The 233,281-nt window shown below is 53.3% G+C and overlaps 73 protein-coding genes and 1 non-coding gene across 74 annotated transcripts; 37 read left to right on the top strand and 37 right to left on the bottom strand.

The window, feature by feature from the left end:
• Positions 1-2,192: 2,192 nt before the first annotated feature.
• Positions 2,193-4,176, bottom strand: LRP88_05981 (Zn(II)2Cys6 transcription factor domain-containing protein; the record flags this gene model as incomplete). The annotated part of the gene is made up of 2 exons (XM_083242523.1): positions 2,193-3,350; positions 3,412-4,176. The coding sequence occupies 2 exons, from the start codon at positions 4,174-4,176 to the stop codon at positions 2,193-2,195; spliced, it is 1,923 nt and encodes a 640-aa protein (XP_083101459.1).
• A 6,983-nt stretch (positions 4,177-11,159) lies between these two features.
• On the top strand, positions 11,160-12,840 carry LRP88_05980 (uncharacterized protein; the record flags this gene model as incomplete). Its single annotated transcript, XM_083242522.1, has 3 exons — positions 11,160-11,171; positions 11,310-12,392; positions 12,445-12,840. 3 exons carry the CDS (start codon positions 11,160-11,162, stop codon positions 12,838-12,840), a joined length of 1,491 nt encoding a protein of 496 aa, XP_083101458.1.
• A 55-nt stretch (positions 12,841-12,895) lies between these two features.
• LRP88_05979 (uncharacterized protein) lies at positions 12,896-13,333 on the top strand (the record flags this gene model as incomplete). The annotated part of the gene is made up of 2 exons (XM_083242521.1): positions 12,896-12,985; positions 13,037-13,333. 2 exons carry the CDS (start codon positions 12,896-12,898, stop codon positions 13,331-13,333), a joined length of 387 nt encoding a protein of 128 aa, XP_083101457.1.
• A 4,384-nt stretch (positions 13,334-17,717) lies between these two features.
• On the top strand, positions 17,718-19,937 carry LRP88_05978 (citrin domain-containing protein; the record flags this gene model as incomplete). Its single annotated transcript, XM_083242520.1, has 3 exons — positions 17,718-17,906; positions 17,989-19,164; positions 19,221-19,937. 3 exons carry the CDS (start codon positions 17,718-17,720, stop codon positions 19,935-19,937), a joined length of 2,082 nt encoding a protein of 693 aa, XP_083101456.1.
• A 3,448-nt stretch (positions 19,938-23,385) lies between these two features.
• On the bottom strand, positions 23,386-23,858 carry LRP88_05977 (uncharacterized protein; the record flags this gene model as incomplete). The annotated part of the gene is made up of 2 exons (XM_083242519.1): positions 23,386-23,453; positions 23,651-23,858. 2 exons carry the CDS (start codon positions 23,856-23,858, stop codon positions 23,386-23,388), a joined length of 276 nt encoding a protein of 91 aa, XP_083101455.1.
• Positions 23,859-26,126: 2,268 nt separating this feature from the next.
• LRP88_05976 (uncharacterized protein) lies at positions 26,127-26,765 on the bottom strand (the record flags this gene model as incomplete). Its single annotated transcript, XM_083242518.1, has 1 exon — positions 26,127-26,765. One exon carries the CDS (start codon positions 26,763-26,765, stop codon positions 26,127-26,129), a length of 639 nt encoding a protein of 212 aa, XP_083101454.1.
• Positions 26,766-29,846: 3,081 nt separating this feature from the next.
• LRP88_05975 (cystinosin-like protein ERS1) lies at positions 29,847-30,926 on the top strand (the record flags this gene model as incomplete). Its single annotated transcript, XM_083242517.1, has 2 exons — positions 29,847-30,000; positions 30,253-30,926. The coding sequence occupies 2 exons, from the start codon at positions 29,847-29,849 to the stop codon at positions 30,924-30,926; spliced, it is 828 nt and encodes a 275-aa protein (XP_083101453.1).
• Positions 30,927-35,556: 4,630 nt separating this feature from the next.
• LRP88_05974 (leucine--tRNA ligase NAM2) lies at positions 35,557-38,461 on the bottom strand (the record flags this gene model as incomplete). The annotated part of the gene is made up of 2 exons (XM_083242516.1): positions 35,557-37,929; positions 37,982-38,461. The coding sequence occupies 2 exons, from the start codon at positions 38,459-38,461 to the stop codon at positions 35,557-35,559; spliced, it is 2,853 nt and encodes a 950-aa protein (XP_083101452.1).
• Positions 38,462-39,165: 704 nt separating this feature from the next.
• LRP88_05973 (methylenetetrahydrofolate reductase (NAD(P)H) MET12) lies at positions 39,166-41,190 on the top strand (the record flags this gene model as incomplete). Its single annotated transcript, XM_083242515.1, has 1 exon — positions 39,166-41,190. The coding sequence occupies one exon, from the start codon at positions 39,166-39,168 to the stop codon at positions 41,188-41,190; it is 2,025 nt and encodes a 674-aa protein (XP_083101451.1).
• Positions 41,191-41,847: 657 nt separating this feature from the next.
• LRP88_05972 (uncharacterized protein) lies at positions 41,848-43,075 on the bottom strand (the record flags this gene model as incomplete). Its single annotated transcript, XM_083242514.1, has 3 exons — positions 41,848-42,593; positions 42,686-42,862; positions 42,970-43,075. The coding sequence occupies 3 exons, from the start codon at positions 43,073-43,075 to the stop codon at positions 41,848-41,850; spliced, it is 1,029 nt and encodes a 342-aa protein (XP_083101450.1).
• A 1,728-nt stretch (positions 43,076-44,803) lies between these two features.
• Positions 44,804-45,788, bottom strand: LRP88_05971 (PQ-loop repeat-containing protein; the record flags this gene model as incomplete). The annotated part of the gene is made up of 3 exons (XM_083242513.1): positions 44,804-45,269; positions 45,326-45,544; positions 45,610-45,788. 3 exons carry the CDS (start codon positions 45,786-45,788, stop codon positions 44,804-44,806), a joined length of 864 nt encoding a protein of 287 aa, XP_083101449.1.
• Positions 45,789-46,914: 1,126 nt separating this feature from the next.
• Positions 46,915-49,533, bottom strand: LRP88_05970 (uncharacterized protein; the record flags this gene model as incomplete). The annotated part of the gene is made up of 15 exons (XM_083242512.1): positions 46,915-47,510; positions 47,608-47,769; positions 47,837-48,152; positions 48,201-48,279; positions 48,329-48,441; positions 48,496-48,503; positions 48,555-48,703; positions 48,762-48,851; positions 48,924-48,930; positions 48,992-49,042; positions 49,096-49,117; positions 49,166-49,174; positions 49,232-49,278; positions 49,330-49,338; positions 49,485-49,533. 15 exons carry the CDS (start codon positions 49,531-49,533, stop codon positions 46,915-46,917), a joined length of 1,707 nt encoding a protein of 568 aa, XP_083101448.1.
• Positions 49,534-50,095: 562 nt separating this feature from the next.
• On the bottom strand, positions 50,096-50,924 carry LRP88_05969 (uncharacterized protein; the record flags this gene model as incomplete). The annotated part of the gene is made up of 2 exons (XM_083242511.1): positions 50,096-50,467; positions 50,520-50,924. The coding sequence occupies 2 exons, from the start codon at positions 50,922-50,924 to the stop codon at positions 50,096-50,098; spliced, it is 777 nt and encodes a 258-aa protein (XP_083101447.1).
• Positions 50,925-65,130: 14,206 nt separating this feature from the next.
• LRP88_05968 (uncharacterized protein) lies at positions 65,131-68,048 on the top strand (the record flags this gene model as incomplete). Its single annotated transcript, XM_083242510.1, has 2 exons — positions 65,131-66,230; positions 66,290-68,048. 2 exons carry the CDS (start codon positions 65,131-65,133, stop codon positions 68,046-68,048), a joined length of 2,859 nt encoding a protein of 952 aa, XP_083101446.1.
• Positions 68,049-69,440: 1,392 nt separating this feature from the next.
• LRP88_05967 (WD40-repeat-containing domain protein) lies at positions 69,441-70,682 on the top strand (the record flags this gene model as incomplete). The annotated part of the gene is made up of 2 exons (XM_083242509.1): positions 69,441-69,486; positions 69,661-70,682. 2 exons carry the CDS (start codon positions 69,441-69,443, stop codon positions 70,680-70,682), a joined length of 1,068 nt encoding a protein of 355 aa, XP_083101445.1.
• A 307-nt stretch (positions 70,683-70,989) lies between these two features.
• On the bottom strand, positions 70,990-72,338 carry LRP88_05966 (glycolipid 2-alpha-mannosyltransferase-domain-containing protein; the record flags this gene model as incomplete). The annotated part of the gene is made up of 4 exons (XM_083242508.1): positions 70,990-71,146; positions 71,201-71,819; positions 71,875-72,135; positions 72,191-72,338. 4 exons carry the CDS (start codon positions 72,336-72,338, stop codon positions 70,990-70,992), a joined length of 1,185 nt encoding a protein of 394 aa, XP_083101444.1.
• Positions 72,339-72,774: 436 nt separating this feature from the next.
• LRP88_05965 (Spc98 family-domain-containing protein) lies at positions 72,775-75,484 on the top strand (the record flags this gene model as incomplete). The annotated part of the gene is made up of 2 exons (XM_083242507.1): positions 72,775-72,846; positions 72,899-75,484. 2 exons carry the CDS (start codon positions 72,775-72,777, stop codon positions 75,482-75,484), a joined length of 2,658 nt encoding a protein of 885 aa, XP_083101443.1.
• A 434-nt stretch (positions 75,485-75,918) lies between these two features.
• Positions 75,919-76,677, top strand: LRP88_05964 (alpha/beta hydrolase; the record flags this gene model as incomplete). The annotated part of the gene is made up of 1 exon (XM_083242506.1): positions 75,919-76,677. One exon carries the CDS (start codon positions 75,919-75,921, stop codon positions 76,675-76,677), a length of 759 nt encoding a protein of 252 aa, XP_083101442.1.
• A 505-nt stretch (positions 76,678-77,182) lies between these two features.
• On the bottom strand, positions 77,183-79,213 carry LRP88_05963 (uncharacterized protein; the record flags this gene model as incomplete). Its single annotated transcript, XM_083242505.1, has 1 exon — positions 77,183-79,213. One exon carries the CDS (start codon positions 79,211-79,213, stop codon positions 77,183-77,185), a length of 2,031 nt encoding a protein of 676 aa, XP_083101441.1.
• An 869-nt stretch (positions 79,214-80,082) lies between these two features.
• Positions 80,083-81,505, top strand: LRP88_05962 (tRNA-guanine(15) transglycosylase-like protein; the record flags this gene model as incomplete). Its single annotated transcript, XM_083242504.1, has 2 exons — positions 80,083-80,278; positions 80,328-81,505. The coding sequence occupies 2 exons, from the start codon at positions 80,083-80,085 to the stop codon at positions 81,503-81,505; spliced, it is 1,374 nt and encodes a 457-aa protein (XP_083101440.1).
• A 1,828-nt stretch (positions 81,506-83,333) lies between these two features.
• Positions 83,334-85,510, top strand: LRP88_05961 (alkaline-phosphatase-like protein; the record flags this gene model as incomplete). The annotated part of the gene is made up of 5 exons (XM_083242503.1): positions 83,334-83,873; positions 83,924-84,108; positions 84,158-84,236; positions 84,285-84,958; positions 85,006-85,510. 5 exons carry the CDS (start codon positions 83,334-83,336, stop codon positions 85,508-85,510), a joined length of 1,983 nt encoding a protein of 660 aa, XP_083101439.1.
• Positions 85,511-85,956: 446 nt separating this feature from the next.
• Positions 85,957-86,787, bottom strand: LRP88_05960 (copper homeostasis CutC domain-containing protein; the record flags this gene model as incomplete). Its single annotated transcript, XM_083242502.1, has 1 exon — positions 85,957-86,787. One exon carries the CDS (start codon positions 86,785-86,787, stop codon positions 85,957-85,959), a length of 831 nt encoding a protein of 276 aa, XP_083101438.1.
• An 872-nt stretch (positions 86,788-87,659) lies between these two features.
• LRP88_05959 (nucleosome assembly protein) lies at positions 87,660-88,692 on the top strand (the record flags this gene model as incomplete). The annotated part of the gene is made up of 3 exons (XM_083242501.1): positions 87,660-87,765; positions 87,814-88,533; positions 88,583-88,692. The coding sequence occupies 3 exons, from the start codon at positions 87,660-87,662 to the stop codon at positions 88,690-88,692; spliced, it is 936 nt and encodes a 311-aa protein (XP_083101437.1).
• Positions 88,693-89,468: 776 nt separating this feature from the next.
• LRP88_05958 (questin oxidase family protein) lies at positions 89,469-90,949 on the top strand (the record flags this gene model as incomplete). Its single annotated transcript, XM_083242500.1, has 4 exons — positions 89,469-89,582; positions 89,642-89,683; positions 89,734-90,437; positions 90,502-90,949. 4 exons carry the CDS (start codon positions 89,469-89,471, stop codon positions 90,947-90,949), a joined length of 1,308 nt encoding a protein of 435 aa, XP_083101436.1.
• Positions 90,950-91,023: 74 nt separating this feature from the next.
• Positions 91,024-93,819, bottom strand: LRP88_05957 (snoRNA-binding rRNA-processing protein PWP2; the record flags this gene model as incomplete). Its single annotated transcript, XM_083242499.1, has 3 exons — positions 91,024-93,565; positions 93,634-93,746; positions 93,802-93,819. 3 exons carry the CDS (start codon positions 93,817-93,819, stop codon positions 91,024-91,026), a joined length of 2,673 nt encoding a protein of 890 aa, XP_083101435.1.
• Positions 93,820-94,503: 684 nt separating this feature from the next.
• Positions 94,504-95,871, top strand: LRP88_05956 (septin CDC12; the record flags this gene model as incomplete). The annotated part of the gene is made up of 4 exons (XM_083242498.1): positions 94,504-94,605; positions 94,711-94,873; positions 94,933-95,243; positions 95,293-95,871. The coding sequence occupies 4 exons, from the start codon at positions 94,504-94,506 to the stop codon at positions 95,869-95,871; spliced, it is 1,155 nt and encodes a 384-aa protein (XP_083101434.1).
• Positions 95,872-96,595: 724 nt separating this feature from the next.
• Positions 96,596-98,115, bottom strand: LRP88_05955 (protein kinase PKP2; the record flags this gene model as incomplete). The annotated part of the gene is made up of 4 exons (XM_083242497.1): positions 96,596-97,399; positions 97,450-97,732; positions 97,789-97,908; positions 97,970-98,115. 4 exons carry the CDS (start codon positions 98,113-98,115, stop codon positions 96,596-96,598), a joined length of 1,353 nt encoding a protein of 450 aa, XP_083101433.1.
• Positions 98,116-100,351: 2,236 nt separating this feature from the next.
• On the top strand, positions 100,352-104,462 carry LRP88_05954 (ubiquitin-specific protease UBP15; the record flags this gene model as incomplete). The annotated part of the gene is made up of 10 exons (XM_083242496.1): positions 100,352-100,574; positions 100,715-100,862; positions 100,928-101,387; positions 101,438-102,380; positions 102,430-103,079; positions 103,128-103,279; positions 103,329-103,758; positions 103,809-104,123; positions 104,176-104,305; positions 104,353-104,462. 10 exons carry the CDS (start codon positions 100,352-100,354, stop codon positions 104,460-104,462), a joined length of 3,561 nt encoding a protein of 1,186 aa, XP_083101432.1.
• A 639-nt stretch (positions 104,463-105,101) lies between these two features.
• Positions 105,102-105,911, bottom strand: LRP88_05953 (uncharacterized protein; the record flags this gene model as incomplete). The annotated part of the gene is made up of 1 exon (XM_083242495.1): positions 105,102-105,911. The coding sequence occupies one exon, from the start codon at positions 105,909-105,911 to the stop codon at positions 105,102-105,104; it is 810 nt and encodes a 269-aa protein (XP_083101431.1).
• A 1,364-nt stretch (positions 105,912-107,275) lies between these two features.
• On the top strand, positions 107,276-110,100 carry LRP88_05952 (adenylosuccinate synthetase; the record flags this gene model as incomplete). Its single annotated transcript, XM_083242494.1, has 22 exons — positions 107,276-107,309; positions 107,452-107,462; positions 107,529-107,557; positions 107,613-107,640; positions 107,695-107,723; positions 107,776-107,796; positions 107,856-107,894; positions 107,950-107,985; positions 108,208-108,350; positions 108,406-108,701; positions 108,845-108,877; positions 108,933-109,028; positions 109,076-109,089; positions 109,145-109,186; positions 109,240-109,311; positions 109,364-109,368; positions 109,452-109,477; positions 109,530-109,565; positions 109,619-109,684; positions 109,739-109,879; positions 109,930-109,956; positions 110,047-110,100. The coding sequence occupies 22 exons, from the start codon at positions 107,276-107,278 to the stop codon at positions 110,098-110,100; spliced, it is 1,278 nt and encodes a 425-aa protein (XP_083101430.1).
• Positions 110,101-112,833: 2,733 nt separating this feature from the next.
• On the bottom strand, positions 112,834-116,019 carry LRP88_05951 (2OG-Fe(II) oxygenase; the record flags this gene model as incomplete). Its single annotated transcript, XM_083242493.1, has 6 exons — positions 112,834-113,857; positions 113,908-114,150; positions 114,269-114,591; positions 114,654-114,673; positions 114,732-115,468; positions 115,517-116,019. The coding sequence occupies 6 exons, from the start codon at positions 116,017-116,019 to the stop codon at positions 112,834-112,836; spliced, it is 2,850 nt and encodes a 949-aa protein (XP_083101429.1).
• Positions 116,020-116,518: 499 nt separating this feature from the next.
• Positions 116,519-117,544, bottom strand: LRP88_05950 (LysM peptidoglycan-binding domain-containing protein; the record flags this gene model as incomplete). Its single annotated transcript, XM_083242492.1, has 5 exons — positions 116,519-116,843; positions 116,893-116,958; positions 117,009-117,083; positions 117,137-117,433; positions 117,489-117,544. The coding sequence occupies 5 exons, from the start codon at positions 117,542-117,544 to the stop codon at positions 116,519-116,521; spliced, it is 819 nt and encodes a 272-aa protein (XP_083101428.1).
• A 1,147-nt stretch (positions 117,545-118,691) lies between these two features.
• Positions 118,692-119,243, bottom strand: LRP88_05949 (uncharacterized protein; the record flags this gene model as incomplete). Its single annotated transcript, XM_083242491.1, has 1 exon — positions 118,692-119,243. One exon carries the CDS (start codon positions 119,241-119,243, stop codon positions 118,692-118,694), a length of 552 nt encoding a protein of 183 aa, XP_083101427.1.
• Positions 119,244-121,752: 2,509 nt separating this feature from the next.
• Positions 121,753-121,896, bottom strand: LRP88_05948. Its single transcript has one exon. It is a non-coding gene; the product is annotated as a tRNA-Arg (tRNA).
• Positions 121,897-122,134: 238 nt separating this feature from the next.
• On the bottom strand, positions 122,135-125,289 carry LRP88_05947 (uncharacterized protein; the record flags this gene model as incomplete). Its single annotated transcript, XM_083242490.1, has 3 exons — positions 122,135-124,813; positions 124,865-124,989; positions 125,094-125,289. The coding sequence occupies 3 exons, from the start codon at positions 125,287-125,289 to the stop codon at positions 122,135-122,137; spliced, it is 3,000 nt and encodes a 999-aa protein (XP_083101426.1).
• Positions 125,290-125,815: 526 nt separating this feature from the next.
• On the bottom strand, positions 125,816-127,127 carry LRP88_05946 (NAGSA dehydrogenase family protein; the record flags this gene model as incomplete). Its single annotated transcript, XM_083242489.1, has 4 exons — positions 125,816-125,871; positions 125,925-125,974; positions 126,024-126,224; positions 126,277-127,127. 4 exons carry the CDS (start codon positions 127,125-127,127, stop codon positions 125,816-125,818), a joined length of 1,158 nt encoding a protein of 385 aa, XP_083101425.1.
• Positions 127,128-127,827: 700 nt separating this feature from the next.
• LRP88_05945 (uncharacterized protein) lies at positions 127,828-128,700 on the bottom strand (the record flags this gene model as incomplete). Its single annotated transcript, XM_083242488.1, has 1 exon — positions 127,828-128,700. One exon carries the CDS (start codon positions 128,698-128,700, stop codon positions 127,828-127,830), a length of 873 nt encoding a protein of 290 aa, XP_083101424.1.
• Positions 128,701-129,510: 810 nt separating this feature from the next.
• LRP88_05944 (mediator complex, subunit Med5) lies at positions 129,511-132,844 on the bottom strand (the record flags this gene model as incomplete). The annotated part of the gene is made up of 5 exons (XM_083242487.1): positions 129,511-130,541; positions 130,643-131,180; positions 131,233-131,808; positions 131,858-132,114; positions 132,163-132,844. 5 exons carry the CDS (start codon positions 132,842-132,844, stop codon positions 129,511-129,513), a joined length of 3,084 nt encoding a protein of 1,027 aa, XP_083101423.1.
• Positions 132,845-133,577: 733 nt separating this feature from the next.
• On the bottom strand, positions 133,578-134,659 carry LRP88_05943 (uncharacterized protein; the record flags this gene model as incomplete). The annotated part of the gene is made up of 3 exons (XM_083242486.1): positions 133,578-134,039; positions 134,089-134,495; positions 134,554-134,659. 3 exons carry the CDS (start codon positions 134,657-134,659, stop codon positions 133,578-133,580), a joined length of 975 nt encoding a protein of 324 aa, XP_083101422.1.
• Positions 134,660-135,029: 370 nt separating this feature from the next.
• LRP88_05942 (NAD(P)/FAD-dependent oxidoreductase) lies at positions 135,030-136,211 on the bottom strand (the record flags this gene model as incomplete). The annotated part of the gene is made up of 1 exon (XM_083242485.1): positions 135,030-136,211. One exon carries the CDS (start codon positions 136,209-136,211, stop codon positions 135,030-135,032), a length of 1,182 nt encoding a protein of 393 aa, XP_083101421.1.
• Positions 136,212-141,642: 5,431 nt separating this feature from the next.
• Positions 141,643-141,852, top strand: LRP88_05941 (uncharacterized protein; the record flags this gene model as incomplete). Its single annotated transcript, XM_083242484.1, has 1 exon — positions 141,643-141,852. The coding sequence occupies one exon, from the start codon at positions 141,643-141,645 to the stop codon at positions 141,850-141,852; it is 210 nt and encodes a 69-aa protein (XP_083101420.1).
• A 775-nt stretch (positions 141,853-142,627) lies between these two features.
• Positions 142,628-143,706, bottom strand: LRP88_05940 (mRNA splicing protein YJU2; the record flags this gene model as incomplete). The annotated part of the gene is made up of 5 exons (XM_083242483.1): positions 142,628-143,316; positions 143,369-143,388; positions 143,456-143,490; positions 143,545-143,640; positions 143,692-143,706. 5 exons carry the CDS (start codon positions 143,704-143,706, stop codon positions 142,628-142,630), a joined length of 855 nt encoding a protein of 284 aa, XP_083101419.1.
• An 815-nt stretch (positions 143,707-144,521) lies between these two features.
• On the top strand, positions 144,522-145,538 carry LRP88_05939 (domain of Kin17 curved DNA-binding protein-domain-containing protein; the record flags this gene model as incomplete). The annotated part of the gene is made up of 1 exon (XM_083242482.1): positions 144,522-145,538. The coding sequence occupies one exon, from the start codon at positions 144,522-144,524 to the stop codon at positions 145,536-145,538; it is 1,017 nt and encodes a 338-aa protein (XP_083101418.1).
• Positions 145,539-145,813: 275 nt separating this feature from the next.
• LRP88_05938 (transcription elongation factor SPT4) lies at positions 145,814-146,308 on the bottom strand (the record flags this gene model as incomplete). Its single annotated transcript, XM_083242481.1, has 3 exons — positions 145,814-145,847; positions 145,909-146,162; positions 146,225-146,308. 3 exons carry the CDS (start codon positions 146,306-146,308, stop codon positions 145,814-145,816), a joined length of 372 nt encoding a protein of 123 aa, XP_083101417.1.
• Positions 146,309-147,184: 876 nt separating this feature from the next.
• Positions 147,185-148,938, bottom strand: LRP88_05937 (protein serine/threonine phosphatase; the record flags this gene model as incomplete). Its single annotated transcript, XM_083242480.1, has 7 exons — positions 147,185-147,223; positions 147,278-147,402; positions 147,461-147,810; positions 147,861-148,104; positions 148,157-148,592; positions 148,658-148,738; positions 148,798-148,938. 7 exons carry the CDS (start codon positions 148,936-148,938, stop codon positions 147,185-147,187), a joined length of 1,416 nt encoding a protein of 471 aa, XP_083101416.1.
• Positions 148,939-149,717: 779 nt separating this feature from the next.
• On the top strand, positions 149,718-151,073 carry LRP88_05936 (splicing factor ESS-2 family protein; the record flags this gene model as incomplete). The annotated part of the gene is made up of 1 exon (XM_083242479.1): positions 149,718-151,073. The coding sequence occupies one exon, from the start codon at positions 149,718-149,720 to the stop codon at positions 151,071-151,073; it is 1,356 nt and encodes a 451-aa protein (XP_083101415.1).
• Positions 151,074-151,451: 378 nt separating this feature from the next.
• LRP88_05935 (2OG-Fe(II) oxygenase) lies at positions 151,452-152,855 on the top strand (the record flags this gene model as incomplete). The annotated part of the gene is made up of 3 exons (XM_083242478.1): positions 151,452-151,945; positions 152,004-152,274; positions 152,595-152,855. 3 exons carry the CDS (start codon positions 151,452-151,454, stop codon positions 152,853-152,855), a joined length of 1,026 nt encoding a protein of 341 aa, XP_083101414.1.
• Positions 152,856-153,843: 988 nt separating this feature from the next.
• Positions 153,844-156,057, top strand: LRP88_05934 (ABC1 kinase family protein; the record flags this gene model as incomplete). The annotated part of the gene is made up of 1 exon (XM_083242477.1): positions 153,844-156,057. One exon carries the CDS (start codon positions 153,844-153,846, stop codon positions 156,055-156,057), a length of 2,214 nt encoding a protein of 737 aa, XP_083101413.1.
• A 158-nt stretch (positions 156,058-156,215) lies between these two features.
• On the bottom strand, positions 156,216-157,205 carry LRP88_05933 (uncharacterized protein; the record flags this gene model as incomplete). Its single annotated transcript, XM_083242476.1, has 2 exons — positions 156,216-156,935; positions 156,990-157,205. 2 exons carry the CDS (start codon positions 157,203-157,205, stop codon positions 156,216-156,218), a joined length of 936 nt encoding a protein of 311 aa, XP_083101412.1.
• Positions 157,206-157,471: 266 nt separating this feature from the next.
• Positions 157,472-158,600, top strand: LRP88_05932 (HAD-like domain-containing protein; the record flags this gene model as incomplete). Its single annotated transcript, XM_083242475.1, has 2 exons — positions 157,472-157,755; positions 157,811-158,600. 2 exons carry the CDS (start codon positions 157,472-157,474, stop codon positions 158,598-158,600), a joined length of 1,074 nt encoding a protein of 357 aa, XP_083101411.1.
• A 366-nt stretch (positions 158,601-158,966) lies between these two features.
• On the bottom strand, positions 158,967-160,572 carry LRP88_05931 (uncharacterized protein; the record flags this gene model as incomplete). The annotated part of the gene is made up of 4 exons (XM_083242474.1): positions 158,967-159,948; positions 160,005-160,074; positions 160,286-160,472; positions 160,543-160,572. 4 exons carry the CDS (start codon positions 160,570-160,572, stop codon positions 158,967-158,969), a joined length of 1,269 nt encoding a protein of 422 aa, XP_083101410.1.
• Positions 160,573-160,923: 351 nt separating this feature from the next.
• On the top strand, positions 160,924-161,924 carry LRP88_05930 (mitochondrial 37S ribosomal protein uS9m; the record flags this gene model as incomplete). The annotated part of the gene is made up of 2 exons (XM_083242473.1): positions 160,924-161,761; positions 161,833-161,924. 2 exons carry the CDS (start codon positions 160,924-160,926, stop codon positions 161,922-161,924), a joined length of 930 nt encoding a protein of 309 aa, XP_083101409.1.
• Positions 161,925-169,096: 7,172 nt separating this feature from the next.
• LRP88_05929 (uncharacterized protein) lies at positions 169,097-170,022 on the top strand (the record flags this gene model as incomplete). The annotated part of the gene is made up of 3 exons (XM_083242472.1): positions 169,097-169,488; positions 169,578-169,627; positions 169,679-170,022. The coding sequence occupies 3 exons, from the start codon at positions 169,097-169,099 to the stop codon at positions 170,020-170,022; spliced, it is 786 nt and encodes a 261-aa protein (XP_083101408.1).
• Positions 170,023-178,583: 8,561 nt separating this feature from the next.
• LRP88_05928 (calcineurin regulatory subunit B) lies at positions 178,584-179,394 on the bottom strand (the record flags this gene model as incomplete). The annotated part of the gene is made up of 5 exons (XM_083242471.1): positions 178,584-178,594; positions 178,645-178,979; positions 179,034-179,107; positions 179,207-179,259; positions 179,343-179,394. The coding sequence occupies 5 exons, from the start codon at positions 179,392-179,394 to the stop codon at positions 178,584-178,586; spliced, it is 525 nt and encodes a 174-aa protein (XP_083101407.1).
• A 1,169-nt stretch (positions 179,395-180,563) lies between these two features.
• On the top strand, positions 180,564-182,601 carry LRP88_05927 (enhancer of polycomb-like-domain-containing protein; the record flags this gene model as incomplete). Its single annotated transcript, XM_083242470.1, has 3 exons — positions 180,564-180,710; positions 180,871-181,641; positions 181,723-182,601. The coding sequence occupies 3 exons, from the start codon at positions 180,564-180,566 to the stop codon at positions 182,599-182,601; spliced, it is 1,797 nt and encodes a 598-aa protein (XP_083101406.1).
• Positions 182,602-183,997: 1,396 nt separating this feature from the next.
• LRP88_05926 (tRNA N6-adenosine threonylcarbamoyltransferase) lies at positions 183,998-185,038 on the top strand (the record flags this gene model as incomplete). Its single annotated transcript, XM_083242469.1, has 1 exon — positions 183,998-185,038. The coding sequence occupies one exon, from the start codon at positions 183,998-184,000 to the stop codon at positions 185,036-185,038; it is 1,041 nt and encodes a 346-aa protein (XP_083101405.1).
• A 386-nt stretch (positions 185,039-185,424) lies between these two features.
• Positions 185,425-187,038, bottom strand: LRP88_05925 (5'-AMP-activated protein kinase beta subunit, interation domain-containing protein; the record flags this gene model as incomplete). Its single annotated transcript, XM_083242468.1, has 3 exons — positions 185,425-185,472; positions 185,522-186,065; positions 186,251-187,038. 3 exons carry the CDS (start codon positions 187,036-187,038, stop codon positions 185,425-185,427), a joined length of 1,380 nt encoding a protein of 459 aa, XP_083101404.1.
• A 989-nt stretch (positions 187,039-188,027) lies between these two features.
• Positions 188,028-188,724, top strand: LRP88_05924 (uncharacterized protein; the record flags this gene model as incomplete). Its single annotated transcript, XM_083242467.1, has 3 exons — positions 188,028-188,324; positions 188,384-188,398; positions 188,449-188,724. The coding sequence occupies 3 exons, from the start codon at positions 188,028-188,030 to the stop codon at positions 188,722-188,724; spliced, it is 588 nt and encodes a 195-aa protein (XP_083101403.1).
• Positions 188,725-189,069: 345 nt separating this feature from the next.
• LRP88_05923 (kinase-like domain-containing protein) lies at positions 189,070-191,000 on the bottom strand (the record flags this gene model as incomplete). Its single annotated transcript, XM_083242466.1, has 6 exons — positions 189,070-189,796; positions 189,849-190,040; positions 190,090-190,486; positions 190,538-190,640; positions 190,699-190,780; positions 190,855-191,000. The coding sequence occupies 6 exons, from the start codon at positions 190,998-191,000 to the stop codon at positions 189,070-189,072; spliced, it is 1,647 nt and encodes a 548-aa protein (XP_083101402.1).
• A 1,774-nt stretch (positions 191,001-192,774) lies between these two features.
• On the top strand, positions 192,775-194,558 carry LRP88_05922 (asparaginase-domain-containing protein; the record flags this gene model as incomplete). Its single annotated transcript, XM_083242465.1, has 2 exons — positions 192,775-192,982; positions 193,147-194,558. 2 exons carry the CDS (start codon positions 192,775-192,777, stop codon positions 194,556-194,558), a joined length of 1,620 nt encoding a protein of 539 aa, XP_083101401.1.
• A 970-nt stretch (positions 194,559-195,528) lies between these two features.
• LRP88_05921 (voltage-dependent anion channel-domain-containing protein) lies at positions 195,529-196,878 on the top strand (the record flags this gene model as incomplete). The annotated part of the gene is made up of 3 exons (XM_083242464.1): positions 195,529-195,892; positions 195,940-196,113; positions 196,199-196,878. 3 exons carry the CDS (start codon positions 195,529-195,531, stop codon positions 196,876-196,878), a joined length of 1,218 nt encoding a protein of 405 aa, XP_083101400.1.
• Positions 196,879-197,538: 660 nt separating this feature from the next.
• LRP88_05920 (uncharacterized protein) lies at positions 197,539-198,508 on the top strand (the record flags this gene model as incomplete). The annotated part of the gene is made up of 3 exons (XM_083242463.1): positions 197,539-197,601; positions 197,721-198,172; positions 198,223-198,508. 3 exons carry the CDS (start codon positions 197,539-197,541, stop codon positions 198,506-198,508), a joined length of 801 nt encoding a protein of 266 aa, XP_083101399.1.
• A 431-nt stretch (positions 198,509-198,939) lies between these two features.
• LRP88_05919 (E3 ubiquitin-protein ligase IRC20) lies at positions 198,940-203,348 on the bottom strand (the record flags this gene model as incomplete). Its single annotated transcript, XM_083242462.1, has 3 exons — positions 198,940-200,012; positions 200,079-203,264; positions 203,312-203,348. 3 exons carry the CDS (start codon positions 203,346-203,348, stop codon positions 198,940-198,942), a joined length of 4,296 nt encoding a protein of 1,431 aa, XP_083101398.1.
• A 454-nt stretch (positions 203,349-203,802) lies between these two features.
• LRP88_05918 (mitochondrial 37S ribosomal protein mS41) lies at positions 203,803-204,840 on the top strand (the record flags this gene model as incomplete). The annotated part of the gene is made up of 2 exons (XM_083242461.1): positions 203,803-204,472; positions 204,761-204,840. The coding sequence occupies 2 exons, from the start codon at positions 203,803-203,805 to the stop codon at positions 204,838-204,840; spliced, it is 750 nt and encodes a 249-aa protein (XP_083101397.1).
• Positions 204,841-209,423: 4,583 nt separating this feature from the next.
• LRP88_05917 (bZIP transcription factor) lies at positions 209,424-210,398 on the top strand (the record flags this gene model as incomplete). Its single annotated transcript, XM_083242460.1, has 3 exons — positions 209,424-209,862; positions 209,914-210,253; positions 210,350-210,398. 3 exons carry the CDS (start codon positions 209,424-209,426, stop codon positions 210,396-210,398), a joined length of 828 nt encoding a protein of 275 aa, XP_083101396.1.
• Positions 210,399-212,324: 1,926 nt separating this feature from the next.
• Positions 212,325-213,583, top strand: LRP88_05916 (small acidic protein family-domain-containing protein; the record flags this gene model as incomplete). Its single annotated transcript, XM_083242459.1, has 3 exons — positions 212,325-212,385; positions 212,533-212,801; positions 212,858-213,583. 3 exons carry the CDS (start codon positions 212,325-212,327, stop codon positions 213,581-213,583), a joined length of 1,056 nt encoding a protein of 351 aa, XP_083101395.1.
• A 430-nt stretch (positions 213,584-214,013) lies between these two features.
• LRP88_05915 (RAMP4 family protein) lies at positions 214,014-214,348 on the bottom strand (the record flags this gene model as incomplete). Its single annotated transcript, XM_083242458.1, has 3 exons — positions 214,014-214,078; positions 214,137-214,272; positions 214,346-214,348. The coding sequence occupies 3 exons, from the start codon at positions 214,346-214,348 to the stop codon at positions 214,014-214,016; spliced, it is 204 nt and encodes a 67-aa protein (XP_083101394.1).
• A 453-nt stretch (positions 214,349-214,801) lies between these two features.
• On the top strand, positions 214,802-215,202 carry LRP88_05914 (uncharacterized protein; the record flags this gene model as incomplete). The annotated part of the gene is made up of 3 exons (XM_083242457.1): positions 214,802-214,897; positions 214,949-215,075; positions 215,129-215,202. The coding sequence occupies 3 exons, from the start codon at positions 214,802-214,804 to the stop codon at positions 215,200-215,202; spliced, it is 297 nt and encodes a 98-aa protein (XP_083101393.1).
• Positions 215,203-215,479: 277 nt separating this feature from the next.
• On the bottom strand, positions 215,480-217,406 carry LRP88_05913 (stretch-activated Ca2+-permeable channel component-domain-containing protein; the record flags this gene model as incomplete). The annotated part of the gene is made up of 2 exons (XM_083242456.1): positions 215,480-216,156; positions 216,206-217,406. The coding sequence occupies 2 exons, from the start codon at positions 217,404-217,406 to the stop codon at positions 215,480-215,482; spliced, it is 1,878 nt and encodes a 625-aa protein (XP_083101392.1).
• Positions 217,407-218,599: 1,193 nt separating this feature from the next.
• Positions 218,600-219,352, bottom strand: LRP88_05912 (TB2/DP1, HVA22 family-domain-containing protein; the record flags this gene model as incomplete). Its single annotated transcript, XM_083242455.1, has 4 exons — positions 218,600-218,717; positions 218,788-218,909; positions 219,002-219,217; positions 219,302-219,352. 4 exons carry the CDS (start codon positions 219,350-219,352, stop codon positions 218,600-218,602), a joined length of 507 nt encoding a protein of 168 aa, XP_083101391.1.
• Positions 219,353-220,874: 1,522 nt separating this feature from the next.
• LRP88_05911 (RFX DNA-binding domain-containing protein) lies at positions 220,875-223,538 on the top strand (the record flags this gene model as incomplete). Its single annotated transcript, XM_083242454.1, has 4 exons — positions 220,875-220,884; positions 221,010-221,631; positions 221,682-221,975; positions 222,026-223,538. 4 exons carry the CDS (start codon positions 220,875-220,877, stop codon positions 223,536-223,538), a joined length of 2,439 nt encoding a protein of 812 aa, XP_083101390.1.
• Positions 223,539-225,289: 1,751 nt separating this feature from the next.
• LRP88_05910 (aspartate kinase) lies at positions 225,290-227,322 on the top strand (the record flags this gene model as incomplete). Its single annotated transcript, XM_083242453.1, has 5 exons — positions 225,290-225,379; positions 225,450-225,469; positions 225,706-226,033; positions 226,251-227,169; positions 227,225-227,322. The coding sequence occupies 5 exons, from the start codon at positions 225,290-225,292 to the stop codon at positions 227,320-227,322; spliced, it is 1,455 nt and encodes a 484-aa protein (XP_083101389.1).
• An 800-nt stretch (positions 227,323-228,122) lies between these two features.
• Positions 228,123-230,945, top strand: LRP88_05909 (exocyst complex component Sec10-like protein; the record flags this gene model as incomplete). The annotated part of the gene is made up of 2 exons (XM_083242452.1): positions 228,123-228,219; positions 228,271-230,945. 2 exons carry the CDS (start codon positions 228,123-228,125, stop codon positions 230,943-230,945), a joined length of 2,772 nt encoding a protein of 923 aa, XP_083101388.1.
• A 323-nt stretch (positions 230,946-231,268) lies between these two features.
• On the bottom strand, positions 231,269-232,559 carry LRP88_05908 (kinase-like domain-containing protein; the record flags this gene model as incomplete). The annotated part of the gene is made up of 2 exons (XM_083242451.1): positions 231,269-232,284; positions 232,337-232,559. The coding sequence occupies 2 exons, from the start codon at positions 232,557-232,559 to the stop codon at positions 231,269-231,271; spliced, it is 1,239 nt and encodes a 412-aa protein (XP_083101387.1).
• Positions 232,560-233,281: the final 722 nt, after the last annotated feature.

Below are 233,281 nucleotides of genomic sequence, written 5' to 3'. Positions count from 1 at the left end.
GAGGTGAGGTGAGAAGTTGCTATCAATTGACTGTTTCAATTGCGGGTCAATTAGACCTTTTCTCCTCCGATATTCAACGGCCGAAAAAGGGTGGAGATTTGTGACTCAGAAAAGCCGAACGAACCTCCAGGGTAAGTACCGGCCGGCCCCGATGGCCCCGCTCCGACGGCCGGGGCGCCTAAAGACCTCCGGCGACGGATGTCCGCGGCTTTGGGTCAGGAGACGTGGGGCCAATGAAAGGTCTCCGTCACGGGTGGTCGCGGCCATCGGCGCCGGAGTGGAAGCGCACACAAAAAAAAATCAATAAACAAATAAAGGCGCCTACGAAATGCAAGACGCGCGCCCACTATGTCCCCTGCAAGCCCTCTATCATTCACCGCATTTGTCGCAACGCGCAGGTGGTGCGCGCGCTGCGCAGAGAGCCCACTGTTGCGACCGATAAAACGGTTGACGTTTCGGGATGAGAGTTCCGACGCCGAACGGCGCTCATATCGCCACCCGTAGATGATCAACAAGAAAAAGAGTAGCATCATCGCGATCGCCATTCTCCACGCTACATAAAAGCCACCAAAAAACAGCCATTAATTTTTTGCACTTTTGGACTTGTCTTGTTTATTATGTCCACCTCTTGTGTCGCGCAACCACCCATGAAGAAGAATTACCCCTCCATCGCGAGCGCGGGGTAAACAAAGACACGCACAAAAAAAAAACATGACGTAAAAAGCAATGACCTGGCATCTCACGTGATGCGACCTTACCGGGATCCTGGACCAATCGGCTCCTGGATCGTCCCCGCATCGTGCGGGCGGGTGGGGCGGGAGCGGGACGCTAGCGCCCGATTCGGGGGGAGAGGGGAGGGATTTGATGGTGGGGTGTAGGTTAAGACGATTTGACCGGTTCTTTGAAACGCAAAAAGAGAAGACCGTTGAGATAACGCATGTGAAGGGCAGGTGTGAAATGCGATGCGATGCGATGCAATATGTAACAGAGGGTGTAATTGGACCGCGATACCGTTGAAGGGGCTGCTGCGCGGCCGATGCGACCGGCTCAGGCTTGAGATGGCGTCGGCAGGGGGGTCCGAGAAACAAGTTTGCAGCGCTTCTGTCGCAAAATGCCCTCGCCTGCGACATCACATCGTGAAAATCCAGCAACCACGTTTATCTGTATCGTTCCGGAAGACGGGGAAAGCGGTCGCATACTGTTGCGACGGCCATATCCGAGTTTTCGGATGCCCAGGTCGTGGGCGCCATGTCAATCTGTACAACCACATTCCCACCCGTCCCTCACCATCACATATAAACGCCCAGCAAATGAATAATTGAACATGTTGCGTAGGAATGCATACTACAGCAAGCTATAGAAAATCACAATAGAACAAGGAAATCAGAAACAGCCACTCCCTGTCGCCTTCGCCGACCCCGAGTCCGTCCGTCCTTTTGCGCGGCTAGTAGACAATTTCCATAGTTAGCATCCAGACGGGCTTCCTTTTTTTTTCGTCTGTCTCCCTCTTCGGGCTCTCCCCCGAATTCATTTGTCTTGCGCTTTCACATACACACTCGATGATAACCCTTCCATATTTCCGTTCCTACCCTTCCTTCTATCCCTTGGGAGATTTTCCAATCCACGCGCCGAGCTCGCCTCCAAACCTCCCTTCCTCACGCCCTTCCATTTTTGATCGCCCGCCTTGTGGAAGACCATGGCAACTCGGACAGCGAGCCATCCGTCCTTGCCAGGCCTTCCAGAGCCAGAGCACAAAGCAGATGAAACGAAAAGAGAAGTAACAAAAGACACTCGACAACTCCCGCATCTCCCCCTCCCCCCCAAACGCCATATAAGGAGTGTAATGGCCGGCAGGCCGTCGTTATTACATCCTCCTGAAAATCATCATGAGTGCCACCCTCTCGCCTGCGAACCATAGTAACAACAAGATAAAAAAGAAAAACAAAAAAGGAGGAAGATGAGATAATGCGCATGATATACTGCGATGGTGTTTTTGTCCTTGATGCGATACGATGTTTACAATCCATTGTTGTGAAGTGAGACAAGTTTGGTTGCGAGTCTGACATGACCGCCTAGATGGTTGATCAAGGTCGAGTGTACATGCTCAAGATTTCGACAATGCGTGTTTCTTGTGCAAAATGACACATACCAAGTCAACATCTAAAAATTCGCCAAGGAGGCGACCGTCACCCCTACCGCTTGCGCTTCTTCGACTTGTCCGCTGTCATTGTTGCGGCGGCGATAGGAGCAGCGGGTAATAGAGCGGGCTGGACAACGGCGGGAATCTCTTCCTTCTTGATGGGTACTCCCATGTGGCGACCGTATCGACCCTTCCGGCCGTTGCCTTCGTCCTCGCTGATACACTGATCCGCAGAAAGACCCGCGTCGCGGCAACGTCCGCAGGGTCTCTGTCGGTCACAGCCCTTCTTGCTCTTCCTGCAGCGCTGGCAGCGCGGCTTGGTGGAGAGGTCGGGCTGCTCCTCCTCGCCAGGAACGGGCGGAGCCTGTCCAGTTGAGACGACCGACTGCTTTCGTGACGGAGGCATAGACGCCGGGGACATTGGACCGGCAGGGACAGCCGGCAGCTTCTTGATCTTGGAGCCGTTGGAAGCGCGACCACCCTTGGAGCCCTTGGTCGACGATGTCTTGGAGATGGAGGCAGAGCTCTTGTGCTTGGTAGGAGCCTTAGTGGCCTTTACAGGCTTGGTCTTGCTGCTATTGGAGAGCAGAGAATCATCTGCGCCATCCTCATAGTCGGCATCGTCACCGCTGACTTCAGCGCTCTCAGGAGGAGGCATGAAGTGCGCTTCGGTAGTCTGATAGACCTTGCCGATAGCGCCAGCAGGATCGAGCTTTTGGCGGCGAGCAGGGGGCAGCTCAGCCTCGCTATCGCTCTCTCCATCGCTGGTAGCACCAGTCGAGGAAGCAACCTCAGCTCTTCCGCTGAATGTATCATCGAGGGTCGAGGCAGAAGTGCGGCCCTGGGAGATATTGGAGATCTCGCCGAGGCGCATCAGCTGGATGGCGACGTCTTTGTCTTCTTCAGACATGCAGCTGCCGACGGTCGGGTCAGGGGTAGGGAGGACACCCATTCCGCTGCCATTGCTGGCATAGCCGATGCTATTACGGTTGCGACGGCTGTCAGGGCCTGGTGTCGAGTACATGTTGGAGTGTGAGTGGCCATTGCTATAACCCTGGGGTGACTGCATGGGTCGGGCGTTCGTGAAGGGGTTCTGGTGAGGCTGCACAAAGGGCATCGCCTGACGGTGAGGCTCGACACGACGAGCAGGAGAGACGGACGGGTTCGATGTCGCCGCCGGCATCTGAGGTGGTGCAAACAGGGGCAGTTCCTGTGAACCGACGCTGTCAGTCTCTTGAGGCCGCCTTGACAAAATGGCGGTCTCCACTTACCGAGCTTTCGAACTTGGCCCTCTTTCGACGTCCACCCTCGACAATGTTCTCGACGCTGATGTCGGTCGTGGGCAGCTGGTCTTTGTTCTTGCCAGACGTCGAAGTAGGCTCATCACTGCTGCTATAACCGTTTATGCTGTCGCTGTGGAGTTCAACATGACTCCTGGCGGCGGACCCCCGGTTCTTGGAGGAGCGAGAGCGACCCTTCTTTCCATTTGTGCTGGCAGAAGCACTTCTTCGGCCGCGAGCAACATTGGGAGAAGGACTCCGTCTCCGCGATGACCGCGAGCTGGGTCTGGAGATATCTTGCGCAAAGCGCTGGGCTTGGGGAGCGGGATAAGCGCTTTCACCATAGTAGGGGTGGGCGCCGACCGAGGCGTTGTGGTAATGATGAGCATAGGCGGCCGGGTTAACCGGAGGCTCTTCAATGACCCTAACGTAAACGACCATATTATTGCGGAAGTTTTCATATCGAGCAATGAGGGTGTTGCGGTGTTCATCCTCAAAACTGACTCCCTTTGACCCGGTCGGACCCGAGTACAAACCGTAGAAATTCTTGACGGTCGTCACAATCGAGTCTGTAGTATCGTGAGGGTATATTTGTACTCGCATGGGCAGGCGCGCACGATATTGGGGAGATTCCGGGAACAACAGCTCGAATGCGACGTTCTTGGGGGTCGCCGTCTGCTGAGGTGAAACACTGCCACCATTCGAGGACGCCCCCGAGCCACCGGCAGCGGTGTTCAGCGGCGACATGGAAGCCATTGTGCCAGTGTGAGGGATGTAGGAGTGTGTCGATGGAGATGGACGAGGTTGATAGAGAGGAAGAGATGAGGGTTGTGGTTGGGGACGGCGGTTGCGGGCTTTGCCTGGGATAGACTAGGCCAGGCCCTGTTCACGGCAGGATCGCTCAACAGGACGCTCGACAATCTGGTCTGTGGCCGAGGGCCAGAGAACAGAAGCGATGCGAGTATGTGAAGACGATGCCGGGCTATGGATGGGAGATCAAAAGGGGATCACCATCCAGGGCGTGGGCGGTAAGCGCCGAGTCTTGTGTGCAGTGGTATTCCAGGGCTCGACTTGCGGTGCGGATGACGACGATGGGACGGAGGGTGTTCGTTGAAACGACAGCGACGGCGAGTTGGGCGACCTAGGGAGAGGACTGAGGCGGATTAGCAGCTGGTCGAGGCCTGGACAACAGGTGAAGCAGCTGAGATGGTGTCGGGAAGTGATCCTCACGGAGAGAACGACTGCCGGGCGGACTGGCGCTGGTTGGGACGGGGAGGACGGATGGAGGAGAGCGGTCATGGGCCTGGGGGCTCAGGACGGAAGAGGGGAGATTCGGGGCCTCGAGATTGGGTCTCGATGGGGATCGCGCATGATGATACAGGCGATGGGACTCACCAGAGACGACCAGAGTCGGGTTGGGATGGTTGTGGCGGCGTTGAACACTTGGGAAGAGGGTGTGCATGAGGAAAAGAGGAGCCAGGCGAGAGAGTTGAACGATTTTGTCGCTGCCGAACTGGGCTCACTAACACGGGCTGGCTGGCCCCAGGTCCCCTTCCAAGGCAGTTGAAGATAACGTCCCCTGGAGGAGGCCTGGAGAGGAGGCCGCTAGACCGCTGGAAGGGGCCATCTACAGCGTGTCAGGGCCTGTAATGGCAGCACACTGGACACCCACCTTCAGGGAGGTCGGCTCCAGCGCTGAGATTGGACCAGGGTCGACTTGCCCTGAATCCATTGACGTGAGGGACCCGTCTATTGAGGTGCCTGACCGCAACGGGAACTATGAGCGCGGGCTTGAATATATGGCTGTTGCCATTCTTTGAATTCTCCGAAGATGGCATTTAGGCTTCAGAAACGTCCTCCACGCTGTTATACCGCGTGTTGCATATTGCTTCAGGGGGCGCATTCTTCTTGACTATGACAGCCGACGCGGGAACTGGAACCTTGAAAAGCGGGTGATGCAGCGCGCAACCACAGGGGAAAGATATGTCTTTGCGCGCGCGCACACATATTGTCTGCGCTTTTGGAATAGATGGAAATGGCATCTATCAGATGTTTCTACTCTTTCTAAACTTCCATGCGCTTCCTCCTCGAGCTCTTGCGGGCGGGCGGCATACGTATCTGAGAGGTTGCAAGGGCCCGGTAGTCATATGTCGATCCCCGGCAAGCAAGGCGCATACTTTATACGGTGATGATGAGCCTACGTATCTCGGTCATGGTTTGTCGCAAGACGGAACCTTGAGACACAAGGTTCAGGCACGGCTCTCGGGAGCGGAGTAGAGGCAATGCGCCCGCTCTTGCGCTGTTGCTTCAACTCGAGTGTGTGCGCTGTGCTGCGCTGCGCCTTTGGGTATGAGTCTTTTGCTCTCCATCCAATATGGATCGCGACGTCGAAACTGACTGACTTGTCCAGTCAAGCTAAGGTAGCCAACCCTCCAGTTGACTTGTCCGTTTCAGCGGAGCCCTTTTGGGGACTTGGCTTCCTTTCCCTCCCGAACCTCCGGCCTCCGCTGGAGCGTCATGCTGCGACCGACCCATCTATCTGCTCCTCTCCCACCGTCCACTCGCGATCCATCCGCTACTAGCGACATCTCCATTGCTCCAAAGGCGGCCCTAGTTGGGCTAGGCGCTGGCGCCCAGCGGCCAACAACAATGGCCTCGCCCCCAAGAGAATCCAGCCCAGCCCCTCACGCTCGTGCTGTCCTCTGACAGCTCTCTTTGTCTGGCCGCCTCGAGTGACCCTCACCTCCCACCCGAATGTAGGTGTGGGTATGGATGGATCCGTAGGGTCAAGTAGGAAAATAACGAACCTGTGGTCCCGGCTAGCTTGAGAACAAAGGAAAATCTGTGAATGGCACACGCTCGGCGACATGGCAGCCAGCAGTTGTTGAGCGCCGCTCCAGACCTGCAGGCGCACACACACACACGCACACAACACGCGCACACACACACATCCATATTCTCTCTCCCGCTCCCTCCTCCCAATGGGGAGTATCAACTGCGCCCGGAGCTTGGCGGGGGTCCAGTGCGACTCTAATTCAGGGCTTTTTGAGCATCTTCCGGCGCAAACCCGAAGTCGCAGATTTGACCATCAATCAATCTGTAACTCGGCGGCTCGTAGACCCAATGGTGACTCTACGCGCGAGAACGAACGGATTGGGCGGCAGCCGGCTCTCAGCAGGCGCACAATGAGAAGCTGAGAGCTGTTGATCGAGGGCTCAGACAGCTCTGAGCTGGTGGTTGCAATAAGCCATTGGCAGCCAATCGCGCTGCTGTCATGGCCGGCCAAGCTCGGGGCCTGTCCTGATCATGCGTCGAGTTGAACCAGACGCGCAGCAATTACCCTTCCCTTTACCGCCGCGGGCAAACAGAGGCTTGCTGAATCTTGAAATAGAATTCAGGGGGTAAAACTAGGGCTGAACTGTACGTGCTTGCTTTATGCCATCTCGTGTCTTGGTTATTCCGGGTAAGTTGGCAAAGACGTTGAGGCCGTGTTCCTGTTGTGGGATTTTAGTGTGCCGGTTTTTTTTTGGACCCCCAAACTGGACCAGCGCAAGGGGGTTCATCCGGTTCGACCAGCAATTTGTTGAAGAACAAACCGTTAAGCATAATAGATATGCGCTGTAATACTCTGTTAATGAGAGACTTGAATCAGAGCGACCTTGATTCAACCAAACGGGGTTTTGCGCCGACGCGTCCTGGATCTGGAATTACCTTCATCTTCTCAAAGGACAATGAACCTAGATTGTCGACCCTTGAGACAATGAAATCCAACTGTCAAGGGGCCCAGCAAGCCTCGCCTTGCGCATGGTTCTCCAGGGGCGCTAGGAATAGCAGAGAGAGACCCTGTTCGTCTTCTAGATCCATTCCCTCATCTCAAGTCGAGCATTGCATTCATTGCGCGCTCGCTGTCACATAACCCCTACCCTGGGGTTCAGCAACCAACTTGTCATGATAACCCTCGCTCGACGCCTGGACCCGGGCGATCAATTTCCTTGTCCATCGAGGAAGCCGCTGGGGGTTTCATCTTGATCGGGCCAGGCAGCGTTGAGACGGCTGGCTCGTGGCGCACAAGGTAGAGAGGCAAAAATGGGATCGAGGATTGGAGCTTGGCCACACGTTCTGGCTTGTTTTGTTTCAGCGTGAGGCCAGAATCCATCCATCCGCGCACGCCGTGGATGGAACCATGCGATCGATAGTTAGCACCCGGCCACTCTCTCGGCCTGGAGAACTGCATTCTCTGGTTATCGAGTTTCCTCTTCTCTTGTCTCTCCCGTTCGCGCGCTCTGGAAGGCAGGTAGTTCTCCAGCTCATGGACAGACCCCTGTCAACCGTGGGCCTGCAAGACCCGGACGGCATCGGCGGGCGATGCATAACCTCAACTGGCATCATGGGACCCGTGACCAGCCTAGCCCAAGCTACTGTACGACCGTACTGTGCATGCCACGGACGGGGCCATACGGACCCTTGCCACGCGATGCGATTCACAGATGCGCAATGCGATGGACAGACAACTGCAGTGGTGTCCCCTTTGCGCCCTTCTCGCAGGTTGAGCTGCGATTCTCTGCAAGAAGCCAACCCTCACCCGAGGATCGCGCTACTCGGCAGACAATGCGCCCATCATGTTTGCGCGTTCCCATGGATGATGGGGTTCAGGTTGCATCCAAGGGAAGGATGCGATGCGCCCATCGACCATCAAGCATGACGCTTGCGCGCACGCTGTCACCGCCCCGCCCTATCCACGTTTGGATGCGCTGGCGCAAAAAACGCTGGTCAACAACAAAAACAAGATGCGACAGAAAAAAGATGGAGAGCTCCGTTGGCCGAATCAGCGTCCGTCGCAGCCCAGCCGTGACTGAAGGAGCGCGTTGTGGTCTGGTCTCCTCTCCTCATCTCCCTTTGTCTCGCCTCGCACTCTGTTCTGCGTCAAGCTCTGCCAGCTTGCGCGCCTAGACTGGAACTATCCGTGGCAAGCGAGATAGATAATAACTTCATGATCTCCAGTCTCCAGTCCGCTCCGACGGGTCCCGGCTGATTTGCGATATGGATATGGATGGCCCATCAGTGGTGGATGGCATGGGATGTCGAGGACGCACAGAAGTTACGGTGTGTGCATCTGTGGCATATGCATGGCCCTTGTGCGCCTGTCGAAGAATGTGATGGAGCTCGGCATTTGGTTATTATTATAGGGACTCTCGCCAGACTTCATCATGGTCTCGGGTGTTTAAAGTCGAATTGCGCCCAGCCTCTTTCGCGAGATTGCGTCTCTCGCCTCATCTCTCGTCACAGCGCAGACTCGTCTGGCATGTGGCGGTCGCTAGATTTCCATGCCATGCAGTTCGGTGCGGTGCGGTGCCTGCGCAGGTACTTATCAATGGATGGATGCGCCCAGTGAACTTGCCGCCATTGGCACCCGTTGGTCCCCGTCGCAGAATGCTGGGCGGGCACAGATTTAATCCAAAAGGCGCATATTGAACTGGTGATTACGATCGCCTTATTTGACGAGAAGCCGAGTTAGGCATCGAGTACGGGACAAGGCGTATTCGCGACAATCGACATGAGCTATCCGAGGCTGTGGCATTCTGCCCAGTCCTTGTCCATCAAGGGACAGGACATTTGACTATTCGCCACTCTCGTGCTCCAGGGTTAGAGATCCATTGCGACAGACCACATGGAGCTGGCGCACCCTTTTAAACCCGCCTGTTCCTGATTCCGTGTCTCCCGCTAGTTGAGCATGAACTTCTGGAGCTAATAAAGCTTTCATTGACCTTGATAGCGCTCGGCTACTGTCAGAAGGCAATGCGCAATGCCGTGTTGGCTCGTTGAATTCTCATGTCTCAGCTTCCCAAGCTATCAAGGGCGCACACAGCCCCTCCCGTGGCCTGGATAGGTCGGGATTTGCGACAGCGAGCAGATCGGGGAAACTGGGGAACGAGAGCGCGCCATCACTGTTGAATAGGATGTCGGCCGAATGATTCTGACGATGTTGCACCATCGCGCGGTTGGAAAGGTGAGATATGGTGGCGTAGAGCTGGGTTTAGTGCTGCTTGCGTGGCGGATTGTCTGAGGAGGGGCGATGCCATCCACCATTTCATGACGGGTGGACAGATCAGGGCGCTTATCGCAGTTTGTGCGAATTCCTCGCTTGTCGCCCTCAGCTGACTGTGCCATGAATTGGGTCGAATAAAGAGAGGTTCAGCGCTTCTTGATTCACTGCCGAGGTTGGATTGCGCAAATATAAAGTCCCCACAGAGGCCGGATGAAACATTCGAGCTCGAATTCCTGAGCTCTCTTTTCTTGCAAAGCTGAGTGTATTTCGCCATTTGGCGGCCACCTAGTTCCCGCGTATGCAAATCAGATGTCTCGGTGGCCTTCAGAGACACTGCGGAGTCTGAGTTCCTTCCAAAACCGGCTTGCGACGAGGTTTCAGTAGCATCGTGACGTGCTGGATATCTCGAGGATTTGGAAGATGCCGTCAAGTTTGAGGTGTGCGCAGGTCACGTGAGAGCGTGGTTAGATCGTGAAAATGCCCTGGTCATACGACGCGGTTGGTGCTGACCGACATTCAATGTCAACAGTGAAGCATTGCTCCACGCTTAAAATTCTCAAGAGCTCTAAAGTTGTTATGTGAATAAAAGACACTGATGTCGATATTTTTATCTGTCTTGCCTCCTGAAATATGTCTCACAGAGCTTGTCACCGTCGTCAACGTCTTGAAGGCCTTTTGAAGTGAGACGCGACAAGAAACGGGATTACCCCGATAAGGCTTAACCTCGCCCAGATAGGCTTGGCGCGAACAGCTCGTCCCGAAATATCCATCGCCGTGACGACAGGAAGAACATGATGCACGGGCCAGCCTACGGCCCGAACACAAGCACCGCGCTTCTGGGCCAAGCTGACAGAGCTTCCCTCCCTGCGCTAAGGCGCCTAAAATAATGTCGTGCCTGGGCGTCGCCGCCGCATAAATAAACAAACAAAATCTCATCTTAGGCAAAGAGTGGGGAGTCCCAGGTGGCACACCAATCAGAGTCTCTGTTGTCAGCGACCTCTCAGCGGCCCAAGGCTCCTACACCGTTGCCCGTTGCCCGTTGCACGGCTACGGGTCTTGGATGCTTTTACCCAGATCCAACTTCTCGGGGCGCCTTTATTATCATGCCCTCGCCTCAACTTGTCTTTGTCTGTAATCTCTTCCTCACCACATGGTCGAGCACCTCTTTTGGATCCTCTCCCTGGTCAACTAACCGGTCGCCGATCTCGAAGGTAGACTTCATCGTCCCATCCGAGTCAAACCTACCCTGTCTAATCTCCCGGTCCAAGCCCCTTGGGTGCCCGAGCCCCTAATCTCGCGAACAGCCGCCGGTCCCAAGCTACTACCTTTCTTCTTTCCTCTCAAGGAAAAAACAACAAACCACGACTTGTTCCGCTCAGCTTGACTTCAGTTCATCACCATCAGTTCGTGGTTGAGGCGGCCTGACAACAACGCGATTGTCTACTTGCGAAGTAGCTGATATCAAAGTTCAGTTCAAGCAAGGGAGAACAAAACCGCCCGCATTATCTGAGCTTTATCACCATTCGAGGAACGGTACTGCATTTTACATGAACTCTCGACGCGCCATCAGCAACTCCAACGACCGTCGGCTTCTTTGGCTCTAGAAGCTTGACCCAATCAACAACACCAAGCGCGTGTAAATCACGCCGAACCAGTTCGCCCATATATCCAACATCCTCTTTTAATCATCAACATGGACGCCAGGGTATGTTTTGATGCTCACGATTTTGTCCTTGGCTTTGCAGCGAGTTGGGTGTTGTGGCCCAACAGCCACTCTCCCTTGCATACCAATGCGGGCCTGGGCAGCTTATGTGAGTTCCATGCTAACGTTGCACCTCGACAGCCGTTCCGCCCTCGAGGCAACGAAAACGCACCCGATCTTCACCAACGGCACAAGTCAACCGGAAACTTGGCCACGATGGCCTCCGCGGTAGCAGGTGGCCTTCGCGGTCCCGCTAAGCGAGCTGCGTTTGGCGACGTCACGAACCTCAGCAAACAGACCGGCCACACACGCGACGAGAACAAAATCAAGATTCACACTTCCAACGGCACTACCCAAGGCCATGTAGCTGTTGCCATCAACAAGGAAAACGTCAACTACAGCAAGGGCGGATTTTCGCATCCCGCGCAAAGGCCCAGCTCCCACGCACCCACTTCCAGACCTGCTCTCGAGAATAAGGCTTCCGACACGAACAAGAAGCTCGGGCGCGGTGCCCAGGAGCCTGCAGGTCAAGGCTACACCAAGAAGCCCGTTCATGCAGTGTCCAAGGCTTCAACACTGTCATCGGCCCAAAACGCACCCGCCCTTCAGCCGCGTCACCACAAGAGTCAGCCCCAGCTCAAACAAAAACAACAACCCAACCTCCGACGCACTCAAAGCAAGCAGCTCGAAAAGGTCGCGCCCAAGCCTGATGCTGTCGAGACGGGTTACAAGAACACAAACGCTGTGTCAATGCCCCTACAAGAAGAATATCCCTACGATCACGGCGCCTATCTTGATTCTCTCTACCTCCCTATCGAAACTGGTGTTGACCTAGACGCGCTGCAGAAGGAAGAGTTCCACGAGGCTGCCACCAAGCTTCCTGAGATCACCGAGGAAGAGCCTGTGGTCCCTGTCTTGTCTGAGGGTCCCGCCCCTGCCATGTCAGAGGCTGAGGAGTGCTGGGACGAAGAAGAAGAGGATTTTGATGACCAAGACCAAGCATACACAACGGCGCATTCTTTCCGTTCTCGCGATCTGACCGCTGGAGGAGCTACAACAATAGTGCCGCCGCGAGTGACTGCCCGCGTACAGCGTGAACTAGAGGAAGCTCGTGAAGAGGTCGAACGCAACCGCACTGACGACGAGATCGAGGAGGAGCTTTGGGACGTCAGCATGGTTGCAGAGTACGGCGAGGAGATCTTCGAGTACATGCGGGAGCTGGAGGTACGTGACAAGGATTCGCGTCGCGAAGCGAGCGAGCTAACCGTTTGTGTAGATGAAGATGCTCCCCGACCCTCACTACATGGACATTCAGACAGAGATCCAGTGGTCAATGCGATCAGTCCTTATGGACTGGCTCGTGCAGGTGCATACGCGATTTTGCCTGCTTCCCGAGACCCTGTTCCTCACCGTCAACTACATCGATCGTTTCCTTTCATCCAAGATCGTGTCGATCGGCAAGCTTCAGCTGGTCGGTGCCACCGCTATCTTCGTGGCCGCCAAGTATGAAGAGATTAACAGTCCATCGCTTGACGAGATTGTGTACATGGTCGACAACGGATATTCTGCTGAGGAGGTCCTCAAGGCGGAGCGATTCATGCTCAGCATGCTGAGCTTCGAGCTGGGCTGGCCGGGTCCGATGAGCTTCCTTGCGACGTGTGAGCAAGGCTGACGACTACGACCTTGACACGCGAACTCTCGCCAAGTACTTCCTGGAGCTGACCATCATGGACGAGCGTTTCGTTGCCACACCGCCAAGCTTCCTCGCCGCCGGAGCACACTGCCTTTCTCGACTCATTCTTAAGAAGGGTGACTGGGTAAGCTGAGGTCGTCTCTCGTACCCGAATTTGAAGCTAATATGCAATCAGACTAAGCAGCATGTCCACTACTCGGGGTACACCTGGAGTCAGCTGAAGCCGTTGGTTACCATGATCATTGAGTGCTGCGATCAGCCTCACCTGCACCACGCGACAGTCTTTACGAAATACACAGACCGGCGGTACAAGGAGGCATCTTTGATGGTGCAAGCAGCCCTGGAGGCGGGATTCACGCTCCCTCACCAGCTGCATCCCGTCCGAAGGGAACAGCCGCATGAAGCTTATCACGATAGCAGCGATGATTTGCAGTGCAATCCTCACGGCCATCTCGTCCCTATCGAAGGATGAATGTCGGCTACGGGGGAGAGGTCGGCACGTTGCGGTTGAGTACGGTAATGTGCACTGCAATGTGTGAGCAGCGTTCTGCGTGGCGTCTGCACGACCTTATCGCGGCTCTTGTTCTCGATCCCATGGCAGCGATTGTGCCTCGGCGCAAACGTCGGCGTTGATGTTGAGAAAGTGTCGCAATTGCCGTTGCCGTTGCTTCGGCCGCTGTTTCTTGTTGTTGTTGCCATTCGGCGCTCACCGTCGGAGCGATGCCGGCCCGGGTTCGTCTTGACCGTCCACGCCTCGAGACCCGGGCCGGGAAGCGGAGCCTTCACGACGCTCTCCCCCAGCTTTGACAAGCCCCATTCCCCAGCCTTGGTCGCACTCGGGCGTTTTTTTTTTTGTGTTAATCTCCTTCTCGAAGAAGGTGGTTCTTCTTGACAGCGACTTTTTAATAATACCAGGCTGGGGCTGGGCTTGATTCGCGACACCAACGACACGGAAGAGGAAGACGATCCACAAGCTCCCCGACCTGACCCACCTTGGCTTCTCTCATGCCTACCGTTAGCCCTGTCTCAACCCCGGACTCTCGGGAATGTAAGGGAGAAAGGTTGGGTGAGACGGCGAGGGGAGAGGGATCGAGGGAATCTTTATGAAAGGACAACACTGTATAACGACTCTGGATGACTGTTACGAGTACCACGACTTGCGATCTTTGCGTTTAGTCACTTTTTTCTTCTTTTTTCTACTTACCGACCGGTTGGCTGGTTTAATATGCTTCGGAATTCGGCGTTGCGGGAGAGGGACCTGTCCTCCCACACCCACACTGCAAGGTGTCGCAGAGTTGCAGCAGCATGTGGGAGATGACACTGGTGACCCGGGAGATGGACAACGGATCATGGATCGGGGAGGGAGGCGGCGGCGCATGGAAGGATTGTGTTAAGGGACCGTGGGGGTGAAATCGGTTTTTTTTTGGGTGGTGGCCTTGGCTCTGCGTCCCCGGAAAAGGCGGGTGACAAGAAGCAGCAGCACACACGCACACAAGGACCGCGATAGATGGGATCAATTGGGCTTGGGATCATGGTTGGTGAAGGGGCAAGATGGCCGTCGTGATCTCGGCCGATTTGGTCACCACCACCAGAAAGACCGGAAAACACCAAACCACTGGTCTGGTCTGGCGCCCAGGTTGCATTTACAACATACGTAATTTAGACTCACTAGAGGCCCTGGACGCGTGTATGATATCTAATCCTCAATTCTACTGCTGAATGAGCTGAATCCTACCTTGAACTTTTTGAGTTGATGGTGTTGTGGCGTTTCAATGGCTGACTACTATCTACAGATTGATATCATCAAAGACCTTGTCTCACATGGTAATGTCGAGATGGCACATCATCCCACACACCACATCGCTCAGCTTTCTGAAGGCGGGTGTCAAGGATGGCCCGCATTGTAGGAGCCGGCCGGTTCCCTCCACTCTTACTCGGCTGTGAAACCCGACCCGACGGTGAGAGATGGGGAGTCTGTAAGAGGTCGAGGCCATGTTACCGGTCCGATCCAGAAGGGAAAAACGTTGCTTTTTCCCAATCTATCGTGCCTGTCCCATCTCGCAGATTATGCTACCATCCCACGAGATTATGTGTGTATCACGTCTTAAAAACGATCTGATTAATAAAAACAAGGTCAGTTTCAAAGATTCTAGACCAAAAGAGCCTCCCCCCTTCGACCCCGGGAAAGCTCCTCCAAACCCCGAGATTTCCCCACAAAGGAGATTCTCGTAATCTATTGTCATGGCTGCGCACGTACTCTCTGATTGCTTGCGCACGAGCTTTCTTCGCGTGGGTTGGTGGTGGTGGTGGCCACAGGGGTTCGATGGGTGAAGATCTGATTCCAGGGGGGGCAGTAAAGATTCGCTAGCCGGGAATTTCCGGCACTCCGGACGACCAAGGGGCCCCGGAGGTACTCGGCGCAAGTAGACTGGTGTACCTCTTCCTCTGACCCTGCGTACATACGTGACGCTAAACTCCCCGCAAAAAAAGGCAGAGAGGAACGACCAAAAGGTGAGAAGTGTGAGAGAAAGCTGGTGTGGATACGGCAGGGCAGAAAAAGAGCGCGGCCGGCAGCATCTGTGATAGGTGCGCGAGCGGTACTCCCGGTACTTGCGACCTTGTACCGGGTCTACAAGCACGGGGTGGTTACAGTCAAACACGGGAGCCCACGGTGAGAGTCGGCCTTCTCTCGCTTTTCACCTTGGATGGAAATGGTGAAAGCGAGGCACCTCGTGACCTGGGGGAGATCCATATTTGTGAAATGACCAGGTCGCCAGATGCCGCTAGAAAATCCCAACTAGGACATGTGACGTGTGGGAGATGGGCGGACAAGAACTCGACTATGTTTCTGGAAACATGGGCATCGACAACCCACGCCAAGCACAGACGACAAGCAAACCCTCCGCGCCCCCGGATCTGGAGAACGGGAGCGAGGGAAAGGTGAGGGAGCAGGTGAATGAGAAAAGTTGAGGAATGGGGGTCAGGGGATCACCGTTGGCCGCCTGCTCCACGTTCTCTCTCGCTCGCAATCTACATGGCAATGCGCTACGGTCCAGCGGAACCGCGACAGTACAGCAAGCACCGGCACCATTTTTGACGCCCATGGAGATTGCTCCATATCCGCACGTCAGAAGGTCAAGGCTGGGCTGGGGGACCCGGAGGGGTCGAGGACCCTGTCTCAGCCGCGCGGGCGCAGGCGCGCAAGTCCCGTAGTAGGTAGTTCCGGGCCTTCGAGTTGAGTCGAGTAGGATATTTTCTTCTTTTTTCACTCAAGCTGTGCGACGTCGACAGCTACAGTACGCGACAAGGAGACTGGCAGCATGCGAGAGAGGTGGTTAGGTGCCGCTGCGGAAACGCGCCAGCAAATAAACGGCCTGGACCTTACTGAATGAAGCAGTAGGCGGTCCTCCGAACTCCGGCTGGGCGGGTCCGTCCCCTGGGGTCCGTCCCCACCTGCGTATGCCACCCCGGGTCGGAGGGGGGTCGAGGGGTGGGAGGTATTCCCGGTGCTGAGGAAGACGAGGCTTGGAGTCAAGCAGACAGGCCTGTCCCGTCCAGTGGAGGGGCTTCATCTTGGTCTGGATCTGCTGGATCTGTGTGTATTTCGGACCGCGCGCTGCAGAGCCCGTATGCGGGTGATTTGAGTGGTTGATATTGGACTGTGGGTTAGCCTTTTTTTGAGGCTCAAGGTACGGGAGCAGCCTCCTTCTCCTGCTGGGCTACGTACCCAGGTGCCGCCGGGATGTGCAAGCCAAGAGAGGTCCACTGCAAGATGAGATGTGTGAGTGTACACCCTTTTGCGTTTGGACATGTACCACAAGGTACCACCGCATCTTGCGTGCGTTGTCAGTCACAGTTCAGTGGGTGCCCTCAGACGACGGCGGACGGGCTTGTCTCCCTTTGCACGTGGAGATGGCTTGGGGTTTAGTGAGGGCGGTCCCTGAGTGATGGTGACCTCTGTCGACGCCGCGTGTCATGTACGGCGTGGCCATTGTCTCGAAAGGGGCAACTCCTACACAAAGGAAGCAATATTAAAAAAGGACAATTCTCTTGCCGGTCGGCCAGACCCTCAATATCTCTCGAGAAAAGAAAGGAAACCAGAAAAACTGCGCGCCTCCAGCGGCTCAACTTATGTCCGTCCGCTGGTCCGGTGTTCGCTGACCGCCCACGCCCCACGTCTTCTTCTGTTCTCACAAACCCGGGCGGGCAGGTAGTCCGCGCTTCCAGCTTCCAGCTTCAGCGGCGTTCAAGTTACTGGAGGTTAGGTCCCCAGTGGCAGCTGCAGCGCAGCGTGGGCGGTCCAGTCCACGGACGGGGACGGGGACAGGCAGGCGACACCGAAGGTACTTGGTCCCATGTACCCTTGTACCCCCGTACCCCCGTGCCTTTCCATCGTTCCTTCCACCTCCCACACCCCCGGACCAACCACCGGCCTGATAGCAAATTTATGCCAAAATCTTGCTGGTCTCCTCCATCGTCGAAATTCCCAATTGACGCATCTCGTTCCTCTTCTTCCTCTTCCCCTTCGCTACATCGAATTGTCTCCGACATCCTCCCCCTGCCGCTGACTTTCGACTGTCGAGGGAATCATAATCCCCCTTCTCTTTCCTCTTTTTTTCCTGCTTTGTGTGCGCTCTGCGTCGTGCTATAGAGAATTCCCTCTTTGAAGCCGGTTCTCGGACCACCCGCCTCACAGCGAAAACGAAACCGTCCTCCTTAGACCCCAAAGGAAGAACCCCCCGGTCCTGATCTTTTGATTATCGGTCCGCTTTGTCCGACTCTTCAATTGCTAGATAATCGATTCGAATCCCCTCGATACCCCATCCTTTACCCCTCCGATCGAATCATATACAACCATGTCCAAGCTCGCCGTGGCCACTGAGGCCGTCAAAGAGACCCTCGTTGGGACGCACGAGCCTGAGCAGCTCTCGGCCCACTCCAAGGCGCGCTTCATCAAGCATGCTGTCAAGGATGCCGAGAGTGGTAACCTCTTCCTGGGCCCCGATGAGTTCATCAACGCCGTTGCGCCCAAGGGCGAGGATTTCGTGAGTCACCACCACAGTCGTCAGCCCGGGCTTCTTTGGGGTCTGGGTGTTTCCTTCCTGGGTTTGGCTAACCTCCATATAGCACAAGATCTCCCGCGATCAGTACTCCATCCTCTTCAGCGTTGCTGACGCCAAGGGCGCCGGCAAGGTGAGCCTGGCCGACTGGGGTGTCTTTGAGAACCTCCTCAACAAGCCCGATGCCGAGTATCAGATCGCCTTCCGCCTCTTCGATGTTGAGCGCACCGGCTCTGTTAAATATGACGACTTCCGCACCCTGTACGAGCTCAACAAGGGCCCCGAGAACATCGCCTTCGACTGGGACTCAGACTGGGCCAAGATCTACATTGGCAGCAAGAAGCACCGCCACCCTCTCGACTACCAGCAATTCTCCCAGATGCTCCGTGGCCTCCAGGGCGAGCGCGTCCGACAAGCCTTCCACCAGCTCGACAAGGACGGTGATGGCTTCATCAACGGCGAGGAGTTTGAGCGCATCATCCGAGAGACGGCCCGCCACAAGCTGTCCGACCATATCCTCGACAACCTCCACACCCTGTGCAACCTCTCGATCGGCGCCAAGATCTCTTATGCCAATGTGCGCGCCTTCCAGAATGTCATTGGTGGTATGGATCTCGTAGAGCTCATCCTGCGCCGAGCCATCAACAAGAGCGGCGACGGCAAGATCACCCGCCCCGAGTTTCTCAACGAGGCTGCCAAGCTCACCCGCTTCTCTCTCTTCACTCCCATGGAGGCCGACATCCTCTTCCACTTTGCTGGTCTCGATGAGCCTTCTGGCCGCCTCGGCCTTTCCGACTTCGCCAAGGTCCTGGACCCTTCATGGCGCAACCCCATTTATGACGCTGTTGAGGCTACCAAGTCCAAGCTTGCTAGTGGCAGTATCCTGTTCGGAGTTCTGAGCTCAGCCTATAGCTTTGCCCTTGGTAGTGTTGCTGGTGCCTTTGGTGCCTTCATGGTGTACCCCATTGATTTGGTCAAGACCCGACTCCAGAACCAGCGAAGTGCTCAACCCGGCCAGCGGCTGTACAAGAACTCGATCGACTGCTTCCAGAAGGTTATCCGTAACGAGGGTGTTCGTGGTCTCTACTCGGGTGTTCTGCCCCAGCTGGTCGGTGTCGCTCCTGAGAAGGCCATCAAGCTGACGGTCAACGACCTGGCCCGAAAGATGCTCACTGACAAGAACGGGCACATTCCCCTGTGGGCCGAGATGGTTGCTGGTGGTTCCGCTGGTGGTTGCCAAGTTGTGAGTTTCGTCCTGTGACATGAGCGTGATGAATGTTGGCTAACCTGTTTCGCAAGGTCTTCACCAACCCTCTCGAGATCGTCAAGATTCGTCTCCAGGTCCAGGGTGAGGTTGCCAAGACTGTCGAGGGCACCCCCAAGCGATCGGCCATGTGGATTGTGCGCAACCTGGGTCTCGTCGGTCTGTACAAGGGTGCTTCGGCTTGTCTGCTCCGTGATGTTCCCTTCTCGGCCATCTACTTCCCCACATACAGCCACCTGAAGAAGGACTTCTTCGGCGAGTCTCCCACCAACAAGCTCGGCGTCATGCAGCTCCTGACTGCTGGTGCCATCGCCGGTATGCCCGCTGCGTACCTGACGACTCCCTGCGACGTCATCAAGACCCGACTTCAGGTTGAGGCCCGCAAGGGCGAGGCGACATACAACGGCCTGCGACACGCTGCCAAGACCATCTGGAAGGAGGAGGGCTTCACTGCCTTCTTCAAGGGTGGTCCCGCTCGTATCTTCCGATCTTCGCCCCAGTTCGGTTTCACTCTTGCTGCGTATGAGTTCCTCCACACGATGCTGCCCATGCCTGGCACCAAGCCCGAGAAGATTCCCACTGGTCTGGAGGCCGTTTCCAAGGCCAGCCTGGACACTAGTCCTTATGGCCGCAGCCGCAACGCCCTCAAGGTCATCCTCGACCTGGATGAGGACTTTGGCAAGGTGAAGCTGCCCAATGAGAAGGGCTGGCGATCGCTGCCCAAGATCATGGGCGGTGGTGGTGCTCAGTAAAGAGACGAAATGATGAAGAAAAATGACCAAAAAATAACAAAAGGGAAAAAAAAAGTCGAGACCAAGGTGAAGTCAAGGTCAAGAAGGAGATGCAGAAACCAGGTCGAGGAGATCCAAGGTATCTTGTCGGTGGCTGCTCGGCTATTGCGCCTCCAACGGCCAAGGCTCGGGCTTCAATGTCCGACCCCAGGCCGCCCCGTTCGGTTCATGGACCCGCGGCTATCGTTGGTTGGTGTTCGGCAACGTGGAGACCCCAGACCGGGGTATCCGAGGGAAGAGAATCCATCCATTCTTTTGATATATTTTCTTGGATTATTCTAAAAAAAGACAAGACGAAGAAAGAAAGAAGGGAGGATGTTCAATCGGGGATCGACCGAATAAACTGGCGAGAGCGGAACACAAAAATACAACTGATATCCGAGTCCCCTGGCAGAGCGGGCGAGGGGGAGCGTCTGCTACTTTTGCATCAGACTCGGCGTTCTGGGGCATTTAAAGGGCATGATGGGTGTCTTTTTTTTTCTTTTCTTTTTCTTTTTTTTCTGTTTCTCTTGTTGTTTATTACACCTGTTATGTGCTATTGTGACTATATCTCTGCGCGATTCTGTAGAAAATGACGAAGAAGTTTACATGTTAGAGTGGTGGTTCTTGTGCGATGTGATGTCTTTGACAATGAAATGCTAAGCTTTTTGTTGAGTCTTGTATTTGATTCTTCATTGAGACACTTGCTTGATCAACACCAATTGAAGCCGTCCAGGTTGACGTGTCTTAGACACTCAAGCTGAAGTTGGTATCGCTTCGGCTATTGAACACCGACGACCGAACTGGATCTACTCAGAAACAGCATCCGTTATCTATGGCCACGCTGGCAAGACAGTATCCATTCTCGTTATCTCTCATACAGCGCGCTCTTTTACAATGCTAGAGACCAACAATGAGAAGGTAGGTCTGGGCGAGGATTACAGGACGACCGACACATGAGGTGAGATGGGGTCGAGAGCGATGGGTTTGGCTTCAAATTTTGAATTGATCTAGACTGCCTTTCTCCGTCCTCTACCTTTCCCTGTAACCTATTTCTGCAGGAGCGAGCCCAAACAGACTCCCCGAGGCTTTCTAACACCATCCCCCTCAAGACCATCATCATTGTCCAGGGCACTCCTCGGTGCTGATAACTCCACTTCCATTATCACAGCGTCAAAGGGAGCGTTGGGTACAGTAGCAAACAACGTAGTTCCACTCGATTCCATCTCTGAAATGTCATTCGATGTGGTGACTGATCTTCGGTCATACCCATAGTCGCAGCAAGGCTCTCCAGGCGAATAGCCTCCGACTATTGGTGCAATGAAGACGGAGTAAGTCGGGAACGTATTTGTAACCCCCCATCTACCCCTCTGCTTATTGGGCGAGGGACTGTCGGGCAGAGAGGTGATGGGGTTCGGTTGAGATCCGGGCGTTCAAAGTAGAGGCGAAGGCAGGGTGGGGATGTTAGTGACGAAGACCGGAGCGCAACGTCGCTGGCAAATCGAAGTAGAGACGAAGCCGTGATTGAAACGCCAGTGGTGATAATCGCCCCCTAGGGGAGGGGGGGAAGTTGGCAACAATTGTCAACCCTGGGGCGTGGAGGCCGGGCTGAATGGCTTGAGTGTAGATGTTGGTAGTTGTAGTGAAGACTTGGGTAGTAAAGCCTTCCGAAACCTTGAAGGACTGAGGTGTGGGATGGCTGTCTTTGAGGGCTCTAGGCAGTCAAACATAGCTCACAGCCAGGTTTCGTTTTCGAGCTGCAACTCTAAGAGTTGCACGGTTGATCCAGTGACTTTGTGAACTCGAGCACTTCTCTTCCTACGAAGAAGAGAGAGTGTCAAGCTCGGTGACAAAGAACACCGTCTTCAACACAAGATGTGCTGCGTCAGACCCAGCTCCGCCAAGACACCGCGACGACTCTGAATCGTCTGGTGAAAGTTCTGAATGTGGGTTTCTGCGCGGCGATGCAACCAAAGCCGGAGACCAAGTGTCTATAGACACAAGCTCTACGGGCTGTTGTGAGGTTGCTAGAAAATTTGAAATTGTGTGCTTCCTGTAAAACCAGGATGCCAGGCATGGTTGGCATCGAGCACCAGTCCCCGACATAATGTCGGCATGTATGAGATGGAAGCACCCTTGGGTGCCCTGCGTCATGCTAAAACTGACAGAGCCAGCAAGCAATTTGCGTCATCAAAGGGCAGGTGATGGTGTTACACTTGGTGGTGCCGTAGAGAGCGACTGCTCTTCACCAAATGACCCTGCCCCTTGTCCCTGCTACTACCAATTGAATGGCGGCGGGGAGTGTAATAGTTCAGGGGCTTTCAAGTCGGTAACAATCCCTCGGGGAGAGGTGTCGTGTTCTTCCGGTTCAGGTTGATTGAAGTTGGTATGGAACAGAAGGCATCTCTGAGGAACCCGATTCCGAGATGGAGCAGTCTGAAATATCAAGGAAAGGTCGAATCTCCACTGCATAGGAGACTCTTGTTGATTAGCCCGTGTTCTCGGTTGGCCTGCGTATGGGGGTGTTTGGTCGTCAACCACTAGGGCGGAATGAGAGGGACGCAGGTGAGAGCTTTGGCGCATCGTCGACCGATTCGAATGTTTTGAACGGATTTGAGGAAGGATATACTAAGACGGTCCCAAATGGTGACTAGGAACCGCCCCAGTGTGGGTTGGAGTTGATGGAGAAGATGTTGTTTGGAGCCCCGGAGGGCTCGCAGGAGGATGAAGAGAAGAGAAGGAAGGGATCGATCTAGGGGGGTAGACGGTCATTAAATAGACAAAACAGATATAAGGTTCGGAGAGTGACTCACTTTGAAAATGACCAGGTGGCCCAGAAATACTGAGAGGATTCGTTGGTGAGGCTGCAAAGTTGAAGGTTGTTGGGGAGGACTTTAACCTTCGATGGCTGCCGCCGTAGAAGGCCCGTACAATTCTAACCATGTTGTGGTCAAGGTTTTTTAAGGCATTAGGTTTCAATGCTGTCATGTGTTGATAATTGTGTTCTTTGTTATTGTGGCCGATGCCCTCTTTTAGAGAGAGGTGTCATTATAATAGAAGAGTATGCGACAATAGTTGCTAACTCGGAGGTCAGTTCTTGTTGCACAACAAAAGGAGCTTATATAGGTAAGGCTCTTACACTTTCAGCGAGCTATCAACTCTTGTAGGTTACGGTGCTTTTCGGCATTGGGTTTTGGTGCTGTCGTTGATGTGATAGTGGTGTTGTTTGCTCTTGTGCCTGACACTCTCTTCGACTGAGAAATGAAGTATAACCATCATCAAAAAAGGGGTAGAATCGGTAAATATAATTAGACCGCTTGTTTTGTGGGAAAGGTGGCGTCTTGAAAGGTTATTGAAGATGTAGGTGTGCATCGCTTTGCGGTTGTGTGCGTCGAAGGGCATTCTTCTCTTGTCATCAAAGACATAGTCATCAATACATGACGGCATCAAAACCCAATACCGTAAGGTGAGCGTCGAAGGGCATCGAAGTCGGAACGCCTGGGTGGTTATCGTCATGGAACGGGTAGGGTTCACCGGTGGGTGGGTATGGGATAGTGATGGGGATGAAACTGAAATCCCCAAGGCCAACAACCTCCCAAGAGCGTATCAACATTGTGAACTTGGTGACGCTTCTAAAAGAAGCCACCAGCCACAATAACAAAGAACACAGTTCTTGACACCTGCCGGCATTAAACTCCAATGCCGAAAAACACCATAGTCCCCGAGGACAATAGTCTCCCAAGAGTAGATCGACATGCGCTGAAAGTAGGCATGATCGTAGACGGGACCGAGAATCTCCTCCGTCGCCTGGTATGGATCCTTGACGATTGCATCGATGAACTCCTTCTTCTTGTCAACCTTGTCGGCGCCCAGGGTCATGATACCGTTGTTGTTCTGACTCATGAGCTGAACGAGGCCAGGTCCATGCTCAGGGAGACATCCAGACTGGACGAGGGAGGCGAGGAGCAGTCGGGTGCGGTGTTTTTGATGCCTTCATGTTTTGGTAACTGTGTTGTTCGCTGCTGGGACTGACTTGGGTGCTTTTGCAAAGCTCATGAGATGTTTGACTGTTGCGGTCTTCTGGCTCAGTTATCCCATCTAGGGCCGGGCTTCAACTATAACAAATAACACATTATCAACACATCATAGCATAATATCCCAATGCCAACACAGTGGCCTTGTCTGACTGTTGCGTTCAGGGACAGGTGTGATGGCTTTTTGTGTCGCCGACTGTGCTTCTCTCAGCGAGTTGCCTTGATATGTCCCTTGGGGTGGTGGACGATACCAAGCAACTTCCAGCTGTTGTTGGGTTATCCTTGCAGGAAGGAGTCATGATGTGTGCCCCATGGAGCTGTTCATCCCAATGTAGAGGAAAGGTAGCAAAGCTCAATGGAGGAGAAACCTTTCGCAGGGCTATCTGCCCAAAGAAGGGTCAAAGGCGAAGGAATCGCGGTGGATGCGGCAAGATGAGAGTAGCAAGGACCATGTGCTTCCTGCTCGGCCTTAGCAGCACCGAAACTGACCTCGTTGTTAGCTACCTCAGCATCTCGCTTCGGTGACGGCGCTAGAATCGTGTACTTGGTTTGCGATGGACGCCCGCGCACACGCGTGCAATCAGCCGCCATGGTTGTCTGGGGAAACGACACCCGAACCTCCATCAGACGCGAGCTAGACGGCCCTGTCGCCGTATATACTCTTAGGTCATGGCATCTCGTCGCTGCACCTTCTCCGGCCTCCAGTTCTCCGACAACGAGTCTTCGGTCAACGAGATGGCACCGGGTGGAGGTTGTTCGGCTCGAGACCAGACTTGGGCTTGGTTGATCATCCAGGGCCCTCCCTGGTGCGCTCTTCTGGCAGATGCCAGCATCAGTCCGCCTGGAGATACAAAGGCTTGAGGGATGTGGCTCCTTTCGGAAAGCGATATAGCCTGGCGGACTGAGGCTCGCGCATTCGCAAGGATGCTGGCGTGGTGGTCGTCAATGTCATGACGAAACACGGACCAAGGAGTCGTCTTCGTATGCGAGTCTTTGACGGGCGTGGCTCACAAGACCTGGGCAAGGCCACGAAGAATGGGGTTTGGTTTTAAGGCGAAGATATGCATTGTGCGGGTGGAAGGTGAGTGTTGGGAGAAGTAGCTCATTGCCTGCGAGGTTGGTCGAACTGTGGTGCATCAGCAACACAGGCACGTGTCAGTGTATCACGCACTCAACTCTTGCTATGATGCGCAAGTTGAAGATTTTATGATGATCTGCGTAGCCTAAGTCATGCGCAGAAGATACCTTGCTTAAATTTACTCTCTCGAGGTTCAGATGGGATGTGGTATGTGGTCGGATATTGATATCTTTAAGCACCATGGTAGCTCTCACGTTATTCATGCCATGTCTCCTACAGCTATCCATATGAGCCTCGATGTGATTGTTTCAGAAAACCACCCTCTTAGTAGCATTATTGCTCATCTCTCGTGGATTTCTAATTGTTTGCTATACCCTGTCCGAGCTATAAGGCACAGCTCTGGATTCACAAGGCCCTTTCGCTAAGGACAACCATATCAGGAACTTTGCCTTGTATCTGGCCAAAAGACTTTGATCAAGAGGAGAACGATAAGTTAGCTGTTCTAGCAAGCTGATAGGGGACTTTATGGGCGTTGATGTAGCTAGCGAGTTATCAAGAGAGTCGTGATGTGGGAAGTTTGGCGCCATGGTTGATCAACCATGTGAAACTCGTGCATTAATCTATTGGATGACTTGCTGTCCTTTGAATCTTATCTGTACCAAAATGGATATCTCTGTCTGACTGGGCAAATAGAGACGTGTTCCGCGAGCCCATCGACTTATCTCTGCACCTAAGAATAGCCTCATACTAGCTTCTTGTAAGACTTCACATGGAAAAAGAAGAAAACTGTTTGTTGAATCTTTGATCTAATTATATTGTATCGCTATACTAGTATTGTAGATAGTCTTTCCATCCTGTATTTGCGCCCGTTCAACGAACGCTGTGGGAATCTCTTGTAAAAGTGTCAAATTCCCATTTTCCCAAAAACGCCGGCCAATAACAAAATCTAAACAGTCTTCATCATTCGTTATTGCTTTTTTGTTCGCCCCGTGTCAAAACCCAGAAAATATGCAACGTGAAGCAAAAAAGGTTGAACGAATGAATCAAAGTAGAGTACACTTAGTAGTGCACGTTGGCTAACCGCTGGACCCAGCCGGCTTGTTGCTGAGGCACAAAGTCGGGGATCTTGGCGTCGGGTTCGCTCATCATGGCCATCTTGAGCCACTGGACGTAGTCTTCGAAGCCAGTGGTGCTGCCTGTGATGCGGACCTTCTTGACACCGCGGACGCCCTCAAACTTGCGGAGGTTGCGGTAGCCGACGCCGAGGAACATGGCCTGGACGACGTCGATGGAGAGCTCGTCGAGCCCGCTGAATGCTTCTGTCACGGCGTCGGCCTCGTAAGGGAGGTCGACGTCCAGGCGGACCTGGGTGTGGAAGCGGCGGATGCGGGGGATGATGGAAGACTCCTTGACAGGGCCGTACCAAGCGCGCAGGCGGGGGAATGAGGTGAGGAGTGTCGGATGGGCGAGGAAGGTATTTGAGCCGTAGAGGAGGTCTGTGGCCTCGTCGTGGATCTGGCGGTTGGTGCGGAGGAGAGAGGCGTGCACCTTGGAATCGGGACCGGGGCGACAGCACTTTGTGTAGGGTGTTGTGAGGAGGAGCTGGTCGTAGATTTCTAGGCGGATCTCGACGGGGAGATCAAGGAAGCCAGTCCGGTGGGGTTGTTCTGAGGGCTGTTGCTGAATTGTGGCAGCCATAATGGTGGTTGTAGTGTTGGTGTAAGTGGTGATGGTTGATGTGGATATTGATCCGACTAGTGGGCTTTCCCCAGACTTATGAACAAGTTGGAAAAGTTGGATTGATGATGATGATGATGGAAGATAGCACGTGCAGCTTTTGGCGTGATGCTGATCTTGGGAGCTGAATGTCGATCCTTGGAGGATTGTAGATGTTGAGTGCTTGCCAATTGGTTGGAATGTCCAAGCAAGAGATGGATTGTAGATTTGCAACAGATGTTGATGAGATACAAGATGGGGAAGAAGTGAGATTCAGGGCGGGACGAGGCTCGCTTCATATACAAAATCAAGATTGACTCTTTTGTACGAGTCTACTGTACCAGACCTGTCGACCGGACACGCCCTCTCCGAGAAATGGACGAGGTTCGATAGCGACCAACAGGGACTAGGGTGAGTCAAACGAGTCGAGTCGAGTGGTCAGGGATCGGGACGGGACGGTACATGATCATGATACCTACACGTTCATCAAAAGACAAGGGTGTGCCGAGCTAGAGGATTGGCTCTTCAAGGTTGATCCATTGCCAGCATGCAGTGGCTGACAGGACGGTGTCTCACCGAGCGCCAGTCGCACACCCTCAAGACGCTATCAGGAATAGCACTGCGACCTGGTTGAAAGCTGAAGTCTTCCAAAGGCTGGCTGGAATGACAGATTTGGTACTGTATACAACCTACGCCCGTTTCGCCCGTTAACCTTTGAGCGGCGCGTAAAGACGCTCATCCCGGCGTCAGATAAGCTGACTCGCGGTGGGTTGTCGTGCGACCGTGGATGATTGGGTCGATCAGTAAAAAGAGATAAAGGGCCGTAGAAGAAAAAACATGATGGAAGTAACAGCAAATAGCAAATGCTGCCCTGAATTGCGCAACATGGGTGGATATCCGCCCATGGGGGGCGTGTACGATCATGACCTGTTTCTTAAGACCCTGGGGCCTGGAACTGACGATGCCGAATGCCGGGCCCTGGGTCAAAGGGAATAGAACGGGCTGTTTTTGCTATCTCTGTGATCCATTAATTGCCTAGAACAGCAGTGTGGATATCGACAACTCTGTTTGTTAGACACGCCAGTGATACGGGTCAGGCTGTGTGAGTGTCGGTAGCCGCCTGGCTGCGCTGCGCTTCCTGCATGGATGGTTGCATCTCGCAGTCATGCTGCAGCCATATCTGTCTGCTGCACACACACACGCAACGCGGCGCAACCCAAGGCAAGGTGAGGTGAGGTAGCCTGCGTAAGGTGACAAGTACCGTCCCGGTGCCGAGCAAAGGCCGTCCCGGAACGGCCGCCAGGGGCAGGCCAGGCCCAGCCAGCCCAGCCCAGCCCTGTCGATGAAGGCATACCCACTCTCCTCTGACAGGGTGTGCTATCGGGCTGGCTCCCTTGATCAAAGCTCTAATCTAGCCTCCGTCTCCCGTTGGGCGCCGACAGGTGAAGCAGACACAAGTGAGGTGAGGTGAGAGGTTAGGTGTGTCGGTGAAGAATTAAATCATGCTGTTTCTGTTAATTGACAATTAATCCATGGGTGATGAAACCTGGTTCTGTCTGTCCATCGTCATGACGTTGAGGAAGAAAGGGGGTCCCGCCTTTAACGGAGGCCCAAGGCCGTGTCGCATCAAAACAAACGTATCGCGCGAGCTCGTATCCTGATTCTATTCCCATCAGCCTCTCTCTCGGTCTGTTCCCGTGATTCTATTCCAAGTTGACGTGTATCATTCAATTGAGAAGCGGGGCGGAGATAGTTCGGGCACAGCACGGCATGGCGATACCGGCAGAAAGCCTTTTTAAAGAGTCACATCCGTTCTAGAAACGAAAGGAAAAAAAAGTCCACTTCGGATCCGAGTATCTACAGTCTTTTTTTTCAGTGTGAAAGTGAAACGGAGACGAACCAGAAAAGAAAATATCCCGTGACGGTCGCCAGTTCGTCCGGCCTGTTCCGATGCTGTGAGCCCCCCACTCTTTTTTTCCCTGGTCCCCTTTTGCTTCTGGCGTGCTTTTGTCGTGGCTGGCCTGATCGAACTTGCGGCTCTGAGCACACCGCTGGCGACCGGCGACAAGCTCAAGGTGAAGGAATTTCGAAGATTGGAAAGGGGCGTGTAAGTCAGAACAGGGATCCGCAGCGGTGAGGGTATACCGAACAACGACAGGGCGCCTCGGACAATTCCCGTGGTGTGCATGTTCGTCCATGTCTATGCTTTTGCTTGTTGGGTTTATTAGCTTGGGTCCTAGCAAATATTTGTTCCAGAAGCCATGGATTCGAATTTTGATACCCGTGTCTTGCTCTAGTCGAAATAACATCGGGCTCGAGCTGACCGGATCTTTCCCGTATGGCTGCCTAGCCGTATTATCCCATCACGATGGCTGAGATTGAAGGTAGAGTGTCCATTTGTTGCGTCTGCATCATTTCTCGCTTCGCACAGGCGTCGTAGATCTTGTATCACTGCTTTCCTGCTCTACCCGATCTTTTATGCATCATGACAACACATTCAATTTATTGATGCTTTCACGACGTCAAAAGCATGTGCAACAAACACACAACATCCAAGATTTGGCAAAACATCCCCTTCGATTCGACAGGACCCCCACCTGATCGATCGGCAAGGTCTGATTGGTCCATGCAGCCACAGCTCGGCACCTGCGCCAGCCACAGCTGCAGGCACTTTCCGGGCTTCTGGCAGGTCAGCCTCAGGGCCCTAACTCCCACTTCCCGCGGCGGCGCCACGTCGAGTTTGCCCCCTTTACCGTAAGGGGAAAGGCGGCTAGCGATGGCGCAAGGGAAGGGGAAAATAAGGTACGTACCGCGATTGCATCAGCTGCGGCGTCCAGCACATGAGCTCTCCTTTAACCAGTCACACGATCTTCCACGAGCAACATCATCATCACCACCAACGACTCTACGTCGCCGTTTTTCTTTCTCTCCGCTCTTTCAATTCCTCTCTTTGTATCTTTATCTGGCCTTATCCGGTCTCCGCCTTTCTTTCGTTTCTTACCCCGGTCTCTCATCGCGTCTCTACCCCCCCGTAGAAAGCAAACAATAAAACAAGACCAGACCATGGCCGACGGGTTGCTCACCTTTCTCTCGGGCGTCTTCGGCTGGGTCTACTTCCTCGCCTGGAGCGCCTCCTTCTATCCCCAGGCCTTGCTCAACTGGCGTCGACGCTCCACCAGCGGCACCACTGTCGACTTTCCCTTCATCAACGTGCTCGGTGAGTGCCCAACCGCGCGCCCGTCTACCATCCCATCCCACGCGCCCTCTGCCTCTTATCCCCCCCCATGGCATGATTGTCATCTCACGCCCCCCGGCCCGCGGCTCTGTTGCCCTGCCGCCCCGGCACCCTGGGCCTGATCACCGCCACGTTCATGAACCCCGTTGGTCTCTTAGCCAGGGGATCCTCACTCAGCTCTGCAACCCCTCCGACGTCGCTTCAAGTTTGCTGACCACGACGATTCTGTCACAGGCTTCCTCGCGTACTTTGTCTCCAACCTGGCCTTCTACTACTCCCCTGAGATCCGTGCCCAGTATGCTGCCCGTCACCGCGGCCTCGAGCCCACCGTCCAGTTCAACGACATCACGTTTGCTCTCCACGCTCTGATCCTGTCCATCATCACCGTCTCCCAGTACCTGTTCTCCTCCCTGTGGAACTTTACCCCAAGCCCCGGGAATCGCCCCAGCCGCTTCATCCTTGGGGTAGCCGCCGGCTGTATCACAGGGGTCGTCCTGACGTGTGTCATTGTTACCGCCTCGGCTGGAAACGATCCTCTCTACGATTGGGTCGCCTTGGACATTGTGTATGCCATCGGCTATGTCAAGCTTATCGTGACTTTGATCAAGTACACGCCCCAGATTGTCGCCAACTACAACAACCAGAGCACCGAGGGCTGGAGCATCTCGCAGATCCTGCTCGATCTGACGGGTGGCGTCCTGAGCGTCAGCCAGCAGGCCATTGACAGCTACCAGCAGCGTGACTGGAGCGGCATCACGGGCAACCCGGTCAAGTTTGCGCTCGGCAACATCAGCATGATCTACGACAGCATCTTCATCACCCAGCACTACGTGTTGTATCGCAACAAGCCCCATCATGCGCATGCGGAAGGCGAGAGGTTACTGGATGACGAGGAGCGGAGGGTGTAGTAAGCTTCTCTGTTGATTCGATCATTTACCTATGATAGAAGATACCATTTACACGGGCGTATTGTCAGACATGCCCAACCATTATTTAACCTGTCATTTGAGCGTTTGGGTACCCTCCCAATAAGATTTACATACATGGATGTATCAGTTACAACGGCAACCTGGAAAGCGGTGGCGCACAGGCGGTATCTAGATTTGGGCGGTATAACAGTCAAGTTTTAGCAAATGAATTGATCATATTTAATGCCAAGACGCGTAATCCCGCAGCTGAAGCAATTCAGCTGGCCTCTTGTGCCTGGCCGAACCAGTTTTGTTTGATGGTGTTGTACTTGGTCAGCCAATAGCAAGGCAAGGGCTTACACCCTCCTAACGCATGTAACTTGCCAATTCCCATGGCAGGCCTCATGTCAATTGGAAATGGGTATTCTCATGCTGATCCCCATGTTTTCGGTCACAATATTGATGTTGGGGTAAGCTGCCATCCAAGCCAGGTCAGGAAGTTGTTCTCATTGGGAAGGTAATTAGATCTAGAAGAAGCTGAATGTCATGTCTGTCAATATCCAGTCTCTTCCTTCGCTAGCTAATGTTTTGTTTTGTTTGAGAGGAGCCTCCATATGACGTATCACTCGGACATGACCGTCATGATGGTATGTCGCTTATCTCGTAATAGAAGGCCTCGTATACAACTCACCAACCACTTTCTTACCGTATCAGATGTCTTCCCCCAAGTTCCCTCACAATATCCCCAGACGAAAGAATGTGCCCGCTTATCCGATACAACAATACAGTCAAGGAGGTGTCGCTGACAAGCTGCAAGGGTTGTACAGATCAGGTGCCTCGCCGGTGCGATCTCTCAAAGGGCATGTCGTGACTTTTCTCGCCGGGCTCATGGAGCCTTTTTGACCAAGCCACCAGGACTCACAGCATGCAATTCTTGGAATGTGATTTCTTAAACTTACAGTTTAACTTGTGCACGGGATGAAGCTTCTTTCATCGAGTGGCCGCGGATGTTCTCTCACAAACCCTACACAAGAAGGAAGCAAGTCCAAACCCTGGGGTCGAACCAGGACCAGCCACCCCCGAACGGCCTACTCCACATAGTCACGCAGGTGAGACTAAGCTATGCTATCGATTATACCAGTTTGGATTTTTGTTATATGGTGAGTAGATGTTGTATTATATATACCTAGGCTCTTCACTGAATTTTACACGCAAATCGACTCTGCAAATTGTCAAAACCTGGCGGGTCTCTTGACCCTTGTCGCAACTTCCTGATTGGCCGTCTATTTATAGCCACAAACCTCTGCGGGATAACGAATCAAGAGCATAGTCTGTATTCACGTTAAATATGGTCACGGAGGCGGTCTCTTCTACGAGTGAGAGAACAAGGTTAACTAAACACAAAATAGATTCGAACTAAATGCTAATATATGGCTATTTCAGCAACCAGATTGTCGTCTGTGCTGTAGATCTTTCCTCTCCAAAACCATTACCCTGCAAACGCATTCACGGGCTGGTGTAGAGCTGTTGCAAAACTCGAGCTAGCCCCAGGAAAGAATCTTGTCCTCGCCTCTGCCTGTCCCCAAGTCAAGAACAACTCCAGACCCCGTTACCCCAGGAGTGAAATGACTCGTCAGTCTGGTAGAGCAAGGCACCGAGGAATAAAGAAGACATATGTGGTAACGCCTGATCAATATCAAGCGTTCACATCGCCACTGCCCAGATTGCTGTATGCAAACAGCTATCCGGTCAAGTTTGTTCCTCGTTGTTGTGCCTCGTTCTTGTCCAGCCGACCTCTCAAATCCTGTCTGTAGAGGAGCGTGGAATCGCCTCACCTCATGCGTGTGCCTGTCGTCAACCCTCCGTTGCATTCGCAAGCTTTCAAACAGGTTTCGGTCCCATATCCCCCCTCTTCAAAACACATTCTCCTCTTCAAGGCACATTCCCTTCCCCAAGACACATCCTTCTTTTCAAGAAACATCCCTCTCTCCAAGGAGCATCCCCTTTCTTCCATCTCCACCCGTCGTTTCTTCAACCATGTTGTAACTCCTTGCAGAAAAAGTACGAGAAGAGCAAAGTCGCCGTCCGTCGCAATCCGATCTGATCGAAGAAGAGTACCCGATACTCTTCTGCCGTATTCAGATTTCGTTGCTGTCGCAGCTCCCTGCTTGTAGCTGAATTGCAAAGTGCTCGAGGCGCCATGGCCACCAAGTTGCTCCCATCGTTGTCCAAAACGCACAAAGATGACATTGGGACTACACCCAACCGCGAAAAACACCTCCATCAAGACGATGACTAGGGAGAAGGAGACAAAGTCTTGCCCAGGTCCAGGATGAAAAGCCATGGCTGAATAGGCCAGAACACCAGGACCAGCATCTCAGTCCTGCAACAACGCTGTTGTGAAGCGTATTGCTTGGACACTCGCAGTTCCTAGATGACAAGCTCAGATCCAAATAGGTAGGAAACAACAACGAGTTCGATCCCAAATGTGTAGGGACGACAAGAAGCTTGAATCCAAATGTGCAGGATCTGGGAGAGTCATACGTAAGTTGCGAGAATGACGATTGGTCGGTCTTCATCGGGCTGCCATAGTGCCCCAATCCACCTGGTCATCCGCAGCCGTGTTGTTGGTAACACCATAGCATTCTGACCAGATGGGAGGAAAAGAGGTGGTCCTTTCCTCCATGCCTCTTCGTCTTCGGTACTGCCTCGCCAAGGGATGAAGGTCGAAGCTGGTCGACGTTCCCCTTATCTCATGGCAGTCCATGACCTCGTCCAGGCCAGTTGTTGGCGTCCAACTTGGGTCGGTTTCCTCTGGTATTTCCCGCTCTCAGTCGCCATCCTCCTCTTCCTTGGGTTGTCCGGTGGTCGATTGTCGTCCGTCGATGGTTGTCCAAACAAAACAACCGCCGACGAAAAGCCCAACACATGGAGCAGTCACCTTTCCATACGCAAGACCTTCCCACAACACTGACTCCTCCAACGCATCAAACGCCAAAAATGGCCAGTCCAGACCGTCAAGCCAAGAACGTAGTCGAAAAGTCAAACAAGAGCTCCTCATCCCTTCTGACAAATCCTAGATTGCCCCTGAAGCCAAGGGCTAAAGATGCCTAGTTCGATTGCCATTGTAAGGATTGCCGTTATGTACAGCAATCCTTTATACAAAAATCGTGTAGATTGCGTCGTTGTTGTCCCCGGGTTTGTGTGTCCTGATCGCAGTTCCAATGTGACGTGTCCAAGAGCTGCATGTGTCGATCGAAGATCCCGGGGAAATGCCATTGCAAAAAAATGATTTTGTTTGTGAGAGCGAGATGAGATGCTGTTGATGTGCTAGACTGTAATTGACCCGTAAAGGAGCTCACAGCATGCGATATGTGATGCCAAGGGAGTGTGGGTTGTGAATGCCAGGTTGTAAAGATGCCGACCCCACTCTCTGTTGCGCTGGGAGGTGCATTTTACTGACTGAGATCTGTCGGTTTGGTCTGAAGTGTTGACGAAAGCCTGTAGATTCAGTCTGAAAGGATGGATGCCAAACGAATGTGACATGATGAGCAGTATAGTGCTGACCGGTCGTATGCTGTAATTAAAGAGTGGATAATAATGATGAACGAAGCCCTGTCTAAGGGTAAATCAAGTAAAAAAAAGTGTTCAAAAGCAAAGAATGCAATACCAAGCGAGTGTAAGTAGCTTGAATAGATGCCAAGTAATGAATGTATGTTCGTAATGTGTATAATGAGAAGAGACCCGTCAGAGAGGGATTCCGCTTAGCCTATATACCGCGTTCATCAAGGACACATTGCCATTAATATCTTCCTTTACGTCCGGAGTCGGTGTAACAAAGGTGTAGCCCCGGGGTGAGATCTTCGAGAGTTCCGGCGTATCGTGAAAACACCACTGTGGTTTGTTGAAGAGCGGGGTTATCTCGGGATTCACTCACCGTGGAGGTAGCAAGAGGCAAAGAATGATCGCCAATGAGCTGAAAAAGAGCTTAACTTGCCAACACACGCGGTTGGGACCAACTGTTAGTGTATAAGACTCAACCGTATAACCTCTTCATACACAATCAAAAGGGGAAGAAAACTTGGAGAGCAGCCGAAAGTCTAGCACGCTGAAGTCCGTGTGGCGGAGATCAATTATCCAACAAGAGGGTCGCCGTTTCATCCCACAAGGTCTTGCGGGGTGCAGTGCATCGCCGAGAGAGAGGCCGTATAGTTTCTTGACCACCACGAGACGGGGGTTTTTAGAAGCTCCGAGGGTGGCAGTGCAAATATAAAGCAACGAGATTGCCGAAACTGTGTTTGGGTACCAAAAAGGTCCTCGTCGATGGCGAATCTGGCCTCATTTTCAGATTCAAGCACATCCATGACAGGCATATCATGCCCACTCAGGGGCACAACACCGTGATACCCCTCACCCGGTCTTCGGTGAGGGGCATCTTCGTCAAACCCGGCCTCCGAACATCGCTATGCCAAAATATGGCCGCCGAGAACTATAAATGCTTGGTAATATCAAACTTCAAGATGCCATCACTGGCCGCAGGCACCTCATGCTTAGAGTCGGGTATCTCCTCATGTCTATTGTCATCTAGGTAGTCTAGTCATCACAATATACGAATACGTGGCTGATGGGATTACTTCCCCAGCACAAAATTGATGGTTTTGCCGCCCCTCACGGGAATGGCCCTCTTCGCGGAACGCAGGTCATATGGCCCCTTGGAGAAGCGCGCGGCTCCCTCGCCAGTTTTTTCGAGAATCTCCTTCACCATCCAGTCGCGAAGCGCGTCGCCAGAGAGATCGGCTGGCGGTGGAGGGATCTTTACCACTCCACGCACCTTGCCATTGACCTGAACAGCACATTCCTGCACCCGTGGCCGTACGAGCTCAGTCAGAGAAGAGTCTGGCACGGGGAAAGTAGTTGAGTGGAACATAGAGGTAGTCGCGGAGGGATGAAGAGTAGCCCAACATTCTTCGGCGAAGGCCGGCGTTATAGGCGCCATCATGGAAATGATGGCCTGCGCGGCCTCGCGTCTAATAATTGGGCTGGCCGTTGAATTCTCGACAAGGTTGTTGGTAAGGATCATAAGATCCGAGACGATTGTGTTGAGAGAGTAAACCTCCTCATATGACGTTGTGACCGAAGCAATGGTGCGCTGCACCTCACGCCAGATGGCTGCCTCAGCATCCCACTGCGCAAGCTCCTTTGCAGACAACGACCCAAGACGTCCGTGCTTGTCAGTCAAGTATTCTTGAGGAGACATTGTGTCGGAGACGGGCTCAGCAGCGATGGACACGATCTGATCGTGTAATCGCTGGAGCCAACGAGTGACACCTGAGATCTTGGCCTCATCCCAGTTGAGGACGTCCCCAACTGGTGCCTGGAAGAGCATGTGTGCTCGGGTAGCATCAGCGCCATACTGAGAGATAAAGCCAACAGGGTCCACGCCGTTGTGCTTGGACTTGGACATCTTCTCATACGATATGGTGGCCAGCTGCCCAGAAGAGACCACCTTGGGCTGGGTTGGGTCTGACAGGTCGACCTCATCGGGTTTGAGGAAGCGACCATTTGCAGGGTCGATATAAGTCTTGCCGTGGACCATACCTTGCGTGATCAGACGCTTGAATGGCTCAGCAGTATGGGACGTCTCCTCAGAGTACTGGGGGAGAAGTGGTGTAGAGGCGAGGAACTTGTAGATGAAGCGGGCGTATAGTAGATGAAGAATGGCATGCTCAATACCGCCGATGTATGTATCAACGGGAAGAGTCTTGCCAGCTTCGGGAGACAATGGTTGCTCTTCGTTATGAGGGTCTGTGAAACGGGCGTAGTACCAGCTCGAGTCGACAAACGTGTCCATGGTGTCGGTGTCTCTCCGAGCAGGGCCGTCACACTTGGGACAGGTCGTGTTGACAAACTCAGGAGTCGCCTCTAAAGGATTTCCACTGCGGAACGAAGCCCAGTCAACCTCAGGTAGTTCCACAGGAAGCTGCTCGTCAGGAACAGCCACGGGGCCACACGAATCACAGTGAACAATAGGGATTGGCGTGCCCCAGTAGCGCTGGCGACTGATGAGCCAATCTCGCAGACGCCATTTCTCAACAGTTTTTGCAAGCTCTGCTCCTTCGAGTAACTTGATGATTTCCTCTCCAGCAGCAACGGAATGCTTCCCCTTGAACGAGCCGCTATGCTCTGTCATGATTCCATGGTCAACAAAGGGCTCGTTCTTCATGGCCGTCGTCGTCTCATCCTCCGAGGCACAGAGGACTTGACGGACAGGCTGGTCATAATGATGCTCCTTCCAGAAGGCATGATCTCGCAGGTCATGGCCAGGAACGCCCATAACAGCACCCTCGCCGTAGTCGCCCAAGACATAGGGCGCCACGTAGACTGGAAGTGAGACTTTGGTGGCATCTGGGGTATCCTCATGGTAGGCAAGCGGGTTAATAGCCCGCACGTGAGGCAACAGATAGCCAACCTTGGAGTCTGGGGGCAGTCCAGGTATTGTGTCGAGGAAGGCCTGTAGCTCAGGGTCTGCCTTTGAGAGCTGAGCTACGATCGGGTGACTGGCTGCAAGAGCTATGTACTGCACACCGAACAGAGTATCGGGGCGGGTCGTAAAGACTTCGATAGCAGCATGGATATCATGGCCCATGGCCAAGACAGGGAACTTGACAGAAGCACCCATCGATTTACCCAACCAGTTCTTTTGCTGAGCCAGAACTCGTTCCGGCCAAGCGTCTTCTTTGGCTAGGGCATCCAACTCCTCGAGGAGAGCTTCACGGAACTCGGATATGCGGAAGAACCACTGCTTGAGTTGTCTCTTCTCGACCTTGGCACCAGATCTCCATGAGCAGCCATTGGCATCCACCTGCTCATTCGCCAGCACAGTCTTATCGACAGGGTCCCAATTGACCTCAGCTTCGGCCTGGTAGGCAAGTCCTCGTTCGTATAGCATTAGGAAGAGCTTCTGGGTGTGTTTATAGAACTTGGGGTCGCAGGTTGCCAGTTCCTAATAATTGTCAGTCTTACATTGGTTATGCGGCATGACGGACCAAACGCACGCGATTCCAATCCCAGCTTCCATTCATGACCTCCAATTGCTCCTTCATCTTGGCCATATTGCTTGTTGTCCAAGTTCCCGGAGCAATGCCTCGTTCGAGGGCGGCATTCTCAGCAGGAAGGCCGAAAGCATCCCAGCCCATTGGTAGCATCACCTTATCACCCTTCAACGTTCGAAATCGAGCGACGACATCGGCAATGGTGTATACGCGCAGGTGACCCAGGTGGAGTGTTCCGGAGGGGTACGGGAACATGGGCAGGACATAGTGCTTGTCCTTGGCTTGAGCAGCATCCTCAGCCTTTTCGGATTCCTCCCATCTCTTTCGCCACTTCTCATCCAAGGTAGTAAGATCGACAGCGTACCATCGTCGCGAGACTGTCCCAAGAGTTGTCGTCTGAAGTGTCGTTAAACGCGGCCGGGTGGCGCTCCGGATAGAGTTCGATATAGCCGGCAAAGCGCGCCGAGCCGCGGCGTAGCTCATGAGCCTTCCGTGCAGCAACGGCATTGGAGCGTCGGCATGATGCGAGGGAGCATCAATGGAAGGGAGAAGCCGAGCAGTGTAGGAGTTTACACTGGTAGAGTTGAACTGAGCAAGGGAAGAGAGGGTATCAACCACGCGATTGTCCAGTGCAAAAAATCAGAGCTCGGGCCATGCCGGTACTTGGGTCACAGTATCCAATGGGCGCAAATGGGCCCTGCATGATACCCGGCCCCAGGTACCGCGCTGGCAACCTGGACGGGAATCGGTGCGTCATGGCTCTTTCCCGGGCAGGCGCCAAACTCAGAACGGACGCTGAAAGCCGACAGCGACAACCCAGGCCGTGCTTTCCAGTTCTGAACCCCGCTATCAGAGATGCCCCGCCAAACAAAACTCGTCCATCCATCCCATCCCCTCCAAATGAAAACCGAGCCAGAGGAAGTCAGCCTTCTTGTTTCCCGAGATATCCCCTTTGGACTGAGGATCTTGTCGGAGGAGAAGCCATACGATTTCATATAAGAGAGGTTCGGATCCTCCTTCCTCGATCCCCGCACTATCTTAGCCTTTGAACTCCGTCGAGGCTTTGACTCGAACAAAACAACCCCCACCGACGATATCCGCCCAACTGCAGCACCGACGTCCGACATCATACCCAACTCGAAGCCTCAGAGACGCCTTCTACGATAGTAGTAGCTTTCACCGCCGCAATGGACAGGATCACGGACCGCATCGCGGCTCTGCCGGCTGATGGCAGCTACTTCTCTCTCGAGTTCTTCCCTCCCAAGACTGCTATGGGTTTCTCCAACCTTCGAGACCGTCTTCATCGTATGGAGCGGGCCCTGCGACCGCTTTTTGTCAACGTAACTTGGGGCGCCGGCGGCAGCACCTCTCAGAAGTCGCTGGAGTTGGCTGAGTTATGTCAGAGGGAGCTGGGGCTTACAACATGTCTCCACTTGACATGCACCAATATGAGCAGGAAGCTTATCGACAAGGCGCTGGAGGATGCAAAGGCATTGGGAATCAGGAACATTCTGGCTCTACGGGGAGACCCTCCTCGAAGGGAAGAATATCGCGACCCAGACGACTCAGAGGATGACGGCGGCCAGGACTTCAATTGGGCGGCTGACTTGGTCAAGTACATCCGCAAGACTCATGGCGACTACTTCTGTATCGGTGTTGCGGCATACCCCGAGGGACACGCAGAGGAGAGTCACCCCCTGGGTCAGAGCTTGGAGCATGATCTTCCTTACCTTGTCCAGAAGGTTGAAGCCGGCGCCGATTTCATCATGACCCAGCTTTTCTTCGATATCAAGGCCTATGAGCACTTCGAGAATACCCTCCGCGATCACCCCAGCGGTGCCTTCAAGACCTTGCCTATTATTCCTGGTCTCATGCCGATTCAGAGCTACCAGATGATCAAGCGCACAACGAAACTAAGCCACGCCCAAATTCCCGGTGATATCCTCGACCGTCTTAATGCCGTCAAGGGAGATGATGAACGGGTCAAGATGGTTGGTGTGGATATTGTTAGTGAGCTCGTGGAGAAGGTCAAGGATATCAAGAGCAAGACGCCAGGTCCCAAGGGCTTCCACTTTTATACGCTCAATCTTGAAAAGGCCGTGTCCTTTATCCTCGAGCGAACAAACCTCATCCCTGAGCCTCCAGAGGATGAGGAAGCGCTTGTGGTGGATGAGGCTATCCCCATCCCCGCCCTCCAGGTCAACGGTAGTTCCAACCTACGCTCTGGAAGCCACTCTCGTTCTCGGGCCTCGAGGCGACACTCATCAGTCGGCTCAGATCCTCACAACCGAGTCATTGTGGGTGACCGGCCAGCCACACATCCCGAATGGGAGGCCACTGGACAAGAGGCCGGCGTGCGCGCCGAAGCCATCAACACCCGCGCCAACACTCTGGCCATCTCGGAGGGTGAAGGCGTTCTAGGCCGTGAGGCTACGTGGGATGACTTCCCCAACGGTCGTTTCGGTGACGCCCGTTCTCCGGCTTACGGTGAGATTGACGGCTACGGTGTAAGCCTCCACATGTCCATCACGCAGGCAGTCAAGCTCTGGGGTCACCCCAAGACACGGCAGGATATCAACGACCTCTTCGTCAAGCACATTCAGGGCCAGCTTTCAGCCATTCCCTGGAGCGAGGAGGAGCTGCTCGCAGAGAGTTCAACGATCCAGCCCCATCTCCTGCGGCTTAACCAAAAGGGCTGGTGGACTGTCGCCTCGCAGCCCGCCGTCAACGGCCTCCGGTCTAGCGATGGCACATTTGGCTGGGGCCCACCCAACGGCTTCGTGTTCCAGAAGTCCTTTGTTGAGTTCTTCATCCCTGCTTCTGAATGGAGCGTGCTCAAGGAGAAGCTCAACTCATCAGAGCTATGCGACTCGGTGTGCTTCTACGCCGGCAACGCAAAGGGAGACTTTGTGTCGTCGGACAAGGGCGGTCACGTGGACGGGTCCTCGGGGGCGGGACCGAGCACCAACGCGGTGACCTGGGGCGTGTTCCCGGGCAAGGAGATCATCACGCCGACGATTATCGAGGAGGTGAGTTTCCGAGCTTGGTGCGAGGAGGCGTTTGGCATCTGGGGGGAGTGGGCCAAGGTGTACGGACGGGGGTCGGACAGCGAGAAGCTCCTGAGCGGCATCAAGGACGAGTACTGGCTGGTTAACCTGATTCATCACGACTTTGTGGAGAAGGATGCTCTATGGCAGGTCCTTTCTAGTTGATTGGTGAGGGGGGTTGTAGCACAAGGTTACACGTCTAGTAATGCAAAACAGTAAAAAGTACAGTCTGTCGCACATTAGTGGCGTTGTGAGAATTATGTCACGTCACGTCGAGACTCGATTCGTTTGTTGATTGGTGTTGATTAGCTAGCTAATTCCCATACACGCCCCGTGAGTTTTTCATTCCCATGGCCTTCCACAGTCAATCATAGATAGATCGTGAGGGGAAGACGTTGATAAAACCGCCCAAGAAATAAAAGAACCGCGCTCGCACTTTGTAGACCTTGTGAGAGATCCTGGTATATAAACCGCTGTCGTGAGGGAAAATGAGACGTAGAAGACGAATGAATGAAAAAGGACCCCTTTGTGTGTCCTTTGTTGGGTATCTGCGAAAAGGGGGCGAGTTGGCCATGTCGCAGAAGTGAAAGGGCATCATCGTTTGTTGAGATGCCAGGGCGAAATGTCGAGATAGCCATGATGTTTTGTTTTGCCAAGAATTAATACGGTACGCGGGGCTGTTGTTCTTTCTCCGGGGGGTTACTGTATAATACAGTTGTCGTGGCTCGATCTGAATGGTGCGTGTTGTCGATACTCAAGAGTACTCGAAACAGATTTCACCACTCAGATCATTTAGTGTGGTTCAGATGAACGGAACGAGATCTAGATCTCTCCTTCGCCGTCATCAAAGTTCATGTAGCGCAGATCATCGTGGTTGATGAAGCTGCTGTTGTTGTTGGAGAAGCTGCTGAGCTCAGGCCAAGGCGTGGTAGCACCCATGAAGCTCATGCCAGAACCATGGTTAGTCATGAAGCCGCGGGGCTGCTGAGGCTGGGGCTTGCGCTCAACGTCGCCAAAGAGGGACTGGGGACGGATGGTGTTGGGAGGAGGGGCAGGATGAGTGAGAACCGGGGCCGCGATGGGCGCGACAACGGGAGCGGGTATCTCTTCGGGGGACGACCCGCTGCTCAGGGGCTGCTGCTGTGCGGCTTCGGCGATGGTAGCGGCGGCCTTGACGGCAGCAGAGCGGGAGGGCGTCGTTCCACGGGCAGGACCGCGTCCGGTAGTCTTGGCGCGCTTCGAAGGGGTGACGTCCATCTCGTCAAAGTTGAGCTCATCATCCTCGCCCTCGTCGTCGGAGAGAGATCGCTTGATGGGGCTCGAGACGGGGGCGACGGCGACCTTGCGCTTGGCTCCCTTGCCGGAGCGGCTGCCGGGCTGGCTTCGAGACGGGGTAGGCTTGGAGGGCGTACCAGGGGCGAGGTTTGAGCCGACACCGAGGGAGAGGCAGTTGGCCACGTCACCGCCGTCGTTAGCGGTCTGACGGAGGGCCTCAGCGTCCTTCTTGATGGTGCGGAACTGGAACTGGATGCCATCCGCAGTAGACTGACCAAAGTACTTGGCAATGTCTAAGAAACAAGTTGAGTTAGTAAGGAGCCACATGAGTAGTGAGATAGGTGAGTGTAAGACATGAGAGCAGGGGCTAGAGGAAAAGCCGTACTGTTCTTGTCGATGGCTCCCTGTGTGGCAGGGAGGATGTTCTCGTCGGTGGAAAGTTCCTTGATGTCAAGACTGCGGGCGCGGGCTTCGGAGATGATGCTTGCCTGGGCACGCACGCGACGGAAGCGGTGGTTCAGGGCATGCTCAGTCATGTCGGAGCCGTAGCAGGCGACAATTTCTGCGGCACAAGAGAAAACAAAAGGGTCAATCCTCTGAAATGGGTTTTTCACGCAGGAAGGGGATATGGAGATGTGAAGAAGAATATGAGAGAAGTATGCTTCTTACCCTTGTAGTTCCACTTGACTTCGGGGTGCGCTGCGACGATGGCGCGGACCATACGGGCCTGGGCCTCGTAGGTCTTGTAGTTTGCCTTGGAGTTTGCGGGGGCCATAGTGATCTGCCTGGTGATGCTGTTAGCGATGGCTGAGAGATGGTAGCTGCAGGCTCAGCTTTGGCCGGGATGAAGGATGTGAGTGAAAGAGAAGTGTTGAAAGATGAGATAGGAAACACGCGATAGAGGCAAGCAAAGGGTATCGCGAAGTCTCAAACGCGAAAACAATACTGACCTCAAAGGGAAATAAGATCGTCGAGAACGCGCGATGTGTTTGACGAGTTGACGATCTCGCGGGGTGTGAAGGAGAAGAAAAGGTAAAGAGGCGACGCAAGGAAACGAAACTTGACTTGAGTAGTGAGAATGAATAAGAGTGAACGTCTATGACGTAGATAGAACAAACGAAATAGAGCTGCCCGAGCTGAACGCCTGTTTAAAAGGTGAATGAGCGTGTGCGGTTTTGTGAAGGAGTTATTGTTTCCTGTGTTGTGGATGAGAGCGAGGTTGAAGAATGTGGATGAAGGCCTGCCCTACTTAGGGCAAACCGAAGATGATTCACGGACGGTGTAAAAGAGATGGACGAAATTCTGGGAATAGTATACTCACCTAAGGAGTTTAAGACTATACTCGATGGCCTCCGTGAGGCTGGATAGCCGTTAAAGGTCTCGAGTTGCGGCTGGCGGTTCTAGTTGCTGGGCGACGCGGGGTGTGCCTCGAAAAAGCAAACAGCCACAGCGAGAGCAGCCTTGCTGCCGTTTACCAGCAGCGAAATACCCAGAAGTCTAAGTAATAATAAAACTCTATAGGATATGGTTGTTTGTGTCGTGTTGACGTAAGAAATACTTGATATTGAGAATTGAGGTTGTTTTTGGCTGTTTCAGTCCGTTGGAGTCTCGAGACGGGGCGGGAACACGGGCCACTTTGGCCACTTTGGGATGACGACAACAGACAGCGGAAGGAGCGGAAAGAGCCAGACAGCGAAAGACAGCTTGAGATGATAGTGCGCTGTTTGGAATGGTTCTCTATATTAGGAGTGCTTCACAAAGACAAGTCAAGCCAGGAGACAAAGTCTGGTGGCTGGGAATCTCTTAGCATGAGATGGTGAGATTCAGATAGTGCGTGACTTGGTGAAGGATCACGAACAGGTCAGGACAAAGACGGAAAGCAAGGCCAAGGAACAAAATGCACATATTTAAATATTAATTATGCTTGTGATTAATTATATACTTTATGTCTCGCTTCGTGTGTGATGGCGAATGTCTAAACATCTATATCTAGTTCCTTGTGGTAGGTACCCCGCTAACAACAAGTAACGGCGGTCGCGTGGTGGTGCTGATGGTGGTGGTGACACTTTGCTAGTGCTTGTTTCAGAAACAAGCCAAGACTCGAGAGCCAAGATCAGGATGGAGCCAAGACCCGGCAATCGTTCAAGGATTGCCCCGAATTGTGGAGCTTCAACTTGACCGGAGCAGCCGAGTCAAGACAATGAATTCCTGGCCGGTCCGAGATAGATGTCACCTCGGCTCCGGCTCCGATCAGCTCGACTCGACTGTTCTTGAGTCGACGTCCTCAGCGCCGTCTTTGTAACCCTCCAATGCTTGACTCGGCATCAGCACCTCACTCTTGTTCCATCTCTTCCTCATCCTTTCGTCTCCCTTATCGTGGTCGTAAAGGATGGCTGTTCTGACGGCTCGTCACTGTCGCAGCTCTCTCTTGGTATCGCACACCAAAACTACCATCACCATGTCATTACATCGTCTATAATTGATTAGGACCCTGGAGAGGCGCCTACTCGGTCTGCTCCGATTCCATAAACGGCCCCGCGTGTCGCGTCGGGGTGAGGCTCCTGCTGTGGCTCCGCGTCGTCCACTCCTTCATCGGGTGCTCCTTGACTGTCGTCTGCACCTCGCGGCTGTTGTACAAGAGGTACTGGAACCCAAGGAAGAAGTCGCACGACGCCTGGAACATGCCAGAGATCTTGAATGACCACGGGATCGCCGTCTTTGCCGTGAAGAACCAGAACAGCTTCATCGTGTCGCCGCCGATCCACGCCGCCAGAACCGACAGTCGCAGGCCAGCTGACGACTTGGATCGGTAGTTGACCAGAATCTGAGGGATGGGAAGCGTCGCCTCCACACCGAGTCCAATACATCCAATGGCGTTTGCGTAAGCACCGTAGAGTCCGGGAATCTGAGAGAGGAGCAACTCGAGAACGAAGAGGGCACCGGCGAAGTACATGATGGCATGCCAGTACCTATTTATCAATTAGTTCCCCAGTACTCATCCGAGGATCCCGGAGAAGACACCAACCTTCTGGGTGACCGCCACTGCCAAAAGTTATAAGGGCGCTGGAAGCCAAATAGAGTGTCGTCCCCGCCGGCAAAGGGGAGGCCGGCCTCTCCGCCCTTGGTGGGCGGGGGCGGGCGGTAGTCGAGCGCAACCTTGAGCAGGACGACTTGGACAATAATCATGAGCAGCGACTGCAGGAGGAGGCTCGTATCGTATTGGGCATGGGGCCAGTAAAAGATCCTGCAGATTCCGAGAAGCGCGGGTCAGCCACGTGTCGCGCCGAAGGAGAAAGGGAAAGATCCAACCTCAGCAGGGACGCGACGAGCATGATGAGGGGGATATCCAGGGAGAAGCCGGCGCTCGTCTTGTTCCGGTACATGGAGATGATCTGGTCGCTGTAGGACAGGACGGGCGACATGACGATGAAGAAAGGCGCCACCCAGGCCGTCAGCTCCATGAACCAAGCCATGATGTCTTGCTGCATTTCGACGGCGTTTCCTGCAAGGCTAGCAGGCGCAATGGATGTTTATCGATGGGGGGACAGTCAAGGGTCGAAGATGAAAGCGGAGGACGCGGACGGAGATAAAACGACTCAAAACGATAACGACAACCGTCCTCCGGGCCGGAAAGGGCAAGTTTCGTCTGGTTCAATGAAAGAAGTGATGGCCCGAGATGTGCAAGACGAGACACGAAGAGAGAGACACGGTGAAGAAGAAGAAGAGGGAGAGACAAGAATGGAGATGCAAAAAGGTCTAAAGTTGGTGAGGCGTCGAGGCGGGCGCAGGGGGTAAAGGAGAAGAGCCAGAGATTCTGGAAGAAATTAATACGGGCTGTGGGGCCCGAGCGCTGAATGGATGGAAGGCTAAGCATCTCACGCCCTGTAAGCCAAGCTTTCTCTCCGCTGAAACCTTGGGGGTCGAGCCCGCTGAAACTCTCGAGTGTGAGCGCCCCCTTTCAGTGGACGGGCCGGGAGATGATGGGATCGACCCTACGGCACTTGAGCCGCAGCCACTTGCACTCTTCAATCCAATGGGAATCTCGACAAATTCCCACATTCTCATGCCGTCGATCCGTTCGCTTGGGAATCCTGTTCCCATTCCGGGCTTGATGCTCAGACCGGATTGGTTCATTCCAGCTGAAGACACGTAGAATGCCCTTTCTCCTTTTTTCTCAGTTCCATTTTTATCATCAGTTCGTAACACGCAAGTCGTGGCTTTTAGATGCCCTTTGCCACGATAAGCCCTATACTCGAAAAGTACACCTCCAGACCCCTGTTGTTTTGTCATCATCACGTCGGTAAACGGCGGAAATTGCTGCGGAGCTGATACCGTATCTTTTACAGTGGTTCACTCAGAGAAACAGGGATCAACTGGCACATGGAACTGGAACTGGAACTGAGTGAACCCTTTGTCCGAGACAGTTGACGACAACCACACGTGACTCTTTTCCTATCTAGGACCATCAATAGACCATGGTTGTTTGTCAACCACCATGTTAACCAAACACACAAACAATATCTAATTTGTAGTTAAACACTCTCTACACTTTGCAACTTCCAACAGTCTATCTAATCCGTAAACTCCAGTTCACCACTGAACCACACCTTCACTCTACTGCCGGCTCTGCTGCTCCTTGGTGATCTCTTCAAGACACCCCGCGCTAGCAGCAACAAAACCAAGATACGTCAACGAAGGGCTCACAACTCGAGACGTAAATTCCGGGTGAGCCTGAACGCCAACAAAGAAGGGATGGTCCTTGATCTCAACAACCTCCATCCGCTTTCCAGTCTCGTCCTTACCGATGAAGCAAAGTCCCGCCTTCTCAAGCTCATCGATGTAGTCCGGGTTCACCTCATAACGATGCCTATGCCGCTCACTCATCGTCTCAGCATCACCGTACAAGGCACGAAGCTTGCTCCATTTACTGTCGGGAGTAAAGAGCGTCTTCTTCTCGCCGAGCCGCATCGTACCGCCCATGACCTCCTTGGACGATTCGGGCATGAAGATGACGACGCGGTGCTGGGCAACTGCGTCAAACTCCTCCGAAGTGGCATCCTTGTAACCGCACAGATTTCTCGCCGCTTCCACAACCGCTAGCTGCATTCCCAGGCAGATGCCCAAGAATGGGACCTTGTGCTCACGGGCCCATTGTGCCGTCTTGATGAGGCCTTCGCTGGATCGGACTCCGAATCCTCCTGGGACCAAGACTAGGAAGAGTTAGCAATCAGAACAATGCAAGTTTGGTCTTGGGTGAAGAATCTCGCAACAGAATCAGCAAGGGATAGAAAGACGCTTGCTACTCACCACCAGCAGCAGCTGTAAGCTGTGACCAGGCCTTGTGATATTTGGGTGAGTCGCCCTCCAACATAGCATCTTCGAGATGGTCCGCGTCAATCCATACGAGGTTGAGTTTCCGGTTGCATCGCATAGCCGAATGCTCCAAGGCTTTGAGCACAGAAAGGTAGCCTAACACATTCATGGTTAGAAATTATCACCAAGTTCTGCAGTCAATAACGAAAACAGAGGGACCTACTATCAGGAAGCGCAGTGTACTTGCCAACCAAGGCAATATCCACCGGCTCCAGACCTGGCTTGATAGCAACCGTCTTCTTCCACAAAGCCCACAAGTCCGATCCTTGCTTGGCCACGGCCTCGGGGAGAGTCAGCTCATCCAGCATCAACCCCTCAGCAAGACGATCCCGCAGGCCCTGTTCCTCCAGAAGCTGGGGGACTTGATAGATGGACTCGATATCCCGGACCGTGATGACCTGCTCGTTCTCGACCTGGCAGCTTCGGGCAATCTTGTCGACTGTGGCATTATGGAGGGCACGCTCGCAGCGGCATGCAATCTGTACAAGAGATTAACCATGGACTCGGCAAGTTGTGTTGATGCCTACCAAGTCTGGGATCAAGCCAGCGCTTCGCATCGTCTTGATGGCGTGTTGCGTGGGCTTGGTCTTTTCCTCTCCGTGGATACTGGACGCCATCAGTTCTCGCTCTAGACAACACCCAGCGGAGCTCTCACATGGGCACATATGACACATGGATGTTAATAAAGTTGCCCCTTCCCACTTTATGTCGAAATTGGGTCAAGGCCTCGACAAAGGGCATGCTCTCGATGTCACCGACGGTGCCGCCCTGTATCCAAGTTAGGGAGACTGGTTAACCAGTAGCAGAAGCACGAGGAGATACCAATTCAACTAATAGACGAGTCAGTATTGGTACTTGTTTCAAAAGCCATTAGAACATACCAATACAGACGTCGGGCTCTTCACCACTCTCGTCAACCGGGATCTTTGCTACGCGCTCAACCCAGTCCATAATTTCGTTCACGACGTGAGGGACGACCTGAACGGTTCGGCCTAGGTAGTCACCTCTCCGCTCGCGCTCAAGAACAGCCCTTGACAAAGGCTCCATGTCAGTGCGAAGCTTGAACGGTAGGGGGTAGGTTGACCAACTTGTAGATCTTGCCGGTGGTGATGTTGCTCTCTTTTGTCAAATTGAGGCCGAGGTAGCGCTCGTAGTTGCCCAGATCGAGGTCAGACTCTCTTAATTTAGTCAGTATATGAGATCAATGGCTGGTGACGGCGAGTCGCATGGTGTCGGATGCGCCAACATACCCTCCATCTACATTGTGGTTCAGTCAGCTTATAAGTCGGCGGTTTAGATGGCCAGGGACAAGAGTTACCTTTGAGAACAAAACACTCGCCATGTTCGAGTGGTCCTAAGGTTCCAGCGTCTACATCCAAGTGAGTTGACAGTTCCTGTTACATTCTGAGTCATGGGCCATACCTTGGTTCAGGTACGGGTCAATCTAGAGGGTCAGTAACTCCAACTAACTCGGATCAAGATCTCCGTATACCTTGATTGCCTATAAATCATTTCGTCAGCACTTGAGCGTGCACTGTCAGGGATATCGCTCCCATACCGTGACTTTGAGTCCTGCCGTCTTGAGTAGAAGTCCAGCGGAGGAAGCTCAATGGGGTCAGTCAGGAGATAGAACCAAGAGAGCTAGCGTTTTCGTACCGATTATTCCTATAGATACACCATGTCAGTGATATCACGAGACGAGAGGTGAAAAATTCGAGAGAATTCAAAGAACCTGATCTTCCGGCGCAAAGTTCATGATGAGTCGCAATGCGACGGGCTCAGAAGGGGAATAACAAAGATAAAGGACACACCTTTTCCAATGCCACTGATGACACCGCCGCTCACCAGCACGTACTTCATCTTGACGACTCGTTCCAGAGGCTGAATTAACGTGGTAGATGGTGAAATGCTTGCGCCTGCTCTCGGCGTGAACCAGTTGGTGCCCCGCCGATCCGGCGAATGACCAACCCCTGCACAGTATGCGCCCGTCATGCACACGGTACCTTATCGATTCACAACCCAGCTAATTCCCACGTGGTCTGCCTTTAAGCCGAGTCTTTTTTCTTTAGCATTGGACGCATTGATTGACTTCAATTGAGTTGGAGCCAATTACGTTGCTTGCGGTGTGTCTTTCCACAACTCAAACTACAAGTTTGCCTTGGCACAAGCACCTGATCTCATAATGTGCCTGATCTCTAACGTCTGAGAGAAGATATGAGCAATTATTCTTCGACTTGGGATAATGTTAACAGAGTAGACATTGCTAGTTATAGAAGTACAAATATAAGATAACGCTCATGAAGCCAATGATCACTCTGATAACCCTGATAGAACCCTAGCACCGATAGTACACAGTATACAGTAGACCAAACATACCGAATCCATGGTCATTCATCATTCAGAACGTCCCGATACTTACCCATCAAGCCTCCTCTCCAAGCATAAACCGTATACTAGCCTTGGTGATCCTCTTCACAACCTCCAGCTCCTCCTCCCCCCTCGGCGCATAAATCATGAGGAGCCCGGTGTATAGCATCCTCCCGCTCAGCGGATGCCGCTGTCCCCAGCCTCTCTCCAGCACCAGCTTGGCGTCCTTGGGTGCCAAGTTGAGGTGCATAGACCCGTCGCTGGCGTGCATGTGCGTGATCTCTTTCCTCGCCCACCAGGCCACTGGATGCAGGGGACCGTCTGAGGCGATGAAGAGCGCTGGGCCGCGGCCTTCTGCGAAGGATTGGGCGATCTTAAGCTGAGAGGGGGATGATGATACCAGAGATTCCAGGAATTCATGATAGCGCTGTGTAGTTGTTATCTCTTATGTGTTGTCAAAAGTTCTGGGGAATACTCGCCTTCTTCACCTCTTCATCCCCTAGGTCCGTCAACTGACGACTAGGAACCGTCCATCTGCCTACCTCTGGCCTCGGCGAACGGCGCACAGGAACATCATCTCCACTCAAAAACGCCGAGCTAGCATTTGGCCCGGCCTCCTTGATCGCCCTTGCGCCATCATAGCAGCTCGTGTGAAACGGTTCCTTGGTGATGGGTCGCAGGCACAGCTGGATGAGCCACCCAAAGACGTTGTAGGGGACGCCGCCAGGTCCAATCTTGATGTACTCGCGGTAGTCGAGGACCGCAGCTCGTAGCATGGGAACTCCGATAAAAGTTGCTGCCAGGGCCGTAGCAACAACACGTTGATTGCGAGCAACGCGCTGGAATAGAGATTGGAAGTGAGACGTCATGGTGATACTATCCATATTGAGGAATCTGCAGTACTATAATATCGATAACAGTTTGCTTGGCGCTGAGTATTAAATATCTAGCTGTGATCCGGAATCTGCACCGTCGTCGTTGCCAAAGTCCGGGCGGTTGGTGACGTTGGTTCAGGAGCGCTCGGATTCGGATATGACGCTTGAGCGGATTTGCCTGGTCCGAAAACCGAAATCCGCTCCGATAATCATGCTCCGTGGGCCCCACCGAGATCCGGACCTCCCGGCGACACGCGGATGCGACGATCCCGATATATCACGGCTGCATGTCGCAGTGGTATCCATATATGGGCATTTCTGCTTACATGGCACGGATTGTGGTTCAGTAATCGAACAGTGGCAAGTATACGAGTACTTCTATTATTAAATGGAATACTTGAAGCGCTGCTAGTTGACTGTTACGGAAGGACCAACACTTTTACTCAACGTCAACAGCCTATAGTTCAGTCTTCATACAGTCACTTTAACTTGGCTTTTATAGTCTCATCTCTTCGGTATACAGCATAGTTGTATCTGCCCAAAATATGCTATAACGGAGCTTGGACGAGATGGGCACTTGTGCAAGTACACATAGAAACACACCAAGTTGGAGCACTGCCTCCCCTCCATCGCCGTATTGCGCATACAACGCTTTATGTGTCGTCTAGTGCTGTAATTAAGATGTTGATCATGTCTCCTCTACTCCTACGCGCTACTTCCACCTAAGATGTAACCTCTAAGGAATTGCGCAACTTCACGTCGTAATTAGGTCACACTGGCATATGTTCAAGCAATACAGCAATGGCAGTTCCAGTCATCTTTCTATTTATATAGTTCAATTCTACCTGAGGGTATATAACTAGGTAGCTAGGAGAACCATCACAAGCCCCTATGCTTAGTCTATATGAGCGGTAATAAACACGGCCAGATAGGCGGCAACTCTTGGCGGCGCCAGCTTTTTGAGATCATAAGAAGCAGTAATATAGGTTATCTTAGCATAGTCTCGCGCTCCGTAGCCATTCACTTTCTTTGTTGTCTACGATAATATCCCAAGTCTCAACTTCAGGATTACACCGTGGGTTTCAAGAAACCCCAATCAGGTTGCCCAGTACAAGCATTACTACCGCTATTATAACCACATATGAAGACGGCTAGTTCCTTTTAATCACTCTTGACTCCATTCATAGCTACACTCGGGTGTGCTTCCTTCGTCATAGCGGATAGGCTCCGACCTATCTTGAACCACCACGTGCAAGTTGTCCTCGCCGAAGTTATGTTTTGTATATCTTAGGGCATCACTCTCGTTTTAGTTGTATTACATTATTATGTGATTAAGGCGTGGTAATTTACCATACCAATCTACTTGCAGCTGAGTCGCAGAGTGTACCAGGACGAAGAGCCCTTGAGCAGTGGATGAGGATCAGGATGCGAACAGGTGTCAATGCCAAGCGTTGATGTGCCCGAAATGTTTAAATGGAGGCGGCAATATTGTGTAGCAAGCGATATGCGTTTGTCGTTTTAAGTCTCCCCCTTGCTCTACGTCTAGGGAGAATTGAGAGGTTGACAGACGGGTTAGTGAAAGTTGCCCAGCGCAGACTGTCACCTATCTCTTCTGCTACACATATATCCTCATCAACAATTCCAGGTGAGTCTGTTCAAATACGCATCGCAACGGTGGCATGGACTGTTTTCTTGGGGGTGCAAGTTTCGAACTCGTGATGCAAGTCGACATCCTCCTCCAGGTTTCGGTCAGGGCAACATTATGCGTCCAACTGCCAGGTATGCTATGATCACGCGGAGTTTTATTCATTCTCTGGTTTCTAGTCTTAAACTGCGCGTTCTGCTTTAGGGTTTGGCGATCAACCATGTGAACGAGGTGGTTTCCCCTGAGTTGCTGACACTACCAGGCATATGTCACATCAGGCCAGGACGACATATAAGCAGTATTAAGCTGCGAGTGACTTATGGGCACTACTAGTTCTTCTATGGTGATAATACTGAATTCTCTAATCTCGAGTTGCATTGTAAACTCCAGTATCCGTGCTTCGTAAAAGTCGAGTATCCCTTCCTGCCGTTGCATCATTTTTTTCGTCAAGGCCCAGCCAATGTCCAGCTCTATTTAAACACTGCAATATAAAAGAGTTCTGGGTAGTGTAAGTCTCCATAATTCACGGTTTGTGCTTTACTCTATAATAGATATCTGTTGTGTGCATGATCTGACGACTCTCAGATATGCTATCCTTGACGATTAGCAACACCTCCTGGCCATATCGAACAATGCTCGCCCGATCTGTATATCCGGAGCATGGTTGTTTTAAATCCAGACATGCCAAGTAAAATGAACATAGTCCAAGCATGAAAGATTGAAACCAGACGGGGAAACAAATCCTTGCATTAAAGTCAAGCAACTCCCGGGCTGCAGGCTTAACCTATACTCACCTGTAGTATAGCTATGCTGCTGTCAATTCGCTTCCTCCAATATCAGGGTCCAATATTGGCACCCAAAGGTAAACAGCCACCGGGGCAGGGCTGCTCGCTCGGCACATGGGGAAAATCTCGAGACGGGTTTGTCTAGGGTATCTCGACCGGCTTTCAGAGTTGAACTCCGGCACCTCAACCTCGGACTTCGCTGCCGTCACATCGCAATGTATCATTCGGGTCATCAGTTTCGCGCGGCGCCGCATCCCATTCATTCCTCATTCCTTTGCCCCCGGCAGCCGCGACTATGAGCCGAGCCTAGGATGGATCGCACCCCCATAGCAATAAGGTGAGACTTTCGGCATGAGTTCGCCAAAGGGCTTGGTGTCGGGAATCCCAGTGGAGCTGCCCTCGTACGCCGTCGAACCAACGCAAACGATGACGACTTGTCTGTGTGCGGGAGGTCACAGTCGAGGTATCCGTAAGGTACGGGACGGGCTGTCAGCGGGTCGAGATTGCTCGACTGCCGAATAAATTTACCCAAGAGGCAAGGATCCGTCAAATCTCGACCACCTCAGCCACCGTGGGCTAATGAGCACCCCCTGTTCAGATCTTTAACTGCGGGATGGCCAATTAAGTGCCTCGGAGGAGCCACAAAGTCCACCGAGCAGGGCAAATTACCTGACTCGACTCTTGTGTCTCCCAAGGCTGGCGTTAGGCTGGCTGTCAATCGGCGGAAAAGATTTACCGGGTGGGAGATAAGGAGTGGGCATGACCCCAACCAAGCGTGGGCGTACCGCAACCAGTTAACGTCAGCATCGGATGCCAAGAATCGTAGGGGATTCTGTCTCAGCGTGAGGCAAAGTGAAGAGACCAGACCCGACCCATCGTCACAGTCAGAGCGGCCAAAGACCCGACGGGTACTCGTCCCGTCAGGGGACAACCTCTCCCACTCGCACTCCATACCATCCATGTCATGATGGATTGATTGATTAGTGATCGAGTTACCCTGAAGCATGGGTATCAACAACACGCGGCTTCTGACTCCTCCCTGCTTGCTGACCAGTTGTATTGTCATTGTGGTATCCGTACTGTGACCGGCTTGGTAGCATCAACCCACGTTACTTTTCCTGACCCATAAACATCAAGTTGACAGTACAAGTCATGGCTTGTCCAAGACTACCTAACCAGGGGAGAAGGTGAGAAGAAAAAGAAAAAAAAGTTTGCGGCGACGCCACCGATCTCCCCCTGCAGCAGGCATTAGAGAATTGCCACCGTCGAGAATCTCGGCCGTTTCCCAAAAGATGTGTCATGCAACCGTTTTACTTCTGCAACGAATGCCCGTAGACTCGGCCGTTTAGTTGGGTCCGACACATTCTTTTGCACTGTACTGTGCAGAGATTGCCCACAGGACAGGACAGGACAGGGCAGCCGCGCGCATTGCAGGGTTCAGGCGGAACACGACCCGTACGGCCCGAACGGGAGCCTCGGCGACGTCAAGACTCTTGGTAGAACCGTTGCGTGTGCTGATCTCAATGCACTCCCCACCGATATTGGAAAGAAATCAACCACAACACCCAACTTCCAACCCAGGAAGAGGTCCATTGTGGTCGTTGACCAAGTTTCTCCCTGCTCAACCCCCTGAGCTGAAATCCTGTTGTGCCGAGCAGCAGAGACGGACTCGATGGTGGGTCGGATAAGCAGCACTCGACGGCGTGATTCTCGGCCGCGTCAGTGTGATATTGCATCTCACCTGCGCCAGCTGGCCAGGTCCAGAGGCTGAAGAGGCAGAAAGTTGGGTTGTGCATACGATAGTGACCTGCCAAACCGACTTAGCAGGCACTCTAGTCGACATTTCGCCGAGCAGCACCTCCAACATCGCTACAATGCATGTTCCAGGCCCTCCCCGTGCTACGTTGTAGTAGGATGTAGTAGTGGTAGGCTTCCTCGACCAAAAAGCAAGCAATTCGATCGAGGCGAGATGCTCACCTCCTGGAAGGATCCCTGGGGGGTCGTCTCTCGACGCCGTGGCGGCATCTCTGCATGTGGATGCCGGTACTTGTCGCTTGTTGCTTTTGTATCGGGATCCAGATCGGGTGGTTGAGCCGGCGCCAGGTCTGAGGCTGTCACAAATGATCTAGAAAGGAGTACAAAACTGACTGGCCCTTTCACATGTTCGCATGCGCGCGGGGCATGGCATGGGGCGTTGTCGGTTCTTCAGGTCAGTCCTGTCAATCCTCCAGGCTCACTCAGGCCTTGCCTTGCCCACATAGGGCACCGTTGCGACTGGGATCTTGTAACTCCAAGCACATGATCCAGGGCTGCGGCTGGGGATATGACAGGATCAGAAGTGGCACAGCCGTCGATCAACGGATGTATCTCCATCGACAACGGATCCAAGTACGGATACAAGCTGTCCGTTGCAGTAATGTATCCGAGCCCGACACAGTTAGTTGTTGGTCGAGATGGCAGCGGAACTTTCGCATCCGGCAGGTCGTTGGTTGGTAACATGATTACCCATGCCGTCCGTCTGTCATCCCCTCACTAGAGGAACAGCTGTGCGGGTATGCACGGCCAAACCTGTCAGACAGTCAAGACCAGATGCTCGGGCATCATCGTGGGCAAACCTCGAGGCTTGAATCAAGAAGGTCCCCATCTCTCTGTTTCGGGGATGCTATTTCGAGGAATGTTGCATTAGACAAGTACCGTGTCGTAGTCGACCCCAAGCTGGCCCAGTACGAGGGGCTGCCCCAAAGCGGCATGGTGTGGCCTGTCGCGAACTTCGCGTCGACGAGCGAATGCCGCATTCGCTGGCTGAGACGCCACGCCTTGTAAGCTCCGATACCCCTGTCGCCCACCCGGCAATAGGTACACACAATCATCGGTCTCACGGACCCCCAAGCTCGCTCTGGGCCCGCTTGGAAGGGAAGACAACTGGAGACACCTGGTACCAACAAGCGTCGGTATGTTCGGTGGTGCAACCTGACCATTCCCTGTCTTTTCCCCTCACGATTAGACCATTAGGCTCATGGCGTCGAAAGATGAGGCGGAGAGCCGGCTCGACAGTTTACCCTTCAATCAGCGACCGAGCTGCTGATGTCAATTCATGACCCCAACTCCGTCCCTGTACCCACCATACCCCTGGAGGCGGGCGGGTGTTGATGGGTCGAGAGCTGTCATGATGAGCCCTGTTCTAGGGCAATCACCTGTATTGGGATAACAGTTCGGTAGACAAGATGATTTGTTTCCGGCCGAGACTCGATACGCCTCGATACGCTCTCAGGATCCCCCCTTTTGTCTCTCGTTTCGACTCGCCAAGCCCGTGCCGCACTCTAAACGTGGATTGCACCCACGTCCTACGCAGGGCAGGGCAAGGCAGGGCAGGGTGATTTTCCATCATCACCGAACTGGGCCGACGCTTTGACAAGGCTCATTGAGCCTCCTGGGCAATCCTTCGAGAAGGGTTCTCGGCACGTGGGCGCACTGTCCAATATCGGGTTTTCGGAGTTGAACTCAGCATGCCCACGCCCGCTTGAGGAAACCAAAGTGGAGAGCCTTGTTGGTCAAAGAGTCGAACCGAGTTGCCCATGTATCCTGTTATCGCCCTGATCCCGACATCTCGAGACCCTGAGATCCTCCCACCGTGGGAGGGTGGCATGACGGGACTTGTTGGAATGCTGTGTCAAGACGGTTGTTGGTCTGCCCTGGCTGCGGGCACTGCGGCATTGTGTCTTCCGCTGGCATGCCGCACACGGCAGACGGGATTCTTCTGCAGGGACCAGGCTGACCAGCCGGGCATGAAGAAGAAAGCGGTTGGGAGGGTTGTATCGCCAAGGAACCCTGGTAAGCCCCGGACTCTTCAGGGAAGCCCTGAAGATACAACGCAACACCGAGAGGTACCGCCAGTGGGGGTGGGCTGCAAAACCATGATGGAATCCCTCTTTCCCCCAAGCAGCGCTGCCTTGCTTTACCCCTTGCTTGCTTACATGAACTCGCCCACGGGACTTGCCAACCAAGATTGCCGGAAGATACTCCTTTGCGACGTATGTCCTTCCGACCCTCCAGCCTTGGTGGAGTGATATAAAAGGCTCCGAAACTTTGGACTGGCTTCCCTGTGTCTTGCCCGAATAGGAAATCCGTCTAGAAGGCTTGCGGCTATTGGCGAGTCATCAGAAGGTTAAGCCCTAGCGCGCTCCCGCTAATTGCAATGAAACCCGCCCGGCGACCAATCGACCAATCTAGAAAGACACTGGCCTGCGCGCTTGAGGGGGACGGCGGCTGGCACATGGGGATCCGCACTCGGTACTACGATAGACCGTTGTGCCGGCTGTTGTGCGACGTCGCGGAGACGGTTGCCCACATGCTCGGTAATTTCATGATGCCACGATAGTGATCATCTTGTCACCGACCCAGGAGCTATCTCGAATCACTTTCTGAAACGGGCCCGAGACTGCGTCATCGCTCCTTATCGCTTTGTAGAGCGGCATGGCCTCGTCATGATGCCCTTGCTGAGTGATCTCTGACGGAGGGTTGAGTCCGGGTTAAAATGCTCTAGCGCCTGGTCCAAAGATCGACGTTTGCCGCCCGCGGCAGGTCCGTCTATTTCCAGGTCCGCACTACCCAGCAATTGCCGGCTTAGTTTAGGGATCTAGTCCAGACATAGTATTTTCTAGCGAGTGCCCGCAACAAGTCTCGAGCTTGGATCGCAGTGCGAGGGCTGCGCGAGCGCATTGTCGATTCGACATGAACAATATTCTCACTCAATCTGTGTGTTGATGCGTGCCTTGGCCATAGTACTGCCACCGTGTTGTAATTACGGACAGCGAATTCGGCATTCTTCTGCTTCGGAATGGGACCTTAATTGTCGACCTAAACGTGGATACGACCGATTCCAACGCTCTGATTCGAACAAAGAAGCGAGGCCGAAATCCTTCGTGTCTGATTGATCATGATGTCAGCGCTCAGCCACAGCACAAGCCCACCTTCTCAAGTCGGCTTTTCCTTGCGACTGCCTGGTGCCACATTTCCACACGATCCCGACAAACTAGTGGCCTTCGAGACAAGTGAGAGTGCTAAACTGCGCTTGGATGTCCTGATGCCATGGGGTGAGGTGTACAGGAGTGTCAACACCCAGCCAGCTGGCTAGACGGAACGCAATACCGAACCTGTATCCATAATGTTGTCGAGAGTGTCGATCCGCTCACTAAAACCGCTTTCATACGAGAGTTTGATTGCCATGGAGGACCGTCATTCACATTTGCAGCGAGCAGACCAACGGTTGTCAAGGAGATGCTGCTAAGCGGTATGACGAAAGGGATGTTGTGAAGAGGTGACGGCGCAATTGATGAGTCTGTCGTCAGGAAATAAGATCTCCGATTGATGATAAGTGACCAGTAGAGGATGTCGATATAACAATATGCATCTCCGTCAAGTCTCATATCAAACCATCGAGCCGCGTTCTTCAATGTGAATTGCATTAATTCTTCCTTTCCAGGCTCGTCTGAGCTGACTCTCTGGCGACGTTAGCGGATGGTTGTCGAGGTGTGATTGGCATGGCTTCGCAGACACCGAGTCAAGGCAGGTTCTCGCTCCCGTCGGGACCGAGGGAGCTCAACGGTGTGGGGAGAGTGTGGTCACTGCGTGGCAGGCTTCTGCAACCACGCCAGGGTGCATGTCTGAAGAAGCGTCCGCGCTCTTTGGACCCTGGTATCCACGTTACAACTTGGTCCGAACATCCCGGCATTAGCTTGGCATCCCTCTTAGCGGCAGTTACCCGAGCTGGTACCATGGGCGATGCTCGGTGTAAGTCAAATGGTGGTGTCGTGTTCTCAACCATGAGTGGAATTCCCATAAGAGCGCGATGACCAAAGGGTGATGTTGCAGCTGAACGACTTGAGCGTCTGTGCAGCCTGACCCAAGGTGAGCATGGCGCACGAGACAGACGAATACATGCGGCACTTGGATTAAAAGGGGGCGGTAGCAATTAAACCCCTCATAGGCCCATAAACTGCAGGGCCAGCACCATCATCGGCATCTCAGGAGAGCCAAGACTCCATGTCCCATGGTTGTGGCGGTGGTGGTGAGGAGTCTGTTTCCAACCAACCTTTCCCGATTGACGGCCGGGTGGTTTTTGAACCGAGGAAACATTCCTTGTGGGCTGATCTGGTCCGACTGTTGATCTTTACCACAGAATGCCATGCTGCCGGGAGCTGAAACCACTTGTTCAGCCTGGGCGTCAACGTTACAGCATCTTGGACGGGCGCGCGATGCGAGAAGACAGGAGGAGAGCGAATTAACATCTGGGGAACTCGGCCGAGCGACAAGTGCCCAGGCTGTTAGTGCCCCAAAACCAGGATCGGAGATGAAGCTGGATTTGGAAGTCGACAAAGAAGCACCATGCCAGATCCGCACCGCGGCGACGTGACTGTGGATCCGGGGTAGAAGCCTTAAAGAAAGCAGAAGAGATGTGACCATTTGAAGGGAAGGGTGATCTGACAATGCGTATCAGCCACTGGTATTCGCTAGTGACTGAGATGGTTCGACATGTCTTTGGCACGGGCAGATTACCGAGGTCATCAAGAGAAAGGTTGCCGTTCACCGTGCCCTGTGCTTTAATCAGCCACCTGTCAGCGGTCTCGACGCCAACGGGCGCCAGGAAGTCGTCCTGTCGTGCATGGCAGAGTTGCTTGTGGTGTGGAGGCTGACGGTGACCCGGGACATCAGCTCATCATGTCCGTGTTCCAAATCTAAAATTCGATCTTAGCATATCCCTGTCCATGCAGTGACTGGTCACCTCGCGAAACCAGCATCCGAGCTGGGAATGTGTCCACAGAGGTTGAGATGGACCAACCATGAGCGTGGCAATTACACAGCCATTGCTTGTCGAATGTGGAGGCGAGGCGCCACGAGGCGCGATTTTGCTTGTCGCACAAGCTTGTTGCTGCCCGCATGTCGATGTCCGAGAACAAAGTCATGTCGTCAAAGGGACGAAGTGATGATTCAGATGACATGCATCGTCTGAGGTATTGTTTGAATATTGGCGACTTTCTTCAGCAGGCCTGGGGCAGGCTCGCTTGGCCCCTCACATGGCAAAATGGTTCTCGGTGAAGTGTCCACGATCTCAAGGGTAGACGCCTGCAAAAGTCTTGGCCTCTTTCAGCACGAGGTCGCCAATGCCTCGCGTAATGTAATGCCGACGGATTGCTGCTGTCGTCCTTTGTGATGGAGATCTGATGCGAGGCACTTCTGTCAACCTTGAATATCCGGCAGTTTGTGGCACGTGCTGTCGATTAAACAGTTTGGCAGGTGCCACGGCTGACGGTTGATCCGACTACCTGCCAGGTTGGTACCTATTTTTGCGACCTGCAATAACCCAGGTGAGCCAGTGAGTTGCCATTTCCAGGCAAGGTAGGCGTGATTGGTCCAATCCAGAGCGCGCCTGTACCTGGTGAGGCAGGTACGCAAGCACGGAGTGCGGAAGCAAAATCCGCTGTCAGGGTACGACAGGAAGGTGCAGGAAGGACGACGCCGGACCTTCCTCAGCTAATTACTTGTCCTGGCCTCATCCTCCATCGTCTAGCATCCATCATAGCAACGGCTCCGCAGTGACTGTATGTTGGTGGCGCGCACTTACCCAAGACAACAACTTCTCCATCGAAAGCTGTCAACCGCGCACTTCTTTCGAACGATGCTGACGTAGCAGTGCGTGCGGACGAAGAAAAGCAGGGGGCCGAAATGATTTCCATGCGTCTATTATCGCAAGGGGGGCTCCGACGGGGAGGATTCCGTCCGGTTGGTAGCTGACCTTTCATTCCTCGAGGGCGTCGTCCAGCAGCTTACACAGGCAGTGACGACCAAAATATCATGATGAGCGGCCAACGAGGGAGGCCACGGCACTTGACGCCTCCTACAAAGTTTCTCAAGGTTAAAGAATAAAGAAACGCTCTCACCTGGTTGCTGGTCTCTGACACTTGACACCATGATGGGCGCCTCCCGAGCCTCGTCTCCGCTTCTGGAATGACGACCAGACGACGAGGCACCGGTCGACATTAGCGGCTAAAGATCGTACGACTGCCGTGACGGAGAGTGACGATGAGGGCGCGCCATTCCTCTTTGAGAGACATGTGCCGCACCCAGCCAAGACGTCATAAGCGTGGGTCCGGGGACTAACGATCAAGGGTCACGGCCGGCACTGCGTGAAAAGCAATTCTCCCCACGGCGCTCGATGGAACCACAGCACCTCTCTGCAAGATGGTCGAAAGTCTATCGTCCCGCCTCGAGGATCGACATGCGCTTTGGCAGCCGCCAGCGACAACCGCCGTCGAGGGTGTGCACGCATAACATAACATGGATGCCTGCAACAGTTGAGCCTGTTCATCTTCAGCCGCTCCTCAGTGCATAATTTACGAGGGCAGGAGACGGCAATGACATGTTGGTCAAGGCGGCCTCTCGAGCCAAAGCACTTGAGAGATCCTTGCATCATCAAATCACCGCCCTGGTTACCCCAAATCCAGTTCACCGTTTTCCAACATGGTAGTCTTATGCAGCCCGCCAAATTTGGGATGCTCAAAAGCCGTGAGGGGTTCCTGTTGTCGCAGGGCCTTGCCTCTCGACCGGTGCATACCATCGGATATTGGTTGAAGGGGCCAGATGGCATCGCCTTAATGATCACAATACTGCGCAGCGGATTGTTATTATCATGGCAGAATAGCCTTTGAGCGGACAATACCCGCCGTCTACACTGACGCCTTGACTAGTTTCATGACCGGGCATTTCAAGCGCGCATCGCCCCACGAGTGCCGTTGACGAAGTAGATCACCCCTCCAGCTCAGGCTATATCGAACACGAGCCAGATATAACCTCAGGGATGTAAACATGCGGAGCCTCGTCTTCAGGTCGGAAACGGTGTCGAAAACAAAGTCCGTTGCACTTAATATGTACCTGCCCACGACCCCCGCTCTTGAGACGATACGATACGGAGCGCATCAATGATACGGGTAAAAAGAGCGTCCCACCTGAACTGAGGGCAAATCTCCATCAACTGCCAACAGCAGCTGGAGCACTGGGCCTTGAGGCGCTGCATCATCCCGCAGCCCACATGAATATGGCACCACTGCTCGGTAATCCCGCACTTGGGCGCTCTTATCTGTCTATCCCTTGAGCGTCATCACCAGTTCAGAGTTCACGACAACGAGAGCATCTGTGCTTGAGCCAGGGGACATTGGGGTCCGATGCTTCGTGCCAGGCTTCTAGCGTCTTACCCCAATCTGCAGGTGAAAGGGCAAGCCAGCCAGTCAGGCCAGACGGAGCTGCCTCAACCAGCCGCGATTGGTTCGAGAACGAGATCGCCCGTCTTGAGTTGACGAGCAAAGCCTCAGAGGGCCAGTGCGTCTTCGTCTGTTCGCTGATCAGGCCCGCTCTGAGCTGATGATGGTCCCGCAGTGACTTTGAGCGAATCCAGGGGACTGGGAGACCTACCGACCCCGTCTCCTCTAGCGCAGCCCTGGCCCCTGACGGCAGGGATCTCTTGGGATAAGGCCTGTTGGCCCTGCGACACCTCTGCCGTCCGCCATGGGCCCGCCCGTCATGGTCCGTCCCAGTGCCTCTCCGGGCATGTTAGGCTGCCTCCTACCGACACCATTCATATCGTGGTGTTGGTGCTGAGTGCTGGATGCTTGGTTTAGCTCGGTCTTCGAGTCTTTCCGCCGGCGCTCGCCCGTGGCTACCTACTCTCCTGCCAGATGTGATCAGTCCATGCGCCAAGACCAACCTATATAGGCTACTGTTCTGTATAGCACAGGTTTCATCAAGATGCTCTCGCGCGTTGGACTCATTCATGACTCTCTTGTCGCGGAGACATTCAGACCCCGCGCTGACTTCCGCACTCGCTTGATGGCACTCTGCCCAGGCATCCTGATCCACCATTGCCTGCCGGCACATGCATGGCGCGCGTGGTTTCATCAAGCATAGCATTGGCAAGGCAGTTGGCTTACTATACAGAAGGCATGTGGTGTCGTTCTGGTGCCCATCCCTCAGTTCTTCTACCGGCAGCGCCACAGGCTCCCAGCCATTGGGACTCGTCCCTTTGTGGAGTGTGACCCAGGACTGAGACGCCTGTGTCGTCGCCATCACGTTGCCAAGAGCAATTGTCTTTGACCATGGTTCGCGCCGCGCCAGCCCCAAGAGGCCAATACCATCTTGACCTGCTTCGCACTCACGTCATCGGCTCTCGGTCTGTGATGGTGCTGGGTTGTCTGTCGATGAATGTTTCGAGCGTTTACCTGCGGTTAATGGCGGAGCGCACGTTCTCACAAAAGGCCTTTGTTTTGGAGTCGAGTCTCGGTTCTTTTCCAGATGGGCTCGGAATATTCGAGCCCTGCTAGTCGGATTTTACTCGTTAGTTCCAGTACCGGCGGCCCAGGGAGGAAGGTGTTGAGGCCCTGGACGGCAGCCCGTTGTCCCTCGCACGGATACCGTCCAGTCGTTCCGTGGCATTGCTCGCCTGGACTGGATATGCTGGCTTCGGCTTCCCGTCCCCTAATCTGGATCAGGGATCTGGCTGACGCAAGGCGCCACCCCTGGGTAGGCTACCTGACTCTTGTCACTTCAGGAGGAGCCTCTGCGCTGGGTCCTCTTGGCCCTCCACACGCCCGTCCTTGGGCATGCTCGCGCGGCTTCTGGTGCTCATCCGCCCACCACCCGCCGGCCGCTTGCCGTAACGCCGGCGCCTGGGTCGCCGTGGGGAGGAGCCATGAGCCGTCAAGACATCTCAGCCACACACGCCCCTATGCAGAACACACGCCCACCCGGCCCCGTCCCCCGGCCCCCGGCAATCCATCCCTCATCCCTGCGTGCTTCCAGAGCCTGCAGACAGGATCACCATCAACCAGCAGTGTTGGACCGTCTTGGAAAGAGAGAGCCGTTGGGTTGGCACCCACGCCATCTTGTACCCGCAATGCCGTTGGTGCCGATGTCCAGCGACTTGGGATCGCTCGACGCCTGCACTAGTATCCGCAAGTCATCCAGCCCGGGCCCATCCTGTTCCATGCAAATAAGGCCACAGATGTTCACCGCACCACACGTGTGGGTGACGGCACCACTCCAGAGAGGCGCCCGGGACTCGCATTTCGCGTGGCGGGCCACTGGCACTGGCACAGCACGGCTCCGTTGGCCGCTCGTTTGGTCCGTCGTCTCGCAAATCTAATGAGCCAAGGCCACGCTGGGCGAGTGAGTCCACGCCTCTCCCACGCTGAGGCGCTCGGTGTTAACGAGCGGCTGTTGACCATCGCCGTGCTGTCCTGGGCTACCGAGTATATCACTTGTTGGCCGTCCTGCTCTCTTCATACTCCCCCTTCTCTCACTTCCCCCCTTCTGCGCGCTTGTGTCTTGGATCCCGATTCGGTTTGTAAGTCACTCGACTACCGTGGTCCTTCCTCATTCATCACCCTAGTCTTGAACTGTCACGCCCAACCTTCCCGACAGTTTGGGTCGTGTTAAGATTGGCACCTCATCCGTCCATCCCCTCCCCTTCTTCTTGGACCAGCTTGTTCCTGGTTTTCGACTATCCGTATTAGGGCACCGCCGCGCCTCTGTTGTGGCCTGTCTTGGCATCCTTGCCCCCAAGAGAGCCGCGCCGCTGGTGCGATAGTTGTATCCGAGGGCATAGATATCTGCTCCCCTCCCCCACCAGGCGTTGTTGGCTTGTGTTGACCTCAGCTCTTCTCGTCCACGACCATTATTTTCCAACTTCAGTTATGCCCCCTTGCTGCAACTCGAGCCACATCGAGTAGCTCTCTCAATGGGTGTCCTACCTGCTCTAGATTCTCGTCCTCACTTGGTTCTCCCCAACACCCCGCCAGACTTGGTGAGTCCAGACGCCTCGTCTTACTCGTCCAACTCGTCATCATCTGCGGACCGACCCTGGATCTCGCCTGCGCCTACATCCCCTTCTATGAATAGCTATGAGAAGCCTTTGACAAACAATATGCCTGCGGATCAGAAGATGGATGGAGAGCAGAACCGGCCAGAGTCCGCCTCTCAAACAGCTCCCCGACAACAACAACTTCCTTCATTAAGTAGCCTCTTCGGTCCGCCGACAGCTCCTAACCGGCCGATGCACTCGCCTCTCTCGGACCGCACCAGCTCTTTCCCTGCCACTTCTCCCCTGGATCGTCCTCGAGTTCCCTCAGGCGACAGGCAACATCCGACATCCTACTTCCCGCCGACTCTCTCTCCTCCCATATCACAACCTCGCAGCACTTACGACAGCAAATTCGATGCCGACCGCCAGCCACTTCATGCGCTTTCGCGATCATACTCCGGCTCAGGATCGCCTAGGTTTCGCGATGGCGAGCACCCTCGCCCAGATTCGCGCGCTGAGGGGCTTGGAAAGTGGTCGATGCAGCACGAGACCAGCCGGCATGAGTATTCATTAGGATCTCGGGATGGTTCCTTTCGATCACCCCAGGACCAGTTCCGTCTCCACTTTCCAGGACCCAAGGACCGTGTTGTGCCGAGCTATAACGACCAAAGATCTCCCCAAGGGGCACCGAACCCCCCGCCAACACCGAGCACCACGGCGACCGAGGGTGTTCCCTCTAAGGATGGGCTGGGTCCCAAGATCTGGACTGGCACTCACTTCTTGCCTCGATTTGTGCGGGCCGCGGAGGTGCCTGGCGAGGGAATGTGTTACTTCTATGACGATGGCAGTCACTGCAAGACGGTGATCGATGGCGAAGCAGTCAACGCCCACTGGGGTGTGACCAAGGCTGGTAAGCCTCGGAAGCGACTGGCGATTGCTTGTGTGACATGCCGCGAGAAGAAGATCAAGTGTGACCCGGATTACCCCCGCTGTGTTCAGTGCGAGAAGTTTGGTCGGGTGTGCAAGTTTAAGAATGCGTAAGTAACATTGGGTGGGAACCGCCTCTGCAGGTCCCGACTTGCTAACGATTTCTCAGACCTCGGGGAGGCCACAATACATCTCCTTCAACCCCCCCTGCCGAGCTAGACGACCTTCGCAAGCTGGGCGGACCGTCCAGACAGAACGAGAGCGAGGAAAGCTCCCCTGTGTCACCACGAACCACCATGCGACCCCCGTCACCAGATGTTGGCTCCCACAAGCGTCTTCGGGTGGGATACGACAGCTATGTTACAACCGGCGAACCAGCTCCCTCGATGGCGCCTGTCGAGCCTCCGAGGCCTCAGTTTCCCATTCATCGACTTCCCGTCGAGCTGCCTAGGATCTCCGAAGAGGTTCTCAACCGAGCTTGGTGCACCGACCCTTCTCTCTCGGACCCCCAGTCTATCCGTACTGTGATATCCCACTTTTTCGTTCACCTCGACAGCACCATGATCGTTCGATTCATCCCTGAGAACGTTTTCAAGACATGGGTTGTGAACCCGGGGCACCGCAAGTCTCCCGAGGACTTGATGCTCCTCTACAGCATTCTTGCAGTCGGAGTGGCTCTGTCTAATGGCCCGAAGCCTATCGCCTATGAGTACGCCTCGGTGGCTCACTATGCTCAAAAGTTGACCACGGTCAGCTGCCTCCAGCTTGTGCAGACTAGGATTCTACTCGCACTTTACTACCTCTCCATCTCGCGCGTTTCCGAGGCGAGCGAGATGATCTCGGCGGCTGTTGCGACAGCAGCCTGCCTCCAGCTCAACGTCGAGCTCGAAGAGTCAAGGGAGGCTGGACTCTTGACTTTCCCCTTTGGGATGAGCAAGGCGGGCTACTGCGAAGCCAGGAGAAGGACTTTTTGGTCTCTGTTCATGCTTGAACGACTTGATGGACACTTCCCTGACCGTCTGGCAATGATCAATGCCGAAGACATTTACACCCGCCTGCCTGCTGACTCGCACAGCTTTGAGCGAGAAGTGGAAGGCTTCTCGCCAATGTTTAACCCCTACGTCTCGAACCTCGCCAGTACCCATGAGCGGGAATTTGGAATCTCGGCGCATCTTGTTGAGATGGTGCACACGTGGTCGAATGATGTGTGCCGAATCTATAGGATGGCACGACGAACTACGTTGATGGAATCGGATTTGGAGTCTTCGCAGAGGATTCTGAAGAGGATTCATGACTGGCGTGCTGCGCTTCCTTCTCGTCTGCTGTTTACGGCTTCAAACCTTGAGTCAGCAGCACTGGCGGGAGAGCTTGGCCAGTTCTTGACCATGCACCTCCTATACAACCACGCCATGATCAAGCTCAGCCGCCATACGGTAGCTGCAGCACGTTCGTCGCCACAGACGGCCTCCCTTCACGTGCAGACTTGCTACGAGCACGCGACACAGGTATTGGACATGGTCAAGGCTGTTGTGCGACTCCACCGTGGGGGACAGCAAGTCCTCAGCGCACCGGCTCCGGTCATGGCCATGGTGGTGACAGAGGCAGTTGACGTGCTGACCTCTAGTGGTCGCCTATCTCACCTGGGCGACATTATTGAGAACGTCCACATGGTTCAGGAGGTTGTTCAAGCCATGTGCTCGACTTGGGACGACGTCAGGGGTGCACAGGAGGCGATCGAAGGACGACTTGGAATGCTGCACCGTATTCGAGACCGAGGCAGCCAACCTGCGAGCCCCATCGAAGGCTATCGCATCGTATACAGCGCTGAGGGACGCGAAGACGACAAGAGCCTGCGCTGGCAAATCAACAACCCGATGGAAAAGCTATATCCCAAGGATATGGATACCATCTATTCGTCACTTATATAAGAGGACGGAACGCATTGTACATGCCGATCCACTGATGTCGTTTGTTTCAACACTTGACGGGTATATCCATTTATGTTTTATCATCTCTGCATTATGCGGCATTGTACGCACGGAGTTTTGGCATGGGAAAGGGAGCATATTGGTGTTTATGGCGTGGTTGATACTGGGCGGGCGATTTTCGCAAGCAGCCCCTGATGTTTTTTGGTACTCTTTTCCCAAGCAGAATACGTCGTGTCTGTTGTTTTTTCTCTTCTCATTGTATCATATTCTCTCACCTCGCACATATGCAGAGGGATTTGGCGTCTTCCCCATGGGCCGAGTTGCTCGGCACGGCTGGGTTGAGAGCAAGGATAGGATTGTGGGACATGAACACGATTCATGTGGCATGATGTCCCGCACATCAAGGTATCTGGGGATTGACCCAGGCTCGTTGGAAATACAACTGGTATCCGACAATTTGTTGGATTTGAACACACAAACATGGAGTGTCCCTTGATGTGACTGTTGACTACTGTGCTGAATGAATGACACTGCCGGGCAGCATGTTCGCCTCTCTCAGGCCACCGAAGGGCGGGGTGAGTGTGCTGGGGCATGGGCATGGCAGGCTCGAAGGGAGCTGAGGGTCGGTTAGAAGCTTTGAGGCAGGGCACGGACTGAAGATTGGGGTCGTAGGCGATGCCGACTGGGTATGTAGGTATGGGACGAGATGGATATGGATTGCCGGAGGGGGGAGCTGACAGCGACAGCAGCTGAGCTGTGATAACCGAGGTGGAGGAGGGAGGGGGGAGCGGGGAGACGGAGGCAAGATGGATCTCGCATGACTTGGGTACGAGATGAAGCTATTTTACGTAGCGGTTGGTGTTTTCGAGATGACGAGGAGCCTTTTCCCAAGTTGTCCTTGTTGGTTGGTTCCCCTGTGTGTGTACGTGAGACTGCGTGTTTATTCGGGAATCCCCCACCGGATATCCGTCAGGTGGTGTTTAGTGCCAGTGGCATTGATCTAGCCCCCCAGAAATCCAACATGGAAGAAACGCCTTAATCTCACTACCGTTGATGCCTCTCTATTTTTCAAACTTTGCTGTAAACCCTTTAAGTTTTGAAGTGCCATTTGCCGCCCGTGGTTACACTGCAGTTTGTGTTGTCAGACGGCTGGGCCGCATGTTTTTGTTAGAGTGACGGTGGGGTGTGTTTGTGGGAGATGAGATGCGGCTAGCCTGATTTGGAAATACGATGGAACAAGCTCTGCCTCGGAAGCTTCAGGTTGACAAGCGCGTGAGACAAAGACAAGACAACATCGTCTGGACCGCCGTCAGCTAGAAAAAAAGGGCGCTTTCCCCGACATCACATCGAAGTTTCATGAGTTTGGGATAATGGACTGCGCCATCTACCGACATGGGTTTTCCCGCTGAGCCTGCTGCTCACCTGCTGGGCGCCAATGGTGAGTTGTTCGACACCCCCTCCCCTCCCATCCCTCTCGGCCCCTTTCATACGAGGGAGCCATCACCAAGGCCCTCACCTCAGCTTCCGGTGTGGCGCTCGTCTCCATCGTGAAAAAAAAAAGGTTGCCTACTTACTACTCTATCATGCGCTGACACGAACTCTCTCGAAAAAGGGCCGGTCCATGCTCTTGCATACTCGGCCTCTCCGGGCACATACATCCTCACCGGCTCCGCGGACCGATCCATCCGCCTCTACAACCCATTCCCCAGCACTGCCGTCCCCGGTGAGGATCGCCGCAGCAAAGCCGCCGTGCCTCAGGGCCGTCTCATCCAGACCTATGCCGCTCACGGTTACGAGGTGTTGAGTCTTGCCGTCGCTGCTGACAATGAGCGCTTCGTGTCGGCTGGTGGTGACCGCACCGTCTTTCTGTGGGACGTGTCTACTGCCGTTACTACGAGGAGGTTTGGCGGTAATGTTAATGGGCACTCTGCGCGTGTCAACTGTGTGAGCTTTGCTGGCGATGGGGATTCTATCGTCGTGAGTGGTGGGTTTGATACCACTGTGCGACTGTGGGATACAAAGAGCAACAGCTTCAAGCCTATTCAGGTGCTCGAAGAGGCGCGCGATGCCGTGACCTCTCTTGTCGTGCGCGGACCCGAAGTCGTCGTGGGGAGTGTTGATGGAAGGGTTCGTAGTTACGATATCCGCATGGGTCGCGTGACCGCCGATGTCATAGGTGCACCCGTCACGAGCCTCAGTCTGACACGCGACGGACGGGCGATGCTAGTTGGGAGTCTTGATAACAAGTTGCGACTCATGGACCGCGATAACGGCGCCTGCTTGCGGGCATATGCAGATCCTGGATGGAAGAACGAGGATGTGCGGTTACAGGCGCTTCTGGGCGACAAGGAAAAGTATGTTGTCGTCGGTGATGCCATGGCTGGCGAGCCTGCACCCGAAGGGCAAGGGAGGATATGGGCCTGGGACTTGTTGACAGGCAAGTTGGCAGCCAAGGTGACGATACCATGGGGACCTGAGGGCATGGAGCCTAGGAAGAAGGTTGTAGGGAGAGACGGGAAAGAAAAGGCGAGAAGCAATATCATCAGTTGCATGGCGTGGAGAGAGGACGGTTGGGGAGACCAGTTTTGTGTTGGTGGAACATCAGGTGTGGTGACGGTATTTGGAGCGTTATAGATATATATCACGGCACTGAGGATAATCACCAACGAATCTCACTTTCAGCTTCAACATGGTTGATCACACGTGGCTTCATCTATTCTTAAAGTTTCCATCATCGTCAAGGGGGCATATACTCCAATTCATACAAAGAAAGAACAAGACTCTCCATCGTCAAAAAAGTACACCACACAATATTGCTCGACATTTAGTCGTCTCCGCCAGCGCCAACAATGATTAAAACACCGTAAAAATCCCAAAACCCTTTTTCCAAATCATATCCACGTGGATTCGTACAAGTTTACAATTTCGAGAGGTTGGCTCATCAGCCCATGCCAACGTACTTGAACCAGTTGGGACGGCAGTCTTCGCGATGGAGCCAGGCTTCACCGTCGGTGAGACGGCCGGTTACGCAGCCCTTGCACTTTGGTGAGTTGGGACAGTTGAAGAAGGGGATATGCTGATATCCAATGTCTCGGAACCTGGGTGTAGTAGTTAGCATATGAAGTTATAGTGCTGATTGTTCTTGTACGAACCAGTGAATCTTGCTAGAGTCCTCAAACAGACCCAGGGCAATGCTATGAACAGGAGCATCACCCCATCGCTCATAAAAGAAACCACCAGCACGGTCGAGGTGGTTAAAGTAATCTTCATAGGGCTTGCTGCGCCAGAACTCCATGTCTGCAATCTCAAAGTTGCTCCAGAAATGACAAGTCGAGTAACCCTGAGCCTTCTTGTTCGTCGACGGCCTACGAGTGTCGTCTGTAACCCACTTGACGGCGCTGTTCTCGTGGATATAATCCGGGTGCTCGGCGAGGAACTTAACAGTCTCGGGCCACAAAGAGGGCAGGGTCTTGGGGTCGTCGTAGAGGTTGATGGTGAAGCCGTACGTCTTATTGTGGTCGTGCATATAGCGGAACACGTCGTAGTCGACGTCGCAGAAGAAGTGAACGTTGGGCTCGACGCGCCAGTAGTAGCGTATGTCTTTGAGGGCCGGGTGCTTGTAGAAGAGGCCGCTGTTCCATCGGCACATCTGGTGGTACGACAGCTTGCGGGCGTACTGCACGCCGTTCTTCTCGAGGATTTTGGCCGACTCGTCAAAGATCTGGTTGTCTATCCAAGATGGGGCGTCCCAGTGCTCGGCGGGGATAAGCTCTATAGTCAAACAATCAGTCATGAATTCCTCCCTTGATATCGTCCATCTGCCTACCGTAGTTACACTTGGCCTTTGTCGCGGCGCTCGTCTTGCGCTTAAACTCTTCGGTAAAGGGCTTGTCGTTGAAAAAGGTCCACGGGTAGTTGAACTTGGAGTTCCATGTGCGCTCGAGGTCGCGCATCGAGCCCACCATGGCGTCCACCTCCTCGTTCCTGACGAGCGCCAGCAGCGTGGCGTCGATGCGCTCCGTCTTCTTTGCGTCGTGCGCATATCTCGGACTCGTTCGATGTAGTACGCCTTCCGGTTCATCGGTGGCTGCGATAGAGGATAGGTTAGTATTTGGTGACGTATGCTCAAGACGGCGACCTACGATCAAGGTTGGGATCCCGTTCAAAGTTTGAATAGCGCTCCCCAGGACCTGTCAAACCCCAGGAGGGAGCAAATATTTGGAACAAAAAGAAGCACCAGAGAATAATTCCCACGGCGATCAACGCCCGCACCGGCCGCGCAACTGTCATTTTCGTCTCGAAGGAGTGGAATCGCTGTCGGGGGAGAGGATACCGGGGTTCGCTACAAGCAAGCTGACGACCAAAAAGAACAAGAGAAGCTGTTTATCTAGCCATGAGGAACAAGACAAGCAAACAGCACGATCCCTAGAGAGATAGCATACGGCTAGGGAATTGCCCTTGATAATTAACTTTTGTTTGGACAGCAAAATGTAAACAAGAAACAAAGTTGAAGGGATGATGAAAGGGGTTTCGAATAATTGAAGCTGATGTCACGCCAGATCGCCCAATCAGAAACGGCGGAAGCTAGTGGAGCCGCTTTGACGCGACAGACGCGCTTCAATGTCATGCCAACACTGGCTTCCCCATCCCCCACCCCGAGATAGCTTCATTGTCATGATACCCTCGCCATTTCGATTTGACCATGCGTGAGACATGATAGGCGAGAATGGCTTTTGCTGCGAGGCTGGGTGCTCTCACCGGAGAGTTAGTGGAGGCCATTACTCTGCGATCTGCCGAGGTACGTTTCAACAGACCTTTGATGGATCCCTCGTGCTCATGACTATGCATAGGCAAACCTTGAACGGTTCAAAGCTCAACGTGAAGCAACGCTACGAACCTTGCGACCGAACCAATATCTTCGGACGAACCAATTCGAAGTCGAACACCAACTCGATGGCCTAGAAGAGCGATTCCGCGTCAATGGCCGTGAGGCTCTTGCCGACGCTCTCCATGAGAGACGAGAAACCCTCCTGGAAACACCCTCAAACTTTCATCCCGAAATTCTATTCCTGCTACTCGAACTCTCGGATCAGCCGACATATTACTCTAAGCTGAGCGACTTGGACTTGCTCAAGACAGGAGAGGACGATGCGGGGCTTCAACTGCGCTGGGAAGACATCGCCAAGGAAGATGGTTGGGAAAAGGATGCTGCCATATGGAAGTCCATAAAATACAGCGACAGTTCGGATGATGAGATATACGAGGACGACTCCAAGAGTGAGTCCGAGGTCAGCACCGATCCCTCGGAGGTGCAAATTCTCGGTCGGACAGCAGAAGACCTCATCATCCACTCCGAGGACATTGTCCAACTCAACCAGATACGAGATGCTCAGGAATGGCGACATGAGAAGCCGACAGACGCATACGGCCACGCGAGAAAAGTCCCCGTGACAGAGTTTCACATTGCTCGAGAGGTCTTGTTCATGCTCCAAGGTCTAGACACGACGCTATTTGGAGAAAACGGCACCGCGAACCCTGCGTTCCAGATGGCGCATCTAGTCTGGGACACTCACCGGGCTCTGGTCAGTTACTTTTCCGAGGCGGGAAGACAGCTTGCCGTTTTGCGCAGCTTCATTGAGCGGCCGCAGCGTGCGTCGCATCTGCAGGTTTTCCAGGATACAGTGGCCATGAGACTCCGTGACCTCGACAGAAGGTTGACGAGTATAGAAGCAAAACTTGTTGCTCCTAAGGAAGATGTCATTGTCAGTCTTTTGGCGATTAAGAGGGATCTGGTGTCTGATCTTGAGCCGTTGTATTCGCTATCAAGTATCATCGCTCAGATTCAGGATGTGCCGAATTTGGGTACGTTTCGCTACCTAGAGTTGCTCTTCGACGAAGCCAGCATGGCACAGCTTTCTGGAAAGATCGATATTTACGAATTTCTGGCACGTATCTTTGTCGAGTGCTTCAATGTCTACCTCCGCCCGATTCGCCTCTGGATGGAAGAAGGCAAGCTCATTCCCGGAGACAAGATCTTTTTTGTGTCAGAAGCACCGAGTCAAGTTTCTCCGAGCAAGATCTGGCGAGAACAGTTCAGACTCCGTCGATCAGCGGACAGGAAGCTACATGCGCCCAAGTTCCTTCAACCAGCGGCTGCCAAGATCTTTAATGCTGGCAAGAACATCGTCATCCTGAAGCGGCTGGGCCGCTGGGTATCGACGAGTTCAGAGTGGACTGTACAGGAACCTCCGTTGGACTATGAGACTCTGTGTCCCAAAGGTCTTGACCTGGCACCATTTTCGGAACTATTTGATGCGGCATTTGATGGATGGATACAGACCAAGTACAACACGACTTCCACAACACTTCGAAATGCTCTGTTTGAAGAGTGTGGGCTCTGGTCTGCCCTCGATGCGATGGAGCACCTCTACTTCATGTCAGACGGTTCTGCGACTGAGCATTGGACAAGCCACCTCTTTGACAAGCTGGACACTTTGAATACTGGCTGGCACAATCGCTACAGTCTCACAAGTGTGGCACAGGAAGCGTTTACATCTCTCGTTGATATGACAAGAGTATCTGTGAATGTGACCCCTGGAGGATTACGCATCCCGGTTCTGTCAGCCCGAAACTCGGTCAAAGCTGCGTTGCCAACCATCAGGGTCAATTATCGACTGGCCTGGCCGATCCGGATGATCTTGACAGAAGATAGCAATTCGCACTATGACGCCATCTTTGCGCTGCTTCTGCAGCTGAAGAGGGCTCTGTATGTGTTGCATAAGCGAAAGCTGCTCGAGTGTTACTGGACTGATGGTGAGAACTGGGATGAAGAGGCGTTCTATTATTCGTTGCGCAACAATCTCCTCTGGTTCTGCACGACTCTCCAGACGTATCTGGCGACACTGGTGCTGGCGCCTAACTGCGCAAAGATGAGACAAGAGATGCGAGGCGCTCATGATGTGGACGCCATGATTGCCGTACATGCTGCTTTCATGAAGCAGGTTGTTGATGAGGCATGTCTTGGGAGCAGGCTGACCCCTATTCGAGAATGCTTCCTCGACATGCTCGACCTCGCCATCAAGCTAGAACAAGCACAGACGGCCAACGCAGCCAAAGAAGCACAGAGAATGCAGCACGTCTCACGGCTCTCAGCCAGAGACCTCTCCCCCACACCAGGAACTCCAGGTCTAAAGTCCAGATACGTCGACAGCAGCGACTCTGACCTAGACGAGCCAAGGGGACGGCCTCGGCGGGGGAAGCCCTTCATGGCGGCGCTCAAGGAGATCAAGGCCGACTTTGATAGGCACTTGCGGTTCGTGTGCGGTGGGTTGCGGAGCGTGGCGAGGGCGACGAGCGATGTGCAGTCTGCAAAGTGGGATATTCTGGCTGAGATGCTGCAGACGGGATGTCGAGAGGAGAAGATGGGATTTTCGTGATGAATATGATACCCTTGAGCTGATTTATGTCTCCACCAATAAATGAGTTTACAGCCTTTTTGTTCCAAGAAAGGTTCCAAAGCCATTAGAATTATGCTTGCTTGAAAAGCCCTTCTGAGCCTGCCCATTGTTCCATGTGCTGCTCAAGCTGAAGCGTCATTGGCCTTGGCCTGGGTTTTACTTTATCGAGTGACCTCTCAAAGATGATTGTCAAATATATCTATTATGATTCCTACTCCTGAAAGAATGAACGATTGCATGTTGAGCTGCCTACTTTGTCTATTGCTTGTGGCCGCTTGTGAGGAATCTCTAGGTACAAGCAAACCCAAACAAGCCCCACTCTAACATCATCATCTTCAACACCACAAAAACAACATCACCATCACATCTCAATCACAACTTCAAACTCAACCCACAAAATCACAATCGACAAAATGCCTCCCCGTATCCCCACAGAAGCTGACTTCTCCCCCCTCTTCCCCTCCCTCCCACACACCCTCCACTTCCCCTCCCCGCCAGAGTCCACCACAACCTTCCTCATCCTCCTCCACGGCCTCGGCGACCACGACGTCCCCTTTGCCTCGTTCGCCCGCAACCTCAACCTCCCCGGTGTCCTCGCCATATCAGTCCGCGGCACAGAGGTCCTCCCGGCTGCGCTTTTAGGGTCTGAGAGGCCCGGCTTCCACTGGGGCGACGACTTGGCTGTGGATCCAGGCACGGGGGAGCTTGCTGATGATCCTGGGTTTGAGAGGGCGAGGAGGGCGATTATGGATAAGTTGATCGGGGAGGTGCTTATTGAAAAGTGTGGGTGGGAGATGAGCGATATCATCTTCTTTGGATTTGGTCAGGGTGGTTCTCTTGCCTTGGGTCTGGCATCTTCTCTCAGACAACCACCTCGGGTGACCGATATCACCGAAGGCGAGAAGAAGGGATCTTACTTTAAGGGTGTAGTCTCTATCGGTGGACCTTTGCCACAGTCCATGGTGCCTACAATCAGCAGCCGTGAGAAGAGTCGGACAAGCGTGTTGGTGTGTCAACTGGAGGAGGACGCTGTTGACGCGGTCAAGAGAGAGTTTGAGGATGTGAGGGTTGTACAGTGGAAGAGACGCCAGGTGGCTATGCCAAGCAACAGAGAGGAGGTGCTGCCTTTGATGCAATTCTTTGCGGATAGGTTAAGGAGCGGCGGGTGGTAGTGGTCAGGCATTCGCCTTATAGCTGGATAATGAACTGGGGATACGGGATGTTAAACACTACATGTGACTAGATAAAAACGTTCTTCTGGTCAAGATGCTCTTAGTTGAGTCAGTTCTGAAGCCGAAAATGAGCTTAGTATTCGATGTTAAACACAATGTCAATCTTAGTACAAGAAAAAGAGAAGGCTTAGAAGGCAAAGCGAGTATTATACGATCCCTTGTAAGTATTCGTTTGATTTTCATGTCAAGATATACCTAGCTGGTATAAATGTCTGTCGAATAACCTATCTACTCCATTCAAGGTAGAAGTACATGTAACCAAATACAAACATTTTTGTCGTCAAGAGAGTGTCGTGAAAACCAGTCTCAAAAGACTGGCGAGAAGCATGGTATTCGTCCCTGAAACGTGACTACCCAACGCCAATACCTAGTGTAAAGGACAGTGATCCGTGGTATAAAGCAGTAAATGCACAAGCATAAATGTCCAAACAGGCGTGTATCATGATCAACGCCGGACCAGCAGGTCTCTTTCCAGACTTCGGGCCTTGACCCGTGATGGTCCCGGCCTCATCTTCTGCCACTCGCCATCTGCCGTCCAGGTGCCGGCCTTGGTATAGTCGCCGCTGTCGCTGCCATCCATGTATGCAAACCTAAAGTACTCTGGCAGATCCAGGGTGTTGTTTCTCTTCCAGACGAAGCTACGCTCCTGGTCTTCGTCGCCAAAGTAGGACCTGAATCGTTCCACGTCGTTGACCAAGATGCTGATGCCATCAAACATCTGGTCTGGCGGCTCCTCCCACTTGAAGGTGATGGTCGACAGGGTATCAGTGCTGTTGGCGAGGTCGATGACCGGCGTGGGGATCACAGGGAGACGGGTGCCCTTTTGCGCGTCGCCCTGCAGCTCCTCCGACGTCTGCAGCACCGGATCAAAGCCCCATCGCGCGATGCCGGCGATGAAGAGGCCAACAAGAAGCCCCTGGAATAGTAATGATGGTCGCGTTTGCATGCTTGTCCCCGGTAATAGCAGGAGAGCAAGGATGTAATGGTGAAGTCGTAAGCTGAGCTTTGGGATGACAAGCGAAATGAGAATAGAACCCACAAACAGTATGTAGAGCTTCAGATACTTGATGAGGCGTCCTTCTTGCCTAAAGAACCACACCTGCATCGAGATGATGACGATCAATAGGAGGATGATCATGGCCAGGGCGGCTCTAGCGCCCGGCTGTTGGTCGAGATCATGCTTGTTGAGCCTCTGGATAGGGATGAAGCTGAGCGTGTAGTTCTCCATGGCACCCACCCAGCAGGCGCCCAACCAAAGAATCGTCTTTTCGACCTGGGCTGTAAGACCACGCAGAGTCCGCCGGACGCCCATCTTGTCGTACATGACCCAGGCGCAAAACATGGCGGGCAGGAACTTGCCGATCAGGTTGGAGAAGAGGGCCGGCACTCTTGAGTACGGGGGCGGGTTCGATGCCATGCCGACTGTCCAGAAAATACCGATAAAGGTCGGGAAGTAGAACAAAGCCGGCGAGTTGGTGAAGAGCGACAGGAGGCCGGTAAAGACGGCCGAGATAGCCAGCAGAGCCCATCGCATGTCGGCCGCGGAACATTCAATGCCTTGAGCGAAGCGGAAGGAAAGCGGAAAGTAAGAGTCAAAACCTACGCTTTTAATCCCGTTGCGATTCGAGGAGACATAGTTCTTATCGCGACCGACCAGCTCGACCACGCCACAGCCTCCTCTTGCATTGGAGATTACACCGGCGTGGATGGCAGCTCCACAGACAAACGAGTCTCCGCGGTAGACGGCATCGTCATCTCCATTTGTCGAAGGACCTCCCACGACCATGGATCGATAGATGACCTCTTGATCTCCCACAGCTCTGGGGTTCAGAACGTGATAGGCCTCGCAATTGGCGGTGCACTTGAACGGAAACCCAGTGCCGTTGAAGGGACGACAGTCGCTTCCGTCAATGCCGCACAGGTTTCCTGCTCCCCAGTATGTAACGCCGCAGCCGATAGTCTGAGGTCTGCCCCAACCCTCAATCTCGCTGGCGATGGTGTCCTTGCGCTTGACAAGCGCAAACGTGACGACCCATATGGAGAGATAGAAAAAGACAAGCCAAGCGCGGTGCTTGAACTTTGGGATGAATCGTTCGACGAGCCAAAGGGGGTACTCTTGGACAATCGGGAAGAAGGGCTTAATGCGATGAGGCTGGGGACTCGTAGGGCCGCGAGACCACTTGGTGACCTTTTTCCAAACTCGACGGACGGGGTACGGTACCCATCTCCAGCGCTTCCATGATCCCTCGTCTTGTATGAAGCGCGGCGTAGGGGGGTCGTTGTCGTCGATCTCTAGGTTCGACTGTGTCTCGAGCGGTGCGTCCGGATGGCCTGCATCGGTTGGTCGCGTGCCTCGTTCTCGTTGCTGGTCTCTCTCGCTGTCGCTGTCGGTGCCACTAACGGGCCTGACTTCGATGTCGACTTCGTCGTGGCCGGCCATTAGAGGTTGTGATTCTTCCTCGTCATAACCCACCATGGTTTGTGGTCTTGTTAAGAAGTAGAGGAAGAGGCGGAGAAGCAGCGGAAGCAAGAGAGAGTCGCCTCAGCCCGCCTTCTTGGCGATGGCGTGGACTTGGACTGAGGGTTTGCCTTTCCGGAGCACCCGATGCCCGCCCAGCGGAGCCAGTGGGTGGAGAATCTCACTGATGGATCTTATCGCCGAGCGACCCCCCCTTGTCAGCCTCGTGTTCGTTCCAGATGCACCTTTAATGGGAACGCGGGGCAGGTGAGGATGGAAGGAAGGTAAGGTGAAGCAGTGGCTGTATCGCATGAATTGCATACTATCCACCCAAACGACGATGCCCTCAGAATATTGATACTTGCCGTGCCTTTGTCACTCGCAAAGTGTCGCAAATGTTTGTCTGCCGTAAGCTTCCATTGGCTGGCCTTACCTTCTCCCACGCGGGCCGGGGTGTAGCTCCCGCCCGAAGTCGGGGTCCCAAGAAAGCAGGTACGAGGCGCCGTGTTCGGGTGCCTGCCTGCCCTGTCCTGCGCCACAAGCCACCAGATGTCGGATCATCTTCGGCGATTGGGGGCACTGTGAGCACAGTGCGCACCGACACTGACATGAATGGCGATCGATTAATCCTTGTCCAAACTCCAAGAAGCATCTCGTGAGGATCGAGACCTGGTGCTTTGACTCGGCGATCGACAGGGCGACTGCGACTGGTTGTTTCTATTCTTCTCATTTGAGTTTATTTTATTCTTTCTGGCTATTATCCCGGGACGATATTACACAATCTCGCCAATCTCAGTTGACAAACTTTCTTCACGTCAATCTGACTCAACCATGACAAGATGACCCAACCTGCTACTGGAGACTCTCAGCAGGAATCGACCCTCACAATGTTCGAGCTACTCAAGCCAGCTGTTGCTGATGTCGGAGTCGCCCGACTAGGCCGTCTGGCTTTTGCCAGTCGCAGGGTTATGGAGACGCCAAACTTTGTCGCTGTGGCATCACGAGGAGTTATTCCTCACCTGACGCCGGATAATGTTGCTAAACACACATCATTCGATGCGGCCTACTTGGCCATTGAGGATTGTATGAACATTCAAGTTTTTTAGTGCAACAATACTAACTTGAAAAATAGTTCTTGAGAAAAAGGAACCCCCTATTCTCAAACTAAACCCTGCAACACCTCGAAATCTTCAGAGCTTCACTTCTTTCCCGTCAGATCGAGCCCTAGTCCTGGGCCCAAGACGTTTCCCGGCGGTCACGACACCGGTCGGCAATGGGGCCCACCATCTCAGCATCTTCACCTCCACGGGGTTCCGCAATCTCACCATTCCCGAGTTCGCCAAGACCATTGAGCTTACACAACCTGACATTGCCATCCCGCCTGCAGACCTCTTCCACACCAGCACCACTCCTCAGTCTAAGCGCCAGGTTCGCATGGTTGAACGGACCGAAGAATGGGTTGAGGAATTCTTTCACTTGCTGGACCCTCAGGGCCGCCTCAAGGATATGGGCGTTTCCGTATTCGCTCCCGTACTTCCTGTCGAATACCCTATACAATGGGACTACCTGAGATTCCTCGCCGAAGATGTGAGAGAATCTCTCTCAGGTTTGGCTGTATACGATGTCAATCTTGTGCCTGAACTTGTCAACTATCCGCCTCTTGTGGCATTGCCACGACTGTCTTTTGGCCCGTCCAAGACACCCCAGGATCTGCTCCGGCAAATATCCCTGGGCATCGATGTATGCACGGTACCTTTCCTCAATACCGCCTCTGACGCAGGAATCGCCCTATCATTCACCTTCCCGCCCCCAGAGACCTCCAGTGTACAGCCATTGGGCGTTGACATGTGGTCGGAGGACCACACAATATCCCTGCAGCCTCTGGTTGACGGCTGCAAATGCTACACTTGCACCAACCATCACCGGGCATTTATCAAGCATCTCTTGAATGCAAAGGAAATGCTTGGATGGAATCTTCTTCAGATCCATAACCACTCCGTTCTCAGTATCTTCTTCAAGGGCATCCGAGAAACTCTGAGCCAAGGTACAGAGAAGTTTGAGGAGCTCAGCAAGAAGTTCACCGCTGCTTACGAGCCTGAAGTCCCAAGAGGAACAGGCGAGAGGCCTCGTGCCAGGGGCTACCATTTCAAGAGCATTGCTGGCCAGACCAAGATCAACGAGCCCAGCTGGCAGGCGTTCGAGAGCGATGACAGCCCCCACCCCGAGGCGATTGCAGAGCCTGCCGCGTCTGTCAACGTGCCTCCCGAGGCCCTGCTTGGTAATGGGGTTGCACCGGGCTTGGAGAAGTGAAGGGACTAATGTACCCATCCGTTCATGTCAGGCACTGCGTTGCAATAGGGTCTTCCGGTAGGCTGGTTCGGCCCACCCTGGACCGCATCTCTCGAGCATTGTAACATGGCGATGTGATCGACAAGCTGTCAAGTTATGCTTGATGGTTGATTTGGGGAACAAAGCTCGAGTCGTGAGGGACATCCCCTGGCGAGTTGCGGAATAGGCTTTGCACTACCGACAAGCTAATCGATGGATACGGACTGACCTCCTCGCCTATACCTGGTCAAAGTATACAAACTGGAGTTCAGGAGACACCCGCCATTGCTCGCCTTGTTACATCTGAGAATACTTCTCATATGTGACTATCGAAGCCGATACCTAGTTATTATCAATGCACGCTGCTCTTCATGTCGTTCAACAGTATCGGCCGCCGTTGTGAATTATTGCTGGAGGATGCATGATGGGGCTCCAACTCGGGAGGTCGCTTACACGTGCAGAAACAAACAGTTTGGGTGTCTTGCAGAAGTGGAGGATGCTAATTACGTCTTGGTGTCGATGAATTTTCGTCCAGACACGTCCAGTTAATTCCGAATCCGCAGCACGTGGAACAAGAGTAAAGCTGAACCAGGCAACACCGGCCGGTACAAGTCGACACTGGTGTGAAGTCAATATGGAGAGATATCATGACAACCCGTCCCACTAACGTCATGGTGGGGATGAAGGAACGGTTGGCGTTACTCGTTCCGAGCCAACGCCACTGACGGCAAGAGACGACCGGGGCGTCAAAAGGACTCGACACGCGCCGCTTCAGCACGAACAAACAAACTCGGTCTTCAAGTCCGATAGAGTTGAGTTAAGGATCAAGCTTGTTAAGCTTGGATGTCCGGGGATGTGTGGAACCGCGGGAGCAGGGGTTGAACCACCAATCAGGGGCTTGAGTTTACCCACGAGCGGCATTTGAGCAACTTGGAGGAGGCATATCTGGACCCTTGTCATGCATGTCGCGGCTTTTTGACTACGATCTTATCTACGAGTGGAGGAGGAAACTGCATCGACGGGCTTGGGGCACCAAACCAGGGTTGGAAGTCTGTTGCTTCTCCCCTGGTCGAGCTTGAGCTCGGTGAACGACTTGGGGCATGAACCCCCCGTTCACAGGATTGCCAAGGACCGACGATGGCGCGGAGGTGCCGTTCACCACGTCCGGCTGTGGTCCGTCATGGCACCTGGGGCCGACGGCGAGGGCTGATTGACCTGCTCTACTTGCAGCAACGGCATGGATCCCCGCTGTTGGCCATCAACAACGGTCACCGAATCGACTCGACAAGCACTGACGGGTCTTTTGCCAACGGCGGGGCCGGTAGAGCCTGCACACGTGCCAGCTTCGCCCATCATGAGGCGCCAATTGCTCCTCTGGTGCAACGGTACTGTAGCACTTTTGCTTCCCAACCCGATGGAACTGGTCGCACGCATCATGTCGATCCCAACCAAGTCGGTGCTGGATCATGCTCATCTCCCGGGCGCAATTGGCCAAGGGTGAGCTGATATTGGCCAGGACCGTCCAAGTCTCGTCCACCTTGCCCACAGAGGAAGGCGGCCGTTGCATGACATGGGGAACCAGCTGCTTGCTGTAAACATGATGCTCCGGGGACGGAGATGACTTCCGGACAGAAGAGAGCTGCAGCTATCCACGTGGGATCGTCGGGTTGATGTTCCCGCCAAAGTTAATATAAATGATGCAGCTCCCGCAAACTCTGAGCTTGCTTGGAGCTCCCCTCTCAAGCTGCCTCAGCTCGTTACTCTTGAGTCAACCCAAGGAAAAGCTCAAGCTTGCCGCAGCCTCACCACAATGGTCAAGCTCAACGCCATTGCCGCCCTCGCGGCCTCGCTCTCTGCCGTCTCGGCGCAGACCTACCAGCGACTGGGCACATGCCCCAAGCTCGGCTGCGTGCTGCCCCCCGACCAGAGCGACTTCCTCCCCGGCCAGCTCTTCGACCTCCGCGTCGAGGTTCACGCTCCCGTCAACGGCTCCGAAGCCGCCTACAACGGCAAGCCCGACCAGAAGTTCAAGGTGACCATCGCCAAGGACGGAGGCAAGCCTAAGGACTTTGCAAAGGCCTTCAACATCGAGGAGCCCAAGGTCGAGACCTGGGACTTTTCGTGGTACGAGGACCTGTTTGCTGAGGACGAGGACAAGCCCACCATTGTCAACGTCGCCTCCAAGGCCTACCGCAAGCTCGCCATCTACGAGCCCGGCAAGTACACCGTCACACTCAACTACTACAACGGCGAGAAGACCACTGCCGAGTGGACTGTTCGCGAGCTTCACCCCAAGCGCAAGGCCAAGAACGTCATCTTCTTCATTGGTGATGGCATGACCACCAACATGGTAAGTGTTGCGACAACTGTCAAGACGAATTGGAAGCTTACAGTTGCTAGATCACTGCTGCCCGTCTCCTCGGACACAAGAGCATCAACGGAAAATACCAGACCCTCATGAAGATGGACGAGTTCCCCGTCCTGGGCCACCAGATGACCCACTCCATCGACAGCTACATTACCGACTCTGCCAACTCGGCCTCTGCCCTGTACACTGGCCACAAGAGCACTGTTAACGCCATGGGGTTTGTGATTCGCTCAGAGCTTTTGGAGTACAAGCTAACCAGGCCTCAGTGTGTACGCTGACTCTTCCCCCGATCCTTTCGATGACCCCAAGGTCGAGACCATTGTCGAGATCTTCAAGCGCATCTGGGTAAGTCTGAGAAGTCAATTGACTTGACATCTTGCTAACGAAGCCAAGGGCGGTGCTTGGGGCGCTGTCTCTACCGCCTACCTCGCTGATGCCACCCCCATTGCCCTCACTGGCCACACCCGTGCCCGTAGCCAGTATGGTCCTCTGATTGACCAGGCTCTCCACGGCAACACCAACTACTCCTGGACCAGCCACGGTGGCCCCGATGTCTTCTTCGGTGGCGGTGCCGAGCAGTTCTTTGCCGGCGAGGAGTCGTTCCAGGGCAAGGACTACTACAAGGAGTTCCAGAAGCAGGGATACACCGTCAGCCTGAACAAGACCTCTCTCCTTGCTGCTGACAAGAGCAAGAAGGCTCTCGGTGTCTTCTGCCAGAGCAACCTCCCCGTCTGGCTCGACCGCAACATCTACAAGGACAACCTCAAGGGTCTTGACAACAACCCCACTGGCGGCGAGGGTGACGCTACTGACCTGCCCGGTCTCAAGGAGATGACCCTCAAGGCCGTCGATATCCTCAGCACCCGTGGCAAGGACAAGGGCTTCTTCCTCATGTCTGAGGCTGCCTCTGTCGACAAGCAGATGCACGCTCTCGACTACGACCGTGCTCTTGGTGACCTTCTCGAGCTCGACGACACTATCCGTGCCACCATTGAGAAGCTCAAGAAGCTCGACATCCTCGATGAGACCCTCATCATTGTCTCTGCTGACCACGGCCACGGCTTCGAGTAAGTTTCATGTCTAAATCTGGATATCAACATGCTAACAATTCTAGTGTCTGGGGTTCTGCCGACACCAAGTACCTCGCTGAGCAGGAGGACGACCGTGACAAGCGCCGCGCCATCGGTGTCTACCACAACTCTGGCGAGTCTCAGTACACCAAGAAGGCCAAGGGTCTCGAGTACGGCACTGGCCACACTTTCCCCGTCAACTGGGAGCCCCGCTACGCCATCGCCGGTGGTGTTGGTGCTGCCCCTGACCACCGCGAGGACTACAAGGTCCGCAAGAACGGTCCCCGCAAGGCTGCCGTCGAGCTCAAGGACGGTGACTACTACGTCAACCCTAAGGACTCCCCTAAGGGCTTCGTCGTCAACGGCACCCTCCCCACCGGCGAGTCCCAGGGCGTCCACTCGCTGACCGACGTCCCCGTCTACGCCTGGGGTCCCTGCCAGGACACCTTCAGCGGCACCTTTAACAACGTCGACATTTTCTACAAGATTGCCAACTGCCTTGGTCTTGCTCAGGGCAAGGGCCGCGGCGCTCACTCTTGCAACCTTTAAAGAGTTTAGTGGTGGTGGTGGATTTATGACGAGATGAACGATGTGTATTGTAGATGATAAGCGATGATAGAGATGCAAGAGCTGCGTGACATAATGGGGACGATACTTAATGAAAAGATTAAACCTTTTGGTTTCTGTAAATCTTTTGCAATGGTTCGAGTTGAGATTTGATTGAGGATCAACTAGCCAGCTAGTACAGATTCCTTATAATTCCACCCTGACAGTTCCATGCCATCCATCCATGTCATGCAGTATTCCATATGCCCGTCAAATCGTGAGAAAGCCTAAACCGATTCCGATCGTCCCCTCATAAGTCGTCAGTCGTAACTCGTGGTGTCTCCAAGCCACGGTCCCAGCCCGTCTGCCAGCACACCGGGTGCTGCTCAGTAGTGGTAACGAGGTGTTGCTTAGTAGTAGTACTGTTTGCCAATGCTGCTGGGGGAGCGCTAGTCCTCAGCGTCGAGGCCAAGCTGGTCGACTAGGCCCATGACACCGTTGACATCGGCGGTCTCGGGGTCGTCGTGGTCCTCGGGGCGGAGACATTCAGCATTCATCCAGATGGTGTGGACATTGACGCTGTGGGTGTCTCTGCGCAACTTCCCAACCTCACGGCAAGCAACACCTCCGGCAATGACGAGTTGCATCTCGTCAAGACGCTCGCACATAGATACCAGGCGTTCGACGTGGGTGTTGAAGTAACCATGGCCACCACCCGTCATGACGCCCTTGAAACCGAGCATGTTGATCTGATGGAGGGCGTCTTTCCACTCACCCGTTTCGAAGAAGTGGTCAAAGGCGCGGTTGAAGGTGCACGGAAAGGGTTTGGCTATCTCGATGAGGTGACGGCAGTACGATCGGTCAACGACAATCTTGTTCCTATCCTGGACGCTCCTGTTGTCGTTGCGTCGGAGGCAACCAAAGACAAAAGAGTCACCGCGGATGGGATTCATGACGCCGGCTTGCTTAAGCTCGTGAATAGCGTCGCACATCAGAGCAAATTCCTGGTTGGTGTAGATGTAGTCTTGTTGTTCGTCGAGGCCCGGCTTCGGAGCGGCACGAGGCCGGATGGTGCAGTTGATGGGGATGAAGACATTGTTTTTGAGCCCACGAAGCTCTTGGACAGTTGGAGTGAGGCCGCCATCAGGTTGAGAACCCTTGCGGCTGAGAAGGAGGCGTTTGGCTCCATACTTTGATGCCTGGATGCCGTTATCGGTGCCGTAGACAGACACCTCGAGAGGGATGGGCTTGGGGAACTTGTCGTTGGATGGGGGAGCCATGGTTGGTGGATTGATGGGTTGATGATGGATTTGGGAGAGAGGGATGATGTTATGAAGAGGAAAAGAGAGAAGGAGAGGAGTTTGTCATCTCCTATCTCGCTGATATCTGTTTCATGAATGGTGCCATTTTCGGAAAACGGAGTCGTGATTTATACAGGAGCTGACCTGCCATTGTTGTTCGTTTGACGAGCCAACGGAAGAAAAGACGTTACGGATCTGTTTGAAGCATACTGAAATACCATTAAAACGAGTAAATAGCCTGTACAAACACCTATTTAATATCCTATATTCGTTGTCAATCCCCGCCTCGTGGTGTTGAAGACTCGAACCTTCCTCGGTCTGGTCGAAGCTGGATCATGATCCCGCACTGTCAATTAACACGGAGTACCCCGAGCCCTGTACCCCGCTAGAAACGCAGTGGAACGAACCCCCTGTAAAGAAACAAAGATCAGAGCTTTTCAGCGGGTCCCCCTCGGCACCTGAGCCACTTAGCGTTCGGGCCTTTCTCCTTCCGTGCAGAGCGCCCAACGCGTGAAAAAAGCAGGGGTCTGCGGGGTCTGGAGGGCGGGCCAATGACATCAGCTCGACCCCACCAAAAAGATTTCACCGCTGCGCTGCGAGGGAAGGTGCAAGTCATTTCCACTGCTCTGGGACTTGGGAAGTTTTTTTTTTTTGCTGGAGCTGCCTTACTAAAACAAGCTGCCACTCACACTCCCCAGAAAAAAAAATCTTTTTTTCTTTCATATTTATTCCCCTGTGTGACCCTACTTGATAGATCTCTTCATCTCTCGAATTGGTTTATTCGAGTGTTTGTTTTGTTGCAATTGAGTTAAATTTGCTTCTTTCAAGTACACACCTACCACACAGCAACCATGTCTGCCGGCGATATGCAGGACGAGCAGCTCAAGGAGGCTCTCGTCACCTACGAGAAGCTCCAGGCCATCGAGGATGACTTTGAGGATGTTGAGCTTGAGATTCGTGAGTTTTTGCACCAAATTGACTTTACGCATCGCTGACAGCAACAAGTCCGCCAGCAGGATAAGCTCACCCGGGACCTCTACGTCCGTCGCCAGGAGGTCATCGCCAAGATCCCCCAGTTCTGGCCCCTCGTCTTCGAGCAGGCTCCTCCCGATGTTGACGAGTACATCCAGCCCAGCGACTCTGAGCTCCTCCTCCAGGCCCTCACCAACCTGACTGTCGAGCGCTTCGAGCTCCCCAAGGGCGACCCCCGCAGCATCTCCCTCAAGTGGGAGTTCAAGGAGAACGACTGGTTCGAGGACAAGGTCATTGAGAAGAAGTTCTGGTGGCGCTACCACAAGGACGGCTGGGCCGGCCTCGTCTCCGAGCCCGTCGATATCAAGTGGAAGGAGGGCAAGGACCTGACCAACGGCATGCTGAGCCTGGCCAAGAAGGTCTACGACGAGGAGAAGGCCGGCAAGACTGGCGAGACCGAGTCCTCCAAGAAGCTCCTCAAGCTCATGGAGGAGACCGGCATGGGCGGTGTCAGCTTCTTCTGCTGGTTCGGCTTCCGCGGCCGCAAGGTCACCCCCGAGGAGTCGGAGGAGGGTCGCAAGCTCGAGGAGGAGAAGCGCCAGGCCCGTAAGGAGGGCAAGCAGACTGAGGATGAGGATATGGATGAGGACGATGATGATGAGGATGAGTACGAGCACGAGATCTTCCCCACTGCCGACGATCTCGCCGTCTTCATCGCCGAGGACCTTTGGCCCGGTGCCATCAAATACTTCAGTATGTTGTATTCTATCTGTATGGACGAACCAATGCTAACAGATGACAGCCAACGCCCAGGAGGATGACGATATCCCCAGCGATATCGAGTTTGAGGAGATGGACGAGGATGACCTCGAGGATGATGACAACCACCAGAACAAGAAGCGCAAGGCTTAGATACCTGATATGATGCGATGCAATTTTCCTTTGTTTGACGAAAAAAATAGACGGCGAGAGGGTAGAGGAGTGATTTAGAGAAGAGATGCACACGAAGAGAGACGATTCATCTTTGCAATACCTTGATCATGAATCATTCCCTTTATTCGTGTGAAGAGCTATTGCACACACACCCCTCTACCTGTAGTTATATCGACATCCACCCTAACAGATACATAGAGCGAAAACTCAACACTGACCTGTACCAAGAAGAGAATCACAATCAAGAAGAAGAAGAAAAAAGGAAGTAGAGCTTCATTGTCTGCCTTCACGCCCCAAGTCAATGTCAGCATTGCCAAACCTCGGGATCCGACTAGCCCGAAAAGTGGACCCCCTCAGCACCTCAATGATGTCAGCTCCGGTTCAAAATCCGGGGTAACCAAGAGCTTCCAGCCCCGGCAGCCACCGAAATCTGATAGGCACCGAGACAACATGTTTCGATTTTACACTCGGAATTACGGTTAAATACGTCAATGTTGCATTCATGATTCAACGGCAGTAACCAATCTGCGTTCAACTTTGTGTTTGATACATCCACCGCGGGAAACGACCGGATGATACATTTGTCAGCCCACCATCCTCTTTTGTAACTTGTCGTCACAAGACGATCTTGTTTCGTCGTCTTACATGAGGTTGTTTGTGTATGTTGGTCACGTATATAAACACCCATGTTGACCCCGCGTGTGATGAGAGTCTGGGCTAGACCTGTAGTAGCTGCATGTTCTAGATACAGCACCATGGCCACGCCGTTCAAGATTGAGATTCTTCCCAAGGATGCAGGGTTGTTGGGGATGAAGCTTGGGATTGAGGAGGCTTCAAAGGTTACTGAGTTGTTGCAGAGGGATCTTGAGGTATGACTATACACACCTGTTCAGTTTGTGGCCACTACTTACAATGTACAATGAACTAGCACCATCATGTCTTTTTCAATGCATCTGGATTCCATGATCATGTAAGTCGATCGCCATGCTTCAATATTTGCAACTTGCCAACATATCTCAGATAGTTCATCATGTCCTCACCCTATACGGCACCGGCGCTTCTACCAAGGACATGGACATCGCCTACGACGCAAACAAGGGCTACCAACTCAAAGCCATGAAGCCCAAGCAAGAAATGGTCGACAACCTCGAGCACGGCTCCGATTGGGCAAATTACCTCGGAAAGGGCCGTAACTACGCTGCCTTTTTGCGTTTCTTCCAGGATGAGATCCAAAGGATTGGCTGGCAAGAGGTCCTGAATGAGTACCTCTTCAAGAACGATGACCGTGGGCGTGACATGAAGAGTCGTCTGTTTGGAGGCTTGCTCCATCCTCTTATTCAAACGCTTTACGCTATTGAATGGGAACAGCCCATGCTTGTCGCCTCAGCTCTTGCGCAGACGGCAGTCCACGAGAATAAACTACACGACTTTCTCACCACCACAGCAGCAAACGCAAAAGCTGACGATGCACCCCCCAAGATGAGCACCATCCTTGGTCTCCTTGACGACATCAACAGCAACGAGAAGACCAGGAGCAGCGCCCGCTGGAACGACTCGCAGCCCATGTTTCAAGGCGTGCTGGGGCGTGCCAGGGATGAGATGGCTGTACTCGCTAGTAGGGTGAGGGTGAACGAGGATGAAGTGGAAGAGAAGACGGCTGAGATGGCGCATACTGTTGCGTATATGGCCGCGGGAGCAGCTTTTCATCCTCCTCACACGCCCAAGTTTGACTTTTTCCTCATGCAAGTCATCTCCCCAGCTCTACTACATTCATACTAACATACACAGGCACCACGTCACGTCAACCCCCTTCTTCCTCTCCCTCAACGCCAAACCCTGGATCCCGGCCTCAACCAAAGCGCAGCTCCTCGAGTACAAGATCCGCATGGATCTCCTAACCTACGCAGCTCGGGGCTGTCCAACCCTTCGCGGTGACTTGCTCCGCGAGTACACCCCCAGAGACGGCAAGCTGGCGGACAAGATGGAGGATCTTCTCCCGCGGATTCACAAGATTGTGGATGATGGGCACACGGTCAAGTTGGCGAGGGCGCTGATATTGGCAAAGAGGACGACAGAGCCGTTTGAGGACAAGGAGTGGGTGAAGATCAAGGGGGATGATTGGTTAAGGGCGATGCATTTGTTGCTGGATGCGAATGAGAATGCTGGTGGAACTATGTGGGTTAGGGGGGCTGGTTTTGAACAAGCTTGGGATGGGATTCCAAAGGCCAAGATGTAGGATAGTGACGAAAAGGAGACTAGGAAACACAGTCTTGTACGATATTTGTGGGTATTAGCAACCATATTTACTGTCTATTCTAAACCAACCCATTCGTCAGATCCCTCGTCAGACTCCTCACCCCCATCAACAGCCATGAGCTTCACCTCTACATCGGGAGCACCCAGCGTCTTGACCGTCTTCTTCTCCTGGGCCTGACCCAACAGGTAGTCAACCATGTAGACGTTCTCATCCGCAAGCCTCCTAATCTCATCCCTCATCTTGGACACAGCCCTCGCGACGACACGGAGCTCGACATCAGCCTTTGCGCGGTTCGCAGAGAGCCAGGCGCCGTGCTTGTCGACAATGGCTTTGATCCAGACGAGGCAGAACTCGATGTGTGGCGACTCCTCCGTCTGGGCGGCCACGAAGCGCAGCAGGCGTGACACGTAGATGGTGGGGAGGTCGGCCACGACGAGGGAGACTTCTGTGGCCGGAGTGGCTTGGAAGACACGCTTGATGAGGCCAGCTTCGTTGAGGCGGAAGGCCATGACTAGTGCCTTGAGGTAGTCCTTCTCCGTCTCGAGCACGGCAAGGGTCGAGGCGGGTGTGATCTCCATGTTCAGGTCAAAGGGGTCGAACTGGAGATCCTGGTCCAGGCTGTAGATGAGCAGACCCTCAGTCGAAGCCGCGCAGAAAGCCGTGCCCGTTGGAGAGAAGCCGATGCCTGTGACACGGACCTCGGGCATCTTCTTCCTTGCTGAGGGGTCGCCACCGCGTTTTGAACCAGGCAGAGAGCTATCAACACGATCTTCACGATCAGAAGCTTCTTCATCGTCCAAATCGCCAGCAGGACCGGCTTCTGTCATCAACTTGCTGTTGAGGAACTCTTGCGTGCCAGAGAGAGACAGGTTGACGCTGACGGTAAACTTCTTGAGCAGCACCATGGTGGTCACCGAGTACAGGCAGATGTACTTGCTGTTACCACCGGCCAGGAGACAGCTGCCGTCAGTGCTATAACGGATTGTGTTGAAGCTCTTGGTGCCAGCCATGTTGGCCGCCGTCCGTCGGTCCGTGAGCTTACGCCCACCAGACACATCTCTTCGTCCGTCCAGGCCAGAGACTTGCTCAGCATCCGTCATTGACCAGAACGACAATTGGCCGTCTAGTGTTGAGATGGCGAGCTGCAGAGAATCTGGTCGGATAGCCATGTCGAGCACATCGGCCTGGAGCTGCAGAGGCTCGCTGGTTTGCGTCCGGTTGAAGATGGACCAGATGCGGGCTGTTCGGTCCCAAGAACCACTGACAAGAGACGAGCCGTTGGGTGCAAACGCCAGGGATGAGACAGGACCTTCATGACCTGACAGCTGGTCGAGTAATTGGCCCGTCTGGACAGACCAGATGTGAATATCGAACGAGTCGAGGGAGCCAGCAGCAACGACTTCGCCGCTGGGGTCAACCGCCATACACGAGAAAGACAGCCTTGTAGGCGCCGTAAACGTTCGGAAGTTTCGGTAACGAATAAGATCCCACGCTCGAATAGAACCATCCAGACTTGATGTGAAGAGCACGTTGCCCTTTTTCGCAAACTCGCATGCCGTCACGCCGCTGGTGTGCTCTGTAAATGTGACGATACAGAAGCCGGACTGAATATCCCAGACCTTGATCTTTCCATCATCGGCGGTGGTGATAATGCGCTGTCCGTCAGGCGAGTAAACGAGCGAATTCATCGAATCAAAGTGTCCCTGTTGCTTGAGGATATAAGACTCGGATTGCCATTCCCACACCAACAATTGACCCAACTTGGATGCGCCAAATGCCAACCATTCGCCGCTCTTGTTGATAGTAACAAAGTCGATATCGTTCTGAGAGATGCTCAGCTTGTGGATGTTGTTAAAGTCGGGCATCTCGTAAAGTCCAAATAGACCATTCGAGAATCCAGCAACCAAAAGGTTAGTCTCCGCATGGAAAGAAGCGCATCGCACATGAGCGCTCCCTTGCATGAAGAAATGCTTCTGAACGATGCGCCATTGCATATCGGAATCGTCGTCCTCGTCCATCTTGTCGTCCTCCGTGATGCGGTTGATGGGCTTCACATATTGCCAGTCAAAGACGGCGCCATCCTTGCTTACGGTGTAAATGGTCTCCTGGTTCTCAGAGAACCAGGCGCCAATCACAGACTGCTTGTGGCCCGAGAGAACTGTGGGGGTGAAGCCCTCCTCAGGGTTCAAGCTCCATATCCGAGCCGTAAGATCCTTAGACGTTGTGAGGAAGAACCGAGAGTCGCTCGACCACTCGATATGCGTCACAGTATCGAAATGGCCGGTGTGTCTATGGTGTCGAACGAAGGGAGCGAACTCGAGCTCGCCGTCCTCGGAGGTGTCAGGTGTGGAGGGCACATGCCAGACCTCGATCTTGCGTCCAAGACCCACGGCAAAGTGTCGACCCGATGGCGAAAAGGAAAGCGCTGTGACGGATGATCGGAACGAGAAGTGGTATATGGATATGCGACGAGGCACATTGGTCAGGATTGCATGGCCATCCTCGTCAACGGAGAGGAGCAGGTTGCCGCGGGGTGTAAGTCCAATTCGGGCAATGTTCTTGCGGTGCGCGAAGGGTAGGGTGTAAGACTTGTTCCTGTGAGTGAAGAGTTAGCCATGCTCCAAAATTCATATATGCGATCCAGGTAGAGAGAGACAACTTACTCTACCAAGTTAAACACAGTGACCCTGTTGCCGACAGGCGAGAAGAGGTGAGTGCCATCTGGGCTGTACAGCAGGTTGCCCTGGCAGTAAACAGTGCCCAGCAAGTTCGAGAACTATACTGCTATGTCAGTAATCATCACACAAAACATCAATTAAGCGCAATCCCACCTTGAAGTCGGTCTTCATTGTTATCGGTAAGTCAAGGCCATGATGCTGCTGAGCTTGAAGTCGCACGCCGCCAAAAAATCAACTTGCGCCTTATCGATAAGAACCAAAATTTTTGGCCGTCGCAAAGGACCGGCGGGAAATTAATCCGAGGCGCCTGTCATTTCGCAGCGCTGATTAGACTAGTCCATATCCAGTAAGATCAGCCATTCCCCTGTGGCTGAATACTGGTTCCCGTGGCTGGGGCGCGCTATCTAGCCTCTAATTGGCCAAAGCTTTAAGAAAGGGGACCGTGGCTGTTTCTCAGGCCCCTTGACAACAAACCTCTGGCCCCAAGAACCCCTGTTGTTTGGGCTTGTTTGGCACCTTCCCTTGCTGCCCCGTGTCCACTAGCCACCCACTTCAGCACTGTCCACTCACCGTCTACGCGGTTGCAGCCAACCAGAGGAAGGAGCCCCCCCTAAAGCGACTCCTTCCCAAAAGCCCAGGGGGGAAACTGGAAGGGCAGGAAATTCGTTCCCCTGAAGCACGAGCTCTCCCCCAAACCTCCACCTTGCACTCGTTCGACCTTCATCGCGATATCGCCGTCGGCCGTCGTCTTTCCATTGCCTCCGCCTGTTCGCCGTGCTTCTCGCTTCGACGCCCCGTTACGATCCGTTCCTCGCCGTTTTTGCCGCTGCAACTTTAGAGTAAACCACGTCCAAGATGGCTACAGCTGCTGAGAACGCCTCACCGATTGGCATTGCCAATCTCCCCAACCAGCGACACAAGATTGTCGCGAAGCGTGGTGCTAGCTTCACCATCATGGTACGCGTCTACAGGATACTGCTTGTCCATCGAGAGTTGCTGCCGTGCTTGGATATAGCTATCTCGTGGGCTCTGTCTTCACCATACTGACCGCATCATGTCTAGGTTGCTGGCGAGTCTGGTCTCGGCAAGACTACCTTCATCAACACCCTCTTCTCCACCACCATCAAGAACTATGCCGACCACAAGCGCCGCCACCAGAAGCAGGTTGACAAGACCGTTGAGATCGAGATCACCAAGGCCGAGCTCGAGGAGAAGTTCTTCAAGGGTACTGCGCCCGTGACACAACACCTCTGACCGACACTCGCTAACACTGCTTGCTCCCAGTCCGACTGACCGTTATCGACACCCCTGGCTTTGGCGACTATGTCAACAACCGCGACTCTTGGATGCCCATCATCGAGTTCCTCGACGACCAGCACGAGTCTTACATGCTTCAGGAGCAGCAGCCCCGTCGCCAGGACAAGATCGATCTCCGTGTCCATGCCTGTCTGTACTTCATCCGCCCTACCGGCCACACCCTCAAGCCCCTCGACATTGAGGTCATGAAGCGCCTTTGCTCGCGCGTCAACTTGATCCCCGTCATCGCCAAGGCCGATACCCTCAGCCCTGCCGATCTGGCCAAGTTCAAGCAGCGAGTAAGTAAACAGTGGTTCGCATTGATCACACCCGCTAATTAGACTGCAGATTGTCTCTGTCATTGAGGCCCAGAACATCAAGATCTACCAGCCCCCGATCGAGGAGGACGATGAGGCCGCTGCTCAGCACGCTCGCAGCCTCATGGCCGCCATGCCTTTCGCCGTCATCGGTTCCGAGAAGGACGTCAAGACTGGTGACGGCCGCATCGTCAAGGGCCGCCAGTACTCGTGGGGTGTTGCCGAGGTTGAGAACGAGGACCACTGCGACTTCAAGAAGCTCCGCTCCATCCTGATCCGAACTCACATGCTCGACCTCATCCACACCACTGAGGAGCTGCACTACGAGGCCTACCGCGCCCAGCAGATGGAGACTCGCAAGTTCGGCGAGGCCCGACCCCGAAAGCTCGACAACCCCAAGTTCAAGGAGGAGGAGGAGGCTCTCCGAAAGCGCTTCACCGAGCAGGTCAAGATCGAGGAGCAGCGCTTCCGACAATGGGAGCAGAAGCTCATCTCGGAGCGCGACCGCCTCAACAAGGATCTCGAGCAGACCCACGCTCAGATCAAGCAGCTCGAGGCCGAGCTCGAGTCCATGCAGGGCAGCGCTGTCCGCAGCCACGGCCGCCGCTAAGCGCAACCTGGCAGATGGTTATGCGTGCATGCGTGGCTGCAGTTGGACAGTCGTTTTTTCATGCTTCTTTTATTTGTGGCTCCAGTTTGGGGTTTGGAGTTGAAAATGAAAGGTCCGAGAAATACCACACGAAGAGGAAAGGGGGAGACCGAGTTCATGGATATACCTGCTCGCTCTTCCTACGGAGACAAGGGGGAGTAGCCTTGCTGGGACTGTTTTCATGGCCGCGGCATGGCTGTGTAGGAGTTATGATTCCCTCCCCATGATTTTGTTTGTCCCTTGGTTGCGCCGGTAGCTCACGCCAGAAGTACGAGACCCCCTTGAGCGAACAAGACGTATGGAGAATGCCTTGATAGTCTTGCCTTTTTTATTACACCTTTTTACTAGAGCCCTTTCTCTGAGCTAAGCACATTTTAGTCCCCATGTAATTTCAGTCACAGCCTTTTATGATACCAATTTATAGGTTGTCCAATGTTGAATATTGTGTGTGTGTACCTTGAACTGTTATCTTGACCCGTGAACTCTGTCACGAGCATGTCCGTTTCCTGTTGGAACTGATGCAAACCCCATAACCATTCAACTCCGTGCTGAACGCCCAGTATTAATCCAAGATGATTGAAATCAAACACCGTTGCCCCAACATACTAAACACCCTCTCATAATCGCCTCATATTGCACGCCAGTATACTCTAATAAGTCACCAAATTCAATCCCCCGTTAGAGGTCACAAAGCATCCATGCTAGCACGCGTTGTGAGCTGCTCATTCTTGTTCCCCAGTCGTGAAATCTGTAGGAAGACATCGACCCCGTAACCTTCGAGGCTGTGCAAGTCCAGACTACCAGCCCAATATTCAGCATAGACACGGCTCAGGGGCAATCCCATGCCCAGGCGCAGATTAGGTGGCCGGCTGGTGAGCGAAGAGAGAGAGCTCTGATATGGCGGGGCCTTGAGGTCAGCGCGGCCCAGCTCCTCCTCGACGTGGAGTTCCTGCATGGTGGCGGCCATTTTGGGCACCTGGGCGAGATTCTCAAGGCGCCTCTGGCTCTGTGGTCCCTTGGTGAAAGACCAGAGGTAAGGGAGCTCCACCCGGGGGATGCCGCCACCACGGTCACAGATGCGGATGATGACGTGTTGGTGGTTCTCGCAGATGGTGACCTCGACAGGGTGCGGTTTCACAGAGTTAGGGTCGGCATGTATCTGCTGATGTCGGTCGATGACGGCCTGGACCGAGTTTCGGAGCAACTCGCCAATGATGTACTCGAGGTGACTCAGAATGTAGGGGAAAGACGCGTCGAGGTAGCCCTCAACCTTGATCTCGGGAATCTGAACGCCAGGACCGTTGGTCGTTCGAGCTAAGGCTCTAACGGCTTTTGAGCAGCGTTCGATGACGTCTTTTGCATAGCATTTTATAAAAACCTCGCCGATAAAGTCCGACTCGGATAGCTTGGCGCCAGGGGAGAAGTTGGGGGAGTTGTAGGTCTCGGTTAGGGATAAGTGCTGTTCAGCGATGACTCGTCTTGAGATGCGCTGCCCTCATGGTTAGTAGCTATTAGTGTAGGTTGGCAGTGAAGTCTCACAGATCTGAGAATAGTATTCATGAATTTGTCCAGGTCATTGGGATCCATCAGTCCGCCACACTCTAGAATCCCCATAGCAAGCTTTGGTATGACGGTCAAGTGACTCTTGAGGTTCTGGCTGATGATATCGCACATCTTGTCGTTATCCTCCAGTGTCTTGACCTCTTTGATCTTGCGGAATGTGTCAAAGGCATTGTAGTAGAGGTCATATACAGCTTTCATGTGGGGGTTCGTGACGACGACCCAGGGCAGACGCTGCATGTCCCGGAGGCGATGTGCGATGCTGTGGTCGCGTGTGTCAGTTTTAATGTGTCGAGATGATGGCGGTTGACGACTCACCGGATGGGCAATTCGGTGCGGACATAGTTGGCAGAGCTGATGAGACGAGATTCTGTGAGGGATCGACCGAATACCATGAGTTGGCGAAGACTAATAGGGCGGGCTTCCTTTGCGACCCATCTGAAGACCATCATGGGTTAGCATCGGTTCAATCGAAAGCTGAGCATGGGAGTAAACGCACTCGTCGAGGATGGCAACGGGGCGCCATGAGGAATTGTTTGGAGCGCGCGCGTGGGCAGTCGAGTACAGGGCGTGAGAGGTTCTGAACAGGGCACCCGGATGTGTCAGTCTGCATCGCCTGCTCTGTCGCAGGGCGATGGATGGCATCTCGTCGGAGGTCGCATACGTCGCGGAGTCGGTTCAAAGTGCAGCGAGACACGGTCGCGTGAGGGGGTCGAAATCGATGAAACGGCAAGAGAGGAGCTACCCCGGGGGGAAGATGAGAGGTTGGAGTTTCTGCTGCATGTGCCGCCTCGGGCAGAAGCTGGGATGCGCAGGGCACAAGTAGAGATGGTGTGGTGTGTGGGTGACTCGGTGCCTCGATTTCTTTACCCCACATTGGCGATACCGGCCGCTCGCCCGCGTTCCCGCATCTGGGGGGGTTGCATGTGCCTGCCGGTTGCGGCCCATACACGGGATGAAAAGTATGTAGAGGTAAATTAAACGGATGCTATAATTGTGTGACTAGCTGGAGTTGCTGCTTGTGTAACTGATTGTGCAGAATTATTGACTTTTGTCGTGCGGCTTGCTTGTTGTTGTGGCGTTTGCTGATGGAAGAGCTGTTAGGAGCTTCTGATGCTTCCAGGTTGTCAAGCTGTACTGTACAAGCAACCCAGTCATACAAGAGCTTGCAGTGTTTGTCAAATTCCTCACATCACAAGTCTAATGACGGGAATTTTTCTCAAGAACGAAGATCTGGTTCTGTCAAATCTTTAAATCAACTCCAGTGTTTAGACCGTGCTTGACGGCATGGAGCTATGGCAGCTAACGGGAGCTTGAGCCAGGATGATGCTTCTGCTAGGGGACATGCCAGACAGTGCTGGCTACAGCTAGAAATAGAAGCTAGAGAAATACTCGCAGCAAATGCTTCCCGGTTGCCAGTATTGCATAGCTACATAAGTACACAATTCCTACTCTACCTAGGCACTATGTCTTACCGATATAAGGTTTGTTGTCCATGCCTCCAGCTCTAGCTCTACAGCAAGCTGAATACTGTCCATGAAGCTATTCCACAGCAATACTACAACTCACTGTCTACGCAGCAGGATCCAGCTTCCTTGCGTCAGACCGCTTCTTTTAGTCAACTAACCTCATCACATGTCATGAGCAAGGCGATCCCAGGATAGTGAGGCATGGTGCGTGCCTGTCTGACATTGCCTTAGCTTCGCATTTGCCTGGTATTTGGTGAAAGGCTGGCAACGTCATTGGCGGGGTGATCCGATGACGCTTTTTTGAGATAAGAATGTACTTGTGAATATGTGAGGCTGTAAGCATGGGAATAAGTCTCTCTCTAGTACCACTGTCGCCTCAGCCCGGATCCCTCAGGCTTCGCACAACTCTTTGTTCCCGCTTGAGGATTGATTATCAGCTTGGGCCTGTCGATACCAGACGTCTCACTCTCCTCCTCACATAATTATCCCCATATCTCGACGCGATACAGCTTCTCTATTTAGACGAGACGAGACTTGAGCCTTGGGGGGGCTTAGAACTTTGTGGGTTTCAGCCATTGTCTATCGCCTTTTTACTGACCTAACCGACCGCTCTCTTTTTTTTCCTCTTTGCAGTCCATCTGAGTCGAGTTCCTCATTCCTCCTGTCATTGCTGCATTGACCTTGACCTGACAGGCCTGCCAACGTTACGTTACCCACCTCATAGCTCACTCTTTTTTTCCTGTTTTACTTTGGAGTATTCATACATATTTATCTACCTCCAACCTCGGACCTCGTCCGTCTACGTCGATACCTATCTGGGTATACGTCCGCTTCTGACATCTGCCGTGTCTTCCGCTTCTCGCCTCGACATTGTCGAGCTGCTGTCGACGAGACGCCATTTGACTGTCGCCACGCCCGCCCGCGCGTCGTCGCCAGTTGGACCAGCATCTCGTGAGATCACCACCACTTGCGTTTTGTCCTCGGCCGCCCTATCACCGGAAATTCGAGTTGCCTCATCCTGCATAACCACGCCGCCGTTCCTGCCGCTCCGGTCGGCTGCCTTGCACTGTCAAAATGGTACGTCGTTGTCCGTCCCCGTGCATCCTGCCGTGAATTGGCACTGCTCTTCGTACTGCCTGCACTGCAGCCCCGTTTGCCTTGGCTTGCCGTGTCTTTTGTTTCCCTTTGCTTTCTTCTTTCATTTCTGTCTTCCAACTCAAACTCCTGGCTCCCTGCATCATCCTCCCGCTGCTCATCTCCAGCTGCATCCTGCCCCCATCAGTTGACCTTCGAAATCGCGAGCTTCCCCTACCAGTACTCGTTAATTCCCACCACCTTCGACCCGACATCACATCACTTGCCCCTCACCACCCGCGCTACTGGACCCCCCAGTCCCTCCGAATGCCGACATCATGGCCTCAAATCGTCGCGAGCTGCCGCATCACATCAGGCCCTTAGCTGACCGTCGCACTCTCCCGCAGACTCACGATGTCCATTCCCCGAACGACATGGTCATGGACACGGACGATTACATCAGCGTCGCCAACGAGCCCGAGAACGTCGCCATCATCAACCCCGACAACCTCGAGCATGGCGAAGCCGATCAGCTGCAAGATCTCCCCATGGCCAACGACCGTGCGTATCCCCGTCAATATGCCCTACCGCTACCTACACCTGCCGTATCCCCCTACAGATAGCGTCGACCGCGATACCGCCAGTTTTAGGCGATGCCATTTTTTCCAAGCTCCCCACGCTAACCGTCATCATGGCTTTAGACGAGGCGATGAAGGAGCTCTGCCTCCCCCCGTTGATCGATGAACCCAAGATCCTCGGAGACTACAACCATACCTGGACCGTCGAGAACTGGCGCACTCTGAGCAAGAAGGAGCATGGGCCTGTTTTCCAGGCTGGCGGCTTCCCATGGTGCGTCTGACTTGTTTCCGACGCTGCCGTTTGCCTAGACGCTGACACTCGCATTCCCGCTACAGGCGCATTTTGCTCTTCCCACATGGAAACAATATAGATCAGTGCTCCATCTACCTTGAGCATGGCTTCGAAGCCGATAGCGTCCCCGAGAATTGGAGCTGCTGTGTGCAGTTCGCGCTTGTGCTATGGAACCCGAACGACCCAAGCCTATACGTCCACCATGCCGCCCACCACCGGTTCACCAAGGATGAGGGCGATTGGGGCTTCACCCGCTTCGTCGAGCATCGGCGTATGTTTAATGTACCATGGGAGGGTGGTAGTCGACCGCTCTGCGAAAACGACACGGCCAACATCACCGCCTACCTTCGCCTAGTCGACGATGAGACGGGTGTGCTGTGGCACAACTTTATCAACTATGACTCGAAGAAGGAGACGGGCTACGTTGGACTCAAGAACCAGGGCGCCACCTGCTACCTCAACTCGTTATTGCAGTCGCTGTACTTTACAAACAAGTTTCGAAAGGTAGGTTCTTGAGCTTGTCTCGCTTGCCTCCGTTTTGCTGACCTGTCTAGGCTATCTACGGAATCCCCACCGAGAACGACCCGAGCATGCACAACAGCACTTATACCCTACAACGACTATTTTACCAACTACAGACCTCTGACCAGGCGGTGGGAACCAACGAGCTCACAAAATCATTCGGCTGGGATACCCGACACATCTTCGAGCAACAGGATGTCCAAGAATTCTCTCGCAAACTCATGGAGAGAATGGAGGAGAAGATGAAGGGAACCGAAGCCGAGAATGTCTTGCCTGGGATGTTCAGCGGCAAGATCAAGACTTACATTTCGTGCATCAACGTCGACTACGAATCTAGCCGTATCGAGGACTTCTGGGACATCCAGCTGAACGTCAGCGGTAACAAGAACCTTCTTGAGAGCTTCCAGGACTATATCCAGGTGGAGAAAATGGATGGCGAGAACCAGTACTTTGCCGGCGACGAACACAAGCTTCAGGATGCCAACAAGGGTGTCATTTTCACCAGCTTCCCCGATGTCCTGCACCTGCAACTGAAGCGGTTCGAATATGACATTCAGCGCGACATGATGATGAAGATCAACGACCGATACGAATTCCCTGAAACGTTCGACGCCGCGCCGTATTTGTCCGAGGATGCTGACAAGTCTGTCCCGTGGACGTATCAGCTTCACAGTGTCCTGGTTCACAGCGGTGACCTTAACGCGGGCCACTACTATGCCTTCCTGAAGCCCGCGCAGGATGGCTGGTTTTACAAATACGATGACGACAAGGTGACCAAGGCCACGCTGCGGGAGGTGATGGAGGAGAACTTTGGCGGCGAGTATCGAACGGCCAACGGCTATCCACGCGCCCCCTTGCAGAAGAAGGTCCCGATCATGCGCCAAAACAGCGCGTACATGTTGGTGTACATTCGCCAGTCGCGCATAGACGATATCCTCTGTCCAGTCACCAAGGACGACATCCCCCTTCACCTCAGTAAGTCACACAGGGTGTCTCTTGTATCTCGTCTTGCTAACCTAGCAAGAACAAAAATTTGAGGAAGAAACGGCCCAACGTGAGGCCAGAAAGAAGGAGCAAAGAGAGGCGCATCTGTACATATGGGCCAAGGTGATCACCGACAAGTCTTTCCAACAATTTAGCGGAACCGATCTATGCCAATTCGATGCGAATCCCGACGTGGACCCAGCTGCACCAAGCTACTACCGGGTGCTCAAAGCAATGACCATGGAGGAATTCGTGGGACAAGTTGCAGCAGACATGGGCGAGGATCCACGCAGGGTGCGGTTGTGGCTCATGGTGAATCGGCAAAACAAGACAATCCGCCCTGACCAGCCGATCATGGACCTACGACCTACGGTAGACGAAACCTGCTCTCGATCAGCCGCTCACCGGGATTCAAGTCTCCGTGTGTGGGCTGAAGTTGCTGAGGAGGTCAATGCGGATGGTGAGGCAATCTGGCCTTCGTACCAGAGCCAGCCAAACGGCGTGATTATGAAGAACGAGGTCATCTTGCTTCTCTTGAAGCACTTCGATATCGAGACTCAATCTTTAAGGGGTGTTGGCCACGTCTACATCTCCAAAGAGAAGAAGGTAGAGGAGCTTGTCCCCCTTATCATGAAGAAGATGGGTTGGGGAGACAAGCTACCAGCCGACGAGAAACTTTCCCTCTGGGAGGTAAGACATCCTTCTGACTTGGAGACCTTGGTATCTGACTGCTACTAGGAAATCAAACCGACCATGATCGAGCCTTTGAAGCCTAAGCAGTCTTTGAAGGTTGCAGAACTGCAGGACGGAGACATCATTTGCTTCCAGCGAAGCACAGAGCGCAAGGCCAGTCTGGAGAAGCGCTCTGGCGACAAGCCTATGCAAGAAACGTGTGTAATGGCGTGGATTTATATGAGTAACTTACTAATATTTCGCCAGGGTCAACACATCAGAGCACTTTGAGGATGCGCGCGAGTATTACGATTTCCTTGAGCATAAGCGAACTGTCAAGTTCCATCCTCACCCTACCCGGTGTGACCAGGCTCAATACCCTCCTTTCGAGCTGGTGCTCAACTCTAAGATTACGTACGACACGCTCTCGGAACGGGTTGGAGCTCATCTGGCTGTGCAACCCACTCACATTCGGTTCTGGACTGTGAACGCATCAACCCAGAATCCTAAGACGCCCGTGAGACGAGGAGCAAACCCAACACTGCGACAGATTCTAAACCCAATGGGCTCCACGGCGCTCAACTCAACCCAACGGAACGACGCATTCTACTTTGAAGTGCTTGAGATGAGTCTCGCTGAGCTGGACACCAAGAAGAGCATCAAGGTGATCTGGCTAAGCGAGGGCATCACCAAGGAGGTCCGAGAGCGTGTAGCATTAAGGTGGATATCAGCTGACAAATTGAACAGGATCAATACGATCTCCTTGTCCCCAAGACGGGTACAGTCGACGACGTGGTCGAGGCATTGATCAAGAAGGCGCAGCTTCCGAGCGAGGCTGAAGCTGGTAGAATACGGGTGTACGAGACCAGCTCGAACCGATTTTACCGAGAGCCGCTCCGCGAGCATCCTGTCATGAACCTTAACGAGTATGCACAGATCTATGCTGAACGTGTTCCTCAAGAAGAGGCGAACGCCGATGAGAACCACTTCATCCAGGTTTTCCACTTCCAGAACGACGTAAGCCGAGTTCATGGTGTGCCTTTCAAGTTCTTGGTCATTGAGGTAAGATTTCTGGCTCAAGAAGGAAAGATATGGGGCTAATGGTATTGCGTAGGACGAGAAGTTCGCCGACACAAAGAAGCGATTGGAGAAGCGAACTGGAATCAAGGGCAAGAGCTTTGAGAAGATCAAGATCGCGGTGGTGCGACGGTCTAACTACTCGAAACCACAATATCTCAGTGATGGTATGTCTCGAAAGGCGATGTTTGTTTATGTTGCTAATAAGAGACAGACGACGTATTATCATCCTTTCTACAAGGGGAGGATGACTACCTCGGGTTCGACCATGTAGACAGGACAAGGACGCTGAGGAACGGCGTTGGGGACCTGTTTCTTCGATAAAGGGGGCTGAGGAAAAGAGACAGGCTTCAGGCACGACACGGCGTATCTAGCATATCTGCCGGCTTGGCGTCGAAAGGCATCATGCACGTTTGCGGCGACAGACGCGGCATTTTCTCTTCGGTTGGGCCACAGACACGAAGAAGGCAAAGGAGAGGGATGAGTGGACCATGTCGACTCACGAAACATGACGTAGGAGGGACAGACAAGACGAAGGAGAGGGAGCGAGTGATGAACACGACATTCGGTTTTATTATTACTGTTGATCCTATGAGCCGGCTCATGGCTTGTGAAGTTTAGTTGTGTATGCAGCAATTGGCTAGACGCCGCTGGATTATACCCAGCTCATGGACAATGAATAGTTATCCCGAGTCGTTTGAGGGAGAAACTAGTGTTGGTCTATCTCGGTTCCCTTGATTAGGCTGAGCGCTTGTAAGATCAAGCCAGTTCCTAGGTAGTTGTTGACAGTCCCTAGCTGTATCATGTGGTCTAGTTAAGTATTGTATCCGACGCCTTGGGTACAAGATAAGAGAAATACGGGTTTGGTAGGTGTACATAAGTGTCATATCATTGCGTGCCTCTAAGAATTTGATATCTTCTAAATCAAAACGCCAATCCAATAAATACAAACGAATCCCTCTATTACGATACCGATACCGCCGCAGCAGCAGCAGAGGATGAACTGGCACTGCTAGTGGCACCCGCAGTTGCCATGTCTCGCATAGCCTTTTGCCAGATTGCCATGCAGCTCATGACAACCATCAGGGCCCAGGCGGTGCCCAGCTCACCAGTGAGGCCGCTGCCTCTGAACTGGAGCTCTCCCACGCCCGAGATCTTCCAGCAGCTGCTTCCCGCCCACACAGCGACAATCTCCTTGCCGTCGCTAGTGAAACCGCCTCTGTCGGCGGGAATCTCCTCGTCGCTTGAGTAGTCCTCTTCCTTGTTGCTTCCTAGCCGGACGAGTTTCCAGCCCCATCTTGACTGGCCGACGCTCTTGACTTCGCTGCCGTGAGAGCGACGCCATTCGAATCGCTCAACGTGTCGTCCGGCGCCTTGGCCGACTTGAATACCGAACCACCATCTTCCCTTTCTTCCAGATGGACGGCGCAAGATTTCTAAACCGCCATCAAAGTCGGAGCCGGGTAGTGGTGGTAGGGTGATAGAGTAGTCTGAGCTTCTACAGACGCGGTTCCTCGTCCCGCTTACCAGAGGTGCAGATTCTGTGCTAGATCCATTGTGCAAGATGATGTCTCCGTACCAGCCCTTGGGGAGGCTGACAGAGTATGTAGGTTCAGCGTCGGGCTCGCCTAGGTTGAGAGAGACGCTGGTCCAGCAGATCAATTGTGACCAGGTGTTTTGGTATGTTGCGCGGATGACTGGAGGGACGCCCTTTTGTTGACCCTCAGGGGACATTTGAGGAGCGATACCGGGTTTTGACTCTGAGTTGCCCATGGTGATTGCGTTTGTGGTGTAAGTGTTGGTAGTGATGTTAGTGATGGTGTTGGCGTTGGTGGTGATAGTTGTTCAGGTAGAGAACAAGACTTTATGGCGGTAAAAATGTCAAAAGACTGTTTTGCTTGGTTGTTTTTCATCTTCATCTTTCACGTCTTCTTCATCAACTTATATATTTGAGAGCCTTGAAGCCGCGATATGCCTCTGACGACGTTGGAGCGCTCCATCTGCCTCATCACGGAAATGATCGACAAGCGGACAACACCGCCAACACCAATTGTGGCTTTTCGACAATCAACTCGCCACCAACAAAGGGAGAGACATTATGACGTTGCAGAGAATGCAGGCATTCGTTCATAGGCGCTGGGTTTGCTCTCGTTGCGGTTAATAGGGCTGATCTTGAGACCAGGTACGGGGTGTGATTCACAGCCAGGGTTGACTGTTTGTAGATCAGGGCTTGAGTAGGGGACCATGATTTTTGTACAGCTTTCCTTCTTTGGAGCTTGGGTGTTTTTTTAAGCTCAAGATTTGCTATCGTGGTTCCTTGATGGAGGGTTGGGCTTGGGAGAAATGACGGAGCTCAATGTCGCAATCTTGCCAAGCACAAGGTGACCGCTAGCAGTAGTTGAACATGCCTGGATACCTTGATAAATGCGGTCGTCTCTGGATTTCATAAATACCAGGTGAGCTTTGCTTGAGGTTTTGCTAAAACGGCAATCAATTGGCTTGCGGCTTCGTCTAGAATGGCTGCAATAAATGATACGCTGCCCACCTCAGTCACCGTCATGAGTGGCATCTCTCTATGGATGATTGTGGATCAGGTCGATACCCTCTATCAAATGGAACATTACGCGGGGTTTGCGCATCTTGAACTTGATTCTCAGTTTGCCATCCATGAGGATATTTGCCTTTTTCTTGCCATGGATTCTGACAAGCGTAAGCGACGGGATCGTGCTGGTTGTGCTACCCTACGGCTGCAGACCGCGGGCAAATGGGTGCGGGATATATGCGAATTGAGGCAAAGTTATGCCATCTTCTATGCATTGATGGGTCTTTTTCACATGCCGGACGGAGACGCCGGTAATTGCAACAATTATTCTTGTTGGGAAGAATATGATCAGAGAGGTAATGAATGAGTCAACAATAGAGGTTCACAAATAACACCACAACAACGTGAGTTTAAGTGGAGGTCCTGATTTTTCGGACATTGAATTTGCTGATTTCTTTTGGAAGGTGGGACACGGCCATCAATGGCCGAGCCAAGTCAAACTTGTCGGACTCTTTTTCGTTTTTCTGACTCTTCGTCTCGAAAGAACTCACAACCCGACACTACACAACGCTCGTCAAACTCAAACTTCTCAATCATGGGTATCAAGCTCATCCTGGGCTCCCAATGGGGTATGCGACTCCTTCTGTTCCCCTCTAAACCCCTCCATTCCATTCCGCACCCCTGCGCTGCGATGCGATGCCCCGCGCCGATACCGCGCATCCAGCTCCATGACACAGACAGGATCCGAGGATGCAGGCTGACTTGTTGCAGGCGATGAAGGCGTATGTCTCGATATCGCGACCGAATATTTCGGATGCCACGGAGTACTGACGCCAATGGCCGACTAGAAAGGAAAACTTACCGATATCCTGGCCCCGTACGTCTCGAGCACATGCTGTCGACGCCGACAACTTGACTAACGATTGCTCCAGGGAGGCCCAGCTTTGCGCACGCGCTGCTGTCCGTACCCAATGCGATTGTAACCCATGGTATATATACTAAGACGAGATACAGGGAGGTCATAATGCAGGTCATTCCATCGTGTGAGTCTTGTCTGCGCAACATCTATGCTGTGTTGCTGACCACTGTCAATAGCGCCAACGGCGTGTCTTTTAGGTATGGGCGCGAGACGGGCTCTTCAGTTATCGCAGAAAGTGATACTTACGGCTTACTAGCTTCCACTTGCTCCCTTCGGGTCTCATCAACCCCAAATGGTACGTTGCCGCGGTATTCCGCCAGCCTGCTGTTCCGAGACTGACGCTTCATTAGCATGAACTTCATTGGCACCAGTGTCGTCTTCCACGTGTACGTATCTCTCGACCCAAGAACCTCGTCATCAGTCCTCGATTCGTGATATAAATGGTCCAATGTCTGCCATACACCGAGAATACAAGACAGTTCGCGCTTGGGCAGCTGGCTTGCCGGTCTGGCCATTGGTTGCCTCGTTCATGACAGGACATCAAGGCAAACCGAGAAACGCCAAACGAGCTTCCGTTGACGTGATCATGACTCTGACCTGTCGAACAGCCCCTCCTTCTTCCAGGAGCTCGAGGAGTTGGATGCCAAGGGTCTTCCCAACGTTTACGACCGTATCCTTGTTTCGGACCGAGTACATATCGATTTCGACCTTCACGCCGCTGTTGACGGACTCGAAGAGGTCGAACTTGGAGGTGGATTACTTGATCTGGAATAGGTCATATACAATCGTTGACTCATACTTCCCAGAGCGCAAGGTCGGAACAACAGGAAAGGGCATTGGGCCTTCCTACAGCAGCAAGGCTGCTCGAAGCGGTATCCGACTGTCCGAGGTTTTTGACGAGGAGCTTTTCGAATCCAAGCTCCGAAGGCTGGCCGCTGGCTACGCCAAGCGGTACGGTGACCTTCTCAAGTATGACGTCGAGGAGGAGATCGCCCGATTCAAGGAGTATCGCCCCAAGCTTGCCAAGCATGCTGTCGACGCTGTGGCTTTCATGAGTTCGGCCCAGGAGAGCAACACCAGCATCCTCATCGAAGGAGCGAACGTTTGTACCCCTTGTTCACTGTGCCGGGTTTCTACTGACCAGCTGGGGGTTGAACGAGGATGTCTGCGATCTGGGGCTCTCACTTGTCCAATTTCTTGAACTGCCCCAGACCAGGTTCTCTTCTCAACCTCCTGATTGAATAGGCGCTCATGCTCGATCTCGACTGGGGCACTTTCGTAAGCAGATTCCCTTTCCAGTTCTCCTTAGATTCACATACTGACATTCTTTTAGCCCTATGTGACCAGCAGCTCTACCTGTTTGGGAGGCTGCATTGCAGGACTTGCCCTTAACCCGACCAAGATTGAAGAAGTCATTGGTGTTGTAAAGGTATAGTTGTCTTGAGCGTTTTGATGAACCGGCTAACACCGAAACAGGCATACACAACCAGGTATTCCTATACAAAAAAGGGTTGAAACGCGCACTCAAGCTAATCTCCAACATAGAGTCGGATCCGGCCCTTTCCCCACTGAAGACCTGACTGAGGAGTGCGTGTTCTATTCTCATTGACATAGACTCAGACTGACTGATCATTATCCAGGGTTGGCGTAAAGCTTCAGGAGGTCGGCCGTGAATGGGGAACTACCACTGGCCGAAGACGTCGATGCGGATGGTATGATATATTTGCCCAAAACTTGCCCCATTGCTACGACTAACAAGACTAGGCTCGGTATGTTGGCTGTTAAATCTTCGGATCCGATACTTGATCCGACATGATGGCGAATGGAATGATGGCTAACTGAAACCTTGCAGACCTTGTTGTTGTCAAGTACAGCACAGTACATAAACCCCTCCGTTACCAGCATGGAGCATATGATTAATGTTTATCAGGCTATCAACCACTACACGGCACTGAACCTCACAAAGGTAAAGCATGCCATGATCCAGCTTAACAACTGATCACTGACTTTGCTTCCCAGCTCGACATCCTAGACGGCTTTGAGAAGATCAAGATCGCGATCGCTTACAAGGACGAAAATGGCGAGGTTGGTGAACCGCTGAATGCAAGTTTATGGACAAAGAGTATTGACTGTTTGCAGGATGTTCCCTCTTTCCCGGCGGATCTTAAGCGCCTTGAGAATGTCAAGGTTGTCTACCATGAGATGGATGGCTGGATGAAGCCTACCACCGACGCCAAGAACTACTACGACTTGCCTAAGCAAGCGCGGGAGTACATTGAAGTATGTGATGTGATATCTTCTGACTAGGGCTGTACTAACCATATGGCTAGTTCATTGAGAAGTTTGTCGGTGTCAAGGTATGATAAAGCCTAAGGGGCTGCCCCGATCAGACAGGCCTCTGTTGGCGTTTGAGGAGTTGAACTTGATATGTACTGACATTCGGATAGGTCAAGTGGATTGGAACCGGTCCCAGCCGTGACTCGATGATCAAGCGGTCTTAGAAGATGATGGATGGAGGAGACCAATTGGTGTTTCAGGGGAGAGGAGAAAAGCTGAACGCACGCCCACTCGCATCAACTCGAGGGGGGTTTATGGATCTGTTGGAGGATTAGAGGATTTAGAAAAGACAGACATGTTTTGCTCGAGAGGTAAGTTCAATCTGCAAATTCTTTGAAGTCTTTTTTCCGTGATATTCTACTGCGGAGGAAGCTTAGATGTATGGGCGGTTGTGCCTCAACCAGAACAGAAACGGCACCAACATCAGAATGATTGAAGAGCTCCATATTGGATTAAAAGCAGTTGTTCAGCTCTTTCGAAATCGCCTCAACTTCTATCTGCCAAGGCATCAAACCCAGTCACTGCCCTCGATTTGCTTCACAGGATATGCCGGGGCAAATAGAGCCAAGGAGCAGACATTGGGCATACCAACTCTTCTCTTATCTCAGGATTACTATTACTTTGTCTACAAATATTAGAAAAAGATCTAATATCATCACAAGTTTGTAGAGTGTTACATTAATAGTATGGTAAATATTCATATTCTTTATTTGCCACCCTCTGGTTTGCTCTGTATGTTTTCGGGGGCTGCTTGTATGCCAGGGTACCTCTATAGACAAATAAGCAAATAGTCATCAGCCGCAGCAAATGTGCTTGCCTTGGTTTCCTCACCATCACATATAAATAGGTGGCTTCTTCCCATACCGATGAGATTCCTGTCCACTTCTTCCACGCGGCCTTTGCCCGCCCTATAGTATAGTCGAGGAACCACGGTCCTTACCAGAGTGCGTCCCGAGTTTCTTTAACCTTGGGTATCCCACCAACTGAGACTCTTGGTTTTGTCTGGTTACCCACGATACGCACTGGCTAACTCTGCCATCGAAGATGAAGCGAATCTCTCCCTCTCCTGCGCCATCGACGAGGAAGATATGGATATCCTCCTCAGGCTAAGAGCCATGCTCAGTAAGGGGCACACACGGCATCAGTTCTACCTTATGCCCGGGAGAAAGCCTGCACCTCCGGGAAGGAGAATGGCTCTGCTGACAGTAACTACCCGTCTTCGCAAGACCGGGATTCAGGAATGCGAAACAAGGGAATCCGACCTTGTATGGCAAGAGTCCAGTCTAGGATTCGTGATTCTCATTGCTGATATATATGTAGATATATCACCACCATGATTCATTGCCTAATGAACCTTGCATCCACCGGATGAAGCAGACCAAAGATGCAGACAAGGTCCCGGCTTTGCAGTATATATATTTTGGCTGTTGAACAAACTCTAGAACGGCATCTTCAGCGTTGTTCTTTTCTGTTTAGCCTGTGGAGAAGTCGATGGCGAACCTCTACTACTTTTCGCCACAGCTATCCTCCCGGTTCTGCTGTCCAAGTTCTCTCCCCATCCTAGATCGTCTACTTCTCTAGGATGATGTTTTGGTATACTTGGCATGGTTTCCTGGGGCTGCACTACAAGTCGCTGGAGAAATTGAGTTGCTTCCCGGTCTCTCGGAACAATAAACTATGTATGGCCTAACAACCTTGAAACGGCTGCGTCATGGAAAGGCCTTGCGACATGGCCCTCCTCTGATACGATGTTATCCAGAATCACAGGCAAGAAGGGATTACCGAGACTCTCCAGCATCTATTCGACCAGTCAACACCTATATTGGAGCCGACGTCTCCAAAACTAATAATCAGCTCTTGCCGCAGCTCGAGCGGTACTACAGTCTTGGCCGTGACAACACGGCACCATGATTGTAGCAAATTCTTGTTCTTTGATCAATTCCGTTTCAGACCATGACCAGAGGTTCATCTCATGGACCCAATATGAGCATTCCGTCATGGGGTCAGAGCTCTCTGGTGTTTTCTTCCGGCTTGCTGCAACATAGCTACCGAAAGGAGGAAGACTGATGCAAGAGGGTTCTGCACTGGCATCCTTTCATCCCGAGTTTTATACCGACAACGACCCAAGGGGAGGCGGAGTGCGTCCATCCTACACCTCACTGGGGTTCGCCAAAGCCTAATTCAAGCGTGTTCAACTACACTACTTTTCGCAAACTGATTCTTGCCAATATATATATGAGAGGCAGCTATATAGACAACAAAATCGATGATGGAGCTCAAAATACGGGTCATGTCATGGCCAGAGCTAACATCATCTCGCAACGAAGGGCGGAGCACAGGCAGTCACCCAAGAGCAGTCTTCGCAAAGTGTTAGGGACTGTGACTCAGGCGCAGGACTTGGTGGACTGAATAGGTGAATTTGATAATGAGTTTGCAACTGGATATGCAGCTTAGGATGCTTTGAGTTGGGTAGGACGACGTTGATGACGTGGTCCATCAGTGTTTGATCGAATCACTATCAGTAGACACTCTGGATGAAGAGAAAATAGATCAAGGTGGCACGTTTAGCGGACCTTTGGTCCTATAACTATCATTTGGGCTCGGTTCTTTTGCTTGCTTTTCGCTCAGGCTTCACCAACGAGTGTATTGAAGCTCTAAGAGGAACGAGAGACAATGTATAAAGGCAACTAGATGCAGATCGGCATCATATTTAGCTATAGTGTCTGCTGTGATGCAATCTTGTATTTCCTTAAAACACTTGTCGATAGGTATCTTACTGAATCCCAAGTTTCTGAAGTCCACACTCCTTCCAAAGGAGTTTCCTGTCCAAACTCCAACGCTATTGTTATACACACGAAGAGAATCCTAATCTCAATCTCAAATCGCAATACTTTTCTTCACTCGCCGGTCAGGTCAATGACATCAATATCCTCAGGCAACTTGCGCTTCGCCCTAACCACGGGTCCCCGCAATGAGCTGGCCTGTCCTGTCTCAGCGAGCGGCTGCCGCGCCTTCGTCTCAGCGGACAGAATGCAGTCCATGTTGATGATGGCCGTGTACTCGTCTCCTAGAAGCTTCTTAAGTTTATTCTGGTCAAAGTGCACCAGCTGCTTGGTAGCCTCTGTGCGGCGAGCCATCCAGGTCTGGAGCCACGCCGCGACCATCCTGAATGTCTTTGTCACCACGAGGGTTTGGGGGGATCCCACGCGTTCCGTCTCGTGAGTGCAGTCAATCTTTGCCCCCTGGAGCTTCCGGTGGAGGTGGCCGCGTCGTTGCTTGTTGACCGCGAAGCGACCAACTTCACAAGCGGGATCGGCAAGGAACTCGTTTAGCCGCTCGCAGTCGATACAGTTGCAAGATACGAGGGGCCGTACAAAGTTTCCATTGTAAACTGGCTCTCGACATACGTACCTTTCGAGATAGGCCTTGAGAAAGGTGGTGAAGAGTTGCTGGTAGTGTGATAATTCGGAGGGCGACATGGTGGAGCAATCAAGGGTCGTGGTAATCTTGCGCAGAAAAGGTACCCAGAGGTGGTGAAGCTCAGTGTTGCTGATCTTTGGTACATTGGCAGTAAGCTTCAAAAGAAAGGAGGTGACGAGGTTGTCGGTCCCAGTATCAGCCTTGATCAATCCTGAAAAGAAGCTGCCCAGCTCGCGATGACTGGAGCCCATTGACAAGTCGCGACGAAGAGGCTCCAGGGGGCTATCCAAGTATTGCCGCTTTGCCGACTCCTTAAGCGTGCCGTGACTTTTCACATTTTCGAAATGGGTGTCGGTGATCAGAGACTTCGCGATGGAGCGATACATCCGCAGGGAGCTCTCGAGAGGCAGCTTTCCGCTATTGGTCTTGTCCATCAGCTGAGATAGGAAGCCGAGAGAGAATGCCAGGACTCCTTTGCGCTTGGCGACGATGGGAACTACGCTATGGAGTTGTTAGCATAGTTGGTTACATCCAATCGATGATCAACATACGTCTCCGAGAGGAAAGCTGAAGGATCGTCAAAGTAGAATGCGAGGTCCACCATGGGCCGCCCATCTCGTCCGCTTGGATGCTTGACCGAGGCAGAAGCTGCTAAGCACCGGCGCGCTTTTTGGCGAGCCCAATCGAGCGCAGCAGGCTCGATACTCGAGAGCTGATCAGGGATGGGGACCAGTTTGGTGATGGCCTCAGACTGCCCGCTGAGATGAGAACTCAAGGCAACAGCCGAATTAAGCCTGCAATTTGTTAGCCTGTTAGATGCTAGCTAGCTGCTGATGCCGAAAAAAAACTTGCCCGTTCTCGATAATCTTGAAGCGCTGGTTGAAATCGCCGGCACTCATCCACTCTCTCAACCATTCCAAGAGGCCAGGTTCCACCGTCTCGGGGCTCTTGGCCAAGGCCTCGTCAAACATGTCGTACCGCTCCCGTTGCAGTGCAAGCTTGACGACTTCCTGCACCGCCGCTGAATCGAGAGACGGCCGATAGATGGGACTCATCACGCCTGGCCTTCCCGTGGGGGTCCACGCCCGGCGTAATATAGCCTCGAGGGCTGTGAACAGGGAAGGCTGCGCCTGTGGGAGCATGCACCTGCGGGCGAGATGTGTCACCGGCGATGGGGCCTTGCTATAGCCGGTAAAGAGGTCGGAAAGAGAGTCATGGGGGACAATGACGACGGCCTGGCTTGGAGGATTAGTTAGGCCGGAGCGGCGATAGAGGAGATCATACCGCAACACGATACCAGTGTGTGGCTGTTGGTCCCTGGGGAGTGTGTCAGCGCGTGCAAGTTCAAGAGGAGGAAGAGAACATGCGTAGTTACCCATGTACCCTTCGTAGTGTTCTCGTCCTTGGATGTCCGCAAAGGGGTCTTCTTGAAGTATGTCTTCTTCTTCAAGCTGTAGGTCTTTTGTCACGGTGTGACCGTCCAGGTCGACGAGGGTCAAGACGTTGTGCGAATATTGCAAAACCTCATCGATTTCGTGGTAGCCGTCTTCATCCTCCTCATCCTCCTCATCCTCCTCGTCACAGTACCTCATGTCGTAAAGATCATAATCATCCTCGACACTCCCCGACTCCATCTTCTCGAGCAGCGCGAGGTAGACATCGACGGGGAGCTTGCTGCATTCTTCCTTCAGAGCCTGCACGCGGACCAAATCCTGCGCTTTTAACCCATTGAGGGAGATGCTGGCTTCGGTGTAGTCGTGGTCTAGAATATGGTAGAAGTACTTGTTCTGGCGCGTGGTGGGACTCTTTCCGAGCCACCGGTTCAGTGCGTATTTGAGCGGCAGAGTGTTTACCTGGCCGAGGAGACTGGCCGAGGGACGCGGCCGGGCAGGGTCAAGTGCCAGGTTGTAGGTTAGAACCCAGCGATAGCCAGAGGTGACTGGGAGGACCTCATGCGACACGTCCGAGTACCAAAAGGCACAGGATTGTACATGGGCCGACGACCTAAAGACGTGTTGCTTGCCGCAGTGCCTGAGGACCACATCTCCGCCCTGGTGGGTTGAGGGCAAACTGATGACGAGTGTACCAAACATGCCAGGGATTTTTTCAGTACTGCTACTCGTCAGTTGTAGCCTAGATTATCACATCATGGAGCCTTACTCAGTGTGTGCCTTAAACATGGCACCTTTTTCGTAGATGAGCATCTTGTAGAGCTCGGCCTTGATGGTTCCATTGATGCCCAGAGTCTTTGCGACGTGTTTGCACAACGTTTGAACCTGACCCGGGAACCTGGGATGGCGCAGCTCGAACTGGCCCGGGTCCAGCTCCCACGTATTGCGCACGGCAGTGTCGACGATGGTCTCGCTCCCCTTGCCGTAGGGCGCCTGGCGGGCCTGAGCGATGAGCTGGCACGCCTGGAACTCGGTGAGCGGCGCGGCGACTTCGCCGACGCCATGAACGAATACGCCTGGGGAAAGGGGAGAAACGGGGGCAGATGATGCAAAAGTGCCGGCTATTTGGATGCCCTCGATAGCTTGGAGGAGCTCATCCTTGAGAGTGCTGGGGTCACATGAGATGGTGTGAGACGTAGCATCACGGTCGGGCATCTCGACTTTGACGTTGGGTGCCTCAACCTTGACGCCGGACATGGGCTCAGATGCCATGACGGTCAGTGCTGGGTTGTCAAAATGAAGTTATCACCAATGTCGTCGATGTGACGCGCCCGTCGCGTATGTAGGGAGGCGTGTTTAGTGCCGGAAGGCTTCATTTATGCACTAACGAACTATGATGTCGGCTGTTAACATCTAGGGACGACGACATGAGTGTTTGATACTTGCACTGGACTATTTCTATCAGAGATTGATCTGTCAAGTTTATAAAAGCATTAGTTATGATGATATATTGGTGATTAGTTGAAACGGAAACCTTCCCCCGACCTCTTTGACTGGTGCAGTAACCGCTCTCTATGTTCTTGTCTACCGAAGTGTTAGTTACCCCGAGAATCATCTTCGAGAAAGCAAACATTAGCAAACTCCCACAGTGTGTACTGTATCAATTCTCTGCACCTTGTGTCTTGTAACTACTTTCCTTCGATGTGAATGATATTTACACGAATATCCTAACGCCTGCTTCACCACACGAGTATCTTATCATCTTAGGCTATCAGAGTTCATCAACGTCGCTCCCGGGTGTACATGTCTCGGGGATGGAGGACGGCGCCGTTGGAGATGGTCTTTCTGGATGAAAAGCGCAGTACACATCCATCAGGCTCCGGCAGTCTTCTGGTGGACCGCCGGTGTCCAATGTGTAGTCCCAGGTCTCGTTTGTGAGCCAGCAGTACTTCAGAGACTCTGCTTTCGAGCTTGCGGCGTCGGGGTTGGCATCAATCTTTGGCAGGCGAGTCTTGTATGGTTTCAAAGGCTCAGTTGTAGTGATGGACGCTAAGTTCGCGGTGGTTGTGGATGCCTTGGTGGACACGGGGACTTCTCTGGTTTGGTAGTTAGAATGAGGCTCGATATTGCCATGGAAGTACTCACATTCTCCATTTTCCCTTCGTTGGTTGTGTATGTGATGGCTCTGGGCTATTGAAATCGCCCGGGGGACTGTAATGGATTAGAAACAACTTTGTACAGATGTCCCAAAGAACACTGACCCAATGCAGATATAACGGCCAGCCACGGCGTCCAAGTTGGGAATGAGCCGGCTGTTGCACAACGGCTTCAAGGTACTAACAAACCCCAGTCAGTAAACACCAACAAGAAAACTCCAGAGACTACATACGGATTCCATGACTGAAGCTGAATCGTGCTGAACCACTTCCACTTGACAAAGTCTTGACAAGTCTGGCCTAGCTCGATCCTCGCAATCTCGCAGGCATCCTCTATGCAGAGATTCCTCCCCTCGAGCAGGTCAGAACAAGTATATTTCAGGCCGTTCCTTTCAATCAGCCTGTCAGTGGCCACCGACAAGGCCTTTGAAATAGACTGGCAAGTATCACCCTTTTGCACGGTGTAGATCGTTCCCTCGCACGCATCCTGTGTGTTGGTCACAAGGCGAGAACCAGGAGTCGAGTGTAGCCTATACCACATGTTAGCAGGGGTGTATGTGCCTCCTAAAACTGTCGAAGTCATACTTTTCTTCAAGACAGAAAAGACCCCGAGCCCATAGAATAGACTCGGCAAACTCCATGGTCGACCTTGTCTCAGATATGTTTTCCCACAGACCGTCTTTGAAATCACCGCATGCTACCACGACATTGTCCAAGAAGTTACCGAGAGAAGAACGGCATGGATCAGCACAGTAAAAGGCTCTTGGGTTGTCGTAAACTTTGCTCTTTAAGCCGTCGAAATCTCTGACTTGATCCGCTAGAACAACAAACGGACAGTCAATGTCTCGCGACAAGGCTTCTCGACATGTCTGGGGGACGGAATCCGGCAACTCGAAGGGCGAATCGAAGAGCATGTAACAGCTTGCCAACTGGAGAAGAGCTAGTAATCTGAGCTTCCAAGCCATGTTGGAGACTGTTTCGAACAAACGACGATGGATAGAGTTCGTGAAGAAAGCATGCCAGGTGCGATCATATGAATGATTTGGAACCCATGTAGAATGCGCAGTTTCGTGCCGAATTGGGTAACCGAGTTGCGAGTGAGCGCCTGAAGGAAGGATTTGCTGCAAGGAACAGGGATGGAATCTCATGAGATTACATTTTTACTTGGAATTGGTTGTGTTGCTTGATGTTAGTGAAGCAAGACTGAATGAGTATACCGATTAAGAAGTCTTCCTCATAATAGCAATACAAATATCGTGGTATTTTATGCTTGGTTATTGAGTAGTTTATTGAGCGTGCCATGAAGCTGAGAAGAAGCAATTCAGTCGTCAGCTTACACCTGCAGTGCCGTGTAACCAACACTCCAGCGGGACATGAGGTGATTTATCCCTGCCAATGATTGTTGAGTAGCTGGTCTTTCATTGAAGGCTTGGCTTTATAATTTCATCCTCAGCTCTGCCCCTCTCATTTTCCTCCTGTCAAGAGTTATCTCGTGAGAAGCCGAAATCGTCGGATCCCGGGGTACGGCCCCACACCGGGCGGCGCCGGGTTGGCTAGGAACTCGGACCTTGTGTCGGGCTTGATCACGCAGCAGTGAGCTCCTGTGATATACATGTCACCCTGGAATCACCGTTCACAGTGAACTCACATGTGGGAAACAAAAGCATTTAATAAGTCATCTCTTAAAGCCTAGAACATACTCCATCTCGACAGTATCCAAACAAACTCAAGTACATCGATAATCACCTTCAACACCCTCACGTCCCTGAAGGAAAGGGATCAGTTTACCTAGCATCCTCCGCCTCCGCCTCCGCCTCCGCAACCACCACCTCCTCCTCCTCCACAACTGCCGCCGCCACCTCCTCCTCCTCCTCCGCTGCTATAGCTACTATAACCTCCACCACCACTGTTGTAGCTGCTGTGGCCGCCTCCTCCGCTGCTTGTGTGGCAAGAGGTCTTGTGGGTGCTGCTAATAGCAGCATCGGCAGCGAGGAGAGAGTTCATCGTCGTTTGCTGGCTGATTCTTGATGCCGTTCCTGCACCGCTTCCTCCCCTCGGGGATGAGGATGTTGCTGGCTTAGTGGCCGGCTTGGCTGCCGGCTTCTTGGCGAGAGCTGGAGCAGCAGGAGTGGTCTTGGCCGGGGCTGGGGTAAACTTGACTGGAGCCGGGGCAGATTTAGTAGCCGCAGGGGCGGCGGCGGCGGGAGGAGAGGTAGTTTTGACAGATGGAATTTGGGTCGTCTGAACAGGTTTTGGGGCTTCCTGCTTCTCTGACTCCTCTTGGGCAGCATCTCGCCGAGAGAAGCAGAGGCACTTGGCAACGAGGTCCTTGAGAGCCATGTTGCCGGCTGCCAAGGTGGCCGAAGTATGAGAGAAGTGATGCAGTTGACTGTAGAGTTGAAGATGCTGGTGATGATTTTTCCAACTCGTCAGCCAGAGCATGAGGCTTTATACCTGAGATGATCAATGCTACAAATCCACATCTCGCATGCCTCTTCGTTGATCAACAAGACACCCGCATCTTGGTGGTGCTGGGCCAAGACGGTTCGCCCTCACGTATAGCTATCGTGTGCCTTGAAGCCCGGTATCAAAACAAGCAAGACAAGGGTCGTCAGATTAAGGTGTGGAGAAGGCGTCTCAGTTTATTCTAGTTTCCGTACGTGAGCCGGGCGTCTTGAACCTGGTCAGATCGAGGCTAATTCAGTTGGTGAGGTTGAATCGTGCATAGCCTCCATGATCAGAGCCCGCCAAGACGTCTGTTGGCCTTGCTTCTGTACCCACTATCCAGGTCGTAATCTCACCTTATTTTTGTTTCTTGAGCAAGTTTCTTTTTAGGTGCTGATGGCTAAATCAAAGAATGTTCTTTACGTCTTGGCATATGCACCTTGTGGTCAGATGGGCCTGAGCGGTGCCAGCGCAACGCTGTCGTATATTCAATGTCGTTATCTTATACTCTGAGTTTCTTTCTGGTGATCGTGCTTCCTTCTTTGTCAATCCCGCTGGTTGTTGGGTTGACTGTGAGTTGTGGCTACGAGACCAGGCTACGGATGCACTTGAATATCAAGAGCCCACCTGTATTCATCAACTCAGAAAAAAATACCCAACTGTTTGTTTCTACACAAGATAATCGAGTGTAACCATCAAGTGGGTTCTTAAATGGAAGCCCGGAGGAACCCCCTCACTCTGCAGCCAACCGCTCCCCGAAGTCTCAATTCCGCCCTCCCCAGGCCATGAAACAGATCAATTCCGAACATGTCTTCTTCTTTGAGGCTGCCTAGTGCTTGCCAAGCGCATCAAAGCTCCGCTGCATCGTTATACCTGGTGACACAGCCACCAAAATAACCCCTCAGAGTGATCGAGCGATACCAACTGCAAGGCGTCTGCAAGGCATATTCGCACTTTCGGTGGATACTTGATCATCAAGCAGAAACAAAAAGTTGTCTGCTGTTTCTTATCGATCACCTGTCTCTCCTTGCAAGATAGAAATAGCTTGAGCTATCGCCTTGAAAACATTGGTCTGTAACTTTGTCAAGATATATAGTTGCTTGTTCACAACACGTATGGGCACTCTCCTGTTGTAGAGAAGGCATTGGCCACAGTACAGTAGCAAAGAATATTTTTGCTAACACATGACGGTATTAAAAGTCAATACCATAAAATCCCGTCACCTGGATATTGTTGACTTTTCATGAGAGCAGCCATAGAAGGCTATTTCAACGTGTATATAACATGCCATCTTTCCCAGGCATTCCAAGGGAGATAAATACCCGGCCATTGCCGCCCGGTGCCTACCATCAGCACCTAGAGTTTTTATCCAATGCTATCATTTTCAGCATCATGGCCGGCCAAGTTCCCGAAAGCCTCCGCCGGTTGATCGCCGCCCTCGATATCATCTTCCTCTTCATCTACCTCGCCGCCTCTTACCTGCCATTCATCTACAGCTCATGGAACTACAGGAAGGGCATAGTTCTAAGACGAGACCTCTGGATAGCTTCCGCCATCCTGGTCGTATCGGCGATCCGAATGACGGGGATGCTGTTTTTCATCATCTACTACATCACAAATGAAAGCAGTTCCCTGGACCGTGTCACCCTGAGCCTAAGAGTCATGCTCGCCCTAATAATCAGCCCCATCGACGCCAAAGTCACGAGATGGGCGTTCAAGACGTGCAAATCAGTGAGGGGGATGAAGAAGCAGAACCAAGAGACGGGGCCTCAGCAGCCTTCCACCAGAACGGAGTCTATGACACCTATCCCTCGAAGCCAGCAAATACTCGCCCCCATCAATCCCCGCGGAGAATCCCTATTGGCTAGTAGACGGAAGTTTTCTTCATGACTTTCTGCTATGCCTGTACTGGATCATCCCTGTCGGCATCTTCATAGCGGCCACGGTCTGGGCCGGGCTCGTCATGTCCAAATCACAACAGCACGATCAGTACAGGTTTCACGCCATCATGATCTGGTTGCTGGCGCCGATATTTCTGATGATCAACAGATGGTTCTCCTCCGCTGGACGTCCGAGTCCAGCGAACCCTAGCCTATTGCGCCCTGACGGCTGGTACTCGTGGATGATAGGGACCATGTTGGGAGTGGTGATTTTTCTGATATCGTACGACTTCAATTGTAAATTGAAACAAGAGGCTATTAACGACATGACCGATTTCTGGATTCAATTTACAGGTGCAATCACTGGTTGGGGTGGATGAGACAACGGCGCGTAAAAAGAAGCGACACTACCAGAATGAGGAGCTATCTTAACAACTACCAATATTCACACAAGGCTGAAGAATGTCGACTTGAAAGAACACCGCCAGCTGATCAAAAAGCAAAAAAAGACGAGCTTGATCGTTCGACCACGCCAGGATTCGAACCTTGGGACTGTTAGTACAGATGTTGCGGAACTGTGGATGTGAAGTGGAACTAACCTGGAATCTCTAGAGAGTTCGGGAGCTCAAGACCGAAATCTAGCGCCTTAGCCATTAGGCCACGCGGCCGGTTCTTGTTGAAGTCCGGCTTTCTTGTTGGCAGTTTCATGGTGGGAGGTGGTCGGCCATCAGTAGCATACGATCCATGTCCCTTGCTTCATACCATCATTAATATGACACATCCTTCTAAAAGGTGTTCTCAAGAGATGCCCAGCTATACGCCCTACTTCACGTTGAAATTGAAGTGCAAAATGCCCACTCACTATGAGCTACATCAAGTTCAAGTCTCCAAGCATCAACACCACTACTAAGCTATGCGTCTACGCGAACCTTTTGGTCTAGTTGCTTCACTTGGTCCCTCCCCTCCCCCCTCAAGGCGCCGTTTTCTAGAGTTGACCTGTTCCTGCTTGATTGATGAGAGCTTCTGTCCGAACTCATGAGAGTCAACCGCAAGGGATCGCGCGAACCAGTGCCAGCATTGTCTATATACCTCCCGACTATCACGAACCCGCTTCAGAACTCTGGCAAATATCCTGAGAATAAAGGTGTCGTTCTTAAGCGGTCCTAGCGTCCCCCGCATAAAAGTCATGCGCCGCGTGGAACTCCAGAGGCTGTGGGAAGCCCACAGTTTTCCGTCCGGGAGCGGTCCGTCGACCCTTTCGAGGAACTTTGCCTGACTCAAGACCGGGATGGGTTTGAGCGTGAGGCCCCAGATTCTCTCAAACATTGGCCGGTGGTGCGAATGTATATGCGGCGCGATGAGGAGGAGATGGAACCAGAAAGGGACCTTGTAATTACCTGCGAGAGGTACATAGGCTGTTGGGTCTGCCCCATGGCGGAGCAACGTCTCTAAGATGCCGCTCTCCAGTGCGATACTAAGCATATCTATACGGGAAAGCGTACCCAATTCGCGAGTGTAAAACTCGACAAATCTAATCCAAAAGGTGTCTTTGCCATATACTTCGTTCGGGTCGTGACCAGAATCAAGAAGAGTCTGCAGCAGCGGCGGGTTGATCTCGAGGCCGATAGAAGCGCTGGATGAGGGGCGAGGAGCCATGCCGAGAGCAAAACAGAGTGGTGAACGATGCTTGTTTGCGTAAGAATTTCTGAGGTACCCAGGCATGGAGAGTTTGCTGTCCACGTAGTCGCCGATCCTGCCCTCGAGAAGCAGCAGACGATAGGCTCCCACTGCTGTCGACTCATCTGAGCCTGGAATCTGACCTGTTCTAACCATTTTCGCTATCCCAAGTTCGGCATTGTCGAGAAGAGTTGCTGTTGCAACTTCTATGTTTCCACCCTCGCCGCTAGCCAGGCGCGCGTATCGGGCCGCCTCGCGCAAGCTTTGGACGAAGTCGGGCACGTCCTCCATCAGATCAGGCTCTTTCTTGCCGAGGGCATTTTGGGTGAAAACAGTCCTTTTCAGCCAGGCAAGTCGGGCTCGTAGCAGCGAAAGATGAGAGCAAAAGTTGGCCTTGGCCTTTTCCCGGAGAAACCTAGCCATCTCAGGAGTGCGTAAAAAGTCAAAGACAGTTCTGTGCAAGAAGACCATTGTACCGTCTTGCCATTCCAAAAGACCTTTACACCTCCCGTTGATGCGACGAGAGACCGAGATAGACGCTTCCCGGCAGTTATTGTCGAGCCGTTCGTGATCAGCTGGATCGCGCAGCGCATAATCCTCATCGTCGTATTCATGATCGTGGAACATGAACATCTCGGTCGCTAGAGGCTCTTCTGCATCGCGGGCAATCATTAGAGTGCCCGCCATTTTCTCGTGGTAGAATGGGTCCACGGATCCTAGTATGTGTTTGAAGAATTGCTCCAGGTCGTCCGGGTAGCTCGATACTCTTCTTCTCAGGTCTGAGAAGCTATCATCGTTACTAAGGCCCTCGCGCAGGAGCCGAGTGACCAAGAAAACCCAGAGAAACACACCCATAGATTTATCGACAACTTCGTTAATCAGAGACTGCGACTGTGCAGCATTGGGGCCGCTAGAGACGAAACCCCATCGAGGATGTTCCTCAAGGCGAGCCTGGGTGTAATTAAGGATATCTTCCTGGGTGAGCCCATGTATGTATAGTTTAGACTCTCTAGAGGCGCCAAAGGCATCTTCAAACACATTCCACGGTCTACTAGACACGCAGACCTTGATGAAAGGCGACTCAGACAGTCCCTTGAGAGCTTGGCAGATCTCGAGATGATCGCCCGAGTACTCGTCCAGCCCGTCAATGAAGAAACACATGTGGACCGACAGGTGCGCGTTGGCGACATCTCGCAGTGCGGACTCGAGCTCGGAATGTGTCCAGGGAGGTTGCTTTGACGTTCTTGCCCACCGGAACGGTAGTAGCTTTTGCATTAATTTCGGCTCCCCCTCCAGGATGTTGTGCAAAAGTGATCTCAGGAGCCCTTCCAGAGACCTCTGGATGGCTGTCCCGTAGATGGTGAAGAAGTGCCTGGCCAGCACGAGTTCTCCATGTCCGGCCCACTGTTGTAGACACTTTGGGGTTTTCTTATGGTCGGCGACAAACTTCATAAAGGTCGATTTACCAGATCCTGGCTTGCCCGAGACCCAAAAGAGATTAGATTTCCCGCTCAGCCAGCGACGAAAAGACCCCGACGGTCCTTGGCTCTCGCCCGGGTCGTCTTGTCGCAATCCCCACGCAAATGTAGTTCTATGAGCCTTGGAGATGTTGCTGTGCCGTTTCGGACGTTCTTCGTAGTCGAGAGAATTCAAGATCTCCATGGTCTTCTGGCACTCTTGGGTGTCAATCGACAGACCCCTTAATTCGGAGCAAATGCTCTCGATGGCGCCTTGGGGTGTGTTTTCCTGACGATCGGGCGTTTTTATTTGTTGGCTGAGTGTATTGATTTGTTGGCTGATACTTTGCTGTATGTCTAAAAGCTTGTGATACCAGGCATCGGTTCTAGTTGTCCAGCCTGTGATGGTTGACTGGAGCTCTGAGATTTCGTTGCTCATTACCCGGACCCTCTCGCTATAGACCTGAGTAAGTGAGTACTGGGGTTTCTGGGGGTGACAAACTTGAGTATATCGGATAACATGAGGGACATGAGATGCTGGCGGTCTTCGATCCTGCTCTTCAAGTCTTGGATATCTCCCGCCTTCATCTTGTAAGACAGGGCAGCCGAGAAGCTCTTCCAGGGTCTCTGTGAGTTACCCTTCTTGGCAGCTAGAACTCTCATGATGGCAAGTAATTCATCACAGTCCTTCTTGCAAGCGGCAGCACAATCTTGGAGATCTGGCGGCGCACTCGAGCTTGAAGGTACTGACTGGAGCTGCGCGCTGAAGGAGTCAAACTTTCTGCAGATGTCTTGAACATGGAGGTCCCCGGGTGCGAGGCCCGACGCCGATACGTAGATCTGGGATGTGTGCTTGAAGAGTCGTCCGACGAATTCAACGAACTGGAGGACATTCCCGACCAGGGCGACAGCTGCCAAGGCCTCCATGGCTTTTGGCGTAGAAGGTGAGCATGTGAAGTTGATGCATGGCGGGGGAAGTCAGGGATATTTGAGGTGAAGCCTGGTCAGCCCCCATTAGGCGAAGTGCCTGCAGGCTGAACAAAGTGCAACTTTTGTGGCTGAGCTCCTCCATACGTGTAAATTACAATGGATTGGTAGGCAGGGACTGGGGGCTTTGGTCAATACAGGGCAGACACAGTCGTTATCGCCAATGTGCCTTTTGACCTAACAGGCCTTGGGGGAAGCCAGCGTCAACGGCATCGCCATAGGCGAGAACGCCCTTTATCAATATTCAAGCGAAAGCCTTCCGTATAGTTTCTGCGGTCGGGGCACCATCCAAGAGGCCATAAACAGGCTCCAGGTCTAAGGATCGGGTCGAGATTAGTAGAACTCTTGTTCTCGTACCGAACCTTTTTGGTCAGATGCCCAGGCGCACTTTGTTGATCCCTTGAGAACTCCCTGCTTGGTTTCTCTTGTCTCATTATGTATCCATGATCTGATCTAGCTGACGCCTTTACATGATAGGGATGCCCTCAAATTCCGCATAACCAAGTGCCAGGTTCATGTTCTCTGCAAATCCCATTAGTACCCAAAGAAATATCTTGATTAAAGAATATACTCACGCAAGCACTGAGTACTGGCTCCCTTGTTCAGGTTATCTATTGTGGAACAACTGGACACAGTTAGCACGATCAATCCTTCAAAGGCTGTCAACCACTTACATGACCACACGCTTGCCAGTCTTATCAACGGCAAACCCTCCAATTTCAACGCCGTGCCGTCCCTGGATTGCCTTGACGAGCGGCGCCTCTCCGACGACCTTGACCAGTTTCTCACCGTCGTATCGCTGCTGGAACAGCTCCCTGATGTCGCGTGAGGAGATCTGCTTGTTGAGTGGGATGTTGACAGTGTGGTGGATTCCTCTGTAGATGATGTTCAGTAAGCCTACCTGACCAAAGAAGAGAAAACACTGACCGGAACCAAGAAGCCACATGTGGGATAAAGGCAGCGGAAATACCAAGATGATGGTTGATCTCGCGTTCATGAATGTGACCAGTCAATGAATAGGGGAGGAGGTTATCAGTCAGGTTTTCGACATTGTTCCTCGGAGAAGGCTTGGTGCCGGCACCTGAGTATCCAGATACGGCAAAGACGACAGGCTGACCACCGAGAAGGTCGTTCTCGACGATGGGAGCAATGCTAAGCTGGGCAGCAGTAGCATAACAGCCAGGCACAGAGATCCGGGTGGACTGAGCAATCTTAGACCGCTTGGTGATCTCAGGCAGGCCATAAGTCCAGGCGTCATCAAACCGATAGTCGGCGGAAATATCGACAACGACGCTCTTGTGATCGCTGTTCTTCTGAGCCTGATCAATGGCTTCGATGTAAGGCTTGCAGGCAGAATTGGGAAGAGCCATGACCCAGCAGTCAATGTCCTTGTCCAGCTGAGCAATGTCCTCAGGTATCAAGCTCTCGTATGTGAGCTTGCGCTTGGTGTATCCCTCGAGTTCTTGGCCGGCGAGCTCTCGGGAGGACACGTGCCGAAGGTCCATGAATGGATGCTCATTGAAGAGGTCGATCAAGGCCTGACCGGTATAGCCACGAGCACCGATCAATCCAATGCGGGAGGGGGAATCATTCGAGGCATTCTTCTTGCCAAGCGGCGGGTTCGGGTTGGGGGTGGTGTACTGCCCCAGCGACCTCGTAGATGAGAGGCATCGAGCTTGGGGATACTGGACGAGACGTCGACTGGAGGCCTCAATTGGTCTCAACTGCCGAAAAGCTCGACGGGCGCCGGCGCGCATGGCAATTGAGGGGGCAGACATGATGTTCTCGGGTCAAGGTAGGCCGATGTTGTGGTGATGTCAATCAGGCCAGCGAGTGTCTCAGCGATTTCGCTTTGACCGTGGTGGTGTAAATATCACGTGACCGTTTTGAACTTGGTAGAGGGCGCTCTAAACGTCGCATTTTACATCAACTGACTCGTAAAAACAAGGTGCTATGGATTTATTGGGCAGAAAACAATGATTGCGTTGTTGGAGTAGTGGTCGGGGTCACTTGAGATTGAAGTAATGTTGCCATTGTGGATTAAAGCTGTGAATACTGGGGACCACTTACACGGGTCCAGGTCAGTATCAGACTTTGTTTCGAAACGTCTCCATGAATGACAGAGAGTCAATGCAGTTCGAGCGAGACTTCTCATCAGGAAATACCAATATTACCTTATTTATGAGGGAAATGTCAGTGCTGAGCTTCTAGTTCTAACTTAGAGGTAGTTGCCAGTAGAACACCCCTCGACAGTTGACCGAATAGACCGCTAAGGACTCTAGAAGACCGGGTTATGCAAAAGAACGAGACATCATCTGTCGTGTCCTAATGGTGAGAAAAGCAGGCGAATAATCTGGACGGATAATTCTCATGGGATGTTGCATTACTATCACCGTCAAATCTAGTACACGGGCGCGGAATCGGATAAATAAACTCCTGTCTATAACCAGAGATAACCATCCATCCTCCTCAATCGCCCTACTGAGCCAAAGGTCCAACCAGCGTCACCTCATCGATGTGCGAATACGAAGAACCACACTCAAACTTGAACAAGATCTTGGGGTTATCCCCAGCCTGCTCCTCTGTCCACCGGCAAGTCGTCGTCATCTCCTGAAACCCTCCATCGGTAGTGGTCGCCGACGTGTGACCCTCGGCCTGGTTGAGTCCTCCCCAGACGCAGTAGATGTCGACACTCTGGCATCCTAGGCCGGCACCGAAGTTGAGGTCGAGGTTGACATACGCCGAGAGATCGTACTCCGCTCCCGGCACGATGAGTGAGGCGTCCAGAGTGTTGAAGACGTAGTAGCTGGTCATAGATCCGGACGTGGAGAGGGCCAGAGACCAGCCCTGCACCTGCGTGTCCGGGTCAAGGCTGAGACCGTCGGTGCCGCCGTTGAGGCCAGACGTCCAGGGTTTGATGGTGCGGCCGTCGTTCAAGTCGCCGTTGATGAGGATGTTGGTGATGACAGGCTCAGCAGACGAAGTGGTCGATGAGGCGGCCTGGGTTGTGGATGTAGCGAGCGTGGTGCTCTCGGTTGAGACGGTTGTGATAGTAGAAGAAGACTCGACCGTTGAAGACGCAGACTCGGTGGTGGATGTAGGGGCCGTAGTGCTATCAGTCGAGATAGTGACAATTGTCGAAGACGTCTCAACTGTCGATGATGCAGACTCGGTAGTTGTAGTAGCAACCGTAGTACTCTCAGTTGAAACAGTCGCAACAGAAGACGTCTCAACAGTTGAAAACGAAGTCACATCCACGCTGGTGCTAGATTTTGGCCTGCACAGCGCCGCCTCAGAACCAGCGACAAAGCTCAAGGCCGCAAATGCGGCAAACAACTTTTGCGAAACCATAGCGAAGGACTGAAAGTGAGTGAAAAAGGAGAGAACTGAGGTGACTGCGAACTCCCCAAAGAATTGGCGAGGTCTAGACTTTTAAGCAGCCACTCGCTCATCACGATAGAGCTAGCGCAGGGTCATACAATCAAGCTTCGCTCAAGACACGCCGTCCATTACATGGCGCTTTTAAGCATATTCGCCGAAATATCGGCCGGTTGATAAGGTATGATGGATGTAGACAAGTGCTCTGTGGTATTTCCGAGCTTTGTTCCTGACTCTACTCCCGCAACGCTAAGATATTTGCCAACGATGAAGCAAGAGAAGCCAAAACTCTGAGGCGTCCCTGAGTTCCATGGATCCAGGCACGGATACGCCCCTCAGGCTTGACCATTCAGCTACCCTGTCAGTTTTTCAATAGTTTAAAGAGTGGGTATTCAGCTGAGCGGGCTATTTAGTAAACAACTGGGGCTATCCCTGCTGGCTTCTCATCAGGGTCTTTTTATATCCACTCCAGTCATCTTGGGATTGACGAAGAATATTAAAGGTAAAGGGTTCTTTCTAGGTATTTGCTCAATGTTCGTGTTAGCAAACAACTGTGATTATGTAGCAAATACCAGCCAAAACACCACCTAGGTAAGGCTGCCCTTAGCACTTTATATTAAAACCTCTTTACCTCTCAAAGAGTAATCATAGGTTGAGGAAAGGGGATTAAAGACAAAGACGAGTTTAACTTCTTATAAAGTCTTCAGACTTTTATTTAATTTTTATTTCTTTTATTAACCCTTATATAAGATATACTTAACCCATGGGCATGCAAGCAAAGGTCTATACCATGTTATCCATATCCCAATCAAAGTTGTCCAACTCCTGGGACCCAAAAGCGCCAAACAGCTCGTTATCACCTGATGGATCAAGGCTTCCACCAGCACTCGCAGGCCCAAGTCCCAAGTCTGACGGAACTCCACCCATTCCAACATCCAGCATGTTGTCGACAGACATGCTATCACCCTGTACGCCGGATGCCGCAGCGGCCATCGCATCTCCCAGCGTCATATCTGCCGTCTGCAGCATGGCCTGTGCCTCGGGCATAACCATCAGCATTTCGACCCTGCGGTGTAGACGAACCACGATCTCGGCCAGCGCCGCGTCCTTCTTCTGAAGCTTCTTGCAGCCTTCTGCCTCGGCCTTCAACATCTCACGGAGCGTGCGCGGGCGCTGGAGCGATGGAGGCATGTTGCCGTTCGCATCGAGCATACCAACAGGAGCATCCTTGACTGCGTCGGGAGCGCAGATCAGCGACGTAGCAACGTCGTACACACTGTTGGCGTTTCCTGCCTCTGTCTGCTGCCTCACCTCTTCCAAGATGATGTGCAACAACCGCTTCGACCCGAGGAGCTTGAGGGCTGCGAGCATCTGGCGATGAGTATACGAGGTCGGCATGGTGTTGATCGCTGGGTGCATGCTCCAGTGCACGAGGCCCTGGATGTTGTGCTTGATGGCACTGGCAAGTCCGTTCGTGGCTGTTGAAGTCCAGGACTCCAGTTCGTTGATGTCGGCACCTCCTGTTCGTCGAGACAATGGGATGCTGTCCTTGAGAGCCCGGAGCAGGGGCTCGATATCCTGGTTCTTCGGATCGCGCCTCTGATATGTCCGGAGGGCATGTTCGAGGGGCTTCGCGATGAGGTTCTTGACGGACGACAGCATCGTACTAGCTTCTCCCGATATACTGCTGGGCAGAAGGATAAGCTGAAGGACCTTGATGACGGACTTGGCCTCCTTCTGGTCGACCCAGAGATAATCTGATAGGAACCGGATAGCCGGCACGAGAGAGGGCAACAAGAACGTATCAACCAGATCTGCGTTTTGGTGTTAGTTTCTCGGAAAATCATCAAATAGTCCTCCACAGTCATCTTGAACTCATCAAATAATCTTCCGAAGTTACTATTAGAGTACTCACATTCGACGCCTCCCTTGAGGCTCTCATCATTAAGATAGCCGTGCGCATAGGCAACCACAATGTTCTGGAACAACGTTGCCACCAACAGATAGAATTCTTGCGGTGGACAGGAAGACATTAATTCGTCGCCAAGGCCGCCGGCTTCGGTGTCAAACAGGCCGTGGATCCATCCGCCTAGATGTCCGTTTTCCTGTTCTGTCAGCTCGTCGCCTTGTCGTGCGATATGTCCACGCCCGATAATCTTCGCCACACATGAGTCTGGACCGATCGCCCCAACATCTGCTGCCGTGAGGTTATATCGGTAGGCAAACGCCAAAACTAGCAGGAGAATGGAGCCGAATTCTTCGTAAACTGGTTGATACTCGCCTTGATCCTCTTCATACCTCCAGTTGTCGAGCAATTGGCACAAAAGCTCGAGGATTGTCGGCAACTTCTCAAACAGAAGAATCACATCTAATGATTGGGGTTTCGCTGCTAATTGGCTGCACAGGAGCTTTAGAGACATGGTCTCCTTGCTATGGCAGTATTGTCGCAGAAGCTATGACTGTCAGTCGACAAACACACGTGGCACACGGCCTCGAGTTGCTCACCTCGATAAGGGCTTGACAAACGGCACCGACATTGCCGTCCATCTTGTCAAGCTCTGGAATCAAGCCTTGGATTTTGTCCGTGTCGGACAGACAGTCCTGGACAAGTTTCTCTTTTGAGTACTTTTGCAATGACGGTTCGTCCGACAGAGAGATCTCGCCGAGGATTCTTTCCACGTGGTCTCTCTGCACAAGACCATGAAGGACACATGAGGCGCAAAACTCCTCTCTGACACTTTCAGTATACGGATTGTTATTGCGAGATTCGTCAAACATGAGTGAGGCCGTCGGGAACAGGCTGGTGTCGACATGATGCAGTGCTTCCGTGATGCAAAACTCGGCAGACGTGCCTGGGAACTCGGGAGGGCAAAGTTGATATAGAAGTAGAGGAAGCTTGTTGATCAGGTATGAGCGCAAAAGGTGAGCATCTTTCTGTCCCTCATTACGAAACACAGCATTGGCTAGTATATCGAATGATGCTAGGATCAGATCAATCGCGCTAGATTGAACGTCTCCTTGGTACTTGTTGTTCATGTAAGAGAATAGAGCGTTGTCGTCCAGAATGGGGCGCCCAATAAGCTAAGGTCCATTATTATTATAAGGAAGCGTTTTGAACGTTATTACTGACCGCAGCGTTGAGGTAGATATATAGCCCTGCTCGGGTATTACTGATGGGGATCTCGGGTATCACAAAGTTTTCCAGTCCAACTGTGGAATCCAGAAGTTCATCCATGGCAGCATTAGCAACCTGCTTCTTCTTATCCGCAGGATCGAGACTCGCAAGGGTCTCGGTTCGGAAGAGCTCCAGTTTCTCGGTGAGCTCTGGCACAAGCTGCAGGGTTGGTACGAAGCTTGCTAGGCTAGATGCCAGTTCTTTTCGAGCGTCTGTCGCAGAGTCAGCATTTGATCACCAAAGTCTGCATGTTTAGGCACCTTTGGCGAACGGCTTGCTGACGGCCTTAACCAGTATGTCATTCTCACAAAGACGCAGAAGCAGCGCCACAAGGCCGGCTCGAGCCGACTCCATCTCATCTCTAACTTGCGGAGAATGTAGTTGCCCGAGCATGTCGGCCGCAAAGGCAGTAGACGCAGCCGTAAACAATGTCATGTACTTGGAAATGATCTTGGCGACGTCCAACGCAATCGTCGAATCCGGAATAGCCCTGCCTTCCACTACCGCCTTCGTAAGGCTGTAGAAGATGGCTTCTTCGGCCCAGTACGAACTCTTCCAATGCTTGATGTGTGGTGTCTTTGACGGTTGCGCCGCCTCGTTCTTGTCGTCGCCATCGTTGGGCTGCTGCTGCGCCTGGGCATGTGAAGACGAGTATTTATAGAGAGCCTGCAACACGGACGGTGTATCGATATAGCTCAATCGCGTGAGCACCTGTAGGTACGGAGGGATTCGAGGGTCGAGGCTGTTGTCGTTCGAGGGTTGCGGTCGCAAGAAGAAGTCGGCGATGACGGCGGGGGGTAGAGGATGTTCGGCGTAAACCTGCTGCACTAAGACCTCGAATCGATCCGTATCAACACGTCTGGCGATGCAGCGGGAAACAAAGGTTTTCCAGAAGTCGATGGTTGCGCGCAAGGCGCCCTGCGCAGCGGTGCGACTATCCATGTTGATGGTGGTGTTGATATCGATCGATGATGGTTCAAGGAGGAAAGTCTGTTTATGCGCCGACAGAAGAAGGAAACCGATCCATGAGTCAGTCCTGCCCGGGCATCGAGCGCTTGCTGCCTGCAGTATAAATATACTTTGTCGTAAGGGGAGTTCGTTGTAGGTGGGAGCTTTGAAGCTTCAACTGCAGGCGCGAAGAGCCGGTCGGGTGGGACCTTCGACGTTGCGACCGTGACGCGGAATGGTTCCGCGTCAGACAGAAGGCATAATAGTTCTCTAGGGGTAGTCAAAGAGGGTTCCTAGAAATGAGAGAGTAATTAATAAAATAGATCTGAGGTCATATAAGTAATTAGGATATTATTTTAGATTTTTCATAGATTTTAGATAAATTGTAATAAATGTCTTCGATTAGAGTTAGACTACCTTGCTTTTTGACAGATAGAACACCACGGCCGACAGGTCATCATAGGAGATGGGACATGACAGCATGACGAAACAAAGAGGAAACAATGCAAGTTGCGATGCTGCATTGCTGAAGGGCTTCCTTTTTGTATGTTGACTGTTTGTAGTGACTTAAGCGTCAATAGTCGGTCGATTGAGGCATCATCCCACTCCCTCACAAAACGGATATGGGCCGAAGTTCAGGTCACCTACAATATGAGACGGATGTCTTCTCTGGGCAGGCCTTCTCAATGCTTATATTCATGGAGTGACACTCTTGCCCAGGTCTATACTAGATATTGTTTGTCACACCAGGCACGATCCCCTCGAGAATCTCCACCAGTTCATCCCACACCCTCTGGGTCAATTTCTCTCCTTCGTCACCCTGCATAATGTAAGGAGGTTCATGTAGCTTGGCGTCAAACATGAACCGTCCATGCGTGTCATCTCCCGCAAACGCCGCGACGAGCAGTGTCCGTGACCCCATCTCGGCTGTCCGCGCAAACAAAGCGGTAAGCAGCTTGAAGATCAAGTTGAACGGGAAAGGGAATCGCCTAAAGAGTTGAGTGCCACAGAAGCCAGGGTGAAGGCAGTTGACAGTGATGTGGCCCTTGCCTGATGCATCAACGGCCTCAGCCAGCTTTGCTGTGATCATGACCTGCATCATCTTGGAGACATTGTAACGCTCCAGTACGTCCGTCTTTGCATCTAGTGCTTTGAAGATGTTCTCTGACTCGCGCTCCGGAAGAGGGCTCTTTCAAATTGTCAGCCAAAGAACTTGTTGAGTTGCTGAGATCACGTACCGCGGTAGCTGCATCAGATGACACGACGACAATATGGGGAATGAGGTTAAACTTGGTCGCCGTGCGCCGCATGATAGGAAGCACCAGCATCGTGAGCAGAAATGTCGAAATGACATTTACAGTCAGCGTAGATTCATGTCCCTCAATCATCTCGCGCGTGAATATGAGCAGGCTGGCATTGTCGACCAGGATATCCAGGCGATCCAGCTTGTCGACACGCGCGGCAAACTCGCGCACGCTTTCGAATGATGCCATGTCGAGCTGCCAGGCCTCGACGACGTCCTTCTTTCCCGTCGTTTCTTCAATGTCCTTCTTGGCTTCTTCGCCCTTGTCGGGATTGCGGCATCCCAGAATGACCTTGGCGGCCCCGAGGCGCACAAAGTGACGCGATGCTTCGCGACCAAGGCCTGATAGACAGTCGACGTTAGCATCGATCGTATAATGCTGGCGGCTTATTGATATTACCGCTATTTGCGCCTGTCACGACAACTACGCTGCCCGAGCAGTCTTTTTCGGGGTAGGGCATGGTGATAAACCCACTCCGGGCCATGTTGTAAACGAGGGTATTCATGGTGGCTGGTCGACAGTTGTCGCGCGATTGAATGGTGTGACAAGTCCGTCGGTATGGTTGAGACAGATTCAAGCCTTGAGATGGCCAGAATCAATGAGTATCAAAGTGGTCTGTCAATCTGACAGCTCGATTGTAGGTTCCAAGTTATCGCTAACCCATGTCGTCCGCTCGGGTTGTGGAGTTCGTTCCCCAGAGAGGCGCATCATGTCACTAATGTTGGTGATACACCATGAATATGCAACAATTAAAAATTCATTTATTAGAAAAGAAAAAATTCTAGAGGCAAAGCAAGAAACTGCAGAGCATGTGGGGGGATATAAATATTCCAACAACGCCGTCAAGTGCAAGAAACACCAAAAAACGCACTCTCTCACTTCTCAAACGTCACAGACATGGTCCTCTTGCCAGCAGCCCAGCCACCGGCGTAGTCGGTGCCCAGGTACCGTCCCTTCATGAACCAGATCAGGAAGCTGAACATCTTCATCGTGCCCATCTGGCCTGTGGCTCTGCTGCGTCCCAGAGTCAGGGCAAAGATCTCCTTCTTGTTGACGGCGTACTCAGGAGCCTCGCCCGACTCGAGGTACGCGGGGAGAGCCTTGAGCATGTGCCTGGACTGCGCCTCGGCGTGCATCAGCTTGGGAACCTCGAGGTTACCAGCGTCGCCCACGACAAAGATGTTCTTGTGGCCCTCGACCTGGAGGCGTGTGTTCTGCTTGATGTAGTTGCGGCCGTCGAGCAGCTCCTTGGGCACGAACTCGGTGTTGGGGACGATGCCCGTGGCGGGGAGGTAGGCCTGCGCCGTGATGGTCTTTGTCGTGCCGTCCGAGGCCCGGAGCTCAAGGACGATGTCGGAGGATCCGGGCGTGGGAGTTGCGCTTGCGACAGTCGTGTTGGGGATGAGCTTGACCTTGAGCTTCTCGAGCTCCTTCTGGGCCTGCTTGCGGACGGCATCGGTGGCAGGGGCCGCGAGGGGAAGGTTCTCAGAGTAGATGAAGACGACCTCCTTCTTGCCGTGCTGAGAGTACTCGAAGCCGAGCTCACCAGCCGTCTCGGAGCCGGTCATGCCACCACCAGCGACGACAATGGTCTTGGCATTGCTGATCTGGCTCTGAAGCTCATGCAGCTTGCTCTTAGTCTCCTCCGTAGTTCCTAGGCTCTTCCAGATCACATCATCCCGAGTCCTCGAGCCAGTGGCGATGACCAGAGTGTGGTAGTTGACCTCACGAACAGCAGCAGTGCCATTGAGCTCAACACCGACAATGTTGGACGAGGGGTTCAGTGACACAGCCTTGCCCTGGATCCACTCAAACTTGTCTGAGGGATACTCCTTGAAGGTGGGCTCGAAAGGGATCAGGACCTTTTCGTCGGCGAGCTGACCGGGGACAACAGCGCGGGGCATGGCAATGGGCCAGTGGAAGTGGGTGTTGGGAGAGACGACGACGATCTTGAGGTCCTTTCGCTTGATGACATGGTTGACCATGGTCTGGCGGATGATGGGGAGGGCGGCAGGGCCAGCACCGAGGACCACGATGGTCTTGACGTTGTCAGTCATGTTGAAGGTGGTGTAGTTGGGTTTGGTGGTGTAAGTCGTCGAGATGTAGCAGGAGTCGGAAAGTCGAAGATCCTGTGCCAATTAAATTGTATGTGATTATAGATTATCGTCCTCAATTGAATCTCGATATAGACAAACTGTTCGAGTTCTTGGACTTGTTTGCTGAGCTTGGTGAGTGAAGTGGATGTGAACGAGATGCTTCATTCGGGACCAGCAGCCTCTAAATACCACAAAAACATCACAAACATCACGTCAAACAAGAGACAACAAGACCCACCAAAAAAGACATTTGTCACCCATGGCTTGCTTTCAAAGCGGCTCTCAAATCCATCATGCAAAATTAAACAAAGCCCCCCCCAGGCCGCGCGCCGACCGGCGACTTTTCACACAGGGGGGACCGCAAAGTTTGCCAGGGCTAGAAATCCACGATGTGGGAGAGGCTTCTTTGTATTTCAAGCGGATGGATGTCGTGGGCATTCCCCCGTGTAGCCGCGCGCTGTAGTCGTCGGGTCGAGTCCCGCGCGGGAGGTGTCACCGGCGCGGGCCAATCATGGCTCTTGACGCCAGCGTCCCCCGCCCTGCCGAGCGCCGGACCTTTCAAGACAGCCGGCATTGAGGTCGGGTAGATTTGTAAGTTTGCGAGGTTCCAAGCGAGTGAGCAAACAATCTGACATGCCTTATCACACGTGAAATTTCTCTTGGCCGGCATTTGAGAGCATGATCTGATTTGGGGGCGGAATGATAAGCTTCCTTTGCATCTGTAGGTAGACAGGTAGTGTTTCCTGCTGCAGCTCGAGGCCATCATGTAACCCAAGACATGCCATTTCCTTGAGAAAACTCCCCGTATTCGGGTCCATCACTCAACATTGCCAAGTTGTTCCAAGCTTTAATCAACGGCACATGCAGCAAATCAACAATAGCTCTACAGTAGCACCACCTCCAGACATGCCATATCCGTCAGGTCTAGACCTTCCAACTATCGATTCCCTCGTTCAATTACTCCGGCGATTCGGAAAGCTCCAACAATCCGAGTAGCCCATCCCTTGCCCAGGCACCACACCACCAATAAGCGACTTGGCCAGCGAGATTAGATTGCCCAATTCGGGGGCCCAGAGTCGACTCCACTCAAAGGTTAAGACTTTAATTTAATGTCACAGAAACACCACTATGAGGATTATATCTGATGACTACGAATGGACAGGGAGTTGGACATGGCCATGTCAAGAATATCGAGATATCAAGCGATGATATCCCGGTTGATGGCAGACTGCGATATTACTGTCAACCCCCCGGTGAAGTCAGATACATCCTCGAGTTTATGAAGTACACGTGATGCAATCCTGCTTGTGTTTTGCCTTGGCCATTGACATCGTCGAACACTACAGGTCAATTCTATAACACCTATCACGTGTCATCACGGATAGTATCATTCATGGCATTCTCACCCTTGATACTCGCCCATATGGCGTTACAGTAAGCTGTGGGCTCTCTTATCTCATCAACTAATTCTCAAACCGGGAGCTGCTCATTCTTGAGTGCCATGATGAACTACTTGCTTCCAAGCTCCATAGAGGGGTAGGAGCGCTCTTGTTCAGGGTATCTCGCCTGTTGGATACGTCAGACCAAATATCAACGACATTATCGGCCACTTTTCTACCACAAATTTCAATCAGTGTCAGGAGCACCTTTGACCTGTCTACATTGCAGTACGCCGTTCAAATCACTCAGATCCAGGGAATTGCGTAGTTCGTGACGCCGCCTCTCGACAGAATCCATGGAAATTCATGGAAACACCTCTCGATTCTGATGCCCAATGACGGCAGCCTGAGCATCTTGACATCAGAAGTCAACCGGCTGTCACTTTTCAAGCCTAACCCATCATCTCGATCCCCATGCCCGTCCCGAAAGGCAAACAGCCGGGTGGCTGCAGACATGCTATCGAGGGTGTGCAGTGACGAGTTTATCCTCGTCCAACCATCTGGACTCTGGTGGCTCTGAAAGGCAATGACATCTCGACGTGGATTCTAACCATCGCCAGAGAAAACACCGAGTCGAAAATCTCTAGTTCGGAATGTCATTCCATCTAGCTATTCATCGTCATAGGCAGGCGAGGTTGAAAGTCCGTTGCCTTTCCAGGTAAAAGGACACTGGGGTGGTGGTGCGGCTCAACGTCATATTCCTTGGAGGCGCTGTAGTATGATGCAAAATTTTGCCGCAGCGCAACCCACCAACACCTGCGGCGTTTCTGCTTCCTCAGGGATAATCAGTAAATGTTCCGAGATCATATCAGTCTTGACAGTTAGGAGAAGAGTCGGATATCGGGTCATGGTGACGACGAAAGATGTCGAAGAGGTGGGGAGCTCTTGACCTGCACCTATGTCATTTCTCACATACGACGTCAAAAGAAGCATTGGAGCAAGGATTGGGTTAAGGAGAGGGAGGGGTGAGGGTTGGGGCCGACAGGCTTGACACACCCTCAAACCCTTGAGCAAAGATTAGGCCCAAGCCCAAGTCTAGAACGATTGACCCAGCTTGACTCAGCTCAAGAGTGACATTGAGGCTTTTGGGATAATCGAGCCAAGTTTGACCACCAGTGTCGTCATCACGTGTGGACAGATGATCTGGAGGCGACTCGACGAGGGTGATAGGCAAGGTATCCGTATTGAGTAAGTAGCTTGCCTCAACGGGCTGAGATGAGGAAGATGCCGTCCAGGGTCGAGGATCATGAGCTTCTCTTTGGGTAAGAGGCAAGCCGAATTGAGCAAGACGCCGTTTGCGACACTCACGAACCGTGGCCTTGGAGGCCCAGTGGGGTCAAGCGTGCCTGGAAAGATGAGGCTCTTGATGCCTCCTGACGTCGAAGGAAGCTGTGCCAGGCTGGATGGCTACAGTACCTCGACCAATGACGCAGATGGAATGTTGAGAGATGGCCTAGCCTTGTGGACGGGTTGTGGTCCAAGCTCATGACGCTCGAGGTGCAGGCAGCGTAACGTAAGAGGCAAAACGGTGGATGAGGCGAGGAATATGACGGTGTAGCATCGCGCAAAGAAAGGAGGCTCAATGAATTGTTCGTTTGATTGATGGTTGGTGGTCCGTGTTGGCCTCCGTTTATTCCCTGGAACCTAGCAAAACCTTCGAGGTGACATCAGCGGGAGGGGCTTTTTTGGCGTGGGCGGGGGTCAGTGACCTCACTGGCGCTGTGGGCTGTCGCAGAGGATGCCGTCATTGGCCCACTCAGAAGCTGAAGTTCCGTGTTGGGAGAGGAAGAGAGTGAGGGAGTGCTGATTATGAGTTGATACTGTGGTTGTGGTTCGACGTAATTGCGCTTCCTTTCTTGACTCCGTTTCTCTCTTTCGAGTCAATCCGTTTTCGTGGCGTGCTGTTCAATGACAGAATGGAGAAGTCCATCCTGTGGTGGTGGCGGCAGAGACTCCCGTCGTTTGGTGACTATCGACGTCAGAACAGTTGATGGACTCAGGGGGTGTATTGATCCTCGAGGTTCCAGTATCTAGGATAGATGGCCATATCCAATATTCGGTGTAAAGAGTTCATCCAAGTAGAATCCTTCTCGTCAGGCACAACACCATGCAAGCAGGACGATTAGCCTTTTTTTCAAGGCCGGAGCCCTGGGCAAGTAAGGGGAATGGGGAAATTCAGGGTCCCCTCCAGATCGAGGATTTGGCTCGGGACCATGGGGAATTGGCGACAATCCCATGGTGCCTCGGCCGAGCCCGCTCCCATGATTCTCACTTTTGCTACCCCCTCCCGAGCATTCCCCACGTTCTCTTGATGGCGGTCGCAGTTGAGCCTCAAGGGGAGATAATCTCTCATTCTTGTTTCCACCAGTTGTCCAATCACTCCAACTCTCGTTGGTCCACTTGGGGTCCCTCGATGTCGACAACCTCGCCCTCTGCTGGGGATCTCAGCGGTACGTACTCCCGCCAGTCTCTAGTAATCCAGTGAGCGCGGAACAGAGCATCCCCTAGACCCGGACGCCAATCCCGGGATGCTTGTCCTCCGGCTTGCAGCGATGATCCCTCGGTGCTAAAATGTCTCGGATCATCATTTCTGTTTTGTGCCGCACTGGGTCAGACCCAGATGAACCGTTGTGCTCTCACCCCAGCAGCCGCGTGACCCGCCCCAGGAGGAGGTGAGCGAGAATGTTGGCCCTTTCGTGTGTGTGTGCCTGCGTGATTATCGAGCAGGGTCTCATGGACAGGAAATGCTGAATGGAAAACCTGAAGTCCTAGAGTCTGCAGTGGTCTAGAACTGCTATGTGCCCGCCTGTCAACGCAGAGACTGCATGCCACTCGGCCCATGATTATCTTTTCCTGCACATCTCTTTCCGGCTTCTTCTCGACAGGCAGATAGGCAGTTTAGTCGCAAGACCCGTGAGGTGTGATGATGACTTCAGTGCCGGCCCCAGATCAGCAGGGTCTTTCCTCGTCCGTCTTGTTGTGTTCCGTGCCACTGGGGATCAATGCCGGCGAGCCAAGACTTGCTCCCAGGGCTGATCAGAGGATCCCGGAAAGCTTTGTTTCTGGCTGCTTAGTGGCGTCTCGTCTCGTACAGTAACGGCCATACTGTCATCATCTCCTCTCGTGCCGTAGCCTCGTCGTCGTCTGTGCAAGTGGCAAGCAAGCAAGAAAGAACGGGAAAAATGTGGGAGAGAGGACCCTGAACGACCGGGGGTTGTCTTGCAGCAAATCAGAAGCTATCTCCCTGCCCGCATGCATACATATGGCATGGGTCAAGGACGCAGGGATTCAAGGTCTCTGCCTGCAGAGCGAGGATCCCTTGAAAAAGCTTACTGCGGCAACTGCTTGTCGAAAACTCGTCCAGTTACGACATTCACCTGCGCTAGGAGACGACAATCACCGCCGATCAACAGAGGGTGCGGCCAAAGGGGATTGGGCCGTCGACCGAATGACTGGCCCCCGCCGGAGACTGATTGTTGAGCTCCGGTTTGTGGGATTGATTGATTGCCCGCAGCGTGTGTTCCCGTGCTTGTCCGTTGATGGCATCACGGGTATGACACGCAAGAAAGAAAGGGTCCATCCACACACACTCCCACTCCCTTCCCCTTCCACACACCACCATTACGCAGAATCAATCGTTATCCTCGAGTGGATGTATTTTCAAGGGACCTGGGGGTGGAGGCTTGCAGCCCGCCGATCCACACACAAACCACCCGGTGCTCATTCTCTTCTCCGCTCCTTTGGGCATTCTGGGCTGGACGGCTTCTGGTATAATAAGGCTCTGTATTCCCCCCTCGTAAACAGACTTTCTTCTTTATTCCAGTATCAGCATCTACCACTATAACAGTTCAGCCTCATCATCTCTTGACTACACGGCTATTTCCACTACAAGCCTTGATCACCATTCAACTCTACACTTGTACACTCACCGATTAAACATCACCACCGCCATCATGCCCGCTCGATCTGAAGCCTACACCGTCTCCATGCCTCTCTCTCCTCCTCCTCCCCAGAACCTCTCCAGCTACTCGCGCTTTATGCACGATCACACCAAGCGTCAGATGGAGGCTTCCGGAGCCCGGTCGCCTCCCAACGGCTCGACTCCCCGTTTCGCTGCCTCATCCACCATCACCAACGGCACCAGCACCACGCACTATCAATAAATGACGGGCGTCATCATCATCAGCAGGAAAACATCCGCACAAATTCGGATCGAATTTTCCTTGGCCGGCAAAGTTGGCGAATTTCCCCAATGACATCAAATACGACGTCAAGGGTGGCGAACAACAACCCAGCCCCTCTGATCTGACATCAAAGGGCTCAAACAAACGAACACGACTCTCTTCTCTTTCTTCACTCTCAAGTGAAACCATACTGTCCGGCGTACGGAGGAGCCAAAAGCAAAATCCTTGCCATTTTCAAATGGTGAATTGGCCTGTCTTTATTGTCTTTTTTTGAGCGGGAGAAACAAACACTCGGTGCAAGGCGTTTCGGCTACGATTATGTCCTGTTTTTGGACACGACATGGGGTTACAGCGAGAACAGGGGGTACACAGCATTCAGAGGTGGATTGGAATATGGGAAACAGCTCCTAGCCACTGCGATTAGCGAATGATACACGACTTGATGATTCGACTCTTTCTCAATCAACTTCTCTTCAATTCTCGTGCTGCGTGATATTATGTGATGCGTGCGAATCCTGCCAAAGCGTACCAAGCCAACACAGCAAGTCTTGGCTCGAGAAACGAGTGCTTCGCCGAATTCTTGACCAGCGGCGCCATAACTGCGCGACTCGACGCAAAGATGGTATATTGAGATTTGCCTTGCTGCCTTGGCCCCTAACTCCGAACTCCGTGTGCTGTAATTTGCCATAATTCAATCTGCCGGTATCGTAGAATCTTGACCTGTCCCAACTCCCTTCCACCTCGTTTCCTGCCATTATACCAGCGATGGCTTCTTCTTAATTCCAAGTAGGGCCGAATGGTTCTTCTTCTTCTTGACGACTCGCTTGAACGATGGGGCTGCTGCCTCTGGCTCTGGGTTTGCCACCACAGCCGCACCCGCGCTTGACGATGGTCCTGCGCTGCTCTCTGCTGCCTGCTCTGCGGGGTCATCTTCGGTGACTGTGTCCAGCTGCGCTCGCGCCGCAGCAAAAGCCCTCTTGGCCGCTTCATCGTCCTCCCTCTCCTGTCGCTCCCGCTCCTCGTCCTCGCTTCGTATGATCGAATCGGCAAAGTCGATACCCTCTTTTTCTGATCGGTTGATGCGTGCGTTTCGCTGTCGAATCTCGTCCAGTGCGTCTGCTGCCGCCATCTCTCGCTGCGCGTCCGCGTTCTTGGCCTCCAGATCCGCCATGGCATCCTTCTCCTCCTCGCCCGCGGCCTCTGCCTCCTCGCGCTCCAGCCGGTTGAGCCTTTCTTCGTCGGTTTCCGCCTCCGCGGCGCGGTTGCGCCAGGGTTCCATGCTTCGAACTGCCCCCGAAACTATGGCATAATCGTTGTTTTTCGGATCAGTTCGGAACCTGATTTCAGCGCTGCATCGAGTACATCGAATGGAGAAAAAAAAGACTTGAATTCCAAGGTACTTTTCGTCGACGGGAGTTTCTTTTCTTGAATTGAACTTCCTTCCTTAACAATAACTGGTTAGTTGTGTTCTTTAATGAAGGAAGAGAGTTCAAACCTTTGTAGATGTACTCGCCACTGGATGTGGTTAGCATTTGTACTCGTAAGAAAGCGAGAGAAAGCCACGAATAATTAGAAAACTTACCAAGTAGTACATTTCATTGACCAGGGTGCCATCAGCTGGGAAAATGTTAGCAATTTATAGTAAGATGAAGCGATTCCAGAGGCACATACACGAACTGTTTGGACCCTTGGACCCGAAGCCTTCGGTCCTCTCCTTCGGCTGATATCATTAGGGTTAAAATCAGGCGGGTAGTACTTCTGGAGGACCTGTTCTCTAGTTAGTAGGAAAGAGCAGCGAAAAATCCATATAGTACATACCTTTCGCTCTGACATGGTCGCGACGGGGTTGGTGATACGTTTTTTGGTGTTTTGTTTAAGGAAATGGGAAATGGGGTCTAGAAAACGACGTAATTCAGTCACACGTGACAGTGCTAGGCAGTGCTGAACGGGGCTGACCTGACAGTGGTGGACGGCGGCCCCACTGTCGTGTTGATGCTAGTGCCAGAAGGGTGGCAGACTGGGTTTTTACCTTTGTCTGTGTAAATCTTGCAAGCAAACAAGCTCGAGCTTTCTATATTATCTTCCTAATACAGGGCCCTTTCTACTTCACGGTATCCATTGACGTTGGGTTGATTATTAATGTAAGTCATGTTGAAAAGTATGTCGGCTGCTGTGTTAACCGCCCGATCTATCTGTTAGAAGAGATGCATATGATTTAATAATCTTTTCTTACTAATAGCTAATATGAGTTTCTGTTCCATGAGATTTTTTTTGCCCCTGATTACCTCTTTAAAGTCTTTGTGCTGAGCAGAAATATCTGGACTGTCTGGTGAAGGGTTGACAGGAAGAGCGCCATGAAGTTCATCTACCAAAGCAGCAGCAATAAGATGTTGAATGAAAGAAACCAGGAATCTGAACAACTCCTATTTCATTCACAGTTTAGATATTTGCGAGACAGAAGAAAAAAGTCAACAAGTTCTCCATGGAGTTGTCTGTTGAGGCCGTTGAATTACAAACCTCCTTGGCCAATCAGGCAGCCTAGCATCGTGGCTGGGTCCCTGCCCCACCGCCGTGCTTTTCTCCAGTCAATCTGCCCGCCGTTAGCGTTTCTTCTCCAAACTTTCTCCACTAACATCAACATCACCAAAATGCCCAAAGCAGAGGTCGGCTCGACGAAATACATCGCCAACCGCATGAAGTCCAAGGGGCTTCAGCGGTTGCGATGGTATTGCCAGGTGTGCGAAAAGCAATGCAGAGATGCTAACGGCTATAAAATGCACACTCAGTCCGAGAGCCATGTTCGACAAATGCTCATCGTCGGCGAGGATGCGAAGAAGTACATCAGCGACTACAGCAACCAGTTCCAGCGCGACTTTCTGCTGCTCCTCAGGACTGGCCATGGCGAGAAGCAGGTTCACATCAACCACTTCTACCAAGAATACATCGCCAACAAGGAGCACATCCACATGAACGCGACGAAGTGGTCCTCCTTGACAGAATTCGCCAAACACCTGGGTCGCGAGGGAATATGCCGAGTTGAGGAGAACGAGAAGGGCGTACACATCTCTTGGATCGACAAGTCTCCCGAATCTCTTCGACGACAGGAAGCTCTCAGGCGAAAGGAGGCGCAGGATCAGGGCAACGAGGAGGTCGAGCAGCGCATGATCCGCGAACAAATTAAGCGCGCACAAGCGGCCGCCGGAACCCGAGACGAGGACAAGGAGGAGGATCCTGAGGCTCGTGAGCTGAGGCGACAGGAGGGCGAGAAGATTACGCTGTCTTTCGGCCCCAAGCCTGCTGCACCTGCAGCAACTTCTACCGAAAGCCCTGCGCCCGACACGACCGCGACCGAAACAAAAACGGCAGAGACGTTGAAAGCGACTGCGGAAAAGGGCAAGGAGGCTGAGCCAGCGCCTGCGAAACCGAGCGGGTTTGGGGGCATCTCTATGAAGCTCGGTGGCAAACCTCAAGCCAAGAACGTGTTTGCCCAGGCCAAAAAGAACGCCCTCTCGTCCGGCTCAAAGAAGCCTGCCAAGATAGAGCAGCCCAAGAAGATGAGTGAGGCAGAGCGCATCATGAAGGAGGAGATGGAGAAGAAACGGTCCAGGGAATCGGCCGGGTTCAGTTTCGGCATGGGCTCTGGAAAGAAGCAGAGAAACAACTAGAAGGTTTCAAGGTCTTGGTTGCCTACGGACAGGGTGGTATCGTGAGGGGCGGCGTTTTACGGCAAAGGAATGCATGTGTAGACGGGACTCGGAAACATGCCTAGGCGTTTGGTTTTATTATCCATCTTAGATACCAAGACGACACTTATCGAATGATGATGCACTATTTTTCCTATCTTTATACGGAATCACTGCTGCTGCTCCTGTTCCTCCAACGCCTTATTCGCCATAAAAAGTGAAAAGTGTCATTTTTGACGGGCTTCGCAAAACGCTTTCTAAGCATCCGCCTCTGCCTCTGTACCGTCGCGCCTGGAAGACAACCTCTGTTAGCCAGATCCTCATCTCTTGTCCGTCAGGGATCATCACTTACGGGATGTACTGTATTCTGTATTCGTCCTCGAGAGTCGACCGAACGTCATCGGGAAGCTGGCCCGACACCTTGATGGCGTACATGCCCGGAACGTAGCCGTCGAGTCGCTGGTACTTGGCTATCCACGAGCGCGCAGGGTTGGCGAGGGTGATGACACCCTCAAAGACCTGCGAGGTGCAGCTTTCGATCTGGTCCTGGGAGCCAGCGAGGTGGAGGAACTCGTCGCAGTTGGGGCAGCCTTCGTCGCGAAATCGCTAGAAAACAAGGCGTCAGCTTCATGGAATGGAATGGACGATTGCTTTGAAGGGAAACGAACGTTGTAGGTCATGACGATGGAGCAGACCATGCACGCGCGCAGATAGCGCTGCTGGCCGGGAGAGACGAAATTCGTAGATGTCATGATTCGAAGATCGCTTCGGGGCTCGTTCGGAGGGTTTGGGAGCTGAGGAGAGCTGTGTTGATCACGGAGAGTGTTGTTTGTCAAAGAAGTAGGTTGGTAGTGATCGCGACGGCCAGAGGCGGAAGTTGTAAAAGTTGAATGTATTTAAGCGGATTATGCACCAAACGCGGTCGTCGCTCAAACTTCAATCTTTACATCAAGGCAACTCACCGAGCACCAAGAACAAAAGAGTTCGACTTTTTGCGTTGACGATACATATAAAAGGATGACGCAAAATACAAGCCAAGGGACTCAAAAGTCCATTTTTCAACAAAAAGATCTCGACAAATCTCACGACATCCTCACCTGCACCATCAAAGAACCACCCTTCTCATACGTCCACCTCGAACTCGTCTCAGACAGAAGCGGCACCGTCACACTCGACAACCTACAAGTAAAGAGCTACTGTACAGCAGCTCTCCGCCAGCTACTCGGTCTCACGGGGGCGGCTATTTCTCTGGATATTATCAAGGTTGAGGGCGGCCACGCTTGGGTTCGTGTGCCACGACCAGACCTGGGTTCCTTCTCGGCCGCCATCACAGCCTGGAGGGGCACAAGCGACGACGGAGCCCAGGTGAGCCTTCAGGTACGGCAATGTGCTGACTGGCTCGGTGCCATGGTGGGAGCCGACGGACAAGATCGGCTATGGAATGCTTGACGACAAATATGACCTTCATCATTCAACTGGATCGTCATTTATCATGTGAATGGGTATAAATGTATGCATGTACATCGCCCATCGGCCAACTCTGCAAATGCACCGTTTCCAGACGCCCGATACCCTACCATGCCTTCAACCCTACACCAACTCCGACTTCTAAGGGCTTTCTACACCTCTTACATGAGAGAAGACATGAGCGAGCTCTGAGCATATGCCTAATCAAGGGTTAGTGCTGGGCTTTAGTAGACAACACATCAATCATGACTCACCATAGGCTTAATGTCGGGATGCGGTACGGCATCGAACTGCTCATACTTGAGCTTATAGTCGGGGCCAATGTTGATATAGGCACCCCTGTTCTCCGTCGAGTCGCAGTATCGAGGAGCAGAGAAGACTAGAGGGTTAGCCAGTGAGCAATCAGGGTAGCACATGTCGCTTACCAGTAATACAACGGCCATCGTGCTGGACCTCATAACCATCCATGCGAACCTCGTGACTTCGGATAACAGCCTCAAGGCCGTTCTTCTCGCAAAACTTCTTGGTGATGTCAGGTCCGAACTGCATACCGACACCACGCTTGCTGGGTCCTCGGCCGTTCTCCTCCTGGGGGTCCGTCCAGAGCATCTCCATCATCAAACCAGCCTGGCCTGGTTGTCGCTGGTTGTGTCGGTTCAGTTTTCGGATGTCATCGAGTGTGATGTTGTCGTCAGAGAACAAGCCTCCGTGGAGGACCAGGTACTTCTTGCCAATGAGAGTAGCCAGTGCCAGAGCAGAGAAACTCTCAGAGAACAGCTTAAAGACCCTATATCACAGTCAGTATGAGGGCACAGGCATGTGACACCAAAATCTCACCTCTCGTTGTACTTGGCCTTGCACTCGCCCTCGAAACCGTAGACCCGGTTCATGTCGTCTGTCTCATGGTTTCCACGGTTCAGGAAGAACTGGTTAGGTCGCAGCCACTTGTAAGCGTAGAGGAGCAGAGCAATCTCGGTAGACCAAGACCCTCGGTCCACAAAGTCACCGTTAAATAGGTACCAGTGCTTGTCGCTAGGTGTGCCATTGCGGCGGAACAGCTCCATGAGATCAAAGTATTGGCCTAGAAATAGAGTCAGCCAGCCATCGCTGCTGTGAAAGTCAGGGCGTCTTACCGTGGGTATCACCGCAGACAGTCAGTTGGACGTCATCAGGGATCTCAACCTCGACCATGGTGGGCTCGTCGTACACGAGCTTCTTGACGGCAATAATTATCTGGTAGACGTATTTGCGGTGGATCTTCTTGCCAGTCTTGAACCGCTCGATCATGTCGTCAATGAACTCTTGTGTCATCTCGTCGCCTAGTCGCACGCCGTCATAGCCAGGCTCGACAACCATAGAGTCGAGGTCAAGACCCTCGGCCGCAGAAGGCTCATCGCCGACCTCGATAGCGGCAAAGAATGCCAACTGTCGAACAATTTTCTTGCATTCTTCCAACTTGAGTCGTGCATCCTTGTTGTTAGGATCGAGGCTAACGCAGGTCTTGAAGTCGTCGATGGCCTCCTTGGGTCGCAGGATCGCAGTCTTGGCTAGACCTCGTCGGTAGTAGGCCTAGTTATGTCAGAAACAAGACTGTTTCTTCTCGTCGAGGGTGCTCGCGTGCAAGGGTGACAAACCTTGACCAGCTTGGGGTTGAGCTCGAGGGCCTTGGTGGCGTCGGCGATGGCGTAACCGTACGCTTCAGTCTTGATGTACGCCTAATATCGGAAGAAGGAGGAGGTTAGCCACAATTCAGGCGCATATGTCGGCTACAAACCTGCGCTCGGTTGGTGAAGAACAACGGCTCCTTGTCATTCAGCTCGATGGCCTTGGTGTACAGGTCAACTGCGGCGGGGTAATCGCCGTGACCAAAGGCCTTGTTGCCCTGGTTCTTGAGGTCGACAGCCTTTTGCGACATGTCGACGGTATTTATTGCTCGCCCGCCGGAGAAGGAAACGTCAAACAAAGGGGAAACGACGATCGACGTGGGGGAAGTTCGGTAGCCGAGAAGTTGGTGATGTTGCGCCGGACGGAGCAGCAACTACTCGAGTTTGTCGCAAAAGGAGGTTTGGTACCAAGAGACCAAGCGGAGGCGTCCTAGCAAGTCAAAGTAGCAAGGGGGAAGAACTGGCAAGTCTACCAACGACAGGACGAGGCTTGGTTCCACGATGTCAGGGAGAGCAAAAGAACTTTTGACCTCGACGTCTCGAGCGGCGGCTTTTTGGTGGGGGAAGCTTCTAGGCCCCGTTTACCGGCGTCATCGGTGGTGGGCAAAAACGGCTTCCCGGACAGGGTTACAGGGCTTGAGGGCCTCGGTAGGCAGCTGATGGCCCTGTAACCCCCTGCAAGCCAGTGACTCTCGATCTGCCTGAACCAGTAAGACCTAGCGTGAGCAGCCGCCAGAAACTGGGGGACCGGGTGCTCCGTTATCAATCGCCACGCAGAGGATCGGAGGTTGGATAATTGCATACGCATCAAAGCGGACCTGACACGGCCCCACTAATATCCGTGCTTGTTCGACAAGGTTGCCATGAGGCTTGCCTGCCTTAAACATCAACTCACAACTCACAACTCACAGCTCAACCGTCGGCATCCTTTCAAACGCGATGCTTTTATTCAACTGGCATCAACGATAGACATACGTCGAAGTAGAGGAGCTGTTCCATCGGCGTATCAGGCGCTTGCCTTACCATCATCATGGATCCATCCACCTCGGGAACCTCCAGCGCCCTGGTGCGCAAGAGGACAGACACAGACTTGATGCCTCCGCCTCCTCCAGCAAAGAAAATCAAGCGCCCCAAGCAGGTTCTCGACGAAGACACTTACACAGAAACACTATCCCAAATTATCGCCCGCGACTTCTTTCCTGGACTATTGGAAACTGAAACTCAGCAAGAGTATCTGGATGCTCTGGACTCCAAGGATGCTGCCTGGATCTCGAGCGCTGGTCGAAGACTGCAGCATGTCATGACTCCTGGGCGCCGAAATACGCCTCTACCATCGCAGTCAAGATCGACCCTCCCTGGAGATCGGACACCTTCAGCATATAGTGGAGACACACCTGCCTCGGTCGCCTCAACTGCTATGGGACCACGGCCACGACTAAACACCAGCATGAGCCTGTCTAAATTTCAAGAAACTTACACCAGTGAGGACAACGAGAGCTTCTATAAGCTTGTCGACAAACAGAATCAGAAACGTGCCGAAAAGTATGCCTGGCTCTGGCGCGGCAACAAGCTTCCTTCCAAACAGATGATCAAGCAGAAAGAAGTCGAGGACAGGTTGGGTCAAACGCGAAGCCTTACAGATGACGGCTTCAAACGGGATCGTCTAGCCATCAAGGACAGAGACGACCGCCCAGCACGACCAGACACTTGGGATGCGAAGCCCAAGAACAACCTGATGTTTGGGCCCGATGGGGTAGAGGATGGAGTTGTTACTGTTTCTCAAAAAGCTGAAGAAGCTTCCAGGATGGCACCCAAGTCCATATCATACGAGAACACGAGAATGCCCCAACCTCGAATTCCGCAGCGGCCACCATCCCCCACTATGTCATCAATACGGGATGCCATCGCAGGCAAGCCTCGTGTAGGAGACCAGGACTCGAGCGCTGTGGGTGGCGGAGAAACACCACGGGTTAACGGATACGCCTTTGTTGACGATGAAGACGATGAGCCGGAGCCTGCCCCCCCTGTTCCCATCATCAATCTCGGCCCAGGTGATGCCAGCCCCAACCCCTTTCGGTTACAGGAGCAACGCAAAAGAGAGAGCCTTCACGAGCGGATGGTGGATCGAATATCGCAATCGAAGAAGGAATCTTCGCGGAATGGCCTCACCGGGAAGGTTGATAAGACACCCGTGCCCAAGTTTCCGAGCAGCCCAAGGGTCACCGGAGGTCTTACTCCTGCGGCTCAGAGGCTTTGGAGCAAGATTGGGACTCCTGGGCGAGGCTCCTCTGGAGGCTCATTCGGACAGTCTAAGCCTATGACTCCTAGGGGCTCGCTACTAAGGTCAGTGAGCAGAGCCAGCTCAAAGCCCAGGCCGAACCCATGATAGATGAACCTAGCTTGACGAGGGGGCCGGATTAGGAAAAGGGTGGGTCAACAGGTTGGGATAACCCCGAATGTAAGCATTGAGTCTTGAGATTCTTTTTGAAAGAGCTTTGCGGCAACCACGAGCAGTTTAGATACCTACGGTTTTCCTTAACATTGGCATAGATAAGCAAGGAGCATGGGCGTTATTAATACGGCGTGGATTTGAAACCACTTTGAAACCACCATTTTTGTCAACCAACGACGGGATGAGCCGTCTTTAGCAGTTTCAGGGGTGCTCCCACCATCCACTTTAAGTTCACTCGACATGGCGACAGGCGCGTCAATCGCGACGATAACGCGTCAACTTGATCCTCTCCCATTTAATATAATACCAACCATGGTGAAGACGAAGATCGAGACGGTCGGTGAGCTCGTCGACGAGACGCTTAGCGATGACTATAGTGACGATAGGAACGACAGCTACGTTCTCACCGACGAGGAGCTGATTGGCGCCTCTCTGCTCGACATCCAGACCTCAGAGCAATTCGCATCCAGTTACAAGCTCGATCCTGGATACAATGTCTCCATACATGCCCCCGACGTCGGTATGATCGATATGCCTCTCAAAGAATCGCAGGCCCGCCAATTGATCGCAAAAGCGCATCCCCCGGCGCCGCATGACCAGGGAGGCGATATCACCACTGACGCTTCTGCTGGGAAGGTATGGGAGCTAAATCTAAACCAATTCGGCTTTGGGGCAGGGTGGCCAATACTCCTGCACCACGTATGCCGCGTCGTCAACCCGCCGAATCATTGGCAGCCCCCAGTCCAGGTCGAGGGCGAGAAGATGGTCATATACGAAAAGGGCGCCACGTACAAGGCACACACTGAGTATGCCCTCCATACATGATTCCCCCCAAGATACCACTGATGACTATGGCGGCTGTAGCATCGAGAAGAGGAAAGGCGTGTTCGGCACTGTCATGATCAGTCTGCCATCCGAACATGAGGGTGGAGCCATGGTGTTCGAGCATGGCGGCCAGAAACCCAGGCGCTACAGGTCTTGCTTGAACACCCAGTCCTTTGTTTTCTGGTACACGGGAGTGTCACACAGGCTTGCTCCCGTCACGTCGGGTTACCGCTGGGTGCTAGTCTTGAAACTCAGGGATGACCACGGCCCTCAAGGCCACAAACGGACAGGTCTCATCTTCCCAGACGAAGTTCAAAGAGTCAAACGGGCTCTGGACTGATGGCTTACGACGAGTCGAGAGTCGCGCAAACACCCGTACCTCCACTTGTTGTTAGAACGGGACTACCTCTCAGCCAACGGGCAATATTGCCTACGAGGCGAAGACTTGGGCCAAGCCCAGCTTCTGAGAGCGGCGTGCAGCGAGCTGCCCATCGAGGTCTTTGTGGGATCGTTGGAGGGGAAGGTTAGGCCACGCGGCGAGGATGTCTACAGAGTAAAAACTCAGGTCGACATTGATGATCACATGGTGGCGCGAGATCTCACATTTGACGAGAAGCACATTCTTGACAGCATGTCGAGAACCGTGAGACCTGGGTTAGTCGGAAGGAGACTGCCTACGACCTACTGAGGAAGATGGAAAAGAGTCATCTTGAACAACTACTCGGCCCTGATTACTCACTATTCCTCGACTTGCAGCGGGTGGTAGATCCGTCGGCGGCGCCACAGCCCGTGGCCAGGGCCAAGCGGAAGGTGTCGGATACTGACATTGTCGACTTGGGTGGTGAGAAGAAGAAGAACTTGAAGATAACGAGCTTTTTCACTAAGAAGTGAATGCGATGGCTTGGGTCGAGGTTGTACGTGTACGAATTCACGTGCGAGTAATCAATGATTTGCAGCTTTGGACTTGCATCACAAAAAGATACTTGTTCTCAAATCCATGTAAAGGGACACACTTATCGTCAGAAAGAGCTCGCGGATCATATCTGTATCAATACACCCATGCCCTGTCAATAGGTAAGACGAATAAGGGATACGAGGCAAGTACGACCACAACGGGCTTGTCTCAAGTTTAACGGGATTCTTTTGACTCCAGGTGAGGCTGCATCTCGCCTTGTTGGGGGCTGTGTATGCTCGACACGCCCCCCCCCAACAGGAATAATAGCCTTTCCACCTTGACGAAAGCACCAACACCCGCAAACAGAACCATCAAAGTAATATAAGTGAGTTTCATCCTTTCCCTACTGCCCCGGGCGGACGGTGGCAGACCTGGTAAAAAAAAAAAAAAGATGAAATTTGAGAAATAGAGTTCGATTCTACCATATATCTTCTAACATCTCTATTATTTTGCCAACTCAGATTGCTTTTTTACCAAGATTACAGGCGTTTATTTTATAGCTCTATTTCCTCTCAATCTACTCCTTACCTTTGGAGTTTTCACACATTTATGATAATGCAGGTGGTCATGGGCGTTGTGAGAGCGAGGATTTACAGACGCAACTGTGCTTCAACCACAGTAGAGATGCCACAACCAGAGGTTCAGTTGCATAATATAAACATGTTAACGGATTCAAATTAGTCTAGAAGCAATTTTTATAGTCTCTAAATGTGTCACTTCACTTCCGCTCATCATCCCGTCCACCCATCTCGCAACCCCCTTAGTTGCATGCCCCATCGATTAGATCATGGACTTTTTTCCCCAATAACCTCAACCCAGCAATCCCACCTCTAAAAGCTGGCAGCCAACGCCAGCACGCCAGACAAAACTCGAACACCCCGTCGATCGATGCGCGCCCGGTCACGAGAGGCCGCATAAGCCCTCATGAGGTTCGTCGACTTCGCCATCGACCTCGCAGCGGTGCTCAATGCCTCCCGGGGCGTCGCCGCAAAGCATGTCGCCCTCCGGGGTCGGCAGCTCGAGATTTATAGTCGGACGTCGAGCGTTGCTGCGGCGCTAAGGAATAGAGCTGCGCAGAGGGGAGCTTATGAGAGGACGGCTGCTACGGAGGAGAGCGATGAGGTCGTCTACGAGCAAGCTGCGCCGACTGCGCAAGCTACGGAACCGATAGTCGAAACGTCAAAGAATCGAGTGCAGACACAAGAGGTCAAGACGGAGGCTACAAGGACAGAAAAGACGCCTTTTTATGGTGCTATTCCCAGTTTCAGGCCGAATCCGCCACAACAAGCAGCTCCCAAGCCAACAGAGGAAGAACTCGATCTACCACCAGGAATCGACGTCAATATTTTTCACACTTCAAGAGGGTCCATGATATTGGATCAATTGAAGAAAAAAGGCAGACCGGGAGCTCCCCCACCGCGACCTGGAGCTGGAGGACCTGCGAAGGAGCATCCTCTACGGAATTGGCCCCTACCACCTCCAGTACAGCCTGAGCAGAGCTTCAAGCCAGCTCCTGAGAAGCCTCGAGAGCCTGAGGTCAAGATCGAGGAGACACCGGTCCAGCCGGTAACTAAGCCTGTGGAGGAATTGGCTACTCCTGTGGAGGAACCGACCACGCCTCAGCCAGAGGAGACTCCCAAGGTATCAATTCCTGCGGAAGTGGTTGCACCTCAGCCAGAGGCTCCCTCAAAACCTGAGCCCGAGAAGATTGACGAGAAGGTTAACGAAAAGGTTGACGAGAAGATTGATGAGGTTGTCCAAGCTGCAAAGGAGATTGTCGGCGAACCTGTACCACCCCAAACTCCCACATATTCTCTCAGAGAGTCCAAGGTCCCATCCTCCCGCATCAGCCGAATCTGGAACTATGGCGGTCTCGCAGCAGGCATGCTCGGAGGAGCCATGACTGAAGGCGTCAGCCGAGCCTTTGGCGGCGGAGGTGAAGGATCTATCCTGCTCAGTGGCAAGAACATGGAGCGTCTCGTCGCAAAGCTCTCGCGCATGCGTGGTGCCGCTTTGAAGCTCGGTCAGATGATGAGCTTTCAGGACACAAAGATGCTCCCGGCTCCTATCCAGGAGGTTCTGCAGCGTGTTCAGGACCGCGCTGATTACATGCCCGCTTGGCAGCGTGACCGCGTTCTTGCTGCTAACCTCGGTCCTGAGTGGCGAGACCTGTTTAGCGAGTTTGAGGAGAAGCCCATCGCTGCGGCGTCTATCGGCCAGGTGCACAAGGCTGTCCTCAAGAACGGCAACCGAGTCGCCGTTAAGATTCAGTTCCCCGGTGTTGCCGACTCTATCAATTCGGATCTGGACAACTTAAGCATCCTCCTCACGGCTACCAAGCTCCTGCCTAAGGGCTTGTACCTCAATAAGACCATCGACAATGCCCGGCTTGAGCTTGGTTGGGAGTGCGACTATGAGCGCGAGGCCAAGTGCGCCCAGCGTTACCAGGAGCTCCTCAGCTCTGAGCGGGACGTGTTCCTCGTACCTTCAGTCTACCCCGAGGCCTCGGGCAAGCAGGTTCTTACCATGGACTTTATGGACGGCATCGGCGTGACACGCATCACGTCGTTCACGCAGGAGCAGCGAGACTGGATCGGAACCCAGATTCTTCGCCTATGTCTCCGCGAGATCACCGAGTTCCGTTTCATGCAGACGGACCCCAACTGGACAAACTTTCTCTACAATGCTGACCTCGAGAAGCTCGAGCTGCTCGACTTTGGTGCCTCGCGAGAGTACCCAGAGGAGTTTGTGACTCAGTACGTCCAACTCCTCGCCGCGGCATCTCGCTCCGACAAGGCGGCCGTCAAGGACCTATCGGAGAAGCTGGGCTACCTGACGGGTCTCGAGAGCCGAACCATGGTGGAAGCACACACAAAGTCTGTTCTCACACTGGCAGAGCCATTCCTGGCCAGCGCGCCCGAGGTATACGACTTCAAGGACCAGACCATCACGGAGCGCGTCAAGGCCCTTATCCCCGTCATGCTTCACGAGCGACTGGCACCCCCTCCCGAGGAGACGTACAGTCTGCACCGCAAGCTCAGCGGTGCGTTTCTACTCTGCGCGAGACTGGGTAGCAAGGTGCGGTGCAGAGAGATGTTTGAGGAGGCCCTCGCCAAGGGGGGTTACCTCGAGGCTTGATAGAGCTGTTGTAATGTATCATGTAACATAGTCTTGTAACACTACTAGACCATTCTCTAACGATTTGGGGATATATAAAATAGATCCGATGGGTATGAGTAGATGTAACTTTTTTTCATGAGGGTATATACTGAATGAACAATCTCCAAAGACATCTTCTAACCACGCTCCCTCGCCCCCTGCAGCCAATCCAACTCCTTCTTCTCCTTGCCCGCAACCTTCTTCCTCTTCCTCTCGATAGCCCTGTCGACCTGCCCCTTGCTCATACCCTCGTACCTCTTCACCAGGAGCTGTTTCTTCTGCTCGCTCCTCTTGAGGTAGAAGGGCGTCTTTCCCTGCGCCACGAGCTCCTTCTCCTTCTTCCTGTGCTCCTTTAGCAGGTTTTCCTCCTCCTCCTTGCGCTTGCGGGCCTTTTTCCGTGACTCCATCGCTTGGAGCTGTCGCTTCAGGTCTTCTTTTGCGTTGGTGTCTTTGGTCTTCTTGATCTGTGCGCGGAGATCGGACATTTCCTTTTCGCGGTACTCGTCCAAGAATGCATACGCCCTGCTGGCCTTTTCCTCATCCACCTTTCCTACAAGGGGATCGAACCGCGGATCGCGATACTGTCGCCTCGTATCGGGAATGATCTCGCGACGGCGCGAGACAGGCTTCTTGGAGGATTGTTCCTGGGGCGCGTGCTTAGAGGATCGCTTGGGCTTGGGGTCGTCCTTTGATCTAGTCGGTTTTCGAGGCGCGGGGGTTGTTTCTGTGCGTGAGGATTCGGTCGTTTGCTTGGAGGATTTCGAGCGGCGGGATGAGGATGGGAGGGAGGCTTGGGCTTTTGCAAGGGCGCCGAAGGAGATTGAGGAGAGGTCGACTTTGGGGGTTTGTTCTTCGGGCTAAGGATGTGGTTAGCAATGATATACAGAGAAACATGGATAGGAGTTACATACTTCGGATTCATCTTCTGATCCTTCTTCCGAGTCTGAGCCTTGCTCATCTTCATCATCCTCGTCGTCGTGTTGACCTCGAATACCCTCCTCCTCAACCTCATCATCATCCTCACTCGAAGAACCCTGGCTCTCCGGATCCTCCTCCCACTGATCCTCCCTTCTCGGACGCACCCTCCTCTCCAATCCCAGCGCTGTCGACTTGCGCTTGAAAGCCATGTTGTCGTCGTATATGAATAGTACTTATGTATAGGTAAAATGATGGTGGTTGGCTGTAACTTTTTTTTATTTTTCGACCGATAAGCCCCACGAAACGCTTATCTTAGCACCCAACCTCCCCCGATATGTAAATATCCTCAACCGAACTTGATCTCCAAGGGGTTTTTTGGATCTGATCTGCCCCGCGCTAGAGGGGAAAAAAGCGGTTGCGCGCCAATTGAGATCGCATCTTGTGAATACCATCTTCGCTTCTCCTCCTCCTCCTAATGTCACACAAGCTTTCAACAGCAGCATCTTTGAGTATCCGTCGCTCGCTCGGCGCCTACACCTCGCGCATCGTCAGACACTCGCAGTCTTACTCTTCCGCTTCCGCCTCGTCGTCGCATTATGTCCCTGGCCTGCTCCCGTCCAAGACAATGACGGGATATACTACTTCTACGGCGCCTGCGCCGGTCGCGATACCTGGCCTCACACTCGCTGCGCAATCAGCAGACGCAGCGCCAAAGAAGAAGCCCTACGTTACTCCGAGAATACGAAACCGTCGGTCCAAGTATGCCATCCTCAACACCATCATGAACCTACCTAGCTAACTCTCTCCTCTTCAGAACTCCCTCCGGCCCCAGAGATGACGCCAATTCCGCAGACGCCAGACAACGCGCCTCCTCGCCTCCAAAAGCCCCCAGCAATGAATCCGGTGGTGTCCCAAACCCAACACCTCAATACATGGCTCAAGCCCATCTCGAACCCCATCGCCTCCCCCAACCGCGCCGAATCCTCATCGTCATGGACCTCAACGGCACCCTCCTCCACCGTCCCAACAAGCGCCGCCCCTTCCACTTCGTCGAGCGCCCTCACGCGAAAACATTCCTCTCCTACTGCCTCGACACCTTCCACGTGGCCATCTGGTCCTCGGCCCGCCCCGACAACGTGAGCAAGATGGTTGATCAGCTGCTCACCCCGGAGCAGCGCGAGCGATGCCTCCTCGTCTGGGGCCGCGACACCTTTGGTCTCTGCAAGGCCGACTACGACGCCAAAGTCCAGGTCTACAAGCGCCTCACCAGCGTGTGGTCCGACCCCCGCATCATGGGCGCTCACCCTGCGGTTCAGACTGGTGGCAAGTGGGATCAGACAAACACCATTCTCGTCGACGACTCGCTCGAAAAGGCCCGGAGCGAGCCCTTCAATCTTCTCCAGATTCCCGAATTCTCTGGTCTGTCCACAGAGATGCCCAATGTCCTACCTCAGGTCCACGACTACCTGAACAACCTCGCCCACGAGGCCGACATTAGTCGATTCGTCCGTCAATCGCCCTTTAAACTCGACCCAGCGTATACTCTAGAACAAGCTCCGGCCAAGTCCAAAGCCAAAGAAAAGGCCTCAGCCAAAGCTAACTGAGTAGATTATAGCCAGGACTAGACTTGCATTGTTTGGCTTTGCTTCTTTTAAGATACCCCGAGGCTTCGCTCCTCTTTCCAAATAGACAGACACAAACACTTTACCCAGAATAGTCAGATCACGTCACGTCACGTCAGGCAGGCAGGCACTTGGTAGTTGCAGCAACGCTCTGGTATATTGTCCGTCGTCTTCCTCAAGACACCATTTTGTTTGTTTGTCCGCGCATTACGTACAACAAGCTGCTGGCCCTGAGGCCTCCATGAGGCATACAATCATCATAAATCATTTCCCCATCCCAACCCATTTGGTTATCCGTAAGCCATTATCATCATCCCTTTCCCTTTTTTTCCTTTTGATTTGGTTTTTTTACTTGAAGACCTTGCCGTCGGCAAGGGCGTACTCCTTGTCACCGACCTTGATGCCCTTCTCCCAGCCCCAAGCATCCTCGACGAACTGTCGGTCCTCGGGCTTGGTGGGGTCGAGCTTGGTGAACTCGTAGCTCTCGTAGTCGGGAGCGACATCGAAGGCGGGGAGGTACTCCTGGCCACGGACGACAAAGGCACCCTGGATGACGGAGTCGTTGTTCTCGCCGTAGACGGCAGCGCATCCGAAGATGTACTTGCGGGAACCCTCAAGGCGGTTGTTGAAGCCACCAATCAGGTTGTTGGACATGAAGGTGAGGGTGAGCTCATCGTTGTACTTGTAGTCAACCTTCCAGATAGACCACTCCTCGAAGTTGAAGTTCTCCCAGAAGTACTTCATGGCCTCGTCGTGGTTCTTGATGTTGGAGTACTGGCGCTTCCACTCATCGAGGGGGAAAGAGGGCTTGCCGAGAAGCTCAAGAGGGTGCTTGGGCTTGGGGGGAGCGGGAGCGTCCTCAGAGGCGGGGGCGGCAGCGGGAGCGGGAGCCTCCTTCTCCTTCTTGGGAGCGGCCTCCTTCTTGGGCTGCTCAGGCTTCTTGGGAGGAGTGTTGGTCAGGGCGGGGGTCTCGAGGAACTCGACCTGCTCAGCAACCTCGGAGAAGATGGGCTGGCTGCGGACAGTCTCGAACCAGCGGGTCAGAGCGGGGTGCTCCTCGCGGTAAGTCTTGTCAAAGAAGAATTGGAAGCCGCGGAGGGTGATGCCGGCGGCGAAGAGATCAGCGAGGGTGATGCGCTCGCCAACAAGGTAGGTGTTGCGGATGAGGTGATCCTCAACGACGTCAAAGGCCTTGAGAGCGGCCTTGGAGGCCTCATCGACGTTCTTCTTGTTGTAAGGAACGACACCCTTGAGGGGCTCGATCCAGGCACCGAGACGGGGAAGGACCTCGGAGTTGAAGAAGGACAGCCACTTCAGGATGGAGGCATAGCTAAAGATAGTCAGCGACGTGAACGACAAGCTCAGATGTGCGTGTCATCAACTTACTCCTGCTTGGTCTTACCGAGAAGAGTGGTCTTCTCGTTCTGGGAGGTGACTATTGGCGGGGTTAGCAAAGCTCCCGACACACAATTGGCAGCAACAGGCAGCAAAAAATGGGGTTGCAAGTCAGAAGTTAGACGGTATCCACACAATGTCTTCTGAGGAAGAAATCTCAGATAGGGATAACTGTATAATAAGGCTAGGTCATCATTCGCAAGGGGGAGGAGGGGTAGCTGAGAAAAATGAAATGAAAAGTGGTGTCATGCTCCATCACAAGCTTCACGTACTGTAGATGGCGATGGCGATGCACTCGGAGAGAGCAAAGCCATCCTCGCCAACGAAGGCGGGGATCTTGCCCAGGCCGTTGGCCTTGAGGTGCTCAACGGTAGGGTTGCCCTTCTCGGCCTCAACAATGTTGAGCTCGATGTCGTTGGCCTTCGCCACAGCGCGGATGGCGGTAGAGCGAGCGTTGTTCTGGAGAACCCAAAACCTGTCAGTAACGACATCGCGAAGCTATTGTCTTTCAAGAGCCGAGAAGATGTACCTCGCGGGTGAAGAGAGTTCCGAAAGCCATCTTGGATGCTTGCTGAGCTTGCAGCTGAGAACAAGTTGACGAGGAGGATGAGGAAGAAGAAGAGAAAGTAAAGTTGAGGAGGGGGAAATTTTTTGAAGGTGGGATAAGTGTGTCAAATTGCATGCCCCGCGCTAGTGTTACTGCCCGAGCAACGAGGAGGTATTGTGGCTGGTGCTGCGGGCGGTGAGGGGGAGGTGGCTGGTATTGGGAACATGTGGCAGAGCTCTCCACGTGATTGGGCGGATGAGGCCGTTGCACATCCGATTCTCGTGAAGATTTTCTGGCCCAGCAGTGAGTGAACCTCGAGGTCCGATCCGCCATTTCGACGGGGCCCCCTCCGATCCCGCCATCATGTCAACATTCACGAAAGGCCTACGGCAACTACGATGCCAGAGCCAGCTCCTGCGCGCACAATGGCCCCGAGCCACATGGCAACCGCCCAGCTTCCATCTCGGCCTACGAACTCTCAACACCGAATCTACGGATGCTCCCAAACATGACCAGACCTCATTGGCCGAGTCGAGGCTCCCGCTGCCCTTCCAGGGCGTCAGACATGCACGAACGATCCCGTCCACGGCCTCGTACTTCTCTCGTGAGCCCCAATTCAACGAGATGTACATCCGAATTGCTCGCCTCTTCACCAAATATCACCACCTTCCGACACTACCCTCGAGCGAGGCTCCCCTGACGGCTTGGGTCAAGCTACCGGAGATGCGATCGAAGCTCGGTGAACGAGTCAAGGCCTCCCACTACGCCAAGGTTATTCGGGTTGCCAAGCGGCTCAACCTCATTGAGCCCACGCTCCTCCCAGAGGAGGTCAAGGTTGCCTTGGAAGATTTCAAGCGAGATATCAACCCATTCTTGAACGTGCCGCACCCCGTATCCGTCGACAAGTTCGGCCGTGCCGTCGGAGTCGGAAAGCGAAAGGAATCTACTGCCCGCGCTTGGGTTGTTGAGGGCACGGGAGAGGTTCTGATCAATGGCAAGACGCTGAGCCAGGCCTTCGGCCGTGTCCACGACCGTGAGAGCGCCGTCTGGGCCTTGCAGGCAACTGAGCGGTTAGACAAGTACAACGTGTGGGCGCTGGTCGAAGGCGGCGGAACCACCGGGCAGGCCGAGGCTCTCACGCTGGCCGTCGCCAAAGCTTTGATCGTGCATGAGCCAGCGCTCAAGACGGCTCTTCGAAAGGGTATGTGCAGTGACATTTTCCTTTTCCATGACGAAACTTTTCGAGTGAGAACTAATCTCACCATCTTCCAGCCGGTTGTATCACGAGAGACCCGAGAACTGTGGAGAGGAAGAAGCACGGCCATGTCAAGGCCCGCAAGATGCCGGCCTGGGTCAAGCGATAAGCAGATTCTGCCACAACTTGATGATGAGGGACTTTGGAATGAGTCTGCGTCTGCGGCTGTGGGGGTGGTTATGAGAAGGATAGCGAACGGGCCAGCCACGCCCTTACTCGCTCATCCAACCTGTACAAAACAATCATCGTGTAGTTTTAGGATCCCGAATCTAGGCTTCAGCCCCGAGGCGAGGTTGAACGTTGCAATCGTCACTGTGGCCAACAGGTCGTATTCGTTGCGAGAATCAAACGTGACATCTACATATCGGGGTATCATGGGGTCGTCTATCTTGCAGCCTAGTCCTTGGTGATGGATGTCGAATCTCTGCCGTCCAACGCCACACCTGTCAATCTACAACAATGAATGGCGTTCGATCAAGGACTTTAATTCCGGCCCTTGACTATCCCATCCCATCCCATCCCATCCCATCCCATCCGTCATGGTAGGTTGAGATCTCAGGAACACCTCATCCGATGCATGGGAATCCTGGGCACGAAATGCCAAATCGACCTTCGCTTCGCTCGCACCTCTCACCGATAGTGATGGCGTGCATGGCTGCAGGGGAGAGCGGCCTCAAGATGTGATCCAGGACAATATCACAGGTCCATAACTGTGATGAACCGGCCGAACCGGGTCAAGTCACGGACCAAGCCATGAGCACCCTGCAAAGCGTTCCTGTACGGTAATTAGCAAGCCACACGTGGAGTTGGTGGCCCAAGCTGCTGCCGAATAATGCTGTCCATCAGACCATACTGAGCCTCTGTCGCCGCGTTGGTGAGTTGATGGCCTGGACCAACTGTAGTGTGCCCCTGCAGCAGAACGTGGCACTGAACCGAGCGCGCCATTCAATCCAAGACAGGGACGGCCATAGGCAGTAGGCCATGGATCTGGTCAGAACTCGGACTTAGCCCGGTGTTGGTGGAGCAGGCAGTTGGATCCTTGGGAATGGCGATGGCACTGGCTGCTCGATCGCCCGCTCAAGAGGAGTTCAACACTGGCAAGGAAAGGAAAATATCGCAGACCGGGCGGTGAAGCGTTTCGCGTCTGATGCGAGCGCGTCTCCCAGCTCATTCCGTGGTAATTGCAACCTCTCCACACAACATGTGGCACCAGGGCGGCATATGCTCAAGGATGAGCGGGATATTAAGGCACACATTTTCCGCATGGAGAAGGGCCACTGATTCGTTCGAGCCGTTTCAATTTCATAGACGGCCGGCAGACCGTGCTAGAATTAGCCCTCCGGAGGCGGGCAAGACGGTCGGTAGTGGTCATGGTAGCGGCAACGGCACCAGCTGCAGAGTGGATTTGCTGTAGAATCGAGAAGGTTTCTAGAAGAGTTTGGGTGGGGTGGTCGGAGATGTTTCAGCCTCTCAAGGCAGAGCGTTCCGGTTGGTCTCGACTTCCAGGTTTCAGCGGCGCAACGGTGTGCTGGCGGGTCGATGAGTTGGGAATCCTCCGAAGGAAATGATGGATAAGCGAGAGGCTAACGAGGAAGATGACGGCATCGGACAGCAAAGTCGAAGGCTGGCATCACGCGGCGCGCTCGAGGACTGAGGATTGAGGCCGTCGCCCAGGCCAGGCCAACGCGGGTCCAACTTAGCCCTGATGGAAAGGTCTGATGAGAGGTACGTCCTCGCGACGGAGGTGGAGCGTCGAGCGTGGGCGGACTGTGGTTTGAGGTCGGCGTCTGGGGCGGACGCAGCCACGAGTGGACAGCAAGCCCTGTTGCGGGCAGAAAACCGTTGCGGCACTCTGTACTTCGGTACCTTTGTTCTGGTCTGGTCTGGTCAGGTCAGTGCCATACGGACCGGCATCCGCACGAAGTCGGCTAGGCGGGAGGGGAGGGGAGCAGAGTCCAACGCCTCCTGGGTGAGGCTGAGATCGTCGTCGCTCGATCTCTCGCTCGCTCGCTTGCTCGCCCAGTACGGGACGGCCCAGTTTCGCAGGGCAGAAGACGACGGGCCAGTCTAATGCCGCGCCTTGCAGGCTTGCAGAACGGGGCTCCGAGAGATGCATCTTTGCCGCGCCGCCGCGTCGATGGCTGACTTTGACGTCCACCCGCGAGCATCTGCCGGGTAGCAGCATCTGCACATCATCCGCATCGGCGCGCGAGCTCATAGCTCTTGGGGAACTTGCCGTAGAACCGTTGCCTTGCTGATTCCATTGCAGGGCCGAAATGCAAGGCGAACAGGAGTGTAACCCATGACATGATGACCTCCAGTTGGCCAATGGCTCTGGCTGTGGGCAGCACCATGATTGGGCTCCCAGGCTGAGAGCAACGGGCAGCTCTCTTGGATGGGACACTAGCAGCGCTATTCTCGCCCCCTCAGCTCCAAGCCAAGGTTGGGGAGGGGATAGCCTCTCATGCAGAGCTGATGCGCGTTCCCCTTTGCAGTGCTAGACGCGCGAAACATGGTCCGATATGCGCGTCAGCTAGTGCGCTTCAGCAGCAATCCCTGCCGGTCAGGTACCGGTACGGGACCTAGAGTGTTGTGTGGAGTCGTGGATGGGAGGGAGATCTTGGTGGCCACCCTGGGTGACATTTTGGTCAGTACAGCCGTTGGAGATGTTTGATGTAGGGTAGCGATCGTCGCGTCAAATGCGGGCGTTGATCCTGAGGCGTTCCAGCCAGAAGTGAGGCAGGTCTAGGCGCGTATCATCCTGGAGTGTGTGTATGGTTCCAGGAAAACAATGCGCCGTGAGCCATTTGATGATACAGCGGTGTTGTTTTGTGTGTTGTTTTGTAGCTCGCATTTTGGATATCAGGAACAATTTGGGGTTATGCGGAGTACGCTCGGTTTATTGGTCCCGTCGTGTAAGCCACGCTGGTTTCCCCTGTGAGATGTTGGCCGGCTGAACTGTGGCGCCTGCAGCAGAAACTGGCAGGCTAGGGAGTACCTGAAGACCCTGGAAGACATCTGAGAGCATTGGCAACAGGAGCCGAAGAACGACATCGACAACGACGTGTGACTGTGAAGTGCAACTCTTAGCATTAGCATGGCTCTATAGCTTCTTCTTTCATGTTGCCTGCCTATTCGAGCCTCCTGCATTGATATTATAGTAAAGGATCATTCACTCACAAGCACCAGTGATGAAAATCGCCACCAGCCTCACCTTAATTCTTAGCTTATCGTCGTGTAAGTTGTTGCCTCACAATGATGAGAATCAATGGGCTTGGCCACTCCTTCCTTTGTCCTGATATTTCTGTCACCCTGGGAGGGATGGTGCCTTCCCCCACTGAAGTCAGCCCCGCGATCAAGCTTTCATTGGCAGGTGCCCTGGCTACCAAAAAAATTCCCGCCTGATGGCAACCGAGAAAGTGCCTTTGCCCCTAGCATCGGGTTCGACATCGTCTTTGTTTTTTCTTCACCTTTCACACGATGAGCTGGGATCCAGGGGTCATCTCATCCTCCACGACACGACCCATCAAGGACCCGTCCTATGCCCGTCTTGCCCGCATGCTTCTATCCTCTACGACCTGGGCGTTCTCCAAGCCATTATTGGCTTCCCGTCGGAAGAGAACGCAACGCTAGCACGCGCCAGCACCAGGTACGAACGTCGCTGTGTTTTCGTACCTGTACTCCGTGCTCCGTCCAGCCCTGGATCATCACCTTCTTGGACTCGGGGGCTCGTGCTGTTGTGGTTTGCACGTCCCGCCATCGCACTCTCCGAAGAAGACACACGGGCCGGTTTACATCCAATGCATCCAAGCTCAGGGAGACAACACGTACACCGTCCGCACGAACGTCCGCAATTCCAAGCAAGGCAAGGATGCTAGTCGTTATCGCCCTCCTCCAACGATTGGTCAGCGTTTATTCGGGCTCTTCTCTCAGGATCCTCTCCGAGTGGATAAACACTATGCCTCAATCTGGCTCAGTTCTACTGCTTACTTTCTTTTCCTTGGCCGTAGTCCAATGTTCCAGCATTGCTTTTCCCAATGCTGTCAAATTCTTCCTCGTTCTGGACCCTGGGCCGCACCAAACCAGGCAGGAAAAGCCAGAGCCAAGAGGAGTTTTTGTTTATTCGGACGGGAGGGCGGGAAGAGGAGGAGACATCTGCACCAATTGATGTTGCTGTCTTAGATCCAGCACTGTTGTCTTGCTTTTTACCCTCAAAGTTGATCCTGCGATCAGTTCTAACCCCTTCCAAGACAACGATCGATACCCCAACATCGATTGGCTGCGGAACCGACATCCCCAAGTCTTGGGGATCAGGGCTTGACTCTTGACAACCGACCTGGCCCAAAACCGCTTAACCGCGTTTGACTACGGCACTCGTTCATCCTTCGGCCGATGGTGTCTGGACTTTTCTTCTTCTCAGCCGACCATGGACGGCGCATTGGATCGTCGGCATGCTGTGTGTGTTAACGACACACGCTCCCTACCTACCCGTACACCCTTGCGCCCTGCCGCCCTACTTGGCTCCCGCAATTGTTTCGGCCTTTCGTTCAACAGCGGGATGCTACGATGCTACGACTTCTCTGCGCATACATACGATGCGGAACCAGCTTCCAGAAGACAAGACCCCCAGGGCCCAAGGTGCGTGCGTCCTGACCTGACTTAACCCATCCTGTGGCGTGTGCTTGGGCAGAAACGTGCCAGTAATAATCCAGGATGGCGGGCCTTGTCTCAAGTTGGCAATAACCCACTCGACTCTCTGTGGTTAGACTTTGCAATCCTCCACTCCAGGGCAGGCCTAAGCACCCCCATTCAAGCCCCGTTCATTCCTCTCTCACACGCTACTATGCACCCGAATAGTAATACACCACCGCCTTGCACCACAATCGACTCCCCTCCCAAGGGCCCCAGGCCTCCGCGGACAAGCCCCAGACGACGCAAGCTGCAGGCGGTTACAGCAACCAAATACTGGTCACCATCGGCGCATGCAGTAGACGCGGAAACGCAGAAGCAACAGCAGCAACAACAACAACAACAACAACAACAGTATCAGACCCGCGTCGAGTCTTGGTTGTGTGTCGTCTGCGTTGCTTCTCGGTTGCCGCAATTTTCAGCTGCCACTCACCGGCAAGACAGGAATGGAACTCGCTGGCCAAGAAGTTTTGACCAGAGCTTGGAGCTCAAAAGACTCCGAGCCCTTGAGAGCCAGACAGATGTTGGAGCCGCTGTTCAGCGCCAGCGCCCGCCTCAGCAGCCTGGATACGCACACACTCCCGGATTGTCCGTTGGAGGCGCAGAGCGTGGTCGGTAGTCACTGAAGCCGAGGAGAGGCCCCAGTTTCTATTGTGTCCACCCCGGGTTTAGGCGCACACCCAGACAAGCCACGTCGACGAGCTGCCCATGCCCTCCTTCAATCTTTCTTCGCGCCTCTTACCAATGTGCCGGGCCAGGGGGGCGGGTTGTGAGGATTCAACGCCGATCCTCTCTCAATCTCCAAAGCCGTTGTCTTGAGCCCTCTACTCCGTATTCGCTGGCTCAATACTTGACTGTTGTTCTCGGGGCAGCCGTTGCCGGTCTTTATCGGTGCCTCATCGGGATCCTGTCCTGTGAGCCAGCCAAGTCCTGTCTGCCGCGTTGCCTCACCTATGCCGCTTCGATCCTCCGTCCCTCCATGACAGAGGATGCAGAGGAGTCGATGCCATGCTACCCACACTGTCAACATGGCTTGGGTTACACATGTCTACGATCTATCATGCCTCTTGGAGACATTCCCCATCATCGTCCACTGCACCAGTCTTGACGCCATCTACACTGCGTCTCTGGGTGACAGACTAAAACCAACCGCCTCACCTTACCCTGTCTTTGACAGACACACGCCCACACCCCTCCTTCTCTTCTCGCGACCCCCTTCGAATCACACTCCATCAGTCATTCTTTTGCCCCTGTCGCCGCCGCCAAACAGTGGACCCGAGCATGTTGCAGTGCAGCAGAGACTGCGATGCCTCTGTGAGCAAATACGCTATATAGATGCCATGGCTATCCTCTTCCATTTCAGAATTTCGTCATCTCTGCGATCTGTTTCTATTCCCGTGGCCCCACAGCCGGCCCTCCGACCATCCAGCAACCCTCATCTTTACTAGCTGCCCTCACTTAAATCTTCGCCGGCGGGACTAGAAGACCGTCGTTACCCCGACTCGGCGGCCTCGGACGCCTGTACTGGCTTAGTGAAGGCTTTTCTGAACGCTCTGGTCCCCCGTCGAGACCCTGGTGCGGTGTCCTGGCCCCAGCAGATCGAGGTGGGCTCGAGCTTGTCATGCCGAGGGCTCCTGCATGGGGCTTTGGCCAGGATACTCCCAGTAGAGCGCAAGACAACGGTTTTGACAACTCATCCCAATCAGCCCTGGGCCCCCAGAGCCCCAGACCAAGCTACTCAGCGGGCCCAACGCCTCGCTCTTCGTCATCTTTCTGGACCTCAAGTGTCTACCGGGCATAAATGGCACTAGTCTCTAGCTCGGCTACCTTGTCATTGGGATTCGACTTGATAACTACCTTGCTACACCCAGGTCCCCGGCTGAGCCAGCTTCCCTGCCTGACCAGTGAATCAGTTGGGCTTGGTTGCGAATAATAGGCCAGCGGCACCCTGTTTGTAAACTCGTTTGCGCTCTCTCACTTCGACTACTACCTCGCCTAGCCATCGATTCCCTGCCTCACCACCCCCCCGACCATCGATCATCGCGACTACTCCAACCGAGTGGACTTTATCCCAACGACCCCGCGGTGACCCCTCCAGCATCATCCTACTACTGTACCAGATTATCTGTGGCCCTCTACCATCTTGCGCGCGCAGATCTACCTGTACCTACCTACCTAGGCAAGAGAACATCACTTGCTCCGTTCTCCCTCTCTCGACGACAAAGCTCCAAGGCTTGTGCGATCTCTCGGGTGTATTTAAAACTGGCCGCCGTACACTCAGCAGCACTACCGGTCACCCATCGGTTGGGATCGACGGTAGGGTCGTGTGGGAATCAAGGTCTTCGGGGGATGGACGACCCGAATCGGCTAAGGAGGCAGAATGAACCGCCGGTTCATTCAACCCCCAACCAGAGATACTCGCTCAACGATCCCTCCCAGCCGCGCCGTTCTCTCGCCGGAGTCTCCAGCGACAGGTACCGGCCTGCGTCCCTCGCTTCCTCATCTCCTTCAGCAGCAGTGCGAGGGATGGGGGGCTCGGGCAACTACAGCAGTTACTATCCCGAACCCAGCGCATCCTTCTCGACGGCAAACATGCCTGGGACGGCCATGGCTTACGGGTCAGAGTACGGCCAGGACTCGCGCCAGCAACCTCAGAGCTTTGGCGGCTACAACACAGCCGCGACCATGATGTACAACGTCGCCCAGCCTGGGGCGCAAAACCCCGTCTACGATGCGCAGCAATTTGGATCACGGCAACCTGCAGCTATGCAGATGATGACGCCGGATGTCGCCTCGACATACTTCGGATCCGAGACGGGAAGCACAGGCGGTCCGGGCCTGCAACAGTCGGCGCAGGGCTCAAGCGGATCCGCAAACGTGTACCAGCAGAGCAATGCCATGAATTATGCGAGCAACATGTCGAGCGTGGGCGCAATGCCCCAGGCGACCGCGAGCGCCGATGTTTCCATGGCAGAAGATCACGAGTACCCAGATGGCGCACTAGAGGAGAAATGGGTCAACTACCAGAGGCAATTGGGCACCATATTCCAAGAGATCATGAATGGATCCCTAGAAAGCGCATCCGAGACATTGCTGAGCGTCACCAGCTGGCTGTTGTCTCAGGTGGCAGACCTTGGTATGTGTTGTCGCAAACCCCAAGAGCATGGGTGGGAGCAGAGCATCAGGGCAGGACGACATGGCTGACCAAGACTGCAGGCCTCAATTTAGACGATACAAACCTCCACGCCGATCGAATCAAGCTGTGGGACGATTTCAATCACGCCTGGTTAGGCCTAGGCCAGCGCCAGATGGAGTTGATGACTTCATCCCAGCCATCGAGATCGCAGAGCCTCATGTCAAAGGCCATGATTAAGAAGATGGGTAACGAATTAATACGTTTATGCGACGGGATCGAGCGCCACGGACTCGTCGACTACCAATACGGGGTGTGGGAGGAACAGATAACTGCCGGTATGCCCAAGACTCTCCTGACCAAGGCCCGACCTCGTGATGGCTAACAGAAGCGCATAGTTCTCGAAGACTGTCTGGACCTCTACGAAGCCTCAGAAGAAGCCAGCGGAAGCGGCGGAGCTCGATAAAGACTCAAGCCGTCCGTCTAGCACAGGCTGTGACTTGCGGCACCCTCTCGACATGACATGGGCATCGTTTTGTCACTCGATACGACAAAGAGACGTGACCCTTGTAATTAGGGCGCGGGGGTTGGCGGCTGTATTGCGCCACGGCACTTCGGACCAACCGCCTCGACATTGACGTCTGTTTTCCCCTTTGGTCACTGACACTTTGGACGCGCAACTACGCATCCATCCCACCCACTCTCTTGCGCTTTGGCGGCTGGACCGGATGGCGAGGTGAAGGGATGGAGTTTGAGAAGGGGACCCGCCCTCCTCCTTCGGTATTGTTGCTTTTCTTTTGAGTTTTTTTTCTCTCCGTTGGGTTTGCTTTTTCCCTTTGAATTTTTTGTCCCTCTTACAACGGTTTTTTATTTTTACGTCCTGGGGTTCCGTTTCATATGATTGCAATGGAAACGGACCCGGGTTGATGTCATTGGATGTACGGTAAGCCCATTGGGCAGGTTCACGATTTTCCTTGGATGCTTTTCACCCTTTCTCTCCTTTGGCGTCCGTTGCTAGGTGTAGACTTGGGCGCAGAACAGCGATTATTCATGACTGCATGGCGGGGGGGTTAATCGGAGAAAGGACTATACAATATGCTACGCTACGCTACGGATACGGGACACACACAATGTCGGCTACGGAGCGGAGAGTATCGGAGGGGGGTAAGGGGAGGGGATAAAAAAAAGGAACGGACATGAACGGGCAGGGCAGATGTGGGAAAGGGTACGCGGTTAATGACTTGAAGGCAAAGGCGTTCAGACTGAGTTGCATTGCCTTGTTCTTACTGGGTTGGCGAGGTCGGTTGGTCAGGCAACAAGACAGGACAGGACAGGTCGCGGTCAGGCAGGCAGGGAGGAGGGAATGAGTGGGTTTTGCTTTCCAGACGAATCTCGACATAGACTTGGTTACTTGCTTGTACGTATGTACTCTATGTATTATTAGCCCGTTGGGAGCCTTGCTTATACTTAGAAGGGCTAGGGCGGATGGGACTTTGGGAGGCTGGGCGAAGGGAGGCGGGAATGGAAGCCCTCACGGGTTGGCTGGCCAGGTGGGAACGAAACACTGGGACGAGACGAGGCGTTTATTTGGCCTGGCCATGGCATGGCACATACATACATCGGATGGCACACGGACACACATGTATACCTAACGAGATGGAAGATCCGGAGTAATAGACATGTATCATTATCGCTCTCGACCTGATCTCGGTTGACTGCAGTTGTGACTGACTGACTGACCTACTTGACATGATAATGACATAGTAGCATGCATCTAGTTGTGAGAGAGTTGGCTGGGCCTATGGTAGTTTCGAACCAGTTCCCACCCAACCACAAGAGGAGGGATGCAACGATGGTGTGTTAGTTCATGCCCAACTCTGGCTTGAAGAGGGACGACACAAACGCCTGGCTTCGTCCCCGCACACGCGCCATGATGGGAAAGGACAGCAAATCGTGGACACTGCAGCGGGTAGGAACCTGGAACCTGGCCCTCTTAGTAAGGACAATACATAAAAACAGCACAAGAGAAAAAAAAGAAAAAAAAAAAAAGAAGAGGTCCATCCCAAAAAGAGGGGGCGCGGCGGCCTAGCAGGGAACAAGGGGGAAGTGTGTTTCCGTCGTCGGCCAACGTAACATGAAGGGGAATGCTTGCGAAGGAGAGCCGAGGCTGCGATGGGAGAAAAATTGGAGAAATGTATGTCAATGGAGAAGATATCGAGAATGAGTAAAAGGAGATGGCTGAAAGTTGTTTTTGACCGCTACTGCATGCGATGAAGCTGGGCTTTGGTGGGTTATCGAAAGGTTAGCATCGTGGGTTTCTTTCTGGTTTTGGCCTTCTTGGGCAATTCGCCGAAGGTGGTGGAGGTTGGAGGAGGTATGAGCTTTGAGCTCTGATCCATGGGCTCATGACACGTTTTTTTTTTTTTAAATGTGATTCTGTCTAAATGTGACTTGATTTATGAAGAAGGATCGAGGGTTCTTCTGTCTGGATCTCACCTTTAGGTGCCAGGGGTTGTTTCTTCAGCTGCGGGTGTGGCTGTTGGCTGCGCAGATGGGCGGACTGTGGAGGTAGAGTTCGTGTATCGGAAACAACTATGGAGCTCTGTTGATAGCTGCAGGAGAGAGGTTGGAGAATGACAACAGATAGACCGGTGTGAGAGAGAGGGACGCGAATGCCGGGCTTCTCATGCTGCTGAGCGGCACAGTCAGTCTCAGAGTTTCTATGGCCAACGCTTGGGTTTCTCCTCCTTTCTATCTTTGTCTCCCCGAGTTATCCCGGCCCATATTAAAGCGGCCACATAATGCGGCCTGGTCTGTGAGGAAAGAGGGAGGTTGGAGGAGAGGAGAGTCAGCGGGCAGCATATCTCTTACATGCACGTAAGGAGACGAGAATAGCAATCACCATTCACAACCACCCAATTTTATTCATGCATCTGAAACAAGAGGTTCTAACAAGGTCACGTTTTTTTTTTTTTCTGTGCATGGGGGGAGGTCAGCTCAGCTCAGCTCAGCTCAGCTGAAATGGAGGGAGGGGGATGGATGGATGATCCCCCTTCCCCATGCTCTTCAGCTGGGTGATGCACATTGGAAAATGCTAAAGGTACATGGCCGAAGTACAGGTACGGGCGAGTCGGTTAGCTTCCCGCAGGCGGGCTCCCCAAGCCTTCTCATGCAGGTACCTGAAAGCAAGTCTCTGCCCTACCCGGCCAAAAAAAGGCTGAGCCAATGGGGAAGGGCGAGGCCGTTTTCTGACTGGTCAGGGTGGCTTGCGAGGGCGTTGAGCTCTGTATCAGGGCGTGTGAGTGGAGAGGAGAGTGAAAGGAGGAGAAAAAAAGGGATAATGGGAAAAAAAAAAAAAAAAGAAACATTTGGCGCATTCTATTCTCTCTTGAGGTTAGTACGTGCTCCTCAGAGTTGCACTCGGCCAGACTCCCTACAGTACATTACAGCAATTAGGCATTCTTCTCCCCCCATGGCGGATGCGCCATTGTCGCTTCCATCGGAAAATGCCATCGAGTACAAGACGCTGTAAGCACTGAAACCAGTTAGTTTAGTTTCGACGCCCAAAAAGATTGCAACCTTTACCTCTAGACATGCAGGTGTCGCGCAGGGGCTAGGGAGACGAAGAGGGTGGGCACTTAATCAAGTCGGGGTTTCGATTTGGGCATGCCAGAGATGGATGATTGGGGATGGGCAATTCGCGCTGATTGATTTGACTCGTGTTTGTAAAGGGGGGGTTGGGTCTGCACCTCACTTTCACGCTGCATTAGATGCAAGCAAGCAAGCAAAGCTGCGGGCAATGATACTAGTCCTTCCCTTGGCTTCCATCCTTCAAACCTCAGACAAGAGGTAACAGAGGTGGAAACCTCGGCAGTTGCGTTTCTGCTGCACGAGAGAGGATCCAACTCGTCCTCTGGTTTTCCTTGGTTGCTGCGTCGATTTCAATCCCAAGTTTTCTGTCTAATGAATGTCACTCACCAGGACACGAACTGTATCCAAAGTCAGAATCAGGCGATTTCGTACTCGGGCAGACGGGAACTTTAGACTTTAGGGCTATAGCTTCTCTAACGGTCGGGTTCTTTTTTAGTTGATTCCTGGAAAAGACTACTCTAAGTGCTGTAGTAGTATTGGGTCCGTTCTAGTTGCAACAACATGAGCCGTTCGATTTCCAAGGCGGCAGTCGAGGTAGGAGCCACCTAGAGGGCCCCTTCTATATTCTGCTGTATTATAGGCGGGGGTTCCCTTTCATCCTCACGAACTCTCTTCTTCGCTAACTTCTCAATCTCCAATCCTCTCACCGAGAACATGAATGAATTTGATTCTTCACCGTCGTCCAACGTGGAGACAACGCGGCCGACCTTGCATCTGCATCCATCAAGCTCTCTATCGGTCTGCTCGATTCTTTTTGTCGCCCTCAGGCTGCACCTCAGTTCATCCCAATCCGCCCCCCGCCTTCTTCTTGGCTCCAGATCCTACAACCCAACCCAACCCCCCTTCAACTACAAGAAGAGGGGGAAAAGGACGAAAACGACCTTTATGTCGTTGTGCCCAATATCAGCCCAACTCGTGGGCTTTCATCGCCACGGCCACAGGTTCTGGACGAAAGATGGGGGGAGGAGGGGGGGGTGTTGAGCTTCAACTAGCAGCGCTGATCACGTTGCCCCTCGTTGATGCGACGCTGCGCAAGTGCGGCTGACGGACGACTGCGAATTGTCGAATGGCAGCTGATGCTTTTTTTCCCCCTCCCCTGCGCCGCGTGGGAGAGACAATGACGACAATGATAGGCTCCCAAAAGGATTTGTTCACCCGGCGCAGCAGCAGCTTCAGGCGCCAGCAGCCCCCCATCGCAGAAGCCCAACAAGGACGGCATCGACGCCCAACCGCTTCATCGGCAACTGCGCCATCATCACCAGATCGTGCAGTGCAGCCAAGAGCTTGCTTTTTCAGAGATTGGGGGCGGTGACGCCCTCGATCCTGCAGCTGGGCCTGGCGGGTAACATCACCATGATGAGCATCATCCATCCGTCCATTGCATCGGGCATCAACTTCGCCGCCCGTGATGCGATGCAGCCTGTTTCTCGAGTAGCGAGACTTGGCTGGCGCCTCAATCCACTTCCTTCCTTGGCGAATATTGGGCGCTTGATGATCTGAGATGGATGGCATCGCTTGCTCCCTGTCTTGTTGTCTCAACTCATCTCTGCGCTAGCTCGCTCGGAAATCTTGCACCCATCCATCTTCAGCTTAATTGACCTGCGCGCCATGCCGATTCAATCTTCAACTCCACCTCGTCCAGGACGACGGAAATTCTGGGCATTCAGCTCGCGGCTTGTTCTTTGTCTCCCCGTGTCATCGTCCATCTCGCTTCGCCAAAGGCGCCTGACACCATCGACGGACATTGGGAAAAGAAGAAAAACCATGGCCACTATCGAATATCGGTAGCGCCGTACAGGTTTGGCGCGCTCTGGCGCAGTAGCGCGCGGGGTCCAGCTATGCTCTCAGTGTTCCAGCTGAGCGGATGCCGGTAACCAATTGGCAAGGCAGTTTTTGAACGCAGATTTTGTGTCTTGAACTCGATCCTTTTCCTTCTGCCGCCCGATCCAAGCCTTGTTCAATATGAGATGAGATACTGACGCACACAGGAAAGCCTCGAGACATTGTCTCAAATCCTGACGGCGGCGCCTGTGTCTGTGCCTAGCGCGACGGTTACCTAGCTTGAATTGCAAGCCATTGATATCAGATCAGATCAGATCAGATCAGATGGATGCAATGAGCTAGATACCTACACGCCGTCTCGTCTTTGACACACCGCCGTCGAATCGAATCGCGAATAGTCGACGCGACTAAATCCCGGCAGTTGTTCTCCCGCAATTCGTCTATCGGTTTTCAAACACCCCTGCCCCAGCCCAAAATGTCTGTTCGCCGTCCCAATCTGCCGGGGCACACGAAATCGACAAGACGGAGGGTCCAAAAGTGACAGGTCATTTTGCTACATTTACCATCTTGTCTACACCCCTCCGGTTCGGTTCACCGCAGCGCCGAAAAGGGAGAAGAGACAAGAAAATAAAATAAAATTTACCGACCTCAGCCTAAACCGCTTCGATACATATGAGATCAACTCGACGACCCTACAGAAATTGGGTTACATTTGATCGACGAGTGAAGCTATCAATGTCCGATGCTCATGTGCAATCTCAGCCTTTGCCTTCTCAGCCTCAGCATCTCAACCCCTGGAAAGTGAAGCTGGCGCTCTTTGCGCCTTGCACTGTCCTGCTGTGCCGTGCCGCCTTGTGCGACCTGTCGAATTAGCCACCATGGCTTCATGCTACACCCCAAGATATTTTCCGTGCTACCTGGGAAACTCGAGGCTATTCAGACATGGCTGTCGACGCCCCATGCATCCGATGACGTCCGGTACCGATCCTTCGGTGACCCTGGTCCTCGGCGATCCAGTCTCTCCGGAGGATATTCGCGCCATGAGACATCTCAAGAATTTTAGCTCCCATTGCCAGGGTGAAATGTCTCTGATGAATCATGCACCAGGCAAGGGATGACGAGCGACATTCCCAAAGTGTCGGTAAAAGAAGTCGCTTGCTGAAAGGCCGAAAAGCATCGGGAAAACCGAGACCTCGATGACCCCCCCGAGCTGTCGGCGGGTTGATTCCGTGGGGGCCGCCGCTCCGCCTTCCGGGCGGGACCTGGCGCCGACTCGGATCGGGGCCACCCACGGACGGACTGGCCCGATTGGAGCGGACGAAAAGGCCGATCCGCGCCCTGGTCTTAAACACCATGGGCCTCGAACCTTGAAGTCAAGAGGCGTGTGATGAGAAGATGCACCAAGAGTTTTGCAATTCCAAATCATCAACAAGGTCAAACAAGACCGGGTGACGTTTTCTTTGCTTTTCATCGCTGTCACATCGGGACTTCTTCGCCACGGTTCGCCTTGCCATGGATTGCTTGGCCTACAGCCTTGCTTTTCTGCGAGGCGACCAACGGCATGTCTCCAAGTTGCACTTTTAACTGCCCTTGTATGTATCCATTGTATCGCCGCATAACGCGTGTACCCGACAGGGCGGCTCAGCTCAAGCCGCGTCTCCCTGGCCAAAAAAAGAGCCCGAGGACGTAGCACCGGAGGCGAAGCCATGATCCTAGTGTCTCAGCCACGGCCGTGACTGGGGGGTGCATTGCCTCAAGGGCGTCTGTGGATGCGAGTCTCATCACCCCTTTGCGAGAACAAGGACGAGGATCTGCCGAGCTGGCGGTAATGTCTTGTCAGGAGGGCGATTGCAGGGTCAAGGTTCAGCTGGAGAGGGTTGAGACTGTTCTAGTTTGTCTCCGGGGTGGATGGAGAGGGTGTATCTTGGGAGTGTTGATCTTTAGCATCATCATTCCGATCATGGTGTTGATGGGAGCTGAATATGCATCTCTTTGGCATTGGCGTTGGCCAACAGGGTGCTGACAGCTCTGACATTGCGTTGCTGAGTTTATGCCTATCGTTGTGTTGGCAATGCTGGTATGTATGGTCTTTCCAAGGTTGGGGTGATGGTCATGCCAGCTCTGGGGGATCTGGTACTTGATGGAAACCGGGAGAGATGTTGAGCCTTGTGTTAGCCACTGAAATGAGAAATACAGTCTTGTTGGGCAAGATTTTTGAAACCCATGGTGGTGCGCATCGTGATATCCTTGTCTACCTTGTTGTGGTTCACATCTGCTTGACCAAGTTAACAGTAATATTGACAAGACGACAGATAGGGGACGTAGGAGATCATCCACAACCAATTTTTTTATGGAGAAATTCTATTACCGTGGTTTCATACCGGTTGGAGACCATCATCGATGAGGTTATCGTGTTTGATAGGGGTGTGCTGGTGAAATCGGGTGGCCTAAGGGAAGCTGGTTTTCACACTCAAGCGGGTTACTAGACTCTAGAGCTCGCCTACTGGCGTTGGTGTTATGATGTAAGTGCGCTTTGATCTTTCTAATACTCTTGGAGTTGTTGATGAGGATGGTAAGGTTGATGTTGAAGTGAGAATCTGCACATCGCATCGAGCACAGATGCCACAGCAGAGCTGACAGAGGTGATGCAGCACTGATACTTCACTGCTTTGACAAGCAAGACTTTGGAACCTTATAAGGAGCAGTATGTACTGTAGCAGCTTCAGCGAGTGACAATGCCAGTTTGAGAATTGCGAGACAAGATGTTGTGGTCGACAAGTCCACTTCCTTTCTCACAGACTCGGAGAGGGAGTTGGGATAGTGGTAAAGAGCATGATAATCGACATAGAGTGGCGTTAACGGGGATATTGTAAAATGGTGTGAAACTGCCCGAATGCCAGAGAGACCCTGCAGCCTCTACCTATCTATATGCTCTGGTTGTGTATGGTGTTGCGTTTCGATACTAGTTTGCGCTGAAAACAGCCTTCCCTACTCCTATCCTCCCACTGCTCCTCTGAGAGGGCAGGTTACTGCATCGATGTCAAACACACCTGTTGCAGAGTTGGACAAGATACACTCTGGAATATATAATGCCTATTAAGTTGGGCATGTGTTGGTATTCCGCCATTGAGACTGGAAGCTTGAGTACATCTTGCTGGAGAGTCGTGAAAGCCACCTGACTTGCAAAAATGCCATAGACCCTGCTATGAACCGTGCCATAAGGTGGTAGGCATGGTGATATCGCCAACCATATAATAGACAGACACATTGTAAATCGTGGCTGGCCTCCTCAACCATGCCAACCTCAACATCCCGTCTCTGTAAGCAACGTGAGTATGAAGAATAGACACAGACGACCAATTGTAGCCATGACCATGGCACGAAACTGAAACTGAATGCGTGAATTCATGATGGTGATGCTGTTTGAACCCGCTATGTACCCTGACTTGTCTTGCCCTTCTTTCTCTCCATGTCGACGCCCCAACACACCAACTCCCTCTTGTCCATGAGTACTTAGAACTGATCTGACAGATATTAGTTTCCGTAACAACACACATCTCTTGTGTCAACTCACCAACAGTCATGCTCATGCTGACATCGGTATTCTCCACCATCTTGGTAAACTCCTCAAAGCTGATCTTGCCGTCCTTGTCGAGGTCGGCCTCCATGATGGTCTTGTCGACAATCTGCTGCAGCTGCTGGTCCTTGAGGTTGCTGCCGACCATCATCTTGAGCACGATGAAGAGCTCGCCGTTGCTGATGTAGCCGTCGCGGTCAATGTCGTAGACCTTGAAGGCGAACTGCAGCTTCTGCTCCTTGTTGCCCTTGCTGCTGAAGGCCGAGAGGCCTGTGACGAACTCTTGGAAGTCGACGTCGCCGCCGCCGTCCTCATCAAAGATGGCGATCATTCTGGATATGGGGGGTTAGTGGTTGTAATTGAAGGTATGAGGGGTCATGACGGACCGTGTTGCCAGAGGGTTGGACGAGATCTGAGGAAGGCTGAGGAATTCATCGCGCTCGATCGTGCCAGAGTTGTCCTAGGAAGCTCAAGTTAGTACACTATGCCCATATACAGCGTGTACCCTTTCGTCCACCAGCATCTATAGCTGATCCCAAGGGTCAGACAGCCTGCGCACCTTGTCCAGCTTCATAAACCGCTTCCGCAAACGATCGACCTCGTCTCTGTCGACTAGAGTAACACTCTCAGTTATAGTTCCTTAGCTGCAGCCAGCCCCTAACAACGGGCCGCAGGGGAAGGAAATCAAAGCTCACAGTTGGACCCTTGGACGAGGTTGTCCAGGACTGCGCTGGTGGTATTGCCCATGGTGGCGGAGGGGTAGAGGGGAGTATAGTCGAGGGGGATGGATTTGAAAAAAACCCCAACGTTTATCGGCGGCTTCGGAGAGAAAGTCGAGTAGAGTTTCGAAGTCGCAGGGTCCGCAGGTTCGACAAGAGGGAGGGAAAGTTGTACGTTCGTGATAAGGCTGAATTTGGCTGGGGCGAGGCAAAGAAGGCGGTCTTGTCTTACGGTTGGCGGTCACTCTTTAATTCTAGACCGGGGTCGTCTTCTCCTGAGAGCGGAGGGGTAACTAGACCACTACTGTACAGTAACGGAGAGCGGGAGGGGAGCTTCTCAGAGAAAACGGAGCTGAAAGAAATGACGTGACGTGACGTGCACGTGCCGTTGATTACGGCAGGAGCGCTTTGCTCAATGCAGCCTTGAAAGGTTGCCTCCGTTTTGGCATTTGACCGACAAGACGGAAAGAGCTTCTGGGACATGCGTGGAGAAATTGGCTTTGCACCTTACCATAGAGTAAAAACTATCGCAAATGATTCAATGCAAGCTGTCCCATTTACTATCGTGATACCCATTCAGTACATCATAGCAAATAATGCACCAGAGTCAAAACATGGCAAATCACCTACCGTTTGCTTCCGTCTGTTACGTGGTCGCCTGGTCAGCCAGCCCACTCACTACGCGGCGTCACGCACCCACTGAAAGCAGGCGCTGCTAGGCACCTCCAGGTACCTCGCACCCACTGAACCACACGCACTGGCGGCCCAAACGGTACTCCAGCACCCCAGCCCGACTCAGCACCCAGCGACGGTCCCCAAAAAAAAGGAGGCAGTGGTCTGAGCGCCCCAAGTACCTCCCCCGCAGAAATCCGCTGGGGAGTGACCTCGTTCCCCTCCCCTCCAGCAGCGCCGCCCGTCATCAACACTGACGTTTCCAGTACGTTCATCTCGCCCATTTTCCCTTGCAACCCAGCGAAAAATCTCTGCGCGGCAAAACCATCTCCAACGTCACCCCATCGAACCCGACCGCGCCGCCATCGAAAAAAGGCTGCAACAACGCCCTTTGCATCCTCTAATCGATCGATTTCGATCAGAAACCCACCGTTTTATGTCTTGATCGCTTTTTTTCGCGGATTTTCCGCCGCCTAGCCGCCGACCTCCTCCTCTCCCTTTCCCCCCCTTCGCCCCCCTGCCAACATGTCATCACGCAAGGTCCGCGTCAAGAAGTTGAGCGTCAAGACGACGCTCCCCGTCCTTCGCGAAGACCAGATCGACCCCTCTGAGTACGAAGCTCTCACAACCGAGAACCAAATCGCGACCGGCGTCGAGCAGGCCGAGGAGAATGTGAGTCCTTTGTCCTCTTGCCAGATATCAGATATCACGTGTCTATTCACGTGATATACCTTGGCACTCTCCGACGCGTCTTGATACACCACCCAACTACTATCCACCACTACCTAGCACCACCCCTCCACGGGCCTCAGATTTACTCATTTTTAAATAGGAATACCATCTGCAAACCATTCTCAAGGAAGCGGGTACAAGCAATGACCAAGAAATCCCCGTTCCGCCTCCCCAGGAGAGCGACATCAACTATGATGAGCTCTATCCTGTTCCCTTTCATAAACCTTCCTCTTATATCCGCTTCTCCCAGACTGTCGAGGAATGCATCACATGTCTCTATGACATGACCACCGAAGATGATGAGTTCCTCAAGCAGTACAATAGTAAACCCCATGCCGCCGGCCTCCTCTCCGAAGATGACTTTGAGCGCATCATGGAGGTGTTTGAGGACACCGCCGCAGAGCAGACTCCATTCGCGTCAGTCGACAATACTGTTGCCGCCTATGACATGATGGTACCAGCTCTTAACCACCTTGGCTCACCAGTCTTGATGCACCATGCAAAGCCGGTGTACGAATACTGGAAGTCAAGACGGTTGGAAGCTGGCAACAAGCCCCTGCATCCAACCCTCAAGTTCGAGACTCACCAAGAGACTGACGATGCGGATCCCTTTGTCTGTTTCAGACGGAGGGAGGCTCGTCAAACTCGAAAGACGCGAGCTCGTGACAACAAGATCGCAGAAACTCTCAAGAAACTGCGGCGCGAGCTTGAAGATGGTCGGCAATTGGTCCTCATGGCATACGAGCGCGAGATGCTGAAGCGAGAGTTGCTGACCATGGACCGTGCTGTCTTTGAGGAGAGGGCAAGGCTTAAGGGGATTAAGCTTCGGTTGGGGATCAAAGGAGAGGACGAAGATCTCGTCAACCAGAAGGTACGTGAACTTAACATCCCGCGCAATACCCCTGGCGCATGTCACCAAGTTATCCCGCTCGGTACTAACTTGGATAAACAGCCCCAAAAGAGAAAGCCCGTGGATGCGCCAGTGGTGCAACGACCGCCTGGAGTCCACCTGCGGCAACCTGTGCGGTCGGATGGTAGAACACTCGACGCCGATCTCGTCCAGCTGGCAGACAAGCTGGCAGAGAAGGACAATGAGCTGCGGCTTGACATAGAAATGAAGGTTCAGAACCACCGCAAGTGGAACCAGAACCATATTGATCTCACTCGAGATCCGCTCTCGCCTGTCAAGGACCAGGGCATGGAGCTCAAGTTCCGACCGGCCAAGACGCAATACTTGATGACGCCTCCCGCGTCGAATTCTTCAGAAATGGATATGGATGAGGACGCACCTGATGCTATGCAACTGGACAAGCGTGAGCCGCCCGTCTTCCAGTTCAGCGCTGGATCGAGTGAGCCACCTCGGAACAACCATCCAGCGTTCCGTCGACGAATTGGCCGACTGAACCGACTCTGGATCGACCGAAGAGGCATGGTGACGCCGCCGCGGGAGATGAGTGACGAACAGTCAGACCGGTGGAAGTACGACTCAGACTCTGATGATGACGAGCCGCCGGTGTATGAAGTCGATCCGTTTGACACTCGAGCGCTCAAGTTCAGAGCGACGATTCCGCTCAACCCATATATGTTTAGACCACGGCCGGCGGTACCGCCAGAAGCAGTAGCGGCAGCGCAAGCGCAGGCTGTAGCACAAGCTGGAAACCGAGGACTACCGTCGGCGGCAGCAGTGGCAGCGCATGCCCACGCTCAAGCCCACGCGCAAGCAGCAGCACAAGCGCACCTGGCAGCGCAAGCGCAAGCTAAAGCGGCGGCAGCGGCGCAGGCACAGGCAGCGGCACAAGCTCAAGCTCAAGCTCAGGCGGCCGCATCGTGAGTGCCGAAAGGTGATGACCGGGACCGGCCCGGAAGCATATTGTATGATAATGGTGTTTATGTGTTTTATACCCAATATTTGGAGGAGAGCGTGGACGGGGGCGGTTCGAAGAGGGCCGGCAGTCGTTCAAAGGCGGGGGAGGAATGATGTAAAGTATTCAATCGTGGGCCGTGGCATTGCGAGGAGTTTGGAGCCGGTGATGTTTGGACGCGGGGGAGGAAGAGCTCAACCGAAGGCCCAAGCCGATGAAAAATAAAAAAGACGAACGGTCTGTATCAGACCGTAAGAATATTTGTGTGTCGTGCCTGCGAATGTGAGGGTCATTGCGTGATGTAGACTGTCTGGTCGAGGCCTGGGGGAGGTCAGGTGGACGTGTTGGTGAGAGGGTGGCTGAGGGGGGGAAGCTTTGTAGCGTCCTCGGACTTGAACGTGACGGAGGGAGTTTTTGAAGCAAGCGACGGTGAATTGTTGACGTCTAGAAAAGAGACTCGAGGTTTTATTTGTAGTAAGCAGAAAGTAAAGGGTCGATTTCGAGGAGGAGGCAGTGCGGGAACAAGGTTCGGGATGACGAAGCTTGAATGAGGGACCTAGGATATGTCATGTTAGCAGGGGAGCAAGGCTGGGGGTGTGTAATGCAGAGGGGGGAATAGAGGAAATTAGTATACCGGACAAAACGAAGTAGCAAGAAGCAGACTCCAGCAGAAGAATGTATTCAAGCTTGGAGGAGCAGTAGAAAAACTGCAAGGTGGATATCAAGTGTGAGCGAAAGCGTGTGATGGTGATAGAGGAGGCTCGGTCGTCGAGTGGAGGGCAGCAGGCGGGCGGGAAAAGTGGCCGGCGAACCGGGCGCCCTGGATTTGGGTTTCACTCCCGGTACGGGTCGTCGATGACTTTGTCAGGGACCTTGTTGTGGCTTTGACCCCCATGCAGCTCTGTGTGTAGGAGAGGTGAGTGTGGCTGGTGACCCGCGCTAGTTAGATTTTTTTTCTTTCTCTTTTTTTTCTGCTGAGCTTTTTAATTCCCATCAACGGCTTGAACGATACCCCCACCCATTCAGGGCTGCTTCGACAAGTAAGCGAGGAGCTAGATTGGTTAGGTTGTTCCGTTTTGTTTCCCTTCTCCACTGATTCGATTCTTGTATCGGCCGGGAGAAGGAGGGGGAGAAGATCTGGGTGTGCCCCTCTCCATCTCTATCTTATCGCAATTCATCCTTTGACATCACTCAATATACTTTACCAACAACAACATTTTACCTTGGACATCTTTCTGCCTAAACTTGTTTATTCTTTGATATTTATTTACATGCCATGATATAGACAGACTTTACGATACCAGACTACGAGCTACACGCTGCGATCAGACCTAGACTTTTCAACACCATCGACGATACCCCACCATGGCCTTCTCACGCAAGTCCTCCTACATCGCCCTCGGGTGCGAAGGCTCAGCCAACAAGCTCGGCATCGGCGTCATTCTTCACACCGCGACCGAGACAAAGATCCTCTCCAACCTCCGCGACACCTTTGTCTCGCCCCCCGGCACCGGCTTTCTCCCCAAGGACACGGCCGCCCACCATCGAGCACACTTTGTCCGTCTCGCCCGTGAGGCCCTCGCGGAGGCCCGTGTTTCTCCTGAGGATGTCGACTGCATTTGCTACACAAAGGGACCTGGTATGGGTGCTCCGCTCAACTCGGTCGCTGTCGCTGCGAGGGCGCTGTCGTTGTTGTGGGATCGGCCGCTTGTTGGCGTAAACCACTGTGTTGGACATATTGAGATGGGACGATACATCACCGGTGCCGACAACCCTGTTGTGCTGTATGTGTCGGGCGGAAACTCACAAGTCATCGCCTATGCCGAGCAGCGGTACCGTATCTTTGGAGAGACGCTCGACATCGCCGTGGGAAACTGCCTGGACCGTTTCGCTCGTACTCTGGAGATCAGCAACGACCCCGCGCCGGGCTACAACATCGAGCAGCTCGCCAAGAAGGGCACAAAGCTCCTCGACCTGCCTTACGCCGTCAAAGGCATGGACTGCTCATTCTCAGGCATCCTTGCATCTGCGGACGCTCTCGCAGCGCAGATGAAGGCCGGCGCCGACTTTACCCCCGCGGACCTGTGCTTCTCTCTCCAGGAGACGGTATTCGCCATGCTGGTCGAGATCACGGAGCGAGCCATGGCACACGTGGGTTCGTCGCAGGTGCTCATCGTGGGCGGCGTCGGCTGCAACGAGCGGCTGCAGGAGATGATGGGCCACATGGCGCGCGAGCGAGGGGGGTCCGTCTACGCCACCGACGAGAGGTTCTGCATCGACAACGGCATCATGATTGCCCACGCCGGCCTGCTGGCCTACGAGACGGGATTCCGTACGCCCCTGGAGGAGAGCACCTGTACGCAGCGCTTCAGGACCGACGAGGTCTTTATCGAATGGAGAGACTGATGCAAGATTATGGGCGATTGATGAATCGTGTGTGATTGTATTGACTCATCCTGGACCGGACCTGACGCTGGCTTGTCATGGTCAACAGTGCCATGGCGACTCGACTCACAAACAACCGCGGTGCCTATTCATCTCTCAATCTCCCGCACTGGGACGTTACTCATCTTGCTCCAGCAATCATGGGCATCTGAAATACCCTCTTGTCCCCGTCTAACCTCCATCACTCATACTACCCCCTTCATGCATACATATCGGCGTACATCACATCATGACCAAAAGAATGGAAGCTTCCAGTTGAATCTTCCGTCCAAAACTGAGCGGGCCCTTGGAAACATGGCTGTTATCCCCCGAGCAGGCTTTGTCTCGCCCCTGTCTGAGAGCTGGGTCTAACCATCATCCGAAGACGTGGGCTTGTAGACAATCGTCGTGACATACTATCTCGTCCATTAGCAAACTTCCTTCAACGCGAACGACGCCGCATACCTTGTTTCTATACCGAGTCGTGGCCGATACGGCAAGAATATTGTTCTTGATGCTGCTGGTGGCGAGATGGTTGAGAATGGTGTGGTTGGGCATGTTGAGCACGCTGTTGTCGTCCTTCATCAGTGTCGCCGCGTTGAGGATGGGCTTGCTCAGGAACCCGGGCAGCGTGGGAGGGTTCGGAAGCTTCTCGATAGCCGTGACGGCGTACTGATACGCGGGCGAGTCCTCTGGCTGGTCAAAGTCGACCAGGTACTTGGGGATCTGGCTACGGTACGACTCTGGCGGGGGGACGGCCTTGCCCTTGGGCGGAGGCAGGACCTTTTGGCCCTGAGGGGCAGCCTGAGCGGCGGATTTAGGATCCGGGGCCTGCTGCTGATGGGCGTCATCAGGGTTGACCTCGATGTAGTTGACGAGGTTGTTGCCAAAGTCGACAGTGGTGGGCAGGTCGGGAGACGTCTGCATGATACCGTCCACCAGGAAGCGGACATGGTGGGTGCCGGGGAGGATGTAGACGGTGGTGCTGAAGCACCCGGGCCGACCTTCGCTGTATTAATATACATGTCAGTAAAACGAGCAAACTTGCATAATGTTTTTCACGACATGCCAGGGCGAGTTCGGGTGTGACAAGTCATCCGAGACTGTCAAGCCCGCCACGGAGACACAGGAAGATGCGGATAACCGATTCAATGTCTCGGAGGGAGGGTAACATGGGGCAGAGTAAAGACTTACATGGGATGAAGTCGCTGCTTTCGATTCCATTGGAAGATTGTGCCCGTTACGTAGACCTTTTCGCCGCCGCGGAGCCATTCGAGCTTGGCCGGGACGACAGGTCTTGTCTTATCAACGCGAAGCTCCTCGCTGTCCTCCTCGTCGACAGTCGTCGCGCTCAGCGCGGAGCTCTTGCGGGTCATGCCATCCGACGAGTCGATCAGCTCGATCTCGGGGACCGGCTGGTCGTTCTCGGGCGCGAGGATGGGGGAACCCGGTGTGTGCACCTCCTCGTCGATGGGGAGGGGCAGACGGGGAGGGCGGGTGAGGTACATGTCGGTGATGCTGCTGTTGGAGACGAGGGTCGGCTCGGGGATGGGGATGTGGGCTGAGTGGTGGGAGCGGACGGACGAGGCCTCGATGGGCACGTCGACTGGCTTGGAAGGCTCATCGCGCGGAGCGGCGGGGGGCTTTGACTCAACAGTCTTGTCGGGAACGACCCTGGCGTCGGAGGACGAAGCGATCTTTTGCGGCACGGCGACGCCGCTGTGGGGAGAACCGCTGAGGGACGAGACGGCGGTGGGAGGCAGGCTCTTGGGGCGGTTGACGACGGTGGAGCCCTGGGCCTGGGCCATGGAGGGCTCCGGGGGAGCGGCGGAGCGGTGGGCGTGGCCGGGGATGATGTTGCGGGCGTCCTTGCGGTGGTGATGCCGAGGCGACTCGTGGCCGTGTCCGTGGCCCGGCGCGGACCCGGGGGCCGACGACGTCGGGGTCGCCGGCTTGGAGGAAGAGGACGGGTTGTTACCCATTGTTCTCTTAATCCCCAAGGGGATATTTGCAGAAGGGGCTGGTGTTTCGGGGGGGGTAAGATGAATGGTGTGTTTGTGGGAGTCTCTCTTATAGCGATGACGATGCTGGCATCTCAATCACCACGGGTTCCGATCAAGGGGCACAGGGTATCCCCATGCGTGCGCCCCCTCCTCTGCGCCAATTGAACGGCGGCCCTCTGATGGGACGAAAAAAAGCCAACAAACGGTCTGGCACGACAGGTTTAACTCTTTGTGTGTCGCCGGTAAGAGGTTTTGTACTTGTATGTGTATGTGTCTCGTATCTGCAATCGCCGGATGGTAGTCAAATGCTTGGTCGTATGAGGAGAAGTATAGCGCTTATATGTCCGTCGTGAAAATGAATATCGTCGTCGTCGTCGGTGGCGGCGTCCTTTTCGTCTTTGCTTGTACCACGCGTTGTGTGGCCTGTCGTCGTCGTCGTCGGTCGCGGGGCGGGAGTGGAGAGGAAGAGAGTCATGGAGGAGCGGAAGGAGAAGAGATGCTGGGGGGTGGTAGGGGGAGGGCTGGAGGTACTTTGCTTGACACACAGAATTGTATAGGGTGAAATATCACTCCTTGATTGTCACTAACTCCCTCCAGACCCACCGTGTTTGGGCTTCTGCAGTGAATGGCGGGGTGGAAGCATCCGCTAAGTGCAGGCCCACCACCACTGGAACCAACCATGAGAGTTGAGCTCAACAGCTCACAAGCTCTCCCTCCATACTTGAAGCTTGTGAAAGAGCCCAACTTTTCATATCGCCATCTCTGGTAAAGCTTCAACGACATAAAAAAAAAAAAAAAAGAAGGCCAATTCCCCTCGAAGACCAGATCGACTCACTACTCTCCTCCTGTCTCGGTGATGTAATCTCAAACATCATCCTCCCTGGCTACTTAGGTAGCTTCCTAGCTGGAGGTTCTTCAACCTTGACTCCTATATCAAGCTCCTCCCATCAACAATGTCAACCCTCACAATGTCCGACGCACCACCCCCAACAGCAACCGTCATAGCGACAACCTCAGACCCTCACTCACCCCTTCTCGTCGCCTGGGACGTCGTATCCGCCATCTTCCGCTTCGTCTACTCCTTCAACTGGTCACTCTACATCTCCAGTCTCTTCCGCGTGCTATCCTTTCCCTTCCGCCTCATCCTCATCCCCTTGGGATTTGTTAAAAATGTCATTCTTGTCCTCCTTGCTCCCCTATTCTACATCATCTCTTATTCTCTAGCTGGCGTTCGCGCCGTTGTTGATTTTCTTGTGAGCCTTGAGGTATGTGATGTGACACAGCAACCCAGAGAGGCCAACTCAGCTAACTTGTTCCCGCGTAGCCATTATACACATTTGTAAGAATCAACTACCTCGTTTTTACGCGTGTATCTAATCTTTCCTCTAGTTTGGCGCTGCTGCAGGCGTAGGAATCTTTGCCGGCATCGCCCTGGCAATCTGCTCCTCCCTCATCACCACCCATCTTGGAATGCAAGATGACGATACGGCATCGGAGCGGCCAGCCTCGAAGCAGAGCCTCACTATCGACACGGGCAGCCGGCGAGACTCATCGGGTAATGAGCTAGAATGGCAATGGCTCGACTCGCCCAGTCACAGGCGTCGGCCAGCGGGTGGTTTGCTCTCGCAGACGATTCACGAGGAGGACGATGACTCGGAATATTAATTCGTCTTGAGCGAAGGCGCAGAAGACAGGGCAGATACTACCAATACCAGGCATGATTCTATAGTTTACACACTATGATCCGAGGCACACAGGCTAGATACCTGCCTCACTGGGACGCGTCGCATACCGTAGATGCGCTGCGTCATGCAATAATGCTACAAACTCGGTCCTCCGCAGATCATTATCCCTTCCTTACTTGTTGATATTGTTGCGTCACATTAATCCGTTGCGCCGTGTGCGTGCTCTGCCCTTGGATAGTTGACCAAAAACTGACAGACCTGCCCTCTTTAACGCCTACCAATACCGTCGTTCTTTGACCTCTTTCGTCGTCGCTTGCCGGTTATCCTATCTCCGGTACACGTCGCGGTCTGACCTCTCTCGATCCCGCGATCGGTCGTGTCTTGGTGATCGGCTGCGACTCATCGTGCCACGATCTCTGTCGTAGCGGCGATCGTCTCTGCTGTCTCGTCGTCGTCGCTCATCCCGTGATCGGTCGTCCCGGGGTGGTCGATCATCTCGAGGTGGTCGATCGTCCCGAGGTGGCCGGTCATCCCTCCGTCGACCAGGATCATCTTGCCTGTAAGCCGGGATGTATGTGTCGACATCCGGTCCTCTAGGCCCGGGTGGGCCTCGGGCTCGAGGAGGCGCTCGATCCCGATAATCAGCATCATCGTTAGGAGGCGGACGCGGAGGAAGTCCGGCGCCGGGACGTTCTCGCTGCCAGGCGGGACGACGCTGATCATCAGGCCCGTTACGATATCTGCTTCCGTTCACCCCGTTGCGACCGTTTCCATAGGGTTCGTTGCTATTGAAGCCCGCTGTAGCACCATTGGCATCAGGTCCCAAACCCACCGTGCCTCCCTTAGGGGCAGGAGGGAGAGCGGCCTTGCGATCATGGAACTTTCTTCGGTCCAGCTCGTGGCTTTCTTCATACGTTGGAATCTCGTGGGGTTCCAACGGGAGGGGTTGCATCTTGAAGTAGGGGTGCTGCAGAGCATCAACAGCGTTGATTCGCGTCCGCCAATCCAGTTTCAAGAGTTCTCTAAGGAGTGAAACAGGCCCTGATCCGAAGCTAGACGTGCGAGGTTAAAAACCGTTTCTGGCTGTCTTGAAAATCAACTCACTCTCTGAATCGGTTCTGAAGGTTCCCTGTTCGTGGTCGAGGCGATAGGTGCTCTCCACCTGGAAGCGATTTCCATCTGGGCATCGTCTCTTCGGTGGGAGATCCCATCAGGTCCCAGATCATCTCAAGCTGATGGGCGTCGCTCTCGCCAGCCAAGATAGGCTTCCCTACCAACATCTCGCCAAAGACGCAGCTATACTTGTTAGCATCAAGAATACAACAACCATCAGGTCTGTGCTCACCCTACTCCCCAAACGTCAATAGCGGGGGTGTATTGCCGCAGCTGAAGCAAAAGCTCAGGTGGACGGTACCATCTTGTGACCACTAGACCAGTGTAGTCTCGTCGCCCCTCACCCATGGGCCGTCCAGCTTCAGGCACAGGTCCGTCGTAGTGCCGGGCCAAACCGAAATCGGCAATCTGGAGGATTCCTTGGTTGCTGATGAGCAGGTTGGCAGCCTTCATATCTCGATGAAGGATGTTGTTGTCGTGGAGGTATCGAAGGCCCTCGAGGAGCTGGAGCATGTAACACTTGATCTGGGGTTCCTTGAAGTGGACGGATGGGTTGTCGAGAAGACCGGAGAGATCGTGATCCATGTAGGGAGTAGCCATGTAGACGATGGGCTTTTTGCGCTTGTCGGCTACAAAACGGTCAGTAAGAACAAGGCGCCGGGGTGTGAATGGGTGCGTACTCTGTCTTGTGGGATGTTCGATGGCCATGTCTTCGAGCTTTAGAATATTCTTATGCGATAGAAGCTTGAGCAGTTTGATTTCGCGAAGGGCGGTGATGGGAAACTTGATGAGGTCAGAAACGCTGTCATGGTCGCGCGGCGGAGTAGTTGCAAGGACATACGCCATCCTTCTCGTGATGCATGATGATCTTCTTCAAAGCGACGAGAGCGCCCGTCTTGCGCGATCGGGCTCGGTGAACCTCACTGGAGACGGTCAAGTCAGTACAGACCAAAAAAGACGCTCGCCCGCGGTGGGCGACAAGGCCATGTGCACGCACCCAAAGGTTCCCTCTCCCAGCTTGCCCTGGAGTTCATAGTCGGAGATTCGCGAGCAGCCCTTGAAGCTGTAACGAGGCCGCGAATGGTTGAGGGCGAATGTGCGCGGCGAGGTGCCGTTTGGCGTGGAGTCCGGGACTTTGTCCATGATGCTAAAGTTCGGAATGCGACACTCGAGTGAAGCACGGATTCTGGCTTATCGCTGGGTTGGACGATGCGCGCGCGTCAAGGGTCGAGATAGATAGAGAGGCTGGGCTAAGTATCGACTCGGAGGGTTCGCATCGCCCGTCAGAAGCGGTCCATCGAGAAAATCGTGGAGGAGAGGTGATGGAAACGATGTTAAGCGGGAGAAAAAGGTTCGAGGGTTTTTGAAAAAAGTTGAAAAGTTCCAAAGAGGGTGAATTTCATCCGACCTCGATTTGGTAACTTTAACTGACGACTCTCTCAACTCGGAACTTTAGAAGAACAAGGGGAGAGGAAGCGCAAGAGGGCGGTGAGGCCAAAAAGCCGGCAGAATTTCCCAAAACGGGAAAGCCTGCAAGCGCAGACATGTCGCTGGTGGTACGTACCCGGACACCCTTGCAGCATGTGTTTGCATTATCCAGGGCATGATCTTCGGTGTTGGGAGAGATTCTCTGACATTTTGGGCGATGGCCTTGTAGCAAGGGGTTCTGTGGCATCGGGTGGTGAATACGTCATCTCGTTTAATGCTATGCAGTTGTTCACTGCTGCATTGCAGGCGGTATTCAAGAGGGCTCGGCAGTTGAAGAGACTGCAGTGAATCCAGATTGACATTTTTATTCATTACATCTTTGTAGTAATTAGGCCCTGGTTACGTAGGTGTTCAACGGGAGCCCGTTTTCTGTACACCCTGATTGCAAGGCTGCGTTTGTATGGCCTCAAATGGCCCCGTAAATCGGAGCTCAAACAGGTCACCCACGACTCAGGCAACCCCCAAATTGGCCACATTAGGAACCCACTTTGTTCTAGGCGTTTCGCCAATGGAAGAGAAAGAGAAAAAAGGGTCCAACAGGTACAAGTCGCAGGACGGGACCCAGAAGCAGCGGCAATTCTTGACAGTTTTTTTTGTGTCCCTGGCGGTTGGCTCTCAGACCATCTCCCATCTCCACGCCCAGACTTTTTGTGTGACCCCCGCCCGCTGTGTCCTGGTTTGTCGATATTTCTCCGGGGTAAAAAGAAGTAAATAGACTCTACAACATGTTGTCGTATCTGGCCACCGAGAGAGGGAAAGAGTCAGAGCCAGAGTGAGGCTCTCTCACCGACTAGCGAATACGGCCGGATGCTAGGTTCCGGTTCGAGTCAAATGCAAAATCACATGTTGTACTTGACCGTCGTCTCCGATCAGCTTGTCCATGCTTCTTCTATCATTGCCCAAAACACCACCACCACTACCATCTCACTACCCGCCAGAGCCCATTGAATGTCCGTTCGCTCGCCCTCGGGGTTCAATAGCCGGTCACTCGTCAGATCAGATGCTCCCCTGATATTATTAGCCTGCACCTGTCCGCGTGGGCATCTTGCGTGCACCCATCTCCTCTCCGACTCGCCCAGTCCCCGCGAGAGGTCGAGTTTCTGTTACCCCTTCACAACCTCAAAAGGATCCACTTGATGGCCTCTTCTTCGCCCGCAAGGTTTTTGTGCGAATCCCCCCCGGCATCGCGCGTGCCGTGGCTAGTTTTTTTTCTCACTTCTCCTCTTTCTATAAAAACCTCTTCTTTTCCTTTTCAAATTGTCTTTGTGCATTGTCTAGTATTCTAATTATCATTGATTGTCCTAAGGTTGAGCTGCTTACATCAGGCCCCTCCCCTATCTCTCAACCTTCTTATCGAAACGTCACCTAACACCTTATCTACCTACCTCTCAACTACTGAGAAACTCCATCAACCCCCTCAGTAGTCAACATGTCCGACACCGCCTCCAATGGCAATGGCCACCCCGTGGTGCCCGTGATAGTCCCAGAGACAACTTATCCCGAGTCTCGAGTCCTTATCATTGGTACAGGAGGAACCATCTGCATGCAGCAGGGCCCTGATGGCCTTCAGCCCACCGATAACTTCTTGGAGAATGCTATGGCTCCTCGACCATCATTTAACGATAGGTCCGAATCAAGTGAGTCAGTTCTAGCATTAACCTTGTCAATTGCCCCAGGGTCTCATGATATTTATATGAATGGAAGTCATGAGCATGGGGTCCCTGCACATCATGACTAGGATCACTTGAGCCTCACTTCAACATGCCATGACCTTGATGATAGTCCAACTAACATTCTTCAGTCACACTCCCTGCTATCCGCAACGGCGAAAAGATTCAGATTGACAGTCTCCGCACTCCTCCAACTGCCTATGATCGTCATGTCCGCTATGGAATCGTCGAGTTCAACCCCCTCCTGGACTCGAGCTCCATCTCGGCTCATGACTGGGACGCCATGGCTTCCTGCATCCAAGAAAACTACCACCTCTTTGATGGTTTCGTTATCCTCCACGGCACTGATTCATTGGCCTACACAGCCTCTGCCCTCTCCTTCATGATGGAGAACCTAGGAAAACCCGTCATTCTCACTGGTTCCCAGGCACCCATCTTTTCCCTTCAGTCTGATGGCGTCGACAACCTCCTTGGATCGCTCATCATTGCTGGAACCTTTGCCATCCCCGAGGTGTGCCTGTTCTTCCACCACCGCCTCTACCGCGGTAACCGCAGCGCTAAGGTCTCTGCAACTGAATTCGAGGCTTTTGCCAGTCCCAACTGCGAGCCCCTTGCCAAGGTCAACGGTCTAGGTGTCACCGTAAACTGGCCTCTTATCCTCCGCCCAACTACGATTGCAAAGTTCCACATTACCAAGGGCTTAGACACCACACACGTCGCCTGTTTGCGTGTTTTCCCCGGCATCAAGCCTGAGATGATTGATGCTGTGCTTCATCTGCCTGACCTCCGTGGTCTCATCCTTGAGACGTTTGGCATGGGCAACATCCCTGGTGGCGCCGATGGTCGTCTTACACAGATCATCAAGGCTGCCGTTGAGCGAGGCCTCGTTGTAGTCAACGTCAGCCAGTGTGTCAACGGTTTCGTCTCTCCCGTGTACGCCCCTGGTACCGTCCTCGGCCGGGCAGGCGTCATCTTTGGCCTCGATCTCACAGCCGAAGCCGCCCTGACAAAGGTTTCATACCTACTTGCACAGCCCAACCTCTCGCTCAAGGACATCAACGAGAAACTATCCCGGTCGCTACGGGGCGAGATGACCGAGATTGCTCACCAGAGCTTCTCCCACCCGGCGGGCACTCTCGACTTTGCCGCCTCCCACCTCACGCCCAAGGAGATGGCATTCTCTGCCCTCGGATACGCCATTGAGAACGGCGAGCTCGGCCTCGTCAAGGAGCTCCTTCAGGGAGAGGGTGCGCAGCTACTTAAGCAGTCTGATTATGCCGGCAACACAGCGGTGCACCTCGCAGCTGTGGCTGGTAGCACCGAGATCCTGCTAGAGCTCCTGCAACGCGGCGCGAGTGTACACGAGCGCAACAAGGCCAACCACTCGCCTCTCTTCGTGGCCGTCAAGTCTGGAAAGGAGCCCTGCGCGCAACTACTGCGTGTCGCAGGCGCACATCTCGCCGTCGAGGAGAGAGAGACGCTCCCAGGTTATGTGACACCTCAGTACAGTCAGTATGGGCAATACGGCGGGCACGGCTTCTAAAGTTTGGGTATAAGGTATTGATTTCTTGATATAGATGGTTTTGAAGCGAATCTGGATGAACAAAAAAGGAACGGTAGCGAGGATTCGATGCTTTTTCGGATATCCAATTGGATGTGTTGCGCAGGTCGATAAATTTGGTTAGGGAAAGACTTTGGGTAGCGACATCAAAAGTAGAGAGGAATTAGTCCAGGGATAGGTACTAATTCAAGTATTAATGAGCTTTGAAGTCGTACTTGAGTATCATGATGAGGAGTGGTCCAGTGTGGAGGCGTCCTTGGCAACGCCAGGGTACATGCAGTCAACTCAAGACTTGATGTTGCTCTGGATCAACTTGCGTTCATGATTTGACTGCCGCTTATAGTCCTTATAGATATATTTATGGCTTATTATCTTATGCCTAAGAGCTTTGAGTCCAATGGCCTCATTCGTCTGATATATCTTGTCCGACTGGAGGAGCAAAGGCCATGTATGCGGAAACAACGCGCCTCGACAACGACCAATCAATTACTCGTGAAACCAAGCACTCAATTGCAATTATCAAATGCAGAATGAATTAACAGGTTCAATTGACGCTTAGGTAAAAACAAATTCCGATCCATCTTGAACTGCATCCCAGATCTAGTAATAGTGTAGCCTCTCCGACGACTCAAGCCCCATTCTCAAGTCTCCGCGGGGATACTCACAAAAAGAGGCACGAGCTGCCTCCACAAAACATGTCATGGCATCGGCAATGTGCCGGCTTCCCAGTTTCGTTCTGTCAAGAATATATGACGTCCAGCGAATTAAGACTTTTTGCGGGGCACTTGAAGAATCGGCCGAGTTTTTTCGACTCAAGACCGAGACGTCAGGTGGCGTTTTTGTGTCTAGCTCGTCAGATCATAATGGTTTATAAACTTGGCTGGATCCGCCAGATGGAAAACATGGATTTTCTTTGATTGTTGCGAGGATCTGGTGAGATCTGTTTGTCGTCATGACTGCTTCGGGGCTTGACTTGGACCCGGATCCTGGTCAAGTCACATACCCCGGGTCGGCGCCGACGATCACGGAGGACGTCAGCCGGGACCGGAACGTCATCAATCGCCGGGGATGGCGCCGTGTTGTACTCGGCTTCACGCCGTCGTGGTTCACCGTCACCATGGGCACGGGCATCACGTCAATTCTGCTTCACAACTTGCCCTACAACGGTCGATGGCTGTACTGGATCTCGGTCGTCATCTTCTGTCTTAACATCCTCCTCTTTCTATTATTCCTGTGCATCTCGGTCGTGAGATACACCATGTTCAAGGGGTTGTGGTCTGAGACTCTGCGGAATCCTGCGCAGGCTGTCTTTCTTGGTATTGTACCTCGTTAGTTTCCCCCAATTCTGACTGACATGTTCAAGGCACGTTTCCAATGGGTCTTTCTACAATCATCAACATGATTGTATTTGTCTGTGTTCCAGCCTGGGGAGACCGAGCAGCTGTCTTTGCGTGGGCTCTCTGGTGGATAGACATCGTCTTGGCCGTGGCCTGCAACTTTTACATTCCATACGCCATTATGCAAACGCCGGGTGTAAGTCTCCTGTTACTGCTCCTTGGCAAGTTGCTGAACCAAACAGGTAACCCTATCGTCAATGAACGCATCTTGGCTTCTCCCTATAGTTGCCGACATCGTCGCCTCCGCAACAGGCGCCATCGTAGCCAACGTGTTGCCCAATGAGCAGCATGCCCTTTGGACAGTCATCATCAGCTATATCCTATGGGGCACTGGGGTATCAACGGCGATGCTGATACTGGCCATGTACTATAACCGGCTCATGTTTCACGATGTCCCCCCAAAGGAAATGATCGTATCCTCCTTTATCCCTCTCGGTCCTCTTGGCCAAGGCGCAGCGGGCATTCAGTTACTTGGACAAGTATCACTCAAACTCTTCAAGAGTAATAACTTCATTCCCGCGGCTCCCCTGGCAGCTCAGTTCTTCTACGTAGCAGGGACACTCATAGCGCTCTTAATGTGGGGGTTCGGACTCATGTGGCTCTTCTTCGCGCTCGCGGCCCTCTACCGGCGTCGACGGTTCCCCTTCAACCTCAATTGGTGGGCCTTCACTTTTCCCTTGGGAGTGTACGCGGTAGCTACGACAACGCTTGCGCAGGAGTTGCCGTCGGTGTTCTTCAAGGTTCTAGGCACCATCTTGTCAGTCATCGAGACGATGCTATGGATTATGGTAGCCGTCGGAACTGTATGGTATAGTTTAAATGGGCGGTTATTCCAGTCACTACCGCTTGGAGCATGGACTGAGAAGAAGAGGGAAAACAATAAAAAGAATGGTACATTGGTATGACTACATATTTAGAGCTTAAAATCCAATTTGTAGTTGAGTCGCCGGAGAATGGCGAGGTGGGGCCGAGTCGAGCTCCGGAGAACCCCACTTTTGTCCGGGCAGCTTGTCCCATGTGGTGCCGTCCATCAGCTCGAAGCTTCCAAAAGCCTTGTGGAAACGTGAGATGAGGGTTAGGAGCTGGAGCTAGTGAAATTTGGAGAGGGGGGAAGTACATGAGAGATGGCGCACAACTGCAATTGTTCAGTATGCTTGCTTTACATTCAACTATAAGCCATTCTGGACGATAAAACACATAATGAATAAATTACAATGTCCAGCTAGTTAGAGAAGACACTCTTGACTCACAGTTACCTAGTCATCAAAAGTTTAGGCTATTCTGACAATCATCAAAGCTGTTGAATGGAATATGCCAAGTCCCAGTTCCCCACACAAGAAGCAAAGCACCTCCACTTCCCCCCTAAGAGGGAGGTACAGCACCTACCCCTGTTTAGTGTCGCCTCCTCCATTCGATCCCCATTTGCGTGCTGAGGCCAGATTGTCACCACCCAAAACCACCTTCTTTTCCCCATCGCCGCCCTTCACACAACCTTTCTTCTTCCTCTCTTCTTCATCCCCTCCTCTGTCTTCTCGGTTTCTCACGGTTCCCTCCATCTCGTCGCCATGCTCTTCAAGTCCTCGGTTCTGGCCCTCCTGGCCTCTCAGGTCTTTGGTGCTTTCGCCCAGGTATGTTTTTGCTCTCCCCTGGTCTTTCATCCGCCACCCGATCTTTCATCCTCCCCCTTGGTCGCATGATCAATTGCTCTCGACTCCATCGCCAGAAACACCACTAACACATTCTCCAGGACACTTCTGATGCCAACGCCCCTCCTCCCAATGTCGCCCAGCTCAAGGCCGATGTCAGCGCCAGCTTCCCCGAGGCCGACATCTTTGGCGTCAAGCTCGTCAACGGCCGTCCCACAAAGGCCGTCATCGAGGTCAACAACCGCGACGATGGCCCCATCCAGATCGCCTTTGTCGGCGGCTCCCTCTCCACCACCAAGGAGCTCCCCGCCGAGAAGCCCGCCTACGAGGCTATCGTCCGCAACCTGACGGCCGTCCAGTACAACATCGAGGTCCCCGCCGGCGAGAAGAAGGAGCTCCCCTTCTCCTTTGCCCTCGACATGCAGCCTCAGGATGTTCTCCTCCGCCTTGTCGCTGTCGTCTCCGACGCCAAGGGCAACATCCACCAGGTCCAGGTCCACAACGCTGCCGCTTCCATTGTTGAGGCTCCCACCAGCTTCCTCGATCCCCAGATGTACGTCTCCAAACCACGTCCCATTGATTCAGATATCTGACTTTAAATAGCATCTTCCTCTACCTCTTCCTCTCCGCCGCCTTCGCTGGTACCCTCTACTTCGTCTACAAGACCTGGATCGAGGCTCTCTTCCCCCAGGCCAAGCGCGCCCGCTCCACCAAGAAGGCCAAGAAGGTCGAGACTGCCGAGCCCCTTTCCGGCTCCGAGGCCACCGGCGCTGCCACTGGCTCTGGCAAGGACTACGACGAGAGCTGGATCCCCGAGCACCATATCAACCGCCCTGCTGCCCGACGCGTCAAGTCCAGCGCCAGCAACAAGAACAAGAAGCTGGAGTAAAGAGGCTTCCAACACCTTGTTGGGCTTTCTCCGGCTCCGGCGTCGTCACGAAATATCGAGAATAATCTCAACGTGACGCGCCATGTAACGAGTTTCCGAGGCGGTGGGCAGAGACGTCCGCTTCCCGTGTATTCTTTCATTTTCGGGTAGACTAGGGGCGAGCGCGTCACAGGCAGGCAGGCAGGGCATGATTTCAATCGCATGATGGACGGATATGCGCAAAATGGTTGCTGCAATGTACATTACCTGTGCCAAAATTGAATACCACGTCATGATATGGGTGTTCGCACTGATTCAGATTTACTCGATATTGCCTCGCCTGACTGTATTTGTAAAATGCCCCAGATCTAAAAAGCAAGTTCATGGCATGTCCAGCGGCCATTGCCTTTATCTTGTCAAGACAAATGCTTCAACATAGCTCTCATGACACATCACACGCCGTTTGACTGGCCCATTCTCTCCTCTGCTGCTTCAGCTGCCAGATACCCCATGACGGCCTGCTCCTGCAGCCGCGTATCCTTCTCTGGGGCCTCCTCTTGCCTAGCAACATGCCCAAAAAGGCACTCCCAGAGATCATTCTTCTCGACATTCTCTCCTGCCGTCTTGTCCTTGCTCATGAGTCGTGACAGGGCCGCCTGCTCCAGCTCGAGCGTGTTGGCTTCGTCAATACTCGCCGCGAGCAGATCAGGAGTCGACTCCTTAGACTTGCCCTTGCCAGTACGGCGCATATGCTCCATGCGCCGCTGCACCGAGAGGTTGTAGATGGACTCTTCCACCGTGCCCGTAACAAGGTAGAGCCATACCGTAGTCTCGTGCTGCTGGCCAATACGATCGACACGCGCAATAGCCTGGAGCTCCAGGGCCGTGTTGAGGAGCGGCTCACAGAGAAACACGTGGCTTGCATTGACGAGATTCAGACCGCTTGAGTGTGCGCGAGCGTGCAGGAGGAAACATTCGACCGAAGGATCTTCCTTGAACCTGGTGATACCGTTGGCATCGTCGATGGACGCAAACCCGATCCTGGATCGTGAAAAAGCGTTGCGAAGAATGCTTAGGAACCCCTTGTACTGAGAGAAGATGATGGATTTTGCCCCTGGATCCGATTCTCGCAGCCAAAGGAGGTGCTTGACCAACGTATCAACCTTGGTCGTGAACGAAACTCCATCAAGCTCAATGTTCTGGATCTCAGCCAGCTTGTCCGCATTAAACTCGGAGTAGATAAGCGTCTTGTTGGACAACGAGTTGCGCTTCTGCGGACTATCCTCCACCTCGTTCTGGTCCTGCTCGGGATTGTCATTCAGCACCTTCAGTTGCTGTGGATTAATGGTGATGTCGTGGAGGTTGGACGACTTGAGCTTCCTCTTGCACACAGGGCAGTTGTGATGGGCTTTGAACCACAACATCATGCACTCTTTGCAGAACTGGTGCCCGCACACAGTCAGAACGCCAACCGTGAAGGGCGTCTGGCAGATGACACACATGCGGGGTTCGTTGGACTTGTTTCCTGATTCCTTGAGGTTGAGGACTAGAGAGGTTAGCCAAGGTCAAGTATCTCAGGCACAATACTTACGGTATCTATGCTTGGCTTCGTTTGACGAAAGCTTCTTCCGGAGGTTGTCCTCTGTCTCCTTCATCTTTTCCATGGTTGCCTCCGTGTTGGGCCCTTCGTACGGCAAAACGCTGTCCGAGACTACCTGCAGTTGACGGTAGTACTCCACGCGGAGGTTCATGATGATCCTGAAGTTTTCGACTTCAGCTTCAAGCGCAGTCGTCGCCTTGCTCTGCTTGTTGAGAAGCGCCTGAGTTGCCTTGAGTTGTCTATCGGCGATTTGTGCCTCAAGAACGCTCCGGTTCGTGTCCTTTGCCAACCTCGACGATAGTGCTCGAAACTCGCTAATGGCCTTCCGCATTGAGGTCGACTGCGGCTTGATTTGGTCTCGAAGGGTCATCAACTCGATGAGTTTCTGAGGAGCAGGACCCTCGCCTTCGCGTGCAAACTTAAGCGACGTTTCTGCCTCATGCTTGATCAACTCATTCGACTGCCCAGTCAAGGCATCCTGTCGATCTGCCACGATGGCTCGCAGGGCCTGCACGTAAACCACCACCTCTTCCTGGATTCTAGCCGACTCCCCCATTTCCTCACCGGTTGTGTCGACTTCATCCTCCTCATCCACCAAGGGCTTCAGGAGAAGTCCAATGAGGTACTCTCTCCACTCGTCAATCACATTCGCTTGGTCGTTCAACTCTCCATATAACGCCTCTAAGTCGTCTATGATGCGTCCGCTTTCTATGCCTCGTTCAGTCCCTGCCACGAGCTCTGGGAGCTCCGCAAAGGACTGTTCAGATGCCTTCTGCGCTATTTTCTTCATCAATCGAGTCGCTTTGCCATGAGACTCGCGCAAGATCTCTCTTCGGATGGCCTTTGCCTCGTTGTACCCGTCGTCCTCGAGCTTTCTTAGACGAAGGAACTCTTCAGATTCGGGCTCGGTCATTTCAGGATTGTCACGTATCTGGAAGTAGGCATTGGCGCAGAAAAAGACGGCTCTGTGCTCCATCTCGAGCGCTCCGCGAAGCCGTCGTCGGCTCTCGCCCAGCTGGCCTTTGTTTCCAGCCTCCATCTCATCTTCAGAATCTTCGTCTTGGTCACTGTCAGCGTCTGCTTCGAGGTTCCCATTCGCGTTGCTGGCAGTCAAGGCCTGGAACTCGGCTCGGGCATCAGAAACAAGCTTGCGTGTCTCTTCTCGGACGGATGTCCAAATTTCCAAGGCTTCCCGAACCCGCGGGCTGTTTTCGTACAGCTGGCCTCGAGTCAGCTTGCTAGAGAGGTAAGCTTTCTCATCTGCTCGTATAGCAACTTCGCTCTGTTCAATCATGGCATCCAGGACCTCGTCGACAGTTCTCATCGGTCGGCTCTTGTTATGGCCAAGTCGACGATTGTACCCTGCAACTTCAGGGTGCAAGGCTGTCTGCCTCAGTCGGTTCAACCAGGTTCGCATCGACTCCTCATGCTCCTCCGGCTGCCATTCATCCGAAAGCGGTGCCCCATGGAGATCGAGATCGCACTCCTCTGCCATTTCGCGAAATAGCGATTGGTAATGTTGCTCCTCGACGGCCGTGAATGGCATGCTTATCACAAAGCGCTTCTGAGGTGGCAATACCAACTCATCTCGAACCATCGACTTCGTGTGGCGAACTGCGATACTATTGAAGAGGCGCTGGAATACGGGTTTGTGTCTTTCGATCATGGCCCGCCAGATGTAAGTTGAGGTGCAATACGGCTCGTATTGCAGGAACAGCAGCAAGCCAAAAAGATCCTTGACGTCGTCCTTGACTGGAGTTCCAGTGATTCCCCAAGCATTGACACGAGGAAGCACCCGGGCCACTGTTGCCGCTTGGCTAACACCACTCTCGATCATCTGTGCTTCGTCCAGGCAAACTCTCCACCATGCCAGTTGCGCGAGGGGTGACTTGGCTCGGGGATAAACTCGTGCATGTCGTCGTGAACGCTCAGGGGGTGCGGCTACGAAATGAAGCTCGGCCGACAGAATCGAATACGTTGTGATGATGATGTCGTGCCCAGCGAGTTCATTGATAATCTGGTCCTCATCACCAGACATCTTTTTCCGGCCCTGGTAAAACTTGACGCTCAGTCCAGGGGCGTGGCGAGCGATCTCAGATATCCACTGGGCCCTCAGTGACTCGGGAGTCACTATCAACGTAGCGCCGGTGGGCGTCAGGTTCGCCTGAACCTCATAGTCAGTCGCCACTAGAGGGGTTGCCCTTTGGTGGAGCAGAACAAGGCCAAGAATCTCCAGGGTCTTCCCCAAACCCATCTCCTCGGCCAAGATGCCGCCTTTGACAGAGGCTTCCGCGTTTCGAAATGGCGCCGGGTCCCTTGTGACGACATGAAGCAGTTCGTTCAGATAGTAATCATTGCCCGCCACATCGATCAGTTTGCGAAAAGCATTCACGGGCTCCTCTTGGTCGGCCGCGTAAGGAATGATGGTCTTGTCGGTTTCTGACCATTGGACTCCTTCTCGTTTCAGCAGCCACTGCAAAGTTCTCTTCTGGTACGGGAACAAGGCCGCTTCAAGAACAGGAACTTCGATGGTTGAGGGGATCTGGTCGTCCTTGGGAGGAACAAAAGCTGCATCGTAGAAGTCCATGGGAGACCATGAGCGGTCGATCTGGGCAGAATCGGGGAGCAGAGCGTCAATCAAGACTTGGCTTTGACGTCGGTCCGCCGTTGGCCTCAATTGGTGTAACAGTGACGGGGTTTCATTCCAATGGAAAACGTGAGTAATCAGTATTGTCACCTTTCTTCCGGATCTCTGGACTGTCACATCAACCGTGAACCACAAAGCGCCAGGGCGGGACTTTGCTTGAGCGATACCAGTCTTGCATAGAATTGACCTTGCTGTCTTGTCCGCATCTTGGGGTCTCAGAGTAACGTGAGGGCTGTACTTCGGACCTGTTGTGAACGTGATTTGGAGAATATTGGAGACGGTTAAAAAATGAACATATTGGCCAACGTCTCGCCGAACGGTCGTGAAATCCGTAGACGCAACATCAACGCACTCGCGAGAAATCGAGACCTCAGTCTTCAAGACAGGAATCGAGGGCAAGGCAGGGCTAGACGTCTTCTTGCGCCGCTTAGTCGGCGGCTCACTGGAGGATGAGGCTTGGCTTGAATCTTCGGACTGTTCGGAAGATGGAAGATTGCAAAGGTCATCAATGATCCGTGCCGGCATTATGGCTAGGATAAGTTAGTGAGTGTGTTAATAAGTGACCGGGACGACAAACCATCGAGGCCAACCTTCGGATGCCGGCCGACAAACATCTCGGCTTCTCTTGCGAGTTTTTCCCTTATGGTCTGGAGATGAAAAGGCTGTCGCCCGAAAAATGTGTGATGAAAATTAAAAAAAAAAAAAAAATGAGAGAAAGATGGTGTAGCAGGAAGGATGCAGGTCGAGGAGGGTAGGTAGTCCTCGAGGTGGGATGTCAGCCTGGCCGTTGTTATCAGTGACTAACCAATGAATGAGCTCCGATAGTGCGCCACACATGCCGAGTGGATCGCACTCGACCAACAGCCTCGCTTACCTAATGCGGGTCCGTCGTCAAATTTCGAGATCAATGTTCAACGGCTCATGAGACTCTAGCGAAGCTCGACGACGACCGAGGATAGAGGCGGAACTCGTAGCCATTCGACCCATTGAACAGTATAGGCTTTCTCCTCGGCTTCAATTGCCCACCTCACCAATTGGGTTCAGGGACTAACATCCATCACTAGCAAAATGAAGGGCGAACGACTCCGGTCAACCTTTGGCCTGCTTCTGCAGAGCGGCAGCGCCTTTTCGCGGACAGGACAGATCCGACAACTGCACAAGACGAGGCCAGCACCGCCGATCCCCCAGCCCCGACCTTTTGTTCCCGATGTGCCGACTTTCCTCACCCTGATCGGCCGCGGCCTCAACAAGTACGCCAACAAGTTCCCCTCGTGGGAGGCCCTCTTCTCCCTCACCTCCCCGCAACTCAAGGAGCTGGGCATTGAGCCGCCCCGGAACCGACGATACCTTCTCCACTGGATGCACCGGTACCGAGAGGGCGCTCTGGGACCTGGCGGAGACTTTCAGCATGTAAAGGACGGAGAGGCACTGCTCAAGGTTGCGACACCGCCGCCGTCGAGTCTCAGCGATGCCAAGTGGGTTGTCAACGTGCCCCACGAGGTCGAGGGTGCCGCCGCGGAGCCTTCCTCAACGCTCGTCCGGCCACAAGGATACAAGGTGCTGGGCGCCAAGACGATTGCAGGACCCTATGCCACACCACTGCCCGGGCTGGATGGTGCCGTGGTCAAGGTGACGGAGGGTATGTGGGAGAACCGCCAGGGCCGCAAGATTGACGGTGGTGAGCGCAGAAGGGCCGAGGTCCGGTTCAAGAGGAGGTCTGCGGAGCGAAGGGCCGAGCGTGAGGCCGAGATGATGTCGAACCTGTAACGGCCGGGCAAAGGAAACGATACGACGTGTACATTTACCACTGTAGTTTTAGCCAATTCAACTTATGGTTCATGGCCAGTTTGGCAGAGCATGTTGAACATGGTTGTTCTTGTGCACTTGGGTGAGATGTTTAACAACTACGTTTCAGTTTCAGGCCTGTGTTTTCTTCCAACCTGGAAGCGACAGGTTATAGTTTTTACATAGTAGGCATTGACTCATCTCTCCCGCCATAGGAACTATTTACTATGTAGTAAGCCAGTTTCAGGGATCATTCTCTCATCAACACCAGATCTAGTCCAGTGGATCTATCAAGGCGGTGCATTTCCCCAAAACGGCTGACGGAGCCGTTACCTTGTGAGAAAAAAGGGCCCCCAGCCCCCTTGACAAGCGAGTGGCGAAAAAAAGACAAATGCTCCTTTGAAAAGATGCCTTAATCCTTTTGACATGGCCTCGCTTGAAAAAGTTTAATTCAACGTCGTTTCTTGTGTTTGAGTGAAGAGCCGCATCCTGTTGTGGTTTGTTTGTAAGCGATGACGAAGACGGGGTGTGTGCGTGACGGAAAGATCCGCATTGTCTTGGTTTGATCGAGTTGGGAGTCGTAGGGCTGAGAAAGGGAAGCATGATCTGATGTTTGGATATGCAAGTAAAAGTCGAGTAAAGGTGTATGGCGTTGTCTATCGGTTGAAGCCACGCGAGTAGACGGCGGCCTCTAGAAGCATTCCATGCACGACAAGATAGCCCGTCTACATTGACGGTTTGCCTAGTATTATCTGACTTGGTGGCACCTGTCATCACATTAATTTAGGCCTTGGCGATGATATGGAGAGACACTATCGGATGTTGCCAATCCCAGACATACAATATTGACAGAGGCCTCCAAACTCATGAGCATGACAGCCTTAATCCCAGTCACGAATCCCATACAAGCACCAGACCACGGCAATGGCAGGTTCCCGTCGCGTCGCTCCCAACGCCACAAAACCGTTCATGTCGAGCCATGGTTACAGGAAGCGAAACTGCTCTGCGGCGCGGGGGGGGAGGGAATGACGGGCCATGGATCATGGGTCTTGAACAAGGCATTTTTTTTTTCTTGGGGGGAGTAAATATCCACCAACCCTTCACCCCTGTTCACTTAAATCACGACGCCGTGCGAATCACTCCCGTCGTGCCGTGGCCCCACGTTCAACGTGATGTTGATTGGGGTCGAGATACTGTACCCAGCAGCGTTGACCTCCTGGAGGGGAAAGGTCTGGCCTTGTGCTTGGCATGGCATTGAATGGATATGCTGTCATCCACACTCGCCATTGACATCTCCGAGGATTAGAGGATGAGACCCCTGGACAGTTGAGCTTGGACGGTGATGGGTACTGTATCCGTGCCCCAATATCATACCCATACCCTATATCCATTAACATCGCGGACCGTTGTGAAACAGAAAAAAGCTGCATGTGCCGATGTGGGCTTAAATAGCCTTGCATCTTCGGCGTGACTCTTTTGAGGATCGACAACGGTAACATTTGGAGTCGTCGTTCAGACCTGTTAGCGTTGTCATGCAAATGTGCAATGTCTGGTAGCGAAATGGCACGCGCAGCTGGCGTCGACGCCACATTCTTTAAGAATAGAAACCTCCAAGTTCTAAAGGTGGCTTGATGCAGGTAACCATAGACGGCTCCTTGTTACATTGAAAAGTTGCACAAGACTCGCCCATTGGCATCGAGACTGTGATGATGGTCTTCAGCTCTTGGACGTGTGTGATGGCTACATACTCTGCACAAGACGTGAATATCCATGCCATGAGACCCAGATTGCCAGCAAACATGTCAAAACTGCCTTGCCAGGCCGCTAAGGCTCGTCGGTGCAACTCCCATCTGGATTGGACGAGCCAAACCCTGTCAGGCTGGACGGACGAAAGCACGGCCGCAGCCATCATGTCCGATCCCATGGATGTTCATTTTAACGCAGAGACAGAAAAAAACCCCTCTCTTTGGTGAGGAGAAGGGAAGATCGGGGCACCAACACAACTTACAAGAGGGTATTTTAAGTAACAGCAAAGGTGACGAACGCCGTTCGTTGGTTGGACAAGCGAGCGAAGCGGGTGTGAGGCGTCAGGGATGGCCCGACCTGACGGGTTAGAGTTTCTTTCTTGTTGATCTAGTCTAGGAACCTTTGTCTTGCAGATCCCTCTTTTTTGGTGCAAAAGGCAAAAAAGAAAGCAACTCGAGGGAGATTGCTTGTTCTCTCTCACCGACGAGTGAAGAGAGGTCTGCGTAGTCGATACGCAGAATACGGGTGACAGAAGAGACAGAGGAGACACATCCAAGAGCTGCCTAATTTTGGACATTGCTGTTTTCTTGTCTGCAAGGGTATGAATGAGCGAGGTTGTATTGAGTGACGTCGATCATCAGGGATCACTAATACAAGTGAACAAGGACCCAAACACGAGAATTATTCACACCGAGAGAGTGGAATCCGAATACTCCCTGGATTTGTCAGGAGGCTATACTCTACAAGGAGGGGTCACGACGCCCTTTACAAGACAACAAGATGTGAGGGCTTTAACTGCAGATGATGACTCTTGACTTGAACCTGACCTTTTTCGTATCTGGATGGATGCTGAATAATTGCCCTTGTATGTGTATGCTAAATGCCTTGCCAAGACTTGCTTCCCTGCTGGCACATCACCACCACCACCAGGCGAGAAACAAGGTTACAGCTGGAATACTATAGGGCTGATGCGACCGACGGGCAACCCGGCCTCGCCTCCCTTGATTTATCCCAATCTGGAATGTGGGTATTTTCCGAGTCGAGCATCACCAAGAGCAAGAGTCTGGACCATCTGGACTGTTGCATCACCTGGACAACCTGCCATTCGTTTGCCGTCACCACCATGATAATCAAACCTGTGGCTCATTGTGCGGCGCGTCCATCTGGCATCTGCCTGGCGCCTTGGGGCTTGCTGCGAGTGCCTGCAGGCCCCAAGGCAGCAAGAATCTTGTATCACAGCCGTTCCAGAATCTTCCCGGCATACGCAAACTACGGTAGCATAACGGTTGAGCATAACGGGGCACATATCAGATGTACAATGAATGGGGTTGCCTGGGGCTGGATGGCCTCAAGAGGAGAGGAGAGAATCCAAGTGCCTGGGACGATTCCTAAAACGACGCCCAATTGATCCTTGTCCCCGGCACATGTTCCATCTGTGACAGGGATACCGAAAGAGTTGAAGAAGCAGTGAGTGAGTGAGTGCCATATTGTGCAACGTCTTTCTATTGCTAGCTCATAATAATAGCCCTTGTTAATTTATCCAATGCCCACGCCTAAACTCTTTACAGAACAAGTCCCCCCCAAAAAACCCGCCCGCCTAAAACAACCCAACCCCAAGCAAGCTCCGCTTTGTCTTTCTTTGTCGTCGTTTTCTCGTCGTATATCTCGCATTCGGCCGCCTGGCCCTGTCCTTGCCTTGCCTTCCCACACCCGTTACGCTCGTGCGGGTGGCTTGGTCTCTGGGGGTGGGTGATTTCCCGAGGGGACGGATATGTGTGAGAGAGGCGTCACAGCCGACGCGTCTCTGCTTGATTATTGCCGTTTGCAAAGAGGTGATTCTGCTTCAAAGACTAATCATATTGTTCCCAATCTCGAGGTGTGACGTCGGCACATACGCAGCCCTACCAGGAAAAGACAAGACAGCCTCGCAACCCCCCCATGCACTTTCGGAGAGCGCGGCCCCAGGACGATGACTCTTCCCGTTTGTCACGGGGACGGCCAATTACTCAGAATGTGAGTGAGTCTTTTGCTGCTGCTGCATGGCCTGGCCTGGCATGTGTCTGGCCGTTCATGACGGGACGGCTCAAGCCTCCTGTCACTCGTCTACACCACTACTCGGCGACGTCAAGCCTCATGGGCCTTGTACCTGCCTAGCAGAGCCTGGCTTCTTTTCCTTCTTCCCCCGGCGGAGTGAGGTTTGTCCCGGCCGGCGGGCGGCGGGCGGGTCGGACACCCTCCCATCCCCACTCCCGTTTTCACGGACACTCCCTCCAATGGACACACCCTCCTTTTGCTGCTCAAGCCTTCACTCTTTTTTCCATTCCCACGGTCACACTAGACCCCCGGCTGCCAGGGCTGAGGGGGCCCATATGGCAAAGGGGAAAAGAGTCGGTAGACTCTGGACGGAGGGCGTAGACGATATGAATAGAGCCACCTCCAACTTCCAGTTAGGAATCCTAGTTATTCGACTCTTATTTCTCCCTCCCCGTCCACTCTCTGATCCCAATTCTTCACCTCACCTCGTGTCCTCTGCGTCACCCATCGTAATTCATTCTCCATACAAACAGTCTGCCCTACCGGGTCCCCCGTCAACCCTCCTTGTCTTGGGTATTCGTATACACCCCCCCTTCCAAGACCTCTTCCAAGCCCCGGTCCCGGCCGACTCTCTCGGGGCTGGCTCTGCTGCAGATCCACTGTCGCATGGCCGTCGACATCTGGGTCTGTCAGGTACTACCGATGATGATGAGGATCATGGCACAGGGCGGACTTGTCTGGTACGTGACCCATGTCTCTTTTGCATCTTTCGACTCCCGTCCGCCTCTCTTTACACTGCCCTGCATGTATGTATGTGCATTCGTCCCGCTGCTTGTCAAGGACCCCTGTCCAGTGCTGGAGTCTTGTTCAAGGTTGAGATATCCCCAAGTCTAAGCCTGCAGCTTGTCTGCCTAACTGATATCAACCCCTTGGACTATTATATATCAAGACCTCGTCTACCTGACTCGAGATAATCTTTACCTTCAACAACTTACACTGTTTTGCAGATTCAACTTTTACTTGAGAGACCTCGAACTTTTATGTTCCTTATTCACTACTACTCTTGTCTTGACAACCTCAAAGCCCTATCCTGGGGCTTTTCTTGAATGATACTCTGAGGGTAGATGTCATCGCCGAGATACTCTGCCTCCGACTTGCAACCCCCAGAGATCAGAATACAAAGCGCTTCTCCAGAAGTCCCACAGGCACAGCAAAGCCAGTACCAGTGCCTGTACGAGGAGGAACTGGAAGCTCCTGAAGAACTTGAACAACCTCGCCGAGCTAGATCTCTGCCTTCTGAGACTCCCTGTGAGGGACATAGAAGGCACAGGAAGAAGAGATCTTCCAACACGGCGCACCTCGAGACACCCGAGGTAGATCCCAGAAACAACAAGATGGCTGGAAGCTCAAAGCACAGCTCCAGCAGTTCCCGAAAGGGCAGCTCTTCTTCTTCTTCGTCAAAGAAGTCAAAGTCAAGTCCAAAGGACGATCTTGACTGGACCGACGTGACAGATCCTGAAGAGAGACGGAGAATCCAAAACCGCATTGCCCAACGCAAGTTCCGTAGGTTAACGCTGCTTAACTATAACTGACAGTAGGCTAATATGACTATAGGAGAAAAGGCCCGAGAAAACAAGGAGAAGGCCGAACGAGACTCGCGTAACCAAGAGTATGCGGGCAACAGCTACCGCATCCCCAACCCCGGCGACTTCAGCACAGATCCAGAGCCCTCAGGTCTCCCCTGGGGAAGCGTCAACATTGCGCACTTTGTAGCGCGAGGCCAGGAGGTCGAGAGCCGGCGAAGCAGCGGACGAGGAACATACAGCGGAGACGACGGCTTCGCGACAGCGACATACGGGGCTTCACCGTCTTACGGGGGAGCTCAATGGACGCAACATACAAGCTACGGAGGAAGCAGCGGAGGAGACGAGATGTATTACGACGATTCCTATCTGTACGACCCGAACCTGCAGCAATGACGGAGGGCTGAGCGATGTGTAAGTGATGCCTATGATGCTTCTCCTGAGGCAACAACTGACGGGATATCTAGTTTCTGGTATCTGAAGCATAGAGGAGGACTGAAATGGAACGTATCATGAAAGATTGGAACTGCACATGTATCACAAGGGCTTGGTTACTTTTGCAATACCCCCCTCCCTGATGAGATGATGTTTTTGGGATTTCTATTCTAGGAGACGGCTGAGATTTTCTTTTTTCCTGTAAGACGACATGACTCTGCTTCTTCTTCTTTTTTCTTTTGTGGCCGAGGATAACGGCAAAGATGCTGGATCTCTTCTCTATTCTATTCATAGACCAGACTCTCTTCTTTTGTTTCTATAGGCTGGGGCGTTGGAGACTGGGGTGGGAATCATGGATATGATTAGGGGATCAAATTCCACACACCGATAAAGAGACTGAGAATTTCGTATTCCCAACTTTTGAAATGGGCCATCGTGATGTCTTACTGAATGCGCCAAGTTGTCGATCCCCTTGGCGGGACACTGACAGTTGTCGAGGGGTGAGGGAGACACTTGGGGATGAACTTGACACGAACCCCTGGGTGTGTATCGAGTCGTAGTCAACGAGTGAATAAACTACTCGAGAATAGGGCGAGCTTGGCTTGATGTCCTCCTGAGCCATCACGGAGAATACATGGTGGCTTAGCTCTGCCTGGCTTGCCAGAGACGTCCCTCACCCGCATTCCAGATACGTCACCAAGACACAAAGGAGCCCCAAACGGGACGGAGCCCTGGTCCGCTTCCACGATGTCCTTGGGCATGTCGGCTGCGGCGTTTGGTGACAGACATGCAACCCGCGGGATCCGGGGTCCCATCACCAAGGCATCCTCCTCGGCAGTTGAGACAAGAAACCAACATGACAACCGCAGGTACCTAGGTTGTTGGGTAGCTCAAGCCTCCTATACAGCACGTGCCGTGAAGCTCATAAGGCTACTACCCAGGACCAGGCTGTTGGCAGATCCAGGGGATGGAATATCGCATAGGGCAGCAAGCGTGAAACGTCCCGCCGGCCCCGCAGAAAGAGAGAGGACCTGGACCCTTGAGAAACTCCTGCCTGGGCGATGGATGGGGCACCCATAGACGTACGTACGTGCGTGCGTAGGTAGCATCACTCCCCCCAAGAACGAGCCACTTAGCATTGGAGGAATAACCTGGTCCCAAGGTCTAGGTAGTGTAGGTAGTAAGTGTGTGTACCCGCCGCTAATCATCACCGTCGTGTCTCTTGCTGCAGTGCGCAAGGCAGATTCAGCGGCAGGAACCCACCCGTTGCGGCGGGTCGGAGTTTCCTTCGTCTGCACGACCGAAGGGGGAAAGAGGAGCCAATCTCTATTAGGAAGACGATTCGAGAGACACGGCCGCCCAGAAGCGACTGACATCATCTTAAAAATGAGGGGACACGAGGAAGAAGGTGGGAAATCGAGATGATGGGCGTTTTTCGTGCTGACCTTAACCTCATTCCCCGATTGACATATGGACAGACATAATTATAGAACCTGAGGCTTGCATATTCTATACCCTGTCATCTCGTACATCTTACCATGGCTGGATGCTTAGCCGTCACCTCCAACAGGTGTATATCCGATTCTTCATCTTATGCAGAGACGGTTACAGTGTAAATCGCGGAAAGCCTTAGCTGAAGGCGCGGATGCCCCGCGACTGCCTCTTTAGGCAACCTCAAATCTGCTCGGGAGCCTCTGGCAAACGCCCGAGCTCCACATCCCACATCCACAGGGAAGGCACGGAACGCCCTTCCTTCCCACACACCCCTGCTGCAGGCTAACATTCACCGCCCGGCAGAAAAAGTAGGTAACGGGATTCTCCAATGGCACAGAAACCCATGAAGCCATCACCAACTCTTGTTCATTCCATCTCACCCCCCACACCCGTTGGCGTCAAGGCCCACTTCGCAGACGACCATTGATCCTTCGAGATCTTCGAATCTGCCTTCCTTCGTGCTGTGATCCCCCAAAATCTGCCTTCCTCGCGACGAGAAACGACTTAGCCGCCATGTCGGAGTCCACGAACCCCGGTCCTGCGATGCACCCTGACCGGCTGAAAGCAAGGAGAGGTAAGGCGGCTACCGGCCTAATATCAAGCGCTTTCTTACCAGTCTTATGCGCTCTTCCTCTTGCACCCCTTTTGCTTCCTGCCACGATACGAAAAGAGAGAGAGAACACACCCCGTTGCTAACATGATGCGCCGTGCGTGCTTGCAGCTCCGGCTCCTAAGCGCAAGCTCGACAAGAAGCAGATCAAGGCCGAGAAGCGCATGAAGAAGCGCTCTGCCAGGGCGGAGAAGCGCGCCACCAAGGCAGCTGTGGAGGAGCTCGAGGGCCCAAAGCCCAAGGTGCCATCTTTGGCTAAGGGACAGATTAAGGTGCACAAGATGAAGATGCGCATGGAAAAGCTCGAGAGAGAGGGTCACCAGAAGCTGGCCAAGGCGAAGAAGTTGGCCGCTCAGGTCCAGGCCATCATCGATGCTCAGGTGAGTAGTGGCATTGCGGGCAATTGGGTTTTTTCGATCTGACTTGGGAACTACAGAATGCCAACCAGTCCGAGTCCAAGTCCGAAGGCAAGGATGAGGATATGCTTTCCGTCTCCGGATCCGAGGCCTCAGAGGCCACTTCTGACAGCTCTGCCGATAGCGATGGGGGCGTTGACGTGTCTAAGCAACCCACCGAGGTTCCCCCAGAGGTCCCTGCCGACGAGGTCGTTATGAAGCACCGCCGATTAAGCAACGCCGCCTCCGAACGAAGCCACGTTTCCCACGTCGAGACCCCCGCTGAGCCGGAGTCCAAGAAGGAGAAGAAGTCAAAGAAGTCGAAGAAGGCCAAGGAGGTTGAGGCGGAGGAAGAGGCTGTCGAGGCCGATTCCGAGGTTGAGGAGCCCGCTGTTGAGAAGAAGTCCAAGAAGGCCGAGAAGAAGCGCAAGCGGGACAGCGAGGTCGCCGAGACCACTGACGAAACTTCCACCAAGGAGAAGAAGAAGGGTAAGGGCAAGAAGGAAAAGGAGGCTTCTTCAGCTGAGGCCCCGGCTGAGCAGTGGCACGTCGACGAGATTGAGGGTGGTTCTGCTCGACAAGCCAAGTTCCTCCGACTTTTGGGAGGTAAGAAGGGTGGTGCTGGCGCTGGCGCACCTGTGACCTCGCATGCTTCCAAGGGCCAATCCGATTCGACCAAGGCCGAGGCTGAGATCCAGAAGCAATTCGAAGCCGGCATGAAGATGAAGAACGAGGGCGGCAGCAAGCGCCGTGGCCTCGGTGCATAGTTTTGGACCTCTCGTGGAGGCTGATGTTTAATTTCCCATCCATCATCGTTTCTCACCAATTAGTGGCACGGCGTCAGGTAGACAAAAAAGCAAAAAGCAAAGAGACCCAGTTGATATTTGCTCTTCGAAAAGAAACCGATTATATTTGATTCCATTTTGCGCCGATTCTCCCCAAAGTTCCATGTGATATCAAGTCAACTCTTCAGTTCAGTGAAACAAATTACAGGTATAAAAGCCTTCCCCTTTTTGTTGTTTCCAGCCTCTCGGCGGCGGCGGCGGCGGCAGTTGGGTAGAGAAATCTCCATAAAGAAAAAAGTATCGGTGCAGATGACGGCCTGCTTCTCCGGTTTTTGCACCACTGGAGGAGCCATGTTTTTGTCGATTTGGTGGTTTTTGTTGAAGTGGTTTCGTCGAGTAGAGACGTCTTCTCTTAACCGAAGAATCGGGAGATGGCCTCGAAGACGAGACCGCCGAAGATGATGAAGCCGAGGAGGACTGGACAGGAACATGTTAGCTTGATCATAGGTAGTGGTAGGGACAGGTAGTGACGCACCAACCCAGAAGAGGGAGATGGGAGACTTGGGAGTCTCCTTGACGCGCTGCTTGATCTGGGTCTCGGACTTGCCCATCTTGGCCTCGTTCTCCTTTGCGAACTTGGCGTTGCGACGTCGCTGCTCGGGGGTTTGCGCCTGCGAAAGAGTCCATCATGTCAGCTTGACTTCATCATGGGATCGCCGGTGGAAGGGGTGCGGGAAGCTATACCATTTTGATGTATGTAGGTTGGAAGGAAGTGCAGGCTTTCAAGGCTTAGATGCAAAAAGTATAGACAGGGAGAAGAGAATGAGAAGAAGGAGTGCGTTGATTGAAGAGAGGTCGAATTGATCTGCGCGTGGTTAAAGTAGGGAGAGAGGACTTTATTAAGAGGGGACAGATTTCATAGATTATTAGAAGCCACCTTCTGACCCCCCTGGAGCTCACTTTACTTCGCGCACGCAGCAAGCAGCAGGGTGTCAACATTTTTGGGGACATGTGTTCCTTTCCCTTTTAGTGCCCAGTCCCTTCAATTCCTCCTCCGCCCGCCGGCCCCACCCCCGCCGAGCTGTGCCACACATCCTTTTTTTTTTTTCCCTTGGTGTGGCTGGTGCGGTGGAAGCTTATCGATTGCCGCTCACACTTGGCGATTCCCTCAAGTTTAAACAAACAATCATGTCTATCACAATGCGGTCTGCGATGACCCTTAGGGGTGTCTATTCACGGGGATCTATGCTTCAAAGGAGGAGCTTTGCGAGCAAGGCATCTAAGCCAAGTGTAACTGTAAGATTCGACCGACAATCAGTGACGACATGTTTGCTGATGGGTGATTAGTCCCAATTCTACCGCAGCTTCACACGACCAATCGCAAAGACACTACTGCTCGCCGTGTTCACTTATCAGCTCGTGTACTGGGCGTGGGTGAAGCTCGAGACGGATGAGGTCCGCGCTGAGCGAGACGGTAAGCCTGGGTATTCTGCTAAGAAGGCATGGGTAGCTAACGACAGTCTCTAGCGACAATTGCTCAGCTCGAGACAACAATCAAGGAACATGACGCTGCGACAAAGGCCAAGGAAGGAAAGGCATAAAGGTTTTACAAGATGCGACTAAACCAAGCTGTTCTCTGTATCATATGACGGACAATGAGTGTATAATATCATGATATCTTTTCTTCATGCACCCCCATTATCAAGCTCCCGGTCGTTTGATGTTACAACTGTATCACACACTAGAAATTCTACTGTATCTTGCGGCTCGAAAAAAAACCTAGTTCCCAAACAAAGGCGTGTGATGCAACCATCGGAGGCTCATCTTGCCCGAACGCCTTTTATAAACGCCAAACATAAACACTCAAGGCACAAAGCCTTATAGTCCCAACCAAACCATCAATGGCACCGCACTCAGTAACAGCACGCTTGGAGAAAGAACCCCAGCGGCACTGATCTTTGTTCTCGCCTCGCCGGGGTAGTTGCACGTCACACCCGTGCCTCGCTGCCCGTAACTGACGTCGAAGCTCTGAAAGCCAGGCTGTGGACAGCCGAAGCCGATCTGGGCGGGGCAAGACTGGACGACATCGTAGCAGAGGTCTTCGCAGGGTAGCATCTCTCTGTACGGACCTGGCTTGATCGTCTGGTCGATAAAGGCGTTGCGCGAGGCGTTGTTGGCCGGTTTTATCGTCTGACCCTTGAGGAAATCGGCCGATAGCTTTGTCCCGTTGGGGAAGGGATGAAAGGCGTTGCGTATGATGCTCATGTTGCTGCCACCCATGACATCCTCACAGCGAGGAATACTGACGGTACACAGCCAGCGCTTGTAGGCTTCACGACAATCATCACAAGTGCGTGCTAGAGAGTAGGCCGATTCAGGGGGTGCCTCGCATGCGACCTGCGCCAGAACCTTTTCAAAGTTAGCATACATCGTCCGGGCGTAGTCGTCGTATTCCTTGGCAAGCATCGTGTTGTTGTATTTCTTGTTGTTGCCAGGAACAGCATACTGCGTCTCGTTACAGAACGTGAGATCTGTCACCACCATGCAATTCGTTCCTGCATCCAAGTTAGACTCTTGTACCAATTACGAAGATACTCGACATACCAGATGACGTCTCAAAGTCGGTGGATTGAAAGACGATGCCTCCGCCACCAATTGTTCGCCCATTATTCGACTGTCTCTTATTGCTCTTTGTCGGCATCTTGACGAGAATGCCCGTGTAGTTTGTGCTCGAATTGAGACCCTCGAGAAGAAACTGCTGCTTCGGTAGCTGTTCTGGCCCTGGCCCTCGAAGCGTCATGCCCATTGTGACCTGGTTGTAGCGCTGCCCAGTCTTGTCGCTGCTTGCCCAGATATCGGCCGAGTTTTTCAGACCGCATGCCGAGTGCCGTAGACCGTCGACGGTCTTCAAGTTGCTATTTCCGATATAGATTTCATATGGTGGCGGCCTCTTCATGATCGTTTGCGTCTCACTCGAATTCGAGCTTAGGACTCTGCTGACCAGCAAGGCCGATTTCGAGTCACTGTCCAGCCACAGCAATTCAACGCTACCATTGTTGGGCACGTACGAGTGGTAGTACTCGTCAAAGGATATGGCAACCTCATACTTCCAAACAGCCTCCTCCTTCCTGGTCAAGTTGGGGGCTGCGATGCTGAGGTACACGGTGTCGGTGGCGTTGAGGGTGTACATGACAGCTCCCTCCACGAACGGGATCTCCTTCAAAGCCGAGTTCTTCTCGTCAAAGTTAGTTGCGTCTAGGCATTGCGTCTTGTTTGTTGTCGAGACGTAGAGACTGAGCTGAGGCATCTTTAGAGGCTTCCCATCCTTGGTGCCTGCGGCTGGACCATTACAAGTGTTGGCTGAAATGTAAACAGTCCTCGTTTCGGCCCTGCGCGAGTTCTGATGTCCCTCGCTGTTGCCATCGGTCGATTCGTCGCTCGTGATGTCCCGTTCACTTCTCTGGCCGTCCAACAACGTTTTCTTATCAATCACATAACAAGTCGTCTTCCCAGGCCCTAGGTTTCGGGCGTCAGGTCCATTGTTATCCAGAGACGACAGCTCGGGTTTCGGGTCGTTGGGTGCTCGTCCAATGATGCTGCGATCGAATGGTGCAAACTCGGGTTCGTATATGAAATCTAATCCGCTACTTCGCTCGATCGGTTCTTCGATGTGAATAGCGGAATCGAGTACTGGTTCAGCTGCGCTGGCAAAGGCTAGAGATCCAAATGCCAGACATAGCAACAGAGCCAGTAGAGAAGCCGCTGTCGACGTAAAAAGTCGTGATATGGGCGAGTCGAGCGTCATGACGAGGGGCGTGCCCTCCAGGGGCCTTCGCCGAGTATCGATCTATCGGCGTGCAGTCGAATAACGAGGGTAACGAGAGGACTCTTGGCTTCAACTTGTTATTGGTCGCAAGCTATCATGGTGAGGCCCTCGAGTTTAATTCGCCAAGGACGGTTTGCCACGGGGGGATTTGCACAATAAGTAAAAAAGTTGGTATAAAGTCGAGGCTGATCAGCCCGACGAGACGAGACGAGACGTTGCTGACGGGCGTATCTGCGCCAAGACGGCTTGGCCCCAGGAGTTTAAGGGGAATGAGGCGCAGCAGCCGGGGGAGCACAGCCACAGTTCAAGGCACTCTTGAGCCTGTCCAGGGGCCACAGAAGACGATTGACCACTGAAAATGTCAAGGTTCTTATGACGATCGTGAATACGGCGACTGAAATTAGAAGCTCTAAACTTTGTTGAATTAAGAATTTCTTGCAATAAATATCAGAGCCTACCCCGTATGTTACCCTCAAGCATCCCACCGTTGTGACATAAATAGACACGTACGCACCCCGAGTCATTGTATTTTTGTCACCCGCACTACGGAGGAGGACCAGGGAGCTTGCAAAGCTCGGGCCAGGCTAAAAAGGGACCCGTGGCCACTACGTAAGGCCTAGCAGATCGATCATGGCCCGGAAGCTTGAGCTTGGCCGTCGAGAGCCAGTCAGCAGCAGACAATTACGTCGATAGCTGCACACAGAGACATCGCAGGAAATAAGCAAAGTGAGCAAGCGACACGGTACCAGTATTGGAGATTTGCTGCTTGCCATTGTCACTGCTGCAGAAGCCCTTGCCCCGGAAATCGCTGTCGGGCCCAGGCCACAGAGACAACCATGTGGAGCCGATGAAAAAGACGTAATCGCGAAACGTGTTCTCATGAAGCCTCAAGCAGCAGCCCTCTAAGAAAAGTCCATCGCAACAACATAGCATACATTACACGCACAAAGTCATACGACATGAACCCTTCCTCCAAGCTGAAACGCCCGTTGCGTTTCGAGCTTGTGTGCCATCCTCCTCCCTCTCGTCGTGAAGCACCTCGTGCCGGAGCTCACTCGTTACCAATCATTCGGAATGATATGGTTCTGTTCTCATTAAAAGCGTAGCAACTTGGCCCGGGTCGCGCGGATGCGCCGGTTGGCTTTGCGACCAAGCTGCACTTCGTTGGCCGCTTATTCGGTCTTGTCCAGACCGTCGGCCTTGGCGCGAAGGCCAGAGGCAGTAGAGGCAGACTGGAAGTATCGGCCGAGGGTAGGGGCCAGGAAAGATCGGAAAAGAAGCTCAGCGCCACTGTGTTGTGTCAGTTTTCAGGTCACACCGGACAGGTGGCAGGGAGCGTAAAATCTGCACCATGACATACCGGAAAGCAGGGAGAGAGAGCCAGAGGAGGAAGATGAACTTGAAGACGTAGTAGAAGGGGAACCAGTGGACAACCTGGACGAAGCTCTCGAGCACGGTGAAGAAGGAGAAAACGACCCAATACTGAAAAATGCGTTAGCAGCGACTCGCGATCAGTGTGCGACCGGCTCGATCCAGGGGAGAGCTCAGTTAGCAGGGTAAAAGAGGCCACGTACAGTCAGCCACTGAGTGTCATCCTCCTTGTTGGCAGTGAAGAGAGCGGCCAGCGAGTAGTAACCGGGAATGACGAAACCAGCAAAGTTGGTCAGAAGCTGGCCGCCCAGGTTGAAGATGATGAGGAAAAAGTAGAGAGCGCCAACGCCGATGGCGGCGTAGGCCTTGGGGACGCCCGACGTCTTCTCGAGGTTGTTAAGGGCGGGGTACTTGGAGAGCTATCAGGGCAGAAGCGTCAGCATCCGTCGGCTTGCGCAATTTGTCTTTGTCGGCATCGCTGCCGCGATCCGAATGAAACTTACCTCGCGGTCGAGCTGACCGAGGTACTGTTGAGCCTTGTCTTGAGTAGACATTGTGATTTTCTTGCTGTAAAGTTGATTGCAGTGACGTTGAGTGATGCTGAAAGGTTGAAGAAGGCGTTGGAGGGGCTGGAATCAAGGGAATGTGGTGTAGTGTGCAGCTAGCGTCCAATACGTAAGTACCAAGGTTGGAGGAGTTTAAAAGAGGTAAGGAGCAGGGCAGCTTTTATCGCGGCGCTAGCTATGAAGCGAATCTTGGAAGCGGGAACAATTTTGACGCGGCGTCAGTGGCTTGTGACCCTGTAGGCTCGGGGGCCTTCTGTGTGCTAAGGTCAGCAACGCTTCACTGGAGCCAGTGGGAGGGTTCAGCTGACGATGGCTTGATGATGGCACAAGAATGAGGTGGAATTGAGCAAACCTGTCTTTTTTGCGCCGGCTTCCCCTTGAATGCGGTCATGCGAGTTCTGTGCGTCTACACTGTGGCACCTGTGAGAGCCCGGATATCCTAGTGAGAGCTGTGCTGTTAAGGGACGAGTAGCCGCTATGACGCAGGGTACTTTTTCCGCCGTAGTTCTAGCACGGAATCACATGTATTTTTTCCGAAATGTGAGGGGGCGATTACATCATTCACAACAGATAAGAGGATCGGGATGCAGCAGAGTGCATGTAATACTCCAAAGGCTTGAACTCCCCAACAACACAACACGGGGAAGCGGCAGCAGTTCGCATCTGAGTTCCCTTTATTTATTTAAGATAGGATTCCGCCCTGTCATGCGCATCCAGCCGTGGATTGTAGACGTGATTGTGATCGCGTGGTCTCAGCAACAGCAAGCCTAGGGTCTCCGAGGAGAGAGGAGCACATGCTCTCTCCCAGACAAGGTCTTGTCCTGACTCGGTCCCTCCACCTCTGTCTTTCGCGCTGCAATGGACGATCACAAGCTGCGAGCCAGTGGCAGACACTTCCAGATGACGGTCCGAGGACTCGCCGTGGCAGCTCTGGCCGGTCCTAGTCTAGCCAACCAGCCACCCACCAGCCACATGAGACAGGATCGTGAAGAGTCGAGATGCGCAGCCAGTCAGGACTCGTATCACTGGACGCAAGGAATTTCGGCTAATTAGCGGGCACGCGCCAACCAGTGGAGGTCACAAATGACGGGGAAAGCAAGACGTTGGCTGCCGCCAATGGGAGCGCGCAGAACCTTTCATCCCCCGCTGCAGGTTTGATTACCTAAGGCGCGCCTGCCCAGGTCTATCAGCCCGGACGGGTTTCCCACCGTCGGTTGGCCTCGCAACGTCAAAACAAGCTCGACAACAACAGTCCCAGCAGCTACACTTCAAACCAGCCAGCGCCTCGCCAGACTCGCCGGCGGCCTTTGCGCGGCATCATTTGGATTCTATCAGTGTCTTTCTAGGATTTCTCCCTTTTTTTTTCTCCTGTCCGTTGTGTCGTCGTCGACCTTTGCGATCCCAATTCCCGTGTTATTGCGGCGACGCATCCGGCCCCAGCTGATGTTTGTTGTTCGGTTAACCCGCAAAATTCCTCAGTCCTAAGTCAACAGAACGTTCGTTTTCTACTATGGAGCAGAGTGAGTTCCTCCCTCTTTTCCTCGCTTCTGCCCACAGGCCATAACCCCATCACGTCTCCTTCTACCGCCTCTTCGCTCCGACCTGCTTTGAGGCAAGACCACGATTGTTGACAATCCATGCTCAGTCGACAACCAAGCTGCCCGTGCGAGGAAGCGTCCGCTCTCCCGCGCCTCTACCACTTCCATCAACAGTGTCCCCAACCAGTCTACCTCTCTCGATCAGTCCGGCTTTGCCAACGCCTCGGATATGTACCCTGGGCAATGGATGTCGAGCGAGCATGCCCACGCGCAGGCCCACGCGCATGCCCATAGCCACTCGAAGGATATGGGGGTTTCGCAGCTGTCCCCAGAGGACATGATCCTACAAGCTGCGAGCCACATGCAGGGTACCGGTCAGGATTTTTCCATGGACACCTCTATGAGTGCTCCCATGGGACATCCCATGTCATACCAGCAGAAGCACCCCATGCAACGGCACCCTCTTCCCGCCGAATATACACAGAATGCCAGCTTCACTGAAGGGAGCCAGATGATGGACCGAGACGAAAATGGCGAGGCAGGTGCTAGAGCCGCTGCCGGTGCCGCCAAACCTGCGTCTACTAGATCTAGCGCCAATAACGAGCTCGAAATGCGGCAGCTCTTCAGTGCCCACAGGCACCGCACCCTTCAAGAAGTAGCGGGAGAGCTCCATGGCAACGAGCGAGGTCCCAATTCGGAACGTACACGCCAAGTATTTGCCATGCTCTGGTATGCCGTAGGAGTTTGTCACTTTTAGACCTTGATACTGACCTGCGCAGGATTAACTCGGTCTGCGCCAAGGGCAAGGGCTCAGTGCCCCGTGGCAGAGTTTACGCCAACTATGCCTCAAGATGTGCAACAGAGAGGATCACCGTCCTCAACCCTGCCAGCTTTGGCAAGCTAGTCCGCGTCCTGTTCCCGGGTCTAAAAACAAGACGACTCGGTGTTCGAGGAGAATCCAAGTACCACTATGTCAACTTTACCCTGATTGACGACGAGCCCGTGGCCCGAGAACCCTCGGTGCAGCCCACACGGCCTCAACCAGAGGCCACCAGCATGACCCAGAGCTTCAAGTAAGATCCCCAGGAACCTCGCATCAACTTGTTTGCTGACAATGCAGTAGCACCGTCCCCGCTCCCTCACATACGAACCTAAGCCAAGGCGCCCTGCCTTCACCTCACATTGGCACCGAGCCTAAGAGCTCGTCGAGCCACCCCGACCTTCGATCGCACAGCATATACAACCAACCAGATCTCGCAAGCCTCGACCATTTGCATACCACCACGACCAAGACCCAACTTGAGCTTGCGTTTCCCCCTGAGGTCGAGGAAGCGTTTGATATGTCGGAACCGCTCCCTCTTCCTCAGATCGAATCATATCTCCCACATGGGACCGATCCCGATGCCGCCAAGTCCCTCTCTGCGTTGTACCGCTCGCATTGCACATCACTAGTAGAGTGCATCAGGTACTGCAGGGAGAAGAACTTCTTCCACCTGTACACCTCCTTCCAGGGAACCTTGACCATGCCTGTGCAAAAGCTGTTCGGAAACCCGGCCTTGGCCCCCTGGATCGAGGAGTGCGACTTTGTTCTCTATCAGCGAATGATGAGAATTGTGTCTGGCCTTACACTGCAGGTTGTCCCGAAGCCCGTTTTGGATACCCTGAGGACCATCTCAGAAAGACTGGTTATGCATATTCGAGACTCATTCCAGGGCCAGCCCCAACATGTGGTTCGAGCAAAGGAAGCACCCGCAGCCATCTTTGCTGGCCTCCTCGACCGGGCATTGAGAACCAACTTGACCGCCCACGCTGCAGCGAACATGCTGTCGAACCCTGCCAACCGCGATCAGATGTATCTTGACTGGATCACCATGATCCGGCCGCGGAAGCTTGCAGAGTGCGTGCCGACTCGGGGCATGGATGATGTGGTCAACGTGCTACTTACGGAGATGCGAGATCTCCTAGATCCTGTCAAGGTACCATGGGAGATGGAGTGCCTCACCATCTATGGAGATATCTCGTCCCGCAGCAACCGAGAGACGGATGGCGAAGGAGCGTCAACACAATCTGGGCAAAATGTGCTGGATCGCTGGGTCGACTTTCTGCGAAGCCTCCCTCGCAAGTTCCCTTATGCATCTCATGCAGATATTGTGTCATGCGTCGAACGCATCGGAACGGCGGTGATGCGAGATCTCACTCTGTCCCAGGGTAAGAGCTTTGGGTCTTGGTGGGTGACAAAAGCGTTTCTGGATGAGATGATGTGCTTCATGGTGGCACAAGGAGGATTTATGAAGCAAAAGATGAGCCAAACAACAGGGGGCCCGACACCAACGCCTCCGCCAGCCACGCAAGAGACCGCAGGCAGTCGGCAAAATTCTCGGTACAACAGCAGCGCTGAAGAGCTCGGCGTGAACACAGCGTCTCAGAACCAGGGAGAGCGAGCTCCGTTTCCACCGGCCAAGACCAACCAAAACAGTATGGGCATGAGCGGCAACGACGGGCTCGACGATAGCGGAATCGGGATTAGGACACCCGAGGAAGACTTTCCTATGGACAAGTTTAGCTTTACAGGATCAGAAAACCCAGACCACGGCATATTAACAGGGACGGAGCTTGATCCTGGGGCGGGACTATGATTGATGGATGGGTTGGGCGAGACGAGACAAGGCTGAGGGCATGGCCAGATGGCACGGCATGGCATGGCATGGTAAAGAGGCAAGGCAGGATAGAGCGGTCGGCGGTGGTGGGGTCTGGCGTTCCGGGGTCGGGATATTCATCTATACCCTTGGGTGATTTAATACGGCATTCCCAGAGGGTCTTAATTCAAGCATGATGGGACGATAGGACGACGACATGAATTCGGGCCAAGAAAAGGGGGAAGGGGGGTCTTGGTCTGGGAGGGCGCGACTGAAGAATAGAAGAGCGCGCCCGTATCATGCATGGAAGGCAGTAGTTCATGTTTTTTCAAGCTTCAATGTATATCCTTTCGGGAGAACCATGTAAGAGTCGATTCTTGGGGCGAATGGGTATGGGTGGCGTGAGGGCATTACTTGAGGAGTCAACAGATCCATTATTATATTGCGGGCATTGAGCATCCACAGCAGATTTGGAGTGAGTACTGCATTGCGGGATTACTATCGTAAGTAAGACTTGCAGGATTGTTCCTGAAGCTGCCGATTACGAACAGAACAAAACAGCCAGTAAGTGACAGCGATTCTGCTGTTGTGTTGTTATTGTTGTTGTTGTTTTCGTGTAAGTGCCTCTTCTGTCGTATCACGCAAGCCACCAGTGGAATCAATCGAAGCTCCGGTGGGGGAGTGGGGTCCCATGCGCCAACGAGTGGGGCCGAGGGATAAAAAAAAAATGAGTTAAACCTGACTGGAAGGAGTCCCAAAGCCGAAGACGGAAGCAGAACTACGCAGAGTCCAGTCCATGGGAGGGGAGTTCGAGTCATCCAGCCCAGAGACTACCTTGCGTTTGGGTCTGGCTGGGGGTGCCAGGTTTGGTTCGGAGGTGCATTCGGTGGGAAAGAATGACTGGACGAGCGGGGAGGCATTTAAGAGTAGAGCAGAGCTCTCCTGTGCCTGATTCTTGACTTCTGTCTTCTATTTCATCTGCCACATACATGTGAATATAGCCGGATACATATCACGAACCGCTACCCGCACGCATTAACATCTGACGGGACCAGTTCATGAACCCGAGCCCCAGGCTTATATCAGACGCCTTACCCTCTGCCTTTGCCTTTTGCCCGCCGTCAGGTCACTCACTGCCCCTTCCGACCGAAAGCTTTGAAGCCTTGATTCCGTTCCCGGGGAACAAGGGTCCATAATAGCTGCCATACGACGCCTTACCTCGCCTCACCTCACCTCATCTACCTTTGGGCTTCTGACATCTGCCGTTTCTCACCTTGATCCTCAATTCTTTTCTTTCGCCACTCGGTACAGAATTTGTACAAGGTCAATTGCAATCGCCTCTCCAAGAGGACCCTGAATAGCATCTCATCCACCATATCAAAAAAAAAAAAAAAAGCTTGTACGAAACTTTCCGCTTCACTGCCCCAATCTTAAAGCTTCAACGTTTGTTTCTTACACCCTCTTCCTCAGCCGCACGAACCCATCAGTGGATTGCGTTGGGTGCCAGACTCCATCAGCTTTTCGGCGCTTGATTTTTTTGGGTACTCTACTCACTGTACCTAGTGCCTCATTTTTTTTTCTCTCACTCTCTCTCCGTTACTCAGCCGAGAAAAAAAAAAAACTCCACCTCTTTCAAGGTTGCAGACACACCCTGAGAGCCTCCCCCGCGTTTCATCGACGACTTTCACCGCAAGGGTTCAGGGAAGAATAGGAAGAATTTCTTCTTTCCTTTGTTACGTCGTGTCACAATCATGGGCAGCCACACATACAATAACCACTCGGACCTGGGCTGGGTCGTCCAGAAGTTTGGCGGCACCAGCGTGGGCAAGTTTCCAGACAAGGTTTGCTACCTTCTCCCCGTGACTCAATTGAGAGGGAATTATATCTTTTGCTGACTTTTTACTGTGAAAGATTGCTAGAGATATTGTCAGGTATGACATATAACGCGGGGAGAAGAGAAAAAGTTGGAGAAATGAAATGGAATTGTCTCTAACCCCGCCAATAGAGCCAGCCTGTCTCAGAACAGAGTCATTGTCGTTTGCTCAGCGCGGAGCACTGGTAAGAAGGCCGAAGGAACCACCAGCCGGTAAGTATTTCTGTCAATGGCAGTTAGTCTGTCAGATTTGACCTTGCGGTCATATATGGGCAACTCAGCTAACGGCAAAAGTCTACTCGCCGTCTATGGAAAACTGCGCGGCGTCGGTGCCGCCATGTGCGTCGACGAGGACCAGCAGAACGAGCTGGTCGAGCAGGCGCGCGGTCTGATGCTCGACATCTGCAACGACCACGTTTTCGCAGCTGAGGCCTTCATCAAGGACAATACCCTGCGCGAGACGCTGATCCAGAAGATCAGGGATGAGTGCCAGGAGCTGGTCGAGTACATCGTGGCGGCCAAGCGCTTCAACCTCGAGATCAACTCGCGGGCAAAGGACCGCGTCATCAGCTTTGGCGAGAAGCTGAGCTGTCGGTTCATGGCGTCGCTGCTGCAGGATGTGGTGAGTTTTGCCTCCCTTACCCGGCCGTGTCTTGGCCATGTCTGCGCGAATTAGCAGTTCCATTTTGGATGTAATATCCACCTATGCACGTTTGGTTTCAGTCTGCGAGATGCCTCGTTCGGATGTCGTGAGAGCGACATCAGGAACAACCAGCATCTCTCTCATGCAACTTATTCACTTGGAATAGTCTGGGGAATCACGCTAACATCAGCTTCAGGGCGTTGAATCCGAATATGTCGACCTCTGCGACTCATTCCACTATGATGCCACAGATCGGCTCGACGACGACTTCTACCGAGTCGCCTCGGAGGCATTTGTCCGCAAGATTGTGGCGTGCGAGGGCCGGGTCCCCGTGGTTACGGGATTCTTCGGCAACGTGCCCGGCAGCCTGATCGACGGCGACATCGGCCGCGGCTACACGGACCTGTGCGCCGCCCTCTGCGCCGTGGGAATCAAGGCCGAGGAGCTGCAGGTCTGGAAGGAGGTCGACGGCATCTTCTCTGCCGACCCCTCCAAGGTTCCCACCGCTCGGTTGCTGTCGTCCATCACACCCTCCGAGGCGGCGGAGCTGACCTTTTACGGCTCCGAGGTCATCCACCATCTTACTATGGACCAGGTCATCCGTGCTCAACCCCCGATCCCCATCCGTATTAAGAATGTCAAGAACCCGCGCGGCAATGGCACCATTGTCATCCCCGATCCTATCCTGTCAGCTGGTCACCAGCTTACAAGAGGCTCTCCCAAGCTTGAGAGTGACCACCGGAAACCCAAGCGACCTACTGCCGTCACTATCAAGGATCACATCAGCGTCATCAACGTCCATTCCAACAAGCGCTCCATCTCTCACGGCTTCTTTGCTCGTGTGTTTTCCATCCTCGACAAGCACTCCATCTCGGTGGATCTCATCTCCACCAGTGAGGTGCACGTCAGTATGGCCATCCACGCTGGAAGTCAACAGGTTGAGGCTTTTGCCAGCGCTACAGAGGAGCTTGCCGAGTGCGGTGAGGTCAGCGTCCTTACAGATATGGCCATTTTGAGCTTGGTTGGTGCCGAGATGAAGAACATGGTTGGTATTGCTGGCCGCATGTTTTCCACCCTGGGCGAGCACAATGTCAACCTGGAGATGATTTCACAGGGTAAGTACTAAGCTTCTCACAACTCTTTATGCGATGACACTGACAAGGATAATAGGCGCCAGCGAGATCAACATTTCCTGTGTGATAAATGCCTGGGATGCCACCCGGGCCATGAACGTTTTGCATACACATCTCTTTACCTTTCTTGAGTAGAACATGACAGGAGTTGTCATTATATCCATGTGGATTCGGAGGTGTCTTTGGCTCGGCAGTCATTACAAGTATCGACTAGAGAGAGCATTTCACGGCGTTTGGAGTAACATATTGGATGCAAGGCTAAGATATAGCAAAAGCGATAGAGCGTGGATGGTGGGTAGTTTGCATTGGGTGGATAGAATGGCATAATTTGATACTTGGATTGTCCATCTGGTTTTAAGCTGTGATGTCACACGCTTTTATAAAAACAAAACAAAAAATTATACAGGCAATTCAACAATAAGCCCTTATTAATGATTAGATGGCTCAAATGCTTGCACATGGGTGCAAATCCCGTCGCTATAGGGTAATTCCCTCCCGAGGTCGTCAGGGGAAGCTCTCCTGATGCTGATGCGGGGCACCCCCATTGTCTCCCTCCCTGGTAGCTTCGCTTCGCTTAGCCCCTGGAACCAGCGACCGCCAGCTACGTAACCCAACGTTGGATTATGGGTCCAGCGATTCCCACCGACAAGGTTTCTTTTACAACTCAACAGCGACGTTTTGACACCTAAACAATCTCGAATCGTTCAAGACGATAGACGTTGATCGGCTCCATCGCTCAATGCTGGCGTCGCTGTCCTCGGAGAGCCCGGCGGCCACATGCTGATGGATTGACCGACCTATGGCAGCACGGAGGATAATCAGACGACTGACGACTACGACGACCACGAGAACTATATCACGCTGACGAGACGACACTGGATGAACAAGAACGAGACGGACAATAATTGAAATTACTACGACACACTCCTCCCGCCATGTATAGATCAAAGACGGGTGCTGCCAATCGCGGCAGCATCCTGAGCACCCTCAAGGCGACCGAGATGCTCGACTCGAGAGCCAGTCTCCCAGCGGGTAAGAACGTGAGATGTATCATGCCTATGAGCATGTACTAACACCAACCAGAGATTCTAGCAACCATCCTCGACTACCTTCCTGTCGCCGACCAGATGCGCTGTGCCCGCGCCTCCCACCGCCTACGAGAAATGGTCTATGATGACACGCGATGGGTCTCGCGACTAAAGAGCATGGGATGCTGGGACGAGATAGAAGCTCGGAAACGGTTTGAGGAGGCTGTACGGCGGAGGCGCGAGGCCGCCAAGGCTGCGAGCCAGGCCAATGCGCCTCCTGCTCAACCAGTGGGAACTACACTATTCGATGCGTCCCTAGAGGAAGCCAAGAACCGCACCATGTCTGATATTCGGGATGGCTTCGAGACCATGTCTGTGGGGGCAACCTCCAAGAACCCCGCCGAGGACCCAGCAGCATATCTCGATGTCTTCAAGAAGGTACGGAGCATTCGAGGCGGCGCGAGACACGAGTACGGCAAGATCTACGGCGCCCTTGCGCCCTTTTACTACGACCTGGCACGAGCAAAGAGTCACGCAGATCCTATTGTGTTTCAGGCGTTTCGCGATCCTGAGCGACAAGCGCAGATGCTCTCCAACCTGCAGCGCTTCTCCAAGAGCGACTGGGCGGCTGGGTCTCATGAGCGGACGGAGAAGGTTTCCTCCATGATTGGAATCTTTGAGAGCGCCGTGCTGCGAGAGTTTGAGCAAGGATACGAGTTCTGGGATGTTGATGGACGTATGCGACGATATGCACATGTCCTTCACACGCTTGACGGCGCAACAGGGGGTGTTGACCTCTTCATCCAGAAACATCCCATCTTTAATGATCGGGAACTGTTGGTGGTGAATTCGATGGATTGCCTTAACCAGGCGCCTGAGGATGACATCACACTTGAGCCTTCGAGGCTGTTTTTTGAGATGCTCCTTGCCAAGGTCAATGAGCAAGCTTCGGTCATGGAGCGCATCTTCCCTGAGCCAGCACACGTATTCTGGACGTTTGTGGATAAAGTGAGAGAGGATATCATCATGGAGTACTCGACACCTTTGTTTGATGAAGCCCATGAGCGAAGCATCGAGGCATATCTCAAGGCAGTATCCGGAATCTTTGAGCAGACAATGCTCTTCTTCCAATCCCTCACACCGCCAAAGGGATCCACGCGAGACATTAAAGAGGCGGCAAAGGAGCTCTCATTACGAGTATTCGAACCGCATCTTGACCTCTACCTCCAGGCCGAGCTGGACTTTTTCACAAACCATGCCGAGACCGAGGTGGCGAGTTGGGAGAAGAAGTTGTCGGAGCAGGACTCGACGATAGAGTCGTTCTACATGTCCAACATCAACCGGTCGGCGGACAAGAAGGACTTTCTCAGCTCCTTCAAGAAGGTCGTCATGATGCCCGTTACGGTATTACCCAGCTTCCCCATCGGGTCACCCTTTGCAACGAGCAAGCCGTCAGCGGCTGCAGCTTCATCCGCGTCAAAAGAGGCCAATGGATCTGGAAGTCTTACTCCTCAGCCTTCACGGCCAGAGACGCCTAGTGTAGGCCTTGATGGACACAAGAGTCCACTGCCCGCACAGGCACCGACAGATGAACTTGCGGCAAAGGCTGCTATCATGGCATCTAAGCTGGAGGGCATCAAGTCACTCTTCAGCATTGAGATTGCGCTGAACCTGGTGCATGCTGCAAAGACTAGTCTAGGCCGTGCTGCTGTCTTTATCCGTCTGGGCGGACAAGCTGGTGGTGAGGCACGGGAGCAGTGTGCAAGCATCTTTGTGGTACTGTTGCGTATCCTCGGACAGAAGCACGTCAAGACTGGCTTCGACATGGCCGTCGATCACCTCTCACACTATAACCCCCGAGAAGTCAGCGACCACAACAAGGCCGGCGTGGCGCCGCTCGTCACATTCATCGAGCTCGTCAACGTGGGCGACCTCATCTCGCAGATGATTGACGTCTTTTACGAGCAGCAGCTCGCCGCGCCAAAGATTGCTGACCGGAACGACTTTTTGGATCCAGCGGGTCTGGCCAAGAAGAAGTTTGAGCAGATGCTCGACGAGAGTGTTGCAGCTGGTCTGAATAAGGGTATCGATGTTTTGATGGATGAGGTTGAGTATCTTCAGGCCACGACGCAGCTGCCCACGGATTATAACCCGGTTGACCCCTCGGCCCCATCTTCCTCTTCTCCCTTTGGTGCTTCCGCGTTCGGGTCCGGCTTCGGGTCTAGCACCCCCGTTGAGAAGCCCGCCGCCCCAGCCGCTGAGCCGGACATTGGACCGACTTCGACGGCCAAGCGCATCGTCGACCTCGTCTCGTCCCATACAACCATGCTCGTGGGCACGACGGACAAGTCAATGCTGGACGTGTTCAATGGCGAGGTCGGACTGCGCCTCTTCACCGCCATCTGCAAGCACCTCAAGCGCCAGCGCGTCAGCACCGCTGGTGCTATCACACTTATCGCCGACATGAACCTGTATTTCGAGTACATACGCACCCTGCGCAATGCCGATCTTTTGGCCTACTTTGGCGCCCTGCGTGAGCTCAGCCAGATCTTTCTCATTGATCCCCGCCACGCTCGAGAGATGGCTACTGTCATTGCCGATGGTGACCGCTTTGGCGGCGTGTTTCGCGCTGAGGAGGTGTACGAGTACGCTCAGAGGAGGGCTGACTGGTATCAAGTGAGGAAGAGTGTCGAGAGAGCTATGTATGGATTGGAGTGTTTACTTATGTGACGGATGATGAATGCTCATGAATGGGAATCTTGGGTTTGAAGGGAAATGAACGTCACGAGATATGTTGGGAGCGAGTGTTTTGGTTGGGATATAAAAACAACTAGAATTACGTATCATGATGAATGGGGAGAATCCAATCCATCTAATCTAAAATGGAAAGCCTTCCATGCCTTTGTTCCTCCCTCCCCTTTTCAGCAAAGTCTTGTCTTTGTGTGTCTGCCCAGATTCAAACGCCAAATGATGCCATAGTGAAACGAGTACCGTATGCTCGTGAAACATTTCCTTCCCCCTCCAATGCGCCTGGTGTATAAGTTTTCCCCTTTTTACATGCCTCCAAAGTCGAGCTTGCGAGCAACCTTGGATCCCCGATCATCGTCAATGACACCCGGCCTACGCTTGAGGTCGGCGCCCATCTTGTCGTCGGCCCCGGCGCCGCCCTTCTTTGGAAGGTCCTGCTTTCGCGTGGGCTTGGGCTCCGAGTGCCACCATGGGTGGTCCAGCATGGAGCGGGCCGTGATGCGCTTCTTGGGGTCGAGGATGAGCGTCTTCATGAGGAGGTCGACACCGTCAGAGCCCACACTGCCGAAGCGCATCTCATACCAGTCTTTGCCACGAACCGGGTGCTGTCCGGGCACAGCGTACCCGGAGAGCTTTGTGACGCCGGGCCAGTTGTCCTCGGTAGGTGTGCCGATGGCCTCGCAGACGAGACGGACCTGGTCGAGGTCCGTGTTGCCAGGGAGGTAGGGCGCACGCATGATGAGCTCCGCAAAGACGGTGCCGACGGACCAGACGTCGACAGCGCCGCTGTAGTGCTTTGCGTCAAAGAGCAGCTCAGGGGGACGATACCAGCGGGTGATGACGCGCGACGACATGAGCTGGTGAGGATCGGCAAAGCTGCGCGCGAGACCAAAATCAGCAAGCTTGACCTCCCCGTCAGCGGCGATAAGCAAGTTGTTGGGCTTGATATCACGGTGGAGGACAAAGTTCTCGTGGCAGAACCACACGGCGCGGGTGAGCATGCCCATCCAGGTCTTGATGTCCGCGGTACCGTAGCGGACGTTTTCCGTGTCGCGGATGAGCATCTCGAGGTCGCCGCGGGGCAGGTACTCGAGGACGAGGTTGAGGTTCTGGTCCTTGGAGGAGAAGACGGAGAGCAGGGAGATGATGTTTGGGTGGGAGAGCTCCTGGAGGTGCTTGAGCTCGCGGACGGCGTCAGGCGCCATGCCTTCGTCGTACTCCTTCTGCACCTTGATCTTTTTGATGGCGACGAGGGTGGACGGCTTGGAGCGGAGGTGGCCGAGGAAGACGATGGCGTAGGTACCCTCACCTAGCTTCTTGCCTATAGAGAGTTAACAATAATGCTTCGGAAAGGTATGTATGCACCCTGTCACCTTTGACGTATTTCCGCTTCTCCTCGTCGTTCATCTGCTCGGCGAGATCCAAAGTCGCAGGCATGGTGGCTGGTGCAGGCACCGACGTGACGGGTGGTTTAGGAGTGCCATTGGAGGAAGAGGTTTGCGAGGTGACGTTCTTGAGAGGCGAAGAGATGGCGCGCTGGAGGGTTTGGGATTGAGGCACCTCTACCGTGTGGGTGACGACTGGGGAGACTGCCATGTTGGAGGTTTGCGGCCAGCTGGGAGTGAACCAGCGGACGTGTTCAATGGGAGGGATAGAGCGGATCAAGAGGCGAAGAGAGAATCGCACTCTTGGGAGTAAATGGTTGAAGTTGGTTGAAGCTGAATGAAGCCTACGCTTATCGTTATCGGGGGCGTTTCTCCGTGCGTCGGAACATCGGCGTTTAATTCGCCGACTCAACGTCACGGAAGGTACGTACCTCCTTTACCTCTCCCCTGAGGTCCTTCTAAAACCTTCTTCCCATCATCTCGCAACATGGTTCTCTCATCGGCTTGAAGAGGCTGGTATTATTCATCATGATCAGTTACTAGTGATGCTGTGGAATTGAGCCAATTGCTACAAGAACATACAACTTCAAGTCTATCGGGAAGCCCGAAGCCAGGGGCCGAGCAAGTGCTTCAATCAGATCTATCCTTCATGGGCAAGAGCCTGGGCTTTTGGATATTCTCGTCATGATAACATTCGACTCTCGGTGCTTGCGCGGCCTCTGTTAGCCATGGCTACATAAACAAGGACATAAAAGGGCGCCTCGTGAGGGGAGTTTGCCTCAAGGTTTCGTTATTGATGCAGATTACGACTTGAACGACAACACCATCCGAATACCAGGGTCCCAGTGAATCTTTGATTTGGTATCTAATTGAAATGAACAAGTGTTCATATTGAAACTTCAGCCTGGAAAGTAGGAACTCGGCCAAAATCTA

This window comes from Fusarium phalaenopsidis (genome assembly GCF_050370095.1).
Source record: "Fusarium phalaenopsidis strain FUZ10S chromosome Unknown contig_32296, whole genome shotgun sequence".
Lineage (NCBI taxonomy): Eukaryota > Fungi > Ascomycota > Sordariomycetes > Hypocreales > Nectriaceae > Fusarium > Fusarium phalaenopsidis.
The sequence above is the reverse complement of the archived record's forward strand: the minus strand, read 5'-3'. Positions and strand labels throughout refer to the sequence as shown.